The following is a 252,934-nucleotide window of genomic DNA, read 5'->3' on the forward strand; positions in this document are numbered from 1 at the left end:
GGGTGAAGTCCTGCATGTCTGAGTAGCGGCAAGGGTTTAGGATGAAGCCAATGCTGCTCCATGTATCATTGTGCAAAGGCCTGAAAGGTTTTGGGGTGCTGTGCTTGGGACCCGCATGGCATTACTCCCCCCACCCCACCCCCTCCCGAAAGGTGCCAGAGACCTGGAGCTCTGCAAAACTCGTGTCTGTGCCTGTACTCCTGAGGTGCTGAGGAAGAGCTTTGCTCTGAGCAGGGTGGAGAAAGAGATGTTTTGGGGGAGTTAACATGTTCTTCACATTGCTGATGTCTCAAGGAGTGATGCTGATGCTGTTAGTAGGAGTCAGAAAGCCCCAGGAAGTGCTCAGCTGTTGGGGGGGCTGGCTCAGCAAGGGGAGGGTCCAGGGTGAGAAACTAGGGCTGACTTCAGGTCCTGGTGGTGCTGTGCTGTGGTACCCTGGTGTCCGTGGCTGTGCCACCACCCTGGAGGAGGATGCGCCGTGGTACCCTGGTACCTGTGGCTGTGCCACCACCCTGCAAGAGGACAGCTCCCACATCACATGCAGCCTTGGCCCTGCTCCTGCCAAGAGCCAGGCAGATCCTCTCTCTCGGCAGAGGGGGAACAGCCAGTTCTAATGTCAACAGAGGCCTCTTGTGCAGTGATGCTGTGTCAAGAAGAGGAATGGGTCCCTCCTCCTCCACCCATTCATCTGGCAGCCGGGGCTGGCATGCCGCCAAGCCAGGCTGCTTTGGAAACATTTCATTGAGGAGGCAGCTGAGCCTAGGAAAACAGAATGAAAATATACAGAGACATCACTGTTGTTAGGCAAAATAAATGTGGGCGGCTGCATTTCTGTCCCCTAAGTCCAGCCCAGCCAGGCCGCTCTTGCTTCTATGGGGTGAGGGTGAACACTGCTGCCTGGGGGTGACAGCCGTGTATCTCCATCATGGGTTAGGAGCTGGTGAGATCATCCCCAGCTCTGGCCAACTTGCTGACACCCCTGGTGAGTAGGTCCAGACTCATCTCAGTGTAGCGTCACCCAAGGAGATGGGACAGAGCAGAGAAACAGCTGCAGAAATGAGCCAGCCCCAGTGACTTGTGTCCCCTGCATGGCCACCGGTGCTGGAGGTTGGTGAAGAAGGGGCTGAGGAAGTGCATCAGATATTTGCCTCGTTCATTCCTATCTCCCTGCCCAGCATCAATCACAGGTCCTGGCTGGACATGAGGCCACCAGCAGGACAGAGCGCAGTCCCTGGGTTTTCAAAGCCCTGTTGCTTGTCATGGCCCATCTTTCGTCTGCTGGCAGAGGGAGAGCAGAGTCACCCCAAAGCAGTCCCCAGGGACAGAGGGTGGAGACACCTCTCTGACCTTTGAGCAAAGGTGCATTCAACAGGTTCACCTCTCCTGTTGCTTCCCCCATAACCTCTCACCTCCCCTCAAAGGCCTCCAAATCTCTCCCTGGCCATGTACTGACCTGCAAGAGACCCATCTCAGCTCTTTTCCTCCCTCCTGGTGGGTCTGGAGTGGTTTGGGGCAAGCAGAGCTGGAGCCCCAGCCCCATGGGATGTCAAGGCTCCCTCCCCCCCCCCCCCCCAGCCAGGTGCTCTCAGTGCCACCGTCTTTGTGTGGCTTCACCTCCTCTCTTTGTCCACCCAGCACGGTCTGGCCATCGCTGTGTGAAAACAAAACAGTCATTTCTTTGTGCTGCTGGTTTCCAGCCTGTACCTTTGCTCACTGTTGATGGACGACAGCATGGAGGAACAGTTTGCTTCTGTTACTTATGGGTTTGATCTGGGGGTTGAAAGGAGCCCAGTGTGAGCAGACAAAGCCCAGCCAGACCCAGGAGAGACACATCTTGCCAGCCCAACCCACGTAGCTTTGCAGCACAGAGCAGGTGCCCAAGGCTGAATCTGGAGCCCATGCTGGTTGCTGTGTCCATCGGAGCTTTGATAAAATTCAGGGGGACCCCCCTTGCTTCCCTCCAGGACAGCAACTAGCAGGCTACTGCTTTTTTGCTGCCATGCAAGGGGAAATGTGCTGTGTCTCTCTCCATCTGCCTGTCCTCAAGACGAGTTAGATGTGACGCTTGGTTTCCAGCCAAACCACAGCGCGGTGCCAAGCCACCATGTCCTGCTCTTCTGTCGGGTGGCTTCAAGTGGCCCAGCCTTGTGCCAGCACTGCCACCGCCTCTGCTGAACTGCTGCCGGCTCCTACGCATGGAGCGATGGGTGAGGACACGCTGTCGCGGAGGGGAGCTGGGATGGGTGGGCTGTTCAAGGGAAGGTCAGTGTCGTACCACCTCCCCTCGCCCCGCTGTGCCCCGACTGACCAGGGCTGAGGGCAGCGCTGGTGTCTGGCCTCACCAGTGGGCTCTGCAGGCTGCGGGGAGCTCAGGCAGCTGAGCAGCCATCACGAGGGCTACACCTGACCTTGTAAAGGAGCTGAAGGAAGAGGACAAGCCCACGGAGCAGCTCTCCAAGAGAGAGCACTGTGGTGCCTACCAGGAGGACACAGATCCTGAGCAGGGCTGGGTGGCTCCCAGCTGCCATGATACCTCGGTAAAGCTACAAGGGAAAAGCGGGCTGGGTGATGTTCCTTGGGTTTTACTGAGGAAGAGGTGGAAGAGGTCCCAGGCTGGAGCCTTTTTTTCCCCACCCCCATGGATGTGCCTGTGGAAATGGCTTTGGAATAAAGAGATGGCTGGACTGGATGGTGGGGAATGACCCAGGCCAGGCGCTCCAGGTGCCTGAGCTCCGGCTCTTGAAACCCCTGGGAGGGTGGCAGGTGTGGCAGCAAACGTCCTAGTGGCACCAGAGGAACCGCAGCTCCGTGGGGCTGGCAAAATGGCGCAGACAATCACAAAGCCCAGCAGCACCAGGCACAAGCAGAAGGATTATGAACTGGGCAGAAATGATTTGGCTGTTGTCAAAGCTGGTGTGGTGTTAGTTTCCCCTCCCCCGCATTTAGCCAGCCAGCCAATCAGCAGGCAGTAATAAGGCCACACAGGCTCCTAACATCCAACCATGTAGGCAACCAGCCAATCAGCCCTGTGGCACTGCAGCTTTCCAGCCAATCAGCCGTGGGGTGTTATGACCTCCCAGCCAATCAGCCACGGGGCATTGTAATGTCTCAGCCAATCAGGCGTGAGGCATACTAACCTCGCAGGCAGTCAGGTATGCGGCATTGTAACCTCGTAACCAATCAGACGTGCGGCATTGAAACCTCGCAGCCAATCAGGCGTGCGGCATTGAAACCTCGCAGCCAATCAGGCGTGCGGCATTGAAACCTCGCAGCCAATCAGGCGTGCGGCATTGAAACCTCGCAGCCAATCAGGCGTGCGGCATTGAAACCTCGCAGCCAATCAGGCGTGCGGCATTGAAACCTCGCAGCCAATCAGGCGTGCCCCGTGTGCCCATGGCCGGCGGCGCGGGCCGGGGCTGGCAGCTCAGCACACCCCGCGGGAGCTGCTCCCGGTCGGGGGCTGCCCCTCACTCCGCCGGTAGCTGCGCTCCGCCGCTGCGGTGTCGTGGCTCCTCTTGGAGCCTGAACTTGTCCGGCCTCAGCCCCCTCTGCGCTGTGTTTTAGCGTTACCTGCTGTCCGGCACAGCCCTCTTCTCTTCTGAAAAAGTGAAGTTGGTTCAGTGTGTGGTTTCCCACCAGTTTAATTCCTCCTTCCTCCCCTAGAAGACCATTCCCCACCCAGAGGTTCTTTTTTTAAAAAAAAAAAAAAAAATAATTTAACCATTTATTTTAATTACCATTTGCAACGCGTGTGAACTGTGGGGGGTAAAAGGCTGGGGCAAGGCACAGGGGCTATCCTGTGACCGGCTGCTGGCTCTCCGCCCCGGGAAGGGGAGTGGGGGGCTGGGGGGGAGCCCTCAGCCTGACCTCTGCCACCCCCCCGGTGCCTGGGTGGCCAGGGCAGCCCCGGTGCTGCAGGCAGCGCTGTTGACACCTGGCTTTGCCGTCAGTTGTTCGTACTCTTGCAGCCCGCAGAACGCTCCCCGGGTTATTTTAGCTTCTCTAATTAAGGGCAGGGGGGAGCCTCAGTGGCTGGGAGGGGGTGATCAGCCGGGGGGCTGCTTTCTGCTGAGCTCAGCCCCGTGGCAGCCGGCCCAGCCGGGATGGACGTCGCTCGCCGGTGCAGGGCTGAGTAACTTTCTGGAGCGCTCTGTGCTTTTAGACTCTGCGCCAGGGAGGCAACCGCTTCTGCTGGAAGCCGAGGGTCTTCGCCCGGCAGCTCCTCCATGCTTAATTGCAGGTCGGCACAGCAAATGCGTTTGCTGGAAGGGTGCAGAAATCTCCGTGGCAAGGCAGAGGATCAGCACTTTGCTAATCTTAGGGAGCCTGGGGGAAGGCAGCCCTGGCAAGCCAGAGATGAAAATGTGTGTGGGAGAGAGGGAACAACAGCTCCTGGCAGCCATAGCACTCTGGTTGGGTACGAGGGGGACTCTGGTTCGGCCCGACCCTAGCCTGGCACCGGGTACCCGGGCACCTTGCTCCATTTCTCTCCATTTCTCGCTGCTGCCCTAGACCATCTCCTTGCTCCTCCTTCCCCTCTGCTGGTGCCCCATCTCCAGCCATACAAAGGAGCTTCCCAACCTCCACCCTGCCCCACAGACCCCGTCCTTGCAGCAGGGCTTGCCAGCTCCCCGACTCACACCCCCCAGCCTCCTGCTGAGCTCCTCCAGGCCCCCCAGCCCTGCCAGGTCCAAACTCCCGATGCCTGTGGCACACGGCAGGCAGAGGCGATGTGTCATGGCGTGCCCTGGGGAGGGCATGGCACGGTGCTGGGTGCAGCCATCCTTGACCCTGGATGGCCTGAGGTTTTTCTCCAGGATTGCCGTCCCCGCTGGCAGCAGACAAAGGGCAGAGAAGCTGCGGCACCCTGAGCATCTGCTTTAAACTTGGGCATCCCTGAGCCGATACAGGGACATACAGGCAAGCAGAGCGTTTTCTGTGCCAAAGGGAAAGTGAGAGCAGCCATCCTGTACCTGATCTTTGAATTCAGCCTGTGCTTGGGGAGGGTAGATGATACTTTCAGTCCTTGCATTTCTCTTTTGAGTAGACAGACAATTGCAGTCACACCTGAAGGAGGTCCCTGAAATTGTCCGTTCTGGGATGTTTCATAAAATAACTGGCTGGCTTGTGAAAAGCAACTTTATTAGAGTCCCTGCTGAAAGATGAGCACAGCAATAACTCAGTGCTAATGAGTCAGTGGAGAATCCATGGGGGATTTGAACAATTTGATGGGAAAAAGCTCCAGCTCAAGCTTATGCTTTGTTGGAGACCTTACCAGGCACTGGAGAATCTAAAAATGGGGCTTTCTTGCTTGCAAGGCCATGTATTTCATAGGGCAATGCTCTATGTCTCTTCCAGGACGTCGGATCCACAGGGATGCTATGTAATAACTATCTTAGGCAATAGATCCCACTGCTCCTGAGTGCATTAAGGCAGGGGAGCTGTAGGTTCTGTGTCCTTTCCCTCCTGCCACTGCTCTGAACAGCACCAGCAACACAGGAAAGGCAGAAACAGCCACACTTCCAACGAGTGCCTGGGGCTGGTGGCTGTAGCAGAGAGCCTGGCTGCTCCTCAGCCTGGCTTTGGATGTTCTGGAGCAGCAAATCCTCTGGGTGGCCAGAGCAGGAGCTTTGTGGCTGCCTACACTCCTCTATCTCCTTTCCCATTGTTAATTGGCTATAAAGCTTCTGCTGCTCTTGTATATCTTCACCCGTCATCAGAGGACTTCCTTGGTGCTCCCTGGGTCTTGCAAAGCTCTGCTGTCTTCTCTGCAAGGCTCAGCCAGTGTTACCCATGTTAGTGAGGGCACAACACTGGCTATTCAGAGTCAAAGCAATGTCAAAGAGGCATGGGAGCATCCAAGAGAGAGGAAGATGCCCAGAGAAAGGCAGTCTTTCTGCTGAGAATGGGGTTTTGGCACGGTGGGGAGAGAGAAGAGCAGCTACATGAAGGTGTACAGGTGGGAGCAGACCAAGGATGTGGCATCCCCTTGGGCTGAGATATGGCATCTGCCAGCACTTACCTTGTCTGCCACCAAAAAAAGTACAAGTGCCAGGAAACCCACAGAGGGCATCTCAGCAGCATCCTTTTCCTCTCTCTTTTTTAGGGCTCTGGAATTTAGTTTCTAGCAAAAGGAAAGCGGATTTCTTGCCCCACAGCACCTGCAGCTTAAAGCTGGACTTCTGACTGAGCCGGCACCCAAAGAATTTCCCACAGTATTACAATGGACTGCTGCCTGGCTGCAGTGTAGAAGCCATGGGGGCTCTAGCCCCTTTGGTCAGTAAATTTTCTAGCCAGGGACTCAAATTAAAATGTTTTCTGGGGCCAACATGAAAAACCAGCACTTTGTGACTAACACCAGCGCTCAGGCCAGAAGGGCTGGAGTTAGTGGGTCGCAGCACAGGCAGACCCTGACCAAACAGCCTCAAAGCCAGGAAGGGAACCGGGGCTGCTGGTGGCAGAGGCTCAGCAAATGGCTGGGCTCAGGAAAGTGTGCAGTGAATTATTGATGTACCTGGTTCCAGGCTCTGAATGAGCAGCATCAGGAGCTGGGCAGGAGGCTGACATTTTGCATCCTTCCCTGGGGAGAAGAGGCCTGTCCATGTTCTATGGGAGGAGGAGAGCTCCCCCCTTGTGAAATTCAGGGCAGTAATGAAAGGCACAGGGCGAGACGGAGAGGAATCGGGAGCAACAAATGTTCAGATGAAGAGGGAGAGGAAAAATAGATTGATTTGTCTTTGAAATAACATGGTAACCCCCCAGAGACAGGCTGGCCAGCCATTGCATCGACCTTGCTTTGATTTGAGTCTGGATTATATGTTTTATGCAGTGAAAAGTCAGCTTGTTGGGAATGAATAACATCCCTGCTTGGGCTGAAGTATAAAATCCTCTTTATTGGCACCGTCTGGGGACAACGTAAGTAAGGACACTCAAGGTTGTCACTAGGTGAGCTCTGCAGACTGGTGGCGGAGGGATCAGACAAGCTGGGGTGCTGTGTCCCAGCTCTCAGCCAGGCTTGCCCCCTGCCTGAGCAGATCTGGTGGCTGTGGGGAGACACAGGTGCCAGCAGAAACTCCCCGGCATTTGGGCTGCTGTAACACCAGAGCCCGCAGCCTCCATCACCGAAAGAGCTTAAGATCCTGCCGGTCTGGTCTCTGCCAGGAAGACTTGCTCTACCTCAGGGCAGAAGGGTGCTTTGGGACATCCCCCTGAGGTCCCTCTGTGCAGCCGGGGAGGGGCAGAGGTGGAAGAAGCCCTCCTTGTCCCCCCAGGTCCTGCCACCACCACAGCGAGCAGAAGTGATGGGCAAAATGCTGGGCTTACAAGTGCTCCCAGTCACAACAATCCCGTACGGAGAGTGAAATGCCCTTTGGCGTTAAAGAAATGGGGACGTGATTCCTGGGGAAAACGTAAACAAATCTCTTCATGTAGCTGCTGCCTGCAGCCAGGCCCTGCTGCCAGCTAGCACTGATTATCTTGAACAGGACCAGCGGCAGCAAGGAACACCTCAGCCTTCAAGGAAAACCTCTTCCTGACCTTCATCTATTAGCATGTGGCTTATTCTCTAAAATGGAGATCTCTCGTTGCTTTAGCTCTGCCGGCTCTCACTACCTGCCTGAGATCTGGCTCCTTCCCTCTGAGTCCTGCGAAGGAGAGACCTTGGGCTTGGATGTACCCCCTGGCATAGCAAAGGTGCATAATTATTTCCTGTTCCCTAATTGCATCGCCCTGTTATTCCAGGAAATGTACTCTTGCTCTGTCAGTAAGAGTAAATAGAAGATCTCTGCAACAAGGGAGTAACTGGTAATGGTCTAGATGTGACTGAACTGCCGATAGAAAGGAAGTGGTCTTAGATTCTCCAAGCACTGATAATAACAGCAAGAAAAGTGAACCCTGAGATAATGTGAGCTCTGCTCTTCTTTGGAGGTTTGTCACTTAAAATTAGACGGGACAAAAGAAAATTTTGTAAAATCCTGGTAATGGTGTCCTGCTGGACGCAACAGCAAAGCGACCAGCCCAGCAACCACGCTGGTGAGGAGTCAGTTCTCTGGAATTTGGGGTGCCAACTCAGGCAGTATGTGCTGAAGGACCTGGCTTTAATGCCACACCACCGAAGAGCACAGCAGAGCTTCGTGGGAGCCAGCCCTGCCTGTGTTGCTTCATCTCCTCTCCCAGAGGCCACGTGTGCCACAGGACCCGAGTATTTTCTCTGCACCCAGGGATGCTGCAGGCACGTGTGGGATGAGCATCTTTAACCACAGGGCTCTAAAAGAAAAAGCAAACCCCGATGCCCACTGAAGGGTAGGACGCTGCTCTCTGCTCAGCTACCCCGTGTAAACCCGAAGGTGGTGGTGTATGGGTTAGGCCAGGCGCTGAGGCCGAGGACCGCAGGGCTTGCGGCAGCAGCGCTCCCCGGTTGCCACCGTGCAGCGCCGGTGGAGCGGTGCCGTGCCCAGCCCCCCGTGCCCCCTGCCCAGCCCCCCGTGCCCCCTTGCTGCCTCTGACTCAGCACAAGCTCCGTGCGCTCGGCTGGCCCGACACCCCTCGCCCCCCAGCGCCGTCGGGACCGGCAACCGCGGGGCAACCCCGCTCTCCGGGCGCGGGGGTCACAGCGTCCCCCGAATGTCCCTCCCCCCGCCCGGGGACACAGCCGGGAGGGCACCGGGGCGATCCCCAGGGGCTCGCCACTGCCCGCCCCGCGGCATCCCGGCAGGTGCAGGTCGGAGCCGGGGTCCGGCGGGGGGCGGGCAGGGGGCTGCGGAGCGGCCCGCCCCGGCGGGGGCCGGCTCCCGGCCGGCGGGACCACCCCCTCTAGTCTCCACCCCCGCCCCCCCCCCCCCCTCCTCCCCGTCTCTCCTCCCCTCGCCCGGCTCAGTCGGTCGCAGCCATGGCGGAGGGAGGAGAGGGAGAGGAGCTGCTCCGCCCGCCGCTGCCCGCCGGCGCCCCGGGCCCCAAGCGCCTGTGCTCCCGAACCTGCCCGGCGGGGGGCACCGGGGCCGTTCACCCCCGTCCCGGGGCCGCAGGGGTCGGCGCGGGGCCGGGCGCGGGGGCCAGCGGGGCCCCCCCGGCTCTGGCCGGCTGCTGCCCCGCGGCGGCGGCGGGGACGGCGGGGGCGGCGGGGACGGCGGCGGCGGCGGCGGCGGGGCCGGGGGGCGGCGGCGGCGGGGCGGGCAGCCTGCTGCAGCCCGAGTCGCTGCTGGACGCGGCGGCCAAGCGGGTGGCGGGGAGCTGGGCCTTCGAGCGGGTGGAGGGCCGCTTCCAGCGCATCCCCGAGCCCGTCCAGCGCCGCATCGTCTACTGGAGCTTCCCCCGCAGCGAGCGGCAGATCTGCATGTACTCCAGCTTCCAGCCCGGCCGCGCCGCCGCCGCATCCCCCGCCAGCGCCGCCGCGGGGGGACCCTCGGCCGCCGCCGCCGCCCCCGCCCCGGCCGGCGAGGAGAGCCCCGCCGCCGGCCCGCCGCCGCCCGCCGCCGCCCCCGCCGCCGCGCCGCAGGGCGAGGGGCTGCCCTTCCGCCGCGGCATCCGCCTGCTGGAGACCGGCGCGGTGGACAACGTGCTGCAAGTCGGTGAGTGCCGGGACGAGGCCCCTGGGGGCTTGGGTCGTCGTGCCCCGCGTCCGCCCCCCCCGCTCCCCCCCCGCCGCCGCCGCCGCCATCCCCTCCGAACACTCCAGCCTTTTGTCTGGCGCGTTGTGGTTTGACAGGAAAATCCTGCCCCGGGGGCAGGGACCGCCTTATCCTCCTCTGGGGAGATGCCGGCTTTAGGTTTGGGGGGGAGGGCTGTGGGGGGGGGGGTGGGCTCCCGGCGACGTGTGCGTGCCCGGTGTCACCGGCGTGGGCGCCGTCCGTCCAGTGCGAGTGGGAAAATAAAGCCACCCCCGCTCCCCGGGTGCCCGTGGGGGTTTGCAGGAGGGCGCGCAGCCCCCCCCCCCCCCCCTCCGCCCCGGTTTCCCCTCGCCCCGGAACACCCGCCCCGGTCCCGGCCCTTCCACCCGCACACGGGTTTATAAACATAACGCATCTCTCCGGCAGCTCTGAGCGCTTGTCTTTGTCTTCTCCATCAGGGCCTTTCCCCCCCTTGGAAAATCTCGGGGGGGGGCCCGCGCCCCTCTTTCCCCTTGCCACCCCCCCGCACGGGCACCCGCGGCCGGCGGAGCGCGGCGGGACCGGCCGGGGGCGGGGGGGGCGCTGGTGGGGCGCTGGTGGGGCCGGGGGCCGCCGGCCTCTGGCTCCCCGCCGGTGGCGAGGGGCCGTGGGAATGACGGTGGGAATAATGGCATCGTGTGTTGTCTCCACGGGCAGGTTGGCTTTTGTGCGCGCTGGCGGAGGGGGATTGTCACAGAGGAAATGTTGATGTGTCCCCCCCAGTCCCTGTCCCCATCCGAAATCCCCCCTTATATCTCTATATATTCAAAGAGAAACAAATGGTGGTGTTTTACATAAAATAATCCGCTCCTGGTTGTTGCTGGAAGTGATTGAAATGCGCGTTCCCATTAAAATGACATTAGGCTGGAATTTGTTTTGCAAATGCGAAATGTAAATTCATCTTGTGCCAGGGTATGGCGTGAATGAGTGGAGGGAGGGTGGGTTTTGTTGTAAGGAATGGTTAGTTCGGCTGTGGTTGTTTAAAGAGCCCTCCTTCCTTTTGGGGAAAAAAAACCCCTCTGCTTTAAAAAAAAATAAATTAAAAAATCCATTTTTTTACAGTTTACGTTCAGAAGAGCGTTATCAAAACATTTTTCATTTGAGATGTGGAAATAGGAGAGAGCGGAAGAATTCTCCTTCCGCCTCTGAGGATATGCAGTAAAAATTCCTGCAGCACAAAAGGTTTTTCTCCGAGGATATGATTATATACCCTCTTTTGGGGTAAATTAATATTTTTGCCAGGGCTGTGTTAAGATGATTAAGTATTCTGTTTAAAACACTTGGAAACTCAAAACCAAATATTTTTTTTTTTTTTTTTGAAGGAGAGGAGAAGCTCTTCAGGAACTTTAAAATTAGGAGGGGAGGGAAGAGAATTGCTCACTGTGGACGATGCTTCGTTGACCTGCCCACCGAGGTGTGGATGCAGTGAGCAGCCGGCCTGGGAGTGGGAGACAGAGTAACGGTTGCCTGAAACCAGGGCTGGTTCTGTATGAAGGCATTTTCTTTCGTCATGAGCTTTTTATAACGTATTTGGCTTTGAAACGTGGCTCTGACGAGGCTTTAGGCAATGCTGGGTGAGCGCTGGGGTCGGGTATGTGAGGAACAGGCAGGGCAGTCCCATCCCAAAGCGATGGCCGGTACCAGCATCCAGCATCACGCGTGCCCTGTCTCCCTGCGGTTCCCGCTGCTGCTTTGGGTGAGCCAGAGGGATGGTCCTGGCTTTGGCGTTTCATATCCCCTGACAAGTCTAAACCATCTCCCCAGCTTTGAAATCGGAGCTCACGCCCATTGTCCTCCGAACCTTCAGCTTTTTAGATGAAGCAGCATGTTCTGGAAGCACTCGCCGCAAAGTCGGTGGGTGATTTATCTCTTGTTTTTACAGCCCGAGAGGGGCGCGCGGAATGCTCGCCGTGGGAGCTCGCCTCGGAGCGGGGGGGTTCGGGTCTTGGCTGGAGTGCGGCTCTTCTTTGGGCGGCAGCGGGTGGGTGATGCGGGGTCAGACACCTCTGGTTTTGTCCCCCGAGCAGCCCTGTCACAGCAGTCCCTTGCAGCCCTGAGCCAGAGGAGGAAGATTTACATCAAACAAAAGGCTGCGAAGGGCTTCGTGTTTACCCGGGGTGGACGGGAGGCATAGCGGAGATGTCCTCCGCCAACTTTCCACATCCATCCTGCAGATGCTGCTGGAAGGTGAGGTGGAAGAGCTCCAGCCACTGGAGACACAAACACTTTGTGGCTGTGTGTGTGTTTGCAATTAAGATAGAAACTTGGTTGTCAGCTTATATGGGAACCATTATGTCTTGGAAAAAAAGTAAAACCCCAACCCTGGCTTACTTGATGTTCGCCAGTGTTAAATCAAAACTACTGTTCCCCTCGAAGGATCTCTTTAATGGACACCGCCAGCTCCCGGCATCACGACCTGGGGTTTGCACAGTTGAGATTTGCTGTTAATAAAGATCAGATGTTTGTACAGTTGAGTTTCTGACTCAGACCTGTGAAAAAATAAGGATGGTACGAATGTGAAATTCCTTCTCTCTGTGGTTGGAAAAATCACTTTGAAAACCTGAAAGCCAAAATCCGAGAGGAATGACCTTCTGGGAGATGGAAGATGGCGTGGAGGTGTGGAGGGTTGTGCTTGTGGGGCCAAACTGCTTTGGGCTCCAGCTCCCTTGTGCTTACAAGGCTGGCAGGTCTGAAAAAAACATATATGCCACATTATCAACCTATAATTCCTTCATGCTTAGTAAAACTTAAACGAGGCTTAAACCCTGATCTCACTGGAGTCATTAAATTGATTTTTTTTTTTTTCCCTGCTCAAAGAAAGATCTTGGATGTTGAACACAGGCATCTTTGTCTTCTTAAAAACTGCTTTATTATTATGTGTACAGATCCCGTCTTTGTGTGTGTGTGGTGTGTGGGTTTTTTTTTTTTTCTTTTAATTTTTAGACAAATGACAAAAGCATGCAGGAAAGGAATGCAGAAATGCCAGGCTTAATATAAAGCATGCAACTGCACTGCATGCCGGGAATCCTAAAGGATACAAAACCTTTAACGACAGCGGTTAATTTTTAACAAGTTCACTTGCATAAATATTTATGAACAAAAGTTTTTACACCATTATCTCTTGGGTTTTTGGAGAGAGAAAAGACCTTTGGTGGATTTTGACAGTTAGCTGTGATCTGGCAGAACAAATTAATGTTTCTCGCCTGTGCTCCTCAGTATGGTATAATACGGTTTGCCTTCGAGTTGTTGTGGCTGCTGATGGGTGGGCAAGTGTCTGTGGCAGTTTTAGGTGGGAGTTCTCTTTTTTTTCATTGCTTTTATGATTACTGGTGAGAGGAAGCATCGAGCTTTGTGGTGTTCTTTGCATTGTAACCAGCCGCTTAGGAACCTATATGGCATGTGGTGCTTTACCCACAGATAAGCCTTTGTGCCCTGGTGGGGAGGTATGCAGTCCAGCCATAAGTACATAGGCAGAATTTACTTTTGCTGTTAGGGTAACAATGAAGCAGGGCTTTAAAATGCGCTGGCTTTGTAAACACTTGGAGGGAGCCTGGTGGTGTGTGGTGGTTTTTTTTGTGTTTTTTTTTTTTTTTTTTTAATTTTTTATTTTCAAGCCTGCTGTTAATTCTGAATACTTTATCTGATGCTTTGCAGGTCAGTCCTGGGTGCCTTCCCTTGGTTCCTGGTCTGGTGGTTAAGCTGGGTATCCAGGCATGGGGGATTTTCTGACCCTGCTTCAGCAGCCTTCTGCCTGGGCAGAGGTTAAGCTAGAACTGATACGTGTAAATAATACCTGTAAATGCATTTTAATTGGAGGAGTTCTGATTTGGAAGCCTTTTGTTACACTGTAGATTTCAGCTTCTGTTGTTATATATTTTAATGATTCTTTTTGGAATGCATCTTCAGAGGTAAAACTATCGATGGGTTCCTATGCTCTTAACATGGCTGAAACTACTTTTAGGTTTTTTTCTCTGGAACTACTTTTAGGTTTTTTAGAATTATTTTCCCCCCCCCCAAAAAATGCTTGCTTGTAGGCAAGCATTTGGTTTCCCTCCCCTGTGACCTGGTACGGGGCAGAGTCTAAATTTGTATCCAGTTGTTTTAAAAGTCTAGGTGGCGTGCTGCTTTATAGAGCTGTTTATTTTGGGGAAAACACTTTGATGGGGCTCTCTAGGGCTAGTTGTGGTTGCTTTTGTTTTGTGTAAAGATTGGTCTCCTCCTGGGTCTAGATTTAAGACTGTATCCAGGAGGAGGAGGTTTGGAAGGAGCGCCATGGGTCATGAAGTACTTTTCTGTTTTTTTTTTTTTTTTTTCCACATTGAAACTTGATGTCCCATGTCAGGGTGCTAATAAGAGTTTAGTTTTTCTGTACCCTCTTAGTTTTTGGGTGAAGTGGTTGTTGTGCAGCGTGTTTCCAATTTGGTAATTAATTTTTACGTTACTTTTCTTTATGGGTAGATTACTTTGTCCTACCATATTATATTAAAATACTTTAAACCACATAAAAGAGGCCAGCAGAGGTTCACTAGCCCTATCATGATGGAAACTGTTGAACATCTTAAATATACATTAAGGGCTTTATGTTTGTAATTATTTTTTTCTTAATCCTTCGTTTTAATTATATATGTTATTAGGCACTAAAACTTATGATCTGTTTATTGCTGTTCCCTCATAGGTGAGATTTCTTGAGCTTGTTCTGGGCTGTATTACAGAAACTGGAACTGGAGATGATGAAAACCACCAGAATTTCTTGCTGGTAGTGCAGGGAGAGCTAGGAAGACTTTGACAGCTGGAATTTTAACTTTCTTTTTTAAAAACAGATTTTTTTATTGGCTTTTGAGTCTTTTTTTTTTTTTTAAGAGTATAAATAGACTTTCTGAAGTTGGGGCACCTTTTTAACTAGGTGGTTAATTACTCCAGGCAAAATGATGCTAGCTTAAAGAGGCTAGAAGACCTGAAAAATAAAACACAAGAAACTAAATATTTAGTGTTGGCTTTAAGAATAAATAGGTTTGAGGCGTTTTTTGAAGAGAAAGCATGACAAGGCCTGGTTTCTGGCTTGAGCAGGCAATAGGAGTTTGTTCTCAGCTTACCTGTGCTTTATAAAGCTTAGCCCAGGTGAGGAGCTGCCTTCCTCCCCTTCTAGCTCACCCGTCGCTCACAGCAGATTTTAATTTTGCTCACATCTAGAGGGAATCTTTTAGGAAATATTTAACTGTGCTAAAACTGCAGTAACATAAACCACATGTGCCTGCGTGCTTTGTTTCTGAAGCTTTGTGCGAGGGAATGTGCTTTGCTGTTATTTGATGCTCGCTTTGATGTTAGATGTTTTATGATTAGTCCCTCTAACCTCAGATAGGACTTTTGGAAAACTTAAATGAGCTTGTCTATCTGATAGCTTTGTAAAGTCACATTCAGCTGTGAATCGTCTCCTGTGGTGTGTCAGTTTTTAATTTTCTTTGAAAATACAGATATTAAAAAAAAAAAAAATCCAAACCTTGGTAGCATTAGGGTGGAAGAGAGAGTTCATTTCCCCCTGCTGCCCTTGAGGCTGGGAGAGCTGGTGCGGGTGGGGAGCTGAGCAGGGATTTCAGGAGGAGCAGCATCTCTTCATCCTCTCAGGGCAGCCGAGCCTGGGGATTTTCAGTGAGAGGCCAAGGCTTGTTGCTGCAGGGTGATGGCTTGTGCTTAAAGCCGGTGGATTTTCTCCTGGAGATGTAGGGGTGCTGCTGTTTCTCCCGGGGATGTGAGGCTGTGTTCTGTCCCTTTGGGCGCTCTCTGAGGAGCCAACCTCGTGTGATGTACTGGGCAAGGCAGTGGGGAAGGAGCCTCATGTGCTCCCCTGTCCCCTCACAGTGCTTGTTTCTTCTGGTGGGGTGGTGGGTAGGTTTGCTGGAGACCTGGGGTGCTGGTTGAACCTGTGTTTCTTCATTGATCTCCCCATCTGTGGCTGGTGTTGGTGACTTTATTTTGCAAGGAGCCAGAGGCAGGGAATAGCTGTCTGAGGGTATCGAAATGAAGTTCTAGTATGTCCTACCTTTACATTTGATGCTGTCTGGAAGAGGTTATGTGATGGGGTTGTCATACTCCTGGTCTTCTGGAGATGAGAGGAGGGGAGGAAAGTGGCTCCTCTGAGTAACTGGTTCCTCCCTCTGCTGAGGTTTGGCTTTCTTTGGCATCAGCCTCAATAGAAACCAATCCATTTTCCAGTGAAAACAAGACCTCAAAGATGCCAAACCTTGGGTATGTTAATAAGTGCCATTGGACAAGTCTACTTTCTGGATGGAGCCAGGATGTGGGATGGCGGTGGGGAGCTGTCCCTGTGCACCCACACTGCTGCCAGGGCCCTGGAGATGCTCTCCTGCATGCTCGGAAGAGCAGGACTGAGCCCCATTTCATTTTTCACCTGGTGTTCACAAGAGTAGGGTTCAACGTACAGGCTTGACCTCTGACTTCTTGTGCCTTTGCAATGGGAGTTGGAAATAGCCCTGATAACATCTCGCGGAGAGATGCTGGTTCTGCAAAAGGGCTTCTTGCGGGATGTGGAGGGGGAGAGCATCTTCATGGTTCTACAGTGAAATGCCCCAGGAGTGAAAATTCAATTTTTCAGAGGCTTTTTTTCTTCTTAATCCTGATGTTTAAATATGAATAGACTCCACTTGGTTGGTGTGGTGAGTGTGTTTTATTAAATGCCGAGGATTCACCTGTGCACGACACCACCACATTTCTCTCCAAACGGATTTTCTAGCGTTGCATTTTAAGAGCATTTGCTTTTTTGTCTCAAGCTTACGGCTTAGGATTTTGTGCAGGATTGGGGTTAGTCCTTGTAAAACGGTGCATTTAAAGTAATGCACAAATTAATAAAATCCTGGGCTTTTACTTGTCGCATTCTAGGTGCGTGTTGCCAGGGATTTTCCCCCCCCCTTTTTTTTTTTTTGTGTGTGTGTGTGTGCATTTCTCACATCATTAAAAACAAAGCCACGAATGTGCTTAGGAGGCAGATCTGCTGGGATGCCAGCTCATAAGAGTTGCATGTGGCTGTGTTGGTCCAGCTTGTCATCTGCAAGTGTCCTGCTGTTGTTGCCCCTGGGTTCAAAATGGGAGGGGGGGGGTGCCTATGTCCCCCTTGCGATGCCCTGCTTATCCCTGGATGCCCGTAATGAGCTGCCTGCACCAACGCCACCCAGCTCGTTTGACTGGGGGCCGCTAATTGTTACTGAGGTTTGCTCAGTGGGATGCGGTGTGGTATCTGCCTGGCTGCTGTCTTTGCACCTGGAGACGGTGCCCGTGCCCTGCAGCTGCTGAGGAGGAGGGATTCCCCGTGGGAACGCCGGAGACTTGGTGTCTGGGACCTTGGCAAGGTCAGGACAGGCTGTGCCTCTGCTCCGGATGCCGTCCAGTAGCTCTGGCCCCCATCCTTCAGCTGATGCCGCCGTGTGGGTGATAGCAAATGGGCAATAGCCATTGCTTGTTACTGATAGCCATTGCTTGTTACTGGTGTGATGTGGTTTTTAAAGGCAGGGATCGCAGGGGGTGCCGTGTGCTGCAGCCCTGGCTGTGGCTGTGCGGCTGCCTTGATGAAGATGAGTGCCCTGTCAAAGGGATGGCAGAGCAACAAATGGATTCCCGAGATAAATAAAATTTGCATTAATGAACTACAATGGCTTTGGATGCCAAATTTAAAGAAGTGTGTCTGGAGGATGAAAAATAAATGTATTTTCTGCCTCACTCGCTGGTTCTCGTCTCTTTTGATTTTCTTTATCATCAGAAAGAAATTTTTAATTTTTTTAAAGCCAGTTGTGTTTATTTTGGTTACAGTTCATTGGCTGCTCTGTGTACAGAAGCTTTCTCTTGAAAGTACTGAAACTATATTAAAAGTGCTTTTTGCTGTCATCTTTTATTTTGCTTCTCCTTCATTCTTTTCCCAAAGCTGGGTTGTTGCTGTATCAAATGCTCTGAAACTGTCTGGTAGCATTTTCCCTGCGGTGCTCTGTATAAACTGGAAATAAAAAGGGAAGAAATTGCAGGATTTGGATTTCTGCAGCTTTTTTTTCTTTTCTTCCCCCTCTGTGTGTGTGTGTGTGTGTGTCCATCCCATTGAAGTCTGAGCAGCTGTCTCCATCCGCACAGCCCGCTGATGGCATGCACAGATCTGTTTCTTGTGATTAAAAGGAGAAATAATACCCCAGTGTTCAGAGAGGGGCTGGGGGGTGAGTGGGGGCCTGGGGAGCAGTGCTTCTCCCCTCCTGCCTGCTTGGCCCAGGACTAAGGGCTGGCAGCCTGGCTGCTCTTCCCTGCATCCTTGAGGTTTTACATCCCTGCAAAAGCGGCATCCCAGGCTGATAGTGGTGAGCTGCCCTGCGGCAGCATCTCCACCCGGGGGGGGGGGGCGTGGGGTGTGAGTGGGCTTCTCCATCCTGCACCGGTGACCTGCAGAGGCCCCAGGGTTTTTAATCTATTCTAAGGATGTCGAAACATTTCGGTGGCGCTGCAGCCGCTTGCTACCGGCATGCTTTGAAAGATACCCAGCGAGTGTCGAGCATCTGTCTGTGAAGGAGGAGGAAATCCGCCCCCCCCCCCCCCCCCCCCCCGCCGTTATTATTTTCTCCCGATTGTCTTCGCTTGGTGTGGATTTGGCTATTATGGGTTTGTAAAATAGAACTATATATGACCTTTTATCTTACAAGAAATAGGTTAAGCCATTTTTAAAGAAAGTGGTGGAGTCAGCAGTGCTGCTAAGGAGCTGCTTTCGCATGGTTGATAGGCTGTGAAGCCGTTCAATGGACTTTGGTTTCAGAGACAATATCTGTTTAAATTAATCTTTGTCAGATACATGCCACTGCAGACAATTCAAATTCCATTTGCTTTCTGATCTCATAACAAAAAAGCACCTTACACTGGTTCTTTTATCGTAAAATTAACTTTTGTCTGTGTGTCCTGGAAACAGGGGTGGCATAAAATCTAGTTAAAAGGCTCTGTTATAGGAGGATTCTGTTTCTTTGTACAAGGCGGACTTTTTTTTTTTTTCCTTCTTTCCCCTGCGTGCATTTAAAAAGAAGACGAGTGTTTGAGATAGATTAGGGAGAATGCCAGCAGATGGACCAATTCTGTTGTTGCTGCTGGCAACCATCTAAGCAGCCATTTTGAACAATGCTGATACCGGGGTACTGATAACACAAAGATGAGGATGGGATAAATATCCAGCTAGTCCCTTTCTCCCCGCCTGCTCCTCCTCCCTCCTTTCACGCCGCTGCTGCAGCCCTGTTATTAGAGAACCCGATTGTTTCCAGAGAAATGCTTCATCCTCTTAGCTGGGCTGGTGGATGTCTGGTGTTGCATGTCGCCTTGGTGTATTCCTCATGGTTGGTGGAGACACTGGCGGACTGGCCTCTCCCCGGAGCGCCTGCTGTGTGGGTCCTGAGGGGAATGGGGTGACTGGGTGCTTTGCAGTCTCGATGCTCTGTGCCCTAGTGAGGTGTTTGGTCCTTCCTGTGTAAGTGCAGACGGTTCCTTTCTCCCTTTGTGCACATTTTAAATGCTTAATTATGAAGTGTGATGGCATCTGATGGGTGGATGTAAGGGTTTCAGGAGATGCACAGTGACCTAAATGAGTTTGGGATCTTTATGCCAAAACATAAAGGGGCTGTGACTGCAAATTGAGGGTATCCCCTTTGCCCATACACTGGCCTCCCCTTCTCCCGCTCTGTTGTCTGCTGGCTGTTTGGTATCTGGGTCATGTTCATGTCCTGGACCTGCTGTTCTTGGAGTTTCTCAAGGTCCAAGATACTTGGTTGCACTGCTGGATCTTTAGCACTGAACCTGGTGGCCTTCTGTCTCTCTGTTTTGTTTCCCATTTCTAAGGAAATAACCCTTTCATGGATCACCAAAACCCAAGCAAGCTTCATCGTTTCCCAACAAGCAACAAAAAACCCCTGTTCTGTGTCTGGCAGGAGGAACTGGGCCAGGGTGGGCACGGGGTCATTCTGAGAAACCTGCTGGGCTTTGCCATGAGTTCACTGTAGCGTATGGTCCTGAATGTGTGATCTGCAGAGGGATCTCAGGGGATGCCCTGTAGCCTTGGCCATTTGGTACGGTGGTAGCATCCACGGGGCACGAAGGAGCTCAGTAGAGCTGCGAAGCGTCTTGGATGGGAGAGGTGCCTTTGGCATCCGGGGTTGCTGTAGGAAGAGCAGGGGTGGTGGGTTGGGAGGCAGCAGGTAGCTTTCAGCTGCAGTTGGTGGCTGAACACACTGTGAGAGGGATGGCCTGTCCCCAAGGCCTCTGCCACGTTGTCCACTGCAATCGCTCTGCAGCGTCTCCGCCGTCTGGGAAGTGCGAGGTGGCCGAGGCAGCAGAGCAGGCACGGCGACAGGAGTGCCGGGCAGTATCCATACCTCTGCCTCTGGGTCTTGGTGAACTGCTTCGCGTTCCAAACTGCTTTACTCTGCGGTCTTTAAAACGTTCCTGGGGCTGTGGGGCCACACGTGAAGGTGAGCAGTGATGAGCTGGTGTGTTCTTGCTGCCTTCCATGCACGAGTCCGCAGAGCCCGGGCTGGAACTGCTGTTCACACTGCAGCATCTCCAAGACCTTTGCGCTTGAGGTGATGCTGTTACTGCAGCTTTCTTTCCAGTTAAAACTTCTTTGGGGTTAAAAACTGTAAAGATAAGTTTCAAATAAATCTGTATAGATTAGAATCGAGGAACATATATCTAATTATACACAGTAGATGAAGCTTTACTGTAAAGCAGCAGATGTAAGAAATAAAAAAAGGAGTTAGGCAAGCATTTTATGGTTTCCCTTTTTAATTTGTCCCCTGAGTCTGTTATGTTTTGAGGTAAAACATACTACTTTTTTTGCTGTTGGGAAGTATCCCCCTCTTGAGTCTCACCTCTTTTAAGCCTGCCTTATTTGATCCATAGCTGTGGACTAGCCGTATTTAACTTACTCGTTAAAACAAGGGGCATCTGGCCTGAAGGCTGAAAAACCAGGCTGTAAACTTCATTTCGGGAATGTTACGGTGTGTTGGGAAGTTGCTGAGGTCAGCTGAGCTCTCTGAAGGCTCGGACTGAGAGATTGGGGGTCTGAGCAGGTTGGCTGTCTCTGAGGACAGCTGGTGTCATTGACACATGCTTTCAGTGCATCAGGGGGCTCCAGCGCCTGGTGTGGTCTCCAGCCACCACTTCTTGTGGTGGCTCCTGCTGTGTTGCTCAACCTTTTGCATTAGGAGGTAACTTCTGGAGGCAGGAGGATGGGTGAGGAAAGAGTGTCTGTTTTAAGTAGGTACCTTCTTTGAAAGGGGGTGAGAGGGATGATGAAGTGAGCTCTCCTGCCCCTTTGGCTCATGATGGAGTTGGCCCTTAAAAACTCCTGCAGGTTTTGATGGAGAGAAGCTGTGACCAATGTGTGACCAAGAGTGATAATGAACTTGGTGGCTTCTGGTGTGCTGCTTCTGTTCACTTACTTCCCACTGTGGAAAATACTACTCGCTAGCAGGCACAAAGCAGGTGCTTGTGAGGGTGACCAAGAAGGAGCAGTGGGTTTTACAGTGCTTTTTAGCTATGCGCTCTGAAATGGTGCAGAGTGGAGCTTAGCCCCATTGCTCTTTTCCAGAACCTCCTAGATGGCATGGAAATGTGCATTGCCTCCTCTTCCTAGACGTCTCTCCAGCTCTTGCCTCTCTTGAGCTTGGTTCAGTCTACTTTAGCTTCATGGACCCTATCCTACTTTCAGGTTCTTTGGCTAAACCGCCCTCAGGTGTGCTTGGTAGCAGCCAGCTTTTTTGAGCTTGAGGAGCACATTCAGATGGTATTTTATATGATGTTGCTGGTTTCAGGGCCAGGACGCAGCACCTTGCTGTTAAAACCTGCCCACAGCCCTCTGGTGCAAGGACAGCGCTTCTGAAACCATCTCACCAAATGGATGCTGAAGAGCAGCATGAATCTGTGCTTTCTGCTGCTTTAGGGTCGGGGTGGATGAGGAGGTGATTGTCAAGGTCAGGCTGTCCCTATGCAGGTGAGGTGTACTGGGAGCAAATATTTGCTTCCCAGTTTGGAAGTTATTGGTTATTTGGGAAAAGATGGTTTCTGGTCACCTCCTGACCGTGTTGCTGGGGGAATGTGGCAAGAGCGGGTATCTTCAGGTGCATCGCTGTGTCCAGTCACAGCCCTCATGCAGCGCAGACATCCGTTATCTTTAAAGTTCATCAGAGTGACATGGTTTGAAAGATTCCCGTGCCTTCTGCCTTGCTTAAGCTGGAGGTTATTTGCCAGTGGCTGATGGTGGCCTGACATCCCCATGGGATACCTGAGGGGCAGGAGGGGAACTGGAAGCTTGTAAGAACTGGTACTGTGCTTGGTGGGAGATGGGGCAGAGGGAAGTTTTGCTCTGCAGACTTTCTGTCTGTGTTGTGGTAAAGATCTGCGGTTACTTAGGCCCTGGAAAATCATAAAAACTTAGAAAAACTGGACAGTGCAAAGGTGAACGATTAGATGTTCCTAGCCATGGCTCAGCTCCTTGACTTTCACTATAGGAAAGAAGTTGGGTGATGTGGGGGAATGACTTCATGGGAATTGTCCAAACTTGGGGCTTTTGCTTGAAAGCACTGTTTTTTCCAGGAGCGTGAGCTGCTGGGTACTGAGGGCTCTTCCTAAAAACACCGTGGCTTTGTTCTTGTTTGCACTCGAGTAATGCATGTAAAATAAAGCTTAGGCAAAAAGGACCAAGGCAAATGAAGTCAGCACAGGGAATCAGAGTTGTGTTCCTCTGGAGACCTGCTCCTGGGTGAACAGAGAGTTAAGATGTCACACGTTCCCTCTGCCGATGGTGGTGTCATCACCTGGCGCTGCTGGTGCCACCCAGCTCCTCTGGGGATTTGCAGAGGGGCTTGGCAGTAATGGCTCCTCCTTGCGTGGGGACACAGTGTCGTGGAGAGCATCCCAAGCGGGAGATTGACGCTTTCCATCAGCGATGGTTTGCTGTCTGCGTTCCCTGTATCTGAAAGAGGCACAAGGCAGTGGTGAGGTTTTCCCTTGTCTGCTGGCCTGGTTTTTGGCTTGTTTCTGGTGGCTCCTAGCTCAGTCCAGAGCCTGTGGTTCAAGCGTTGTGGGAAGGACTCATGCCCAAGAGGGTATTTTTTTTGTTTGGTGTTTTTTTTTTTTCCCCACACCCACACACTGGTCAGCCACGCTAAGGTTTCCTGGACTGTGAGGTCTGATGAACCATTAACCTAAAAATGCCCTGAGTAGGAAGAAAATGTTTCCAAGGTCTAAAAATCTTGCAAAGCTTCTGAAGTAGGAATGGGAGCTGTGGTTTGCCCAAGAGGCTGCTCTTTGCTGCTGGCTCTGCTGTGAACTGGCTTTGCTTTGTGGGTGCAAGGGTATGTTTGGGATCTTGCAGAGACGGGAAGGCAGCCCTCTAGGGCCAGGTCAGCCAGAGGGGCTGTCTTCCAAGCAGATGTCCTCTTGGCATGAGCCTCGGCAGGTTTAAGACAGGATGTCCCTGTACTCTGGAGAGCTGAAAACATCAAAATAAGTAACAGGCTGGGAATGTCTGAATCCAGCTATGAATTCCTGGGGAAGAGGATTTGGCAATGGCAGGCTGTATCGGCAGGCAGGCTCCACGTTGCTGGTGGAGGACAGCACCTCGCTGTCCCGCGGGCTCTGCTGGTTGCTGAGCCCCCTGCTAATGGGGCAGTGTGGCCGCACGAGCCCCTTCCCTCCAGGGCAGTGCCAGGTCCAGCTCCAGCGCTGAAGGAGACCACCACCTGCCTTGTCTGTTGCTTTTTCTGTTATTTGAATGGGGGGAGAAGCAACTAACTACAAGGGGTTGGGACTGTCCATGGTGTCAGCTGGGTGCTGCTGTACAGTGCTGCACTGGTTAAGCCATGGTTGATATGCGGTGGCGTAGCAAAGGAGGGGTCTGGTGGCCATGGGGATGGCCCAGAGGAGGACCTGGTAGATGTGGTTGTACGTGAAACTGGAAGATGGGCTTCCCCAGGGAGGTGGCTGCAGAGACACCCAGGTGGGAGGAGGTTGGTTTTACTCCAGAGCGCGGTTAGCCGGCTGTGACTTGGAGCCTGTCCATCAAGTCCCAGCGGTCCCATTCCTGAGAGCTTTCCTAGAGCTGCCTCAATGGCGTGGGTGACACTGCAGCTCGGGAAGGAGCTGACAGCAGGATCCTGACCCTATTTTCATAAATAGTAACAGCATCCTTAAAGGCTTCAAGGGCTTGGTTGGGAACAGGGTGGCTGGGTTCCCATGTCTGGCAGTGGTCAGCAGCAGATGTTTGGGGAGGAGATGAAGAAGTGGGGCTGGAGCCGAAGGACGTTTCCCCCTGGTTGCAAGCAGGGTCTTCAGCCAAGGGGCTGCCCAGGCCCTTGGCTGTGACGTGAATGCAGAAGATGGTTTGCGACAGCAGTCCTGGCCCCACATCTCCTGCAGAACCAGGATTATCCCTGAGTCTCCTTGGGGCATAGCATCCCTGCCGTGTGAGCAGCAGGGTGGCTGCTCCCCTGGCAGGGACAGCTGGCACTGCTCTGGGAGGCAGTGGCGATGCAGAGCTGGTGGGGCTAAAGAGGCTTTTGGAGAGACTGGCACGTCTCCACCCCACTTCGGTGCCATCCCAGAGCTGCAGGCTGAGGTTTGGGAGAGGGAGCGAAGCTATTAAGCGCTGTGGATTTAACAGGGTGTGAGAAATGTGTAATCGGAAAACATGCTGTAGCACCAGGCTCTACTCTTCCTTTCCCATCACAATCTTCTCATCGGTTTGACTTTGCTAAATATTTTAACACTTCTCTAATTGCAGGCCAAATTAAATTCCCTGTGCTAATATTTGAACAGGGTTAGTGGTCTGGAGATGGCGGCATCTCTCTGAGGAGCTGCTTCATCTCAAGTTGTCCTGGTGCATTGCATGTCCCTCTCTGGGATGCCCGAGGTTCTGTCGAGGAATAGCCCTTAGTGTAGGGATATTTGCTGGAAAGATGAAGAGCTCTTCATCCTCGTGGCTGCAACTTTTTAATGTGTGGCTTGTTTGCCGTGGGCTGCAACAGAGGGATTCATAGCCTGCGATGGAAGGTGTGTGCAGAGGATGTCCCATGGACCACGCTGGATGAAACCTGTGCTGCTTGGTAGCCCATGATGCCCAGCCTGTGAGATCTCTTTGCAGCGTGGGCTTTGGGCAGCATTTTTGCATTTGGAGCATGCAGCTCTTATCAGGAGGTTGGGTGAAAAGGTTTTCCTCGGAGCTCAGGAGAAAGTGTTTATTATTTAAAAGGGTAACTTGGGGTGAGAGAGAAAGAAAGAGGAGCAGCCTAATCTTGCAATTTAAATGTATTTAAAGATTCCCTCTGTTCGAGTTTGCTTCCTAGCCTTGATCAGGAGGAAATGCTGTTAGCTACAGAGTGGAATAAATCGAGGGCACCCTTATCTGTGCAAGATAAATTACTATTGTTTAGGAAAGACACTCCAGGGATTGAAGAATTTAATTAAATACACAGGGATTATGAATATGCATGTAAATTAGACAATCTAGATATGACATGGCTACAACTGCAGGGAATTGTTTGAACTTAAAAGTGTAATCATTCTTTTTATCGGGATGTGGGGATGGGTAACAAATGAGAAGATTCCCTTTCCCGTTTGCCTCCGCCTGGCTGGTCTCAGGTCATTAAGCAGGGGGAATTACCTGTCGCGGATCAGCCCTCCACAAGCCTTCAGAGATGATGTGCCGGAGCCTTTCTCTACCCTAATGAGCCGCCGCAAAAGCTGATGGAGAGATGGGGGTTGCGGCAAGGGGCTGCCAGCACCCTGGCCCAGATAAGGGGTTCGGGAAGGTGGGGGGATGCGGTTTGCCTTCTGCTGGGAGAGGGGAGGAGAGCACTGCTGGCTCTCCTGGTCCTGCCCCCAGAAAGGAGGCTCTTCTCTGAAGGACTTGGAAAGATATTTGCTGTGGTTTCAGAGTGTCTCCCTAAAAATCAGGGGGTTAGGGAGCGCAAGCACTGATTGCCCAGTATTTCTGCCTTTTTCCCAGTGCTTTTACTGGAGTGCCCCCCTCTGATTTGGTCACCGCTGTTTAGAAATCAGTTTGGAAATCACAAAATGCTTTTTTAGAGATGAAGCTCTAGGTCAGCTTGAATGAGAGGCAAAATTGAAATGTTTCTTAAGATTCAAGACTCCCAAGAAATGCAGAATGAAATGCTGGAACGTACTTGTGCTGCCCTCCTGGCCAGCTCGGGGCTCCGGTAGCAGCCTGCTTGAGCCCAGGCAGGTTCTTAGAGGACATTGACTGCAATAGCTGGCGCTGCCTTGAACGTGTTCAATCTGCAGCTCTTAGAGGTGGCATCTAATAACAATGCAGAGAAATATTTTTCTTTTCCCCCCTGTGTTTCCTTTGTTTGACTTCACCTCCGTTCGCTCGGTTTCATTGTTCTGCTAAAATCAGATTTCTCTGTAGTTTGAGTCCAGGGCCTGTAACTGAAGAAATAAATTGCTACAAGCCCCCCACCCTGTGAATTATTTAAAATTCTTAAATAGGCAGTGAAACGTGGACGTGAGCTGACTTAGAACTTGACTAGTCATTTAAAAAAAATAATTAAGGAGAGGCTGGATCTTGACTAGATGTTTTCCATTTTTTGTGGTGGTTGTTTTCCTCCATCTTTCCAGTTTTTGCTTTTCAGTTGGCTGGAGCTGCGTGAGATGGACCTATTTTGATGGGGAGGGGGTCCCCATTGGGATCCCCATGGACCAGGGCAGGAATGGAGCTGACTCTCTGGCTGGCTTCCCTGGGGCGCCGGGGTGGTCTGCAGGGCCAGGAGGTGATGCTGCCCTGACTTACCCTTCTACAGGGCATCAGCTTCTCCCACCTTTTCCACCCCCTCGAACTGAGGGTTTATGATAATCAGGAGACTGGTCTTGTCCTGTTCAAGCCACGTGGGAACAATTCCTATTTATCACTTTGAAAAGTGGATCATTTTCCAACCCCTGGCTCCTCATGGGTTTTGATTAAAAAACAAGACCCCCCCCCACCCCAAGTGAAAATGTGAAATATCTAAAGCCTCCACGCTGCAAATTTTTTCAAAAACCTTGGAAGACCTGCTTTATTTTTTTTTTTTCAAGGAAAAACATAATAGAGAATATTTGTATGGTAGTGGGAGAATATTTGTATGGGTGCGCAAGTGCGTGGAGACAGGTTTGAACCTTTGTAATAAAGTATTTCTAATAAAAATTTAATGTCCTCAAGACAGTGTTATGGCAGCTCATTACTATTAAAGGTCATTTGAAGAGTATTGATCCTAAATGTTACAGCCGAATGTAAACTTTGACTGTTAGAGTTATTAATGTATATTTATGATCTATGGGATATGTGTAAAAGGAAAATGAGAATATAAACGCTATGGTGAGCTCATTTGTTTCAGGATTGCCAAAGGCTGGGCTGATGTGATCCACCTCAGTTTTAAGCGTGCCTGTCTCCTTTGTGTTATATAGGTTAAACCTTATTTATTTTTATTTTTTTAACTGGCAAAATCTTTCAGTCCTGCCCTAGAAAGGGAATGTGTACTTGAATTTCTGGCCATGCCCATGACAAGGCCTGAGCTCTGTATCTGCTTCTAAATGTCTATCGGGGAGCAATATTTTGCATTCTGCTTCCATGCCAACACAGAAGTACCAAGGACCGAACTTTGTGTGTGACCAAATTGCTAGCAAAAGTAGGAGCTCTGAGAAGCATGCATCTACTCCGAGTGTAATTAGAAGGTTATGCCAGTGAAAAGCAATTGTGTTTTTTTTTTTTAAATTGAATTAATTAAAAATGTTAAGGTTAGTATACGAGAGAGCAGGTGGTACTGTGTTTATATTTTTGCTATACTGTAATGAACCTATGTTTGCACATCTGAGGCAAAAGGGCTGTATTCACAGTGAATTTTAAGGCTCTTTGTATTTAAAAAAAAAAAGGGGGAAAAAAAAGAAAAAGACAAGAAACCTGTGGTGGCAGGAGGAAGATAAACGGTGCTTGTGATATTTCAAAGTCACATTAATCTTTTTTTCTTCCCCCTTTTTTTTTTCTTTTTTTCCTTTTAATGTATGACTTTCTCCAGGGAAATTGTCTCCTCATGACTGCAGCGGATTAATGTGCACAGATCAGCTCCAGCATTATTTTTCTGTTTTGACAGAGTGGTGATTTTTATATGTGCATCCCTTTCTGCCAGGATTACAGCTCGTGTTCCTGGAGTTTGGAAGAGTTCCCTGCCAAGAAGTGGCAAGGAATGGGAAGCTGCCTTTCTGATACACAGTGCTAGCAAGAAATTCTCCCTGGGTGCGGAGGCTGATTTTGGTGGTGAGGCTGGGAGCCTGCTGGAGGCTGGCAGGGGGAATGCCTGGGGCCAAATCCTGGTGTATGTGATTGGTCTCAGGCCACAGGGCGCTCCCCGTGATGGCATGAAGGTGGTAATGTGGTGGTTAACCTCCCGGTGAGGGTCCGGTGCCGGTAGCGAGGTGTGGGCCTCCAGTAGCACAGAGGAGCCAGCTTTGGATGGGCTCATGACTGCATTGAGGCTCCTTCAAAAGATCCTGCTCTTCTCAGAGCTTGTTGGTGTCAGCTTATTTATTTTAAATCGCAGTCAAATACACATTTTTCTGGTGAGCTTTGGTAAAGTTCTACTTAAACAAAAAAGTCACAGCTGAGCCAGGTCTGGCCCATCTATGCGAATAGGACAGACTTGGATTTTTCTTCTCTCCCCGTGGCTCCTGCAGTATCTCTGGGCACAAGCTTGATGTTGCATTTCTGATGATCGTTGCATCCTGTTTTTAATGGTTTGTCTAGACAGTGCTGACATAACTATGAAAATAGTTTGGTGACCTAGTCTAGAATTAGTGTGCATAAAGAAATCAACCCTCGCTTCTGATGTTTGCAATCAGTTTCAATGACTATATTGTAGCACAACTTAAGAGGGAGGCAGATTTGGAGTTGCTCCAAAGAGCAAGTCGTGAGCAAAACACATCCAAACAAACCCATGTGGTAAATATGCAATGGGTAGGGAAAATACCGAAATGCAGGTTAGCCAAGGCTTGCTTTGGAGCTGCGTGGCAGGTTTATGGAGTCTGGTGTAAGGCTGGAGTTCCCCCTTGGTTGGCCCAAAGTTTTTCTGGGAAACTCGTAACCCAAACTCTAGGCTTGGTCTGTGTGATCTTGTGCCCTGTGTTTGGAGAAGCTTTGTCAGCATAAAAATAATGTGTTCCTTGCAAACATCAACTGTGTTGTTGACAGTGCCTTGGATTAGGAGTTTGTAAACTTTGGGATTGGTGGTGTGTCCCATCGGTTAGCTCAGAAATACCTGGCACGTCAGTGCTAGTGACTCAGCAGCGTAATTTTACTGGACTTCTACTATGGTCCTGGATTTGAGGCCAGTTTCTACAGCACTTGACTACTGCTCTAAGGAGCAGGCGACATGCCTGCTTAGATTACTAACCCCCCAGGTATTTTAAGATAACATAAGTCTCCTGAGCTGCAGGGACTCTGTGGATGTCTCTACGGACCACCTACCTCCTGTCATGGGCTTGGTTCTTGTGGTGATGACTTGGACACCCTGGAAGGAGGGTGCAACTTTAAATGAGGTCCTTGTTTGAAACAGCAGCAACAAAGCTTGGGAACAGCTTCAGTATTGGTGGGGGTATGCCAGGTGTGGTCTTCACTGGGTTTGGTAGGCTTTGAGAGCTGGCTTGCTGCCCTTGGAGGGGACAGCAGCACATCCCCCCATTCCTGTAGTGTAAATGGGGCGGGGGGAAAAGGGCCAGATATGAAATGTTTAGCTCATTTGCGGGGGAATAAATGATGTGTGAGAGGTAGTCGTCTGACAGAGCAGTTCAGTGGTTCTGTGCTTCATGCATAGCTAGGTAGCACATGGAGGCACTTCCCAGGTGTGTGAAAACTGGGCAGAGGCCACAAGATCTCCCAGTCCATGTGGAGATGAGAAGAGGTTTCCTGGCAGTGTGAGCAGAGGAGGAGGAAGAGGGCAGGCAGGGTGTGTGCAGGGGTTTTGCTTGTTTTAGCGTGGAAGATGGCGTTGCTGATGGAGCCAGGACCACCAGCACCTTGTGCCAAGGCTCTTTGGGGGCTTGCAGGTTTGTAGGCATTTAGGATAAAAAAGTCCCTTTGGGTAGCAATGCAGATGCCCATCCTGTCAGCCTGAGGCTTTGCTTTGTTTGTTCAGCAATAGTTTTTATCCTTGGATTGCAATGTGAAACACACTGGAGCTGCAAGTGTCTTGGAGAGGGACGAGAGGAGGAACCTGTGAACAAGGCTGCCCTGGGCAGTGGGCATAGGGTAGGGGCTGGGGACAGTTACCTGCCTGATGTGCATGGAAAGGTCTCCCCTCTGGTGTGCTGAAGGATGTATTGGTGCAAACACATTAAAATGCTCCTCTTACTCTTCTGCTTTGCCAAGAGCAAAGACAGCCAGCCAATGAAACCTGTGGATGTGACCTAAATCTGGCATTGAGGAAAGCTGGGAAGGGCTCCCAGGTTGATATCTGCAGGGAGGAGCTAGGTGTGGGCTCTACGGCGAGGGCAATTAGGGATTTGAACAGCTTTCTGAAAGTGGGAGACCCTTCCCCACCTGCCACAGGTGGATGGGAATTGTGCGCGTTGGGGCAGCACTGATCCCGCATTGCGCAGGGGGATGTGGTGGGTCCAGGACCCCAAACCTGCACTGGCTGCTCCCCGTGCTGGGGAGAGCGCAACGGGATGGGGGTGGCGTGGAGCTGTGTGTGAGACCTGGTGTTGGAGGGCTTGGATGCCTGGTGATGGCGTGGTGACTTTCCGTGCCCTTGAGCCTTTGCAGAAACACCGTTGCGGTAACTGGTCATGACATTTCCAGGCCGGTGGGGAGCCTGGCCCGCCTGCCTGCTGCCTTGGAGGAGGTGTTTCATGATTACCATTAGTTACGTGCTGGAAGAGGGAGGAAACAAATCTTAACTGAATTGGAAACCTTGTGAAAAGGTCACACTTCTGAAAAGCTGTGCATTTTAAGACTGCTCAGCTCTGCAAAGCTGCCTTTGAACTGGAAGAGTGGGAGTTTAACACCCTTGCGACAGCTCTAGGCGTATTAAACCCACAAAGCAGGAGGTGGAACCAGCCATGGAGTTAACTCTTGCTGGGTGCGTGGCCTTGGGAGGGGAGAGAAGCCCACCCCTGGTAGGTCTCCAGGGGGAAGCAGCATCGGTGTGAACCCAACCCTCCGACCAGGCACCAGGGTATCCACTTGGGAGGGAGATGGTGTGACTGGGGGAAACTTGTGATGTTGGTTCAGTTTTGTGGACATTAAAGGGCTGGGTGAGGATGTGGTTCCCGTGCTTCCCCAATGCCAGTGGAAATACTCAGCTTTTTAAATTAAAAGATCGGGTAGATGTATTTATTTTTGGGTTTGGTCAATGCTCAGTTAGTCCTTTTGTCTTGGAGACTCCCCTGGGCAGGCCAGAGCAGCCTTTTTTTTCCTGGTCCCTCTTCTTGGGTTCATTGGGCACCTGCTCCTTCCCTGTCCCTCTGAATTGCCAGCTTCCTAGGGTACCAGAATCATCTCTGCCTCTGTCTTCTCTCCTCTGCCATGGCAAGGTGAAGGTCCCCAGTGAACACTGATAGTGAAATTGCTGTTTATCTTCTGCCCTGCTATTAGCATAGGTAAAATCCCTTCATTACAGGCTATTAGTTTGAGATTGTAGGTGCTAATGGCCCCATTCAGGAGAGCACTAGGCACTTGTAAAATCCTGCTGATGCTCAGGAATCGATTGCCATCGATCAGTCCTGGAGCACCCGCCCCCCCGCCGGATGCAAGAGATTTTAATACTGCTTACGGGGCAGCTGGTCCCTCGTTACCTTTTGGACCTTGTTGAAGCTTATAGATAAGGAGCCCAGACCCTGCCCACCCGTGAAGCTAGGACCTGGTCAGATGTGCTGGGCACAGGTGCCCTCGCTGTCTCAGCTGGAAGCCGCCCTCTGTGCCTGTGCTGGGAAGCACAAACAGGTAGCTTAGCCCACCGCTTAAGGTCTCCTCACCTCGCACAGGGTGGTGGACGTGTCAGCAGATACATCCTGCATCCTAGTCAAGGGGGTAGGACCATCCTCAGCCACCCGGATCCCCAGAGTTGCGATTCTTTGTCTGTATCCCTAGTGTAGAGTGAATGGGAACGGCAGGGAGAACATCTGCTGCAGTGGATCCGGGTGATGATGGCATCTGGAGAATGTGGTCTTTTGTGGTTTCATCTAGCTGAAACTGGTCACCTGATCCTCATTTTTCCAGCTAGATGCTTTGGGAATGTGACATGGGTTCTGCTGACAGATGTTTCTGTGCAACGTCCAGTCTATAACTGAGCTGGAATAGGGCAGCAATGAGCCTGCAGATGGTAGGGGGTTTAGGAGTGATACCTGTGGGCAGCAGGAGAACCTGCAAGTGCTTTATTAACCGTCTGAAAAAGCAAAGTGTGTCTTGACTGTGGTCTGTCCAGGCACAGAGGGTGAGTGTTCTTCTGCAAATGCAGCATCCCATCTCCACCATATGGCTTTTACTTCCATGGCTAGTGCGAGAGAGGTTTTGTTGGAATTTCCAGTGTGTGTAAAGCATCCCATGCCGATGTGCCTTCCCTGTTCCTTCTCAGCTGGGACACACCTCCCAGTCCTGAAGGAGTGGGACAGCACTGAGAGAGGTAGTAGACACTGCAAATAGGATATGCTGCTCCCGATGTAATCTGATGATTTATGGTGTTGGTGACAGCCCAGGGCATTGGGAAAAGCACATGGGAAGGTGTCTGAAGTGAAGACCTGCTTGAAACCAAGAGGAAGGAAGAGCAGAAGCATGGATGGATGGAGTCCAAACGAGTTTGACCTCTGCTAGTCTCTGCTCAACATCTGAGCCACTGGGCACCATGTCCAGAGGGACCTCTGATGCTTGCATTGTGAGCTGACGTCATTTTAATTAAATTGTGTCTACCTGGCTGGGTTCCTGCTGGCATAAGGGATTATTCTGAAGAGTCAGCTGGGCCGCATAGTCAGTCAGTGGTCTCACTGCTGCTTGTAGCTGGCACAGGTTTTCCCATGACACATGTTCATTCTCCCCACCACTGGCGGTAGCCCCATCTTTTTCCTGCATCCCAGTGAGTGAGGTGGGAAGCAGATCTGGGGAAAGGCAGGCTGAAATGCTAGGCTCTGGACAACCCCAATAAATGCCCAGTCTATGCCTGTAACATGTTTATGTCTCTGTGTGGGGTTGGGACCACTGCACGAGGGTCAGCCCATGGCGGGTGAAAACTTCTAGCAAGTTCATAAATCAATTGGATGCCTTCCCAGGCTGCAAGGCCTGAGCCAGGGAAGAATTCTTCATGGCAGTGAGTCACCTGTTTGTGGCCTGTTGGCAGACAGACCGCTGCACTGCCTCCGATCTGCAGTCCTTCCCTGTTCAGACACCATCGGGTGGAGAAACTGCTGATGCAGCCTGCAGTGTCTGAAACGCGCCGTTGCCATCTGCCTCCCTGATGGAGTTGGAGCAGCTTCTTTTTTTAACCTGAGTTTGCTGAGTCTTGGCTAATTAGCTGCCTTTGGAATTTGTAATGTAGAAAAACGCCTGCTAAGTTTGGGATGGAGTGGGGGTGCTAGGGCACTGTACAGTCACAGGTTCGGGGTGTTGGTTTTGGTGTGTTTTTTTAAGTCTAATTTGAGCAAAACCAGATATGCAGTAGTCTGTGCTTGATTTCTAAATTTGAACTCTGATGGCTTTGCTGTTTTCAAATGCAGTGAAAGCAGATGTTTCTCTTGGTTTCAGCCTTATCCTGTGCAACAGTTCAGCCTTTTGCTGGTTTGTGGGGTGGTGATGAGCTGGGGGAGCCCCACAATGTGCCAGTTTGGAGCATGTTGGCAGCCTGTTGGGAGTGGCTGGGAGGTGCATGAGGATGTCCATGGTGTGTCCTGGGTGAGATCTGGCTGTAGACTGTCTCTGTCTTGTTGAGGAAGGAGACGGGCACTTTGGATGTGCTCTGATTGGAAAAGTGAGGGTGGATGAGCAGTTAGGACAAAGGAGGACAAGATGAATCTTGGCTAAGGTGGCTCAAGGTGGTTGATCTTGGAAGACTTTTTCTGAGTGACCTACAAGGGTTCAAGGACCCATTTTGACTCCCTTTTGTGATCCCTCAGCAGGAGTTAGTGATCTGGAGTGTGGTAGGGATGTTTCTAGGGAGGGTAAGAAGTCCACTTGCTGTGGGAAGGGAACACCGTTCACTGTGGTGTTGGCCCCCAGGGTCAGGTGAACAGTATGCTCAAGTAGTCTTTATTGCTTTGGAAGGAGATCAGCATATGAGGTCCATCTGGCACTTTAAACAAGTGCATTTATTTCAGAGTGAGCAGGCTTGTTTGATGCTTGAGATTGAATCACCGGCGGCTTGGATCCGTAATGATCCTTACCGCTCTATCCCATTCCTGTAGACCCGCTGCTGCCAGTGGGAAGGAGGGCACTTCAGACAGGGAAGGCGGTTGAATTAGTTTTCTTTAGGTCTGGGCCTCCTGTCTGCTCCGGACATGCTGTCAAAAATTCATCCAGTCAACACAAATCTTCAGCTCATAAACTGGAGTGACAATTAGGTGATGCCAGGGCAGCAAACCTAATCAGAGGCCAAGCAGAGCTGGTGTGTTGCCCTTGCTAACTGAGTAGCAGGCTAGCTAGCTGAGATGCTTCTCCTTCTCTAAGTTGGCATCTAGATATTTCACGGCAGCAAAAATAAATAAGCCCTTCTCCATTTCGTCCATCAGGAGAGGTCCTTGCTGTGCTGGGGGAGGTATCCTGGAGCTTGTTTCCCTGGGAGAGCTGGCTGTGAGCTGCCTGTTGGTGGTTGATGCAGATCCCTCATCCTTGCTGCTACAGCATGCAGGCAGAGGGAAGGTGCTCTCCTCTGATGGCTGAGAAGGACACAGTCTTCAGAGAACAGTCCTCCTCTGCCTTTCCTGACCACATTTCCTAAGGCTTCTCCTTCTCTTTTTTTAAAAAAAGTCTTCCTGGATTTCTTTGAATAACTAATTCTGTTTGGGAATGGGCTCTTAATGTTTATCCTTCGGTCTCTCTCTGCCACTTGGTACTGGTCTTTGGGTCCCCTGCTAAGCCTCTCTCTTACAATCACGTCCCTGCGTTGCAAGAGGATCCGTTTTGATGTCCCCGTTTCCCTAGCACCTCAGGAGACTTGGGGAGTGGGAGAACCTGGCCATTTGCTTTCATTAGCACTTGCCTGTACACTCCTGTGAATCTCCTGCACGCAGTGTGATGAGGAATGGATTGGTGGGATCAGTGGAGCTCTGCACCTGGCCGCTCTGGGAGACTGCCCTGCTGAGATTCATGGGGGGTTATCAGGGCTTGGGGTTCTGTAGAAACCAGGCTGCTTTCTGATTTAATGCTCATTTGATGTTCAGATGTATATTATTGCAGGCACCAAAGAGCTGGGGAGGTGGGCTTCCCCTTCTGGGTTTGGGACGTTTGTGCTGTTGGCACTAATTCTTTCACACAGACGGGGAGCGTTGCCTCCCTGTCAGATGAGTAAATAGGATGGGAGAGACAGCCCATTCCCCACAGTCCTTAACTGATGAATTTCACTTGAGTTAAATTCAGTGCCGCTGGACAAAGAAAGGGAGCCTGTACAATTGCTAGGTGAAAAACTTGTCTCCTGCTATTTTTGAGAACTTGCCCATAATTGTGCATCCCTGCTGTGGCACATTAACTTTTAACAAAACTAGCACCTGGCAGGAATATTACGAGGTAAGAAGTTGCAAATGGCTCCAACATCCACCTTCTGCAGTACCTTTTAGCTTGGCCGGTCAGCTGTTGAGTGGCAGGAGGTATCAGGAATGCACGTATGTTTTGCTGATGCTCTTGTGGCAAGGATTTAGTATCTTTCCTTCATTTGTATTTTTGTAATTTACCTTCTCTTCCAAATTCACATTTTTCTCCCCCACCTTCCTTTTCCATCTTTGTGTCTCTTCTTCTGTCCCAGTGGCTGTGGCCTGAGGGCCTGGAGGTTAGAGGATTACCCTAGAGGACCTGCAGCAGTAGCCAGGCTAAGAGTACCCAGCCAGTTTTCAGGAAGCTGATGTTCATGCTGTGGGGTTGCATCTCCACTGGGAAAATGCGTAGAGATCTGCAACAGAAAAGGGCTGAAGATGACGTGCTCTTGTCTCTAGCTTCCTGTGGTGTCTGATCAAGCTGGGTAGTGCAGAGAATAGCTTCGTTGCAAAATTGGAAGGACATGGGCAGTGTAGCCTGAAGGAGCACGGAGGATGAAGGTATTCAGCACATGTGAAATGCAGCAAGGCTTTTTTCCTGAATTCGTTATGATTTAGCCAAATAATGACTCTGTCGGCCAACATATTCTTCAAGTTGGAGAAGCTCAGAAGATGGACAGAGTCGCCAGTTTTAGGGAATATCTGGATGTAAGATCTGAGGGCTACAGGAGGACATGAGCCCTGTTTTAGCTTATGGACTACGCACCTGATTTAACCCCACAATGACTCAAAGTGATTTGTGCCAGTGGGACATCACCTCCTCAAGTCTGTAGCAGAGGCCAAGGGCTACATGTTGGAAGGAGCCGAGTTCTCCAGGGCAGTTTGTAGACAGCCTCTATGGATCAGGCTGGGGCTCATGGTGGCCACTTTGACAAGGCTGGTGGCAAAGCCTGTAGTGGGAATGAAGTGGAAGACATCAGCTCCTCTTTTCCAAGCATCGGTATCGGGTTGTTCCAGTTCTCCTCAGGATGCCAGGAGCTGGGCTTTCTGCTTGTAATGGTTAATTCTGCTGTAAGAGTCACATTCTTGGTCGCTTGGGAATTGTGCTGCAGAAGTGTCTCCAAAATAATAAATGGCTTTCAAACTCAGAACAAGTGTTATAGATTACACTTCTCCCCCACTTTCTTCTTTTTGTCTAAACCAAATTCACATTGCGGAACTTTAAAAATATACAGTCTAATCTCCCTGAAACCTAAAACCATTGATCTTTCCTGTGGGGCTTCATGAATGCGTTTCATTTTTGCAGTGTAGCTGTCATCTTGAAAATCTGTGATTAAAGTAAGCCTTTTCCCCCCGAAAACTCCATTTTTGTCTGCTGGTGAAGCTGTGGTAAAGCATGGAATCAGTGCAAGATTCATAGCAACTTTTATACTGGGAAGAAATTACTAGTGCTTGTTTGCCACAACTCACCATCGGTTCATGTTTAGGTATGTGACCATAATGTTTGGGGAGTGGGGGAAAAGAAAGACTTTTTGGGATGAAAAAAGGCTTGGTTGCAGATTTTTTTTTTTTTTTTCTTAAGCCCATCCAAACAAAATCAATTTTTTGGGCCACGGGAAAGTGCCCTCTTCTCCTGCAAAGACGTAGATTGTGTGTTGTAATACTTGGCTAATGTCGTGTTTCCCAGTGTTTTGGTCCCTGTAAGGACAAGTCCTCAAATCAATTAGATGCTGGAATGAAGAATCCTGGAAGGGAGAAGCTTTGCCTGTGTGTGATGCTAAATGTCTGTATAATATGTAGAGGTGTGTTGGCAAACGGGGAAGGATCCCATTGAAGGGCAGGGGAGCAGGTACATGCCATTTTGTGCTGTTGGGATGTCATCACACATGCACAAGTCTGCTCATGTGTCATCAGTTGGCCTGTTTGATCCTTTTTCTTTCCAGGAAACTAAAGGAAAGCACGTGTCCTAACTGCGAGCAAGGGAAACATGGTTTTGCAGAGTTTTTGTTCCACACAATGTCTTTTGGCAAGGTGCTGGTCTCCAGCCACTCCATCACTGAAGCCATGTAGGGGCTTGTTGCGGGGTGAGAGCATCGGGGGCTGGCCCGTGGATGTCAGTGCCAGGGAAGCTGTGCAGCATGGAAGCATACAGCACTGTGTCCTCATGGCATCAGCAGTAGAAGAATCTTCTCCCAAATGAAGCTGCTGCTTTGAAATCCTCTTCACACCTTGGAGGCTGCCTCCTTTTGCAGGAGGGAGGTAGCACTGGTCAGTGCTATGTCACAAGCTGCCTCGGAGGCTTTACTAGGGAGGGGTGGCTGAGGCCAGAGCTCGCCGTGGGATCTCTCCAAATTCTTCTTTTTGAGCTTTTCGTATGTACAATAGACTTGATCTGAAGTTCGCATGTTTGATACTTGGCATCTGTCTAGTGTACAGCACAGTTGTATAAGGTGTCCTGGTTAATAGCCAGTGGGGAAAATACACAGTGCTAAACTCATCCTTCCAGTCTCTTGGGAAGGAGGTGGGACATTTAATCCCAATAACAGGCATGGTCGTGTTCGGTGGCTGCAGGGCCTTTCTTCTTGTTGGAGTCTGTGCTTTTAACCTCAGGGCAGAAGTTTGTGAAACTGCAGATTTACTGAAGAAGAATTTTGCTTTATTGTACCCTCTGCTCGGTCTTTCAGTAGTTTCCCAAATTATATGGGTGTTTGAGGATTTACAGCACTGGGCTGGAGAAGCGCTAGGCAGGGCAGGTAGGACACTGGTTAAATTGATCGTAGTGAGCCGTAAACATCTCCTTGCCTTACAGGTATTTACATAAGTTGAAATCAGAGTAAATATTTGTATTAGGATAGACCCTGCCATTATGCCAGCTGATGTATGGACTCGGGAAGAGGTGATGTCGCCTGCCAGTGTCATCTTGGCAACGTGAAGTGGGGGGTGAATGTTCCTGTTTACCCACTAGGTCTTGGGGTAGATTTCTTTTTTGTAAACATGGTTGTATCAGTTGAAAGTGGGGTGATTTGGTTGGGGTTTTTTTTCCTTCAGCTTTGAGGTCAGAGTTATTTGCCCTCCAGATTAAAACCCAGCTTTCAAAACCAGAGTGAATTTATGGAGTGTGGTGCATTTTAATTAGAACATTTAATTAGGAGAGAATTCATGAGTGTGGGTCTTGTTTTAAAATGATCAAAGATGTTAAATGAAAACAAAAGGGAAAAAAATTATGGAGAAGGATAAAAGATCATTTATTTTGGGTGTCTTCTCTACCCATCAAAGGAGATCACTTTCTGTCCTGTGCTTTTTGTTCCAAAAATAGCTAAGGTGCTGCCTGATTTCTGCAGGTTGATGTTGATCTCTCTTTATAATAACTATGAAAACAAATTGCACAGTTGGGAGAGGAGTGTCAGCAGGCAGCTGAAGATAGTTCAGGTGTGTAAAATGGCTACTCCGTGTCACCGCCAGCTGCCTTGGAAATAAACCTGTGGGTTTCTCGCTTGTGTTTAACGTCTGTGTAGTCTCCTCAGCCTCGTGCTGGCGGTCATTTTGCGTGTGTGCCAGATTAATCTCCCGAGACTTCTGCCCATCTCCTCTCTGAGCGGCGTTAACATCTCCTTGCTTTCAGTATCAAAGCACGAGCAGCCAATGTGGGCATCGTGCTTTTCTGAAGGGTAGCGAAGGAAGCAAGGAGGTGGCTTACCTGACAAGCTAGGTACTGACGCCAGGGCAAAAGACTAACCTACACATCCGTCAAAGGGTTTGCTCTCCTGATTCCTGCTCAGGTACATGCCTTCCTAGAGATTTCCGTGGAAGCTTAAAACCCAGCATCCCTTTGTGGACCTGAAATACGAATCTGTATTTTTAGTATAGAGCAAGATCTGATGTCCTCAGGAAGTGAAGTCACCAACTTCACTGCATCGCCCGCTTCTGCCATGGAAACAGTTGGTGAATTAATGCAAGTTTTGCACAGGTTTAACAGCCATCCTCCTCTTCAGAGTGAGGGGTGGGAGGAACATTTTCTATTAAACTCAGAATTGTTGTCTTAAGTTATTAATTCCTTGCATTCTAATGTATTTATCTCTGGCTGCAGTGAGGAGTGGAGAGCTTTGAAATCTAGCTAGCTCAAAGCATGCTTTCTGCACTGAGGAACAAAGGAGAAGCATCAATTCAGTAGGACACTGGGTTTAAAGACTACTTCACATATAGCGTGTGAGCAGCGTAGCGGAGCCTGGCTGCTGGTCTTGAGGGTGTGCAGGTCCTTGTGTCCTTCAGGAGATGCCATGTGTGATATGGGTTCTGTGTAAATGGAGTGCTTCATCCTTGTGAGGTTCCTTCCTTCATCCTTCATTCCTTGTGCTTCGTCCAGGTGAGGTCAGGGCCACCGCTAGCAGTCGGTCACCAAGCTGTCCTGACTGCTTGGGACTGAGGCAAAATGAAGGGGCACTAGGATGGTGGCAGTGGAGGCTGTAGGTGCTCCACACCAACACGCTCTGCTCATCTGCCTTTCCCAGGTGTTATAACAGGAAGGAGAACATTTTGTTCCTAAAAATCCAGACTTTGAGACCTGGTTTTAGCATGAGCAGGATTAGATTAATGACTCTTAAGTGGGTTTTGCACTTGGTTTGACTCTCTGTCAGCTTTGCATTGCATCTGCTTTGATAACCCTGGGCTCAGAGGAGCACGTTGCAGGGTGCAGCGTGTGCCCCAGCGCAAAGCACCTTCCTGCCCGTGGGTGCGTGGGTGTGTGCCATGGGGACAGGGTGCTGGTTTGGCCACGGGGCTGTGAGCGCCGTCTCCTTTGGGACCTTTTCGGGCTGTCTTGTGTGGTTGGCCAGGGTTTCTGAAGCTGTTTCCATCTCCAGTTCCTTGGGCTTGCTCTTGGCCAAGAAAACATCAAGATGCTGAAATTATAAGCCAGGATCATACTATTTATGTTGGAGGAATGGCGCAGTTTACATAGATGGGCTCTTTGCAAAATCAGCTTACGCTGGCTTTTAGCGGTTGAAGTGAACAGCTGTAGCAAGTTAGAGATGTTGAAAGAGTCCAGCTTGTGAGCCGTGTGCTTCTCCATCACGACAGCGGGCTCTCGGTGAGTGGCAGATGTCTCTGACTGGTTTTTGCCGGGGTTTGAAGCGGGAGTGGTTTGGGATGAGGGACGGAGCACCACGCTCCCCATGAGGAGCTGGGATCCTGGGGGCCCTGCTGCGTTGTTTATCCCGGTCCCGTCTCCAGGCCCGGCAGTGCCTAACGGGCAGGGCCCCGCTGCCTCCATCCAGCTCACACTCAGCAATGCCGTGGCACTGGCTTGACATTTCTGGCCTTGCTGGAGACCAAATCTCCTTGATGTGGGTGTCTGAGCTCTGCTTTTCCCCTCTTCGCCATTCTTTGTGAGCCTTGTGGTGGTCCCACTGCCACCCCAGCCTTGCGCCCCACGGCAGACACCCTCAACTGGGAGCAAAGATGGGTCTCAGCTTCAAAATCCCTGGGAGCGAGTGTGGACTGGGAGGCCAGTTTGGGAGAGCTGGGGGAGATGGGGCTGCCTTCTGGTTTTGGCTCTGGCCTGGACAGGTTTGATGCACAAGTCTGCTCTGCCGGCGGGGTCTGGAGGGGGCATCCCTGTCTAGGCATGGCATCTGGCAACGTGCGGGAAGGTGATGGATTTCTTGGACCATGGGACAGCTGGAAAAAAGACAACTGTTGGGCAGATGTGTCCTCTTTGAAGTGGCTTGAAGGGTCTGTTGGCCCTCAAAGAGAGAAACACTCCCTAAATGCAGCTGCCTTGTCTTTCTGGATGTGAATGGTCCCAAAACCTCGGGGAGGTCTTGTAGGGTGAGCTCAGGCTCCCGCACCCAGATCCCAGACAGGCACCGGTGCTGCTGGAGGAGCCAGCTCCCTCCCACCGGCACTCTCCACGGCCCAGGGGCTGGAGGGGGGCTCTGCTCTCCTTTCCCTTCCAGCCTCGGAGCTACTTTGGACAGGGCTGACCCTCCATGTCCTCCTGCTTTCGGGCTGGCACCTTTGCCCAGCATCGGTGGATGTGTTGAGTAAGGGAATAGTTTCTCATACCTGATGACACCTTTTGGCCATAGAAGCCATTTCTCTGATGGGCACCATACCTGCGTTTGTAGGGAGCAGGTTGGCCAGGGTCTGGAGATAAGTATTTTTAAGGCGGCAAGGGAAGGAAGATGTTGGAAATATGATTAATGGCAACTTAAAACTTCTTTTTGTTGTTATTTGATCTTTCTCCTGCAAACTCAGCAGCTGACTTCTGCAGAAGATAAACACATGGGAGCAGAGTGGAGAGGGGCTCTTTGGTCTTCAAAAGCAATTAAAGGTTGAATGTCTGACTTGAGACATCTTGAAGAGGCCCAGACTTCAGCAGGAGGATGTTCATCCTCTGTAAAGCAGGCCCTGTTTAAGGGCTCTCAGATGGACAGCAGCAGTTGCAAGTCACTTGGGCAAAGTATGATTTCTTACAGCAGGGGGGTGCATGGAGCTGTGCTGGTCAAAGGCAGCAGCTCACATCGATGTTCTGTCGTATAATGTGTATTAGGCTGTGTTTTGCATTCGCTGCTGTTGCTTTCCAATAGCTTGAAATATAGCTGACATTGATAGAAACTGGTGGGTGTGATCAGAACTTGGGGTCCAAGTGACTGTGAGGAGATGTTCTTGGTGCCATGAGGTCTCTGAGATGATTGAAATGGTGAGATGAGTCAATTGGTCGTGTTTTTCTGGTACACAGGAAAGTAGATGAGTCTGGCCACCAGCGTTTCTGTAGCACTGACGTGGCAATGGTGAGTTCCCAAAGGGTAGGGGCTGCTGCTGGTGAGCTGGTGCTTGAGGTGTTCTTGGAGACGACCCTGGAAGAAATTTGGGGTTTCTTTGAAACATGAAGTGGCCTCCACATGCTGAAGTAGCTGGCAGGAGGCCACTACAAGTGGCACAACACAGGCCAGAAGATCTCTACTTGGTTGCACTTAGTTTCTGATAGTGCAGTCTGGCCAGAGATGCTGTCTGTCCATGCAGGCTTGTATGGGCTGTTTGTCCTTTCTGAAAGGGGTCCTGCACTGCCCCAATTTATGGTGGTCTCCCATAGTTTAGCCTGATTTGAAAAACGATCTAAAAAGACTTAGTAAAGCAGCGACCGAGTCCATCAGCTGCATCTCTGTGTGAAAGGCTGAAAATCATCTTGAGGGACGTGGAAATAGTTCTTGTTTGACTGCTTTCATGTGCGAGGAAGGTGAACGGGGGGGCAGGTTGCTGCATCCCCTGACACCCTCTGCTTGTCTGTGCAACAAGAAGAGTCTTGCATTCAGTCAAAGCTGAGGAACTGTGAAAATTTTAGGAAGAGGCTTGGTGCAGACTCTTGTTCCTGGTCCAAGGAGCGTGGTATCTGCTTCTGAAAACAGCCAGGGGCAAATTGTCTAAGATCCAAGTCGGAAGCAGAACAGCAGGGCCCCTCATCGATGCCAGTGAACTTTTGATATGCTTACTGGCTGAATCCCACATTTGGAAGGTAAATCCTGGGGGGAAATTGCATCTATTACCCAAGCAAATGCTGTTTGAGAAGGATTCCTCTTGCCTGCTGTCTGCCATCTAAAAGTTATGTGTCTTTTTCAGTATAGTTCTCCAAGATCTCTAACAGTCACTGGAGAGACCGGTGCTGCCTGGAGGTGATGTGAACCCAGTCATTTGGGGTACGTAGATGATTTTCTTGCAGTTGGTGGTAGAGGAGCCCTGTCCGCTGGCTTAGACCCTCAATGGGTAGGAGATGAATCCCACCACCAGCCATGTGAGTGGGAAATTGACTGCTCCATTTTTCAGTGGAGTTAGCTAAATTGGCGCAACATTCCCATAGACATGAGTCCTTCCTGCTGGCCTGGCACCCTGAGACCAGAGATGGCCCCGCTATGTGTGGACTGTGCAGGTCAGTTGAATCGATGGCCAGGACCCTGTCTGAGTGTTGGTCATACGCTCTGTAACACACACAAGCATTAGCATGAACAAACCTTGAGAATGTAAAATCTTGCAGAAGTAGGGGGATGTGCTGGGAAATCTGGAGGAAGAAATGGGTGACTTATTCTTTGGGAACATTTTTCATCTCCTCACATCTGTTACTCTGCCTTCTCCTGCCTTTTTTCCCCCAGATTTGCACTTTATCATTAAAACCAGGAAAGAAAAATCCCAATATGCATATGACATTTTATAAAAGTGCTCTCTGTGCTCTTAAAATCCAACAGTTTTGCTGCATGGTGTTCATCTGTAATCAATTAGAAGGTTTTCTGATAAACAGAAGCTGGAGGTTTTACTCCCTGGAGCTTAGCACTCTGCACAAGGAGGTGGGATTGCCTGGCAGAGTCTCCTTTTCACCTGAAGAAGGAAATGGGAGCAGCAATGAATGAAGCTCAGTGAGGCAGAACGAGATCAAAAAGCTCCAAACATGCTTGTTAGCCCTATTGTAGCCCCATTTCAGTGGTACTAAACCAAGTGGTCCAGATGCAACTTTTCCAGTTCAGGAAGTCCTGAAGCTGCTTCCTGCCAGAAGCAGGGGAGAAGCTCCCACTGTGTCCTCCTAGGGGTTGTCAGCCTCTGTTGGAGACAAGGTAGAGGTGAACGCTGTGATCCAGTGCAGACTGGTTCATTGTTTTGGGGTCCTCTGAGATGTGCTGCCAATGGTAGGATTGAGACCGCAGGTACTGAAATGAGCCTAGCCTAGTTTCCCCTCTAGACCCACGAGCTGCTCACCTCTCCCTCCTGAAATCAGCCCAGTGTTACACAGATGCCTGATTATAAACGTAGGGGAGCAAAACTTCATGGGAGGAAAGCTTCCATGGGACAAAACTTTGCTTTCACACTGCCCAGAGCACGTTCTGGCTCCGCTGCAGCATGAGGACTTCCACAAAGGCCTTCGTTTGCAGTTGCCCCATGGGCTTTGAAGGAGGCAGTGACTTGGTGAAGGGGAAGAAGAAAAGGAAAACTTAAGCTGAATACTGGGAGGAAAAGAAATATCTCCAGCTGGGAATAAATGATCCGAGTATTTGATTTCTTAAAAAGAGGGACTGAAACCTGCTGAGATGACAAAAACTAGGTTGAGCCAAAACTGGGACATGATCAGGCGTGGAGTGATCGGTTCTGGATGTTCTTGGTCACCAAAACAGGTCTTTTCCCTCCATGCTCCTAGGAGAGCTGGCTCTGTGTAGGAAACCTCTCCGATGCTGGCTTCAGCTTTGCAGCAACTGGGAGCAGCAGCAGCATCCTGTCTGGTGGCCTGAGCATTGGGATGTTTCCCTCCTTGGAGGGGGCAGGGGCATAAAAATTACAAATAAAAGGCAGAAGGGCTTTCGAGAGGGTAGTAGAGTGTAAGATGGAATATTAAGCCCATCTCCAACCATAATTAAACCTGCAGTTGGAGGGTCTGTCACATTGCTTCAGACCCTTGGAAAAAAAAAACCCTCAGTTGCTAGCTTCATTAGTAATTAAATGTCCAATTACTGTATGTAATGTTTCTGCTTTGCTGAACTCCACAACTGCATTCATAAACAGCCCTAAGGAAGGCCTCTAATCTGTGCCATTGTTCTTCAAGTGGTTTGCACATGCAGAAAAAGAAAAGAAAAATCAGGCAGACATTTATAATATGGAAAGGAAAGGGGGAAGGGGTGGGAAGAGGAGGAAATCAAATCAGCATCTTCCACCTCCCTCCCCCCCTCGAGGCAGGATCTCTGCCAAGCCCACAGAGAAGCCCTTAGGCCCCTTGAGCATGCAAATGCAATTTTCTATCCAGACAACACACTATTTTTTTTTAATTTTTTTTTTTAAATGAAGTCTACCCCCCCCCCGAAAACCTCCTCAAATCCCTGAATGCACAACAGAAGCAAGAAGAAAATTACAATGAGAGGAGGAGAGACTGGGGGGGGCTGGGGGTGGGTGGGGGTGTGTGAGAATAAAAGCAGCAGCAGCCCACAACCAGAAGGAGAGATGGAGGGAGAATTGAGATGAATATGCAGTGTCCAGAGTTTAAATAGACATAAAAGATAATGAAGGTGGGGAGGGGGGGAGGAGGGAGGGGAGATTGTAATCAAACAAAATTATTTTGGTCCTCTTCAATCATCCCTGGTTTGCAGGCTGTCATTTTATACAAATTAGAGCAGGGGTAATTTTATGAATATTCACTGGGATTGAAATCACGTTTATTAAAGGGAAGGCACCCTTCTTGGGGCCCGCTGTGCCACTCGGCTTTTGTTTGCCTAGAACAACAGGAAAGCCACTCGTGCGATGGATGATGAGCGTTGGATCTGTGCCCCCCCTCCCCCTTCCCTGGAGGGGCTGGGGTCCTGGCTGGATGCTGGAGGTGGCTGGGTGCTCTGAGGAATGGTTCCCCCTCCCCCAGGGCAGGGTGGCCCTCACCTTTGGGGCAAGAAGTGGAGGACTGGGTGGAAATGACCTTCTGGGGGATAAGAGCTGTAGCTTTGGAATTGGCTCTTCGCCTCATCTGCAGGGGCGGGGGGGGATGGACACAACACTGCAAGTGCTCCAGCCTTTAATTTCCAGGGAAGCCCTTATTGAATCAGTAATAGCTCGCAACCATTCGGGATTAAATAATTGCCACTTCCCCCCCCCCCTCCTTCCTTCAAGCATGGCTGCTGAATTGAATTCTTCTTCCTGCTTGAGAGTCCAACCCAGGTCTGTGTTGCACATGTCTGGCACCACGCTGGGGACGGTTCCTCTCATACATAACCAATCAAAGATGTATTCAGGGCCGTTGTGAGGAAACCGGGGATGATTATAAGTCGAGAGATCCAAGCCTTTTGCTGACTGCTCACCCTCGCATATTATGAAATTTCTTAGAAGGGCAGACAAAGCCTTTTGAGCCCGTGTGCGGTGATGGCCTCGCTTGGATGTCTGGCTTTAACTGCTTCACAATGTCGGCCTCTCGTTTCGGAAAAAAAGGCAAACGTATCCTATTGTAGCATGTCAGGTACCCAAACGCTGCCATTCAGCAGCCTGGTGATGGCTGTAACCCATCCTCGGGTTGTCACGGTAATGCAAGGAGATCGTGCTGCCACTTGGTAGCCGTCGGCAGGAGGAAGGCGAAGCTGACCTAAAGAAGAAACGTTCATTTAAATATTTGATCATGTCTTAGCTCGGCAGTGGGATGGCTTGTCCCTTCTCCAGGACAGCTGGACTGCAAGCGAAATCGGGGTGACTGGGTGTCGTGTTTGGTTATCGTTGCTGAAGCCATCTGAACACCACATCTAAATTGTGTTGCTGTGCTGGGGGTTGCCCAGGGAAGGAGATGCGATGGCTGGGGGGCTTGGGACCATTTTTCTGCTGCTGGTGTGAGCGTGTTCTGCATGTATATATGTATGTTTATGTATATATTTCCCACTAATGGGCTTTCATCCTGATCAGCCAGAGGAAGTAACAGGATGAGGCCGTTGGTGCTGTTTGTGGTTGTGTGAGCACTGAGTGTGTCTGTGGTGACCTGTGTGGCTGGCTGTGCATATACATATTTTTTTTACAGATGTACTCAATGATCTTAAAGGTCTTTTCCAACCTGAATGATGCTATGATTCTGTCTGCCCAGGTGCTGGCAGTGCTGTGTATCTGTGTGCCAAAGCCAGGTGAGAGCAAGATATCACTGAGTGGGGACCAAAAGCATTTTTTTCTTTTTAGAGCTTATCTTTTTTATTTTTTCTCTTTAGATCTAAAAAAGATGAATTCAAATCTGAGGCAGCCAGCCCTGCTGGTGCAATGGTTACACAGGTAGTCAGAGTCTAGCTTGAACCTTACGGTAGGAACAGATAACCTAATTTAAAGGGGATGTTTGGGGATCTTTTTGCTGGATGTGGGAACATCACTGGGGCAGAGTGCGGGAAAGTAGTTGCACATGTAGTGGTAGAAGTTCCTTCTGGAATCGGACTGACTGTAGCATCTGCCTGCGCTGTGGAGGGTCCTGCCTTCTCCAGATGATAAACCAAGCTCAAATGGCTGACAGATATTCCCAGCACTTTCCCAGGGCTCAGCAGAGGCCTCAGGGGTTTGGTCCGGTAGCACAGACTCTGCAAGAGCAGCCCTGGTAGAGCAAGGGCATTGGGTTCTGCTCCCAGCAGTGGTCGTGTGTTGGGCCAGGACATCATCTCGGGTCCCTCTGCTGCTGGGCCAAGTAAAATTTGGCTTTCCCCTCTTCTGTTTGTCCTGCCCAAACCTTCCCATTGAAGATACTGCCCCACCAGTGCAGCACAGCTCAGCCTGGGGCTGCTAACAGGTCAGGTCATCTCCACCATGAGGGGAGGCCGTGTGTACGCGCCTCGTTGGAGCTGCAATGCTCTCTCTGGCTTCCCGGATTCAACACAGCCACATATATGAATAATCCTTTGAGGCTCTGACATGGGTGGCAGCGAGTGTTGTTGGGGGTTGTTGGCCACGTGGCTCCTGGCTTAGCACCCTGGCTGTGGGTGTTCAGAGGCGCCCTTGGATTCCTGCAGGCCTGATGTGAAGCAGTAGAGCTGCCCGCTTGTTTTTTATCTAGGGTTTTCCTGTTCTGGCAGCATTTTGTCTTTGAAGCCCCCATGGAGAGCCCTCCCGTTGAGCCATGCTCAGGGAGCTGGATAGGACCCGAGGCTCTCTGTGGTGTCGAGGGCAAGGAGGAGGAGCAGGCTGATGGTGTGAAGGCACAGGATGAAATGGCTCTCTGTCTGTTGTTGTTGTTGCTTGGATTGGTGAACGTGTGCTGGCCAGACCCTGCAGACCCCAGAGCCCAGATGAACCGGAGCCAGTGCTCTCCTGTGTGATGGGGGTCCCCAGGGGCCTGTGGGTGGTTGTGAAGTTGAGGTTCTTGGAAAGGGGAAGGATGTAAAGGTCAACCTCATGGGCAGCCAGGTAGCAGCATCATCGCTGCTTTTAGATCTTGTTCTCTTTGGTGTTTGTGTTGCCTGGCTTCTCTGGGGCCTTTCCACCACACATAACTTTGGCAGCCAGGCTGGGCTTGTTTTCTTCTCATTTGGATCCAGGGACCTTCAAGCTTCTGAAGTGTATCTGAGCTTCTAGAGATTATGACAAAACTTTTCTGGCTGCTGGGTTGTATTGATAAGGAAACTTCAGCCTGGACCTGTAGGATCTAGGTTGCTTTAGGGTCGTCTGAACTGGAGACATACAAAGACTTCTTGAGTTGGGGTAGAGGAAAAGGGACTATTCGTTAGGTCTGTGCTGGGAAGCCTTTTTCTATCTCCATGTAGGGAAAAAGAAATGTGGTGTGGTTTTTTTGTTAAATATTTCACTCTGAACTCAGCACTTGTTTGTCATCGTCCTAGTTTTTGAGCAAAGCTAAGAAGAAAAGTTCTCAAGTGGTTCATTATTTTGTTGTGGTACCAGGGACAAGGAGTCTTTCCAACAGAAAAGATCATCCTTTGTTTCATTAAGTTTACGACTTAAAAAAACGGCTGGCCATTCTATGTAAGGACCATTTTCTGAGGCAGTTTATTGGGTTTTGAAGGGTTTCATTCCTCAGCACTTCTTTTGAGTGGAAAGTTTAAATATGCGTCATCTTGCTGGGGCAGGGTGATAAACTGTACAGCAAATCTGAAGAGCCTTAGAAAAGGGCTGTGCAAAATGCAGATGCAGGGGATTAGAAAACAGAACTGCTCTACGTCCAGTGATAAGTAAGGTCGAACTCAGCGGTTTCTGAGCAGTTGCGCCAGGGAGGAGCGGGGAATGATTGCTTGTTGGCTTCCAGAGGTGGAGAAGTATCTGGAGCTGGTTTGTGCCTTGGGTGCTGCAGACTGCAGTGGGGGTCAGCAATGATTTCCTGCAGCGGCTGGGGGCAGGAGGGCGGTGAATGGCATAGCAGCGTGCTGTTGGTGGCTGTCATCTTGTCACCTGTTAACCAGGCAGGGCAGGGTAGTGAAAACATCCCACAGGTTTTCATGTTTATCAAGTGTTGCATGCTCCAAAATGGTTGGCATTTCCGTGGATAAAATATGGCTGCTGGCAGCTATCTGTTGCTGCTGTTTGGGAGATAAAAAGGGAGAGGAGGGACTTCCAAAAAATCATGATGCTTCCAGGTAAGGAAAACCCAACATGCAGCTATAAGGGAATGTACCCAAGCTGTCAGTCTTGGAGGTCAGAGAGCCCCAAACCAAAACTCAGAAGTACAGCTTTGGTGGCTATGAGAAAATCGACTCCTGCCTGGACGCGCGACCTGCTGGAGCAGGGAAGTTGGGGAGGGAAGCCCTGCACTGTGGCGCTCATCTGTTAGTGCTCTGATTTATTCTCCTTGGCCCTATTATTCTTGGTCCAATTCAAGGCTCAAGGTTTCGCAGTTTCCCCAGGGCTCAAGTTGCTCTCTCGTGGCTGGGGGCCACCACACACCTTGAGTTTGTTGCCGGAGGGCCTGCCTTGCTCTTGCAGTGCTGATCATCACCTGTCTGAGCAGCTTTGCAAGGTTTTTGTTTTGCCTGCCTCTAGCTTAGGGCTTCCTGCACAGACCTCTCCCAGTGAGATGACTTCCGTGCCTTCTCCTTTGGCTTGCTCGTCTTACTCGAGAAGCAAAGCTGCCGTCAGTCCCCTGTGCGCTGGGGTAAGATCTGTTGACGTATCCTGAGGCTAGAGTTACTTTCTGTTTCCGAGTAGTTCCCAGGGCACAGATTACAAGTGCTGTGATAAAAACGTTGAGTTGGATATCTTTATTTTTTTTCTCCTGTGATCAGGTCTTTCATCGCTTGCCTCTTGCTAACCAGGGAACTCTGGGAGCTGGGCACATTTCAGAATTTCCATCTGCCCCAAAGCTGCACAGATTTAGTCCAGTGCAGTGTTTGCCGTTGGCCCCAGCCTTAAGAGTCTTAAAGCTCTCCAACTCCCTTTGACTTAGGGAGTAGCTGTGCAGGCTCAGCATTTTGCCAGAGCTTGTTGGTGGACCAGAGCACCTTCCAGTTCTGCTTTTTGCTTGTGATGAGCCTGTATATACATTGACTTAAAGTTGCAGCACTCTGGTCCACTTGATGCTTTTCCCCTTCTGGCATCTCTTGCCACTCAGTGCTGCTGTTAACGTGTGATGAGAACTAACGTGTCTTCAGTGTACAAAAGAAACAGTGTGAACAAGCCCCACGGGCAACAGAGCTCTGTGAAATAGGTTCATTGTAGGTGTAAAGCTGACGAAAGGGAACGTTAACGCTCTCTCCTAAGAAGCTGCTGTATCTTCTCTATTGAAGAAGGTGTCTTCCAGGAGGTGTCGGGGAGCGGAGACTAGTCTCTTGAGTGATACACAGGATATCTTTTGCTTGGGATCCCTAGGGTGCAAAGACCTCTGCATGCCCCATCCTGTTCCTGCCAGGTACGTCCCACCAAGATGGGAAGCCGGGGATTTGGGTCTCCTTTCTGTTCCCAGCTTCTTGTGGGAGGGCACGGGGAAACCTATAAGACTGTTCTGCTGGATCTCTTTTGCCATTTCTTTCTCCTAGTTTCTTTTCTGAAGACTATCCAAAGACATGAATATTTTGTGATGGACTGTGAAGGACTTGAGATTGAAAGCTGTGAAATGCACATCAGCCACTCCGTAAACATCAAGAGACGCTGTGCAGAAGTGCAGCTACTTGAGTTTAGCCAATTCTGTATATCAGGTGATCCCTGCAGATTTATTAGATGTTTCAAAATGGATTTGAAAAAACTGGATTTAGTGTTTCTGGCGATTCCTTGAACCATCTTGTTTTTCAGCCAACTTGCATAATGTGCCAGTCATGGGCTGCAGTGTATCAGCCAACTTAGCAAATGGTTTTATTTATAGCTGAAAGAGTGAAGCCAAGGAGTATAAATCCTGAAAAAAAGTATAAACTGTATCGTGGAAATAATAAACTTCAAATTCATGGAATTTCTAATGTTCCACTGATGACTAAAAAATCTGTTTAATGGCCGCTGAGTGATATTTGACTGCAAAGCAGAAACCCCAAAGTTGTCTTAACTCAACAGTGATATTTTTTAGTGTGTCTTTATGTGCTGGCGCTGAATCGCTCTGTTGAATGATGGAAAGTTGACCTTCTCTGCCGCATTTCTGCAGCGACCAGATAAGATTTCAGATCACAGCTTCAGTTTTTCTGTTGATGATCTATAGCTGTAGCCCAAGACTTGCTGTTAGATGCCGGGCTGTTTATCTAGAGGATCAGCCGTGTGCCTGGCTAACTTTTGGGGGTGTGAAACACATTCAGTGCAGGGGAAGGAGCTGACGAGTGGACGGCGGATCCTGTGCTTTCAGAGCATGGCTGGTCAGTTGAAGGAGGTCCAGCCGCATGTTCAGAGGTACCAGTATGTGCTGGGCCTTGAGAGGTAAGAAGATCTGGACAGTTGAAGAGGCATCCTCCTCCTCCATCTCTCCTTTCCACTGAAATTGCTAATGATAGTGTATTTTTAAGCTGGTGACTGTTGCATTCTTTTCTGAGGTGATTCATTAAAGTTTAAGGACCTGATTGCACATCCGTTTCTCCTAGGTCAGTGTCAGGGCAAATGTGTTGCAGGGGCCTCCTTGCTGCATGAATTATTTATGTGGGAACATGTAGGACTGGTGTGTGCATTGAGCAGCTGTTGGTTGGCAAATCTGTGTGTAGGCGCGTTGTCCTGGGCGGCGTTGGCCAGGGGTTGTTTGCCACAGCTTGAGCTCAGAGTCCCCTTCCCAGGTGGGAGGTATGGAGGGGGATGGTGACAGCAGAAACCATTGAGGCTTCACGGTCCCCAAGGCAGGGGGTTGCAGCGTGATGTTTTGAGCACGTGGGTGCTGCTTTGTGACTGCAGTGGGCTCAGGGCGCTTGTGTGGCCATTCCTCCAGCCGGGCTGACCGGCACCGATGTACTCCACGGCAGCCATGGTGTGTCTGTGCCCACTATATCTGCAGGCAGTGGTGGAGCCTTCGGCCAGATCCTGGGTCTCTCATGGTTGAGTGCCCCTGGCCCAGGACAGGAGCTCTCCTGGTGCACCAGGGTCATTACTCTTGGTTGCTCATCAGTTCTTGTGCTTTGTCAGCCTGGACCAGCCTGACATTTCGTGCATGTCGCTGCTACATTGCATTGGAGAGATGGTCTCTAAAAACCTAGTTCTATGTTATTTATTTAATTTAATTTGATTTATTTTAGGGCTGAGTTCAGCTATGCAAGTTTGCAGTTTCTCTGGGTTCTGGTGATTGACATTGTGTTTGAACACCGCATTCAAAGCTAATACTTCTTGCAGATGCTGAGATAAGTATCTGTAAATCTTTGCTTTTACCATTATCCCCAATTTTCTTGTGCAGTGCCTGCTGTCACCATATAAGAGTATTTATCCTGCACATAATCTCATTGGAAAATAAGGCTTTGAAACAGAAAGGAAAATACACATTTCAGGTGGTGTTAGAAATGTCAGTCCTGGATGCTTAAACAGGCCTGATTGCCTCCAGGCTTTGGGGCATTTGGGTTTTCAGCCCCCTATTGTTAGATCTAAAGCTGCTTATTGGAGTCCAAACAGGTTAGAAAGACATCTTGTTCTTCAGATCCTCAGAAGTCTGCCTCTCCCCCACGGCAGGGGATGGCCTTCTTACAGCCCAGCCAGTCAAGTTTTAACCCTTGGCTTAGACAGCGCAGGGCCGAACAAAGAGCCGCTGCTTTCAGATGGAGCAGAATAAAAAGCTATTATTTCATAATAATACTCTGCTCTTCCCTTCCAAGGATTTCCTAAGGACTTTACAAATATTAAGACCTGGGCAGTCACCCCCATGGCTGAGAGCTGGGGATGTGGCTGTGTGTGGGCATCTGAAGGGTTGGACACGAGGCACCACCTCTGTGCTGTGGAGGCTTCAAGCCTAGAGGTCCCCTGTGCAGCTCATACCTGTAGGAGGCCAAGGTGTAGCAGGGCAATGAGGACCTTTGGGGCCAGGAGAGCCTCCTGATTTGCATTACTTTGTACCTATTTCCTAGCTTTGTTCCAGCTCCTTGGCCCTTGCCAGTCCTTGTTGGGTCTTACGTTGGGCTGGTGGCTGTGGGATCAAGGATGCTCTCTGCACCATTCAGATTAACTCCTTCATGCCATCCCTCAAGCAGGGAAGAGGGGAAGATCTCACTGCTCACTTAGACACCACTATGGGGGTGGTGGAAATGGAGCTGACGTTTCCTGGGCTGGTTGTACCCAACCCTCTGCCACCATCACAGCATCAGGTGGGTGACGGGGTGGGATTGAGGCATCTTTGTACGGAGGCAGGTGCTTGCAGCCCCGTGTCCCAGTGGTGGGAGGAGAGATGGGGGAACAGGTCTTCCCTGTAATACATGGTCCTGTCTTCAAGTGGTTTAGACCCATCTCAAGTTAAAGATGGGAACTCCTCTTCCCAGTGAGATTGCGAGTCTTTGCTCTTTCATCCACCCTTTCCTGCCATTGTGCTCCTCTAGGGTACAAACAGGAGCTCTTTTAGGTTGTGGGGTTTTATTTCCCCACCTCTTCTTCAATTGCTTCTTAAAATTGGCACCTCCAGGGACATTGTGCGCTCTCAGCTCAGCGCCTGGTATTTTCTGCCCAGCCTGGGGCTGGCTGTCGCTGGCAGTCAGTGGCAGCGGGTGAGCGATGCTGAGGACCTGCTGTTCCCATGGGTTGGGTACTGCTGCAGAGGGAGCACAGGGCACTGCCCTCTGTGCCCACACAGCATCCCTCTGAAAAAGCTGCCTCTGGCCAGCATTGCAAATGGGTGGATAGATCAGATACTGTTTTCTCCCTCAAACAGTGGCAGTTAAGTCTCTTTCCTTGGCGGGGACAATTAGTTTCTTTCCTTTGTGAGAAGTTTGGTTGGAGTGGGCTGACCTCTCTTCATGGAAGGAGGGCCCTTGTCCCTTGTGTCCCTGGGAGAAGCCGCAGCATGGACCGTTTATGGTTTTTCCTTTTAACACAGTGACGGCGGCTTTGTTTTCTACATTTAGTTTGCATCTAAGACCAGGACATGGCTCATGCTGTGTCCCTGATCCAGTGTTTAAAGCTTTGCTGTGATTTAAGTTTGGCCTGGGCCCTGCAGGGTTTAGCTTAATTTTTAAAGCTCTCAATGTGAATAATTCCTCGCTGAATGCAGATCGCAAGAGGGGATATTGATTTAAAGCTTTAAAGCTGGTGGTTATGGATTTAAAAAAAAAAGAGAGGAGGAAAGAAGGAGATTTACTGTAGTCAGAGCTGGTTGCCTAAATGTTAGTCCCTTACAGACAAGCTTTTGCTCAGCTAGGTGTGGGAGTGGCAAGGAAGCCCAGTGAATTTTAGCTTTGAATTGTTGGCTCCTGAGAATCAGCCCTGGGATACACTCGGATTGCAATTGCCCGTGCCAGGGAAGCATTTGCTGTAACTCCTGACTTTGTGCAGGCACAGACATTGCTGTGGGGTCGCAGCAGCTGACCTGAACCTTTCCCCAGGCACAGGGGATCAGGAGGAGGATGCACTGGGTCAGGGTGATGCTGCAGCACATCTGCACATGGGTGTAGCTGGGGTGGCAGATAGGGAGCAGTCAGTAGAACAGGGATGTAGGGGTTCGAAAAGAAAATCATGGGAAAGGAAGCTTTGATAGAGAAGATGCTATGAAAGACAGAGGGAATTAAAGGCAGGGAGTATCTGCAGTTAGCAGGCAGGGCTCTGAGGTCACTAATGCTGGTTATTTGGATTTCAAAGAGGATCCTATTAGTTACTGTGGCAGAAAACCATTAATCAGTGGGGCGGGAGGCAGGAGCTCAGGCTGGACGGAGAAGTCAGTTTCCAATGTCCTTGGTGTCCTGCCGGGCTGGCGCTGCAGAGCATCCTGCACAATGATGGGTTTGTCTCAGGCAAGGCGCTTCCAGCCAGAGGCGCTGGGCGGGATGGGGAACAGTGAGCCCCTCTGCCTGAGGTTGGTGGAAGGATACAAGGATGTTGTGTCCATGCAGACCCCTTTGCAAAATCCCATCTTGCTGCTGCTGCTCTTAATGAGTGCAAAACCCAAGTTACTTACTTTTGGCAAGCGCCCTGTTCAAAGTTTCTTGTCACTATCCCACAAGCACTAAATGGGATTTGGAAGAGGATTTGGGGAAAAAACCAGCATTTCCAGGTCTGACTGTTTGTGATCCCTTGGAAGTACAGTCTCTGGCCTGCCTTTTTTTTCCTATCAGGAGTTTTCACATGTGCCCAGGAGCCATTCCCAAAGGAGCTTTAAGCACGGGGCCTGAAGCCACACTGAAAGTTTGTGAGCTGGACTTGTACAGCAGCCTGGTGCTAGAACCACTTTAAAAACCTCTGAAAGAAGCCTCTCACTGTTTGGAAGGGCCATTTGCTGTAGAACGATGCCATAAATAACGTAGAAGGAGACTTGCGAGTTGTCAGAGATGAGGTCAGGGAAGGGTGGCTTAGATAAAATTAAGATGTGGACATGGTAGCTGAATCTGCAACAGAACTGGTTTGGCAGTTTTTCCCCAAGAAAAGTGGCCGAAACTTCCTCGTTTGAAGTGTTTAAATTTTTGCCAAAACCTGTTTATCTGGGATTTGATCTAACGCTTCCTTTTTATTTAAATCCTCCAAATACCATTAGGAGGAGGATACTTACCAACAATTGTTATATCCAAACTCCAGAAACTCCAGTATTCTCTTCTTCTACATTTGGATTTAAACCCCTAGTTTGACCCATTCAGACTTTGAAGGGACTGATAAGCAGAGATTTAAAAAAAGGGCAATAAAAATGGTCTTGTGTATAAATAATGGCCATCGCTCTGAGAAACTTGATTAAGATCAGTGAGATCAAGTCTCCGACTGGACTGAGTATGCTTAAAATCCCTAATTGTCTGGCTTTTTGTCTGCAGGATGAAGTTTATAAGAAAAAGGACAACTCAAGCCTAGTATTTCAACACCCCTGGCATTCATGAGTAGAGCTGGGTTTCAGAGACTCCCCTGCCTTGTTCTGGCTAAGTCCTTAAAATGGAAAGCTGGAGATTAACGTGGTAGGCCTGGGGTCATCCCGTTGCAGAATACGTAGTCTCAGACACACAAGATCTTTTTCTTCAGACGTCCCTTCTGGTTGTGATGTTTGAGCCTTTGCTTTGCGCCCTGGCTAAGAGCAGCGTTAATCATAGGACTGGAATTTGTGACTTAACTGAAGAGGCGTTTTAATGCTTTTCCTGTCATCGATCAGCAGGCTGGAAGCCACTGTCTTGGTGGTGTTGTCACGCTGACCTCTGTGATGGTGCTTGATGGGTTCCCATCCTCCTGGGTGCCTCCCAGCCCAGGAATGCCTTCCAGTGTGCCTGCTTTCTCCTTTCAGATGGGATGCTCTGAACTTGGACCCCCCAAAGGCAGAAAAGAGGCTTTTTGTGCAGCCTGCAAAGGGCTCTTCTGTCTGCAGCAGAGCACGGCAAAGAGACCTTCTTTCTGAATCTGTACTTCTAGAACAAAAAAAAAGCCCTTGCATCAGAACTTGCTATTTATATTTCTAGCTTTGAGACTCCTCAGCTGCATTATTAATGAAGCGTTTACCAATTAAGATAGATGAGTCTGCTCTTGAGGGTGTTTGTTAAGGTAAGGTACCTTATTAGCATATCTGATAGATACAGTGCCAGGTGCTGATTAAAACCTCATTGACTCCCTAGGGACAGAAGTCTTGAGGAAGTAAGGTGGAGAAAGTTGTCCCGTTTCCCGGCTTTGGCTGTGCAGGGAGCAGGAAGAGGAGCTCAGCATCCCTCCCCAAAGGCAAATCCCAGACCTTGTGAGCAGCTTGAAACAGGGACAGGGAGGAAATTAATCAGCCCGGATCAGAAATTCCAATAGCTGGAGCAATGCAAGTGTGATTAATGCCTCCTGAACACAAGAGGTGGAAAGATGCTGGTTTTGCTGCTTTTGCAAGGCTAGCAGTCTGTCAGGCAAGTAATGCGTTTCTGATGTTGACCCTACAGGTTTCGGAGGTCTGGAATTGATGCTTGCCTATTTTACAGTGATTCGGCAGCTCACTAAATTAGGTTTGCAGGCAAAATGATACTGCGAGGAGCAGTCAGCCCACATATGAAACCAATTTCCCTTTGAAACAGCACTAAGGAGGGCGACCAGAAGAGAAACGAGATCATCTTTAGGTCTCTGATGACCTACAAGAGCTGAGACGTGTGTGTTCGCTTTCCATATTTATTATAATATGGCAAAGGAACTATATTGTAGGCTTTAATGATCCACATGTGAAGAGCATCTTAAAATAGACTTCAGATCTTCTTGGAACATACATATGTGTTTATGATTTTATGGCTATAAAAATACATATTTACTGAATACATGTACTTTGTTTCTCCATATGCTAAATATAGTCATGTATGAAAGTTATATAGAAAATGTAATTTTCCCCTAAATTATCCCGCTGTCAGTCTGCTTCGATTTTAGCGTTGGCAGAGGCGAGGCGCGAGTTGAGATGGGTGCTGTTGTGCTGCCGAGCAGGTGTCTGGAAGCAGTTTGCCTGAGGATGGGGATTGCTGGAGGCGGGGTTGGTGGCACCAGCTATTATTAAGATTTGCCCAACAGTTCACAATATAAGACCCTGTTTTCAGTTTTGCTTGTAATTTTGTCAGGGTTTTAATCATCCACGCTTTCAATTTCCATGCAGGATGTTGGCCTCAAACTGGTTGTTTTTAGCCGCGGGGAAACAGCAGTGTAAAATGGTCCTGTCATTTTGGAGAGCGACCTTGGAGGAGAATCTTCATTTTGCCCCACTGAAAAAGTCCAAGGAGCTTTTCTTGGAGCTTGCTATCAAGTTCAGTGCAAGAGGAAGGGGGAGGAGGTGCCCATTTTGCGAGATGCCTTTGCTTCCCCTCTGCAAACGTGGCCAAACCGATGAAAAGCTGGAATTTGCGTGTGCTCAGCAGAGATTTCTTTGATTCCAGTGGCTGGTAATTACCCGAGTCCCTTCACAATGAACAAGGCTTCTTCCCACATGGCTCCCTGGGGAGGCAGGGCTGGATGCTGGCCATCCCCAGCCAGTGGCTCCCTGCGTGCTAGCCTGGGGCAAGCTGCAGCAGAGCAGGCTTTTCCTCTAATAGCTGCTGAGGGGAGCTTGTCCTAATCCCAGCTGGGCAGGCAGGTGGGACTGGGGCTGGCAGGAAACATGGGAAAATGGAGATGCTCTGGGCAAAGGCAGAAAATGGGATAGTGACTGGAGGAGGGCTGGGAAGAAGCATGGGATGGCGTTGTGCAATAGGGACACAGCAGGTCAGTTTGTCTCACTCCAGTATTTCCTAATTGTGCGGCTTGAGAAATGGCCCTTCGCCGTGTGCTGTGTCTCCAGCGTGCAGCCTTTGCAGAGGTCTGCAGAGACGCTTGCACCACGTTTGGGAGATCAGCAGCTGGTTTCTCTAAAGAGGGCCTGAAATGTAACTGTTGCTAAAATCAGTTTTTACAATAACCGCAAGCACTTTAAAAAAAGGATCGTTCCTCTTGCAAACTGCAGCTCAAGTAGTCACTTTAAAATAAACACACTTCTGTAGTGTCTGCAGTTGGGCCTGGCTGGAGAGCCTGGAGTCTGCCTCGTGAGAAGTGTCATGACGCTAGAGTTCGGTTTTGTTCGTTTTTGGAGTGTTCTGCTGAGAAGGAAGGAGCCAGGCAGGCAGCAGAGCAGTCCCTGGGTAGGATCTGAGATGGGAGGCTCCACCATTCCTATTCCCACTCTGCTGGGCTTGGAGCAGGAATTTGGAGAACCCTGAGAAGCAAGTCACCAGCAACGTGTCTCTGGACACGAGATGGTTGAAGAAGATGCTGTCCCTTCGTTGATCATTCCTGTCTGCTCATCTGGGACTCCATCGCTGATGGATGCGAGCGCTCCTGGTTTGCTACTGTAGCAGAGCGAGCAGGTCAGTTGAGCTCTCTCGGACCTCCTGCTTCCTGACTTGCTTTTGTCCTAAGATGGCAGCGGGGCAGGATGCACCACTGTCTGTGGTGATGTGGGACAGCACCACTGCAGATGTGCTGAAGCTCCAGAAATGACCACGGTCACTCCAGCACATAAAGGAAGATTTCACATTTGCACCCCGGAATGCCAAGGAGGAACCTGCTTCTTGGGTTTGAACCGTTGCTGCATCCAGCTGCCAGGGCAGGAATTTAGAGCCACGGGGAATGCAAAGTAGCAACGTATAAACTTTAAACAGTGTGAGTGGGTTTTTCTTTCATAACCACGGTTTGCTGTCAAAGGGGCATCATGGTAGAGGGCTGCCTGCCTGCTGCTTTGGCCTGTGTTCCCCTGCCACCTGTGTGCCGTGGTGGGGTTGGATGCTTGTGGGAGCAGGTGAGTCCGGGTTTGAGACAAGTTTCTTTCCTCAAGGATGTGATTTACTGAGAGGCAGCAGGAAGGAGAGTTTGTCGGGGAAAGCCTACATGAAATGGGACTGCATTGTGGTATTCCAGCTCTCCCAGGGGGAGCTGGGCGGCTGGCATGCTTGCCGATGTTTTCAAGAAGGATTCCTTGTAAGCGCTTGAGGAACATTTGCTCTAAATTCACAATCAAATTCTTTCTTCTGTTGTACAAAAATGCTACCAATGAAAATAGACAAGCTCTCTGGGTCATTTCCAGATGCCCTTAGTGAGGCAGAAGTGTTTATTTTTTATGGGCCAATTTTTGTAGTCTACCAGAACGTCTTGTACTGTCTAATGCTGCATGGAGCAATAGCTCTGCAGAGTGTGTTTAATAAGAGCAATGTGCTCTCAGGGATATTCAAATCAAAGTTGGTTTCCTCGCGTGTACGTGCTCGATAGCGTGTGTTATAAAACATCTGGGTCCAAAATTGCGCTAAAGAAATCAAACAGCCAAGTCAACCTGAAAGTCGTACCAGAGCTCTGCCTGGAGAATCACCATGTGCAGCCCTCTCCTCTGCTGCAGGGACCTTGAGCAGATGGCCTGGCTGTTTTTTATTCCTTTTCCTCCTCCTCAGGATCTGCAAGTCAGGAGTAAAAATCAGCTTTGAATTTTCTGTCAGCATGAGGAACCGCAAGTCAAAAAGGGGCTCTCTGGCCGCAGTTCCATGGCTGCGTGGGAGGTGAAGAGCCCTTGGCTCTCCTGTCTCTGCATCCACCCTTCTCCTGCTGCAGTTCTTGGCTTTACCTTCCAGGTCTGGACCGCCTGTTCCCGGTGGTGCTGGAGATGGTGTAGGAGGACGTTGGTGGCAGCAGCTCCACCACAGCATCCCAGCTGTCTTGCATTCCTCCAGCCCAGGTTCCTGTGTCTTGGAGGTGTGCAGTGTGATGCTGCTGACTCTGCCCTGCTTTGGGGCCTCTTGCGCCTTCCACCTGGTCTGTGACCTGCTGGGTGAGTGTCATGCCTCTGACGTGAGCGACGATAGGTGTCTAGGGAGAGAATATATGCAAGGAAGGCTTGTGTGCATGCTTCCCCAGAGCCCTCACTGTGAGCTCTCTTACTGTTGGGCATACTCCTGGCAGGGCTCTTTCATCAGCCCCACAAGGTATGGCGTTGGTCCTCTTCAGAAGGACCCTTGTCTGCCCTCTCTGCTTTTCCTGGGTTCTCTGCTCATTTGCCATGGGGAAGGAGAGCGACAGGACAGGGAGCAGATGGAGGACTGTGCTGCTCCAGCTGGGTTCGTCGGTCATGGCACCACAGGTTGGGGCACGGTCACTTTGGTGAATTTTCTTCTTTTATTTGACCTTAAAAAAAAATCTTTCCCTATGGGGTGGGTTTGTCAGGGAATAGTCCTCAAGATTTAATGTTTCCTATAAGAAATCCGTTCAACAGTGTCTTTTATCAATGGCTCCTGTCCTTTGAAATTTCAGTGTCCCTGTCATCGGCACGTCCCTGTCTGGTGTGACTGGGTTAGAAGGCTTTGCTGCAGAGATGGAAGAGGGCTGTAAGCAGCTCCATCTCACTGAAGGAGCTGGCAGAAAAAGCATCTGTCGGGGAGCTGCGGTGCTTTCTCTGTCTTGGCTACGACGAGGATAGCAAGACCAAGAGCTTGGCTTTAAGGGTTTCGGAAGTTACTCTTTGCAGACTGGAAGAACATCTCCCCCTTGGCTTGGAAAGGCAACGGGTTGTGTTTTAGACGAAGCCTGTTCAGTGCGGCTGGCGTTGCACCATGTACAACAGGGAAACCAGCTATCTCCCGTTTTAAATAAGGATGGGAGATGCAGTGGGAATCGGCCCTGGAACAGGCTGCTTGTTCTTGGCGTGGGCAGTTTGCCTGTGAAGCATGTCAGCGTGGGTGAGGGAGCCGGGAGGGGCTGAGGGGCTCATGTCCAGCGCTTGCACGGGGTCGTTCCCTTGGCACCGCATCAGTAATTTGAACGACATTGAATTACTTGCTGTTACCTGCTTGTGGATGCTGTAAAGCAGTGCTTAGCCCTTCCCAGCGTGGCTTTCTGAAAGGACCCAGCCCCAAGGATCTTGGACCTTCCTCCCATTCATGTTGACCCTGTATGCTCTCAAGCTGTGTCAGTGCACGTGGGGGTGGGCTGTGTCTGCAAAGAGCTGGGCTTAAGCCGGAGCTTCTCCAGTCAGTGCTGGTAGGTCTTGGGGTCCCCTGAAAGGGTGTCCCTGTCTTATGCTCTTGTACATGCTGTGTGTGCTTCATGGTGGTGCTGGGAGGATCAAACTGAAAACATTGGGCTGACCAGAAAAAATATTTCCCCAGAATGCAACACCTGGGTCCCCCCACCCCATGACTGATGTGCTAGGAAACCAAGGGCCCTTCCCTGTGCTTGTGCATCCCAGCTGTGCTCTCTCCATTCAGCAAGAGGAGGAGATAGAACAGGGTCCTTTTGGGGGAAGCAGGGGATCTTGCTGCTGATAGAAGTCCCTGTACCAGCACAGTACAACTGCAGACTGCACTGCTTTGGTCTAATTCGTAATGTGCAGGTGGCACAATGGACCGTATGCAGCACCACTCAACCGTGCGGCTGGGGGTGTAGTGGTGGAGATGGGTTGTTTCTTGTCCGTGCAGCTGAGAGGGAGGAGTCCTGCTGACTCCTTCGAAGATGCAAGCCTTGGTGTGACTGCCCTGCTTGGGAGGCAAGCCAGCCCTTCGGTCTGATCCACTTGCCCTCATGTGTGTATGGACTGTCAGCGGGAACAGAGGTGGTGCAGAGCATGGGGTGAGGCTGGTGTGCCAGCAAATGTCCCAGAAGACTTTGTGCCCCTTCTAGAGGGGCTTCATGCTCACTGCAGCCAGAAACTGGACAATACGTCCCCTACTCGACCTCAGGTCATTTTTTATACAGCTCAAATGTCGTGTGCTGAGGCTAAACTTAGCAATGTGGACAGAAATCATATGGGTTGTGGTGAGTCCATGCTTTACCTTGCAGTGTAAGTACAGTCAAGGGCTTTCGTCAGGAGCTGGATGGCTGAATAACACTTGAAGGAGAAAATGTTTGTGCTAAGACCTGGTGTTAGATCCCCAGTTCTGAACAAGCCTTGCAATTGTCTTTATTTTTTGTGTGTGTGTGTCTGTGGAGCGAGAGCAATAATTAATGCAGACTTGCTCTCCTGGGTTCTGACAAAGCCAATACTAATTTTCCGAAGTCAGCTCAGAAGAACTGAAAGCGCAGTTTTAGGCAGGGTTGCGGGTCAAACGTTTCTCCATTTGGCTCCTGCTACTTTGATTGTCAAACATCACTTGGAGCTTTTCAGTCAGCATTGAAGTGAGACTGTCAGTCTAAGCCGGGGAAGTCCTGGACATCAGATGATTACATATTCCAAAAAGTAACCTTACCTTGACCTTGGGAAGGGGGGGTTGGTCAGCATCAGATTTGTATATTTTTACACAGCTTTTCATTTTTAACTTCTTCCAAATGGGCTTTTTTCCTTTACAGATTTTTCTTTCTGCAGCGTTTTGCAAATGCACCGGTCATTTCCTAACAAGCCAGACTTCAGCTTGCTCCTTAAAATGCCTCTGTGAGGCCCAGAGGGGACATTATCCTGGCTTTGCAGTCGGGGAAACCAAAGCCCAAAGAGGACGAGAGCTTTGTTTCAGAGGTGCCGGGCAGTCAGGATCCTCATTACAAGCGATGGGAACTGGGGTGGGTTTCGGTGGTACTGAGTCTCCAGCCCATGTGAGCTGGGTAGAAGACCCCAGGCGTTTGCAGAGCTGGAGCTCCCGTCTCACCCAAGTGCTGTTTGCCAGGAGAATGCTCATCTTGGAGAAGCATGGCGGGGGTCGGTGGAAGGGTCTGTGCCTGGGACTGGTGTGGGCTGGGTGGGTTGCTGCCATGTCAGCTCCCCGGCAGCACAGAGTGAGGGTGAGAGGGATGCTCGGAGGCTGCCAGCCGGAGGGGCCGGGAAGAGGTGAGTGTTTTAGGAGGGGACCTGGGTCGCTTGACAGAGCTGAGACCACACAATGGCTGGTGGTTTCACGTGTGTCTCTGGAGCGGAGGGGGGGTGATGAGATACATACCGTTTGCATGCCTGTGCTCTGGCTTGATGTGGTCTCGCAGAGCAAATCAAAGCTTTTGCTTTGAAGGCAGTGGAGGGGGAAGGGACTGTCTTTGTTCTGCTCTTTGGAGAGTGCTGGAAATCCTTCAGCCCAGAAGACTACACCCTTCATTACCCTCTGGGTTATTGGCCCCAGATTGGAAGTATGGCTCTGTCATGTGAAGTATTTGATTATTTATACAGTTAATGTTTAACAGAGTCAGAGTATTAGAATTAAACAGGGGACGAGCTTCCAACTTTGCATGGTTAAGGGCTAATAAAACTTCTCTGATCCAGTGTTGTCCTTTCACCAGAGGGGTTTTTTTTTCATTAGCTTTGGAGTGTTGAAAAGAGATCTCCTGTATTTGAGGTAGATTGATCTGTTGGCTTCAGACAAAGGGAACGTGCAAAAGCGTCAGTTGGTGCAGGTGCAGGCGACCGAAAATTTCAAGGTGAGTTTAGTTGGCGTCTTCAGTGGCAGTAGCTGGGTTCAGCAGCATCTGCCTTGGAGACCGAGTGATGCCTGCAGCCCGCCCCGGGTGCCAAGGAGCAGAGCGCAGGCTGGGTGAGCAGTGGGCTGGGAGGTGGAGGGTAGCAAGGGGCTGGACCGCCCGGTGCTGGCTTTGCTGCTTGCACCAGCCTCCGCCGCACTGTTTTGGGTGTTGACTTGCTGCGGGAGAGCCTGGAAGTGTGGACTGGTGACACTTAGGTCATCGCATCATCCAGGGGGGTTTGAGGTGGGATAGCGTTTCCCAAGTGTTTGGCATGGGGATTGCAAAGGTGTGCCTAGGGCAGCCCCCAGGGCTGGCGTGGTCCACAGGATGGTAGGAGAAGGGGACAATGGTTGTGGCTGGCTGAGCTTAACAGTGTGATGGGATTGATGTAGCAATGGGTTTGGTTTTCGTTTCTTTTTCGTTTAGTTTACTCAGACTTACTGGTCTGGTGGTGTCTCCCCCCAGCATACTTACTATCCATTGCCCAAATCCAGTGACATCTTTTGGCAGTGAGCTCTCAAAGCTGCACCTCTTGCCAGTTAGGTGATTGGAGATGGTGAGCATGCTAACATGGGTTTTCATATGTTTATTGAGGGGAAGACTGAGGAATCGGGGCATTGTGGCATCCTTGAGATCCTGCAGGGTGGAGTGGATGTGACTGCTCCAGAGGTTTCCTCAGTGCTATTGCATTTTAGGTTGATTTTTAGTAAACCACCAGGACCGAAGGCAGCCATGACTGCGAGCTTGCCACTTGTATTTTAGGTGTCCTGATTATCTGCTGTGCATTTTCTCTCTCTCTTATCTCCCACGCACTCGTGCCTGCACAAATGCCGAGTATACTGTGAATGTAATTTGCTTCTACTTTGGCCTGGTGTATCGATGTGATTGATAACTCACGTTGTGCTGGCGACAGCCATTTTTAATCCTTTCCTTGTGACTGGAGAAACAGGGAGGGATGTATGAAGGCAAGGCTGTTGGAGCGGCTGTTGCATGGGTGGAAGATCCACAGATGACGTTTTGCTTTTGCAAACGTACATCATGAGTGTGACGGAAACTCTGCTCCTCATCATCCTTCCAACCATTTCTTCTCAGTGCAGATGATGCAGGAAACTGTACTAAAGAGTTTTGTGCCTCCAGTTCTGCCTGTGGGCATCACCCGCTCATTGGCTGGATGGAGTGAGGCTCTGCTCTCAGCTCTCGTGACGGGTATTGGTCTCTCCATCCACGATGAGTTTGTTTAATGGAGTGGTTTCTCCAAACAAGGAACTGAATTGATTTTAAAAGAATACACCTTCTCTGCAAGATGTCAAGGTCATGATCCATGAAAGCAGCCTGTAGACAGATGTGTTCATCACTAAGATTTCTTAAACTTTTATTTTGAAATTTCTAGTCTTATTTACATTTCACCTGCTAGGTCCCAAATGTGGTGCTTCCTCCCCTTGAAGACGACTGAACCCTTGACCTGCCGTAGAAGGCCTGTGGGGTTTCCATCTCCTGCGGAGGAAACGCGCAGTGGGGAAATAGCAAGTGGAAAGTGTAATCTAGCGTAGAAGTATTTATTTTTCAAAGACAAGTGGCAACCTCCTGTCCCTCTGTTGCCCTGTGCGCTCCTCATCTATTTCAGATTTTAATAAATTTCTTGTTTATCTTGAGGAAGCAAATTAATAAGTAATGGCAATTGCTCTTTAGAGAGAGAGGTTGTTGAAGGTTGCATTTGTTTTAATTTGGCATGTGTGTTGTTGCAGGGACTGTTTGCTGTTGAGGCAGGCGCATCTGTGTCAGAGCTAGTAAAATATGACAGTTGCCTGCGTACGCAAGCGTTGGGTGTAAGGTCTTGCAAGTAGGTCTTTGAGCAAGGGCTCAGCGGGGAATTAAGCTGGTCTTGCTGGGAGCTTTGGGGCTCCCATCTCCTTTAGCAAACCAGGATAGGTTTGAAACACAGCATGACTAGGCAGACACATCTTCCCTGTACGTCACTGGGCAATCCCAGCGTTGCTTTTCCAGGCCAGCATTGTCATTTAGTGTGTGGTGCCGGTCAGGTCTCAGCCCTCTTTATATGCCAGAAACACACGGCTGCTTCGTTCAGACACCCACTCGAGGTGATGCTGTGTTCAGTTGGAGGCAGCCTGGCCCTGAGCATCATACATACCCCATCTGTGGGAATGTGGACATGATGGTGGAGCTTGGCTGTGTGTGCATCAGGGTGATCATCACCAAACATCTAAACCAAAGTTCTTGAAAACCCTGAGCCGTGGCAAGAACATTCGAATTTACTTAAAATGCTAGGAGCTTTGGAAAGAGAACTGAGTTTCATTTCTATACCTTTCTGTGTATTTTTAAGATCATGCTTGCATCTTCTTGAAGTGCCTGTGACAGCCAGGCTTCTCCTGTGACTTTACAGGTTGGGGCTTTTCCACCCTAAATGGTTTGATGGTTGATTGTTCATTGACATGCACTGTGGGTTGGCATCCTGGGAGGGGGCTCGCAGGAGTCCAGCTCTGCCATCCGCCATCTAACTGGGAGACCCCCCCCAAGACAAGATGCGTCACCCATAGTGTGTGGCTGCTCCCCCTTTTCCAAGGGTGTCTGTGGACCCTCTTTCAGGGATCAGAGGAAGCTTTTCCCTCACTGCTTTCCAGTGTTGAAGTGGGAGCACCATGTAACACTTGGGTTAATTATAGCAATTCCTAAAACTCTTTGCTGAGAATGTGGGTAAACCCACCTTCTCTCAAATAACTGGCTTCCCTTTTCAAAGGGAAGACAGGAGCCAGCTCCCCAGTTGTTTTTTTCCCCACTTTGTTTCTGTTTCATTATGCTGAGCTTACTGCGGTTTTGGTTGCTTTCAATTCCAAATTGAGATAAATCTGCTGATAACCCTCTACCGCGTATGTGTCTGCTGCCAGGAAGCCCTGCCTGGCTCATCCCGTGGAGCATCAGGGCAAACAAGGAGCTGTAGGAGGCTGCAGGGGTGGCGTGTCACTCCGGTGGGGCTTTCAGGTTGTATTCAGCCAGCCCACAGGTAGTTGACTGGGGTATTGCAGGGCTCCCAAGGACTTAATTACTGAAACAGGTCTGTGGTTAGAGGAGCTGGAGACTCTCCATCCACCACCAGAAGGATGTCATGCTACATAACAGGAGAAAACTGCCGCTAAGTGTCTCACATCACACTTTTCCCTTTTCCTTTTGGTCCTGTGTATTTAGCATTAACTGCACAATATAGGTTTCCTTTTGTTTTAATTGTGGTGAATTCCACGGAGAAGGAATGGATCGCTCGCTCTCATTTTTCTTTCTACTCTAGCCCCAGCCAGCCCGATGACAGATCTTGTCATTGTGCCGTGTCATTTTAGATGTTTGCGCTGCACCAAAAGCAAACGGAGGAGCCTGCAGTCTAGGCTGTGGATTGAATAACAATGTTTTTCCAGGAAAAAAAACCCTGTGAAGTTTCTAATCAGAAACATGAGTTTTGCAGAGACAGCCCATAAACCGCTCCTGACCCACTGAAGTGATGGTGCACATCTCCCTGGGTATCAGGTTTTGCGGCCCTTTGTATTTCTGAAGGCTCTGAAGCTGTGGAGTCATCTTGAACTTAAAAAGAAGGGCTCATGTTTTCTCATGCATGGTGGATCTTCTGGGACAGCTTTCCGGTTGTAGGCTCCTTGCTAAAGCCAGAGGTTGGGTGACCTGTGGCTGGGTGATGCTGGGGGGCAGCGTGTGTCCAGAAGGAGAACGGGTAGTGCTGAGGGGCTTAAAATCACGGAATGGGAATCTGCATCTTGTGAAATGCCTGCGTGCTAAAGATGGTGAAAACTGCTGATGCAGGAGAGCAGAGCATCTTTGTCAGGCATCTGTCTCCCGACCGCCTTCCTTTCAAGCAGAGAGGGCTGCTGAGGAAGTGTCTGCTCCACAGAACTCCTGCTGCCTTCCTGACTTTTCAGAAGGGTCATGTGAAAGCTAATGTGATCAAAAGGGGGTTTAAAGTGTTATTTAAAGCGTGATGACTGTTCTGCAGAGGGTTTTCATCATGCAGGATTGGGCGATTTGACTGCTCATCAGCTGTGACCCCAAACTTTGCTGTGGGGTCTCACCAGAGAGGAGATACTAGCGACTGAGAACTTGCATGTGGTTGCCTCGCTTGGGTTGGTCTTGTCCCTCTTTGATTTTTCTTACGGTGCCTGAGCACGCTGCCTTGCTGTTGCACGCTGAAGTGTGTTAAGCTTTGTGGGTGGCGGTGGGCAGTGTATCAGGGATCCCTTTTGTGATACTGTTTGTGGGTCTTGGGGAAATGGCCATGCCCAGGAGATGGCAAAGAGTCTGGCTGCTCTGGCACAGCATCTGGTCTCTGTGGAGCTGACTCTGTAGTTGTCTGAGTAGTTTTGGGTGTGATGGATAGTTTGGTAGGACTGGAGGATACCAAATAAAAACCCGGTTCTTGTGAAAGACGTGGAAAACTCATCCACCAGCAGGTTGAGTTGGGCTTGGCAGCTGCCACAGCACACTTGGATGCTCTGCAGGTCCTTCCACTGTCAAGAGTCGATGCTTCTCAGATACCCTCAACACTCTGGGCATAAACAAAAGCCTTGTGACCCCCCAGGGATACATGTAAGCACTGGCATCCCTCCTGTGGGGGACCAACAGGGGACGGGGGACCTTGATATATGGGGCAGGACTCTGGGAAGAGCACAGAACCAAGATATATATGTGTGAAACAACATGACAGCAGTTGTTCCCCTCTCCAAAGTGTGGTCCTGCTGGAGATCCCCCCCCCTTTCCCAGCTCTGTGCAGAGATCCCGGGGACAGGAATCATTTGCTTTCCCCAGCACAGTGGGGCAGATGTTACACCTCATGATGCAAACTCCTCCAGCCTCTCACTAGATGGTTCCTCTCGCTTTGCAGCTTATGGGTTGAAAGCAAGCTAGAAAAAAAGGGGTTTTGACACAAAATCAAGTTGTGTGACTTTCCTTCATCTCAATTTTTTCTGGGTGTTGAAATTCATCATCACCATTCCCAAGCTTGACCCCACCCTTCACCTCCTCTTCTGGGGTTGTTCTGGTCAGGGTTGTCACCAAGGACTGGTGACCAGCCCAGCCACTGGTGTGCAGCAGTTACTTGAATGACTCCCTGTCCTGGAGTTAAAGTCCCTTCCTTCAGGAACAATTAATACACTCCAAAAGTTTCCCAGAATTATTCTGGAATGAAATGTCCACAGAGGAGGCTGATCTGGAATAGTAATTGCTGAATAATTTATTCTGCAATGAGTAGTTAATTTCCCTATATGGAGCTGCCCTAATAAGCTCCAAAATTTAAGCTTTATTGGCTTGGGGGCTGGGGGGAAAGGAAACCACTAAGTTTTTGTGAAGCTACTGAAGTAAGCTAAGCCGTTTAAGTATAATAATATTTCTACAATATAAAAAATGTTTGGCTGTGGTCTCCTTAGTGAAATCCAATATATATGTTAAAAAAGATGGGTTTCTTATAAATGGGGGCTGTAAAAGTTGGCAGGAGAAGGAGGTCATCCTGGTGCCTGCCCCAGAGGTCTGTGCCCAGCCCCTGAATGGAGAGCAGAAACGGCAGAACGGTGTCATCTCAAAGATTTTTCCACTTCGGGGGAGCAGTTTCAGTGCAGAGCCCTTTTCTGTGCTTAAAGGTGAGGGTTTTGGAAGGAAGTTAATTGACCTTTTCAGAAAATCTGTTGCCGAGGCCATTACCACAAATGCCATTGAAACGCGTCGTAAATATAATGTTCGTTTAACCAACATTGCCAATAACTTAGAAAGTCAGACTTAATCCTCCCTTTAAAAAAAAAAAAAAAAAAAAAAAAAAAAAAAAAAAAAAAAAAAAAGGCACTATTCTTAGTGGAAGAAATGTCTTTTTTTGGGAAGAATTTGGAGCAGATTTTCGTATACTGAATCTAGGCTGCCTCATTCCCTTGGAAGGCTTCTGAGGGCCAGGAAAATTATAACTAATAACTTCCCTATAAATTGTAGAGCTGCTATTTTAAGATCTGGTGTCTCAGGGAGGATTGGGGTGGCGTCCTGCTTCCCTCCATTGCCGCACAATGCCCTGGTTTGATTCTGGTCCTTGTTAAGCTGGCTGCTGGTCCTGCCTGTGCAAAACCAGAACGTGGGAAGAAGACAAGTCAGGAGGCTCTCCGCCTTGGTTTTTTTTGCTTTTGATTTTCCATATTGGTGGATTGAGTTTGGGTTTTGGTTTGGAGGTGGCCTGCTCCAGAGGCAGGTTTGAGTTACAAAATACGCATTGAATGCAATTTATCTTTGTGTATTTGGAGGCAAAATCTAAAGCCAAGCCTGAAGCCTGGAAAAACAGCCAGCATGGGAGGAAGGCCATGTCTTGGAAAAGCAGGTCAGCAAAGGGGGCAGATAGGTAGAGAGAAAAGGATGTCTGTGGCTTTGGAGCAACTTCTTCGCTCCCCAGAGGGTACCCAGGGATGAGCCCTTAACCCAGGAGCAACAGGTTAATAGCTCTGGCATGGGAGGCACTTCGCTTTTAGGGGTCGGGGTTATGTTCTTGTGGGGCTAAGAGTTATGCAAATTGCCACATAAAAAAAGGTGACGGAGGGAAGAGTGCGGCTCCGCTCGCTTTCAGCTGCAGTGAGGATCAGTGATCCCATCGTGGTGACACTTGCATGGAGGGATAAGAGGCGTTTCCTAATTAAAACTCTTTTATGTACTAGAAGCCAGCTTCTCAGCTGCTGGAAATCTGGGTGGCTCCATTGAAGTCGGGAGGTGACCCCAGCTCAGCCTCACATGTGAGTTTTGGCATCTCCCATCAGTTTCCTGGAGGCAGCTGGGGTGGTGACAGCATGGGGCTGGGTCTGCTCTGTGGCAGCCTCAACTGATGGGATGCACAAGCCCGGAAATTCCAGCAAAAGTGAATTTCCTCTCTGTGGATGTTTTCACTCATGCTTGAAAACAACCCTGCATCTGCTGAGAAAACACCTGAGCTGCACCAAGGAACTGTATTGCTCCTTGTTCAGAGGCAGCAGCTCGTGAATGCAGAGAGGAGAGATGCTTTTTGGGGTGGTCACAGAGATACGTTGCTTTTTCTCTCTCGATTTAGATGGTACATTCACCACTTCTATCAAAAAATGTACTGCACATCCTCATCTTTCTAATTTCTCATGGTTTTGAGAAAGCTCTTTATATCCAGGCTTACCATAGCAGTAAAGTAGCATGTAGCAGTTAAGAGCAGAGACTTGACAGCATTTTGCCACCAGTTATTATGTGGGCAGCACATGTTAGCAGAGATGTGCTGAACTCATCCTCTCTTCAAGCCCTTTCTATTGCTTATGCTGCTACAGAACCGGCATTCGGGTTGGTTTGTGTTAGATCTGAACTGCTAGCAGAGGAATTCAGCTTGCAGGGCTGCACCTTAGCAGAGAAAATCAGTCCGAGCTTTAAAACTGGTTATATTTTTTTCCTTCTTCCCCCAAACCATATGTCTTCAGAGCAAGGGTTGTGCATCTGGGTAGATTAAAAACCCATTTGCTAGCTGGCGGCGGAAGGATGTGGAAGGTGATGCTGGAAAGGCTGATCTTCGCTTTGGGGCTGGCAACAAAGACCCGAAAAAGCTGGGTCTTCAGGGGTGAATGGGCAACAAAGAGCACTCCAGGCTGGGGAGAAAATGGGGGAACAGTTGTGCATATTTTGGGGGGAATGTCACAGATCGGGACCAGTCGTCTGTAGCACAGCCACGGTCCAGCTACACCCAAGGCTGGGTAGAGGGAGGAAAAAACCCTCCATTTCAGGCTCCTAGATAAACAAACACTAGAAATCTTGTAAGGGTAATAATGGAAATCACTGGGAAATTGAGTTAATACAAGGGCATCTGTGTAAGTGAATGCTCGGGACAGGGAAACGGCTTTGTCCTTTAACTCTAGTAATGCTGGAGCAGATGGGAAGCGCAGTGCACTTCACGCATTAGCTGCCTCGGATAAAGAGCAAGGCAGAGGCCGGTCCTCTTGGCTGATTAGAGGTTAACAGGGATAGAAACCAGCGGATTGACTCTTCATTTGCAGGAGGTGTTGTGGGATCAGAGCAGATGGCAGAGAGAGCGTCCCTCCAGCTTACTCAGCTGCCCAGAGGAGCTTACGGCTCCCTCCAGCACAAACAGCCTGGCTTGCATCTCCTCTCTTTACAGCTGCAGCTCCTGCCTCTTCCCTGGCCTACCTGGAGAGACAGTATTCCTCCTAAAGCGTGGTGGTTGGTTTCCGAGGCTGTAGGTATGTGTGGGGACGCTTGCAGCCATGGTGCATCCTCTCCAACTCAGCGGTATCCCTTTGTTACAGCTTCTCCGGTGCCAGCTCCGCTGCAGGCATGGCTCCTGCACGGGGGCTATTAATGGTCTTTGTTAGCTCTGTGAAGCCAGAGGTGGTTTTCCAGGGTGGTAATGACTGGGCAAGGACAGGAGCATGGTGGGGACTGGGAAGGAGGGCTGCCGGGGGAAAAGCTACAGCAGAAGAAGCAGAGCTGCATTCTGCGGGGACAGCATCCTCCCGGCCAGCCGTCGCCTGCTCCTTCATCCCTGCCAAGGTCTCGTTCAACACCTTTGCCTGCGGTCACAAAAAGAAATTGCTTTGGGGAGGAGGGAGGATGTAAACTCCTAACAGCTAGGCTCATTGACTTGCAGGAAGCCTGGATTCCCTATTTTGCAAGGGAGAAATGGCAATTGATTCAGCCTTACCCTCTTCCTTTTTGTCTGCCAGCTCTCTGAAAAGGCACATTTTATCTGTGTGTGACAACACCTGCCTAGGGTGCCTCTCATTGAGCTGAGCTGAATCAAAAGAGCAACAAGAAAAGTGGGTTTAATTGCACACATCTTCAGCAGAGTCTTTCTTGCACTGGCAGCACAAAAGGCCAGCCCCGTGCTGGTTGAATGGAGCCCGGGAGGGCTGGAGCGAGCCATACTCTCCGTTACTATCGGAGGCAGATGATTCACTTTGCTGGAGCATTGTCATGTGCAAATGAGTTCATGAGCCCATCTCCTTTCCAACTGCAAGGTCAGGGACTGAGCAATTGTCAGCATCAGCCGGCTGGAGGAATTGATCTAGAAGCTGGAAAGCTTTGGAAGATTTTACTAACCTCTGCTTCCCACCACATGAGCACACCGACACCTTCCTCCCATGGGTGTTGTCTACATTACAAATATTGACCGATTTTAAGTTGATGTTTAGAAAGCTGCTGTTTCGAGGCACGGAAATGTGACCGAGAATGGCTTATAAATAACACTCGGTGCAGCAATTATTATTCATTGCTAGTTATGGCTTTCACACAGTGGAAAAACAAATGGTTTTTCCACTAGGAGCTGGAGCTGCAGTCCATTTAATCACTAAAGAGCTTGGAATCGCTTTAGTTTAAAATACCTTTCTTCTGTGGTTTGGAAATTTAAAAAAAAATATTTGGGTCATGTTAACCTAGTGTATATGACTTGCGCTGAGAATTTCAGTTTCCCTCGTCTACATCTGCTGAGCCCCATAAATATCCGTGTGTTTGTGTCCGTTTGGTTTTGCAGAGCTCCTGCCTGCCTGAAGGCAGAGCTGCCCAAACACAAATTTGAAGTGGGTTTAGTCTGACTAGAGGTGGGGTCCTGGGTGCTGAGCACCAGGCATAAGAGCAGTGAGGAGCCAAGCTGCTGTCTGCTTGCAGCCACCCCGCTCTGGCCGGCGTGCAAGAGAATGCAGCTGGTGCCTTCAGGAAGCTGTGTGGATGGACTCTCCATCACCTTGCTCCTGATGGAGGCTGTCCAAAACACCAGCCTCAGTTACTGGGAGGTCACTTGAGGTTTTGACAGCCAGATGTTGGGGGTGAGTTCTTTAGATATAGTGTCCGGCTGCATCCTGCCAGTGGTCCTTACTTGGGGGGATCGATGTGGTTGCATGTTTCCTTCTGCAGAACTGTTTCTTGCCCTGCTTTGAGGTTTCCACAAAGACCGAGAAAAGCCTGCAGAGGAGGCAGAGGAACCACAGTGACGTGACGAGATGCACCCCACGTTATCTGTGCGTTACTGGTCCCCATCCTCTCTTGCACAGCAATGCCAGCGCAGCGACCTCAGGGATGGTCTCTGCTGGTTCAGTGTTAGGTCCTAGAGGTGGCTCCTCCTGCGTGTGAAGCCTTCCTCCTGGGTCGGATCGCGCTAACGTTCTGTGAAAGGCAGGCGAGTGCTGCACCTGGGAAGAACAAGCTAATTTTTCCGAATGGCACAAGTTTGCAAATGACAACTGTGACTTCTGCCTGGGTTGCGGTGTGAAATCTGGAGGATGGCTGTGAGCAGCAACTGCCGGAGGGAGCAGAGCTGAGCTCTCGAGTTCCCGGCTAGTGTTGTATCTGCAGGGTCCTCCTCTCCCTCCTCCTCCCCGCGGGTGTTGGAGGGCTTTTTGATGACACAGTTATGACAAGGGAAGGGATTATGCCTGGGTTTTGTTTATTTCTGGGGTTTAAATTTCCACCTGTGGTCTGCCCGTCTCTGAACTTCAGGTATTTTGATGTAACCAGCTTGAACGTTGGCTTTACCTTCAGTGGTTTGCTGGAGGACCCAAGACTAGGGGTTTCCACAGCCAGCCTGGTGGCAGGTTGGAGCTGCAGGACAGGCTGGTAGTTTCTCCCAACGGGTGGCTTGTGGACATCCAGGTTCATAATGCCCAGCTGAAAGACTCTGGCTGCTTTTAGAGGACTAAAGAGTTTACAAAGCTCCTTTTGGTTGAGTAGGTTTAGAGATCAAAGAATTCTCCGTCTTGGTTAAAGATGCTTCTGTTGAAGCCTTAATGGTCTCGTCTTAATAGCAAAGTTCTCCTGTACTGGAGCTCCTGCTGAAGGCTTGATCCTTTGTAGCTGTTTCAGAGCCCAGGGATGTTTTGTGGATCTGTGCTTCTCCCAGCCTGTGCAGTTTATCAGCTCCAAAGAGGAAAATGTTGCCCAGTTGATGAAGTTTGGTATGTGGAGCTCTTGAACTCCCAGAAGACATTTCTAGGGTTTCTTTTAATTTAAATGAGAGGTACAATGTCCTGTGGCACTAATGCAAGGAAGATCCTTGCTCCAGTGTTTTGTCCCCGTTTGACAGGTAAGCAGGATTATGAAGGAGACATTGTGCCCTGTGTGCCTGTGAACATTCGTGGCACCTTTCTGTGCTCTTTCTGGGGCACGTATGAATGCCTAGCTCCTTTTGCAACCTGAATCAAAGAGACATCCACTGGGAAGCATCTGTGGTAAAAGTAGGGGAGGCTGTTCTGGGGCAGGGAGGCGGCGACATTTTCTTGGGACAAAGCTAGGCTCTGATGGGGCGTAATGAGTCTGTAGTTACAAAGATGGTGTTTAATTAGTTCTTTTCCATGGTTTTCAAGCCCTGGCACTGTCACTTTGCTGGCAGCAAATCAAACACCAAGTTAGCTTATGTTAAGGAACAGAAGATGAAGTCCTAGATAAGCACTCAGCTGTAGGAATGTCTTAAATTGAAACGTGCAGGGGGGACCTGGAGGAGAGTATGGTTTTGCTCTCAGCACTATCCAGACCCTGCGTCTGTGGCCAGGGCTGTGTTTTCTCTGCTGGAGTGCTGGTTTGCCTGCCCCGTGTGCTTTTAGGATGTGAGATGAATGCAGAGGAGGGTATGGTGACAGCTGTCCTTCTCCAGGGTGTCCTGTAGGCTCTTGGTGACTGGAGCATCAGGGTTTTGTGTGGACCAAGAGTGCGTGCTTTGGTAGACAATGGAGTAACCGCACCATAACCTACCTTTTAACTGCCGTTCTTCTCTGGGACTGGGACACCCATTGCCGCTGAGTTGGTGTGCTCATGGGTGCCGGGCTGCAGATCTGGCCACAGAGCAGCACGCAGCATGGTAGCTGCAGGCTGACCTCTGTTAATGTAAATATTCCCAAATAATGCCTCTGTTCCTGCCAGCTTGTGTCTCTCCCGCTCTCACTGTGTTTAATTTCTGCTAAGCTTTTGATAAATGTTTTGTATAGAGTTCCTAGTTTATCTTAAATAGACCTGCTGCCACCATAGCTAAAATCTAAAGCAACACTTGACTTAGGGCTTGAGTGCCAGTTGAACTGGGCAGTTGCCGATGTGCTGAACAGTCCTGTTCGGCGTGCAGACCCTGGCTGCGAGTTGCAAGGAGTGGCTCTCGCAGTGGATGGGGGAACACAGCTTTTAGGATGCCTGAGAGCAGTCTCGGAAGTATGCAGACAAATTTCCTCTCTCAGGGGGCCGGATTCACGCCATGATTGATGTATTTTCAGAGTTAAACTTGCCCAAAACATGTCGTTTGATTAAGTGAGTTCCTCCAGCCTACACCATTTAGCCCCAAGTGGGGTCTGGCCCATGATCCTGCAGAAGTAAGCGTTTCGAGGCAGTGTTTATGGCTAGTAATTTGTCTTAGAGGGTTTTATGTATATGTGCGTATGTACCTACGGGTGTACATATGCATATATACATACATTCTTCCTCAGGAATGTGGTTTCCAGTCCTTTTATCTTGTTCAAAAAAGTAAACTAGGGAGAAACTGGCACTGAGTCGGAGCCGCCTGCCAAGCATCGCAGACCAGAGAAGTGGTAAAACATAAACACTTTGGAGTTTATCCTCGGGATTTATATAGTTTGGCTGCTGGGGGATGGACTGCGGTGGAGAGCGGCTCGTCAGCCCCTGGCCGTGCTGCTCCCGCAGTGCCGAGCCCGGCACCGCTGCGGCTGCGCTTCCACGGCAGCAGCGTGCGAACGAGAGGGTAGTGGCGGGCCGTCCCTCCTGCTCTGCTGGCCACGTGGGGTGGATTTCGGGCGATGGCAACAGAACAGGTCTGCTTTCCCCCTCCCCTACGCTAAAGTAAAAGCAGATCTCCTTGACGCTTAATCAGATTTGAATGTGGTTTTTGGCGAGGCTTTAAAGAAACTGGCAGTGAATAGCTGGTTTTGATGCCATTTATTAAAAACCTCTGGTAGAATTTGTCTCGGAAAGCCTTTGTGAGAGCTGGCAAATGCACAAGGGTTTGATGCAGTTAATGTATTTTAATCTTCACCCCCCCACCCCTTCTCCTTTTCTGTCGCTAATTGCAGGGCTCTCTTCTGTCTGCCGCCTTCTCGGGGGACGGACGGCAGCTCTGCAGGGACCTCTGTACAAACACGGGCTTAATAAGGTTGCAGTGGCACAGAGAAAAGTGAGCATCCTCTTTCAGGGAGGAGGGCTGGGCCGGGCAGGGTGCGTCCCAGGTACCACGCCAGGCTCTCGCTTGGGGGCACTGGCTGGCCCTGGCCATGTTAATTAACCTCCTGGTGCCGCCTCATTCTCCTCGGAATGAAGGGGGGACGCAAAGATGTCCCTTTTCCAGGTGACTGGGCAAGTGCAAAGTTGGTGTTGGACCTCCCTGGCAGCTGGGAAGGACCCTCCTGGGAAGGACTTCCTGAGCTTTCAGATTGACGTTGATGGGCATCCACTCTTTTCTCACTGACTTTGTCCCTCACTTGCTTGGTACGTCCACCTTCCTCAGACCCAGAGGACCTTTTGAGCCCATTTTGTGCCTGTGACCCGGTTTGGGACTTGTTGAGACTTTTTTTCACAGCTTGTGCCTGAAGGTGCTGTACCCCCTCGCAGCACGGTGGGGTCTGTCAGGAGCACCGTAACGTTTGTGTGAGTGGTTTGGGCTGTCCCTGCAGCCCAGCACATGGATCCTGCTGGCAAGCAGGTGGCTCCCTGGCAGCAGTATTTCAGGGAAAGCTCAAGCTCTCAGGGCAGCAGCAAAATATTGTGGAGCTCAAGGAACAAACGGTTTTCCCCCAGCCTGCAGTTTGGGCTGTGCATTGCTCCTGTCCCTGCTCCTTGCTCCCGCTGCGTGGAAGAGCTCAGAGCTGTGGCCGTGCCCTGGAGTGCTCTACCTGGTTGAGGGACTGAAGCTGGAATTGCATTGCATTTAATTTGTGGGTTTTTTTGTCTGCCTCATCAAAGAAAAGAAAACCTGGCCTTTTCCTGCCAGCACTCGCTCGCGTGAGTTGCAAATTCAGCAACAGGGAGGCGTGGATGAAGATGACTCCCAGGAGAGAAACAGTCTGAGAGACTCTTAAACAAATGGGAACTGAGCAGCTTTGCTCTTCCCCTGAGGTTTTGGCTGTTAAATAAACTCGCCAGTGAGTCTGGCTGCACGTGTGTGTTGGTGCAGAAGTGTGTTTGTAGGCAGGCTGTCTGTTGCTGGGTGTAAGTCACCAGGACGGCGTGCGTTGGGTGGTGCGCTCCTTGACCTAGCGATGTGTGTGAGCAGCCTTGGCTAGCCTAGTCCTCCTTCCAGAGTTTGCGTGGGTGATTGTGGTCGGAGGGGAGCTAACGTGGCCTTTCCCTCTCCTCCTTTCCCTCTCCAGGGTTCCACCTCAGTGGGACAGTAACGGAGCCAGCAACTGCAACAGAACCAGAGATGACCTACAAGGTGGCCATCAGCTTTGACCGCTGCAAAATCACCTCAGTGACATGCGGCTGTGGGAACAAGGACATTTTTTACTGCGCCCATGTTGTGGCGCTTTCACTGTACAGGATCCGCAAGCCAGACCAGGTCAAACTCCGTCTTCCCATCTCAGAGACCCTTTTCCAGATGAACAGGGACCAGCTCCAGAAGTTTGTTCAGTATTTGATCACGGCACACCACACCGAGGTGCTGCCCACCGCCCAGAAGTTGGCTGATGAGATCCTGTCGTCCAACTCGGAGATCAACCAAGTGCACGGTAATTCCTCCTTCCCCCTGAGTGGCTTGGCGTGACTGACTCTGCGTTGGGGCCCGGGGTGGTTGGTGGTTTCACATTGATAGTGCTGACCTTCATTTTGCCATGTTTGGCTGTTGCTGCCTGGAGAGGCGGCAGTGTCAAACTGATGTTAATGCATGGGTGTTGGGACCTCATCGGTGCTGGCCGTGCATCCCCGTTCTGCTCTCTGTTCTTTATCTGCCAAACGCTGGCTTCAACAGGCAAGAAAAGGCAGAGCAGTGCACAAGGCACAGCTCGGAGCAGGATGGAGAAGCCAAGGGTGGAGGAAGGGAGCGTGATTAGTCCCCAGCACAGAAGGATGTGGTGCTGGGACCCTGGGGAGCAGGGGCTGCAGTGGGGACATGGCTTCTCCAGCGTGCAGAAACAGTGTCAGCCCAGCCCTGCATGTTTCTAAGTCAGATGCAGCTGAGCTGCTGGGAGATAAAGCTTTAATCTCCATGGGTGTTAATTTACCCATAATAAATGAGCACCGCTGTCCTGACCTACTGCGTAAAAGCAGCGGAGGCGTGTGTTTGAAAGATGCTTTTGACTTCCAACCCCTGGAAAGCCCTGGCTGGGGGACAATGCCCATCCCAGCCCCACTCCAGTTGCCCACTGGCCCAGGAGGTGGCCTGGACTCCCTGGAGAGTCACCCTGAGGCTCCCTTCCTCAGCACTCTCTCGCTGTGTCTTTCCCAGCCCAGGAGCTGAGGTTGCCCAGGGGCTGTAACAATGAGCTGCTCCCCACCACTCCTGTCCCACCAGCTGTAGAGTGGAGATAATGAACACTTATCTGCCGGGGAAGGGCGTTTTGGGGATTAACACATGCCTGTTAAGTGCTCCGAAGATGAAAAGCCCCCTATGCAGCCTAAAATAGGATCTGAACTGGTTGAATCCACATGTAGAGGTGTGAGGCCAGGGGTCCACCTCCGTGGTAGGGGCGATGGCTGCTCTGATCTTAGATATTTTCCACTCCCTCTTTCTGGTCGTTCCTGCTCCTACCTTGGGAGAGGCTTTTGTCTCCTCCACAGGGCTACATCTGCTGCATGGGTGGTTGTGCTCTAAATTACTGGCTTTTGAGGGGGGTTCCTCATTTTTTGCCGTTAAAAAAGAATGTATGGTACTATGGTACTGCAAGAATCTGTTGAGGTCCATTTCCTTCCTGAGCTGATCCACTGAAGCTGAGGTTGGGCAAGATCCCTTCTTGGCCATTGTTTGAGGCTGCTTTCTCCTAAGCAGATTGAAGAAAAGCTTTTAAGACTCTGAATATTTATTGCTCTAGAGTCAGCAAAAGGCTGGTGATTGAGAGTCTTACAAAGATACAGATGTTGGCTCCGGTTCAATATCTGCCTCTTGTTTTTACAAGTGGTTTTAAAAAACAAAGCAAAAATTCTCTGTTCCTTCAGACTCATGCAAATTCACACACTCCAGCATGTGATTTTGAACCGACAGAGACACGTTGACTTACCCGGCAGGAGGTGGCACCTATCCGACACCCCTGTGGCTGCCTAGCTGGGGTCACAAGCAAGTAAATGCCTCTGCAAGCAGGAGAACAGCCTTGTCTCATCCTGGAGGGGATGCACATCAGCCTTAGGATGATGAGATGATCTAAAACTCATAGATGTTGTACCCTGTGAAAAGGAAGGTTCAAAAAAGCTCACATTCAAGTTCAGAACGATGTTGTCCAGGGCTTTGGCTCTTGATCCTGGACAGTGTTGCAAGCTTTGCCCTCCTCGTCCTGCCAGTGAAGCACAGCTGCGGTGCAATTACATCGCAGAGCTACTTAGCGACAAGCCCAGTGTGAGGAAGGGCTGCAGGCATATGGGGCTGCATGTGTGAGAGCAATTCTGGGGGCTCCAGTTGAAAGGGATCCAAATTTTTCCCTCATCTTGGCCTTCCCCGCTGTGGTTCATGCATTCATAGAGGGTCACTGATCCTGGGACTTGAAATTCTTCAAGATGTGCTTTATGTAGAGCTTTATGGGCTTATGTGTGTATTTCTTGGCCATGTCTAGTTCAGACCCTTGGGTTCACCCCTTGATTCACCTTGGGGCTGAGGCCAAGGTGGCTTCTGGCAGGGCAAATAGTAACCCAGTGTGCGCATTGGACACCTGAGGTTATTACACCTTGGAGAAAGAATAGCCTCTCCAGAAATCCTTTCCTTTTTACCCCATTTCTTCTGAGGAGAGGTCTGTTGAGCTTTAAATCAGCATCAGGTTTTCGCCATCTTCCTCTGGTCACCCAAAGGGCTGTTTGTTCCATGTGGATGCTGAGCACTTGGGATGGAGGAGCTGATTCTGCACCTTGGGAGCACTCCAGGCTGGCTGGGGAATGTCCCTTGTGCTAGGGGATCGTCTGGTTTTGTGAAAAAGGCTTTCAGGGCTGTTCCTTCTCCCCCTGCAGAGCCTGAACTGCAAAGAAAATTACAGGCCATTGTCTGGCGGCTGTCTCGGGGCTTCAGAGCTTTGTTCCTTGCAGGAGCCTGTAGCCGCGGGCTGTGCACCGCATGCCGATCTTCCCGGCTGCCTTCCTAGAAGGAAATGCAAACTATGCAGTAATGATGGAGTCTCGGAGCGCAGCCAAGGCGCTTGCGTGTTCTCGAAGGATTCGATCCGAGCAGAGAGCCTAGGTGTGCCTGCTGCTCTGCTCCCCACTTGACCTCTGCCTGCTCAAGTGGGTCACGTTTCTGCTCTCAGAGCTGGCGGCGAAGGGCCGCGTGCTCCCAGTGAGAGCATCTCACGTGTCTGACACCTCCACACTCGGCGTCTAAGTGGCAGCTGGAGCGAGGAGACAGGGGTGGGTTTCACTGCTGCTGGGTCCCCTCCCCAAGTGTGTTCCTGCTTGGGGACAAAGTTAGCGGCGTGACTGTCCAGCACGGAGCAAGGCTGCAAGGTTGTCATTGCACCAACTAATGTGACTTGCTTGGCCTTTCCTGGTGGGGTGGCTGCTGTGGGCAGCCAGGACCTGCAGCTGGAAAGCTTGGATCCAACAGCCAGGCCTCCAATGGAGCGAGAAGTGTCTGGTGGTGGCCACCTTGGCACCCTGCTCTTCAAGAGCATCAGCCCAGGGCTCACGTTGGTTTGCAGTGGGGCCAGCCTGGCTTGGGGGAAATGCAAGCTGAAGACGTGGCTCAGGGCCACCAGCCATGGTTGGACGTGCTGGAATAGGTGCCGCTTTGCCAGTGTGGGATCCATGTTCTGCCACCATGAAATATGGGAAGAGTAAGTCCCTCTGAGGGGCAAATGAGCAACAACGAGCGATTGCTTTGGTACAGTAAAGTATTGCAGAAAGGGCCAGGAGGTATTGGAGAGGGCAAGGCTGTGAAAAAGGGCTGAAATGGGAATTGTAGGCGGAGTGGGAGATTTCAGGGACAAAAGCAAGCAGTGTGGAGGAGGGGGAACTCAGAAGCACCGATGAGTCCTGACAGCAGCGCTGGGTTTCCTGCTCACACAGTGTGGATCCAACACCCAGCAGCAGCGGGTGTGCAGGGTCCGAGCCATCCCACAGACTTGGGAAGTGGCCTTCATCTCCTCTTGTGTTTTGGTGTGTGCTTGTAGGGAGTGATACGAATTTATTTTAAGAGGAAGACAGGATCAGTGTGGGTTATATAGAGGGAAAGCTGCTGTCTCAGATACATCCTTTGAGCCTGATCAGGATGTCTGGGCTTTGGGGGCAAATGTTGGATTCTTCCTGAGGGCAAAAGCAGTCTGTGGCCGAGGGAGGATTGGAGGCTGATGGAAACCACTGCAAGGCCAGAGGCAGTGGTCATTAAAATCTGTAATTAGAAGCTTAATGACAGGAAAGGTAGCTCTGAGGACTGACAGTGCCTGTGGACCCAGAAGATCTGGGGCTTAGAGGTGTCCTTCATGCCTTATTAGCGAAGTTTCTCCGTTCCTTGCGCAAGGAGAAGGAGGTTTTGGCAGGCCCGGTGTTTGCAGCTCAATAACTCACCCTGCCCGAGCAGCACTCAGGCACGTTGGCGAGAGCTGCTGCCCTGAGGCCAGGAGACATCGTCAGGGCGGTCTGTCCGCCCCACGGAAATGCCAGTGGGTGACACAGTGTCTGTGGTGCACAGCTGATGCCATGGAAAGGCTTGGGATGCTCTTAGCCAGAAGTGGGAAAAGCCACAAAACCTCTGCTGTCTCAGAGCGCAGGGCAGCTCCCTCTGAGGACAAGCCAGCGGAGAGTCAGTGTGAATCACCGAGGGGCCTGTGTGGTCCTGCCAAGGTTTCAGGAGCTTCCTTGGAGGAGAGGACCTTCAGAACGCTCTTAGAGTGAATGGTTCCTCAGGCTTTGGTGTGGGAGAACCACATCTGCTTATGCAAAAGCCTAAGGAGCAATCTGCCTCATATTTTCACATTCATCTCAGATGTGTTCTTGACCACCTTGAGCCCTTCCTTAAACTCATGGTCTAGTGCTAGTACTGTCCTTCACCTGTTGGCCCATCTTGCTCCATGTGCACAGCAAGTCAGCTGCCAGGTCGGCCGTGCGGGAAGTCCCTGCCTGCTTGTCCTGTCACACTGAGCCAGGGCTAATGGTTGAGGAGTCCTCAGGCGGTCTTTAACTTTGAGGTCATCCCACGACAGCATCTGGAGGGCAGTACTGGTAAATCATTTGAAATTCTGCCTTCCCGCTGGGGAGGAGGAGAAGGTCAGGTCTCCAGGGGATTCGTGTTCCTGGTTGCTGAGCTGAATTTAAGGGAAAATAACACACCTGAGTGCTGGAGAGAAAGTCTCCACCGGCGGCTCTTCCCCTTTGTCTTGCAGAGCCACCGGGGTGGTTGAATGACCTCAGAGCACGTGTGGTGCTTGACAAGCAGCTTCCAAAGACAGCTGGACCCGGTGCTGGTACCAGCTAAACCAGAGATCACCCAGCACCATACTGGGAGCCAGTTTGGCTTCACTTGCCCCATCACTGTCAGATGGGTGTGAATCTTCAGGCTGCCCTGGAGGCTCCATCCAACCTGCCTCCCCTTGAAAACGAACTGGGAGCCTTGGCGGAGATTGACTCCTCGCTTTGCTGCTATTTTTAATCCCTCGTTAGAGTTCATTTCCTTTCTGGTGCCTGGTTATTTTCTCTCTGAGGTTTTCTGCTGTTTGTTTATTTGTCTCTGTCCTCCCCACCCCCTGCCCTGAGCTGTTCCTTCACGTCTGTTTTCTCTCTGGCCGCAGGAGAGGCAGCCCGGAGGCATTCGGCAACGCCACCACGTGCAGTCATGAGATGTCCCTTGTGAAGCTCTGCCACGACGGCCAGCCCTGCTCCGGGCGGCTCTGGCTCGGCTGGCTGGCAGAGCTCTCCCCAGCACCGCCAGCCCCTGGGCCAGCACAGCCAGACCCTGAGCCACCAGTGGGTGCTGGGCACAGTTGGCCGAGACAACTGTGAGGGAGATGCCAGGGCAGCCACCTGCATCCCTGGGTTGCTTTTACCATCCATTTATCAGCTCCAGGCACTGGTTAAAAATAATAATTATCCCTTTTTCTTTGTGTTTCCACTCCTGCTCTGGATGAGACGGGCTGGGAGTGCTTCCCATGCCGCCTGGTGGATGTATCTCCCCTTCCTGGGTTCAGGAGCTTGGGTTCGGGATGCGCCGATGCCTTGGCATGACCCACGAGGTGCGACCACCTCCTCAGCCCTGCAAACCTGCTGCTTTCCAGTCCAGGAGTGCCTTTTGTTTTCTTTGTGTTAGGCAGCTAATTTCTGAGCAAGGCACTGAATTTTCCATGTCTGGCTTCACTGTTTTCTAATTCGTAGATTTTTCCAGTCCTCCTTTCTCAGTCTTTGTATCCGCCTGGGGAAGTCTCACTTGGCTCTTAAGCAGTTAAAGCCCGAGCCCGCAGCGAGGGGGGGTCCTGCTTGGAGTGTGATGGATTGCCTTTTTATCTCTGTTTCTACAGCCAGTGTAAATGGGCTGGTCAAACACTTTCCACTCAAGATGTGCAATGGTGTTTCCTTAAATCTGAATCCGGCAGGACCAAGATCCAGCACATCTGAAACAGGGCTCTTTGGAGCAGGAATGCTGCTATATGAGAAATGTGTTACGCAGGCGCCAGGCTGTTTTACATGCCGTTCCCTGCTCCTTTGGAGCCGAGACATGGAATCACTCATCGGCTGCGTCACGGCGTGCCGCTGCCGAAGCCCCCACGGTGTGAACATTGGCAAGGGGAAGTGGACAAATCCTGCCATTAATATTTAAACCCAGCACAAATCCCATTGTTTGCTCTTAAATGTTTATCCAGCTCCCGGGCGTAATTGGGCAGCCCGTTATCTGTCGGGTTGTGTTGCACGTGTGGGAATCTGCTATTACAACCCTCTCTCTGAATCTTTTATAGGAGAGCAAAATACATTTACAAGCAAATTTGGGTTTTATTTGGAGGCGCGGGAGGTGCGTTACTAATTTGGCTGCAGCCTGAACCCCAACGTGCGAAGTGCTCAATGTGTTGCGTGGGAGGAGGAGGTTTTATTTAGCTTCCTGCACGCTTTCCTCGCTGCTTGGGCTTTCCGTTGCTAATGCTATGTGTGAGCAGCGAGCACTGAGGGTAGCCCCGGGAACCCCAGAAAATGCATCCACCTTTTGCATCTTGCTAACACCTCCACCTTTATCTGTCGCAGTGACCTCAGTGAGGGACCAAGGATGAGCTGACCTTGGGTGGGATGGGTCACCTGAAGCATCCACGCCCTCCTGGTCCCTTTAGATGCAGGCAGGTGACCCTACAGAGGCAGCTGAGATGACCTGGCCGAGTCTGGGGAGCTGCAGCTGGGAGCAGCGGGCGGGTTAGTGGCGAGGAGGATATTATGAGTGTGATCGTCTGGGATACCTCGGAGATGGGTCCGGATAAGCGCTGGTGGTAGACAGATTAGTCATCGGTTCCTGATAGGGGATAATCGCTGGCTTGTCTGCTCTTTATCTGCAAGATAAGGACCGGGTTGGGGGAGGGAAGGAAAAGGCACTGAAAAGCTGACAGGCCAGGATGGACTGTCCCTGGTGTGGTGGTCCCTCGTGGCTTATGGTGGGGTTTGGCCATTGGTGGCAGGGAAGTGGCATCAGGTGATGCGCAGGGCTGTAGGCGAAAGTCCTTGTGCTCATCCAGGGGCCGTGATTTCCTTTCTGCTGCTTCAGCTCCTGTCCCAATTACGTGGTTCTGTCAATGATAAATCATTCTGCAGAGGGAGCAGCAGCATCCTGGCCCTTCAACATGGTGCAGACTGCGCCTAGAGCTTGCTGGAGCCACTCTTGGGCAGTGACTGTTAGCAGAACTTAAAGGAATTTTGTAAAGGACATCAAATACAAATGGCTGTATCTTACCGGGTCAGGAGCATTCTCAGCCTTTGCCAGAGGAGCACAACCCCTCGGGTTGACGTCCTCTCACTTACAAGCCAAGAAGAGACAGTTGCCCTGCTGAGCATGCATCCTGGGGCTTGATTTTCATGAATTGCACTTGAGTTCCTGGCTCAGCAGTACATGGGGCTGGGCTGTGCACAGCATCCCGGGTTGTCTCTGCATGAAAGCGATGTCTGCTCACTAACCAGATCCCAGTCAAGTGGGGAAGACATCATTAAGATTTAATTGGGAACATGTCAGCTACAGCATCCCTTGGCTGTCCGTGCAGCACCTTGCTCTTCCCCTGCTGAGCCTCTTCCTTGCTCAAGAGGGAGACGAGATGGGAGAAGCAAACCAAAGTGGAGTGCCAGGCCCTCCTTGGCACTGGTGTTCCCTGAAGAGTTTCTGCAGAGCAGGACTCAAAAGCGGGGAGCAGAAAAGCTGAGTTTCTGTTCCCTTTTGTGCTTCTGGCTGCTTGCTGGAGTCGTGCTGCTGCCTGCCCAGTAAGCCTGGGAAGCTGGGGCATTGCTGGGAGGTAGGGCAGCACCTGGGGAAAAATAGGAACTGAAGGGGACAAAACAAGGGGAGGTGGATTCAAGCTGTTGTTTAAAGCACCTGTGGGTTTTTTTTGTCTTTTTTTTTGTTCTCTGGAAGATGAAATACAGCCTGTGAACACACACGTGTGCCTGCCAAAGGCCCTGCTGTGGTCACAGTTTGCTCTTTGAAGGACTATTGATCCTTTGCTCTTTCCAGCGGAGGGTCTCTCCCCGGCAGGTACACGGATGCAGAGGGACTTTTCCCCTGTCCCAAAGCAAATGAGAGGTGGGATCAGGTGTTTAACCCGGGGCTCTGGAGCCCTGACGCAGTGGTACCTTTGTTAGACTGTTCCTAATGTGAGGAAGGGCTTGCAGGAATTGGAGCTTTATTGATGCTTAAACAAATGGGTGATGTGGAGCAGGAGGAAGAGCACCCCAGGCGATCCCTGGAGCTGGGGAGCACCCCAGGCTCTGCAGCTGCACTGCCTGTGCCCCCAGGGCTTTGAAGGAAGGAAGGTCCCTGCTCTTCCTTGGCCTCACTTCACATGGGGCGCAGAGGGAGAGGGGCTAGGCATTAGCCCTGTGGTCGGGATCGCTTCCCCTGCTGCCACTGCTGTGGAGGGAGAGCATGACACTGCCAGCTGGGGCTCACTGCCTGGAAACCTGGTTGGTTTTGCCTTGCCTGAGCTAGCAGAACAGAGGCGGGTCCGCATAAGATAGAGGTAGGTCCATTTCTTGTTGGTGGGACTGCAGACCTTGCTGCTAAAACACACTTGTCTCTTTTCTTCTCCTTTCCCACACCCCCAGGCGCTCCTGACCCCACCGCCGGGGCCAGCATCGATGACGAGAACTGCTGGCACTTGGATGAGGAACAGGTCCGAGAGCAGGTGAAGATGTTCCTATCTCAGGGAGGGTACTACGGCTCGGGGAAGCAGCTCAACTCCATGTTTGCCAAGGTGAGGAGGAGCCGGCTGCTCTTTCCCCTCTTCGCTTGGTGTGTCACGTAGCCGGCAGCTCGCCGGCTGCCCTGGCAGGGTGCCTGTCACAGCTGGGAATCTCTGCTCCAGTGCCTTCTCGCCCGGTCACGGAGCAGGCGGTTGTAATCCAGGCTCTGGGTCAGGCCTGGGTTGTCTCACCCACTCTCCTGGCAGGTCCCTTCCTCCCACACGATGGGATTGCCGTGATCCCTGCACAAGGGAGGGCTTTCCCCTGTCTCCCCATCAGCACAGGGAGGTGAAGGCCCACCCTGCAGAGCCTACCACGACCATGGGGAGGTGGCACCAGCCTACGGTCCCTTCTCTTTCTTTGCAGAAGGGCCTTGTGTTAATGTTGTTAAATGCTTGGTCCTCTTCACAGCTAGGCGGTGGCTGCTACTCAGTTGGACTCCAACCAGCCCCTTCACAGACTTTGTATGAGTGTTATAACGCGTGACTATGTTATACACACACACACACACACATATATGTATATATATGTATATGTTTACAGTCTGGACCCCCAGACAGGGAGCTGTGGGTTACCAGCTAGGCCTTAAGCATCTCAGAAGGACCACGGTTTGTCTTGCTAAAGACTTTCTCTCTCTCCTTTCCAGGTCCGGGAGATGCTGCGCATGAGGGACTCCAACGGGGCCAGGATGCTGACGTTGATAACAGAGCAGTTCATGGCCGACCCTCGGCTCTCCCTCTGGAGGCAGCAGGGAACGGGCATAACGGAGAAGTGCCGGCAGCTCTGGGATGAGCTGGGTAAGGGTCACTGCCTTGCAGACAGCAGCAGCAGGGTTGCCTGCACCGCTGGGCCAGCAGATGTTGTTCCAGAGTCCTTTGGGCCTCTTTCTGGGGGGAGGAGGCCCTGAGAGATGCCAGGAGCTTACTGTATCCCCTGCTGGGAAAATCCTGGTGGGACAGCTGGATCAGGCCCAAACGACACAGTTCCAACACCTTAAACCAGCCCCTCTCCTGTGAAGGGGTCAAGGGTGATGGGTGTGCATGATGGTGGCTGGTCCCATACTTGTAGCAGCCTGGTCTTCAGTGTGCTGCCCCGAAGCCTTTGTGAGGGAGGACATGGGGGCTGCTGAGCCCCTGGGGCTGGATGCAGCCTGGACGTGGGAGTGCTGTTCCCGGAGGAGCCGTGATCTGGACAGGGAGAGGCAGCTCTCAAATCTCATCCCATCTAACACATTTCTACCTGCTCTGGTGCACGTTTCCAGGGTGAGGGGGGCAGGATGGCCAGTGCAGAGCCTGGCTTTAAGGGAAATGCAGTTCTGGGTAATTCTAGCTAAGCACCTTAGACATGGGCTCAGCTGGCTGACGCCGTAATATCATTAGAATAAAACATTTAGATGACGTGAGCCCAGGGAGGTTGGTTGTGTGGTGGAGTTAACCCAGAAGTTCTAGGCTCTCCTGGACATCTGGATCTTGAGTGAATAGTTTGACTTATGCCATAGTTTTACAAGTGAATTTGAGCTCTGCAGCCTGCTGGTAGGAGATGCTGTGTAAGGGCAAGGGCTCATGGGCTGGGACCAGAGGGATGTTGTAGAGCTGGCAGAAGGATGAGGGTGGTCCAGGTTCTGGAGCACCTGAGACTGCAGTTGGGATCACAGACCCTCTTACCAAGTGCCCAACGAATGCAGACTTAGCTGTGAGAGCAGAGAGCCTGGTGAGACTGCGCAGACAGGGGCTAGGCAGGGGTGGGGTGTCTTGCTTCTGTGTGAAGTTCCCTGGATGGAAATAAACATGCCAGCTCTGGAGAGCTCATCTGTGCTTGCTTGCCAAGAAGCTATTTCCAGGATTTTGGGATGCTGCAGCTAGATGGTTGGATATGCAAGGATCCTGGAGAGGTGGCCAAATCCACCAAGCCAGAATTTCCACATGGAAGAAAGCAAACACATAGGTGAAACGTGGATGGGTGGGTGTCTGGGCAGGCCTGGACACAGGAAGGAATTTGCCCAGAATTACAGATTGTTTGGCCAGATTTCAAACCAGCTATATTCAAGCTGAGAGCCCTCCCTCCCTTCCAGCACACACCAAGGCAGGAGTGGTTGGGTTTCAGTCCTGATTTAACCATGCAAGGACCAGGTTGGTGTGCATAGTTTTGGTCGGCAGAGTGGGAGGAGGTGACAGCACGTCCCCATCAGCAGATGGCAAGGTGGCTAGGGAATGTCAGGGCCCCGCCAAGGCTGGATCAGTGTGACAGCAGGTGAAGCGTGGTGCCAGCCAATGCACGTCACAGCAAGCGGCTCGCCTGGCATAGGCACGTCACGCAGGAGGGTCTGTGCATCTCCACGCTGAAGAGGAGCCCCTGCAGGGGACATGGTGATGGTCCAAGAAGCGGCTCCAGGGCAGGATGGGCATGGACTGTACTCAAAGCAGGGATTATTCCCCCTGTCTTACAGAAGCCTTTTGGATTTGGCTTTGGGCAGCGTTTGCTATAGGAACAGAGCATCCCTCTGAAGGAAGGGTAGAGGCACAGAGGGACCAGAGCTGCAGTGAGCTGGTGTTCACCAGTAACAAACACCAGCAACGCGGAGAGATGTCCCAAACCATCACTGGGTGGTAGTGGAAGCTGGGGTGTGCAGGGCTGTTGAAGGCACATTGTCCGACTACCTGTGGGCTGCAGATACCAAAGCTGCCTGGTGCTACCGCTGCTGCTGAAGCGGGGGATGAGGGGCCTGTTGCCAGCTGCCGTGGGAAGCCCCGGCACAGACCACGTTCTGTTGCCACATGGAAGAGAAAAATGGGCCTTGCGGAAATTATTTTGGGCACGTGTTTAATAATTAATCATCGATTTTAGCAAAGACTGCATCACAGACTTGCGTGGGATTGGAAGAAGATCAGCCTTAAAGAAGATTGTGGATTTATGCTGGGGAAAATGTGAAGGATTTTGCAGGATTTCAGAGTTTTAAAAAAAAAAAATAAAAATTAAAACAGCATCGTTTACTTGCACATGTGCTGCCAACTGAACATCTATTGCCCCGTCTGCTGGGGACCCAAAGGAAAGACCTGCTGGATGGAGAGCTCTGTGGCGTGGGAGTATTTGCCCTGGCGCATTAGTACTTACGATTAAAGCCTAATTACAAAAAATAGACGAAAAACCAGCTGAAGTGCAGCCTGACCTTAATCTGCCTGGAGACGGGTTTATTTATCTCAGCCACTTGTTTACAGTGGGGAATTTCAGCAGATTAAGCTGGGGGGCGGCCCTGTGGGAAATGGGAGAATTTCTTTGATGGTTTGGAAACTTGGGCGCGGGATCGGAGTGCCTGTCCTCTCTGGGGCCAGCAACCAGGACCACTGGGCTGGGAAGGCTCTAACATTGCCCACCCCCCCCTGCCCCCAACCCCATCATTAAAAAGCATTTTTATTTAGAGGCTTAGCTTAATCGTGATCTGCTGCTTTGTTCCCCGCTTAACCTCCTGCTATCAGAAAGTTCAGATGAAGGTTTCTGCAGCATGTGAACAGACAGGGAGTCTGACCCGGCATGGCGTTTCGGCTCAGAACAGGAGTCACTTGTGCCGTCAGCTGATGTCACTTGACCACAGGGCTCAGAAAACCCCTCTTTTCCATCTCCCAGATAACTATCGGGGCTGAGACAGATGTGAATTCCTCTTCCCTCCTTGCCCCCACCTCCCCATCACATCATCCCTTCCTCAGGAGAGCCCAGGGGCACAGTATATTTTGGCAGGCAAAGGATGCCTCGGAGGGCTCCCAAAAATAGGCTGCAAAGTCATGAGCTGAGCTGTGGGAGCCAAAAATCCAGCAGGCACATCCCATTCCTGGGGACAGTGGAGCCGGAGCACCAAGCTTTGTTACCGCCTGCCAGCCCAGCCACTCTGTGCACCATCAGAGGCGTGAGCTGAAATTGCTGGAGGCTGCTTTTTGCACAAGCAGCCCCAGAACAGGGGAAGAGGGGCAATGACAATGTGCCAGAGCGTGGGTGGGAAGGGGATGCCCGAAACCAGTTGGAGCCTGGGGATGCCCATCGCTAGGAGCCTAGCTCAGGGCTTAGCTTGTGAGCACCTGAGGAGGTGGGGAGTTTTATGCCCTTGCGGTGGCAGCAGACAAGGCTCCCTGCTCAGGTGAGGGACAATAACCAGAGCCTTAAGGAAGACTCATTTTCTGGAGCCGAGACCTGATTTTTGAAAAGATGCTGTGTCCATGCAACCCCCATGGAGCCTGGGAGTGAGTGACATAGACATGCTATGGGAGAGATGGGCCCTGAAAGTCCCTAAGGAGATAGCTCTTCTCTTGCACATGCATTAATCACTGATGTTGCAACTCAAGTCTTATTCCTGCCTGTTCATCAGAAAGGAGCAGGGTTTTGGTGGGGTTTTGTGGGAGCGGTGGAGCTGAGACGTGGATGGAGCTGGACCAGACAAGCACTGCTTTGAATATTTGCTGATCTTCAGTGCCTGCGGTTGCCTTTCTCGTGCCTGTTCCTGGATGCGATGCTGCTGCCACCATCTGCGTTGTGACGCCATGACGTCTGTCCTGCCGAGCCAGGCTGCTCTGAGGAGCTGGACATGCACAGCTTCCACGCCTTATTAATGATTTGAACCAAACATGTCCACAGATCCCACCTGGCAGAGGACAGGTCCCAGGAGATGCACCCCAAAAGCATGACCAAAGCCCAGCTGTAACCCAGAGGAGCAGGGAGACACTGGAGCGGAGCCTGAGCCAGGACATCACTGTTCAGCCTGGTTTTGCCTCGTGCTTCCTGGAAAAGGGACCAGCTGCTCCAGCTGCCTGTGTCAGAGTCGCAGCCTCGCTGGGTGCTGTTTGGCTCAACTGTGTGGCTGTGCAGCTGGGGAGCTGCCACGCAAAACACAGCGAGTGAGGGAGGTGGTTTGGGCGCTCGCCGTGCAGCAGAGCCCTGTTGGGTGATGTCCTGCCACTGGCTGGCACTTTGGGATGGGAACTTTGGCTCTTGGGAGTGATGGAGAGGTGAGGAGAGCAACTGGATGGATGGGGAGGAGGAAGGTGCTCCAGGTCTCTGCTGGGCCCATGGAGGAGAGGCAGCAGAGGGTGTTTCTGCAGGAGGCTGAGCTGTCCTGCGTGCATGGCAGGATCTGGTACTGGCAGAGAGAGGAGCAACTCAGGCTGCTCAGCCCGAGGGGCTCCCCAGGGACACCACACACCATAGCTGTGCCAGCACGCTGCCATCCCACCCCACGGAGCGGGCACAAGGGAGGGGACATGCTGTATCCTGGCAGCCTTGCAGGGAAATTTGGGCAGAAATGCAACTAGCTAAAGGAGAATTCATGGTTCTCCATTTACCTGGGTTGTTGCAGGCCCTTTCAGAGCAGTGAGTGACTCAGAAGGGTCAGCAAGGCTGGGTGAGCAGCACCAGTGTCAGCCCTGTCTTATGAAAGGTTCTTGATGATGACAGATGTCCTTGGGCCTGGTTTGGCCTCTCACGCAGCAGGACAGCACCGTCAGGCCTGTGAGATCCCACGGTTGTCCCAGAGTGTGTCAGCGTGGGCGTCCTACTGATGGGCACCTCTGCTTGGGAGATCTGGAGGGCTCACGCCTTGGGGGGGGTCTTGCCTGCGAGACATCAAGCCAGGCTCCAGGTTCCTCTGCAGGCTGGGGGCTACTGGGGATTAAAAAGAGAAAAAGGAAGAAAAAAAAAAAAAAAGGGAAGAAAATACACCAAATCTCCTTTTTAAATAGTAGAATGCAAATGGCCTGAAGAACAATGGCAGATGAAATAGCATTCGGAGTGGGCTTTAAAGCACTTGGAACGTGGGTAGGATCAAAATCAGGTTAGTCTTTGGAGATACAGACTCTGCAGCTTGCCAGGGTGTTTTTAAGCATGCTTTGATGTGTAGTTCAAACACTAGATTTGTCCTGGCAGACAGAAGCACTCACAAATTCGTACACAGCCGTTCTCTCCTTCCCTCCTCCCCACTGTCCCCCATCTCATGAGATTATAATTTAGCTTCATTACAGAGGAGTTTTACTTTTATTTAAAAGCTGTCTAAATCCCCCTCCTGGGTCTGTGCATTATGCTGAAATGAGTTTACCAACGCCGATGAAACCTTGCAGGCTCTCACGATGAGCGTGGCAGCAGAAGAGCTTTGCCCCGCGGGTATGGTGGTGACACCTCCTTGATTTCTTGGCTTTGTTTAGGGGCGCTGTGGGTGTGCGTGGTGTTAAACCCACACTGCAAGCTGGAAGAGAAATCCTGCTGGCTCCGGCAGCTGCGCAAGTGGGGCGAGATGGACGTCTGTCCCCTGGAAGACGGCAATTACGGTAATGAGCTTCCCAACATCACCAACGCGCTTACGCAGAGCTCCGGTCACAGCCAAGGTGAGTCTGGGCAGGGAGTGGAAGTCCAGCCGATGGCCACAGGGGTTGCGTCTGGGTCAAAACTCGCACCAAAGTGGAGAGACCTCAGTTCACCTGCTGGTGATGTCTCTGGGAGTCACAGGAATACAAAACTTTCTGCTTCACAGCCTCTGGTTTTGGATACACGTGGAAATTTTTGGCTCTGCTACATCTTGGGTGAAGTCACCTGTATTTTGAACATCAAATTAGATGCCATTTTAAAGCAGCTTGACCTTGGGGGAGTTTAGACCCCTGCAGACTGCGTAGGTTTGGGTATGGAGTTTTACAGAAAATTGGTGCTGCTTGAATCAGAGCGGAGCTGAGCTCAGCAGCCCTGGCTGTGAGAGTGAGGAGATGGAGATGGTGTCAAGCCCGTTTCCCAGCCCTTGAGCCTTGCTTATGGGCTTTGATTCAGGTGGTAGATAAGTCATTAGCCAGGAATATTAAACGCAGTTCAAGTGCAGAACACAAACAAGCGATCTAGTTATGGGGTTGTTCCTCTGTGCTAAAATATTTTCTCAACCCCTGACAAAGCATTTGATCCCTTTATATTTAAGCACTTTCCCCGCTTTTGCCTGAAGTAGATAGGCATTAATTGAAAGTTGCTGCTCTTACCGTGCCTCCATCTGCTGCCCTGGAACTGCCCTTTGTGTATTAAGCGTGGCCAACGTGGGAAGAGGAGAGGGGGACAGCAGCCATGCCGGGGGGGAGATGTCACTCTTCTGGGTGGGATTACTCCCTCAGCAGCAATTCGGGAGTGTGGCTGTCCTGCCAACCCACCCCAGCCACGGTCAGGACCGCACGCCCCGGCTGCTCGCTGTGCCTCCCCGTGCGCATCCTTGGGGAGCAGCTGAATTTAAACCTGGCCATGCTCCATGTCCTGTGCTAGCCCCGGGACTCCCCGCTGGTGTTCCCGGCTCTGCCGAGGATTCGCTCCAGTGTTTGGGGCAGGTTGTTGGGGCTGAGCAGGGGAGTTTATGAAGTGCACGCTGGGGATGTCCCCTCGTCCCCATGCTCTTGCCTCTCCAAGCCAGGGGACCGAAAGCAGCGTGGATCTGGAGGTGTCCTGGAGTTAGTGTTTGTGCATACGCAAATACCGCTGCAGACTGTTGCCAGCCTCTTTTATTACTGAAGGAGAACAGCTGATTCCTGAAATCCTCCCTAGTAAAGTGAGCAGCATTGTTCTCTACGTACAAACACCTGTTTAATTTCTCTCCACCTCGGGGTGCCTGCAGCATTCAGGCTAATTGCTTGTTGCCATCGTTTCCGGAGCGTGTTTATCCAGCCTCCTTGGATCAGCTTTGAGCAATGCCTTTTGTTTTCCACCCTTGAACGCATTTAAGTCGGCCCGTCCTGCGGGTTGCAGGACCTGACGTTCAGTGTTGCATCCCCTTTGGGGCTTCCTGTTCTGCCGCCTGCCAGCTGTGTTTGGCCCTCGTGATCTGGCATGGCTGGAGCGATAGCAGGATTGCTCCAGACAGGCCTTTTCCTCCCGACAAACCACTTGTCTGCTCTGTCTGGATAGAGTGAAATGCTCGTACAGCATTTGATAGCTTCAGAAATGTTATTGAAGTTACAGAGCAGCTCTGAAGAGGAGCACAGACATCTGCTGCGGAGCAGCAGTGAGGTCTCTGGTGATGCTCTCTCCCCGCTTCCAGCCCTCTCACGCAGCCCGCAGAGGTTGCTGAAAGACAATGGTTCCCCTCATCACCCAGAGGCAGATGAGACACACTCGAGCGGTTCCCTTCACGGCTTCAGGTGCTGCTGATGTAAGCAGCTGTGGTTCAGTGAAGCCAGGACTTTGCTTTGGAGCAGAAGAGGAGAGCTGGTGGTGCTTGTGGGACAGTAATGCTGAGGAAGGCCAGCCCTTACCCTGTCGGTAATGTCGGTGATGCTGAGCGTCACGGGTAGGAACACACCGCCACGTTTCAAGGTATCAGCCTCATATGTGGCAGTGGATTATCATCAGAAAGCTAATGGATGGGTAGTCCCTGCCTCCTCTCGCCTCTCTGGCCAAGGCAGTCATTCCAGCAAGTTGCTTAGCAGTGCTGTCTAAGGAGATGGCAGTTGCCATCAGAGGTGGGACGGGCAGCAGAGTTACCTAAAGGCCGACTGCTGCGGCTCAGGAGCCAGAGCCCCTGTTCAGTCAGAAACAGCTGGAGTGGGACCAGCGGGGGCTTTGTTCACATTGTAAAGACATTGCTCTGTCCAGGGAGGTCGTGGCTGGGGGCAGGAACAGGCTGCCCATGCCCCACCAAGGCACTGATGGTTGTTCTCTTTGCAGACTCGCTGGCCAGGCCCAGACGAACCGTATTCACCCGGGCGATCGAGGGCTGTGACCTCCACTGGCAGGACAGCCACCTGCAGCGCATCATTAGCAGTGACTTCTACGTGTCTCCCTCATACCAGCGGGAGGGCGAGAGCCTCCTCTTCAACTCCCAGGGGCAGCCGCTGTGGCTAGGTGAGCATCCGAACCAGCAGCCCCTCTCGTGGCCTGGGTGGGTGGGGTTGCTAGTGGAGAAGAGCCACCCAAAGCATCAAAGAAGCTTTGCTACCCTGGGTCCTTGCAAGCTTCTGCATCCTAGAGTGAAATTGCCTCCGTGGCGCTCAACCTGAGGAGTAGGGCAAGGAGAACTTGATGTCCTCCCACACCCCAGCCACAGTCCTTACAGCAAGCCCCACATCTTCACAGTCTGGGTTCCCCTTGGGCAGCTTGGACCAGGCTCATCATGTCCTCTTTCATCGCACCAGTGTTTAGCTGTCCTCAGTGCAAGCTGTCACTGTTCCTAGTACAGTGGGACGGAACACTTGAAAGCTGGCTGGGGAGCACAGCTGTATCCTCTGGGTTTTTTCTTCCCTGCTGTCACCCTCTCTTTAGTCTTCCCTTAAAGGCAATTAGCAGACAATACAATTAAGTCTTGTGTGAACTTAAGGCATACTGGATGAGTCAAACCCAGTATGCTGCTGTGTTGTAGACCTTTGGTCCGCGCACCTCATGCCACACAACTTCTCTACTGCAAAGTCATAACCCTGGGCAGGTCTGCAGACCCTTAACAGCTACGTGTCTGGGATGGGTGCCCCCCCACCTCCAGGAAGGTGGATGTCTCACCCCTACAGCCCAAGAGGTGAATGTAGGGACACGGAACAGGTCAAAACCCAGCACTGCATTGGTGTCCAGTCCAGGAGCCAGGGTCTGCCGTCACCCAGCCAAATGGGAAGAAAATATTTAAAGTCATTCAGAGATGTGGAGCAGCAGGCACTAAGCTGCTGTTAAGGCCAGGAGATCAGTTATAAAGGGCCCATCTGAAGGGTGCTGGTACACTTCTGCTAGCTTAGCTGGAGCAGGAGAGGACATTTCCACTCTGGGAAGAGTTTTGTGTAGCTGCTGCAGGCAGCAGGTCTCCTCCTCACGCAGCCTTCGGCAGCGGTGGTGGGTTAGTGCTGCCCTGGACTCCATCTAGCAGGGACACAGTGGCCGCAGCTCCCCTGCCCCTAGCATAATCTGGGTTCTGATGAGCCCTTTAGCCCAGCTGGTTGGTGCATGTTATTTTTCTGATTTATTTGCTGTGATTTTTGGATTTTGTGCTTTTGCTTTCGTGGCACCCCATCAGGGACTCAGTGCTGGGAGAGGAGTGTGATTTGTCAGCAGCTTCTAGTGATGAATTCAGTGAGAAGCTGAATATTTCATCCATTTAGCAAATGAATAGAGGGAGCAACAAGAAGCTCTTTTACAGATGATTTTGTTCTGAAACCTCTTCCTTGTGTATTCCTTGTGAGTGACCTTTGGGATGTGGAAACACCACTTGTGGAGGTGGTTGTCTGCATTTCCAAAGCTTTCTGAGCTCTTTCAGGAATAGAAATTATTCCTCTACCATAATTTTAGATCTTCTGTGTTTGCCTTCCCCCCCGCCCCACCCCCTGCCTCGGTAGGACATTTTGCAAGAAAATGGGATTTTCGCTGCCTGTTAGGCGGCATGTCATGTCATCTGCTCCTGCTAATTTCTCACTCAGTCATAATCCTCTCCACAGTTGCTTGTGATTTCAGGTGAGCAATGAGCAGCAGGAGCAGATGAATTCCTAAGCAACTGTGAGTCCTGGGGCGGGGAGGAGTGTGTTCATGCAACTGTTCCTAATAATAAAAAAACAGGTAGGAGAGCTGCAGAGGAGATGGGGTTTCTGCAGAGCTCACTCCACAGAGGCATTAAGGAAGCAGTTCAAAACATTACCCCAAATCTGCCAGTGCCCCCGGCGCAGTGCTAGATGCACAGCCTCACCCCACTTGTCACCTGTGCCATGAGAGTAGGGAGAGGTGTTGGACGAGATGCCAAGAAGTTTTTAGGTGCATAGCAATGAAAGGAATTACTGTAAGCTGTGCAGATTTTAGGAGAAATGAGTGGCAGAGTTGTAAAAGCCTGTGTTGGGAGCTGCCGTATTGCAGCAATGGTGTGTTGGAAATGCTTCCATTAGATAAGGTTTGTGGAGGTGGGGATTTAGGTACTGACGTGGCTGCTGTGGGTTGAACATGGTAGGAGTCCCGTTAGTATTCCTGGTAGGCATCTCTGCCAGGAGCGGGGAGAAAGGGATGAATTCAACACAGGGAGCAGGAGTTTAGCTGGGGCGTGGGGAAGATCAGTAGAAGAAAATGCCCTGAAGCCTGATGCTGCCGGGTTCTCTCCCTCCGTCAGTACCATCCCGTGAATTTCTGTGCTTGTCTGGCTCAGCCATGCCCCTATGTTTGTCCTTGCCTTGCAGAACACGTCCCGACCGCCTGCGCTCGGGTTGATGCCCTGCGCTCCCACGGCTATCCCAGAGAAGCTCTCCGACTAACTGTTGCCATAATCAATACCCTGCGACTACAGCAGCAAAGGCAGCTAGAAATATATAAGCATCAGAAGAAAGGTATGAGTAGACCTATGGGAGAAGTGTCTCATGAGGTCTGGCTGGGGTGTACCAGCTGGTTGAGAAAGTCTTCTCTGCCTCAGAGGGTAGCGCTGCCTCATCCAGAGTGGCAGAGGCTGATGGTAGGCAGAGCTGTATGGGATTATTCACACCCTAGAAAGACAAACTGGTGCATCTGATTGCTTGAGCCAAACTGCGTTGGTACCCACATGCTAAGGACACGGGTGAGCCCATGTGCTTTATTCAGGCTGCTGGAGTATGGATGTTCTTGTTCCCACTATCACTGTGCCTGGTTGCCTGTAAGGATTGCACAGGCAAGTGATAATTGCATTAAAAAGGAGCTGCTCGTCTGCAGAGCTGCAGTAACTGGTTGTGTGTGCTACATCCACCTTGCATTCACTGAGTAAATTGTACCAGGAGGCAAACCCAGCATTCCTCCTTTTGCAATTGCAGTTGGCAGGGAGCTGGGGTCAGTTACTACAGGGCTGCTGGTAGTCAGTGACTCCTGGACCTTGCTAGCTCAGCCAGCTTGAGATAATCAAAAGATGGAGCTTTTAAGACTCACTGAGAGTCTTTGTCATCTCCAGAGAGACTTCTGCTTGTGTTTCCAAAACATTCAGGCTACCATTGCAAACGAGTCCATAAGCTGCAGGTCTGACTTTATAGACCCCACCTCAGGACTGTACAGTCCCTTGTGTCCTCCTGGAACAGAGCACAAGCTGCTGCATCTTATGTGGCCTTAGGGGCACCTGTTTTTGTTGGGTGCCTGCTCTTCCCTTTGATGACTGTGGCAGCATTCATGGTGGCTGCTCTGAGCTGCTTCTTGCCCTTGTGATCCTGAGTCGATCCTGGAGGTCCCCGTGTACCAGGCCATGGGGTAAGAAAAGGCCTATGGTCTCAGAGACCCCTCTGGGTCCAGAACCTGTCTTTAACATCCTCATTTTTACTGTCTTTCTGTTCCATTTTTTGCAGAGCTGCTGCAGCGAGGAGCAACAACCATCACCAACTTGGAGGGCTGGGTAGGCCACCCTCTGAACCCCATCGGCTGCCTCTTTCTCACCCTGACCGAAGCTTGTAGATTAGAAGAGGAAAATTGCCTTGAAATTTCAGGTACCGAGTGCTCCTCCTGGCTCCCTTCCCGGTGGCTGCAGCTGAACTGAGCCTGTCAGGCAGGCCCTGGGTGCAGGTGTGGGGCTCAGGACCCCTGGGCTCTGAATCTCCCCTCTCTCTGCCTTTGCAGGAGCAGCCAGGGCAGAGCTGCAGTGCAGACAGGGATAGTTAGTGCCCCTGAGTTTTCCCAGCCCCAGGGTTTGCAGCCAGAGAAGAGCAGGAGAGCAGCTTAGCAGAGCTGGGCTGAGGTGTGCTGGCCCACAGGAAGGCTCTGGTGTCAGCCATGCACCCTGTTGCACATGTCTTGGGTCTCCTGCATCTCCTAGTGAGAGCACGAAGGAGGGTGGAGCCCGCATCTCCTGCAGGGAGCTTTTATCCATCATCTCTGGGTGACCAAAGGCAGGCAGCAACGGAAGTGTGTCTTGTTTCTGAAGTTGGAGGGTTTTTCTCTCTGCCTTGGTTCTGCCACCTAGGAAGGCTCTTCTCACCCTGCTGCATCTCTTCCCCCTTCTTCCAGATGCTGGGGACTCCAAACCCCCAGTGTATCAACATGTGCCCGTCGCAACCGGCAGCCAAGACAGTGGCGAGTCCTACCTGTCCCTGGCCTTAGAGGTGGCCCTGATGGGGATGGGTCAGCAGAGAGTGATGCCCGAAGGTCTCTATGCCCAGGACAAAGTGTGCCGCAATGAGGAGCAGATCATTGCCCGGCTGCAGGACCTGGAGCTGGACCCAGTGCTGGTGCAGACCCTGCGGAAGCAGTGCATCTTGCTGCTGGAAGGTGAGGGCTTGGTCCATCTAGCTGTCTTCTGTACCTTAGCTGACTGTTGGTAACATCTCTGGGGTGCCCTTTCCAAGGTTTACACCTGGCTGACCCCATCCTGGCTTCTTCCTCTGTGGGTGCGGTGCTGAGTCTGTAGGATGGATGCTTTGCCCCATCATCTGGTAAAGCAAGGGGTTGCTGACATTCCGGGAGACCACCTCGGAGTTGGTTACAAAGAAGGGTGCTAAGACGTGGCCTGAGTTTCTGAGGGATTTTTGACCTGAAAAGGTTTTTAGAAAAGGAAAGAGCAGCCCTTTGCTCTGAATCCAGCTTGAGTAATGCACCAGACAGCTGCTGAGCAGATCCTCAAAGCTTTGGGGTAGTACAAACCCCAGCTACAGATCCCGCGGTGCTTATTATGGCTGACGGCCTCTGCTTCTGCCTAGGTGGTCCCTTCAGCGGCTTGGGAGAAGTCATCCACCGTGAGAGCGTCCCCATGCACACCTTTGCCAAATACCTGTTCTCCGCCCTGCTGCCCCACGACGCAGACCTGGCATACAAGCTGGCTTTGCGGGCCATGAGGTCGGTGCATGTTTTACTCTGTCTCTGCGCCCCTTTTTGCCTTTCTTCTGTGCTCCACCAGGAAGCTGGGATGCTTTGCAACCCTAGAGCAGCAATGGGAGAGGAGGCAGGCTTGGAGTCTGCCATCCCTGAGATCTTGTGCAGTGTGTAGGGCCCCCGGGCACAGCAGCAGTGCAGAGAGGCTCCTGCTCTCTGTTTAGGTGATTCCTGGTTTACAAGTCCCATCCATAGGGATTTGTGTGGGTCTGACAATATCTGCTGGTCCAGCCTCCACCCAGCCCCTCACCCCAGGCTGGACTGTCACCTGCCTGTCTTGGTGACTGGTGTCCTCTGCTAGGCCAGGCCCCAGGCAGACATGGTGCTGTCATCTGCCTGCTGTCTGCCACTCCTCAGGCACCCTGCAGCCCTCCCTGCCCACGGGAAGGGCTGTTATCCCAGCACAGATGGGCAGGTGATTTGGCCTGGGCCCCAGGATGTTGCAGAGCTGGGCAGAGAACACGGTCACACTCTGCTCTCCATTAAAGCCCAAGTTCTGTCTGGGAGGGGGGACATGGCCGGTGCTGAGAGCTGCCCCGTCTCCCTCCTGCTGTGTGACATACCTCAGACATCAGCACGTGTACTGAAGTTTTTTGGCAGAGGCTGGATGGGGCTTGAAAAAGCTGGAATTTCTCAAACAAGTCAATGCTTGAAGGGCCATCAATCCCAGAGCATCCCAGTGCCCTCTCCCTCTGACACCATTAAAAGTCCCAGCCCAGAGCTTCGTCTTTTTTGGACCATTTCCTTGGTGAAATGGACCATCTCTCCCCAACACTGGGGGAAATTTTGAAATTCCCCTGTCCTGGGAAGAGCTGCTCAGGAGGACAGCCAGACCTATTGAGCAGCCCAGGGCCTCTGCGGTGCGTGGGGACACCAACCTCCAGCCATTGAACAGGACCAGGACCAACTGCCCTAGGGGTGCGCGTTGCTCCTTTGGCATCTGTTAGTGTCCATCCCCTGCTCCCAGCTGGGACTCCCTGTGTTGGGGTGTCTCTGGCCTGGGCTGGGAAAACGGGGCTTCTGCTGCCCTGTGGGTCCCCCAAGTCTGCAAGCAAGGCGAGCAGAGACAGTTAGATGCTCTCCACGTCCACGGAGACAATTTCCCTCCTGCACACCTTGGCTGGCCATCGAGTTAGCAACACCAGCACTGACTTGGGGGTTTAAGAGGCAACATGGTTTTGTCAGCACAGCTGGTGATGTGAGACTCCTGCTCCCCTTCCTTAGACTTTCTTTTCCTCTGGGTTTTCCGGGCTTTTATATATCCCCACAAAAGCAGGTAACCTAACCCGGCTGCAGAGGCCCTGGGGAAATGTGCCGTTGCTTCTGATCATAACCGGGCATTTTAAGAAGAACCAGATGATACAGCCAGGAGTTCTTCTGGGCACTCTGACATGAAAGGAGCAGGGAGGGAGGAGGGATTTGGGTGGGGTTTTTTGCCTTTTTTTTTTTTCCTGAGGCTTGTGCTTTTCCTTACAAGTTTATAAATCACTTCACGGATCATTCTCTTCCTTTCAAGTCGGTCTGAGATTGATCCCCATGCCCATGTGTTGAGCATGCAGCCTCAGGAGCCCCCACACGTGCACGGCAGCAGGATGCTTTCAAAGGCATTGCTGCGGGCAGCTGCCTGCAGGCAGCCCCTGCTTTGCCTCGCCAGTGCCTTGGGAAGAGCAGGCAAAGCCGGGGCTGGGCTGGGGTCTGATGTTGCCTCTTCCCATTTGCCCTTCAGGTTGCCTGTCCTGGAGACCACGGCACCATCCGGCGATGTGACTCACCCCCACCACTTGGTCTCAGTGGTCCCCAGCAGGTACCCTCGCTGGTTCACCCTGGGGCACCTGGAGTCGCAGCAGTGTGAGCTGGCCTCCACCATGCTCACGGCAGCCAAAGGTTGGTGGGGGGGCAGCTCTGGGACAGGGGTGGTGGGATGATGCTGCACAAGAGCATCGAGAAGATTGTCCTGGAGAACAGAGGGAGCTCCTGCTTCTGCTCCCTCAGCAGTGGCAGACAGCAGCTGGGTGGCCTGCTGGCAGCCTGACCGAGCAGGGCACAGTGAGCTGGCTTCAGCGGAGCCCTCTGGACTCCAGGATCCCCAGGACTCTTGTCCCAAAGGGCCCCAAAGCTCATGGACCGGCAGGTTGGGACAGGAGGTTCCTAGGAGGTGCAGGCAACCCTGCAGGGATTCCGGCCACAGTGGTGTGGAACCTGGGTAGCACCCCTGAGTGATGCTGGACTGTGCCTCCCTACAGCATGGTCAGCTGCCAGGTCAGCTAGCCCTGCCAGATGTGTCGTGGGTTCACGGCATGGTTTTGTTTGAAGCTGCTTATCCTTCTACCTCTGCTTTGTCTCTTCCTGCCCTATGGTAATGATCTTTCACGGGCTGTAGGAGAGAGAAGACCTCCCAGTGCACCAAACCACATGTGGGTTTCAGCAGGGCTGGAGATGTAGACAGCTGTGCTGGGTGGGACACCTTGGTCCTAGCCGCAGAGGGCTCCTAAAGCACCTCCTCACTGGTCTCTCGGGCCTCTCTGGTCCCTGCCCAGGCACAATGATGAAGGCCAGCACAGGCTTTTCAATAAACATCCCTCTGTCCAGAAACCACAACCCCACCAGGACGGTAAATGCCTTGTGCCCCATGAGGGCTGGCAAGCCAGGTGGTTACTGCTGCCTGCTGCTGTCCCACACAGTCCGCAGCAGCCTCCAGCTCCCAGTACTGCCAGCCTGATGGGGAAGGTGCCACTTCCCCGGCAAGGTGGAAGGTAAATGAGCTGTCAGAAAGTTCTAGCCTCACTGCCTTGACAGCCTCTTCTCTCCTTCCAGCCCTCCTCTGCTTGGCTGCTTTTGAGGGCTGACGGTATTCTGCCCTGCCTTGTGGTACTGTGATGGAGAGCTGGTACCTGGCTTATCCATGAGTTTCTTCTCTCTTTGAGCACCTAATGGGGATGAGTCTTTTATGCTAGGGGTGTAGGGCTGTTGGATTGCATCTGTTTTTCCCACCGCCCCCTTCCAAAGTGTTCCCCCGCCACAGCATGTCCTGATGCGATCCTGTGTCCTTGCAGCCTCTCCTGCTCCTGCCCCAACGAGTCGTTTTAGGGACGCTTGGATTTCGGTGGTGGTGCAAGTGGCTGCTGTGGGTGACAGGTGATACCTTTAGCTATTAGTCACCTGACACGTCCCTGCGTGCCCTGGTGCAGCACGAGGTTTTTCCACGCTGCTGTGCGTTACGTGGTTTTCTTTGCTTGAGATTCATCTGCTCAGTTTATGAGTATGGGAGTAGAAACAAGAACCTGGAACAAAGCAGAGGGATGTGATGTGGCATGTTTGCATCTCTGGTCTGCACCTATGCCAAAGGTCCTTCTCCCCATCCTGTGTCCCACAGGACCGTTTCGCAAGCCAGAGGCAGGATCATGATATTAATAGGGCCTTGATGGGTCCCTCTTCCGAGATCCTGCCCTGTCTCCCAGTGCCATCCTGTATCCTTCTAGCACCCCGGGCCTCCTGTGGCAGGAAAACCACAGCATCACTGGGTGTTGTGCCAGGAAATCCCTTCTTTGGGGTATCTCAGCCTGTCTTGGTCATGAGAGCTGTGTTCCTGAGCTGGGACATCCAGGACCAAGCTGCAGCAAGTCTGGGTGACCCTGGCCCAGCTGTTGCTAGCCTTGCAGAGGGAAAGGACTTATTTGGCAAGACAGTATGTTTGCAGCAAACAGCTTTTCTTCTTCTTTTTAATGTTCCTAAATGGAGACTAGCCTTTCTACAGCCATTCAGCACTGGGCATCTCCCCACATGCCTCCTTTGTTGGAAAGAGTCTGCTTTACAGCTGTCAAGCCCAGAGTAGAACACCCAGGTGCCTGGAGATGTCTGCTGATGCTCCAGGATGTGTCTGGGATCACTCTGGGTTGTTTGTCCTCCCCATGAGAGGTTGATACTGAGTGAGGATGGGTGCTGTAGGATGTGTCACCTCCTGGGGAGGATGCCCCATTTTGCTATTGGACTGCAGGGCCTGATCCGGCATCCCTGTGCATCTGTCCGCATGTGTGTCCAGAGGGGCTGACCATGTGGAAGGGGCTGTTCACCACCCAGTGCAGGTGGGATATGGGGTGCAAGGGTAGGGTGGGGAGAGGCCAAGCCATCTGACCGTTCTTGCCTGCACTCAGGGGACATGCTGCGCCTACGCACAGTGCTGGAGGCCATCCAGAAGAACATTCACTCCTCCTCCTTGATCTTCAAGCTGGCCCAGGATGCGTTCAAGATCGCCACACCGGCCGACAGCAACTCGGACACAACGCTGCTCAACGTGGCACTGGAGCTGGGGCTCCAGGTATGGGATGGGGATGCTGGTAGCCCTTCTGCCTCATGTGCTGTGGCAGTGGCAGTGGTGATGGTCTTCCACCAAGCAGGTGGGCCCCCGTGGAAGGAGTAAATTCATCCCTGCATGGCCCAGAGCAGGGGAGCTCAGGCCTGGCAGGCCCCTGTGCCTGCTGTGGTTTGGGAGGAGGTGAGGCAGCACCGGGGAGCCGGGAGCCAGCCAGGACAGAGGGATTTTTGGGAAGCACCACTGTGTTGGGTGGCCTCATTGAAGCCCCGTGGGGCAGCTGATCATCCCGAGTTTGCTTTGCAGGTGATGCGCATGACCCTGTCCACCCTCAACTGGCGGCGGCGGGAGATGGTGAGGTGGCTGGTGACATGCGCCACCGAAGTGGGTGAGTGCCTCACTGCGCTGGGAGAGTCCGTCCCGCATGCAGTGAGAATGGGGCTGAGCACAGAAATCCTCAAGCCATTCCTAGCCCTGGGCATCGGAGCTCTCTTGGGTCTCCCGTTTCTTCCTGGTAACTGGGCGCACCTCCGAGCGCCAGCTGGCAGTGCTGGGGTCACAGCGGTGGCTGGCTTTGGGACCGGGACAGGTCCCCTATTCCCTGGCCAGGCCAGCGGTGCCCGCTGTGCCCTGCAGCATGGCAGCGCAGGGTAGCCACTGCCTGTCCCCCTCTGCCCTGTCCCTGTTGGGGCAGAGGCAGCAGCTCAGCACCGCCACAGGCTGGCTTCGCCCTGGCTCCAGGCACCTGGTGACTGGGAGGAGCCCTGTGATCTGCACCAGGCTCCAGGGCTGTGCTGTGACCCCAGTGTTCTCTTGCAGGGGTGAGGGCCCTGGTAAGCATCCTGCAGAGCTGGTACTCGTTGTTCACTCCCACGGAAGCCACCAGCATTGTGGCGGCCACAGTGATGTCCCACAACACCATTCTGCGCCTGAGCCTGGATTACCCGCAGCGGGAAGAGCTGGCCAGCTGCGCCCGCACCCTGGCCCTGCAGTGTGCCATGAAAGACCCGCAGAACTGCGCCCTGTCCGCCCTGACCCTCTGCGAGAAGGACCACATCGCCTTCGAGACTGCCTACCAGATCGTCATTGACGCCGCCTCCACCGGCATGACCTACACCCAGCTCTTCACCATCGCCCGCTACATGGAGCACCGGGGCTACCCGCTCCGGGCGTTCAAACTGGCCTCATTGGCCATGACACATCTCAACCTGGCCTACAACCAGGACACGCACCCGGCCATCAACGACGTGCTCTGGGCCTGCGCCTTGAGCCACTCTCTGGGCAAAAATGAGCTGGCGGCCATCATCCCACTGGTGGTGAAGAGTGTGCACTGTGCCACGGTGCTCTCGGACATCCTTCGCCGCTGCACCATGACGGCCCCAGGGCTGGCCGGCATCCCTGGCCGCAGGAACTCGGGGAAGCTGATGTCCACCGACAAAGCCCCTCTGCGGCAGCTGCTGGACGCGACGATAAGCGCCTACATCAACACCACCCACTCCCGGCTCACCCACATCAGCCCGCGGCACTACGGGGAGTTCATTGAGTTCCTCAGCAAGGCCAGGGAGACCTTTCTCCTGGCGCAGGACGGGCACATACAGTTCGCCCAGTTCATTGACAATCTCAAACAAATCTACAAAGGCAAGAAAAAACTGATGCTGCTGGTGCGGGAACGGTTTGGGTGAGCCCTGGCCCCCGCTACACTCACTGGCGGGGTCCAGCCGCAGCACGGGGACTTGGGAGAGAAGGAAGGAAAGCAGAGATCACCTTCCTCCCATCAGCAGAGGCTGCTCTGTTCTGGTCTTCTGTTTCTTTTTGTTTGTTTGTTTTCTTTTCTTTTTTTTTTTTTTTTTCTTATTTTTTATTTTCTTCTTTCTTGGATTTAACCATTTCACACGCTGAGAGGATCCAGAGATTCCTTGGGCACAAACCAAAATGCAACCACGGGGAAAAAGGATGGTTCGCTCAGCCCCCTGCCCTCCCTTGCCAATACCAAAAGCTAACCTGGAAATCTAATACCTCTTTCCTGAAGGAAGCGGTTGCTGGAGGGATCTGAAGGTTGCAAAGTGCAAAAAAACTTCTAAAATTATGTGGGGAATTAAAAAAAAAAAAAAAAAATGAAGAAAGCGAGCAAAGAAACCCGCGACACTAGAACCTCATGCGTCACCAAAAGCAATGGCTTTGCAGAGCGCTTCTCCCGCCCGCCCGAGACATGCGAACTCCTCTATTTGTGAAGATACTTCAATAAAAACAAGTTAAAGTAACTGTTCTCAGGGATTGCTTACTAAAAGTAACACAAAAAAAAAAAGCATTTATGATACTGTAAATACTATAGTATATGTGTCAATTATTAAATTGTAAAGTTATAATTATTTATAATTCTGTCTTTTATTTGGGGAATACTTGAAATTGTCGTGGGCTGGGGCGATTATTTTTATTATTGCTATTATTATTATTGTTATTATTATTATTATAACTATTATTTAAAAAAAAACCACACACAAAACAGAACCACAGACAAAAAGAGGAGGAGGCACGCGAACATTTCTCAGGTTCCCACGGCATCGTCGGCAGTGAGAAGGGTGCGGGGGGAGGCGAATGTCCACTCGACTCGCAGCCCTGGGACGGACAGACGGACGGACGGACAGAGGAGCAGCAGCCCAGCGCTTGAGGACAGCAAAGGAAGGGACTTGGGGCGACGCTTGCTCGGACACGCATGGATGCTGGTGATGGAGGACGTGAGTGCATCACCTTGTACACAGCCGTCTCCCAGCGGGCGCAGGGTGCGAGGTGCCCGGGCGGCAGGCGGGCACCGGGGCTGTCTGGCTCCTGGGGAGGGAGGGGGGGGCAGGTGCAGCTGTGCCACCTGCCCGCACCGTTCTGCGTCCTGGCTCCGTGGTGCGGCCAATGCTCAGCCCTTCCCGGCTTCACGCGGCGCCGGGGGCAGACTCTCCAGCCCTGGGCCGGTGGCTCTTCAGTTTTGGTTCATTTCTTTGCCAGTGGGTCGGGAGGGCTGGGGGGGGGCCAGGGCCGGCCTGGACGGTGACTTGTAGTTAGAGAACGTGGGCTAGTTATCTGCTGTCTGATTTGACTTTTAATTTTTTGGCAAGTGACTTGTGTCTGCGCTCCGGCCAGGAAACCAATTGTACTCGGTCTCTGTCGCCACTGAAATAGCGGTCTTCAACCAGTCTGTTTCTTTTTTTTTTTTTTTTTCCTTCCTCTTTTTTTTTTTTTCTTTCTTTTTTGCGTGCGTGCGTGTATGTGTGTGTGCGACCTCTTCATCTGATGTTTAATAATAAAAGGGATGAACGTTACTGCCTGTATCTCTACTGCCTTTCTCTGAAGAGGGAGGGGACACCACACTTGCTGGACAGCCTGGCGTGGGCAGGGCAGGGAGGAGGTGGCATCACAGCCTCCTGTGGTACCCAGCTCCTGTGCCCCAAGGAGGGGGACAATCCCCTACCACATTCAGCATCAGCAGGTCCCTGCCCACGCTGGTGGCACTGCCCCATCTGTGCCAGCTACCGCAGTGTTGGCAACCATGTCTTGATCAGCCAGCCTGGACCGCAGGGAGCGTGCTGCAGTGTGGGATGGGATGGCACAGAGTCATAACGCGGGGTTCCTGGGTGCTGCCAGCACCCCGGGCTGCTTTCTGTGGGGTTTGCTGAGCTCCAGGCAGATTTGACTCTGAGGATCAGAGAAATGGGGAGGTGTGCATTGGAGGAGAGATCTCCAGGACCAGTGGGATGGTCCCAAGGAGGCTCTGAGAGCTGGAGTGATGGCAGTGCTGGCACCATGGTGTCTGTGCTGCCATCCCAGCCAGTGTGGCAGGGTGCTGGTGGTGCTAGTGTCTGGAGGGCTCCTGCCACATGGCCACCTGCCCCCCAGGTGAGTCCTGCTGGGTCTCCCACTCAGGGATACCCTGGGTCAATGGAAAGTTGCTTGTTCCCACCTGAGCAGGACTGTGACACAGCTCACGCTGGGCCTGTGGCAGCAGCAGGCTGTGAGCCCCCAGCTCCCAGACTGTGACCCTGCCAGCCTCGGGCAGCCCACCTGCCCTAGCAGGGCTGAACACATCTGTAGTGCCAGGACTGCCAGAATAGGTTCATGTCCTCTCTTGCCAGCCCTTGGCACAACGCTGGGCCCCCCAGCAGGGAGATGCATTCCCCCCCACTTGGCTGGCATCCCTGTTTCCTCATTCTGACCTGCAGGACAGGGCTCAGCAGCTCGCCCTGACCTCACGTGCCCCACTGCCAGGCTGCCAGCACTGCCCATCTCCTTCAGAGACGTCCAGTTCCCCGTGCCCCAGCCAGAGCCACACGGCTGCTGCAGACAAGGTGCTGGTTTAATGCTGCAGCCCAGCCTGGAGCGAGCCCTGTGACAACACGCTACTTGGGGTGACTGTGCCCAAACCAGAGTCCCGTCCCCAAGCCTCCAGGCTCAGCTGTGCTTGTTGATGTGGCAGGAATGAGCATGCACAGCCTCCACAAAGGCACCCACGTGCTCGGGGCTCATGTCAGGGTACAGGCCGTGGCCCAGGTTGGCGATATAGCGTTGCGTGCCGAAACCCTCCAGCATCTTCTTCACCAGCTCGCCGATCTTCTCCTGTAGGCACAGTGGGAAATGCACTGTGTTAGCCCCAGCCAGCCCAGGGTACTCCACCCCACCAGCCCCCAGCCAGCCTGGGGAACTGCTGGGACGTAAGCCAGCACTGCATGTGGAGAAACCTGTGAAACAGAGGCGGGAGGCCTTTAACACAGGCTGGAACTAGCCCCCATCGCTGGCGATGGCCACCGCTCACCTTGGGTGCATAGAGTGCGCAGGGATCCAGGTTCCCTTGCAGGGTGACATCTTTCCCGGCCTGTGCACTGCAGCAGGGAGAAAGCAGGCAAGTTGTTGTGTGTTACGCAGAGGCTGGGGGCAGCCGGGTGCTTGCAGCCCCCACCCCAGGGCACATAGGACCCTTCATTGCAGCCCCTGGTTACTGTGAGCTCCACACAATGTGGGGGCCCAACTACCCCCACCTCTGGCGCGGAAATCTCTAAGCCTGGGATGGCTCAGGGCGGGTGAAGAGGTCAGGGTACCCAACCCGAGGTGCTACTCAGACACCTGAGTGCTCCGCCAGACTTACCGAGCCTCCTGGGGCCGGATGGTCCAGTCAAGACCAACCACCTCGTAACCAGCACGGGCCAGGTCGTGCAGTGCGTAGTGCGCATCCTTTGCGAAGATGATCTGGGAAGGGAGGAGACAGGCGGTAACTCCGCTGTGGGTCAGGCCCCTCTCCACAGGCTAGACGGGGAGGCAGCAACCAGGGGATGCAGCCCTCTACAGCAGCCCCCAGATGCCAGGGTTGATCCAGGCAGCCCCAACTCACCATGGGCACCAGGGGCAGCGCCGCTTCCTTCAGCTTCCTCTTGACAGCTTGGGCGATGTCTCGGATGTAAGGCAGGGCAAATTCCTGAAACTGCTCCGGCCCCAGGTGCCCAGCGTGGGACTCAAATAGCTGGAGCGCCTGCCGGAGACATGGGACTAGGAGAGCCGCACCTCAGTCCTTCCTCCTCCTCCTAGAAGCTGGACCCTCTCTGCTCCCTATCCCCAGCTCCTGCCTGGCCCTGTCCCCATGCCCCAGGACACACCTGCGCTCCAGCAGCCACCTGCCCCAACAGGTAGTCAGTGATGACATCAGCCAGCAGTCGCAGCAGTCGGTGGCTTGCCTCGGGGTGACGATAGAGCCAGCTCTTGGCCTTGGCCATTGTAGTAGAACCACCACCTTCAATCATGTAGGACATGAGCGTCCACTGTGGGAAGGAGAGGAGGGTGATGGAGGTGGAAGAAGACACGAGGGGCTGGTCACAGTGCTGAAGCTAGGACTTGTGAGCAACCCAGAGTATGGGACACAGCTGCTCCTGCACTGAATGTTCCCCACTTACATACACCTACAGCACCCACACTTTTGGAGGTGCCATGGCTGGTATCACCCCAAAAGAAAGAGCAGAGAAGGCCACCTGGGAAGCCCACGTGGAGGAGCCACGTCACTTACAGGTGCCCCGGAGAAGCCGATGAGGGGCACCTTGCCCTCCAGGCGGTGTCGTGTCAGCGTGATGGCCTGGAAGACGTAACCGAGCTCTGCAGTCACATCCACCTTCTGTCGCAGTTTCAGCAGATCCTCCACCTCCTTTAGAGGCTCTGTGAACGTGGGTCCTTTGCCAGGGACCATGACAACCTCCATGCCCAGTGCCTGGAGACAGGGGAGAATGGAAGAAACAGGAATAGGGTGGCCCTGAACCCAGTCACTGCTTCCCACCACTGGTGACAGCTCTCACCTGGGGCACCACCAAGATGTCAGAGAAGATGATAGCAGCATCCAGGGGGAATCGTCTGAGCGGCTGTGGAGGGGAAGAGGCAGCATCAGTGAGAGGCTGTGACACCCTGCCCGTGGAGGCCCTACGAGCACATGGGGCAGCAGCATCCCCAAAGTCTGCGTAACTTATTGAGGCCACCCGTCTGGGTGGGGAGAAGGGCCACACAGACCCCCTAGGGGATGCTCACCTGCAGGGTCAGCTCACAGCACAGTTTGGGGCTCCGGCAAGTGGCAAAGAAATCCTGTGCCGCCCGGGTCTCCCGAAACTCTGCAAGGGACCAACTTAAGCATTACAGGGTACATGCCAGGCGCCCCTCTCCATCCCTCTCCCAACTCCTCCACTTGCTCACCGGGCAGGTAGCGCCCTGCCTGCCGCATGCACCACACCGGGGTGTACTCCGTCTCCTCCCCGCGCGCCGCTCGCAGGAACGTGTCATTCTTCAGCTTGGGGAAGCCTTTGGGGCTGCAGACACAGACTGTCACCCACGAGGGGTCTGGGTGCCCTGCCTGACCCCCACGGTTGGGGGCTGGGGGTGCCAGGGCCAGCAGCTCATCCCCACTCCCCGGTGACCATGGGGAAGGGCTTGCACCCAGCTGTGACAAACGTGACAAATGCTCCCCATGGCAGTCCAGGGCCTCTTCCTGCTCCAGACGCCAGGGCCCTCCCCAGGGAGAGGTGATGCCTGGCCCAGGGCCCCGCAAGATTAAGTTATCAGGGCCAGCAGCTGCTCCTGCCCAGAGAGATCTGGAGCCGGTGGGGTGCGGGGGCGGCCAGCCCTGCCACCGGTGTCCCCAGTCCCTATCTGTGCCATGCAGCCCCTGGAGACCCAGTGCCCACCACCACCACCATGTGTCCCCAACCTCCCTGCCACGGTGTCACCACCCAGGGGATGCTGGAGCCCAGGGACGGGGACCCCGGGCTGCCGCGGGGGATGGCCAGCACCATCCTGCTGTGACAGGTGCAGGCCATGGGTAACAAGTCACCAAAACCTCCAACGTGGGACCTGTGACTTCTCTGCCGCATCAGTGGCCCTGCTGATCCATCCCCGTGCAGGGTCAGCATTCCCAGTGCCCTACCAGTGCAGGGGCAGCACCCTCAGCGCCTCACCAGTAGCACCAGTGCAGGACCCTGGTACCAGCACTGTATCTCCTAGGCCACACCAGTATGCCCAGTACAGGACCCCAGCGACACAGCACCATCCCCTGGGCCACACCAGTATGCCCAGTACAGGACCCCAGCGACACAGCACCATCCCCTGGGCCACACCAGTATGCCCAGTACAGGTCCCCAGCGACACAGCACCATCCCCCTGGGCCACACCAGTATCCCCCGTGCGGGCCCCGGTGCGCGCCCTCCCCAGCCGCGGTTACTCACAGGAGCCGCTCACCGCCCTCCATGCTCCTGCGCCGCTGCCCAGCCCTCCGTTGCCTCCCGACACGGCCCGCCCCGCCCCGCCGGCGCCGCCATCTTGCCGTGGCCCCGCCTCTCCGTACGCCGCCATTTTGCCCCGCCCCCTCCACGCGCCGCCATCTTGCCCTGCTCCGCGCTCCTCCGTACGCCGCACGGGCGCCGCCATCTTGCCCTACGTCCGCCTCACCGGGCGCCGCCATCTTGCCTTGTCGGCGGGCGGGGTTTGCCGTAAACCCGCGAGTAGCGACCCCGCCGGTGTGGGGCTCGGCCGCTGCCCGCCGCGCACGGTAGCCGGTACGCGATGCGTGCGGGCGGGGAGGCGCCGCACCAGGTGCTGGGCCGGCTGCGGTTCCTGCTGCAGTGCAGCGAGTGCTTCCGCCGCGCCCGGGCGCTGCCCGCCGCGCTCTGCTACGTGCCGCGGGAGGTGCAGTACAAGATCTGCAAGGACCCCACCGCCGCCGCCGCCGCCGCCGCCCGCAGCCTGCTCAGCGTCTGGGACAGCCCGGGGCCGGCGCGGGGCGGCAAGCGGGCGGCGCGGGCCACCATCGAGGTGCGGAAGGGCGGCTGCCTCCGCGCCACCGGCGAGGAGTACTGCAACGGCGCCGGGCTCTGGGTCAAGCTCAGCAAGGTAGCGGCGGGGGGCTGGGAGGCCGCGGCGGCCTGCGCTGCCCGCGGCGGGGCCTGCCCGTCCGCTGACGGGGGCCGCCTGTCCCCGCAGGAGCAGCTGGAGGAGTACCGGAGCGGCTGCGAGCTGGAGGAGGGCTGGGTGCTGGTGTGCAAGCACGCCGACGGCGGGGACCGCCTGGTGCCGGTGGAGTCCACGGAGCGCATCCAGCGGCAGCAGCAGCTCTTCGGGGTGGACTACAAACCCGTCATCAGGTGCGGGCCGCCGCTCTCCTGCTCCGGGGCGCCCCGCGGTGCGCACCCCACGCCCCCGGCCAGGCCCCCTGGGGGTACCGGGGTGCCCCGGCCCCCTCGGCCGCTTCTCCGGTGGGAGCGAGGCCGTAGGGATGTCGGCGGGGGAGTTCACTGGGTTTGGCTCCATCGCTCCGCTTGGCACCTGCCTTGCTGGGTGTGGGCTGCAAGAGGTGGGGATGGTTGAAGAGGATGGCAGATGAGGCTGGAGGAGATGGGGGATGGAGCGCGGTGGGCTTTAAACCCCAGCCTTCCCCTTCCAGCTCCTCCTCGACCACCAGCTCCCCCTTTCCCCTGGGATTTGCTCGCTATCCCCTTCTCTGGGTTGTTTCAGATGGGAGCAGGTGGTGGATCTGACGTACTCCCTGCGCCTCGGAGCGAAGCCCAAGCCCATGGAGCAGGATGAGGCCGCAGTAGAGAAGCTTCGGTATGAACTGTTTCCCAGCTGCTGCTGTGGTTGGGTGCAAGCTACTGTCTCTCCCTGGCTGCTCAAGACAGCCATCTCCTGCAGACCAGGGGGAGAGAGGGGAATACAGGCAGTGGGGAGCAGCTCTGCTCTGCATAGTCTTGTCCTAGATAAGCCTGTATGAAGCAGAAAACAGGGTGAGACCAAGGCAAGCAGGATGTGGACCTGCCTTCCCTCACCTGTTAGCCTGGCTGCCCCTGGCTCTCCAGACCTATTAATCCTTTTTCCATGGTAGGTTTGTGCCCCCAACATGGACTTATGAGTGTGATGAAGACCTGGTGCATTTCCTCTATGATCACATTGGGAAGGAGGATGAGAACTTGGGCAGTGTCAAGCAGTACGTGGACAGCATCGATGTCTCGTCTTACACGGTGGGTTAAAGAGATAAGGCTACACCAGCCCCACTGTGCCGTGGGGCTGGGGAACATGGATGGTACTTGGTGTGCTGCTCTTCTTGATGGGTTGGGCTGCGTTTGAGGATGTGGGAGAGAAGCCTGGGGAGCATCATGCAGCGTATTGTGGCCCCTGAAGGGGCTGTGATTTGAGAAGTAAATGCTAATATTAGCTGCTAAGCTGATTTTAGGGAGGGTTTGATGTTCTGTGCTCCGTGTGTGACCCCAGAGCACCTTGGAGGGTCAGCTGCGATGTCCTGTGTCTACCCACGGCCCAGCAAAGGGAATGGGCCAGTTTGACACCCTCTGGCTCTTAAGATTCATGACAAGAGTAACCACTAAAGGGAAGTTAATCTGACCCCCATCTGATCTTCCTTTCATTCACTGCCCTCTTCCAGGAGGACTTCAATGTGTCATGCTTGACCGACAGCCACGCCGACACGTACTGGGAGAGTGACGGGTCCCAGGGCCAGCACTGGGTGCGGCTCAACATGAAGAAAGGCACCATTGTCAAGTGAGGCACCTCTCCTCTGTGTGCTGGCTGGCAGCTGGGGCAAAGCCCCTGCTCTCTGCATGAGTCCATCATGGCCCAAATTTGCGCTGCACTGCCTGACCCCCTGCCTTTGCTCTGGCTCTGGGCTTGAAAGGGTCTTAGCATTATCACAGGTACCCGGGGATCCCAGCACCAGTTGTGTGTGCTTGATAACAGGTGTGACCAGGCAATGAGGGGAAGAAGCAATGGGTGTTCAAATGCAGTTACTTTCTCCTCACTTCATGCTTCCCTTTGCAGGAAGCTCCTGCTGACGGTGGATACCACCGATGAGAACTTCATGCCCAAGCGGGTCGCTGTGTACGGGGGCGAGGGGGACAATCTGAAGAAACTGAATGACGTTGGCATCGATGAGTGAGTGGTGGATGGATGGAGGTGGAGAGGATAGTCCCCTTGCGGGGGCTGGGGGTGCTGGACACCCTGACCCTAAGTGGTCATGCCAGCACCAGCCTGTCTTAAGAAGCCCAGGGCCTTGGGACAGGCATTTTCCATCTCTGAGCTACAGATTCTGCCTACAGTAGCAGATGACACAATCATCACGGCTTTCCTGATCAGGTTGTGGGACCCGTCAGGATCATGTTGCCTGGACCTGAAGCACCAGCAGGTTCAGGCATTCAGCCTAGGCCATGTTGTAGGCAAACTGGGTCTGGGTTCCTGCCACAGGCTCCCATTTCAGAAGATGCAAACCCTCTTCCCTTATAAGCAGCTGAGTGGATTTTTGACGGGATGGGTAAAGGAGCAGCTCTGCAGCCCTTGTTTTTGCTGTGTTTGCAGGAGCTACATTGGGGATGTGTGCGTCCTTGAGGACATGACAACACACCTGCCTGTCATTGAGATCCGGATTGTGGAGTGCAGAGGTAGGGCTAGGTGTTATGGCCTCATCCATAATGTACTTGTAAGATACAGTACATTAAGAGTTTTTTCCTGTGGGTTGTACTTCTTAGCCCTATGGGGTGTTTAAGACAAGATGCAGAAGAACCATGGAAAACTCCAGGGAGACCTGGAGGTTTGCAAGCCCTCAGCTTTCATCCTATCTTTCTCTGCCTTCAATTATTTTTGGTTTCATTCTTTTGTGAATATCCCGCTGCTTCTTCACGGAGGTATTTCAGGCTCTCAGTGCCTAGCCCAAGAGCTGTTGGAGCTGGTCACATTCCTAGTGCTTTTACATGTAGACCTCCCGTGCTGGATGGCTTGCTTTCTCATGGTCTTAGCATGTCATCTGTGGTCTTCCTTGGCAGATGATGGGATTGATGTTCGCCTCCGAGGCATCAAAATCAAATCCTCCCGACAGAGGGACTTGGGGCTCAGTGCTGACATGTTCCAGCTGCCCAATTTAGTGCGCTACCCTCGCCTAGAAGGGACAGACCCTGATCTGCTATATCGACGGGCCGTGCTTATTCAAAGGTACTGTATGGAGGGAGGCAGACAAGCCCGGTGGTATTGCCTGCAGGGGCTGGTGCCATCTCCAGCATGAGTGAGGCTGGAAGCTGAAAAGCTGAGTGACTCCCCCTGGGACAGGCATCCTGGACCCTAGAAAAAATAGCAGAGTCGTTTGGCAACAAAGGGGGCTCTCTGGGGTAACTTCCCTACACTTTCAGAGGAATTTTGCAGCTCAAGTTCAGGGCATCTTTTGTGTCGCAAGTGCAATGTTTCTGTGCAATGTGTGGGACAGATGCATGCAGGGTCCCTGCAGTGCGCAGGGAGTGGAAATTTAGTACCAAAGGCTCTGTGACGTAAAAGACTATGTTGGGTTGGGTTTGGATCAGTTGTTACTTTTCTGCTTGTGTCTGGTCTTGGATAAGCTTGTGCAGATGTCTGTCCCTCCTATGTCACAATACCACCTTCTTTGGGATTTAGGTTCATCAAGCTCCTGGACAGTGTCCTGCATCACTTGGTGCCAGCCTGGGACCACACTGTTGGCACGTTCAGCAAACTCAAGGTGAATGATTCCCTCTGTGTCTTGTGGGGGCTCAGTCTGGCAGGGTGATGCGCTTGGGCTAGGGGAGGTCAGTGCTTGTTGCCTTTAAAACAGCTCAAGGGAAATACCTGGCTGAGCTCAGTTCATTAAAGCTGTGAAAGGTGATATTGTTTAGGGGCTAGCTTCCTGCTAAAACGCTGATGTAGAAACGTGTAGCTATGGGGTAATAAGTATAATCAAACCAGAGCACTTTGCCCTCAAAAGGACTTGGACCATAGCAACACTGGGCACGTGAGCTGGACACACATCCCCTCCTAGATCTCGGCCCAGGACACTCTGTTCCTGCACTTGCTGCCAGCAGCTTTGAGCTGGCTGTGTTCAAACAGCAAGGCTTTTACCAGTAATTTCTTTCTGACTTTAATAAGCTTTTGATTTCCATCTTTCTCATAAGACTGAGTTTGTCCCTCCAGTTGTCTGTTTTCTTTATATCCTCTCCCAGAATACGTGTGCTAGACGTTGCTGGGGTAGCCCCATTCTCTTTGTTTCCAGGCCTGGTGTCAGAAAACACTGTAATTCCTGTGCCAGCTCAACACAGGACCCAAAGCGTTTGAGGATTCTTGTTTAGAGGGGCTTGCTTTGATTACAAATAGGAGGGATAGTAAGGCTGATGTTCTGGTGAGAGTGAGGTTGAAGGAGAATCCAAGCAACACTGGAGTGTGAGCATCAGATGATGACTGATGGAGAGAGGATGGACTTAGCCTTAAGCCAGAAAGCAAAATCTTTCAGAGACAGAGGTAGAGCAAATACCGTCAAGGAGGATGTGTGGGCGTGTGGAAGGCAGTGGAGGAAGGGGAGAGACCTGGCGGTGCAATGGCTTTAGTAGGAAGTTGGTGATGTATTTTGGACACTGGGCACTTCTGACATTTGGACATACCTGTTGGCAGCATATCAAGCAGTTCTTGTTGCTGTCCAAGAGACGCACAGCTCTCATTACCCAGTGTCTGAAGGACTCGGAGACCAGCAAGCCCAATTTCATGCCACGGCTCTATATTAACCGACGCCTGGCTATGGAGCACAGAGACAATCCTGCCCTGGACCCCAGCTGCAAGAACGCTGTCTTCACCCAGGTACTGTCCCTCCTGGCAGGGTCCCTACTGCTCTGGGGAGAGTGGAACATCCCAAAACCAAAATGAGCCGCATAGAGGTGGGTGGAAGGGACAACTTGGATCTGGAAGTACCTGGAGTTCCTCAAGGCCTCTTCATATGACTCACAGGCTCTACAGTTACATGTGCTGATGATCCCATACCCAGGAATAACATCTAGGAGGGATCTGGGATCTCTGAGTTGGAGTCTCTATCGTGGATGCTCTCTGTGGCATGCTGCTAATGCAGAGCATAACAGTCTTGTTACACTAAAAGGGCAGCAAAGAATTCTTGTATGACCACAGTAATGCAGCTGCACACAGTCCTGTATCGTGGTTTTACAGCAATGCTGATCTTCCTGTTGTCATTCGCCCCCTACTTCCAAAAGGCCTGTTGCTCTATGTGTGCCCAAACATCCCAGGCTGCTGAGGTTTAGTATGAGTTCAATGTACCTCTGAGGCCGGAAAGTTCCATACAGTGATTAGCACTGTAATTTATGTTCCCTTTCAAAAAATGAAGGGCTCCTAGACCATTTAGAGATCAGCTTCAGTCAGTATTTAAACGTTTGGGGCAAACCAGATCTCTTCCAATTTCCTGCCTTCACCTGGCACCAGTATCCCTGGACGGGGGATACCACCCTTGATCTTCTCTGCTTGTTGCAGGTGTATGAAGGCCTGAAGCCCTCGGACAAGTTTGAAAAGCCTCTAGATTATAGGTAAGTAGCGGCTGGGGGCTGGGGGGCGGGTCATGCAGTGCTGGGAGCTATGTCCTCTGTCACAGCAGGGTGTCTGGGAAGCGTGTCCATGTCCTGTGCTCTGGAGACGGTTTGCTAGGGCAGGAGCGAGCTCAGCCGCGGGATCAGGGCCTGTTCCCCAAGGTGTCACCTCCCTACTGAGGATGAAGCTGTTTCTGGAGATTGAGATCTTGTCCTGTCCTGAGCCCAGGCTGGTCCACCCCAGTCCCCTGGTGTCCCTGCTGTGGCTGCTGCCTCCCCAGCATCTCCTTGGCATTGAGCAGCACCTCAGGCAATGCCTGGTTCTCCACAGGTGGCCGTTACGTTATGACCAGTGGTGGGAGTGCAAATTCATCGCGGAGGGCATCATCGACCAAGGTAGGGGCTGTGTGAGGCAAGGGCTCCTCTGGAGCCAAGCTGGGGGTTGATGGGGTGACTGTTGCTGTAGGGGCTCTTACTCACTCCCGGTATTACTGCACATGGAGGAGAGAGGGAAGGCAGGTTGCCTTGTCCTGCCACCCCTGGCCATGTCTCAGATAAGGAGTGCTGCTTGCTGGGATGGGGACCAGGCCTCCATTAATCACTAACAGCAGCTTTGATAGTGCCAGTGCTCTCTCTGGCTGCTCTGCAGAGGCCAGGCAGAGATGTTATTTCTCATGTCTTATTTATTCTGGTGCCATAAGGCTGACAGGAGCCTTCTGGTCAGTGCTGGGCCAGGTTGGACCGGAATTCTTCATCTTTGCTCCATAACTCTAGGGTCAGCACATAGGGAGTTCACATCATTAAAAATGTCCTTCTTTTGGGGTTGCAGGTGGCGGTTTTCGGGACAGCCTGGCAGACATGTCGGAAGAGCTGTGTCCCAGCTCAGCAGACACCCCCGTGCCTCTGCCCTTCTTTGTGCGCACGTCCAACCAGGTGCTGTGGGTTGGGGTATCTGAGGCAGATCTTTCTGTGCTTGGCAATGCAGTGCTGTCCCTGTCCCCCTGTGTGCCAGAAACATACCTACTTTCACTCATGCGAAGCTTTTCCTCGTGAAGGGTTGGGTAGATTGCTTTGTGTCATCTCATTTTAGGATATGCTGACAAGCACCTGGATATTAGTCTCTCACTAGGAATATTGCCAAGGAGGTTGGAGGGTTTAGCCCACTTTGGCTGTGAGAAGTGCCCAGAGGCACTGCAGGAACTGAGTTTGTGGTGCTTCACGCTGCACTGAGATCATGACTTGGAGTTTTGCCTCTTGCCTCTGTAGGGTAATGGCACTGGAGAAGCCAGGGACATGTACGTCCCCAACCCCTCCTGTAGAGACTTCGCAAAGTACGAGTGGATTGGGCAGATCATGGGAGCAGCTCTGAGGGGCAAGGAGTTTCTGGTAAGCTTTCAATCCTGTCCCTGCATGGAGGTTTGCCACGAAGGGAGTTATTAGCCCCCTTCTGCAGCCAGTCCAACAGGAGCATGGGAGGGCTCTGTGTTCATACACTGGGACAAAAGGTGTTTGACAGGATTTGGGGCACAAGGGGTTAGGAGAGCGCACAGCCTGAGTTTTGGGAGGTGCTGCTGGGAGCTTGGGAGAGGGTGTCTGGTCTCTGCTCAACTATGGTGAGCTCAGAATGTGGACAGGAGGAGCAGGGAAACTCCTTTGCGTCTGCACTGTTGAGCCCTATCTCCATCTTTGGGGATGTCTTCTTTCACACAGTTTCAGCAAAATTCCTATCCTCTTTCAGGTCCTGGCTCTTCCTGGCTTCGTCTGGAAACAATTAACAGGGGAGGAGGTCAGCTGGAGCAAAGACTTTCCTGCTGTGGACTCTGTGCTGGTGAGAGGGACTGGGAGGCCATGCCTATCCTATTCCTTGTGGCATTCAGCAAGGTGGTGATTTGTGTCCTCATGTTGTACTTGCTTCCTCCTGCGATGTGTCAAAGAAACACACACAAAAAGGGCACTCTTAGCGTTTAATGTATCTTGTAACTAATGTAGAGATGTAGCTACGCTAACTACCACTTCAAGCACACAATGCCCCAGGGTCTGCTAAACAGCTCTAAGGCAGCATATCCCATGCTGTGCTCCTGTCACAGTCACTCCAGCCCTTGTCTGGGAAGGGAGGAGATGAGGATTTGGGCACGCCACTGCCCACTGGGCCCCTCTCTAACAAGCACTTATATGGGATCTGGGCAGGTGAAGCTCCTGGAGGTGATGGAAGTTATGGACAAAGACACTTTTGAGTTCAAATTTGGGAATGAGCTGACCTACACAACGGTACTGAGTGACCAGCGGATGGTGGAGCTGATCCCCAATGGCAGTAGCACCGTGGTGTGCTATGAGGACCGCAAGGAGTTCATCCGCCTGGTACAGAAGGCTCGGCTGGAGGAGAGCAAGGAGCAGGTAACGCTGTCCCGTAGCATCAGTAGTCATTGAGTCCCCAGATACATACCCCCTGCCCACCCCACCACCCCCACCCCCCGCCCCAAGTCTGTTTCTGGTAAAATGCATCATGGTTAGTGTCCCCATGTTCATTGGTGCAATAGTAGGCAATCCTTTTTGGTGAGGTCCTGGCACCTGTGGAGTTACTGAGAAGCAAAGTGGCTTGTAGCAGCGTGGGAGAAATGGGGCTTTATTCCCAGCTCTGACACGGGCTTCCTCAGCAAACTGAGATCTTGGTGCAATCCTGTTCCCTTCTTCAGGTTCCTTGGAGTATTTGCTGAGCAGTCACATGGCTTGCATTCAGTTGAGTCCCTAGGCTCAAGCATGAGCCAGGGAATTGGGCAAGACATGCTGCTTACCCGCCCTGTCCCCTTTTCAGATCATGGCCATGCAGGCTGGGCTGCTGAAGGTGGTGCCCCAAGCTGTTCTTGACCTCCTCACCTGGCAGGAGCTGGAAAAAAAGGTCTGTGGGGACCCTGAAGTCACAGTTGATGCCCTGAAGAAGCTCAGTAAGTGAAGGGCTCTGCTGAAAACTCTTTCCCTGAAAACAAGACTCTCTCTTTCTGTGCTGGCACAAGGAGAGGTGTGGCAGCTGATGTTAGCCTTGATTACAGTGAGAATATGGGCCTGTATACTTCCTGCCTTTAGCTGGGTGCTGATGGGGGCAGGGGTGTCCCTTGTCTCCATGATGGGCCTCAGAGCAGAGGCTGGGACATCCCTAGGCCACCGGTATCTGAGTCTCTGTGGAGCAGAGATGTGGATCTGGGAGGGGCCTGACTGCACGCGTCCCTTGTACCTTGAGTCTATGTGCTTTCACCTTGCAGGTACCCAGAGGTTTCTTCCTGAGCTGGGAGAGAACCCCTGGGTGGAGCTTGGACTATTAATAAAATCCTTTTCTGTATCCTTTCTGCTAGCTCGGTTTGAGGACTTTGAGCCACTGGACACCCGTGTTCAGTACTTCTGGGAAGCACTCAACAACTTCACCAATGGTGAGTGATTTGCTTTGTCCCTGTGCACCTTGTGTCATGCCAAGTCCCAGGATGCTGGGTGGGAACTGGGAGGGTGAAACTGCCCTCGTTGCTGCCTGGGGAACAGATGGGAGCCAAGGAGAGCAAGCAGCTGGGCTGAAGGAACTGCTTGCTAGTGCTGGGGATACCTGGAAGTGGCTGTACTCAATCTCACATCCTCTAGGTCTGCTGATGTCTTTGTTTTTTCTTTACAGAGGATCGCAGCCGCTTCCTCAGATTTGTCACTGGCAGAAGCCGCCTTCCAGCACGAATCTACATCTATCCAGACAAGATGGGGTGAGTCTGTTCTTCTGTAGACCGCAAGGCTGACAGACCCCACACCAAAGGGGTGTGTGGTCTTGGTCTCCCCTCCCTTGCTGGACTGCTGGTTCTGACCAGTTTGTCGCCTTCTCCCCAAGCTCTGAGACGACAGATGCTTTGCCAGAGTCATCCACCTGCTCCAGCACCCTCTTCTTGCCCAACTATGCCACGTAAGTTTTGGTGCTTCCCTGCATCTGGGGGACTGTGTGTCTGGGCTCTCTTCTTAACCTTGGTGCTGACCTGTAGGGCCCCATCGCTTTGCCACACTTAATGTCCCCCTGCCTCTACCGTGTGGCTGCTGTGATTCTCTCTGTGGGTGGCTAGTGAAGCATAGCCTCCATCTCAGAAAGCATCTTACCTCTGAGCTGGCAAATGCAGCAATGGCAACTCCTCCTTGTCTGTCTTTCCCCCCACACCCCTCCTGCCATCTCTAGAGCCAAGGTATGCGAAGAGAAGTTGCGCTATGCTGCCTATAACTGCGTGGCCATCGACACAGATATGAGTCCGTGGGAAGAGTGATGTTGCAGCCTGACTGACCAAGCAGCATGGACAATCATTTGACAAAACCGTGCAGTGGGAAGAGCTCCTTTTTCCCCCCAGGATGTGTATATATAATAAACATACAGGTGTGAAGCCTGGCTCCCAGCAGTGGTAACCAGCACCTCTTTGGACGTGGAGGTTTGGGTCTTCAGCAGGGTGGGAGCTGGCTTGGAGTGTGAATGTGACTGCAATAACGGAACCCTGGCCCAGCCCTCATACATCAGAAAGGTCTGGTAGGCTTTTGTAATGAGTTTCTTCTCCAAGTGTCCCTGTTGCAGCTCCACAACTTTCGCTCTTCCCAGGCTGCACTCTGCTCAAAACCTGCTGTGCAGCTTTGTTGCCCTACACCAGTTACAGCACAGGACAGAGAACTGTGTGCTGCTGCTGAGACCGCGGGGATGCTCAGAGATGCTCAGTGTGTCCTAGCCTGAGTGTCCTGACCACGTTCCCTTACCTTGTTCCTGCTTTTACCTGAGGTCAATGGAAATGAGATCATTCATCTAGGTTTAAGAAGAAATGGGGCAGGCTGATGGCAGGTGCTGCAGGGGTGTCTCTGGCCACCAGGTGTCATGACAGACTTGCACAGCAAGGCCGTGGGTGCTGTCACAAAAGGGCTCTCAAGCTTTTACATCGCACAAATCTGTTCCTGTGACCACCCGTGGTTCCCCGCACTCCTTGTACAGCAGTGACTGCTGGGGGAGCTGCTCCCCTACAGGAGGTGGGAACTGTCTGCTTCCTCTCTGCTCTGTAACCTGCAGTGCTGCGTTCAGCATGCTGGTGGTGGCCTAGCAGTTGTTCTCCCACATCCTTTGAGCCTTGGTTTTCCCCTAAAAGCCAATATTACAACTAATCTGTTCTAGTTCTCGTGGAGATGTGCAGGCAGGGCCAAGCTCCTCTCCCAGATAGCAGGGGTTAGAGCAGTAGCAGGCACAGCAGTGCCAGGTTCTGCTCCCCTCTGCTGTGGGGAGGTAGGTGGAGGTTTCAGATGGGCAGGGAAAGCCTTGGTACCCACAGTCTCTCCACTCCCCTGGGGCAAAGGGTTAGAGCTCCCTGAGCAGATGGACATCCAGTGTGTGAGTGAGGTGTGGGCAGTGAAAGGTTTACAACTCCAAGAGCATTGAAAATGTTCCTTGATGTTCCTGGCTCTGGGCAGGGCTACTCATTGCCTAGCACTGTGAGCTACCAGATATCAGTCCACTTTTATACCCCCAGCTTCATCTTCAGCCCATGTGATCTGTTGGACCGCTGCTACTAAGAGTCACTGAGTCACTGGGACTTCACTGGAGTGGCGCTGACGCTGTGAGTCAAGATTTATCTTCTCTTAACACTTCATGTCTTTTTCTTCTCTGTTGAAGGAGTCTGTCATCCAGAAATCACTTCCAGTTGTAAATTAAGTCCTTCCTTTGGCCAGTTTCCTTTGAAACTGCTGTATTCCCAGACCTGCTGAGGGGGTTTGTGCTAAAAGGGATGCAGGACCAGGAGAGAGCTCATGCTGCCCATCTCCCACATCGCAGTGAGTGGAAGGAGTATAGGGTGAGTGGGGAAGCCGTTTCTGGCAGCCCTTGCCTGCAGCAGAGCCTTCCATGCTCAGCTGGGTGGGTTGCTTTGTCTGCTGGAGGAATATTTTTTTTTTTTTAAATCCTAGAGTTATCTCATAATTGAGCTCTATGGCTTTGTGGCTGATTTCAATGACCAGCGTGGACAGGAGCCAGTGTGATACCTTTCTGTGCTGGTGGCTGAGTGGTGTCTGTTTTAAATGGGCATGAGCAAACTGGTGAAAGGACTTTGATCTGCTTGCTGGCACCGTCAGAAGTGTTGATGAAGGAGTCTTCAGCATCAAGCTGAGATTTGAAATGCGCCATCCTAGATCCTTTTAGGCCACTGACATTGGGGTGGAATCGATCCTGCTTTTTCCAACCTTGTCTGCTTGTCTCTTAAGGGAGACCAGCAGGAGGTCACATTATTTACTGAGCAGAACTAGGAACAGCAAGAAAAATTGACTCCTCTCTGGTGCTTTATTGCCAAGCGGGGGACTGTTGGTCAATGAGTGGCTCGGGGTGGGATGGATAAAATGGCCCTGTTCTTTGGTGGAGGGTGAGCTGATGTCACCTGTGGGAATGGGCAGGCTAAAAGCTGGCTGGGGCTGTTAGGGGTGACCAGCAGCGGGGGAATGGGCACCTCTGGCTGAGACATCAGCAGATGACCGCTGGCTACCCTGGCCTTGGTGGAAGCAACTGCAGCTGACAGAGGGTAATCGAGGTAATTATGGAGGTACCCAGAGCAGCTCAGGTATCTCACTGAGGGATGAAATGCTTGGACAGCTCTAGTCCCTCATAATCTACATCCACAGTCCCAGCCCGCTGCGGTGAAGGGGAGCTGCTGTGCAGGGTGATGCTGAGAGCTGAGTCTGGCCGAAGCACTGGGATCCTTCCCTAGAAGTGTCGTGGCATCTTCATCTTTGGAGATGCTCAAGACTTCTCTTAGCCCTGGGCAATCTGATGTAACTTCCAGTCTTGCCCTGCTGGCTTCAGGTCTAGGTCCTCCCTAACCTGAAGCACCTGATGACTGTTAGGTTATGTGTATAGAGCTTCAGCTATAGCTTTTCCCACTTTTCTCTACGCTTCTTCCCAGCAGGGTCTGACCTCTCATACCCTTGGGTTTAGTTCTTGCTACTGAGAAAAGAGTCTTCCCCAAGGGCTTGCTGGAGCTCAGGAAAGGATCTAGCTGGTGATAGGGATTTCTATTTAAAAAATGCTTGTAATAACAGGACCCTGGCTCTAGCAGGAAGGCTGCAGTTGGGAGCTTATCCAGAATGGTCTGGCTTTAACCTCTACAAGCGTATTGAGAAAAACATTGTTTTACCATATATAGCATTGTTCTACTGTCCATTTTGTGTTAGGGCCATACACATGTTGGAGAATGGCAGGAGCTGCTGCTGTAACGTTACACTGGGGTGTAGAGACCTGTGAAAGCCCTTCCAGTTGCAGGAAGAGCCCATTGCTGCAACGAGGTCTCAGCTGAGATCATTTAATGCGTGGTCAGAGGGTCTGGGCAAACGTGGGTGCTGAGCAAGAATGCCAAGATAACCCACGGATCATGCCGTTGAGTTTGCTGTGCAAAGGTGAGCTGGTAACCCGCCTGGATCTCTTCTGCACGGTCGTCTGTCTCATTCACAGTGTTTTAAAGCCAATCGCAAACTGAATTTCTGCTGTGACAGCCCAGCAAAGTGTGGAAAAGGTCAGCCTGGCTCAGCTCTAGCCAATCTCAGGGGCTCAAAGTAGGTGTTATTTCAGTGCTGGGTTGTGTTCCTTCTCCTCTGATCTCTAAAGCTACATGTAGGAGGTGTCTCCTACCGTGTTTGACAAGACACAAGTCCCATACCCCTGCCCTGGATTACTGCTGCACATGGTCCGGGGCAAGGGAGCTCTCTTGGGCACCAGGAAGCAGAGGCTCTGTGTGTGTCCCCGCCCTGTCACCCATTCTCAAGTTGTCTGAGACTGATTTTTTCGAGGTTGTACCATCCTGAGGAAGGTGCTGGTGCCCCTAGGCTGTTGAGGAGGCATCCATGTGTGCCAGAGCTTCACCTTTACAGGGTGGGTAGGGATGAGCTGGGGGAGGGACTGATGCCCCACTGCGGCTCCCTGTAACCACTTGCTCGCTCCTGACTTCAGCTTGCTGAATTGTCATAGAATAGCTTCAGGTGATTAATAACGCACATGTAGTCTAACTGTTCTTGTTATTCCCCTAACACCCTGAAGTCTGACAAGCTATAAATAGTTCGACAGGATCTGTCTGTCCCTACCTCATGTAGGATCTAAAATAAAGTGAACGAACAAACTCCTGGCCTTCCTGATGATTTGGCTGGTCTGGCTGGGGCTCCTGTGTCCTGTTGCGTTAAACAGTGACGGAGGCTGGGGTTATGAGAAGCAACTGGAGGTGTTAACTGGCTCAACGCTCTGCAGCAGCTCTGAAACCAGTTTCATAGTGTGACATGGCTGTGGAGGGAGGGCACGGGACCCTCCTGGCCACGGTGACTGCAGTTAGGAGTAAGGCAGAAGTTTGCATTTTGCTGGTGCTGTGGTTCAGGGCAGTTTGCTCCTGGCATGGCTGGTGCCCATCAGTGTGGTAAGGCATGGTCACAGCTGTTCGGTAGATACTGCTGCAGGGGTGACAGCTGCCAGGCCTTTCTTTGCATCCTACCTTTGTGGGCAGGGATGGAAGTGGACTCTGACCTGCCAGGAGAGTAGGCAGGCGCCAGAGGGGTGCGGGGACCTTTGAGCTCTGCCAGCCTGGTTGTTTCCTGATACCTCAATGCAGCTTTTTGCACCCAGCCTGGAAAAACTCAGGTAGTGTGGGGTGGAGTTGAGTTGTTCTCTGCCACCGCCTCGCTGTGGTATGCAACAGGCAGGGGCGACACTGGGTGACACACTGCCAGAGTTCTGGGGTGGGTGCTGGAGTTGGTGCTGGCAGTCATGGCTTCGTTCCTGCTGCCAGGATGCTACCGCTGGCTGGGATAAAGCTCTCCCTGGACAGGGAGGGCCACCATCCTCCCCAGTTGGGTGCTTGGAGTCTCCCCACCCACTGCAGGTCTGCCTGGGGCAGGAATGTGTCCCCTGAGCTAGCTGTGAGCCAGCTCTGCCCGTAGCGGGATGCCTGCTCCCTTCTTTTTCCCTGCCCATGCCAGAGGTGTAGCCCGGTGCCCTGCACCCCCCCAAGGAGCCCCTCTCTGCTTGTAGGGATGCAGGCAGTGACAAGGGACGTTGGAGGCCGGGAGGGAGCACAGTCCTAAGCCGGAGGCGAGGGAATGCAAGTGACGCGGGTCAGCTCCTGCTGGCAGAGACCGGGCTGGGGATAACACGGACATCTTGGCGGAGGGGGGATGGGGGCGGCCCCGCACCCGGCACCCCGCTGGGGAGGGCTGTGGCCCGGGAAGGGTGTAGAAGGGCTGGGGCGTGCCGGAGGGCACGGGCGGAGCGGCGCCGGCCCGGGGAGGAGGCGGAAGGCCCGGAGGCAGGGCAGGGCTGCCCGGGGGGAGGCTGGCACCGCGCCGGGCACGGCAGGAGCCGCACGGCCGGGCGGCGCGGAGCCGGTAGCCGGTACGCGATGCGTGCGGGCGGGGAGGCGCCGCACCAGGTGCTGGGCCGGCTGCGGTTCCTGCTGCAGTGCAGCGAGTGCTTCCGCCGCGCCCGGGCGCTGCCCGCCGCGCTCTGCTACGTGCCGCGGGAGGTGCAGTACAAGATCTGCAAGGACCCCACCGCCGCCGCCGCCGCCGCCGCCCGCAGCCTGCTCAGCGTCTGGGACAGCCCGGGGCCGGCGCGGGGCGGCAAGCGGGCGGCGCGGGCCACCATCGAGGTGCGGAAGGGCGGCTGCCTCCGCGCCACCGGCGAGGAGTACTGCAACGGCGCCGGGCTCTGGGTCAAGCTCAGCAAGGTAGCGTCGGGACGCGCCCCGCCTGCGGCCGGCGGCCGCCCCGGGGCCGTGGGGTCTCGGTGTGGGCGACGAGCCGGGCTGTGCTTTCAGGAGCAGCTGGAGGAGTACGGCAGGAGGCACGACCTGGAGGAGGGCTGGGTGCTGGCGCAGCGGTTTGGAGAGGGAGGAGATCGGCTGGTCCCGGTTAACTCCGTGGAGAAGACCCGGTGGCAGCACCGAACGTTGGGGGTTGGTTACAAACCCGCGGACAGGTACGGCCCCTGCCTGCTGCGCCCCGGGTGGGGACGGGGCTGGGGGCGCGCGAGGCCGGTACCCACGGAGGCTGCGTGACCCAGCCATCCCAAATCCCCTGGGCACGTCCAGCACAGCCCCCCTCACCCCCCCGCGCCCGTGGGACACATCCCTGCCAAGCTGCAGGCGGGCCAGCAGGTGCCCCTTCCTAGGCTAATCCTCACGGCTCGTGGCAGCACCAGCGCAGGGTAAGGATGATGCTAGGGGCTTTCTGAGGCACTCGGGTTTGGGCTGAGCAATGTTGTGGAGGTGGAATGGTAATGGGAAAGCTCATATTTGATTTTCACGATGGAAGGCCACGTGCAGGGCTGGATTCCCCCCTTCTGCTCCAGCCTGCACCCGGGTGCAGGGATGCTCATCCCCCCCACAGCTGTTTCTGCAGCCCCTGGGTGTCATCCCCAGTCCCCCACCACTGCTGCCTCTGCCCTGGGCTAAGGCAGTAATGCTTGGGCACACTGAGCACTGACCCATCTTTTCCCTTGGATGACTCCTTCACCGGTGCTGCTCCAGCTGGGAACAAGTGGTGGACCTGACCTACTCCGTGCACCTGGGAAAGAAGCCCAGAGTTGTAGAGCAGGATGAAGCCGCAGTGCAGAAGTTTCGGTATGAGTGCATTGCCTAGAGCGGTACTGCAGCACCCCAAGGGGTGGCTAGCTGGGGCCTGGACACGCCTGCAGGGCCAGGACTGGCTTCAGGGTTGGGTGTGGGGAGGATGGGCACCATGAGATGCCTTTTTACATCGATACCATTTGACAGTGCTCAAGCAAAAATGGCCTTTGCTCTGTGGAGCATCGGAATGACTACGTGGTGCTATTCCCGCTGGGCTGGGTGGCCATAAACACCCGCTGGGCTGGGCGTGGTGGTGGGCAGATACAGCCGTGCCACCTGCCTGCAATGGGGACAGCTGCCCAGTGCCATCTGATGTGGTGATCATGAGATGCTGCAGCCAGTCCAAGCTGGGACACCTGCACAGTGCTGGTGGGCAGGTTTGGGGCAGAGCTTGGTGTCCCCATCGCATTAACACAGAGCCCTCCTGCAGGTCCGTGCCCCCAGGCTGGAGCTACGAGCATGACATGGAGCTGGGGCGCTTCCTGTATGATCACAGTGAGAAGAAGCTGCAGTGTGTGGCCTGCATCAAGGAGCACGTCAGCAGCATCGAGGTCTCCTCGCAGCTGGTGCGTAGTGGGGCTCCTCTGCAGCCTAAAATCAGTGTGAGACACATGAGCATCACCACTACTGCAGGCAGGAGTGCCTGGTGGTGGCAGTCCCCTCCGCGAGGGGCAGGGGATGGTGGTGGGGTTTTGCTGCTCTAGCAAAGCTGCCAGGAATTGGGCATCTGGAGCAAAACCCCATTGTGTCTCTGGAGCACTGCGAGGGGTCCATGGCCGTGCCCAGTTTGCCCTGTGTGGGAGACCTCGTCCACCCGCTGCCTAGTGAACCAAGGGGCTGTCCTGGTCTTGGCCCCATGGGACCATGCCGGGGTGGCCACAGCATGCCCAAGGATGCTCAGCTCCCTCCCTCCACTCACTGCACTCTTGCAGGAGGACTGCGGTGCAGCCCACCTGACGGACAACAAGACATACACCTTCTGGGAGAGTGACGGGTCTCCAGGGCAGCACTGGGTGCGGCTCAACATGAAGAAAGGCACCATTGTCAAGTGAGACCTCGGGGTGCCCCCGGGCAGGGTATGGGGCAAAGCACCACCTTCCTCCTGAATGCAGCTTTCCCCAGGCTGCAGCTGGTGGCTCAGGGCTGGTGTGGGGGGCAGCTGCCACCAGATACATCCAAGGAGGACACAGCCTTGTCCCTAGCCCCAGGACATCTCTGGAGGCATCTCTGTGCCCAGGCAGCTCAGGAGGGGAGGACAACACTGCCTCTTGCTCTTCTCATCCCCAGGAAGCTGTGGCTATGGCTGGATGGGCAGTCCAGCTGCTATGTACCCAGGCGGGTGGCTGTGTATGGGGGGGCACCGAACAGGCTGCAACACCTGAGAACCATCCTAATTAATGAGTGAGTAATGACTGAGGAGCAGCCTGGGCCCAGCTTGGGCCAAACTCCTGAGCTGTCTCTGCATCCCAAGCAGATGCTAAGGAAGGGCTAGGGTTGGTCTTGAGTGACCTGCTGGTGATGGTGGCGCTCCAAGGGTCAGGGCTCCCTGGGTGCAGGCTACATCTGTCCCCATACGTGTGGTGGTCCCCTACCTCGATGTGCCAGCTGAGCACCTTCATCTCCACTCATGCTCTTCATCTGTGCTGTGGCAGCTGAGCTGCAGCATGCTTCCCCCTGCCTGATGACTTTGGGGGTCTTTCCCCCTCCTCTTCCTCCTCCTCGCCTCTGAGGACATGTGCCCCTGCCATCACCTTTCTGAGCATCTCTGCCGTGCTGTAGCCGAGAAGTCCTGGGGTGCTTCACCTCTTCCTCTTTGTCCTGGCTCTGTAGCACCCTTCTCAAGGTTGGCAGGGGTTTACACAGAGGTGCAAAAATCTCTTCCTCCTTCCCCAAAATTTGCCTGTTTGCCTTTTTTTGGCTGAGCAATGAGATCTGTCTTTGAAGAAGCACCCGCAAGACCACTGAAGTCTCCTTCCTGGTGGCAGGAACCAACTCCTCAGTGGGTCTGGGCAGTCGCAATGCTTTTTCCCTACGTGCCCATAGGTCTTTGACAGGACCTTGCTAAAGGCTTTGGAAACACAAGTGAATCACCAAATTGTTCATCTCTGCAAATCCCTGTTTCCTTCAAACACATCACCCTTGCGTGACCAGCTCAGCTTGAAGGATGGTTGTGCCGTTGCGAGATGCGCTGGGACACCCTGGGAACAGTGACTCACCCTCAACCATCTCGCCTTTCTGTTCTGCTTTGAATTTATGCTCTTTTCTGGCTATTTGGATGTGGCTTCCACCTTCTTCAGGACATCTCTGTGCCTCTGACAGCCTCTGCTCTCTACTCTGTCCCCTTCTGCTGTAGCCCCGGTGAGGCTGGGGGGCTTTTGCCATGGGTAGTGGTGCATCCTTGGCTGGGGGAGCCAGAGTGGCCCACACCTCGCTGGCCACCTCACTGTGTCTGTGCCTCATGGCTCTGCCATCTCCCTCCATGTTGCATGCAGGAACAGCTTCCAGGATGTCTGCATCCTCCGCGATGTGAAGACTCACCTGCCGGTGCTGGAGATTCGCATCCTGGAGTGCCGGGGTGAGCCTGCGCTGCTGCGGCACTAAACCTGCGGCTGGTCTGGCATCTATGGCTTTTCCTGCCGCACTGGCTGCTTTTCAGGATTCATTGGAGGGAAAGCTGGGGAATGAGCTTCATCTGGGCTGCTGCAAGCACTGTGGGCTCCTTGCCCCCAGCTGAGCCTTGCAACCACGCATGCAGCATCGCTGTCCTTTCTTGGCAGACCAAGGGTGCAACGTCCGCCTGCGAGGGATTAAGATCAAGTCCTTCTGGGAGCAGGACCTGATCCTCAACGCTGACATGTTCCAGCCAGCCCGGCTGGTGCGCTACCCTCTCCTGGAAGGGGTGGATGCTGATGTGCTGTACCGGCGGGCAGTGCTCATTCAGAGGTATGGCACAGGGATGGCACCATTCCCACAGCGAGCCCAGGCCCTGAGAAGGATTGTGCCCTGGGCTTTAGCAGGCGGCGCACGTGTCTCGCTTGAAATCTGCCAGCTCCTTTTCCATGTGTGGCAGAGACTTCAGCTTGCGGCTCCCCATCCAAACACAGCTGCTTCCAATGTCTGGGGAGCATGGTGGCAGCACAGGGCAAGGGGGACCTGCATCATGTGGAGTCCCCCACCCTGCTGCCTGCAGGGCAGCCCCAGGCTGGGGTCAGCACCGGCCCCACAGAGAGACCCCCTGCAGTGATCCAGCTTCAGCATGAGCTGGGCTGTCCTCGTTTGCAGCTTCTTCTTGGGGAGAACAAAATGAAGTGCTTGGCCAGAGGGTGCTGGTTGGGTGCTCCTCTTGGTGTGCTGGTGTTAACTGATGGGCTGGAGGAGACCCACATGCAGCAGCGTGGCACCCAGGCTTGGTGCATGCCTGGGGCTGTCAGCGATGAAACACCACAGGTTTATCAGGCTCCACATGCTCACCAGCCCCCTCACATCCTTACACTGCTCCTCTCTGGTCTCCAGGTTCGTCCAGCTCCTGGACGGTGTCCTGCATTACCTGATCCCCCTCTCTGAGGACAGCATTGACACCTTCAATACGCTCAGGGTGAGCGTTTGCTGGGCTCCCCTGCGATGGTGCCAGTAGGAGCATCTCATCACAGGCTTGGCTGGTTTTACTGGCAGCTGTGGCATGTCCCACTTGATCCAATGGGGACAGCCCAGCCCAGGGCTCGTGCTGAGCTTTGCCAGAGGCATGGAGGAGCTGAGCATCTCCTGCAACACCAGGAGCTGCGCTTGGAGAGGGGGAGAGAGGGCATGCGGTGGCAGGATCAGGTCTGTAACCATCCCTGCTCATCCCTTGCTAGAGCATGAAGCCGTTTTTGCTGCTGTGCAAGCAGAGCACTGCCCTCATTGCCCACTGCCTTCGGTGCTCAGAGACCGCCCCCCCACAAACCCTGCCAAAGCTGTACATCAACCGGCACCTGGCCCGGGAGCACCGCGCCAACCCCACGCTGGACCCCAGCTACAGGAATGCCATCTTCACCCAGGTACAGCAACGCCATGCCCCGTGCCAGGTACCTGCCAGTGCAGCATTGCTTGTCCCCGCTGCACCTCATCCCCTTTCTGCTCTGCTCCTCTCTCCAGTTGTATGAAGGTCTCAGATCTTCCAAGAACAATCAGCCTCTGGACTACAGGTAGGTCTTCAGCATTGCATTTATGGAGTGTCACCTCTCCGGAGCATGGTGCAGGGGGATGCCAGGTGCTGCTGGTTCTCTTGGAGAAGGGATGTGCATGGGGCTGTTGCTTCCCTGCAGGTGGCCCCTGAGCTACAGCCAGTGGTGGGAGTGCGACTTCATCACTGAGGGCATCGTCGACAATGGTGAGAGCTCTCCTGTCCTGCCCCAGCGCTGTTCCCTGGGCTTTCTTATGTTGGGGTGCAGCTTGGTGGGTTGCCCGCTGTGGCAGGGTGCTCACATTGTTCCAGCTGCTCTGTGGGAGGCAGCCCTGCTCTGCACATGTGAGGTGTCCCCTGCATCTCCCCTACCCCACCAGCACTGCTTCTGCCCCAGAGAGCACGGGCACCTTGGCCAGATGCTGTGGCTCAGTGTTTTGCCCTGGCGTATCAGGCACTAACCAGCCTCTGCCCCTGCTGCAGGCGGTGGTTTTCGGGACAGCCTGTCAGATGTGTCGGAGGAGCTGTGTCCCAGCTCAGGCGATGTCCCCGTGCCCCTGCCCTTCTTCGTGCACACCTCCAACCAGGTTTGGCACCCTGCTGTCTGCCTGTCCCAGCCCTTGGGGAGCAGCCAGCAGAGCCCGGGGGCTTTTGGGGTGTTAGTCCTATCTTAACGCTTGCAGGGCTATTGGCTAGAGGGGCTGTGCTTGTACCTGGGTGGTGGAGATCTCCTGGAAGGATGTAAAGGGCAGGAGATGCAGGCGAAAGGGTGATGGAGAGGGAGGCTGCAGAAGGGACATTGCTGGGCTGGTCACATCTGTGTCAGCAGTTCCTAAGCCTCTCTCCCACAGGGTAACAGTAGCAGTGTCACCAGGGACATGTATGTCCCCAACCCCTCCTGCAAGGACTTCCCCAAGTATGAGTGGATCGGGCAGCTGATAGGAGCAGCCCTGAGGAGCAAGGAATTTCTGGTAAGCATGGCAGAGCCTCCCTGGCCAGTGAGGGGGCTTGGCAGGGGCCACTGTCTCTCAGGCAGAGGGGCTACCCTCGGGAGATCAAGGGGTACAGGGAGAATGTGTCTGCACTCCCTCTGGCAGATCCTGGCCCTACCAGCCCTGGTGTGGAAGCAGCTGGCAGGGGAGGAGGTCAGCTGGAGCAAGGACTTTGCTGCTGTGGACTCGGAGCTGGTGAGCAGGGCTGAGGGCCAGCAGGGCAGTGCCACATGCTCCTGTGGCTGCTCTGGCTCCGCTGTGATGGTTTTTGCCTGTTGGGGTTGCAGGTGAAGCTGCTGGAGGTGCTGGAGGGAGTGGACAGGGAAGCCTTTGAGTTCATGTTTGGCAAAGAGCTGACCTACACGGTGGTGCAGAGCGACCAGCGGATGGTGGAGCTGATCCCCAATGGCAGCAGCACCATTGTGCGCTACGAGGACCGCAAGGAATTCATCCGCCTGGTGCAGAAGGCTCGGCTGGAGGAGAGCAAGGAGCAGGTAATGCCATCCCCGAGGGCTGGCATGGCTCCAAGGGGACCCTGCTCCTGTGGTGAACCCTCCTGGTAGCTGTGGAGTTGGTGGTTGTGAAAACGTGTCCCTAAAACCAGCTCCAGCCAGGCAGTTTCTCTGTGCATCCCATGCTCAGGATGCCCATTGGGCCTTTGGGGTCCTGCAGTCCCTGCCCGCGGTGTCCCATGTGGCTGCCCCAGGCTCAGACCCACCGCAGTGATGTGGGGCCCCTACTGTGTCCCCCCCAAGATCGCAGCCATGCGTGCTGGGCTGCTCCGTGTGGTGCCCCAGCCTGTGCTGGATCTGCTCACCTGGCAGCAGCTGGAGAAGAAAGTCTGCGGGGAACCTGAGATCACGATGGCCGAGCTGCAGAAGTTCAGTAAGTGCCAGGGCCAGCCTAAAGCTGTTCCCAGCCCCCTCCATAGGCAGCCCCCCCTTGGCAATACTCATCCTGCACACGCATCCTGCCCCATGCTGAGTCCCTGGTTGTGGGGTGCCCAGGAGCCTGGGGGAGGATAAGCCAGAGGGCCCCTGGAGTGGGATGCTTTAGGTTTAGCTGCAAACCCCACCGGTCCCCACTCTGGTCCATGCAGTCCTCGGCCGCTATGTGCAGAGGCACATGGCCACCCTGCAAACTAGGATCCCCATTTCTCCCCCTGCCTTTGTGCAGGGTACCGGCCCCACTCAGGGGTGCTGGGAACGCTTAGGGGCTCCCTGAGAGCAGAGGGTCTCCTCCTTTCATGCTTGCGCTCTGGGCTCTCAGAGAAGGGCAGGATGGATGTGTCCCGTGTCAGTTTGCTTTGCTAAAAGTTTCCAACAAAGCTGTTGTACATTCTTCATCGCAGTCACGTTTGAGGACTTCACCTCCGATGACACTAGTATCCAGACCTTCTTGGAAGCACTCAACAACTTCACCAGCAGTGAGTGACCCCAAGCCTTTCCTTGCCCTTTATGTGCAGCGGGGTGGGTGAGGGGACTGGGTACCCTCTGTGCTGCGTGTCCCCCTGGGAGTCAGCTGGGGTCATCCCACCTGGCCCTTCCTGGGATGCTGAAAGAATCCCTTAGCTTTGCCCCATTCTCCTGGGATGATTCTGCAAGAGCAGACCCTGCCATGACAGCAGGGACTGATATGGTCCTGACCTTCTCCCTGAGCCCTGTCCTTTCCCTCAGAGGATCTCAGCCACTTCCTCAAGTTTGTCACTGGCCGGAGCCGCCTCCCAGTTCACATCACCGTCTATCCGGAGAGGACGAAGTGAGTCCATCTTGCCTGTGCTGGGCCAGGCTGGGGTCTCTGCATAGTGTGAGATCCCCGCAGTGTGCCAGGGTCCCTCTGCCATCCTGGAGTTTGACTCTCTCTCCTTTCTCCCAAGCTCGGACACACAGGACCTGATGCCACAAGCCTGCACATGCTCCTGCACCTTCCTCTTGCCCAACTATTCCTCGTGAGTCGAGCTGGGGACAGGGACAGTCCCCCCTCCTTGGGGCTGGCACTGGGGTCTCCTTCCAGGCTCCTCAGGTCCTGCCCTGCGGGGTGTCCGGTGGGTGCGGGGAGGGAAGTATGAGGCTCCTGGTGCCCATCACAACAGCCGTGACCCAGTATTCCCCCCACCAGGGCCAAGGCCTGCGAGGAGCTGCTGCGCTATGCCGTGTACAACTGCTTGTCCATCGACACTGACAAGAACCCCTGGGATGAATGAGGCACCCCATGCCACCAGAGCCACCTGCCCTGGGGACACCAGATTCAATAAAACTGCAGGGCTGGATCTTGCCATCTTGCCCCAGGTCCCATTTGTGTCTGTGCTTCTCGAGGGCTGGGACTGGAGTGGCCAGCAACTGGGGGGGCCCAGCATGGCACTGTCTGCGAGGTGCTGTGCTGGCACCGGGTGCCGCGGAGTGGAGAGCAGGGCGTGCACGTGGTGGCTGTGGGTCCTGTATATCTCCTGGGCACGGTCTGCGTGGGGAGCACAGCTGCAAACTGCCCCCCCTGCCCTGCAAGCTGCTCCCCCCATGCACCCTGCAAAGTGCACGCCCGTGCACCCCCATGCACCCTGCAACCTGCCCCGCCGTGCGCGCTGCCTGCAGCCCCACCTCTGGCCGCCTAGAGGCGCTGTGCCGCCAAGCCCCTTCTGTAGCCGGGCAGGAATCGATGACTCGGCGCTCCGCAGGCCGAGATCCTTCTCTCGGTGTTCCTCTCGCTGCCCTGGCCGGAAGGAGCAGACTGCAGCAAGGCGAAATGGCGGATCGAGCCTATCGGTGCTCTACCGCCTCTGTCCGCGATCGACCCGCTCGGCTCTCCGCGCGCGCACGCGCGGTGTGCGCCGGCGCCGCCATTGCTGTCCTGTCAGTGAGGCGCTGGGAGCCGGCGGCCGCCAGAGCGGAGGTAACGGCGGGGCGGGGGGCGGCCCGGTGCCTCCGCACGGGCTGTGAGGGGCGCGGGGGAGGCGGGGAGCCGACGCACGCCTCCGAGAAGTGCTGGCGGCTAAAGCTGGGCCAGGTGGAAGCGAACTGGTCTTAGCCCGGCTCGGCCTGTCCCATCCCGGGCCGGTCCTGCCCGGTTGTGCCGTGGTTGAGTGAGGCCCTGCCCCTGTGCTCCCTCTGCAGCATGGAGTTCCAGGCCGTGGTGATGGCGGCGGGAGGCGGTTCCCGTATGACGGACCTGACCTCCAGCATCCCGAAGCCGCTGCTCCCGGTGGGCAACCGGCCCCTGCTCTGGTACCCGCTGAACCTCCTGGAGCGTGCCGGCTTCGAAGGTGAGGCACCACGGTGTCGTGGGGAGTGGAGGCGACACGCTTACCCTGGTTTCTTCAGGCATCCCGTGGTCATCTCCGCCGCTCCCGTTTGTCGCCCCCTCTTGTTCTAATGTCTTGTCGCAGGTGCCGTGTTGATGGGGGCAGGACATCTCTCTGCATTGGAGCTGTGCTGTTGGCCCATGTCACATCCCTTCCTTTACTTTAGGCCGCGCCTCCTGTGCCAGCGCCCCCCTTCCCCCTCTTTTTCCCCTCACCAAGGCTTTTCCTATCTATATGCTTTTCCCAATTTGGATGTCTTTCCCAGTCTTGTTAACCAGGAGTTTCTCACTCGTTGCTTTCTCTCAGTGATTAATGTAAGCAGCGTGAGAAGTGTGTCGATCTCTTGGGATATCTCTTGGTTTGTTGTTTCAGCCTGGCCTGAAGTTCAGGGTTACTTGCTCTGTCTGAGGCATGCAGTCCTTGTTGCATTGTAGAGCCAAGTGCTGGGTTTTGGACAGAGCACGGAGGGGGAAGTGGCAGACTCGTAATGCTTGCCTGTGGGCCTTGTTTCATGGGAGGGCTAAAACAGTATTTAGCACATTGTGAGGTTCTTCAGTATTTTCTGGGTTTAGGTTTTTGTTTGCCTTTTGAGTGGTGGACCAAATCTCTCTGTGGTATTCCTGCTGCTTCTTAGAAAAAAATTTTCCTGACATACTTCACGTCTCTTTTTTTCATGTTTATGTTTGTCCTTTGCCTTTCTGCATCTCTGGTTTTGCTTCTCCTGTATGATTGTATGATTATTCTGTACTCAATCCTGAGACTGTAGCTTTTCTCCTGACTGTTTTTTTCTGTGAAGATGTAAAGATCAGATCATGATTATCCATGTTAGTCTCTTACTATTTAAGTGCGAAGGAACAAAAGAAAGAGCAAACTTAAGATACTGCCTGTATTTTGTTCCATTAAGAAGTCCTTAAGAACTATTTTTCTCTTGGAATTCTTTGTTGCCTGTTTGTTGGAATCTGTTTCCTGAGTGTCTGCTTTCTTTGACTGTTCTCCTGTCTCTTTTTTTTTTTTTTTTTTGGACACGCAGAGTTGTACATGCGGCTTCAATAAGCAAACTGCCACCTTCCTGCTCTTCCCTTGCTTCTGGCCCGGGACCAAGCTATACGTTTCTGTGTTAATAATCCAATGGCACGAATCCTCTCCCTGGATCATAATTTTAATTAAATATTACATAAGGCTTTAGCGCCTCATATTTGCTTATGTTAGTAATTAGGTGTTCCACAGGCTTGTTCACTGCATCCCTTTTGTCCTAATTGCAAGTGCTTCATCCCTTCTAATATTTAGACCTTTGTCCTGCTCACTAGATTTATGCTAAACTGTGTGGGCTTACAGCTTCCACCCGACACCAGTTCCTTCTCCACTGCTTACTTATTTCCCCAATTCAAGGTTTGCTTTCAGTGTGCTTTCTCTTAAGTTTTTCAGCCTGTTTTGAATCCACATTGGCACGTGGTACAGGAGTGGGAGAGCAGCCCTCCCATATCTTCACTACCAAACTGCCACACAATTCTCGTGTTTGCAGTTCCTTTCTCTTTTCTGTTAACAGATTCGGAATGAGTTCAGTTTTAATTGAAACAGTTTTACTCTTAGTGTGCTTTTGTCTTACCGCAGGAGCTTCCTAGGCTGAGGGCTGTATTACTTCCCATACTTCTCTGCTGTATGTATGACATATACAATGTTACAGTGTTGGGGTTTTGGGAATGTGGGATATTTTAATTTGAAGGTTTCACTGTTGCTTTTCCTTCCAGTTCTTGAGGCCACGGGAAAAGGTGTCTTGCTGGGTTTTTTTCTTAATCTTTTCTTTGCAGAGCTTCTGTTCTCACATTCTTCATTTTGGAAAATGTGCTTTCATGCCACTCTTGATAACCTCCAAATATGAGTTTACCTTTTTTCTTTTGAAGATGGAATGAGGTTGTTGCTCACATATTACACATACCACTCTTGCCAAGCTGGTGCTGAGAAAGTTTGCCCATTGTATTGTAGTACTGTGGCTGGTGGTATTGTCCACAGAGAATTATACATGACCAGGGTGGGCAAAAAACAAAGCTCTAGTGTTGGTGACATTAATACAGGCTCTCATTGGTCTGTTTGAGATCATATGGTTTGAGGTTGTTTGCTAATGATAGAAGACGCTTCTGTTCTGTCTTGCTGACTCATGCTACTCACATGCATACATCCATTTCAGTAAAAACCTCCACAAAGCAGGAGAGATTGTTTCAATATTCATTAGAATTTTAATTCTCTTCTTCAAAACTTACTATTGCCAGAAGAGTTTGGTTTGTTGTAGAACCCAGTTATGTTACTCAAGCCTTTTGACAGTTCCATCAGCCTTTGTAAATAAAGAGTGTATCCTATTTGTGATGAATGTTTTTTGGGGTTTTTTTTCTGCTTGATCTGATCCCACTTTCCTCTGTCCTAGAGGTCATTGTGATTACAAGGAAGGAAATCCAAAAGATGTTAAACTTGGACACAAAAATGAAGCTGGATTTTGTGTGCATCAGTGACAACATGGACATGGGTACAGCAGATTCACTGAGGCATATTCACCAGAAAATTAAGGTATTACTGTCTTTTATTGAGCTTGACTGGAAGACATTTGTTTGTAATAATTTTTTTTTTCATCGTGTTTTAAGAGTTGTCCCATGTATTGATATTGCAGGTAACCAAACTTCAGAAAAGCTGAATTTTGTAAAGATTTTGTAAAAAACCTCGTGGGGGAACTCAAACAAAGACTGTAAATGAGTAGAACTGACAGCTAAGAAGGCTAGAGCAGATCCAGGCTGGGCACTGGCTGCTTCTTGGTGTGAGCTTTCTGGCAGGTTAATTAAAAGGTTGTATTTGTTTATACAGTTTTTGATACGATATGTGATCGCTGTTGTCCATTTAGTGCTTGGGGAAGTAGTTCTGCACAAATGTTCGTTGTAATCTTAACTTAAGCAACATGCCAGTATGTAAGGAAGTTTATGTTCAGTTCTTGGCCCTGCCGTAAGCTTGTCTGTGCCGTTATGCAAGAGGCTTGCTCTGCGCTTCAGTTTTTGCTTTTCCTATGCTTTGCTGTATTGGTTATATGGTAAGCTCTTTGGTAAACAGTGCCCAAATGTGATAAAGGGCTGCTGTTGTAATAAAAATGCCAGTTTATAGAATCTTAATTTCCAGCTGCACAATTAAAACACTCCCATGTAAGGCAGAAATGTTGCTCAGAGCTCTTACCATGATCTGGGATGGAATTTTATTTTGTCGTTGTCATGCACTTAATCTTTCTGATTTCTTCCCTGCCTGTTTAGGCCATCTTAGCCAAACTGGCTATTTAAATAAAGGTTGCAACAGAACATCAGTGAACCATTTAAGTCCTGAGGTGTCTTTTTTGTCTTTTTGAAGATAATAAACTGTGGCATAACAGGCTGTGTAGTCCCAGGAGAAGGACTCTAGCTGAGACAAGATGAAACTTTCCAGGCACATAGGGGTGTCTAGATGGCATAACGAAAGAGATTCTGCGAGGGATTGATGCACAGACTAGAATAATTTAGAGGGCAAAGAGAAGATATAAAAAGGAAAAGCAAAATCGACAAAATCAGTTTAACTTAACTGAATGTTTCTGTCACGTGGAGAATTGCTCTCTGTCATAACTTAGTTTGGCAGTATTTTTTAATTACATACATGCAGTAAGGAAATATCTCTGCACTGCAAATGGTGACCCTGACCTTACAGTTTTATTGCCTGATCACAGCGATCAGTCTGGCTGGCTGAGTGTCCCTCTTTTTGGTAATTCAGGCAAATTTGCTTAGGGGGAGGCCTGGAAGACAACAGTAAAGCTTGGGGAGGTGAGAAAACAGACTGTGTCTTTGGGGGCGGCAGTGTTGATCTTCTGTTAATTTTTTAGAAAAAAGACTTAGGGAAGATGTGAGGTAGTATTGGAAAACATGCACCTTTTCTTCAGCAGCTGTTGTGTTTGAATAGCAGCAAGTGCTTCTGCCGCCCTTTTTATTCCATGTCTTGCTTGCCTGGCCAGAGGGGACAAAGTGGTCTCTTATTTGAAATAAGCCTGTACCAAGTTCCTGAGCAGATTGCTGCACTGTGTGTTTTGGAGTCATTCCTCTAGTAAATGCATAACACTGGTACACCCTTTTCAGGGTATACCCTCTCCTGTGTGATATAGGTGAGAGAACTACACCGTGTTGAGGTCGCTGAAAAGCTGCTGTATGTTGGCTGTGTCTGTACTATAGCGGGAGAGGGATGTCACTGAAGAATGAGTTTCCCTGGTGAAAACAACTGCTGCTTGTGGCCATAGTTTGCTGACTTTTTGCAACCCATGCCAAAAGTCTGATGAGAAGTTTAAACTGGTTGCTGAAACTTAGTTGTTGCAAACTGAGTTAACTGCCCACAGACAGAAGAACAACTATGCTCAATAAAAATGAGGTAACATGGCACAGTATAGACAGCTTGCTTGTGTGCAATGCAAGCAACAGGGGGTGCAGCCAAGATTATAAATGCACAGTAAGAAATACATCTAAGGGTAGCTGAGCTGCTGATCACAAATTCTGAGATATGCATAAATGTTGGACCACTGTAAAGCATAAAATCTCATGACCTGCTGCCTTGTCTAGCATTTGACTGAGGGAATTCCACCAGTGCAGCATTGCTGCTTGCTGTGCCTGCAGTTGCAGGCCTTTATGTTGTGTTGCACCTTGGTTAATGAAGCTTGATACTTTACAGATTATATGTCGAGATGAGATTTACAGAATTGCATTCAGTAGTAGCATGAGAATACGTATGTGCAAAGCCTGTCAGGGCTGAGAGAAGGTAGCTTGGGCAGGTAGGACTGTCTTGGTTAACAGTAACAAGCAGCTGACTACCAGTCTTAGTCTTCCCTGGTTGTTCAAAAGTTCATGAGCGCACAAAAAGCCTTCAAGTTTTTGTTTGCTATTCACCCACTCCACACACACAGGATTTTTGACATTTTTACTTCAAGAGCTGATACAGTCTTCCGGTTATTTCTGATGGAAAATTGGTATATTCCATTAGCCTACACCTGATGGACAATGTAGCAACTTCATTAGGATTTTTATGTTCATTACAAGTCTGAATGTATCCTTTTCTTGGATCCTTCACACAACAAAAGGTGATACACTAAACCTGATTCTTAAAGGCACCTGCTTGAGAAGTAATGAACAACGAAGAAGTTGGTATAAGTTGCACTTTCTGGATTCCTGGGCCTGGCTGTCAGTCTGGTCTGTTCTTTACCAGTAGGTCTTTATTTGACTTTTGTAGTGGGTTGTTTTGTTTGTTTTCATTTAAACATTCAGATCTGGGGTCTGAATAACTAACACCATTAACCATTATGTCTTCACAACTCTTTAGCTGAGAACTGAGGCTTAACGAGGTGCAGTAATTTACCTAGGATTGTTAAACAGATTTGTAACAGTACTGGAAACTGGATGTCTGTCTCAAATCTGTCATGGTTTCATATGTAAGATTATCTTTCTATACTGTGTGCATATGGCACGCTTTGTTTCCCTACCTTGAAAAAGCCAGCAGGACAAGAGATTAAACACAAGTTGAAGCTGTTTTAAATGGAAACTACTGAAATAGAAACTTCAGTAGAGCTGCAGTCCATTACCTGAATTGAGAGTGCTGTGTTTTTTCTTCAGTGTGTGCTAGATTGTGACTTTAAAAAGGCACTCAGTTCGAGAGTGTGTCTGTCTAAATGTAAGTAACTGAAAAATCATTTTGCAGCATACGAAGTAGAAACTGATAGGGATTATTTTTTTTTTTTTTGCTTGTGTTCATATCATTTTTGATTGGGTAATATAACACTTATCAATGTTTTGCACTAAGTTCAGCGCTTAAATTGATGATGTCAAAAAGCAAGAAGTGGGTATAGGAGTTATTTGTTAAATATTTTGTTTTATATAGGGATGTGAAAACAATTTGTTTAAAGTCTTTTTGACAATCATTGATCAGATCCTTTAATCACTCTCCTGTGGACCATCCCAGCATTTCGCTAGAATGCAGTTGGCTTCAAGATCCTGCTATAGCGTCTGTACCTTGTGGCAGTTTCCATGGCTATTATTTTAATATCCAGTCTTTGGTTTTTATATACTTTTAATATCACTCAGTTTTATTCTTTTGGCTCTTTAAGTTCCTAGTTTTCTGCTCATCTTTTGCAGGACTGATAATGAATGGCTTTTGAAAATATGGAAATGAAAGTGAAGCTGCAAAGGTTTAATTCTTTTCTCATTTATATATAGGATCAGAAGTGGTAGGACGTAGACCATGTAGACTCACAGTTGATGGTATAATAATGCTGCTGTAACTGCAGCTTCACCATCATAGGGGTGTTTATAGGTCTCAAGATTAAGAGGATTTTAAGTGAGATCAGTGTTTGGCATTTTTAGTAAAATAGTATGTTCAGCATGCTGCTGTAAAATAAGGATGATATCACAGATGTGACAGAGCAGGTGATAAGGTGTAATTTTGTAACTTCCATGTTCTTGTTTTTATTTATTTTTTTTTAGCATCTAAAGCTTTCTAACTGCCCAGAACAGTATGGAAGGAGGTCTCTGTAAGAGGTGTGGCTTTTATTTTTATAAAATCATGTCTAATTGCTTTGTCCTCAATAACTATCACTATTGGTAAGCAGCACTGGCTGGAGCTTTGACATGTTTCAGTCTGAATAATAGGGAAATTAGTAAGAGTCTTGACAGTTTGACAGTTTCAGTGGTGATATCTGATATGCTTTCTAGCAGGAGAAGAGATGCGAACGCTGTCTGCTGCATGCTGTGGTAGGAGATGATGTGGTTTTGTAGTTTTGTTTTGTAGGCAGCTCATATTTCAGTGGTGATACACCCCACCTCACCCCCAATTGTGGACAGTCTACTGCCTTTTAAAAAGTTGACTTATTTTCATGTCTCTTGTAATCTCATGTAACGAAATCCCCTGGCTCACTTAGGGAGGCTTTTTCCTCTGTCTGGTGTTAGTGGACACACTTTTTTTCAAGTTACAATGTAAAGTCTTCTTTATGAAGTCTTCTTTATTCTTCTGATATGTCCATCAGGGCTTTTTAGTGGGGTTATTCCCTCCAGCATGTTGTTCTGTGACTTCTTCAGTCCAGATTTATGTCTTCATTTATTTGACTTCTACTACCATTCTTAAAGGCTTTCTCTTGCAGTTCAGTAGACCTCCTTTGAATCATTCACAGGACCAGTATGCAAAATGTATGTGCGGAGACTTGCCATGTTAATAGCACGGTAATAGTGTCAAGACTTTGCAGAACTCATGATCTGGGGGATTAGTAACAAGAAATTGTAATAGGAGCTAGGAGCCCAAGAGTAAATTGCAGTGTCTTAGAGTGTACTAGTTGAAATAGAGTGATGGTGGGCAGCCACTCTGGAGGAAGGAAAGGTAAACACAAGACTGGAATGTATCAGGTAAAAGTATTTTTTTATGGTAAAGATGAGAAATCAGTACTATTGCTTAAGGCATTGGGAGGATTTTTTTGCCTAGAATGCTGCACAGGTGTGGAACTCCGATGCACCAATGTGGAATAAACACTAGAAGAGGAGATATTCAGAGTGGAATATAATTGGGTTTAAATTTGCTGTGAGAAAACAGGCTGAAAATTACAGAAGGTTTTTAGTTATTGCATAATAGAATTGTGAAACGGTCTTCCAGAAGGAGTAATCAAGACAAAAATCCCCTAAATTTATACTAGAGTGAGAAGCTGGAGTTTTTTGTTATTTTGGTTGGGTTTTGTTTGGGTTTTTTTAAATAAACTAAGTAATGTGTACCTGAAATGGCAGCAGGCTAACCTCTGACTCAGGAAACCCCTTTGTGAACTGTGTTTCTGTGACTTTCTGCTCATACCATTCATCAGACTGCTGCAGACCTTTTTGTGAGTTGTAGATTATTGTTGATGGAAAAAAAAAGGGGGGGGGAAAGGCAAGGGTTGAGGAGGTGTCACTGTAGTTTATAAATGAGTTCCTCTGAATTTAGGCATCTCTAATATTTGACCATTTTGTTTCCTGTGCCAAATTTTACCAGACCCACACAGCTGCTGTCTGGCGCCACCTCCCAGGCTGGGGCCTCTCCAGGCAGCAGGTTGAGAAACCTGGTTAAATCATGAGTCTGTGTTTCAGTCTGAAACAGGAGGTGGATTGGGTGTGCCTGGATCAAGCATTTGTCTTCGCTGAGTCTATATTATTTTCATCTTCTGTTAAGCATTTCTCTCCCTTGTGTCACTCAACTATACTCCAGCCAGTGATTAAAATGTGGTGTTCCAGCAGAGTAACAGCGATGGAACAATTTCACATTTTCCTTCCTTTATGAGCCCTTAGTTGTGTTAATGGAAGCCCTGACTAATATGGTGTGAATTAATCAGCATGTCTTCTGCTGCTATCACTTGTGAGTGCTTGCGTGTGAAATGTTTCATCTCAGGTGGTCCACCTGGTTTTCTCAGTTTCAAAAAGTAAGATTTGAAAGTAATACAGCTCTTAAAAAGCAAAGCAAAACAAACCCTAAAAAGCTACCAAAAAGAAGAAGAAAAACCAACTTTCTTTGAACAAATAAACAAAGATTGAAACTCCAGATTCTTCTCTTGGTATGTGCATCTTTGGGAGCCATGTTGTGGAAAGTGTGATGTCACGGTGGTGGTCTGTATGCTGCTGAGGGTCACTGATCCGTGGAGTCTTGGACCGCATGGCTAAGCGCTTCACTTCCTCTGTTGAAAAACCTCCTTTGCAAACACATGATGTAAGTAAGCTTGCTGTAACGGCTGGAAGGTGCAATCTGAATCCTTTTGGTACAGCTGAGTAGAGTTTGGTGAGCATGGAAAGAAAAACTTCAGTCCCCACAATACATAGTTATGTATTTTTTTTATACTGTCAGTGGAAATAAAAAAACAAATGAAATTCATTTGTAAGAGGCAAGGTCTTTATATATAAGAGCAAGACTCAACTAAATGTTCTGTTTATCTATTTTGAAATAGTAAAACCAACTTAATCAGTTTTTTCCAGCAGACCTGACAGAAAATACTATTTACTGGAATGTCTAAAATGGAAATAAAAGTTGCTGTCTTGCTGTTTTTTCTGATTCTGCCTTTCAATGTTAGTGCTGCGTGGGAAAAGCAGATGTATCAGATGGTGGGTCACAGGGTGTGTAGCATCTTGTTTCCTTCTCTACCTCTGATTGAAAACTGCCGCCACTGAGGCACTAGGCAGAATTTATTAGGGATTGCATGCTCAAGTCCCATTCCCAAAGCACAGCTGATTGCCTTAGTAGAAAGCAGCTATACTGGCAGGTGCTCAGGCTGCTGATGTTGCTGGGGGGAATGATAGTGCTGCCTGACTGTGTGCTTGATGAATGTGTCCAGGACTTTGCTCTGATCTTTGTTTTTTCTGGCAGGCTAAGAATTAGAGAATTAAACAGTTGTTGGTGGTTGGTGTGTTTTCTGGGGTGGGTTTTTTTGGTTGTTTTGGGTTTGTTTTGTTTTGTTTTTTCAAGTTACTCAGCTTTAGAAGAATGTAGCTACTTAAACTAATTGTTTTGCTGCCAGGGTTTACTATGGATCAAGGCTAAACCACCAGAAGTTTGAATGAGGCAATTAGCTTTATAGGTTAGGATCAAGAATTTTTATTAGGGCGTTTGCTATTCTGCACATTGTTGGCTAAAGAAGATGCCTTTGTTACACATGCAGGCAAAACCTTAGGTGTTTTGCAAGGAGTCATTGATAGACCTGAGGTGCCTTTCAGTTTCAACTGTTGCATCTTCCACTGCATGTCCTTATCCTTTTCATGTTCCTGGCAACTGGAGGCCTGTGCTCATTATGTTAACCAATGCCTCTTGTTTCCATGTAGAAGTCAATTGTCAGCATTTCTCTTATATTGCAGTATATATTTTCATTTAGACCCTATGTGATTTCTGATGAAGTACACGGATTCAACCTATTCTAATCGCAGATATAGTAAGCTCTTTGCATGTGTATATAGCTGAAATACTTTGTTTAAAAGTGTCCTGGTAAAAATCTTTTCCTTTTCATTATTTGGAAATAAATAGAAGTTAGTGTTCATTTTTGTAAATAATCCTTCATTTTCCCTGTTTAAAGTATATACAGTCGTCTTGTGTACTTAACTTACTATGCTATGTGTTCAAGGAAAATTTCAGCTTTAGTAAAGGAAGCTCAAAAAACATTTTGCACTTTGTCTTTAACAACACTTTCATGGGCACATGAAGGCAAAGAAGAGTTAAACATCCTTTGTTATCAGCTTATGTTATGAGGCATAGGAAGCCTTTTACATGATAAGTCAAACTTCAGGTTTATAGTTTTCAAAAGCTGTTCTGTGTTGAATGTTCAAAGAAATGAAAAGTCTGTGCAAAATTAGTTTGTGCATCTTATTTTCTTTCCGAAGACAGAGTTAAGATATTAAGAGTATGGGGGGAAAAGGTTAGTCAGTGTCTTCCAGCTGTCATTTTTCCTTGGTGCTGTCAGTGGAGAGGGCAAAACCTTGTGCCATGTATGAACCTTGAAAATGTGACTGTCACCCATGCCTGGGTGAGGGCATGAAGGGTGGTGGGAAGGCATCACTGATGTCCTGGACTCCACAGAGCAGGAGGAGTTGTGTAGGGGCTCCGTTGGATGTTGCTCAGTGATGTACTTGTTCTCAGTGTTAAGTCACCATCTGGTCTGGTGTTTTAATAATTTTTTGCTTGTTATTGCCAATGTCCTTGGCCTTTCCCCATGAGATTCAAGGTCTCCCTAGCTTCAGGTAGGGTGATACTTGCAAGGAGGCATTCACAGCTGTTTGTACATTTTTCTGGAATAATGTTGCTGTCTGCAGCCTTTTCACTTTTTCTAGCCTGCATGATTTCTACTTGTGTATTTTCCCCATGTTTGGATCTGAACAGCCCTTCCCTCATTGGAGGTTGGGGCTTTTCATGGCATTTGTGGGCTGTACAGCTGTCACTGTTGCAGGTGATATTCCACAGTAAGTATTCATCATTTGAAAGAGGAAATTTAATTGTTTAGATCAAACACAATTACATGTGTTGACCCAAGTACATAGTTCCAGTTATTGGGGAATGTGGGAGGGAGCAGATGCCAAACGTCAACCCATGGAGTTACTGTACTAGAGAGGATTTTTCCCTGTGTCTGTTTTTGTAGCCTGGTACAGTAGTGTAGCATTGATAATGGGGAGGTGGTGCTGTGAACAGCACAGGGTGTCCCAGAGGCTGTCAGTTTGCTCAGCACTGGTTTTCTGTAACTGTTTGATTTGGTGAAAGCCATGGTGAAGAGTTGACTTGTAGGATGCCTGGAGTTTAATGTTGCAGTTTTGTCATGTTATTGTAACTGGGAACCCCAAACCCATATAGGTTACCTATTCTTTTTTTCTCATTTCTGTGCTGAAAAGGGAAAAATAATTGTGTATTCAGATTTTCTTGAAACAAATTGAGGTATTCTGCACTATAAATTCTCTTAGCTCCTTTGGGATGATGGTGAAAATTCTGAATGTAGACTAATAGTGCTGGAAACAGCAGTGGAGGTCTTGAAGTTTTCATAAGATTTTTCTTACAACAGCAGTTGCTGCAGGCCAAATATCACTGGAAAAATTGGAGAGGTGCTAGAGGAGAAATAGTGCATGGAGGATAGTACAGGTATCTACTGTTCAAAACAGTACTTTTATTTAACATAGTATGATTGGTTTTTACAGGGAAAACCACCACATTTGAACAAAGCTAATCAGGTTTCACACAAGTGGACTCTCACTTCATGCAGGCTAGTGTGAAATAGCAATGCCATTGAGCTGTGTTTCAAAGAGCATTAGCTTTTGCTAATAATGCTTTGCAGAGAATTAGCATTTGGGTTTTCTGTTGGAGCAGGGTTGAAACTGGGTGTTGTGTAATGATTTGGTTTGACCTTGGAAAGAGTTTTACACCATTTTTTTTAATTTAAGATCATGCTAATACTAGCAGTGGGATGGCAGAATGATTCCTGAGGACACATCCTGTATATGTCATGGTTTTCATTTGTAGTCTGGTTTGAGACTGCAAGGAACCATTATGATCCTCTCGTCTGTAAGGGAATTTGCACATGGTAATTAGGGCTCTTAGCCCCAAAAACTACAGATGACTTAATGTGTTTCTGAACGATAGCAAGGCTTTATTCATATATTCTACTAGATGAAGAGTCTATTATATTGTTTGGTATTTTATTCCAGTTTATACTTATTCTCCCTCTTAAACCACTTTGTCTTTTATTTCTATGCTGAATGCTGATTTCTAGCCACTGAATCCAGTTGTACCTGCTTTTTGTTGTGTGGCTGAGAGATCTGCTGTTTAGGTAATTGCAGGCTGTGGGCGAAGGCCTTCTCTCTGTTCAGTAAGTTGAGCTGGTTAAGCTTCATTAGGACTAGTTTTTATTATTATTGTTTGTATGACTACAGCACCTGACTGCCTAAGGCTCTGCTTACATTAAGCGTTAAGCCTGGGCTTGAGCTCTGGGCTTTGGCAGCCAGCCTGCTGTGCTGCTGCTGTTGAGATTGGAGCCTGACTGCAGTGTTCTTTCTGTTCATGTGAGGCAGAGTCCAAGATCAGCTGCACAGCAGATCTGGTAGCGCTGCCGTCCAGGTAGTCCTGGAAACCTGCCTTCCAGGAACAGGAGTGACGAGGAGAGTGCCATTTGTTTCTAGAGCTCTGCCTGTGAAGCAGTTTGTTCATGCAATGCATTGAGCCAGGGGAGAATTTAGCTTGCCAGTCTCACCCTCCATGAACTGGTGAATTCAGTCTGGGTTATGGGGTGCTTCCCTGAGCTTTAGCAGGCATGGTTCTCATGAGTGATGGTGCATGCTTTCTGGATGCCTTTAGATGGGGGGAAAACAGTCTCCTCTGTGGCATGCTTAGGTTCTGGACATAAACCCAGGAGGTGACTCCTGACCTCGGACAAATGAGCAAGCCTAGCAAGACAGGCTGATATGTGTCAGTATCAGCCTGGTGCCCCAGTGTACTGATAGTCTGATAATTGTCTGTTTTCTGTAAGTGTAAGGGTAGTAGATTTATTTAAAAAAAAAAAAAAGTAAAAAAAGTTGATGGAGCCTAAACCCATTTTTTTTAGAAGGTACAAGTAGGTAATAGACTTGGCAGCCTTTATTGAAGTAAGGCAGAAGTAGATTTGGTAAGTACATGGTTAGTGGAAGGGATAGGCTATTAAAAGGAGGGTAAACAACTTGTGCTTGATATGACAGAAAATGGAACCAGTGAAGCAGAGTGATGTGGTTGGAGGAGGAAGCGTGGAAAATGATTTTTGGAGTACTATGTAAGTAGGACTAAGTTGCATTAGTTGGAGCCAGAGGAAAAGGTGGATTGCAAAGATTATGTTCCAGACCAGAATTTTTACAGTTCTGTGTCATATCAATGTCCTACTTTGAAAACAATCTTAATAAGCTGATGAACTTGTGTTCATCTCTAAACTTTTGCTTTTGGTTGCTGGTAACTGAATTACCCTTTTCCACCCTATGTGTCAGTTTGAGCAATAGGTAACAAGACTTCCTCCTGGGAGGAGACAGGATGCCTTCTGGGCTTGAATATCTTTCCTGTTCCTAACTTATATGTATGTAAATTAAAAAATATTGATTTTGGATGGTAGCTCTTGAGATACAAAGATAACCTAAAATGGTGTTTTCATTGTATGATCCCATCTGATACAACGCATAGGATGAGCCATATGATGGGACTGGGGTTAGGTCTCCTCCCCAGCTTCTGGCATCTTTCTTCCAGCTTTGTTTGAGAAGATAAACAGTGATGCTGACAGGTTACATATGTGAAGGCATTCACATTGCCTTAAGATATCCTCACCTGATGAATTCAGGGCCGTCCAAGAAATTAAAAGAGACTCCCTTGGCTCCTGCATTAGACTTTTCTGTTTTCTTTAAAAAAAAAAAGCTTCTTTCACATTACACGCTGTCTTTCAGAAAAAAAAAAAAGTTTCTTCCATTTTTTAATGGGGAGAATTTGCTGCTGGATTTCAGATAGAGGCACATCCTGTGCCTCCACTGCCCTCTGTCCTTGAGAAGAGTTACAAAGGTGCTGGTCTACAGCAAACTTGCTGCTGCAGAATGAGTGCACAGTAGGTAAGTGCTTCATGTCTGCTAACAAAGTAGTAAATCATTATTTTCTTCTGAATCTTGCTATCAAGGCCATTACAAAAGCAGAGTGGGAATTCCCAGCCAAAAGCAGCCATTTTGGTTGGTAGCTAACAAGATCCTACAGACATCAAAAAATAAATGAAGTTCCCTGCTCCAGTTACAGCAACAGCCATAGATCTTCAAAGAGGTCACAGATGTGGAAGTTGGAGGACTCTTAATGGAGACTAAGATAAAAAGGCATTATTTTTTAAAGCCTTGAATGTAAGTTTCTGATCTGAAGAGTGGTGAGTGATGCAATTGCTTGGAGGTATCTTTGGCTTTGCCTGGAGCATGCTAACAAGCAATCAAAATGCTTGCCCACAGCCAAACTGTTCTTTCCCTTTCCACTCTTTAGAATAATAAAAGCATTACACACAAACCCCACTGTTAATGCAACATGTGGGTGAAGTTCCAGGCTATTGTGTATAAAACTCAGTCTTAATTCCAGCAGTAATTGTAACTTGTTCCTCTTTCCCCTCTTGTATGGTGACATCGCAGGAAGTGATGCAAAGTTCTCTGTGCATGCGTTAACTTAGGCTGAGTGTAGGAACAGTATCTATCTAATTTTTTGATTATATTTTTTCCACTTCTTGTCAGTCTCAGCTGTAATACTCTGCAGTTGGAAACTTTCAGCATTTATGTTTTGTCTGTCTTCTGTTAGGAGCTGGGTCTACTGCTCATGGATATTTTGCTTCTTTTCTGTTTATAATGCGATCTAACATTTGTTTTCCTCTATCTCTTGAGGCTGATTTTGTTCAAATTGGAAATTTCCTTGCGACATGTTTCCTCATCTTCTAGTTTGCAGTTTTTGAGGCCATCGGCAGTTTAGGCTACAAGGTCCTGCCCTTGTCCATACTTGGCATAGAAAATGCCATTAAAAATGAATCATTTGCTGCCAGCTATCTGCGGTAACCTTGATATCTCCTGTTTGAACGGAAGGGATCCAGCAATTATTGCTGAATATGAAAGAGTTTTTAGCATTGTCTTTTGTGTGCAGGGTGTGAGAAAGTCTAAGGCTTTTTATTTATGCTGGTATATTACACCATATAATTGTATCCATCTTTTGATCTGTGGTATGAATTAGTTCCATTGAAAACATGTTTTCTATTTTTAAATTGGTTGTCTTGAACTCAGTTCTTGAAACATTCTGCTTTTTGGTCTTGTTTTTGTGTAGATTTTCCATATTGTGCTGGGTTCAATATAATTGTTGACATGCTAGTTTTGAGGGTTTTTTCTTTACTATTTTTTTCTCTATTTTAGATGAATCTCTTGATGTTTTATGTTACAGTGCTGCGTTTATCCAGATTGAATATGTAAGTTATCTCATAATATGTGAGCATTTCACAGTTTGGAAACGTTTGATGGTGAAGTGCCATTAGCCAGTGTTACAGAAAAGGAGAGCAGAGACCTGGAGGTCTTAAGTGCCGTGTTTCCATACTTGATTTGACTGAACACTCAGTGTTCCATGATAGCTAGACTGGAAGCCCAGGACTCCATCCATGGTCAGTAGGACCAAAGAAACATCTTCTTGAAACTAGATCATAGGTAGAATGATCTCTGCAGAACCTCATTTTTCTCCATTGATCAGCAGCCAAGTCTAAATTCTGAACTTGAGCGCATAAATTGAAAATTGGAGGTTAAGTGGGATTACAGAGGCCCAAGTGACTCTTCCAAGGAGTGTCATGTTCTTCTCTTTTCTGTGACTCCTGTGATGCTCAGAAAAAACTGTAAGCTGTGCTGCCTGCAAGCTAGGGCTGCTGTACCTGCACCTGGGTAGCACTGTAGTGTTTTCTTGTGTTCCCCAACCCAAAGTAATTTGTTGTTCTCTTTTATTATGCTTGATGGTATTTTCACCTGGTCTGTTCAGCAGCTTCTGTGGTAGAGCCCTGGTCTGTAACAAGGGCTTCTCTGTGTCATAAAAGTAGTAAACAAAATGGCACATACCAAGTTTGGCAGAGCAGGAAAATGCCAGAAATTCCAAGCATTTGTTTCATGTCCCATCCATTAGATGGTCCTCCTTGAGTTAAGACCCTTTCCATGTCCTTCCTGTGGTTGTAATGGGTGTTGAGTGTGCATTTGTGCATGTGTTTTTCTGCCTTTGCAAGTGGTTCTGCTTGGGGTGTGTGCTTGCTGGGTTTTTTTAATCAGTTCATGTTGATTCTTATCATCTGTTTGTATAATAGTTTGGGGTTGATGTAATCATTGTTACATGTAGTTTATTAAGAAATGTATATGTGTGTGTACTTAGGTGTTTGCATAATTCATGAAGTCAAGTATGTTCACATACCCCTTGTTAGCACATGAGTGCATGTAGTAAGTACGTACTTCTCTTTGTATCAGTGGCTCATTGGGAAAGGTGCACTTTATTTATTTGGCATGTATATATGTACAAAACCCACAAGCTCTACCATTTATTTTCTTTCTTCTACACCCACCCTAAAAACGTAAAGAAAAACACACACTTCTGCTAGGGTTCTAGGATAGTTTATTTTTTCATTCAGCCATTAGTTTATTCGTTCAGGAGTTGTACACTGGAAAAAAAGTGCATCCATTAGACAGTGAGGGCTTTATTTGGGGGGGGGGGGGGGCTGTGTTTCAAAGGGGAGGCTGTCAAGTCCCAAAAGAGTCTTTCATGGTGTATTCTCAGCGTGCTTCTGAGGCCACTGCTCTGCTCATCAGGAGGAGAGGCAGAAATGTGGGCTTTACAGAGCAACTGTGTGTTTCACTGGTCCCTGCGCTCACTGACGTTTATTTACATATTGGGAGAGTAAATGGGTAGAACAGATGGCAACCAGACATTTGGTGGTTCTGTTCCCGTATGCTCCTCAGGGGTCTTGCATTCAGTTTTTGCAAAAAGCTTGTCTTATAGTGAGGAGAAAAAACCCAGGAGCCGGTTCACAACCATGAAATGCTTGTTGGATTTTTGTTATAGTGACAGATTAAAGCATTTAGTAAAATATGAAATAATTACAAGGTTTGTTTTACAAGTCTAGATACTTGTTCCTTAGGATAAATCCATTGGTCTGTCTGTTTCTCTCTTTTTATTATTATTTCTTATTTCCACCACTGGAGTGAATGCATTTAGATTTGAAGCTGGTGATCTCTTCCTTCTACAAACTGAGTTTGAAAAGTACAGGTCTGTTTATGTGCACCTTGGATACCTTTTGGCCTTTTGTGCAAATATTGTAACTCAGTTGTGCTCTTGTAAAAATAAAATATCTGAAAATTTTGCAGGCTTTCCCAGGATATTTAATATGTATTTCTTCACTATTTACAGTTATGAAGCTGGAGATTTACTTCCATACCAAGTTGAATTTTTTCTTACTTTCTTTGTACACACTGGAATGTTGGAGCAGGGCAGCTTGCTTTAGTGGTTTAGGTTGTTTAGGTTGGGGGGGTGTGTCCCAATATGTGCATGTTGTTTGTTTTAAGGAAGTGATAATTAAAGCACTTCTCCTGGGCAAAACTGTAATATAAAATACACATTTTGAAAATACGTTAAAAGGGGTGATGCAAGTCAGGTTTTGAATGTGTAAAATTCTCAACTTGCACATTGTTCCTTCCTGTAAAGCAGCCAGGTGTTTCTCAGTAAAGTGGGGAGAAATCAAATGGAAACTGAAGAGCTTGACCTTTTGCACAGCATGCCAAATCAGCAGTTCTAACGGTTTGTGATGTGATGAATTCCAATGACTTATTGGTAAACACAAGAAATTGGCTAGCATTTGTAGGAGAACCTGTCAAATAATGTACATACCAGACCTCAGTTAGTCTTACCTACAGTGTGGAATCTGCTAGTATTAGATAGTCTGTAAAGCAAACCTTTCTATAATAAGCCTTTCTATTAAAAAAGGTCAATGCTAAACTGGTTCGCTTTTAATGAAAAAGTAGAATTACTGATCCTCCATGACTTAATACTGGTTTTACCAAGTATTTTCTCGTGCCTATCGTTATTTAATAATGTCTTTTTAAAAGACAAAACTAAGAAGCCATGTCATGCTCTGCAGGGGGACTTACCACAGTAGATGGTAGCACAAAAAGTGAAAATGGTAAATGTCAAGAAAGAAACACTATCTTCTTTAGAAGGTTGATCATTAACAAAAAATAAAGTGGAAACTTGCTGCTTTTCTGTAGGCCATGCTGCACAAATATTATGTTAGGATTAGTTTAAATGAAGATAATTGCTGAACTAGTAGATTTTTGGCAGTATATTCCATAACCCACGTGAAATACAGAAAATTGTTTCTAAGTTAAGAGTATATTGATAGTGTGCGTGGTTAATGAAGCTGCTAGGTCTCGCTCAATGTGTGACAATGTTTCTGTGATATATGCACAGTTCTCTTAAATACTTTGTAAGGCACTTTGGAATCCTTTGAGATCAAAATTAAATAGGACCTAACTTCCTCTTTTTTTTCTTTTTCTTTTTTTTTTTTTCTTTAATATGGTCTTGCTGGTTTTAGGAAATGTATTTCTAAACTGAGCCCACCATCGCAGTGCAATTACTGAGTAAATCACATCCTAGATAGTCTTTGCTTTTTTTTCCCTCCAGTAAAATAACATAGTTTAAATATCTTTTCCAGTGGTTTGTAGCCAGATGCAAAGTCAGCTAAAAAAGATTTCTTCAGAAAGATTTCTTTTCTACATCATTATGTAACTAAAAGTAGCAGTTGTAAATACTGCAGAATTTCATGGCAGTCTTGAAAGCCGTGGCTTCTGTGTCCAGGTTCTTTCCCTTAGGAGCAGATGATGGCAGTTTAGATGGTCACATATTCTTTGTAGTCCAGAGCTGGATAAGCATTAACTAAATAACTAATTTAGTAACAGCAGGACTCAAGAAAAGTGAACTGGCAAAAAACAGTAACGATTTTCAGAAAAGTATGGACCCTGTGTTTTTTAAAGTAAAAACCAAATAAAATTGATTTTTTTTAAAAAAGGAAAAAGTTATGAGTGGTTTTGTTGTTGAGTCCTCAAATGCTAATCCATATGTGGTCATTTGTATCTCTGAAAGGGTTTGGGTTTTTTTTTCTTCTTTGACAGACGGATGTCTTGGTGTTGAGCTGCGATCTGATCACAGATGTTGATTTATATAAAGTTGTGGATCTCTTTCGGACACATGATGCTACTCTCTCCATGCTGATGAAGAAAACTCATGAACCCACAGAAATGGTACCAGGACAGAAAGGGAAAAAAAAGCCAGGTATGTAGATAGGAATACATACATTTATTTATTAATAAATTATAGTGAAACCACTGGTATGTATGATATGTTTAGTTATCAGTCCCAGAGCGAAAGAAATAAAAAAGCTACAGATACCCTATTTTTCCTTAGAATCCCTGGTGGGGGTGTGACTTCTTTTTTTCCAGCTCAGAATTAAGTATTAGACTCGTGTAATCTTGCAGGCTCTGATCCAAAGCTCACAAGAGTTAAGGGAAAAGCTCCAGGTGACTTCAGTGAGTTTTGGATCAAACCCTAAATTTTTGTTACATATGAACATTAAAACCGTTAGGTTTTTCAAGAGTGCTAAGCATCAGCCAAATTGTAGCTGGGAATTTTACCACTTACTGTAGGGACCAGCATTAGGTGGGTAACAAATACTTCTAGAAACTCTCCCCTCTTGTGGTATGTACTGAATTACTCTTCTGAGATCACATGCAGGAGCCTTTTGCTAGGCAAAACTCCCACTGATTTCAAGGACTTGGTTAGATGCTTATCTTGTCCCTCTTACCATAATATCTTAGTACCTTGTAATCTTCAGTGTATCTATTCTCACAACACTGCTGTAAGGCAGGGCAGGGCTATTATCCCCATTTTACTTATATGCTAAAAGTACTAAATACCATACAGTTATTCCCATACCATACCTCACATTTTCTTTTAATGATATCTGTTAAATTGCTGAGGCTTGATTATTGCCAGCTTAGTGGGTCCTGGTCCATGATTAAAGCTCAGAGGCATTACAGTAATATGAATAAGAAAGCATAGCTTCAAACTGTTTGAGAGGGGAGTGAAATGCAAGCCAACAGTTGGACTACGTGTGTGTCTGAAAGTGGAGGAAATGTGTTTTTAAAAGAAAGCTGCTTAGACTCTGCATGAAAAGATTTTCTGGAGCAAAGTGTAAGGTTAGTAGGGCTGAAAGCATTTAGGACTTGGACTCTCAAACAGCTCTGAATCCTCTGTTTTTGAAAAAGCAATCTAAGTGATAATGGCACATAAAACATTGTCAAGAGCACTACTACAGCCACAGAGTTGAGCTTTCAGGAGTTACAAACTAATGGGTTGGTGGTTAAACATCATAGAGCTGCCCAGTATGTGAGCTCTGAGCACAGAGCGAGGATGAGGAGGTCTATGAGGATAAACAAGATCATCTGAAGATTCTTCACAATTGTAAACACATCAGGTTGCACATACATTCTTAATTCACTTGGTTTTTAATGTCTGTGTGCTTGAATTCTGTAGCATAACTCTTCCTATGTGACTTGTTAAAATTTGTGTGTGATTTCTCAGATCTGTGAAAGACCAAACTTGAAAACATTAAAATTCCATTATGTGGAAGTGATTTGACACCCACAGTGTCTTTCTGTGGGGCTTGATGCTAAGGTCTCCTACTCAAAACTACTCAGCTTGAGCTGTCATGGCTAGCACTAGTAAGTTGTTCTCTATGAACTGCCTTGGATGAGACATGAACTCTACCAGACCTTTCTCAATCATTTGCTGAAAACAGGGGAGTGCCAAGACAGGAATTCAGCGTTCTTCTCCAGGTTCTGGAGAGGGGCAGTACGTTTTAGGGAGTATCAGACCCTCCTGCCTTTCATTTCTACTTGACTGAATGCGTCCTGTTGCTGTCAGCATAGTCCTAGCTCATCCCTGTTTCTTTTCCCATGCTGGCTTCTTGCCACCACCAGCCTCCATTCTTATTCTTTGCTAAGTCTCCTGCTTCAAGGATCTTTGTCAAGAGTCCAGCATTTCTTTCTCATATATTACTCTTTTCTTTCACTACCAGTCCCATTCCCTGTTCCGCTTCTGACTTCTCATCTCAACCTGCTTCATTCATTTGCCAATAGTCACCCTTTTTCCTTCTCTTCTGATTCCTGTCTCTGTGGTCCAGTGTCCTTTCACAGGCAGTCCCAATTTCTACCAGTTTTCAGGGACTGCTTTCCCCCCTGCTTCCAGCCTGTCTTGCAGAGTCCTCATTTTTATGCTTTTCTTTCCTCTCACCCTTGTGAGCTTATGAGTTTTATTTCCTTGTAAAAAACAGGTTGCAAAAACAGCAGATCAAGCTCTTTCCCCTGGAGCAGTCATCACAGCGTGGCTGTGGAGTCTCATGGCTTGTGTGCTTTGCTTGTACCACCTCATGGTTACAGAAGACCTTATATGTCACCTGCTATTTGATCAGTTCTAGGAACTGAGGAATTGAAACAACCTTTCTTTAAGAATAACGTGTAAAAAAATTTTGCAGCAAAAATAAAAGTCTTGAAAGAGCACATGAAACTGCAGTTTTTCAAAGATTTATAGTGGAGTCAGATGGCAAAAAGTACACTCCTGATACACAGGTTAGCAGCGCTTACTGAATGTCATGCTGCTTCTCTGAAGAAGTGCAATATCAGAGCTTTTCAAGGGAAGGGCCACCTAACCATTTAAGCTTATGCTAAATGCTTTTTTTTTTTTTTTTTTCTTTAGCCTTAGAAGCAGCTGAACTGTTTTCACTGAATTTTCCAAGTGTTCCTCTTAAGCCAGGCACGTGGCATTGAAAATTTCGTTCCAAACAGTTAAATGTGATGAAGCTTATAAGCAACTGAGGACAAGATACTAACATGGAATGTGCTAGGCAGCTTTTCATAGTATGTGGCATTATCAGCACCTTCTCTAAATGTGACATATACATGCTTCTATGTACTTGCACTGTACTGTTCAAGTGTTCAAAATGGATCCTTAGTCCTGACAAGCCACTAGATACATCTGCAGCTTTATTTATTGTTTCACGGTTCCTACAAATTCATTCACTTTTTGAGAAGGAGCAAGACTTTTATTTCACATATGTCATGGAATCTGATATAAAATTGTTGCTTTTGCAATATTATTGAACATTCAAGAACTGTGATAGAAGGAACAGTTTTTAAATTAACATGAATTTCAGTGTTAAGCAGTTATCAATTCATACTGCTGGTTTCTTGAAATGCTTGACATTACTCAGCTGCAAGTTGCAGAGTGAAGTTCATTGGGTTTTATATTTTTTTATGTTGACAATAATAATCTCATTGGCTTTTTTAATTGATTAATAAGAGGCATGGCAATAAAAGATAAAAAGGCAGAGTGCTAGTGAATGTTAGTAACCCAAATAAACAGAGTGTCAGGAGTTCAGACACCCAGAATGGAGCCATGTGCTTAAAGATGACCTGCAAGGGACTGAGTGGAAAAGAGTGTCTGAACCTTTCTGTGTATAAAGAAAGGCAGAAAAGATGGGGATGGTGACTCTTGTCTGCTTGTTTTTCTTGTCTTGAAAGCAGCAGGCATGTCATCACTGGTATTCCCTGTGTTTGCCAGAAGACCTCTTGGTGGTCTTGCAGGCTGCATCGTGTGAATTCTCTCCCTTTAATTGAAAGGGTGGGGATAGTGAATCTTTAACAAAGGTGTCTTTTTCGCAAGTGTCAATTAATTACGTTTGATTAAAAAGCATTTTAGAAAATCTGACTGAAAATTATTTCTTCTCATCTCTGAATTGCTCAACTTCCATTCTTTTGTGTTGTCATGATTTCTTTAGGTCTTTAAAGCCCTTTAAAATTGGTGGGGATCTAATTTCTAAGGTAATTAATAAATGGCAATAGCTATGTCAGATCCTTATTTATCTGTTGTGAGGAGGAAAACCACATCCTGCATTCCATTTTTATACTTTAAACAATTTTGTAGTTACCATCACTGCAGCCTTAATGTTTTTTTCTCATACTTATCTTGCAGTGAGTTTGTAAACAAGTTGTGTTTGTCGTTCTGCTTATTTACTCCTTAGTAATTAATGCCAGTATGATTTGAAACAGCACTCGTGTATCTCTGAGTATGACTGATTTTAGTCATAAGTTTTGTCTTTTCTAAATTACAAAAGTAATGCTATTTATTGCCAGCGTACAGGGAAAAACTTGACCTGGCATCTGCTACAAAAAAAAAAAAGAAAAAAAAAGAGTGCTCCCACAGGGTTTTGCTGTCTGTTTCTCACCTATCCACACAAGTGAGAGAAACCGGTTTGGTGGCATGTACCATGTACCTGCTCTTGTTGTCATCAAGTTTACTTTTTTCCTTTTTTCTTATTACGTAGAGCTTTGCTATAGCAGTGTAATATGTTGTGTTACTGTGGGAACAGTCAGAAATGGGCAGCCGAGACCTGAACTTTGAGAGAAGTAGCTTGATGGAGGAAAATTCGTCACTGTTGTGTTTCTAGCCTGTCAGGAGATCCCAGTTAGGTGGCTGTGGCAATGATTGATTAGTCCCTACTCTCAAACTTCATCACCCCTCCTTCGCATGAGTTTCAGCACTGCTTTCAAGACTTATTTCTGAATTCTTACAGCAAGTGAGCTTTATCCTAAATGTACTTAATTTCTTATAAAGTTACGTGTTCAGGCCTATTTTTGTACTTCTTTGCTGTATGATTAATTTCTGAGAAGGGATGGGGGGGATTCGTAAAGAGGGAATGTTTGATCACTTGGATCAAAGACTCCCAATAGAAGAACTTCCAACAGGTGCGTAGATTTGACTCTATTTTGATAGCTATTGCTATAGTAACTCTGAAGGAAAAGGTAAAATAAAAAATGGGGCTGAACTGGGGAAAATGGGGTTAAAATAGTTTGGCTGAGAAAAGATCTTAGAGAATTAACTACTTAAAGAGCATGCTGTTACTCCAGTGTGGTTAAAAGCTTAGAAGTTAGGAGATTGAGTATTTGCCAGTTTGGCCCAAAATAATAGTATTTAGTGGGAGAAAAGAAGGTTTTGTTCAAAGTGTACCATGGCATTCTTGTACAGTCTGTGTTCCTGTAATGATGGTTGCCACCAGAGTGATGGCTTATACTACAAAGTGCAAGTTACAATAAGCTCCCACCACTGCATTCAGATGTTGTGGAAAACTGTTCAAAAACAAACGCTTTACATGTCAGTAGACCAAAGTCACTATTGATACACAGTCAGTGATTGCAGGAGGTGGGAATTGCCACAATAATATATGTGACTATGAGGTATTCTCTTGGGTGGTGGTTTTATAAATGGGTCTTTAAAGCAAGTTAACCCACCCAGAAACATCAGCGGTAGGAGTGTTAGAATCTATACTTTTATGTGTTTTTGTGTATGTGATTTAAGTTTTCTATTGCTATCAGTATTTATTTGAAATAGGAGATCAGTTGTAAAGTAGTTATGTCTTAACTGAAATAATAATCCTCTCCAGACCACCTGATTCTAATGAGTGATTTACGATGGGGAAGAAGCAGTTGGACTTTGAAGAACTCTCTGCTTGCCTTGGGTTTGTTGTTGTGTAAATTCAGGTAGCAGTTTTTAAAAAGAGAGAGAGACAGAAGGAAAGCACAGCTCAACATGGGAGTGTTGCGTGTCAGGACTTGTAGTTGGCATTTTCATAAAAAGGATGCAAAAAGCTTGCAGGGCCAGAGTTGTGAATGTTATGCTGTGTATCAACTACCCTGACTGAAAAGAAGTTAATAAATATTGTGGGTAACTTTTGTAAATTCACTGATTTGCTGGGTCAGTCTGAAACCTAGTATTTCATATTTCGGGGGTGGTTGGTGGTCCCATTTGTCTTTCCAGCCTGCATTAAGACAGGGTTATATAATGATTGTGTTTGATTTTCTACTTCAGTGGAGCAGCGTGACTTCATTGGAGTGGATGACACAGGAAAAAGATTGCTCTTCATGGCTAATGAAGCTGACTTGGATGAAGAACTTGTCATTAAAAGATCCATCCTTCAGAAGTAAGCTTATGAGTCCTTGTTACAGAAGCTGAACTTGGGATGGGGGAAAATAGCTGTGTACTAGGAGTGATGGTTAAAGACCAAGTAGGATGAGAAGGGAGGAGGAAAAGCAGCTTCTGCAATATTCAGGGAGCAGTATTTTATTATTCATTACATCATTACAACCAGCTGATAGGCTTGTCTGATACCTTTATTGTGAAAAATTCCAGGGACAGAAAAGGAATGGGTGCAAAGGTAACTCCTTGAAATGAAGCCAGTATTATTATAGCTCAGATACAGTTTAGATTCAGAAATGGTAGACCTACGTCCATAAATGAAATGCTAGTCTCATTGGCAAAGTCCCAAATGGATTTACAGACTATCTGAGCTAGGCCCTCAGGGTTTCATGGCACTCTTCTGCATATAAGGTACAGAACCTCAGCTATCTTTGCAGGCCCAAAAGGATTCATTAGAGAATCCATGTTTATATCCACCATTAAACTGCACTGGGGACTTGGATGAACTTATTAAATACGCAAGACTAGCGAGCTTCCTGCACAGTGTAATTCATATCCATTAGTAGAAGAAGGAAAGATGGCTTGTTGCTCTTTACGCTGTTCTCAGCAGTGGTTTTAGTTTTCTCAGACACACGTTGTCTGGCATCTTCTGTAGAAAGCTCTGCTGGCTCCTTGAGAGGCCAGCCTTTGTAGTCTGTCCCAGGCTGACAGACTTTCACCTCTGTGAGATTAGACACCTGTGGGGCAGCCATCTGAGAGCTGGGAAATTCATCCATGTGAACCCTGTCAGTTAAGGATGCGGACATCTGGGGTCTGCTCTCAGATAAATCTCTTCTGTGAAAATGCCTCTGGTGTGTGCTGTAGGCCACAGCTAGGTGTAATCTTTCCTTGAACATCCCGCTACCAGATGCGAGGGAGGTGCTGTATGCCCATGGAAAGATGAATGCTCTTCTGCCTAAGTTTAAGGATTACCCTTGAAGGAAGGTAGTCGAGAGTGAGCCTGTTAACTGCTGTGATGGAAAGAGCCCTGTCCCAGCACGTTTCCAGTGGGGCTCTCATGGGTTTTTCTTGGGCATGGCAGGGACCAAACTGCAGACAAGCCTTCTGTATGGTTCTATATAGGCTGATCTGCGTAGTGTAGGAAGTTCAGCACTGTTGCATTCGGTGGTTTTGCACAAACAAAGGCTAATAGATCTATGTAGGGCTAGAGAGGAATATTTTTATCTCTTGTTAGTCATGGGCTTGTCTTTATGGTTTTCTCCTAGCACTAGCATGGCTGTGGTATAACAACTTAGAAATTGCTGTAACATGTGTGATCTTAGTTGACCTCTGATTTTACAGGTTCATCTAACCAGAGGATTCTCATTCCTGTTACCCTATAGCTAAATTAATCAGGCTTTATCCTGCAGGCCGAATGTTGCCTTTAGGAACACCTGTTCAGTTACATTGTCTTCAGCAGATCTTCTTGAGCATAACTGTTTTGTGTTTGGTAAATGTAGTGTTGGTGATACACAGATGGGATAAAAATCTGTGTCTCCCTGTCTTTCTTAGATTTCCATATGCACAGCTATGAAAGGTAATGTAAAGTGTTAGCTACCCTTCAAGTAAAGCTCATAAATGATATGGTAGTCTGGAAGCACAAGGAGAAAAGATCTGCTAAGTGTTAAAAAGAAGGGCAAAAAATTAAGATGCTTTGAAGCATCACGCAGAAGCATTGGACCAGTATCCACCTGGGTGAGCCTCTGACATCTGGAACTGCTAGCTGTGGGTACTTGTGCGCTCTCTCTGTTTTACAGCTGCCATCTTGGAGAAGCTCTGAGGGAAGCAAAACAGTATATGGAAATTGTCAAGTATTTTCAGATGAGGCAATTTCAGGGTAGCAACAACTGTGGGAGCTCTAGGAAGACAAAGTGTTGGCAGCTAATGATGTTTTAACCACTGTGTTGTCTAGACCTGCTGAAGCCCTGAGTTTCTCATGTGAGAAACAAAAGCAACACTTAAAATGATCTTTGAAGTCTTCTTTTTTTTTTTTTAATACATCATAGTAAAGCAAGGAGGGGGGGGGGAAAGCAAGCCCAATCTCGCCATCTTCATGGATAACTGGAAGTGACTGCCTTTCAGCTACCATGTTGGCCGTTTCTTGATCTCTGGACTTTGTTTTGATGAAACAACAGGCTTTGTGGCAAGATGGGAGAATTTCCAGTACACTCATTTGTTCCTCTGTAAAATACAATAGACATCTTGAGGGTGTTTCTTTTGTTTGTTTTGCTTTTAATGGTCCCTTTGAAGGGCTATAGTGGTCTTGTTACATGAACTCTAGAACTCATTCTGTGCTTGTTCTGCTTTTCAGATCCTTTTCTTTTTCTATTTTCTTTTTTCTCTCCCTTTTTAAGGAGGGAGGTGGAAGGAGGGACAAGGAGGGAGTGGTGAAAGGAATGGGAAGAGGGAAGATGAACTTTTCTTTAAAGATAGGAATCTTGTTACTGGTAAAAATCTAGATCCCATACAGAAATGGTTCAAAAGACCTTTGGCTTCCCCTCCTCACAGGAGGGAAGTTGTTGACAAAACATCCAAAGCTGTAGAACGCTAATTTAAATCCTTGAAGAAAAACCTTTTTCCTGACCTTTGCCTTCCTCCTATCATTGGATTTCACGCTCTTCACTTTCCTGCCATAAAAGAGCAGCTGGTGGGGAGGGACAAGGGAAAACACACATTCTCCTGAGTACCTGTTGAGTATTAAATATTTATTTGCTCTTGACTCAGGCATTTTGTAATAGAGTGTTTCAGAATGAAACATTTTAATAGGATTTCTAGGTTTGTGGTATAACCTGTTATTCTTATTCTCATTTTGGTTAGGATTTCTTTTCCAGATTTGTTGTTTTGATTTGTTTTGGGGTTTTGTGAGTTGTGGATAGCCATTCTGGTTTTGAGAATGCCTCTCCTTGTTATGCCACAGAAAGGAGTCTGAATTCTGCTCCTCTGGGCAAAGCTTTCCATCCTTCCCCTCACCCCCCCGGTGCTGTTAATCACCCTAATGACAAGTCCCACAGGTAGCATCCTCTCTCCAGTAAACAAGTGCAAAACAGTATCAAATACATCCATCCAGATCCATTCAGGCACGTTTTGGTGTGCATCAGGGTAGGGCAGGAGACTAATTTATTGGTGGTGCCTAGAGAGACTAATGCTGCTGGGGGAAACATTTTCAAGGAAATGGTTCCCTGTTTGGGTAATGAGAGCTTATAAAAAGCCATGAACAGCCTGCGCATGTCATTCACTTTGGCAAATAGTTGCAAGATGAGATACGAGAATGAAAGAAATACAGTTTGGGGAAGTTTTGAAGCCAACTTAGGGCCCTTTGAAGAGAAAAAAATAAAGTTATGTGCTCATCCCTGGAGTCTGGTTTTGCTGGTGACATCTCTCTGACTTGGATCTTGACAGGATGAAGGAGTGAGGAAATGATGAGAATTCCATAGCTGCCTCCTTTGCTTTCGGAGGGGGCAAAGGTATTTGTTTTCAAAGCACGATTACAATGGACAGGGAGCCTTTTTGCTCCACCTCTGATATTTACGGTCATGCAAAGTGAGACAGTAAAAGACACCTGTTGGAGCAGGTCTAAATTTGGAGCATTTCCTTTTAAGATCTTGTGGGCTGTGTAAGGGTGAGTTCAGCCTTCGTGGGTGTTCTGTCTGCACAGACGCAGGTGCAGGGCTTCTCCTAGAGAATATGTTAATAAATCACCGTGACAATTCCAGCTACTTATTACCTCATGTGCTTCAGACAGAAAGGAATACCTCATCTATAAATATATACAGTACTAACATTAGTAACCTTGAAGTAACAATACAGATCTGTTTTTAAGATACTTTAATAAAAAGAGGGGGGTAAGATGGGGGAATTTTTCTTCCTTTTACCCTTGCATCATGAGACTAAAAATGAACTGTGTAGTATAATTTTAAAAGTCGGTGTTGCCAAGTAGGTAGGTAATGGGAGTTCAGGAATAGCTTTGATACACTTGATTTCCTTTCTGTTGCCTTGGGATATTGCCTTTCTTTTTTTTTTCTGCTGATAATTTGTTTTAAATAAGTGGATCGTATATAAACACCCTGCAACTTCCTTAGTGTTTCTGTTCTCTGAAACTGCACTCCTTGGGGAATTGGCATCTCTAAAATACTCTGCCACTCGTATGGTGGTACTTTTGGTTTTTTTTTCATTTAAAATCTACTCTGTGAGAAAGGCTGGGAATGACACAGACATAAGGAGATGTTCCACTGTGTAAAGCATCCTAAACTAGATGATGGGCAGATGTCCTTTTTCAGATCCAGCTGTGCTGATGAAGGGGACCACCACCTCCAGCTTGCCCCAGCTGGGTGTATGATCGAGTGCTTCATAAGCCACATGTGTCAAAATGAGTTTCATTATGTTTAATAGATTAATCAGCAGGACTTTGATAACTTGGTTCTTTATACTTTATGCATTAGGGAGTGGTCCCCACAAGCAGTGCCACTGGCAGGGAAGGGAGGGATGCAATAACCCAACTCCGTAGGAGAATCCTGAGGAGCAACTCAGGACAGACCAGGAGCAAAAACTCTGCTGGGCTCAGCTGTCTACAGGATGAATCTATATGTATTAGCTTTGGTGATGGTCCCATGTTGGAAAAATCAGTAGTTTTTGCTATTAGCAAACCTGTTACTAAGTTTCATTTTGCATTCAAGTGGTATTTTGAAGAATGCCATGGAAAGATGTTGGGTATATCTTCCCCCCTGCCCCCCCCCCCCATGTGACTTTCAGAGAGTGGTGTGTAGATCTTCCTGTCTTTCCTGTTATTTCAGATCTGCTATTGTCACACATAAAAATAAAATTTTTGGACTAGCACCCAGAAATAAGCCAGGTTCTTTTTGGCTCGTCCATCACAAAAATAGAAATTGTATGTGTTGATTTAGGTAATAAACCTTTTGCAGATGCACAAACCAGAAAAGAATCTGGTTCCCCTTCCCAGAATTGAATTGGTTTCACAGTACTAGTAGGAATTTAGAAAGTTGTAAAAAGTTATTTTACCAGTAAAGCAAGCAGATCTGACTGTGAATCAAAACAGGGGGACTAGGTCTATTGAATAAGAGGGTGTGATTTTTACACACTAACTTCTCAGACTATAACCACACTTTAAAAATGTTGGTGTAGCTTTAATCATATTTCTTTACAAAAGAGGATTTTGCTGAACATATCAGAAAAAGATATTGGCCTCTAAGTTGTTGTTTGAGCCATGAGTTGAGAGTAGATGTTCTCAAGATGCTATTGGAGGTCTTGTGTGCCTGTTTAGAATTTTCTCAGTTCACTAAGAGTAGCTGCTGTAAATAAAAGGCATTAATTTTCTCAGAAAGTTTGCCCTTTTTATTATGAGTTTAAACTTTGCTCAACTTGCTCTGCTTTTTCTGTAAATATATTGGGGATGAGGGTAGCCTTCAGCTTCAGAAACAGAGTATTTTTTAAATGATTTATTATTTCTAACATGGATGTAGTCAAATATAAGGAAAATATTTTAATTTGGTGCTTTTGTATGTTATGCTTGTACAATAAATATGAACATACTATCAAAGCAGTAAGTGAGACATTGACTTTATATTTTAAAGAACATGCTGCTATTACCGATTTTAATACTCTTGCTTCCACGGGATTTTATTGTGTTTTTCTGCTGCTGTGTTATTTTGCTCATTCATTGGAGGGGGGTTGAAAGGAATGTACAGCATATCCAGGTCCTGCCATGTCTTGACAGCTTGTACAGGTAAGAGGCATGAGTTTTTGAATCTGGGATATTAGCAGGAACTTCTATTGAATGTAGCTATAGAAAGACTTGTTGGCAACAGATTTAATTTTGCTGCAAGATTCTTGCCAGCATTACAGTATGTGTAAGACTAAAAGCAGAGTGTGGTGCTCAGCATTTGGTTTCTAATTGTCAGTAAATGTATGTTGTGCGGATTGTCATTTGTCTTGTCTGTCTGCTGCAGTCTCAGACCAGCACTTAGCCTGGGATTCGGGTTTGCTTTTCAGAGGTTCCGAAGGAGGGAGGGATGACTGTATTGCTTGGACACCCTCAAGTCCATGTGACTTGGTAAATGCAGTGCTCTGGATGAGTCATCAGGTTGGACAACACTGAAGCTGAATCTCATTGTTACTCTAAGCCAGGCTTGGGTCTTGAAAAAGATGACAAATGATCTGTTTTAGAAAGGTGTCTTAATACTTTAGTACAGTTGCCACTGTGTATTTTTTAGCAATGTTGTGAGTTAATTTGTTTCACAGATTTGATGGGAAATGTAGCCATCACCAGTTGTTTTTGTAACTTATTTTACCCCAATTGATCTAGGTGTAACCTACATGATCTAAAGTTCCTCTGAATGGTTTGGTTAGGGGAGACACACAGAATGATCAATTATTTGCTTTCAGTGTATGTTTTCAGCCATGGTGGGTATTGAGTGTAGCTGCCTGTTGAAATCTTAGTGTTTCAGCTTGTGTCTGGTGATCCCAGAATGACCAGTACGCAACAGAGGGGCACAGACTCCTTATTGTGCAGTTGGGATGGTACAGAGAGGAAAAAAAGCCAAAGGTCAGAGGAGTTATCCCTGCTTGTGTGAGCGCTGTCAGGCTCTCCCCTACCACATGTCCGCCATGTGTTCCTCATCAGCGGGATGTGGAACTCCATGACGCAGAGCAGACTGGAATGCGGAGTTAGTTAACACCCGCCGTTGGGGAATTTATCAGCCAATGTGGAATATGGGGGGGAGGAAACGACCTAGTTTAAAGCAAAGTAAGGGTGAAATGAGGCATGTGACTGTTCCTCTTCAGTTAAAAGGCCTGATTCTGCTTGGGGCTGAGGTCCTGGCTCATGACCCCAGCCAAAGGTTGTGGTTCCCTTACTGTTCTGTGTTTCTGGTGGTTTTATTAATCCTGTACATTGTCATGCCTAGCAGTGGGCTAGAGGGAAATACCCTTGGGATTTTTGCAAGGAACCATTCATCTAGTTTATTCTAAGAAACCTGGGCTTTGAAGAGCCTTTCTTTCGTCCTGGTCATTGAGATCCCAAATCACTAACTTGCAGGGATACATAAAAGTGATAGCCTCTCCATTAAAATTAGTTACACTTGCTATCAGCTGAGCTGTAGTTGCATAATATTTTTAGTGCTGATTTATTACACTTACTTCATGGCTACTGTGAACTCTAACCTGGGTGATTTACTGTAATGTTTAGCACTGCTAAGAATATTGTGGAAGTCCTAATGGAAGGAGTCAGAATATACAGTTAGCTGGTTGAAGGTATATGTGGGCCCACAATTCTTATCGGGATCATGTTCTGCTTTACTTGCAGCAAATATATATCTTTCAAAATGTTTCCATTCATTCAGAATACAATGCTGAATTCCCTCTTGAATAGCCGTAGTGTGGTTCTCCCCAAACAGCATTGTGCTGGCAGTTTCTGGAATTACACAGGAAATGAAGAGCATAGCAAACTTTCCTTTCTCTTGCTAAGACATGCTCCCCGGGAGTTCTTCCAGTAGATCAAGTAAATAGCAGAGATCTATTCCTAAGGGCAGCATGTCCTCTATGTTTCTGCTTTGAGAAATCCTAATTTTCTCTGGCTTTAAATCCTTCCTTTCTTCATCAAATTTATTGCACCATTTCCCCAGCTAGAGAAGATTAGATAGAGATTCTTTTTACAAGCAGTAAAACTTTTTATCCACTTGTCTTAGAGATTTCTTACAGGACTCTATGTAGGATATACTCTGTTAAGAGGAGGTAGCTCTTAGATCTTGATATGTGAACTGGCAATGCAGAGTGCTTTATCTTGCACAATTACTCATTCTAAGTGTAACTTACATGTACCTGCATATTAGCTGGCAACAACTGTTGGTATTATTTGGGTCGATCATCATGAAATTGTGTAACCTTTTAAACAGACCTGTTGGTGGGAGGGGATGAGTGGAGGCTGAAGATTTTGAAAAATCTGGGTCAGACAATATAGAGAGATTTTAAAGGGGAGCAATTTAGGGCCTTCAGACAGAAAAAAAATTGGCTGATGGACTTTAATTAAACTCCAAGGGTTGGAAGCAAACCAGTAAGAAAGCAAGGGAAATTTAAGTTAAAGCTCAGCTTCTAGTTTTTCTGCATATAAATCTTCCAGCAGCTGGTGATATTTGCAAGAGCACAAGAGACTGTCTTTCAGTATTTCCTTTGATATTTGCCCCCCCTTTGCTTTATTATTCCCAAGGACTAACATTAAATATCATTTCAGAGGCCATGTGTGTCCCTAACTTCTCTGTCCCATCTCTGTGGTACGTGTGTTCATACATGTATACATATATGTGTAATATATTTTGTTCACTAACGCATTGGTACAGCATTTGTAGAACTAGGTGTAATTTTTTTGTTGTTTTTTTTTCCCGAAACGAGCTACATCATTTCTGAATATACCTCTGAAATTCCCACTTCTGTGACTTTGAGCCTTAGCCAGGTAGAATAGTAATAACAGAATCACAGCCAGCAGTGCCATAAATTTCAACTAAAGTATCAGGCAAGAAGTCTGATTTCTGTTTGTACTGTTGTTAGAGATATTTATGCAGGGCAAGTCTTTCAGCAAGTGTGATTATTTTCAGAGAGGCCCTCTCTCCACTCTTGCATTAGAATGTGCTGGGGATGTGTGCAGGGAACGGCACCTGATGAACAGCAGCCGGACAGAAAGAATAAAATCCCTTGGGAATGAGACTTTTCTTTATGGCCGTTTTTCACTTCTAAGGCCACTTGAAAAATATTGTTCTTCAGGTAGATCTCCTTCGTAGATCCCTGGGTTAGCATTTGGGTGCTTGCCATTTTCCCAGACCAAGAAGCTACTGAAGACTTAAGCTCTTCCAGTAGAAAAGTATGCAGGCACCTATTTTGCAGCAGCAGACACTATTGAAAGAATAATGGACCCTTCCCACGTTCAACTCCATTCTTGCACTTGGTCCTAGACCTCTGGAGCTACTGTGCTAGCAAATGATTACATTCTGGTTCTCTTCTGTAACTCTTCCTAAACAAAATGTTGAGACATTGATTTATACAATTTAGATTCTTTTGTTGTCAGTGTAGCTAAAAGTAGCCTCTGGCTATTGAGGGGATAGATCAGTGAGACACATTAGTGCTTCCTGGTTATGCTTTTCTATATCTTACCCTTTGAGAAAATAGTATATATTTAAGATTTAAGGAATAAGTCTCTTGCATGTGTTTGGTTTAGATGTACCCCATGACAGTGTAGCTCTAGAATGTAGGATTCTGTGTATTTTCTGATTTACATTATTATATGAAGAAAGCAACCAGAAGAAAAGTAGTCTTTGGCATTTTTTTTGCTATGCCCTTGATGTTTGTCAACTGAAAATAAGGGACTGTGATACTATGGATGTTATGTAGATTCCAGGCTTTCATAATGTGACAGGGATAACCTCATGTCTGGGGTGAAACATTGACTTCTCGTGTCCTGGGCAACTGTTGACTTAAAGGGTTTGCAGAAAAGTTCTCCGACCTTACTTCTCAGTAATCTATTCTTGTCTTTGGAAAAACCCAAAGTGTTAATCTTTTTGATGGTTGTAAAGGACCGTTGAAATAAGCAACATTTGTATTTACAGAGGAAGAGTTTTCTTGTTCTACAGGTGATCTAGTGCTGGAAAGGGTAAAATTTAACATGTGAATTGATGGGCTATCACCTGTTTACATTAAGAATGTTGTGTAATTAATATAGAAAGAGATCTCACTTCTTTGTGGTCTTGAGAAGTCCACTTAATGTTTGTCTCTTGTACTTTCTTCACTTTTTAAAATTAACACAATATTACTGTTCTGTCTCATAAGGGCATAACCCATGAATGTTTATGTCAGTAGTGTAAATGTAGAATGCTGCTCTGAGTACAGGGTATTTAATTATTAACTTTCCTATATTTAGAGTCAGGTATAGTACTTGTTAAAATGACCTGCAGGAAGCAGCTGATCTAACACATACAGCATGAGCTACAGATCGTGTTTAAACCTGGATTTTTAGTTTCAGCACTTTTATTTCTTCATGTCAGATGCCAGTAGTATTTAAAGGTATTATTGTATAGTTTATTGTGTGTTAACATTGTTGTGTGCTGCTATTCTTATCACTCCACTGTCTCTGATTTCTTACCAATGTACTAATTCTCGTTTTTCATACAAAAGCACTGGTCATACAATGAAAAATGAAATATGTTTTCTTTTGCATTAACAAGCCACTACTCCTGAGCGTACATGATCAGATTTGTAGATGGGCATTCCTTGCGTGCGCATGAACTGGTTTTAAAAATGCTGGCTCGAGTCTGGCACAGCTTATTGCAGTGCACCTGAGCTAACATGCGAGTGCTGCTGGGGCCAGGCTGGGCTGGCAGTGATATAGCTGGGAAGACAGAGCAGCTCCTGAGCTAGCAAGTGGGGGCTCAGGGCACACTGTGGAAGTGCCAGAAGGACTCAGAAGGAGCCAGTTCTGGTGCAGAAACAGCAGTATCATCTGGGCTTTCTTGGGTCCATATTACTCTGGATAAAGGAGAAAAAGCAATGTTCATGTTTCTTTAGTCCTTGCATTTGTTCGCTACTCTCCACTTCCAGTTTGGCCACCTGAGGGCCAAAAAAAATTAAATTCTGGAATAAGAATTGTGTTTTTGTTACCCATATGTACAGCTTTGGTCAGCACTTTCAGGTTCCAGCAAAATGCAAATATCATACAGGAGTATAATCTTCTATAGTTCTTCAAATAGCTTACTTTTCACAGTAGAAAAGTAATTACCTTTTAGAAGGTGATCATTCCAAAGACTAACTGCTTCCATTTCTCCTAAACAGTTTAAAAGCATGACAACTATCCTTTGCAAATGATCTGCTGTAAAACATATGAGTTGATTGGGCTGCTGTGTGTGAGCGGCTTCTTCATTTTTTAATGACAATTTTTTCCATAAAGAAGAGTTAGTTTTCTGAATGACAGGTTATGGTAATAAACCAAGGTAATACTGCTCTGCTAAATAGTGGCTTTATAAAGATATGATGAACCTGTAAGTCAAGAGTGCCACAAAGAGCAGAAATGCCAAATACCAGAGCTGAAGTACAGTTGAGTAACCTGCTGCAAAAGAGTCTGTCACTTTACCTGTTCCTTCATTTCTGTGTTTTGAATTTGTAACTGATTGATTTACCATCTTGAGGGCAGTGGATGCAACAATATGAACTTGTACATATGAGAATGGTGTGTGGATACAAGGATATGAACTTGTGCATCTCTGAGAAAGATATCTAGTACTGAGCATGCATCTTTGAGTGACTGAAAGCTCATAGCAGACTGCAGCACAACAATGCGAAGGCTGGTTTTGCTTTGATGCTCTTTCTGTCCTTTGAGTTCTTAAGTTTTCCTAAACAAAAACACGTGTCTGCAGTGGAGGTGACTTGCAGATTCCATTCAGGACTTCTGGAAGGCTTCAGTCTCTTGCCTGCCACATGCCTGCATACCTGCTGATGATTTTGGCTCCTCCTGCAATGACAGTAAGAAGACTGGCCATAAATGTTAATTAAAGTCTCAATGGAAGTATCCAGGTCTTGGGTATCTTAGGATACTGCTGTTTCCTAAGGTTTCCAGATATGTTGACATGTAGCTGATGAGTGTTTTTCATCATTGGTCATTGCCTGAAAATTTACTGTATGGTGAAGAGGTGAAAGCTGAACCAAGCTATTCGGCATCCAAATGCTTGAAATTAATGGGGATTATGGGAAGCTGTGCTGCACTGTAGTGATTTGAGGCCACAACCAATTTTGTGCTGTGCGCATGGGAGAGTCGAGGACAACTTCAATGTGCAAAAGTGGAAGACATTGGGGCCCTGTCTTTGCAAAGGCTGATCAGATTTCTGAGTGTAAGTTTGCTGGTCCAAATTGTTGATCCCTGCTTGCTGCAGGCTGAGTAGAGCATGGGTATGGAAAATTAGACGAAGTTATGAGGAGAAAAAATGATGAGCCTCAGAAGCATTCCTTACAGATTGGCACTGACTTGAACTTGCATGTTGTCTCTAGGAGTGGATAATAGCTTCTTACACTCTTGGTTAAATACTTGTTCCCAAAATTCTGGGATGTTTTGGCTTTTAAGCCTAACGTGAAGAAGGACAAGCAGCCAAAGTCTGCACTAATGTGGATCAAAATAAAGTAGAAAAAAAGTGTATGAGAACTACTAAATTCTTAGTAGTCTTGCTTGTCACCTTAAGAAAAAAAGTCCCCCTCCCTGCCATTGTTTGTGCCCTGAAGAGAATCCAGTGTTCACATATCTGAGGAACTAATTCGTCATCCAGTTGAATAGTAAGACCCAAAATTGAGATTAGCAGTTATCAAAAAGTAAGAAGCAAGTGCTCTGCTGTTACTTTATAATTCTGTGATTACTTGCTAAGCTGAGATTTTTGCCAGTCACGTTTTTTTTTATGATTTCTGAGTACTGTTCATTAATGTAGTTATTTTAGTGCTGAATGACAGCATGTTTTTATGCACTGCTGTCACTTCTAGCTTCATTTCGAAAGGAGAGGTGATTCTTCTTGCCAGAAGTGGAACTGTTCTGCAGTATGGTTTGTACTTCCAGAAGTTCCTTCAGGGCTTCAGTTTGTATCTGATTTTTGGCTGGTTTGCAAGAATATATGATCCAATCGATCCAGTCACATTTTTTAATTGAAAACATACATAGTTTGTAGATATTAAAAAAGGATCATTTGCATGTAAGGAAGAGCCCATGAAAGCGTGTTTTGAGAATTCTTACCTGCACCTGGGCATAGAAAAAGTTTAGGAAACTATTTTGTGTGTGTCAGTGGTGTATTTGTTTCTTTTTTATCAGTGTACGTCAGGTCTGAATACGAATAAAGCATGCTATGCAGGCTAATTAAATCAATGCCTCTGTGGAAGAACTTAGTTTCTGGAATTGCTGTTGTAAATCTGAGATGTAAACAAAAACCTAGTTATTTTTATATCATTTCCCTTTGCCTCGTGTACGTGATTCTGGAAGTTGGAGAGTTATATGTTTATGCCTCTTTTTATAGCAGAATATTTGCGTGGCTGAATTTTTATTGAAGCATAATTCCTGGTTTCCTTAAAGCTGAGCAAGGCTACTGTACAGTGGGAACGCGCATTAATTTGTGTTGCTGTGAAAGGCTTTTCAATTTAAAGCTGTCAAGGCAGCAGATTGTCTTCATTTCTTCATTAAGAGTTGTTTGCCACTTTTGCAGAGATGGCTGCTTTAGCCACAGCATGTAAATCAGGAGATTCACCTGAAAGAAGGATGTGCAAAGAACAGCATTTAGGCCATGGAATCTTACTGTCCCTCCTTCTCCTGCCCCTACATACCTGGCAATGATGCTGGTACCACGGCATTTTATTCTGTGTTATTTCACCTTTGTGCTGAGATGAGCAGTCTCCAGAGGCTCCTTTTATCTGAGGTTGGCTTTAGTTTGTTCTTTTTCGTTGGTTTGTAGCTTCCTGATAGACTATGAGCTCATTGTGCTGGTTCCTTTGAAACGTGGAATGCAAAGATGCTACCTGTCCTGAAAGTTTGAAGTCTAAATGGACTTTACTGTTATGGATATAGCCCTTGCTCCCACTAAATATGGAATTCCAGCTCTTCAGAATAAACCTATTTTCTAGTGAATTCAAATACACTAAAAATCTACTATTTGTGAGGAGTGCGGCTTCCGTGGTGTGAATAATCAGACTCAGTTCTTCTGTTGAAGTGCAAAAATTCCCTTTTGTTTATTAGCAAATTATTTTGAGAGCAGAGCCCAGAAGCATGGGACTTCTAGAAGTAAACTAGTCTTTTAAAGCTTCCTGTTCGTTTTGGTTGTGCTTATTGCTCCTTACCTCTCTCTGATTATTTTTTTTTTTTTAACTATTCTCTGCAAAAGCGACCATTGTAGACTTGGCACTTTTTAATATTACTAATATAGTCTAGAGGGTTAGCACAGGTCTTTATAGTTACAGATGGTTTCTAATACATTTTTTTCTTTATAAACTAAGGGCAGGACTGTACACGAAATCTGTTATTGTATTTGTGCTTTGTACTCATGTACTTGTTGACTGTTTTACAAGCCAGTAACGTAGTAGCCACAGGCTAGGAAGCTTGCCCAGAAATCTGGCATATTTAATTAGTGCTAGTAAACAAGCAGAGTTTCAAATTTAATTTTTCCTTCTTTAATTCCTATAAACCTCAAGCCATTTAAAACTTAATTTTGACGCTAGTTTCGTTTATGCAGTTGGATAATACTGAAACAGTCCACAACCACAGACGGAATAGTCCCACTCTCTTCCAAGCAAAAAGGGAATAGAAGTTGTTTTGTTTTAATAGTATTTGAGGTTGCCGTAAAACTGTAAATTATAATCTTCAGGTCATCCACTACCCATTTTCTTTTTCTTTCTGTTAAGCAAAGTGTTTTTAGATGAGGAAATTGTCCTACCATGGGTTTAGCCTTGTCAGGGAAGAGGATTGGATTTGTTGCCATTCTGGTCTTTGTAGAGAGCTGTTCTGAGAGCAAATTATGGAGGCATCTGACCTCTGTTACTTGCCATAGCCAGTTCATTGCTTCTGGGCTGTGAGGTTTCACTTGCTACCCCAGGTGGCATAAGCAACAGAAGGGTCAGTCGCTGTCTTCTCTCTTGCTTTTCAGTTTCAGCTTGTGAACAGTGGGGAGGATGGTTCTCTACTACTGCTTTTGCTATTAGGGACCACTGCAGTCTAGGCTACTGACATTTCTCCTATTTATTTCATTGCTGAAGCCACATTGTCTCCAGACAAGTAGTGTGCTGATGTCTCCTTATCACGGCAATATAATTTTGGCCAAAATCTCAACTTTGTAACTGCAGCCAAAAAAAACCCCAAAATCAAAAGATTAGTATTTAAATTTTAAAAGTACACAGAGGAGCAGTGTCTGGGCAGCTTTGCATTCAGGAACATGGAGGGGTTTTGGTTGGGTTTTTTTGTTTTTTTTTTTTAAATGATCAGACTCCTGCTTATTATAAAGGCAGCTCCTACCTACTGTATGAAGAGAGTTAGCAGGTGCTGGGCTGTGCAGAGCAAGACTCTTGTTTCTGTGAAGTTTCTCAGTCAGCAGTAACCATCCCAGGGAAGGAAGTTAAACCTACTGCTAAGTACCATCTCACTGCGTTGAATCTGCCAGGATTGTCTTCTGTTCTCTGCAGTATTCCAATTGCCATATTATCACTGATCAAAAGGAGGGAAATTCCCTCTGGCCCAACCTTAAGCTGTTATTCAGACCCTAGTAGTGGGTGGAAGATGGAGAAAGATCTGGAAGTCCAGCTCTATCCTCAGTACAGTGTAGATTTTTTTCCAGTTAGGCTTAATTCTGTAGTGCTCCAACTTTAGCATCCTCCTGAAAGCATTTTAGGTGTAAGCTCAGTTTCTTATAGTAATATGAAGCAACAACTTCTGTTATAACTATTAACAAATCTGGAAATTTTAAATCATGAGTAATCTGGTCTAACCAGAAACTAATACGGTGTGGTTGTAACCACTGTAATTACTTGTTTAAAAAAAACCAACACAGATTGGGACTTTGGGTGGATGCTAAGCTACTCTTGTGGTAATGATAGATTTTTCTGTGTCTTGCCTTTTTTCCTGGTTTGTTTTTTTTTTCCCCCTGATACTTATGTTCATCCCATGGTGTTTCTAATGGTATTTTGTAAAATGCCAGTTAGCTATTAAAAGAACTAATCATAGTGTTCTTTGGGGTTGAAAAGACAAGATATGTCTGCAAAGTGGTTCCAGTCGGACTTTATTTCTTAGTTTTAAATTCTGCTGTCACTGTGCAAAAAGAATGCTACATGTTCTAATTTTAAGGCTTTGTTTTAATGAAGTTCTTATTTGATACCATCAAAATAATAGCTGATAAATGAAACAGTATAGGTTATTTTAAACTAGAAAAGAACATAAGTATCTCTCTATTTCTTGTGTGATGTTCCTGTTACTTGGGGTATTTTTTCACTGCAGAATTGGGCTGAGTCTAATGCTGATGATGTCCCGAGCCCTGACAGGGCTGAAATCCCCTGTCCTGAAATCTCGTGGCTCAAGGCTGATGTTGCCTTAGATCCAGGCTAGCATGCTTCTGAGGATGTATCTGAATACATGGGCTGAGTCATAACTTCAGTGTGGCCAAGTTAGGGAAACCCCTCTGTTTTTTCTGTAGGGAGGCAGGATTCGTCAAGTCTGACTGCTCATACCTTAGTGTAGTTTCCCCTAAAATTTATCTTTCTTCCATGTACCCAGTCAACATTGCCAAGATACGGAGCAGCTTGTGTGCTGGCAGTCACAGCCAGGCTCCCACTGCAGTGGCAGCAGTGCCAGGTTCTTTGCCCACTTTATTTTCTGCCTGAGATAAAGCTGTTTTCATTATCTGATTAAATATTTGATGCTTGCGGTTGTTGGGATCTCATCAGGGTGAAGTGTGGTTATTATGTTGCCAAATGCTAAAATGTTCAGGTTTCAGTCTACTTGAGATGTGAATAGATACAACTGTAAAAGTTTATTATGAATCAAAAGTGAGGCAGAAGCAGTATGTTCCAGGGATGGAAATCAAAAGGAAACAGGTCAAAGCATCAGCTGAGGAAGCTACAGACCCTCGAGGAGCAGGAGCCGAGTATAATTCACTTAGAGTAGATGAAGGAAACGAGCATTGTCAGACCTACTGTGGAAGACATCCTACATGGGCTGGATTTGGGTAGGGTTTGGTAATTTAAACCATTACACCTGAATTTTTCCCATCATTGGATTCAAAGCGCATGTCGTCTTGCTTTCTAGACTGTAGGTGCTGGGGGGAGCCAGATGCCGCCTTGTCTTAACACACACGTATTACTCGTCTCTCTCCCTCTCCTTCCTTCTAACCTTGATGACCTTCTACCAGACTCTTGTCAGGTTGTTATTCGTTCCCATGAAACTGTTTTGAATGCCAATATCTTCTAAAGAAAGGCTCACGTACATGCACCTTCTGTCATAAGAGCGCATTTGCTTGTCCGGCGAAGATCCTAGCAAAGGCAAGTGAGTGATCAGGTATGGCCTATCCACAGTAACAGGCTTAAAGAGATATTTTTCATTTTAATAAACTGGTGGTACAGAAGTAGGTGATTTTCGTGAGGTACCTGGAAGGCTGCTCACAACAGGAAACCCAAAGGTATGTGTGACAGCTCCAGTTTGTTGTACTTCTGGGCCCTGTAAAGTGAAAGGGAAACACAATGATTATTTTGACTTTGTTTTTTCCACTTCTGCTTTTACTTGCAGTTTAAAGTTGGGGTATGGAAGATTTGTTTTTGCCTGTGTGGTTTAGTAGTCCAAAGGTATGCCATTACCTTGAATTCCCAGATTTTGCAGATCATAGATTCTGAATAAAACCCACCTCACTTGGGAGGTGCAGAAGGTCTTTGGAGCCTCATCGAGCCAGGCTGCGATCAGCCAGTCACACTGCCAAGTACAGTTTTGTTTGCCTGAGTCTAAGCCAGTGACATAAAGAAATTGTGGCAGCCTTGCTGTGTTTAAGCTATATATTGCTAGTGACCTGCAGCTTTGACCTAGTATTCAGTTTCACTGTTTCCCATGCATTTACTGTAATTATTTGATTTAAGAAAATATATCATATGTCTACTGCGTAGCCCTTTGGGAACTGGTATAGGAGGGATCAGCAGGAGCTGCTGTTCTTCAGTAGCCTCTGGACAATCCTCCAGCCTCAATTGTTTGCTTAAAATTTGTTCCTCTTATATATTGTCATCCTTTCAGCCCTGGTGATTTTAGGGAACAATTATTTACTAAGGTGAGTTTTCACGAAGCAGGAAGCAAAATGAGCTGAAAATTGGAAATGATTAGGGTTTCCAGGTGCAGACTTTTTAGTTCTTTCTCCTTCTTTAGCAAAGAAAGCATTTCCCAAAGCTTGATTAAATCTCTTAAATCATAGTTTAGCCCAGCATGAGAAAAAGAAGCTCAAATACCAGATCTGAACCAAATGACTAAGCCATGTCTGTTGTGTTGGAATTTAATTGGTTATAGTGCACAATAATCTACTTTATTGTCATCCTGGCCTTAACTGTAGCATAAGATGATTACATTGAATGTGTATAATAATAAGGCTTACACTTTGTATATACTGCTTTAAATATTTTGGCAGACCATAGAAAGAACCTTTACGTGCAAGGCTTGATTAATCCTTTTCCTCTGTGTATAGAACAAGTAGCTGCCAGAGCTCAAGGGTAAAACCTATTAATAATGTCTCTGGCAGTCCCCGCCCTCCTTCACAGCGTATTCTCTTCTGTTCACACTGAGCTCCAGACTTATTATCATTTTCGGTCTCTCTCTTTTGCTTTCTCGGTTTCTACATAGCAATTGTGGTATTCTAGCAAACTTGAATCTAGTATCAAAGTGTCTAGTATAACATATTTGCATGAACTCTGTTTTTCCAGTGACAGGGAAGGAGAAGAGGGGCAGGGGCATTGTGGGGAGCCCAGCCCCTGTGTTATTTCCTACAGCTGTTAGCACTCGGTACGGTAGAGAAGACCCTTAGAACCACGTTTAGGGAAATGCTTTCCCCAGCAGCTGTGGCTGGTGTGCTCCCAGGGGATGCGTGTGCATCCAGCGACATGGGAGTGCTCCTCCAGCTTGGGGTGGGTGAGGAGTCACTGCTGCTCTTGTTTTCCTATGGGGAAGCTGAAACAGGGTGAAGAAAAACATTTTATAGAAGGTCATGGGATAAGTGGGCTGCGCAGCCACTGGCACCCTCGCTGTTCAGTGTCGAAGTCAGGAGAGGTGTTAATGTTGAAGCACCGTGTTGATGCCAAGATAACGACTCTTGCTACGGGAGGTCTCACTGGCTTATTGTAAACCATTTCTGGCCTTGAACAAATATTAATCCTGAGTTCTGACTGCTAACCTATACTTTTTATACTAGAGAAAATGATTTAATCTTTGGCTTTCAATGAAAGTTGGTTCCTTTACCAAAAAGTTTTCAGCATGTTTTTGTCAGAAGTAGGTTCATAGTTTGTATTATAGTCTCATGGGTATATTAATAATATAATACAACAAAGAAAAATGGCATGCGATGAAGGTTTTGAATGAAAAATATTTATTATTCGGAAGGCTTTCAAGCAACTTGGGTCACTAGATCAATAAAACATTTTCATTTGGAAAGTACTTCCCATTCCTGCTGCAGCCTGGGGAAGCAGCAGCCAGGAGGGTGGGGGGGTGGGGTGGCTACCAGAGCTGCCGGTGGGCAGCTGATTCAAGCTGCGAACCTGCCGTGTCCTCCCGTGCCAGGTCCTCCAGGGACCAAGTGACGTCTTTGAAAAGAAGGTAGTTATAGAACTGGAGGAAGGGGTGAGGGGTGCCTCCGAGCTGGAAAGGGGGGTCAGGGCCGGCTTGAAATCTTGGGTGATTGCCTCCCTGTGCCCCTCTCCACTCCAGCTCGCCCATCACCGAGGTGTGCCTCGTAGCCAGAACCGAACCAGCCGTTTCCACCCGGGAAGCAGCATCGCCCAGCACACGCTGCCCCCCCCCCCACCCCACCACCCCTACCGCCCGGGCGGCGGGAGGGGGCGGGGGCTGGGGGGGCCCGGCCAGCGCTGCTACAGCCGCGGCCGTTCAGCCCGGAGGTGGCAGCATTTCACTGGTGGGCAAAGGAGCCCTGGGATACAGTGGGGACATTCATTTGGCTAAGTGCTTGGGGAGCTTTTTGGCCAAAAGTACTGTGTTTAAAAAAAATAATAAAAATAAAAATATTAAGGTCATAAGGTGTCCGGGATTTTTGAAGAGCCAATGTAACAGTGGTCTTTTATTAGTAGCGAGTTCACAGCCAAGAGCCGTCCCGTAAATGAGCAATGCGATTTAGGGATTATTTCCCGCCCCCCCGCGCCCCCCCCCCCCCCCCCCCCTTAAAAGTAGGAATGCTTGAGACATTAAAGGTGATCTGGCAGCTTTTGCTGTAAGACTTCTCTTCGTGTTGATCTGTACACTGGCTTTGTATCCACACGAGAGCATCACCTCCGTGCACACAGTCAGGGGTCAGCACCGTGTGTTTGAACTGGATGGCACACTCGTCACACCAGAATACAGTTTGTAGTTTGGAGGATAGGAAGAATGCGGAAGACTGCTTGGCTACATGGACTATGTGAGCTATATGCAATTAATTAGGAAAGAAATGAGCATGGAATGCATAGTTTGCACTTAGCGTGCTGTTATTTATTTACTTATTTTGGAGGGATAGGGAGGAAGATGAACTAACACCCCATAAGCCCACAGTGGATGTAATTCGGATATCTGTTCAGGAGCCAGGTTAATAGCAGATATGATTGGACTTTTATTGTGTCATTGCTCAGATTAGCGTTAGAACATGGACAGCCCCAGGTCCCTGAGTTTATTTAAAGACCTTCATATTTTCCGTCAACAGCTGTATGAAGTTAAAGGGAAAGAGGCCATGGGATTTCTCTTTCTCAGCTAGTTTATTTGTGAGGTGGTGAGGTTAATGTGGCAATATCCCATGCTTAGTAGAGAGGCTTTTTGGCTTTAAGCATTGTGTGTGCTCCCTTCAGATTTATGATTTTGACCCCGGCCTGGCATTATCACACTGTCAGTGGGAGTGCAGGGCTGGTTTGAACCTCCAGCTCTTGGTGGTAACCTCTTTTAATTAGTTTACAGTTGAAACAATTGTCGTCTTTTTTGCCTTTAAACAAGGGAAGTTTGCTGTATCAGTGGTTGATTTCCCTGAGGGAGGAAATCCTGAGAGAGGTTATCAGGGAGAGAAAAGCTCTGGGCTCCACTTACAAAGCATTGCCATGTACGAGGCATGCATCAATCCTGTTAGTACTGCTTATTATTTCACAATGGCCCGTCAGGAATTACGGGCACGGACCTTTCTAAGGACTCTGGCAGACCTTTATGCACTCTCATCCCGAGTCAGGATTTTGTGGAATTATGTGCTAATAAAAGCTAATTTTACACATTAAATTGCATTCTTTGAAATTGGTCTTTTAATTGCTGATCTTTCCCTGACTTCTCCACAGATCTCTCTGAGCCTTCTCATTGTCGATTTTCTGCCAGGGAGCCCTCCGTGCCTCATCATTAGGGCTAAAATTTCCCATCACTTAACATAACACACGGAGTTTACAACTGGGAGCAGCCCCCTCCCTTACATGGGAGCACAGACAATAATAGACACTATAGTGGCAGCACCAATAGGAGTTTTACCATGTATTTTAATGACTTGTGCTTGATTACATTTGCTAGATTGAACTGAAGTTCATTTAGTAATTGGTATGATTCTTAGAGGGTTCACATTTGACAGTCCTTGCTCATTAAAAAGCTCCAACAATGGCTGTTAAACTTTCATCTCAATGGTGACCCTCTCAGATACATATCCAGTCTTTTTCTTTTGATAAACCACCCAACCCGGCATTCATTAACACTTAACCATCTGCAGCCAGCCCTTTCTAGTACCTTCTCCCTTGCTTTGATGATATTATTGAAAGCCTTCTGTATTATCTTCCTCAGAGTGATAAGTCTAGGTGCATCAGCTCTCAGCAAATGCATTGTTTGTTATTTGATTCTCTGTATCAGCTGTTCCTTGCAACAGGCTTATTTTTCATATGTTGTAAAGATTAACTGATGGAGTGGGAGATCAGAGGCATGAGAAGAGAGTGTGGCTTTCGATATTAGTAACCAGATGCTCATTTGAAATGGTGATGGAGTTTGCTGTTATCTGTTAGATTATTTGGCTCCTTTGCTTTTACCTGAAGATAACTGTTTTAAGCAGTAGTCAATGAAAATTAGCATCATCTTTAGTGGCTTGCTATGATAGAGTGCTCTTATCAGTCTGGTTTAGTGTGGCTATTCTCTCCTTAAATCTGGTTTACAGAAATTGCAGCTTTGTTTATGCATGTGCCCAAACTTGCCTGTTTGACCTTTGAAGCTGTGATTATAATATTAATCTATGGGACTATTCTGTTGCAAATCACTTAGGTGGTCTGTATTTCAGAGGATTTTCATTGGGGGACCTCCCTCTTGTCCAGCATGATGTTCTGTTATTGTTAGTATATTCTACATTGAAAGCTAACTCGGAGTGGCATTTCAGTACGTCTTGTCTGGCTGGGGTTTTTTTGGGGGGGTGGGGTGGTTTTGTGTGTGTGATGGAGCTGCAGCTAGGATAGCACTGTGCTACTGCCTGTCCACTTGCACTGATTTTGTATAACTTTCTTACAAAGTTGCTTAGCTACAGAAAGACTTGGTACAATACTTGTGTGCAGACACAAACTTCAGCCCACAAATCCTCGGTGTCCTGCAGTGTAGCTAAATAGTGTTATTCCAGTTTGCAGGTGGGGAGACTGTATGTGTGAAAGCTGCACAGACACTGGCAACAGAACCAGCATTTATTGAGGAGTTCCTGTTTTACACTCTTCTACTTGACGTCTAGTCCTTGCAGCCTTCCCGGCCTTGTGTTTAAGGAGGGGTGTGACAGATCTTGAATAGAGAGAGAACTTGGCATTCTGGCACTAAAGAAACTGTGTCCTATTTGTCATCTTCAAGTTAAGAATTGGGGTTTTTTTCCTTCTGTTTTTCCCTCTCCTTCCCATGTTGCATCCCTTTCTATTTTTTTATATTTCTTGCTTTGTTACATTGTTTTGTTCATTTTCCCAGCTTTCCTTCCTGCTCTATTTCTTTCCATTTGTCTCTGACCCATTTCAATAAACTGTTATATTCATTATATAAATACAAGGGAGCCCTTTTTCTTAGAGTAGATATGAAAATTCTCCTTCATAAATACACAAAATGTGGAAACCATCCCCAGGATGCAGAGCAGGAGGGAGTCTGCTGACTTCCAACTGCAAGACCTCATTAAAATTAGTGGATTCCCTATCCTCTTTGCATAAGGAACATTGCTATTTGGGCTGACTTCCACAGCAACATCTGGGCCACTGATAACATCAGTACTGGAGCATTGCTAGGTGAGCTCATGTTTTGTTAATGAAGTAATCTACTGAAAGTGCATATATCATTTTTTAGTACCACATACTTTACTGCAGAGTGTTGTACTACTATTATAGGAGCTTTCCTTTGCAAGTGGGACTTAAAGAATTTCTTTAAAGTTAATAATATGCTTAACTTGCATTGAATGGCATGCTTAAGAAATGCCACTGAAATTATAAAATGTTAAGATTTAAGTACTCTGGTAGTTCAATGCATTATTTGAGAAATGCACTGGAAAATGGCTTACTAGAGCACCTGATAGTCTCCTTTGGTGTTGCCAAATATTCGGTGTGCTAGTATGGGGGGGCAGGGGGAGAGATGTGTGCCCTAGTTGTGAGTGATCCCTCTGCTGAGCTCACTAAATAATAAAAGTGATCATGATCACAACCATCTGACTAGCATGTTCTGAGCTAGGCGAACAAAAGTTGGATGGAATATACTGGTGAGATATGTTCATTCAAACTTCATTACAAAATCCAGGCATCAAGGAAGGAAAAATGAAAATGGAGACAATTTCAGGTGTGAATTAAAATTTCTCTCGTTACAAAGCCTCTGGACTGTGAGTACAGTTACAGATTTCTTGAACAGCCCAGTGTATTCCCTGACCATTGTGTTTTGCCTTTTTTAATTCGCAAGCTAAATATTCCTGTGGCTTTTCTGCCCTGAGACCTGGTGGTGACTGTTCAGGCAGCCAGAACACACTCAAATGAGGCTACAGGTGCGTGGAAGGGAAAGTAATATTGGCATAAAATAACTAGCTACTTTGAGAAAGGTTCCAAAAAGGGTTTCCACTAAGAGCAGAGAATGCATAAAGAGAAGTAATAGAAGTAATCAATGAGTTTTTATGATTTAAAACTTTGTTCTTAAAATATTGAAGCTATTGAAGGTTTCTGAATTTCTGAAATATTAACCTGCCACTGGTCTGAAAGGGAAGAATTCCCTGTTTGCCATTGTTTGGCTAATGATGAGCAGGAATTTCACTGGTCTTTTCCACCTTACTGGGCTGGATAGGCAAACGCTTTGTAATTGAGCTTTGGCATTCATTTGTAATGTGTGGTGTAGGAAAGGTGAGCAGACCCCATCTCCTTCCCCTATTACCCTCCAGGAAGTGTTGGAAAAAATACAGTAGCGTTGTTGTGTTTGCTAGCAGAACATGCACAGCCTTGCATATTAAGGCAGGCACTTAGCCAGCAGCTTTGAATTATTGTACCCTGACACTACCCACTGTAACTTTTAGCACTCTGGGCCCATTACTTTGGCTTCCTGCCCAGTAATGTGCAATTTCCACTTACATAAGAAGATGTAGCAGGAGTAATGACTCCTTGGAGGAGGTGTTTTCTTTCGCAGCAAATCAGCCCAGGGCCAGCAGGTGTAAGTTTATAGACACAGTCCAATAATGGCAGCCTGCACTGTTCTCTGTTAATCCAGCAGTTGATGGAAAGGAACAGATCTGCCTTTGCATAGTTTTCACTATCCACTGCTTTAATTGCGAAGTCAAACTCTTGTAAATGGCCACACAAAGCTAAGCTCCATGATTTTTCTTTTTTTTTTTTTTCTTTTACAGGCACCCCAGAATGCACATCAGAACAGGGCTGATGGATGCTCATCTCTACTGTCTGAAGAAATATGTGGTAGACTTCCTTGTAGAAAACAAGTAAGAAACCAAGCAATACACATGGTAGTAGCAGGAGTTTGCATAGACATATGGTTCATACCAGAGCTTTTAAAGGAAGATTTGTTTCATTAAATTGGCAAGTGTGAAACAGAAATGTGAAAGAAACCAGTTTTCAAAATGCTTTAACTACTCTAAAAGGAATGCCAAGCATTATGTGTGTTTCTTATTCAGACCTTTTTTAAATTTAAAAAAAAAAAATGGAATTATCTAATAACAGGATAAAGTGAAAGCCAAAATTTTTGCCTCTTTTCTGCATCCCTTTTTTTCTGAATGTATCTGTGTTTTTTGGCTGTTCATTTCACCAGGGCTCCCCCATTGTTAGGGCTGTGAATACATTTCTGACCTTTGATTTTCCCCACCACAGTCTGTTTTGGCCTTTGCAATCACCTTTTCTCTCCCCCTTCACATCCACCATCACTGCAGGTGGGCTATCTCTGTAGCATCCTATGTTTTTAGCTTGTGATGTTCCTCTGTCAAAACTCTGAGACCACCCACTGAGAGTAAGAAAAACATCCATTTATGGAAGTGGAGAAAGATCTTAGCTATAATATTTCATGAAACAGATGAAAAAAACCCCTGTTTATCTTTAAAAAACAAACAAATGAACAACTCCCCTCACAGTAAGTAGTTCAGTTTTGGAAAGATGTCCTCTTCCTAGACTTTTTTTAGTTCTCTTATAGCCATTACATATATTGAGTGCTCACTGAGTTCTCAAGAGTTTTTCTCCCCTTTTAAGTGAGATGAGAGATAAAGGGACTAAGTGTAGTGTTCATAGGACTTTTTATTAGCAAATTAACTGACATGTGAAAAAACATTGAAGGGGGAAGGATTTGTGTTAGTCTGGACCATATACAAATCTGGTGATGCAGCTGGATACATGATTGAAGGAGCTCTTCCAGAATAAGGTTCTGTGAGTAAGTTAAAATTAAGTGGAAAATCTGTGTTAACCCCCAGGGCAATTTCTTACCATGCATAAGAACAAAGCTTATCCGATACTTTGACTGGCACGTGGGGGCATTGTGCAAGTCATTTTAGTTCCCATTTGTGTATGGGAACATGTCTGAAAGGTAAGAAAGCTTCAGGAGCAGCAGATGCTTTAATCTGAAATAAACCACTTATTCAGTGTATTTTAGAAAGTTGGTGACAGTTTGTACTTCTTGTATTTCCTGTGGTAGCATGAAGCAGTTTACACCTTTCTTTTGTCATAATACAGCATGTAGGACTTATTTCTTGAAATCCTAGCCCTGTTTTGCTGGGATTAGACATTTCCAGAATATTAGACATTTCACACATTTCAGTTTTTTCTCCTTGGTATTTCGTGCTGTTTTGAATTTAGATCATTAGGTTTGTGGGACAAGGACAGTCTTTGTCAGACGTGCCACAGTGCATGACACAATGAAGCCTGTAAGCATAAATAGTAGTAACTTCAGATTTCAAGGCTTTATGCTGTTTCCATTGAAACTGGTGAGATCTTTGGCTTTGTCAGTGGTGAAATTTTACCTTGTATTAACCAAAGCCAGCAGAGTGAAATCCTGCTCTGAACTCCTCCAGTTGCCCCCAGGTTCCCCTAGAAGAAATCTACTGACTTTTTTAAAGTATGGCCAAACTGACTACAGTTGGTTTTGTGGATTTTTTTTTTATTATTATTTTCTATAGAGAGGTCATTCTCTGTCTTCGCTATTTTTGGAAACTGGTGCTGCTTTTCTGTGACTCTTCCATGATAAATACATAATTACAGCAGCTAGACAGCATTTCTTAAGACTCGATAGCAATATCTGGCTTACTAATGGCAGGTAGCTGCTTCATTCCCTTTATTACACACATGCTGCTTATTCAGTCAATTGAGAGAGACCATCAATTGCAAGTAATGTGCTTAACTGGCAAATCTGGGTAATGGGACTTTTGCCATGAGGAATAACTTGGGCTTTCAGGCTTCTGGCATTGGTGGGCATTTGCAGTTGTTTTTCTTCTCTGAGGAAGGGGAGGACAGTGCATACCCAAAGATCTTTCCATGTTTGGCAGCAATATGCCAGGACTTTTGAAAGACCTTGTGGAATATTTTTTGCCTCAAAAGTACTGACATCTACATAATTGTTTGGGTTTAAGGATTCTTTTTAATACTTTGTTTTTCAGTCCAGAGAGAACCTAGAGTAAGATTTTGCTCTCTGCAATTCCGCACCAGGACTGGAGAAGCTCAGATGCCTTGTTTAAGTTGTGCATGTTTAAAACTAACAGCAGGGACTGAAATGAACAGTGAAGCTCTTGTACGGTGCCAGGAAGTACTGACACAGTGTACTTCCTCAATATTACAATATTTACATTGTGTTAATATTTTAACAGCAGGGTTTGATGGCAGGCAGAACACCTTTTTTCATTGTTTGTAGCTCAGTGAAGCATTTACTTTTCTTTCAGTTTTTATTTTGACATACAAAACCAGAAAAGACGTTGCCCAGCAGTAAAAAATAGAGATCCTAAAACTGGCTGTAGCTCAGTCTTTTGCACAGGAAAATTATGATTACTTCCAGGTCAAAGAATTACATGAAAACTAATGTAGTTATGTGTGTGGGGTCTGTTGCTTCAAATGGGATAAAAGCCCAGTGTAGTCCCAGCTTAGCTGCAAAGATGTGCCAAGAACAAGCTCTCCCCAGGTGAATGTAGTTTGTATATAGCTGCACCTGTAAAGGTAAATTGCATTCTTCCACTTTGATCAGGTTAATACATGCATTGTATATAAAGTCCAAAGTTACTATCAACTACTATGAAAATAGGGAAAAAAGAACACGAAATGGCTAAATCTTAGTTTGGTCTAAGTATGTGAATCTTGGTTTAGGATTTGGGACAACTTTGTGATACGACCCATCTAGAGAAAGGCTGAATTTATTGTTCAGCTCCAGCATAAAGTTATGATGCCAAAACGTTATCATCAGCTCAGCCACTGTCTTGCTTTGAGGTACTAGACAGGTCCCTTAATTTTTCTGTGCACTTGTTTCTTCTTCTGGGTGGGACTGTTTGGAGAATAATCAGTATTTGTTTGGCAGCAGTGAGGTTCTACTATGGGGTGTATTAGGAGAGGTCAAAATACTGTTTGGTAGTCTGTAACTCAATTCACATTCCTTTAATACGTTTTTATGAATTGTTTTAAAAGAACTGAATAGTAGGTTCTCCTGCCTTAAGTTTTATTGCACTATAGCAAACCAAACAAATTCTTGAGTTTTAAAACGCAGAGTTTGTTAGTGCCTTTGAATAAAAGTCAGAGGAAATGGTTTGTTTATTAGAACCCCCTCAAATGTGTATGTCCAGACAAAAATAAAAAGTATCATGCCACTAAATTTTTTTTAAACCCCTGGAATTTATTTTTTGGGGAATTAAACTGCTTTCTCTTTCCTCTTCTAGGAAGAAAAAATGCATTTTAGCAGTTAATCCCTATATCCATCTTTGTCACCCACTAGTTCAGCACTGGATCCTAGTGTAATTGAGTCCTCAAGGGCAGGACAATTCTCCCCTGTCTGAATTTACCAAGGTCAAAAGCTTGTGGTTCCACAGTGGCTTGGGGAACAGCTGAAGAAGTTCTTGTCCCTATCAGTTTGTTATTCCATGCAGCTGAAATTTATTCCTTCCCTTCTCTGCACACTCCTGCATCACCAGGACGGGCTGGTTATCTCAGTGCTCCTTAGTCAGCTCCAGTGCACTGGCAGCCCCTGGCAGGGTACCAGCAGGGGAGCTCTCAGAGCTCTGCCCTGGGATGTACATCTTCACCCCTGCATCCGCAGCGGATACCCAGCACTGACAACCTCTGGGTCTGTTCCCACTAAACTCACAAGACGTCACAGACCATAGCTGCTACCAGCCACGTCTGCACAGGGACTGTGACCTCAATGTGAATAAGCAGCAGCTTGTTTGGGCTGAATTTTCTGCTGATTGTAACTATCCCTGGGGATTTTTTTCTGCAGAGGTCTTTGGTTCTTCCCCAGGTTCCTTTCTGCATCAATGAAGTTAGAGCTGATGAGGTTGGTCTTCATGTGGCAGATGTACTGAGTCTGCCAAATTGTATCACATCTTTTCACAGGAGGGAGGTCAGTTAAAAATTTGATCTTCCTGTATTCAGGCGAGAGCTTTCATTTCCTAAACATTTCCTTTTTCAGAATAAAGCTAACCTTACAGGTGCTGCGCGTTGTGGCATGGGGCAGGTGAGCGCAGGCCACGTATGGTGCAGGAGCTGCTCTGCCAGCACAGGGCAGGGATAGTTGAAGGTGAACACCTGCACCTCATGATGAACTGCACAATATTGCTTTTCTTAAAACGATCATTACACGAGCTGAGCCAGCAGGCTAGACAGAAGCAGAGGCTGTAGCTGGCTGGGGGCACGGCTCCACCCCACAGCTGGCGGGCCTCACACCCCTGGGGCCCTGGGGTGGCAGCCAGCACAGTAGCCAGTCCCTTTTTTGGCACTATCCTGAGTGCTAGGTTGGAATCCTGCCTCACTGCTGCATTCAGGGCAGATGGAAGAAGAGAGTCCTTATTCCCTTTCCCCTGTGAACTTCATCTGTAGTGGAGGGCAGGATCTAGGCCTGTGCTTCGTGAGCCCAGCGTGTTGCACAGACATGCACTGATATTTCTTTACTGTGTGCTGACAGTTGGCTTGCTAACAATCCCAGCAAAGCTGCTAGTAGAAGAAATGTGATCAAAGTGAAATTGCATGGTAGTTTGTGTTGTGTTTTTCCAGTATGTTTCTAAAGCTCTAGCCTGGTGAAATAAGATACTTGATTTGGGGAGAGCAAGACGGGAGGAGGCGATAAATAGAAAGCAACCTCTTCCCCTGTAAAGTTTTAATGTGGAAAATTCAAAGCTGCTTTGGAACTAAAAATGTGGAAGATGTGTGTGTATATATCCTGTGTATACACTTAAAAGTATATGTAATATGCATTTATATGTATGCATGAATGGCATTGTGCTCAGTCAGTTGTGCAGGTACAGATGATAACATTTGTTACGTGTAAGCATTTCACCCTACTCACAGCTGAAACCTATAGACATGTGGAGGCTGCAGTTTTCACCTCTCATTGGGGTAGACCAGAAAATCCAAAGCCAGATCAAGACTCCCTAAAACAAAGCAGTATGTGGTCCTACTTGATAAGTTACCTCCCCAAAATCACTTGTCACATTTCATCAGTGCAGAGCTTGTCATGAATATGCTAATCAAACCTTAGTTACAGGTTGGGTACCCAAAAAGCTACATTTAAAAATACTAACTTTGCAAAGTTAAGCACTGGGCAGTTAGGAAGTGCCACAGCTGAGACTCCATGTGAAACCTTTCGCTTCTATATGTGCCACACAGAATCATAGAATCATTCAGGTTGGAAAAGTCCTTTGAGATCATCAAGTCCAGCCATTAACACAGGACTGCCAAGTCCATCACAAAACTATGTTATGGTATGGTTTGCAGTTATATGACACTTTATGGGTTTTTTTCCCTCTGTGCCAATTGTTTCATTTCAGTAATTCATTCATTGCTGAAGGCAATACTACTGTTCGATATTGTATGTACCTTCTGTAGTTCAGGTGAAGGCCACCAGCATTACTTGCTGCTTGTCATTTAAACCCTGTTCTGAAGATAAGGCAAATACTTTCCTTTTGGATTATTGGTGCTCATCACTGATACTATAATGCTCTGTCCACACTTTATTAATTGTCTTTCCAGTACTCCTATTAATGAAGTAGCAGTCTTTCCCTGTTCTGAAAAGGGGAAACTAAGGCACACTAGCTGAAGTTTGAAGCATCTTTTCAAGTATGCCATTTTCCAGTCCTTAATATTATACAGAGATCTCTTAATACTGAAAGAATCTTTTCCATTGATGATAGCTGTCACAGGGTGACACTGATCAAATCAAAAACATGCTGTCAGTGGCAACCTACAGAAATTAGATTTATGCTTTGCATTCAGCAACATCTGTAAACTCCTCTGACAGAAAGGAACTTTAAAAAATAATTAGTTCTTCAGGCATCATTCATTTGCCTTAAATACTACCAATTCTTTTCTCCTCTTGTAGCCCTCTGCCTTGTACGTTTAACACACATGTTCTAACAAATGAGGCAGGCATTCTTCTGCCTCATTACACAACCTTGATTCATCCCCAGGGCATAGTCCATCTTTACATTGGGTGAAGAAGAGATCTGAGATTGGGGAGAGCGGAAAAGTAGGTGAGTTTTTTTAAGGATTGTGTCATAATGTGTACACACCAGGTCTTAATTAAGGTTGTATAAGCAACATAGTTCTAGCTTTTCTTAATATGAGTACCCAAACTTTTACTGTGATGTTCTTTTTAAGTGTGTATATATATGTTTATATATGTGACCCTTTTAGAATTAATCAGTGAGGCTACTGTGACTCTTGCTAATGGACTAGCTGTTATCAACATAGATTTATCACCTTTCAGGTCAGCTACCAGAAGGAGATGAGATGCTCTAAACTCTGAAGACTATCCAGCTCAGCCTTTGTAACCTTGGCCTAGAGTGTACTCTTATTCTGTGGAGTAGTGCATGAGTAGTTCAGTTACCTCGCAGAAAGAGAGAGAGAATAGAGCATGCCCAATATAGGACTCAAAAAAATTTAGCTGCAAAACAGATCTCTTCTGAGCATGTGCAAACAGTGGTTTTTCAGACTTAGCTTGATGTAATATGGGCACTTTTTGTGTTTACAAATGTAACACCCTGACGAAAAGACAACCTTGCGCCAAATCGCAGGCATGGAAGTACAAGAGCTTTTCAGTGGAGCAGCTGAAATATTTTTAACATGGACAAAACAAAGTTGGGGTGTTTTTTTTCCATAATTTTGTTCTTGGAAATAGCTGAGACATTTTTGATGAAGCTATCCAAAAGAATTCAGCTTGAGGCAAACACCTGGCATGGGTAATTTCAGCCAAAACAGTTAAACTTTGGCAAAGTTTACAAACAGATGAAGACAGAAACTTACAATAGGAAATGCTGGGCAATTTATCTATAGGCACCCCAACTGCATCACCTCTGAAAGCTAGTCACCTCAGGTTTTGTGAAGGCAGTTGCCACTGTGTGTTTGCTAAGATGTTAGGGCTTCTCTGTTATGCACCAGAGTGGCAATTGCATTTTCTAATGTAAGGAGATCTATGGACTTTGTTTCAAAAGATTGTCCATGTATCTAAAACGAAGTTGATAGCACACATCTTCTTCTTACACATTAGAACATTTCACATACTTTTGTGGTGTCCTTCCCTCTTCCCCACCCCCACCCCCCCTCTTCCTCCTAAAAGCAAGGTCAATTTTTTTATTGTGTTTAGTAATGTGTTTTGCAAATCACCATTTTGTCCTGAGTCTAGTACTTCTGAATTGCTGGGTGTAGAAGCTGCCACTGTTTCCCTTGTACAGTCACCTGGGGAGCGGGCAGCTCCATTTGTGGCCTGAAGGAATGTCGTGTGGTACTGGAAAGGCAAGAATGAAAAACAGCAGCACTGTGGTCGCTTCAAAAGGTCTGAGTAAGCATTCAGAGTGCCTTGTCCTGGGAATGCTGAGTGCTAACATCTTGTTTGCCACCAGGAAAATCCACTTTCCTTGGGGAGCCCTCCTCTCGGGGTGCACCCTGCAAGAGGCTGAGCTGGAGCTAAGAAAACAAATCAGCTCTTCTGCAGTTCTTCCAGCCCTGGAGAGCTGCCTGCCAGAATTTGCCAGCAGAGAAACTCTTCTCTGAACTGAGCAAATTTGCAGTAAGCTTTATAGCCAAAGTCAGTATGATTTGTTTGCAAAGTTAAACACTGGGGGTTTTTTTTGAACTGCTGAAATAAATAAGAGCAAATTGTGTGAGGTCATAGCGCTCTGCCTTTCCAAACTGCTTCAGCTGCAATCCCAGTGCAAGCTTCTCGTCTTAGCTCCCCTCTGCTATGTCCAGAAAGCCTCCGCTGGGCCAGCACTAGGAGGGGAGAGGAAGGTTTTCTGTCTCAGTGCTGTGTTCTGAGATCTGTGGCTGTGAGAAAAGCTGCAGCGGAGCCACCTTCTCCTCCCCAGTAAATGGCAAGGGCAGTATGAGATCTTTGAATACTGGAGGTACAAGTGACTGGTCTCTGAAATGCCTGCTTGGATGGCTGTGTGCTATGCTGTACACAAAGGCCCCTACAGGTTTATATTAAGGTGCTGCCCAGACTAAACCAGTACATTTTTTCTTTTTCCCCTCTAAATGCCTTTTTATCATTCAGGCTGTCACCTGTGTTTCCTGGCAAGGGCTGCTGGCTGGGGGAGGTCTGGCAGAGCTGAACACCCAGCTTTGGTGGTCTTTGTGTGGCTGCCTGAAAGATGGCTTAAAACAGAACCTGCTCTGTGAATACCTGTGAGTTAACATGTGTCAGCCGTGTGGCTGGAAGGTTTCTCCTTTGCTGTAAAGAGAGTTTTTATAATGAATACTTCCCTTGTGATTAAAATGGGTAAATAAACAAATAGCTCCTACAGGAAGTATACTGCGTAAAGACAGTGCAAATAGATTGTAGCTTTCCAAACAAGGAAAAGAAAAAACAAACCCCCCAAAACCAAAAAAAATATCTCCAAACTCAAGCTCCTCCTTAGTGCCTTTAATCTATTAGAATGTGAAATGGCAATTTATCTTTCCCATTTCCTTTCCTTGTCAAACATATCCAGCTGTTGGAGCTTTCTCTGCTCCCTACTAGAAATGCCAAGACTTGAAATCTGTTGATGTCCTTCTCCTCCAGGGTATCATTACCATTATCATCTTTCCATGGTACCAATCAAGCTCACTCCTGAAACCTCAGGGGGAAAAAAGTAATGATCCAAACTAGACTTAAACTATGATTTTCAGCAAATCACTTCTGTAATAAATACGATTCCTGTTCCTGTTAGCGTACTACCTGGGAGTAGACCTGTCTTTGGATGTGCTGAATTGGAGCTGATTAACTTAATGAATGGCTACAAACCTTTCTGTGAGATCACAGTATGCCATTGTGGCCATGTGCCTGAGATACCCTGAAGCATGCTTGGTCACAGCACAGTATCCTGTGCATGCCCGCTGCTCCTAATGCAGATTTTTCTAAGTAAGTGTTAAAATTTCTTGTCTTCTGACTGTGATGTACAGCATAAGATTATTACCCTTTGGTTTCCCTATGAAAAGTGAATGTAAGGAGGGCATGAAAAATGTTATTCAGTTATAGAATCACAGAAAAATTTTGGTTGTGGAAGGACCTCTAGCAGTCTCTAGTCCGACCTACTGCTCAAGGAAGTCTTAACTTTTGTGTTGCTCGGGGGATTTTTTGCAGTTGAGTTCTGAAAATCTCCAAGGATAGGGACTGGGCCTTGCCCCAGGACTGTACCACTCACCGATAAGTTGTTTTCTCTGTCCCAACTGGAATTTCCTTCGTTGCAGCTTGCGCCTGTTGCCTCTTGCACTTTTACTATGCATCTCTTGCAAAAGTCTGGCTGTCTTCTGTGTCACTTCCCTTTTGGTAGTGGAAAACTTTAATTAGATCCCCCTGCAGCCTTCTCTTCTCCAGGCTGAACAAACCCAGCTTCCCCAGCTTCTCCTCCTGCGTCACATGCTCTTGGCCCTCTTGATGGCCTCAGCTGGGCTTGCTCTGATCTGATAATAAACATTAAAAATTGTTAACTGTTTTTTCGACTGTTTCATGCAGTTGCAGTTTCCTTGGGTGGCCTTCAGCCAAATTGATTTTTGTCTTCATATGAGCCATGGATTTTGAACCAAGGAGGAACGGTGATTCCTTTATCAGTACAGTGCATTTTCTTCCACACAGCACTGCTTGCATGTAAGATACTACTTCAGGTGAAATTATTATCTTACCTTGCTGGACATCTCCCTGTGGGGACAGAATCCTTATATGTGATATGGTCTGTTTCTCTTGCAGTGGAAAACATAATTCTCTTGTATCTTCTCTTCAGATGATCTGATTGTACAACTTTCAAGAATTTTCAAGATAATGTTTGCCTTTCTTCCCCTCTCTGGTGTGTTTCTAAATCTCTTTTCTTCCACACCACCTCAGTAACTGACTGATCCTTCTGAAATGCTGATTTCAGTAATCCCCTTTTACTCATGAGTTGGATTTTTGGAAAAGAGAGAAAATAGTATTTGTTTTCCTGCTATTCTGCTTCTCATAGTTTTTGTATTCTAGGCGTTAGTTCAGTGTCAAATTCCGTTGTGCCTTAGCCAGTCAAATGAAACATGAACAATAACAAAGATGTCTGTAACACTGTTGCTGACTTTATTATTGCATCGAATTATCGTGATGGGAGGCTTTTAACTTTCTGCATATATAAGGGAGAATAAATACTATAAGGATGGCAAGGCACACAGCCCTGAGTGGAGTAGCTAAGAGAGATCTTCATTAAGTCAATAAATGATCAATCAATTAATAACAATATTCTGAGTTCCATTTTGAATGTGATGAGTAGCTGGAGTATGAAGTAAGGGCTGATCTTAGAACATAGTCTTGAATCAAAGGGGAGCAGCTACAAATTTCTTCACTTACATTGAAAAATAAAAAAAGGGAATATAAAATTTTGAACAGCCACAGGACAGTCTATGAGAAATGCTCAGTGCTGTCTAGTTAAGTTACCAATTTGTAAGAAGTCAACAACCTGAATGGGAAGGAAGAGTGACATTTCCTTAAATCAAAGATGCAGAGATGAACTGTAGCACACACAGCATCTTGCACCAAACTTCTCCAGATGAATACCACCTGGAAAGAACTTTATGAATAAAAGTAGGCTGATGAAGAAGAGGAGATTGACCAAAAAGGTTCATCTTAAAGTTCTTCGGGAAATGATAGTGACAAAAAAAAGTTTACTCTTATTACAGGACAGAAGATGACATTGCAAATGCCACAGTAAACAGAAGAATTGTCCTGCAGGGAGGGGTGGAGCAAGGATTAGTAATCAATAGGTGAGGCTAGGAATTCATTAAGGGAGAATGATTGCTGGGGGGATGGGTGTAGAAATTGGACTTTTACAGGTGGAAGCAGACCTGAATTATGCACCAGAGCTTCTGTTTATTTCCCAGACTGCTGGAAGAATGGCATGTTGTGAAGTCGAACGGAGAATGGGTCTGTTTGATTGCAGACCACCAAACACAGTATCTGCATGGAGAAACAGAGCAGAGGTGTGGACGTCTATGGTGCCTTTAATGCAACCTCAGTAGAGTAGGGTGAAAGGACTTACCGTGTGAAGCTGCAGCCATGTCTACATTTTTTGACACATTTTATACAGATAAGTCTGAAGCATTTGACTAACTAAATAAATATTTATGCACCTGAAGTTTACATAGTTCATCAGTTTTCTGGATACACATATACTTTATCAAATGCATCATATGCATGTGTTTGTTTAGGCATATTATCAGAACACCACTGTTCAGTGTACTTTTCAGAAAAGGAGCCTAATTTCAAAGGCATTTAGAAAAAAGCTGGTAACTCACACACAGATGGCTGCAAAGGCGGAGGTGGGAGAGAATGGGGAAAGATAAGTTCTGGCAAGGAATCACATTTGCTGCAGGTGCGCTTGTTTCAGAAGAATGGGATGCTGTCTGGGAATGAATGAGATCCATTCCTTAGCAGCATGTACAACCTGCCAAACACCCTGGGTGGCCTCTGACAGCCTCAGAGACTTTTGGTCAGAGAGAAGTTCTAAAAATGTCTAAACTTGCTGGCATTCCCCTGCAAAAGCTGTATTAGTCGGGAACTGTGGGGTGTTCCTGGCTGTTTGGCGAGTGGGCAGAATTAAGGTTACTTAGATGACCCGAGCTGAATGCACGCACGCTTTCAAAGGATTTGAGTATGTAATTGAGGAGTTTTAATTTCTGTGGTCAACGTTTCAGAAAGCTGCCTTGTTTCCCAAAGGGATTTTTGGCAGAAGTGGAGGTTAGATCCCTGCTCCTTTAAGTGCATCCAGACTTGGTGGAACTTCAGAACAGCTTTTTATGTGGCTTGCATCCATACCATCCCTTCTATACTTTGATCTAGATCCTCTCTGCATTGTGGTGTCTGTGATTGTCACTTGCACGTCGTCTTCTGCTTTTCCTCCATCACCCAGAATGCAGGGATTTCTGTGGTGATTCTGCAGTTTTGCAAAGTCATAAAATTGAGCCTGCAAAGCAAAGCTGTGCAGTTATATCAGTTTGCTCTGCAGTGGCTTTTGGAATAGTCCCACATGCTTCTCTGAACACTGGGGGTACATTGCTGTCAGACTTAAAGGTTTTGGTTAGAAAATAGTATGGAAAGACAAATGAAGCACAAATGCAGTCATGTGGAATTACCTTTCAGTAGAACATTTCTCAAGGTTTCCTTGCCTTCTCCATAGGCTTTTAGCTCCAAAAATAATAAAAGACACTGACAAATAAGTAATTAATATGAAATGTGTGTGTGTGTGAGAAAAATATTGTTTTCTCTTTTTGTGATAGAAATTTTGAGAATAGAACAGGACAAATAGAATGCAGCAAGAAATAACATCTGCTTGATGCTATGATTGGTGTTGCAGATTATTGAATTAGGCACAAGTAATTGCCTGGTAGTTTACTGGCTTGCCTGATTATTTTGGAGTTTTCCTTTATTATAATTGGTCTTGGGTACACAAGAAAGGCAAAAAGATTACTGCAAGATATAAAGGCAGAATTAACCTTCTGCAGGTATGTGGCACACCCTATAAATTTATTATTTGGTATTTTTTCCTTTTGTAAGTAGCCCTTCTCCACTTTCTCCACATTCTTAGCATGTCTCAGAAATTCCAGCATTTTTAGCAGTGAATCAGTGAGAAGAAGGGGAAAAGGCCTGTAATTACTTTTTCCATTGTGCTTCTTAAAACCGCGTTGTGGGAAATGGACTCAAACACTGTCTTTTAAGTGGTGTTGAGTCTGAGGCAGGTGGTATTAACTCAGAACTGCATTAACTCTTTTCAAATCTCTTTCCTGTTTCCTTGAGGAAACATGCCTGGTGTATATATGTGGCAAGGGCTGTTTGCCTGCCTCTTGCATTGACATTTTAATTTGGTCCATGATATAAATATCATTTCCCTAATCCCCCTTGCCCTGACCCTGTTTTGTCTTTTCTTCAAAGTGAGTTGACTTTTTTTTTTTTTTTTTTTTCTTTGAGGAGGGGGGAGGAGATGGGAATGGTGGCTGGCTGCTCTAGTTTGGAGCATTAAATGCTTGGGGGAAAAAATCTCAGAGTAACTGTTGTTTCTTTCTTTGTATTCACATGGAAATTTTTAATCTCCATCAAAGGATCAGGAGAAAATAACGTTGAGATTCAACAAGAGAGCTCCCAGCTTACACGGAATTTTTAAATGTTATTTGGCTTTATCCTTTAAGCGATGAGAACCATGAACTATGTACCTACAGGGTTCAGAATTAACTTTTCTCTTTTCTTCCAACACACCCTCTTTTTTTTTTTTCCTCCCTCACTTTTTTTTTTTTTTACATCTTGATTGTTCTGCATAAACATGCAACTTCTTTTTGGCCAAAACTGTAAGTGCCTTAGGATTTGTTTAGTTGTATTTATGTGTACATTTCTAATGTTAATTATGAGCACCAGTCTGAAACACAGCCTCATGTTCTGCTTTTGATGTGATCTGAAGGATCTCTGTTGAAGGCCACAGAGCTAAGATCAGAACCCAACCTCCTATATGCTTGCATAGTTGTACAAGAGCTAACATCAGCCTGTTCAAAAAAAAGGGGGGCAGAAATAGGTGTAAAAGGACTAATAATCTGCTTGTTTGTAGTGGGGAATTGCAAACACTATCTGCACCTGTAGCTGATTGTGGTAATAATGATAGCAAGGGAGACCCCCTGCAACTAGCCCATGGAGAGTAACAGCAGATTTCACAGGTGGGTGCTGACAGCAGTGATAGATTTCATGCTTCATCACAGATTAATAAAACAGGGAGGATATTAAAATGCTAATACTCATTAATACTGTTTTATGGTGTTTAACATTAAACATGGAAAATGAAAATGAGTGACAGCCGGTAAATGGAACTGACAGTTGTGTTCGGGGTGTCTGAAGCTGGTGAGCACTAACTGCAGGAAATAAAAGCTGTGGATGCTCCCATTCCTGCTGTGGGTCAAGCCAAACAGCACTTCCTGGTACCTAGACTTTTGCAAGGTCACCTAAACTTAGACTTAAATAAATAGACTCTTCTATTACTATAATATATCTGATGAGATTTTTCCTTTACCGCTCTTGGTCAAAACCATTATTTTCTCCGTCATATGAAAGATAAAGTCTACAGCAATGTGTATGTCTAAGAGCAGAAATCACAGCCCATTGAAACGTAATTGTGAAATACATTATTTTTTTTAAGTTTAAGTGGTCAACATTTGGGTTTTTCCCCAAAACTGTTCTTGTGTTTCATTTGGCTCCGTTGTTCTTCATTTCTTGCTGAAGTTTCAGTAAGCTTCCCTTCATCCCAGAGGCAGTTGCATTTCAGCAACAAGTAAAAGTTGGCCCTCTGTGGGCTTTAATGTATGTAACGTAATATATTATAATGTAATATACACAGATACAAACGTAATTCTGCCATATCACAGACTGTTCTAATTCTATTTGTGGTTAAAACTCACTGAAAACCTCTGCATAGCTGTGTTTAAATATGAAACTTAAAGATCTAGGGTATTTTCACCTAATGGTCTTCACAAGTAAAAATTTTTAACTTAGCATGAACGTTATCTCTGCCTTTGCTGTCATGCAAAAATCCTAGGAGCACTGGGAAGACATTGTAGTGCACAGGGACCAGGGTTAAAGGGATTCCAAAGGCATGCTACTTATGTCTCTCTGGTAATGATAGTACTTGGTAAAATTACAGTTGTCTGACCAAGTATCCATTTTTGTAACTTATTGTTTTAAGTTTTAAATAAAATTAACCTTGAATATCCTAGGTTTGTAATGCCTACATGAGTCTACAGTCTGCATAGCTGACTGCAAATGCCCTGAGCTCTTAGGTACATTTAATGTAGACCTTTCCAGGGGGTTCTTTTGCTTTTAAAAATTTCATCTTCTCTGAATTCCCAGCTGTTGCTTGCACACACACCATGAATTTCAACTGCTCTGTTGTCTTCATTTTCCCCAATGTGGGCACGGTCGCTTGCCAGCATCCCCCTTTGTTGGGACCTGCTGCATGAATGGCAGAATCCTGATCAGTATCAACCCCTTTCAAAATTGCTGCCATGTCCTGTTGTTCTCATGGGACCGAAGCCCCATAAGGTACTGCAGGCATTAGTTGTCCCTCCACTTCCTTTACTAGCAGCATTTTAGCAGCATCCTCAATCTCTGGTGGTTCAATTGAAAACCTACTACTTTCTGTCAAGATGAAAACAGACAGATAAAACATCAAAAATCAGATTTTAGGGAATGAAAGATCATGAAAAATGCTTGTCACTTGGGCTAGAAGTTATTAAAGCATGTTTATTTTGGCAAATGTTCCTCAAAAGCAGGTTCATTTTTATCCTCTCTGCTGTCTAGATTTTGCTGTGGGGTGTCAGGGCATGGTTACTCCAGGTTGGCAGAAATGGAGTTCTAAGCCAAAGTTTTGTGTGCCCTTCTCTCCTTCTACCCACCCCTCCACTCTCTTTCTCCGTGTTATAGCAGATTTTTCCTTGTGTTGATCTCAGTGGGTATTTCATTTTACTTCTTGGTGCTAAAGAAAATAACAAACTTTAGAAACCAGGGAGATGCCAAGTTTTAAAACCTGAAGAGAATAATAAAAAGATTGCTTTCTTCAGCATATACTGCTTTCTTCAGTATATACAGTCTTACACTTATTTCTCCTTAATATAGGCATGTATAGTTCAGGATTTGATTGTAAGAATTTTTAACACACTAGACCAGAAATATTTTTGGGTTGTTTTCTCCTGAATCTAGGTTACAGGCTAGTTGGTTCTTCCAAACTCCTGCTGATTTTTCTCTCTCTTGATGAAGGGTCTTCAGTCCTATGCCTCCTTTGATTTAAATTCCTTTCCTAGTCCCAGCCAGATGTTTGGTTTCCCCCTCTGTTGACAGATAATATTCTTACGCTATCACTTCGTATATCCACATTTGCAAGATCTGTCCCAAAAAATTCCCAAGTTTTTGTCACTGAGTGCCTTGCTACATACTTTTTAATACTTTCCAAAGGCAAATTCCTTTTAATGTCGCATATAAATTGCTTAAACAGCAAGCAAAGGCAAACCTTCCTGTTTTTCCTTTTCCGGTAAGAAGGGTGGGTTTCTAAGCCACATCTTATGGATGACCCAGAGATTTACTCCACCTTTGCCGAAGGAATGTGGCTAGCACTTCAGAGAATTGCAGGAAAGCTGCAGGAGTTTGGCTAAGAAAGATTAAACCATCAAAAACCAAGCAAAACTTTGTCTTTCCCCCTTTCCACTGCTTTCATTTCCTACCGTGTTGTGTTGTCCTCTGCATCAGACTATTTAAGACTGCCAAATACTTGGATATTTTATAGGTAATATATCTTATAAATGCCATGGCCAGCCTCTGAGGGAAACACAGGATTGTCGGTTTTGGATGGAGTATAAAACCGAAGCAGGAAATCATTGCTGAATGGCACAGCTGCAGGCAAACATTGTAAGCTAGTAAACTGCCCATCTGCACAGCCACACGTGTGTCAAAGCGCGGGGCCAGGGCAGCCATGGCAGAGCACGCCTGTAAGTGGTTAGCAGGGAGAAATTTGGTGATTAAAGAATGAAGTGTTTTGCTTCATTACTTCCTGAAATACAGCTATCTGAAGGTGATTATAATCTTATTTTCAAGGAGGAGAGACTGAAGACTAGAGCTTTTCCATATCTGAAATAAACAACAAAAGCAGAATTTCAGATCTGGGGTGGGTTAGATCATCCCACAGGACAGAGGACATGACACAACCTACAGCTGAGGACTGAAAGAAAAGATTGTCAAGTATTTGTAGGGCTGAGTGTTTTGGTCCTTAGGTCTGCTTCACTATCGTTTACCTGAACAGTGGCCTGGGCAGGTCATGAGCCGCACATTTCTTAAAGTTTGAACTGTTGAAGATCCCCCTTTGCTAGGGATTTTGCCAACCACAATCACTTTCAGGATACTCATTCTAGTACTTTCTGGTTTTTAATTTAACCTTCAGTTAGTTTCTAGTTTTGCTGCCTTCCATTCTTACTCCGCTTTCTTTGCAGGTCATCATTTGTTGAGTTCCTCTAGTCAAGCCCTCTGTGTTAGTTCTCCCAGTCCTTCCTCTGAAGTTTAGCAATTCCTCTTCTATATGCCAAGTTTGAGTTCGTTTTCCACGTGATTTTCCCAAGCACTACCTTAAATAATCCACAATTCAGGAACTAAATGCAGATTGTTAAAATAATAAAACAACAACAATAAAGCTCTTTTAAGACTGTCTCTCAATGCACTCCAACTGTAAAAACTATTAATTTGGGAGGAGGGGGGGGGATCCAAATACTTTATTGGAAAATAAAATTACTTTTTAATAGTCAAAATTAAATTACCAAGGTTATAATCCCATTGTACAGCAGGCTTTCTACATTGATATTTGTCCACTAGGGAAAGTTTCTCTTGGTTCATTGTAATGTACAAATCAATGCAAGAGGAAAGATAATCTAGTGATTAGGGTCCTTGTTTAAGGCATAAGTGGCTTGGGTTCAAGTTCCTGCTTTATCACGAATCCCTCATGTAATTTCTCTACCTCCTAGTATTGGGGTGTCAAAATGAATATAGTAAAAGTTGAAGTCTGTGTGCAGGGAAGATGGATGTATTGCCAGCTGAAGCCTTTAGAAGCTTTCTGTTCACTGATATATTTTGGATCAGGGCACCTAAAGAGTGTGAAACTTGGGACCTAAACTTGTTAAAATGTGCTGATTTCTGCTGGCTAAAGGGCTGAGTCTTTAAAATGTTCTTGACGTTTCATGTGAGCTGGAGGACATAATTTCATTTAAGGATCTGATATTTCATATATCCTTGAGCATTTCCATATTTTTATCACAAAGAAAATGAACTGCTTTGGTTTTTCCTCTATAGGCACTTTATTCTCTCTTTTCCTGTCAATCAATGCCATTTTTAAAGCCACTTAAAGTGCATCTCAGTTGTCATTACAGTGTTGGTACTTTCTGCATTCCATCTGCACATGAGCATGAGTTGCAGGGTGATGGTGTATTAAATTGTAGGCATCTCTTTAAAATATAGGGGAATAAGTTCTGAAGATTAAGCTCTTTCCTTATTTCGAATCTTTCTTTATATTTTAATGCATTAAGGTAGCACATGACCAGTGGACATTGCCTTAGTGCCAGCTGTCTTCGAGTACCTGGCATTTTGATTCGTCCTCATGAAAAATGTGCAAAATGTCCAATAAAGTTATGCAAAGAATATGAAGATATGTAAGGATTAGCATTTGTGGACTTCATGTGTCTATCTCCTTCCCCAGGACTATCACATCTCTCCGGAGTGAACTGATTCCACATCTGGTTAGGAAACAGTTCTCTTCTCCTACATCTTTGCAGCAAGGACTAGACAACAAAGAAGTGGACCAAAAGAAAAAAGAACAAGCATCACTAGGTCAGTCAAAGTCTCAAAGATTTGATGAAGGTTTGAAAGCCTATGTGCTACAGCTGAATTATTGGGTAGAGTTCAGAATTAGTCTGAAGCACTACTTTGGGGATTTGGGTTTTTCCCTTACAGTTTATGATAGCAAAGGTTCTAGTAGATGTCTTTTTCAAACAGTATTGTGCATTTTATAAATATTTTTGTCCCCCCTTATTTTGTTGCAAATGAAAAGCAGATCAGCCAGGCACTCTGTATTCTTTTTTTCAGGAATACAGTATAGGTAAATGCACTTTTGAAAGTATAATTTTAGGAGGGAGTTCCTAAGATTGCATAGGGCAACAGAATAAGCTTTAACCACCCTACACTGGGAACTGGACGGGATCTCAGATCTTGGAATTTATTTTTAGCATTTCCGCTGTCTCCTTGTTTGACCTTGGGCAAAACATTGCATCTGTCCTGATGCTTTGATTCACACCTGCAGAATAAAAATAAGCACTTACTCACTACATGTGATAAAATCTGGTAATGATTGCTAAGTATCTAGCCATTCAGATGATGTGAAACAAAGATTTCCCTTCACCAACAGTATTTTAATAGTATTCTTCTTCAGAAAGTATTTCATTAAATCCTGTCTAACTTCATGCATGTGTGTGTTCTTCAGACATTTATAGTTTCATAAAGGAAGATAATAGCTTGCTGAAACCTGCTCCAGATAACTCTTGTTGGAATGATCATAGAGGAGATATGAATGAAACTCTCCATGAAGGAAAAGTGCGCTGCTACGTCCATATAATGAAAGAGGGACTGTGCTACCGAGTGAATACCCTCGGGTTGTATATTGAAGCTAACCGACAGGTGAGAAAAATACAGAACTGCCACGTGGGAATACAGCAGTAGTTCATGGGACATTTTAGCCTCCAGGAGTAGCTCCCGGTGATACAACAGAGGAGTATGTGGGAACTGAACCAGTGCCATGTTATCTAGGCACATCGCCCTACTGGTTGCAGGATGGGGCCATGAGGCCAGGAAACGGCTCTGTCACTAATTCACTCCATAGCTTTGATTTGGCTAAGAAAACCCCCACCCCACAGACTCTTGGAGGTGGCAAGACCTGCAGCCAAAGAGCCAAGAAGTGTGGAAAATAAGGCTGGAAGTAGCTTTTATAGGTCATCTAATCAATATGGTCCATGTCCTAAAAGCAAGATCAGTTCTGCCTGGACTTTTCCTAACAGATGCTTATCTAAGTGATAATGACAAAGATTATTAATGATTTGCAGGAAGACTTAAACTACCCATACATTCAAACTGCCTAATGCTGTCCATTATGAAAGAATTATTTTAGGAAAAGGTTTCAATACAGTGGCAATCCAGGTAAACACAGAGGTGAAGTGTTGATCCATTTGCAGCTTTCACTTTCACAGTACTGAGAATTCATAAAAGCAAAGATCACAGGATAGGATTAGAGAAATCCTGTACTTGCTAATATGCTGATGATTAAAAGCTTTTAATATGTTTTGGGTTGTTTTTTTTTACTACACTTCATTGCTATCAGGAATGGACAGTTTCCTCTAATTTTGAAAGACCAATAAGGAGTACAGTAGGGAAAGACTCAAGATTTCTGGAAGGAGGACTGGGAGAGCGATAAAGTTGTATTTGGAATCCTGGAAATGAACACTGCCTTGCCTTTGCTGTCAGATTGAGTTGATTTCTTTTCAATAAAATGAATGGATGAATTTATGCAAATTAGAATTGCAGCATGGCAGAGTGAGTTTGCACACTGGAGGTCTTTTTCCTTGGTTCCTTTAGAGGAGCACAGAAATAAAGTGATTTGTTTTGAAGTTAGGGGCATGAGGAAGAGGAGAAAGGCATCACTGCTGCCAGAAAGGGAAAACTTTTCCCAAGAATATCAGAAGCAAATGTGCCCAAAGGGTTAAGGGAGAACACTGCTTGCTAGGGGAAGTGTGCGTGTACATTTGGCAGCCACCACTTCAGTAAAAAGTTATTGAGTTAAGCCAGTCAGACTCCATGTGGGTTTTTTTGTGTTGAGGGTTTTTGGGGGGGTTATTTTTTTTTTTTAACCTAAATATTCTACATTTTGGTCAGTTCAGGAAATGTGTTTGCTCCTGGGTGGTACATAGAATTAGTGTTTTGAAATCACATTGGGGCCTTCAACGTTGGAAAGGATTTTCTTTGAATTTTTAACTTTTCCAGAATGGTAAAATTTCTAAGGAAACTATGCGGAGGTAAAACGTAAAATGAAGCTTAATGAGGGGTTGTGAGAAAGGAGTTCCTTTTTTCAGTGCCACTGTATTTTGTTTCTCTTGCTAATCCTCATAAAAGGTACACATTAAATTTTATCTGCTTTTTTTTACCTGTTTTGTTGGTCTCTAAGGAAGACTTTTGGTGTCTTGTTTGCTATTATCTTGGTCTTCGTAGACCAGATTCTGATTCCCTCACTGGAAAGCCAGGACTTATAATTTGCTGTCCAAAAGGACAGACTCATGGAGCAGTAGCAGTCCAGTCCAGTAGCCGTAGGAAGGAATGGCATCCTAACCCACTGCCCTTCTGGTGAGGAAACACTTTACTCACATCATTTCATTTCCAGCTGGGTTTCTGGATGCCTGCAGCCTGTGTGTGTGGGCAGGTGGGTTCAGGAGGGAGTTATCTTCAATAGCAGGAAATAGTTGCTTTGTAAGATGAATTAAATCCAAACACATCTTAAACCTTCCCTTGACCCAGGCACTCCCTCTGACTCCTGCCCCCTATCTAACCTTCCTTTTCAGAGCAAAATGCTTGAGCTGGTAGTTTTCTTGGGTCACCCCTCAGGCTGCACTACCACTGACTGTTTCTAACAAGAGCTTTGCTCTGGCCAGTAAAATCCTTTATTTATTTCACCACACCACCTTTTCACTGAGGAGGGCAAGAGCTTTTCTTCATTTCTTTCCCTTCCCACAGGGCAACACTGGATAGTAGGAATCTTTCCAGCCTATGCTGTAGGTATGCTTTGGTGTGTGTTCCTCTCTTGGATCTATCAGTTGTGGCTGCCTAGCTGTGTGTCAGGTGAGGACAGCATCCCTTCACCAAGTCATCATCATCCAGGCAGATCAACCTAGTCTGTGGTGTTCTGGTGAGATGGTGGTTATCTGTAGTGCCTGCACATTGGACTAAAGGATCTAACCTACTCTTTGTTTTCTAGAAAACAAAGTCTAGTGGGAAGGACCATCTTCAAGATGTAGAGAACTACAAATGTGGAAATGTCTACCAAGGACAACAGGCAGCCTGAAACGATAGCTCAGAGGTGTGAGCTCATCTGAGCTCATCTCACTCATCTGAATGAAGCATCAACTGTGAAAATTCTTATCGTGTGAAAAATAGCACTGTTTATCCATCCTTGCATGCTGGAAGGGAAACAAGCTGGTCATATTAGGAATATCCAAACAATTTCCTGCAAGTATCATCTCATTTGAGATCTTGGGATATTTTTTTCTGATCTGATCCCAACTTCTTCAGATCTGTGGGATCTGCTTCTTGAGGCTCACTCCCAAGCCATCAGCTTTTGTTATCCCAGCTTTCTAAGGAAATTGTTTTACACAATCATACTGTATGGCAGCTCCTTCATAACAGCTTTGGAAATTGCTGGCAACTCTCAGCCAGATTTAACAGCGCAACAGAGATCTCAAAAGATAAGCTTTCCTAAGAGTTCTATAAAAATAGGTGCCTGGGTAAAGAGAGACTTAGTAAGTGCCACTCCTCCCCTCAGGCAAACCCAGTTGCACCATCACTGTGCTGATACTCCATTTGACCTCCCAGATGGACAATCAGTGCATGCATCCTGGCTGGCCAGACAGCTGTGGAGCTCCACACCAGCCCCGGCACACGCAGCCTCAGCCTCTCACTCAGGCATATGATTTGCCCTGACTCAGACCCTGTAGCCCTGATTCATCACTTTGCTGCCTTATGCATCTCCCATGTTTCTTTGACAGCCACCTCTGTCTTACCAAGATGCATACATTGCATCGCTGCTGCAAATAACTCTGTACGGCACTGTGTCTGTGCATTGCTGCAAGAGTCCTACCTCCCCTGTAATCCCCATCCATGCTGTCATCACCTCTCTGGTGTGTGTGACCTTGGCCCCAGCCTGACGCCAGGAGATGCAGAATGCCTCAGGCTGCTCTTTCACCCAGAGAAAGAGGAGTGATGGAGTGATATCCCATCCTCCTACAACGCTGGCTTCCCTTTCTTTTCAGGAGCCAGTTCAAAATTGCTCTCCATGGATTTGTTCATGGCTACCTCATGGGCTATGTCTCTCTTTATTACCATTGCTGCTTTGTCTGCTTATCTAACACCTGCCTTCTCTTTGTCAAGAGCCTTTTCTTCTGCAGCTTTCTACCATCTGGAATAGCCACTTGATCAGCTTTAGTTGCTTCCTTCTTAAACCTCTGAAATACTTGTTTGTTGCCTGCACCTCAGCATGCTACCTTATTGAGTGGGCTGAACATAGTCATCTGTTTATGCCAGTTTACTGGTTTATATTTGATATTACTTGCTTCCCTCTCTTGCATTACTGAATGGTGTACACCACACTGAGCTACATTTGAAATGGCATTGTAGTAATGTACAGGGTGTCACAGTGTTCAGCTGGAGCCAGCCTGCTTGCTGCTGCTGATCCACTGCTTATCTGCAGGTGGGAAGCTGAGTTGAGAGGAGACATGCAGTGCACTGCAGTGGAAGTATACCTGTCCTTTACAGAAGGGGAAGATGATAAATCACACGTACCTGGTTGTAGATTTAAAATGCACAAACCTATGTTTTCCTTTAAGTTAAAATGTTTACAGTCAAAGCACTAGTGCAGTGGAAACCAAATTCATCTTTGAGGTGTTTATGTAACATGCAGGTACAGCACTGTCATGTTAACTGGTGATGTGGGTTTTTCCATCCAGGTTCCCAAGCTATTGCTTAATCTGGGTCTGGAAGAGCCACTGGTTCATGGGTCTGCACAGATCACCGACAGAGGCATGGTAAGTCTCCCCTTTCCCTGTCTCTGCTCTTTCAATACAAGTTTTCACGCCCTTTGCTTCAAGAGCTGCTTCCTAATATTCAGTCCCACTGTCAGAAGTGAAGCTGGGTTCTGAAGTGTGGAATTACAGTGTAGGTGATCCAGCCCAGAGTCTCCTCGTAGGCTCACTCACGAGTTCCTGCCTTTCATTCTCTGTCTGTAAAAATGTTTGGTAAAAATTCTGTCATGCTCCCAAGTCAGACACTGCAGTCTCTTGTTCCCTAATGGCGTTCATGTTAGTTGAGCAGTTTTGCCTCCCAAAGGATGCCAAACTCAGAAAAGTTTAGCTCTACTTCTTGCTGAAGCATTTTGGTTGAATACCAGCTTCAAACCTCCTTTTCACGGGTCTCACTGGGCAAACAGTGAAACTAGTGAGTACTAGCAGGGCTGTTCTTACTGTGCTTACCTTACTGTGTGAAGCCTACAGAGCCAGACCAGCTAATGGAGCTTTACCAAGCTAAAGGACCTTGGAAAGACTATCCAACTGCCTGCCTATGGGATGGGCCCAAAATTTATACATCTTTCCTATGCCAAGGATCCTTAGGGTAGAGCAGGGTGCACTTTGTTGATGTGTGCTTGAGACATACTTTTTGGAAGAGGTGTATGGAGAACAGATAACGGAGAGCGCCAGGTATTTTTGCCAGTTTCTGTTCTTTTCTTCCCTAGGTTGGATCAGACAGCATCATTGGGTCATCCACACAAGTGGGGGAGAAGACATCCATTAAACACTCCATCATTGGCAGCATGTGTACCATAAAAGACAAAGTTAAGATAACAAACTGCATCATCATGAATTCTGTTACAGTCGAGGAAGGGTATGTCATCTCTTTATATCTCAGTCCTCTTAAATTTGCAGTTTCTTTTTCTAGATGGATTCTGAGTCAATAACTTTTGTCCTTTAAGCGATCCTCAGCCACAACAGTTGATACCAGGGGGGTTGTTTCTAAAGACTAAGTCAGAAATAAGTCTCTGTAAACAGACTACAGATGCACAAATGAAATAAATTAATGAGAGGGATGCAGCTTTGGAACATACATTTCTTCTTTTTTAGAGGAGATCGTATAATCTTCAGAATGTGTAAATAAGTTAAGTGTATGTGTGAGTCTTCATAAGATTGTGTGTCATTCTTCCAAACTTTATTTTAGTGGCTGGGACTATGAGTGTACCAGAAATACTTGAGGCACAAAGCGTATTTTAAAGCAGTACACTTACCAACTAGAAACATTACAGCTTCACCTAAAATGTCATTTTCTTTGGCCCTTTTTTGTCATCTTGCAGTTTTTTTACCATTGCATGTGCTGAGTAATAGAATAAATTAATAAATTTTTCAAAGGGAAAATCTGCCAGCTAGTAGAGGTTATCCATGCATTAAAGACACTACCTAAATAGGTAGCCTTGAGCTTTACATTTCCAAATGTGGGAAGAGTGGCCTATCTGTAATTGTTGATGTCTGCATGCCCCCATCTTTCCATACGTGCTGGCTTCCTGTGGATGTCAGTGGAAAGGAAACTGCTGATTGAGTCTGTGCAGGCCTGTATAAATTCGCTGCTCCTTCATGGCTTGAGGTTTGCTTAGGGCCTCAGGAAAAAGGCCAAACTCTTAAAAAATGCCAAGTTGGCTCTTAAAGTTGCATATCTGAAAAACAAAAAACCCCAAAGGATGTGGGGTCTATGGAGGATACTACTGTTACATAACTAAATTACAGGTAAGTATGGTACCTTACTGCCAAGTGTTTTCCTTTAATAGAAATCCACAGTAATTTCAAGCACATCATAAATCAGAATTCCATTGAGTATAGAAAATAGCTGGTTTCCAGTTCAATTGCAAATAGATCCAGTATGGCTGTATCACAAGCACTGCTGTCATAAGAAGTACGGGAACCTTTCTCGTTTGATCATGAGACTCTGTCATTTTGATTGATGAATTGATGCCACAATCGTAGTGGTATGGTTTTGCATATGAGGTGAGCGGCTCTACCATTAAATCACAGTGGCAGCTAAGTATATAAATAGTGCTATGTTTATGAAGAGTCCCAAATCAGCATGTGTTTGCCTGCACTGTTATATAGTATTATTCTCTTCTAAATCCTAAATTCAGCTCAGAGTCATTATCTTAAGCATTCCACAAAATTCCACAAGCGTCATAAAGATGGTGATAAATTATTTTTTTAGAGGGATAAACTAACTTTTGGGGTAACATTTTTATGAATTTCTGGAAAACAATGTCATCCCTAGTCACTCTTGGTGAAAACAATGTAGCTACCATTGAGTAAAAAACCTCATAGTCCCCAGGGTTTACCCCCTTTAGTTGCTCTGTGGTTATTGCACACTGATGCACTGGAGTAAAATTTGTAATTACTGCTTTCCAGCCAGAATTAAGGCTATAGACCAGGGAGCTTTATTTCAAAGCATACTGTAATTCATACTGTGTAGATCTGTACAGATACTGAGCTCATAAAATATTTCTTATTGCATCATGGTAAGTCTTAAACTTAGAGGGGTATGAAGTCATGCATACACAGGTAGTGAGATACAGAAATATTCTAGCTGCTGAGTTTTGTTGAAAGAAGTCTTGCTTGTAACAGTGAAGAATTTCTGTGTATTTTGACCCTCTTTCATGACTTGCATTAAATCTGATAGATATTTTTTTAAAATGCTAATGACTTGCACGTGTTGATGGGTCCATTTGCAACAGGTGGATAAATTATATGTGGGTTTGCTTTAAACCTCCCGCAGTGGAGAACTTCTCTTTACAAACATCTCTTCTCCCAGGTGTCTCTAAAATAACTCAGGCTTTATCTAATCAGTGACTTCAGAAAACATCTTGGACTTTAATTGGAAAGTCAGTATATGTTGGCTGATATAGGTCAAAATGAGCATGATAAAATGCCTTAACAGAACTGATTCATTTTTTGTTGCATAGCAAATGTCTGACAAATAAGCCAATTTTAACAGGTCTAAGGTTATTATATATTAATATATATATTAATTATTATACTGAGAAGTGGATAAAAACTGTATCATTTAAAGAATATACATTTTAATGATGACATGAGCAGCTCCATCAAACTAATGGACTGCCTGTAGTCAAATGTGAGTGGTAGCTGAAGGCCAGGGCCAGCAGTGTTCGTTGCAATAATACCAACTTGAAGCAGTAGGCTGAAAAGGCTGCAGTAGGGCCCATATTATGGAAAAGACAAAGCTATTTACATAACTCAGAGAAGAGAGAACAAGTAAATGGTTTCTGAAAGTCAGGAGACTGGAAATAACCAAATGCAAAAATTGGTCTGCATTCTAAGGTCATTTATGAAGACCCATGATTATACATGGCACTGCCTCGGTAAGGTAATTCCCTTACCACTTCCATCACCTCTAGCTTCTTTGGGTTGAATCTTACCTTTCTTTTTTTTTTCTTTTTTTTTTTTTTTTTGCCCCAACTCAGCTGCAAAAGTGATCAGCAACTTCTGTTCACTATGTCAACATAGAGGAAAAAAAAAGAAAAAAAAAAAAACAACTAAAAAAGAAGTGAAGTTTTATCTCTTGATGATTTTACTGTAATGTGATTTGAGGATCCTGTGCCATAGTTCCCTTGGCTTCAAGATCCACAAATTACATCTCCGAACCAGAAAAAGCTTTTGAATAGCCTTACCACATTTGATACCAGCTTCTGAAATGAATAAATAGATTCTTTCTGGGCAGATGGGAACACCACAAGGTGCTGTGCTTTAGAACAAAACCAGGTTCCTATTGTTAGATTGGCTCACTATTGGAGAAACAGAGGTTATGACCTAAATGATGATGATCTTCCCAGCTGAATAGATGAAGGGAACAGGGTTAGCTTGGACAGTGCCATTGCATACTCTTTGTAAATTATGATCTGTTCTCTAAAAATGGCTAGTATGTTTGATACTGTGGAGGACCCAGTAGCAGGGGTTTTTGTTTTCTGTGGTGTGTAGGACTTCACAGGAGACATATATAATGTAACAGAAGTGATCTGAGTAGATGTGAATCCCTGCCTTAGAAGAGATTGCAGGGGATTAAAGAAGTTGGGGGCAAAATAATTGGTAGTCCTTTCTTAATGTGTTTCCCACTGTGCAGCTAATTCTTCCATCAATGAGACAATAAAATAGTGAAGATTACATATGTGCTGAATGATGGACATACTTGACCAAGCTGTGAGGGATGTAATTTATACAACAGCACAAGTGCTGATAGATGCTGACTGCTCGGGTGACAGGCTGCAGCGGGGAAATGGTTCTTGTTTCCCTCTGGACAGCTCCCCAGAGCTCAGTGACAAATGACTGCACTGAGTTACATAGTTGGAGAAAATCTACTAATTGAGCTGGAATTATAGGTCACTTGAAAACTCTGTATATCTGAATGCTCCTGCAGTAGCTGTACATGTCCTCAGTCTCTACAGCAGCTTGGAGCTGCTCCTTCTGTTCGATTTGCGCTAGAGGTGGTGCAGTAGAGCAGAGCCCTGGATTGCTGTCTTTGGTGCAGGAGTCCCCTCATTACAGCTTGCTTGCAAAGGAGCAGTCTGTAACACTGGCAGACTGACTGAAGCTGGTTATGTAGGGAGATTGTGCCACCTGCAAGTGGAAGGTGATGTCTCTGATAGATTTACACACACACACACACCCCCAATGAGCAAGGCTGCCCAACTGGTAACAACAGATGTGGAGAAGGGTGAAGTACTCAACAACTTTTTTGCCTCAGTTTTCACTGGCAATATCTCTTCCTACACCTCTTGAGTGGATGGACCACAAGATGGGGGCTGTGGAAGCAAAGTCCCCCCTGCTGTAAGAGCTCAGATTCATGACCACCTATGGAACCTGAACATACAGCAGTCTATCTATGGGAGCTGACACAGTGGATGCATCCCAGAGTCCTGAGGGAATTGACTGATGTAGTTGTCAAGCCACTCTCTATGATATTTGAAAAGTCATGGCAGTCAGATGAAATCCCTGGTGACAGGAAAAGGGAAACATAGCACCCATTTTTAAAAATGGTGGGAAGGAGGACCCTGGGAACTACCAACCTCAGTGTCAGACTCACCTCTCTGCCTGGGAAGATCATGGAACAGATCCTCCTAGAAACTGTGCTAAGGCAGATCCAGGACAGGAAGGTGATTCAAGACAGCCAGCATGGCTTCACCAAGGGCAAATCCTGCCTGACCAACCTGGTGGCCTTCTATGATGGAGTGACTACATCAGTGGACAAGGGAGGAGCTACAGATGTCATCTATCTGGACTTCTGTAAGACCTTTGACATGGTCCCTCACAGCATCCTTCTTTCTAAATTGGAAAGATCTGGATTTGATGGGTGTACTGTTAGTGGATGAGGAATTGGTTGGATGGTCGCATCCAGAGGGTAGTGATCAACAGCTCAATGTCCAGATGGAGATTGGTGACAAGTGGTGTCCCTCAGGGGTCCGTACTGGGACCAGTACTGTTTAATATCTTCATCAATGACATAGACAGTGAGATCAAGTGCACCCTCAGCAAGTTTGCAGGTGACACCAAGCTGAGTGGTGTGGTTGACATGCCTGAGAGATGGGATGGCATTCAGAGGGACCTGGACAAGCTTGAGAAGTGGGCCCATGTGAACCTCATCAGGGTCTACAAGGCCAAGTGCAAGTTCCTGCACCTGGGTCAGAGCAACCCCTGGTATCAATACAGGCTGCAAGATGAAGGAATTGAGAACAGCCTTGCTGAGAAGGACTTGGGGGTATTGGTGGATAAAAAGGTCGACAGGAGCCGGTAATGTGTGCTTGCAGCCCAGAAAGCCAACTGTGTCCAGGGCCACGTCAAAAGAAGTGCAACCAGCAGGTCAAATGAGGTGATTCTGCCCTTCCACTCCCCACTGGTGAGACCCCACCTGGAGTACTGCAACCAGCTCGGGAGCCCTCGGCACAGGAAAGACATGGACCTGTTGGAGCAGGTCCAGAGGAGGGCCACAAAAATGGTTGGAGGCATGGAACACCTCTCCTATGAGGAAAGGCTGAGAGACTTGAGGCCATTCAGCCTGGAGAAGAGAAAGCTCCAGGGAGACCTTATTTCGGCCTTTCAGTACTTAAAGGGGACTTATAAGAAAGGTGGGGATACACTTTTTTGCAGGGCCTGTTGTGATAGGACAAGGAATAATGGTGTTAAACTAAACAGAGGGTAGATAAGACTAGGTTATAAGGAAGAAATTCTTTACGATGAGGGTGGTGAAACACTGGAGCAGATTGCCCAGAGAGGTGGTAAATGGCCCATCCCTGGAAACATTCAAGGTCAGGTTGGACAGGGCTCTGATCAACCCGATCTACTTGAAAATGTCCCTGCTTATTGCAGAGAGTTGGACTAGATGACCTTTAAAGATCCCTTCCAACCCAAACTATTCTATGATTCTGACTCCACTCTGATCTGTCCATAAAACAGAAATTACTGCTCCTGGAGCTTGCAGATGATCTTGCAACAAATTATGCTGACCTGAGCATGGTAATTGTTTCATTTAGTATACTTGGGCACACTCAGCTTCCTTGAAATGAGACCTAGGTATGGATGGATGCATTTAGTTTCAGGTTCCTGTTTTGGATTTTCTTTTGGCTGTTGGGTTGTTGGGGTTTGGTTTTTTTCAGACATTGGCTTTATTTTTACCAGTTTTGTCATTTTACTTAGTTTGTTAGCTTCTGGCAGCAGGAACATCTAGATGCTGTAGTTATACAGGACCTTGTGCCAAAGTGCTCTGAACGTGCAAATAGTAGTAGTGTGAAAAGCATGTTGAATCCTTTATTCAATCCCTGCAGATAAAGTTTTTGAAATCTCTTATTTGTTAGTAAAACTATCTCAGTGTATACAGTTACTGAAAGGAACTTGGCCATTTTGACATGTGCACACAGTATATTCTTCTTCCTTGGTCATGGAAAATTAACATTTCCCTGGGAAAGATTCAAGAGATAGGGCTACAGTACGGAAAAAAACCCACCCTGATCTTTGGACTGTTTAGAGGTTAGTTGAGGAGGCAAGCATGAAAAGGTCAGATAAATACCGAGTCCACAGTAATTCATGTTTTGAAATGGTCTTGATTGGCATGCTGGCAGTCAGAACCATAGGAGCTCTGTGGCAGATTTAGCCTCTGAAATGAAGTATTTTTTTGCTTTCCTTTTTTCAAGGAAATGCATGAAAGCATACTGCTTCAAGTGATATCTTTATGGAAATCATAAATAGGCTGCTGTGATTATCAGAGAGTGTGACAGCAAGATGCAAACGGCCCAAGATTAGCATCAAGATTTCACCTCCACAGCTAGGAAGTACCAGGGAAGCTCAACCTGTTTCTCTATAATTTTGTCAGAAAAACTGCTCATTGGGGATGATTGGTTTTGGACAGTGGAAAAGATAAATGAAATGTCTGATCACCTGCCTGGCACAGACCAGAGAACTTCAAGCAATACCTAAGTTGAACTTAGCAGCTGTTGACTTTAGAAGATGGTGATCTTCATTTGAAAGTCAGGAACAATTAGAGGTCTATTGACCATCTCAGGAATCTGTTCCAATGTTCATTTTAGTCTTCCTGCTTCCATTTGTAATGTATAGAGACACATCTCTGTTCCCGAGTGTTTTACAGTCTGCAGTCAGAGATGCTTTGTGTGGCACAGAGGCTTGCCGGCACAGGTGTAATTTGTGGGATGTTAGAATCACAAGCTCTGATGGGCAGGTACTGCCTTCCTCTGGTATTTACATTGCTGACATTTAACAGTTCTCTGGCTGGAACTCTGCAAGGTTTCCCCTTTTTGATTGTATAACGGTGTTTTTATCCTGGCATCCATCGTGTGGATATACTTTGATGTGACATCTCAAAAGATTCCTCACCCTTTAACTCCTCAAGTTGTATCCCCAAACTGGGAATAGTAGTGTGAGAAGGTGAGGGTTCCTTCCAGAAAGGAATTTGCAGCACACGGTTCCAGACAGCCTGATGCACTGGGCAGTCTGAGTTCAGGAACAGTAAGACTGGGGTTGCAGGTGTGACTGAGATTATCATGTGTGGGTGTACAAGGGCAGGAACTACTGAACAATAACCTCATCTCCTTCTTGTGTTTGTAAAGCTTTCAGCCTGTTGTTGGAAGTACATAAAAACATACTACCCAAAAAGAACTGCTGAAATTCCCCGTATGACTCACTGCTAAGGTTACCTTTTGGAAACGGAAGGAGTTAAAAAGAGAAGCAGATATGGTTTGGGTTAGGCTGCACATAATGGCAGCAAACTGCAGAGTGTTGCAGCATCAGGGAACTTGGAATGCAAGATGGGTGACACCGAGCGTGGCAGATTACGGAAACTGCAGGGAGGTGTTGTGAATATTGAGGACAGAGGAAAAGTCAGTTGAGTCCTACAGGGAGGTGTGGTAAACCTCAGGGAGATCTGACTCCTTGGGCAGAAAGAATAGGCTGGATTAAAAATTTGTGTGAAGGACCAGGTTTATGGAGGAAGGACTGGCACCAAACATTTGTGTCAGCCAAAACCAGCATCTTCCTTGTTCACTCATATGAGGACAGTAAGTTGTGTGTTGGATTTTGTTAAAGGTGTTCTGGCTACCTGTGTGAAAGTAGATGGCACAGATGCTGTAACATTACTCAGTGAGGGGACTGGAGAGACCACGTGTGACTGGTTAAAGCCACCCTGGTTTACCACATGTCTCCAATTTATTGCTACTTTCTATGAGAAAATGTACAAAGGAAGAAAACAACGAGCAAGCCGAGCTGGATTGACTACTAACTGCAGATTGATTGTGAAGTTTATTGGTTGTTTCCTCAATAGTGCCAAATCAGCACCTGATGTAGAAAGAGTCCGTGGTTTGAAGCAAGTTCTAATTAAAACCAGGATGGAATTGAGCCTTTATAGGGGTTCAGCACATAAGTAGTCTTTTTCCCCTTGGATAATGGCAGTACAAAGGAATGATCCTATTGCCAAGGCAACATTTGTTGAAATTGTAAAATATATTTTACAGTACATTCCCTCGTGAGAAGGAATGAGGAGATGAAGTTGTTTCCAGCACCATAGCTTGCAAAGCTGGAAATAAAGATTTTCTTATGCTGAGATTCCCAAACATTTTCTACCTTGAACCTTTTTTAAGATGGCTGTTATCTTCTGGACACTTTGTCTCACACCACCAATTGCCCCCCTGCCCTGTGCTAACCCTAGAAAGAAGAATGAGTTTAGAATAGATAGCGCAGAAAGCGCATAGGAAGTGAGAACTTGATTCAGAGAAAGCACATGATCAGCCTCAGTGTGTATATATGCAGGAAGTATATCATGGATATGGATAAACATCGGTGTATGAAGAAAGCTAGGCTTTGGCTGTAAAAAGAGCTCTTATTTGTCTTATGTAGCAGTTATGTTCTGTCCTTTCTGTCACACCTCTTGGTTTTAAATTGTTTTTGGTCAGGAACCATAATTTCACTCTACTATTTAATTCAAGTCACATGCTGTATAAGATACTGAATAGAGACAACTGAGACAACCTCTGTCTGGCAGAGTTTGCTTTCAGGAAGACAAATTGAAGAAGAGAAGGCAAGCTAGGAAACCAGTGGGCAGGAACCAGTTGAGCTACCTGCAGGGACACTTTTCAGCTACTTTCAGCTGAAGTCAAATTCTACTATATCTAATGTATTTAGGATATTTCTCATATAGTACCTGTTATCTTGTGAATGTCTGAACCATTATTACTAGCCACTCTTTAAAAAAAAAAAAAAAAAAGTTGTTTTCTGGCTAGCTTCCTGGTACATCAGTCAGTCTTAAATAAATCACCTGTTCTTTAATCTCAGATGCAGATGTTTCTCTGATAGTGCAGGGAGCTCTTCCCAATTTTCCAAACATCTTGTACATCCAATGTTGAACTCAAAGCACAGGTCAACTCTGAAAAGTAGCATTTTAAAACATCCCCTCTCATTCTGCTGATCTGCTTCTTCAGGTGGCCAGAGTTATGTCTGACCTCAGAGCTATAAATAAGCCTCTGCCTCTTGCTAGCCACATGGGTTTAATTCAAAGAGTATGAAGATTTTCCACAAGCAACTGATTTTTGTTGGGTTTTGGTGGGAATCTGGGTGTGAGTGTCTCTGGTACTCTTGAAAATCTTCCCCAACCTGTGTACGGAAAAGGCAGAAGTTATATTGTGCCAGAATTGTGCCTGTAAGTTCCTAAGGGGACCGTGGGGTTGAACAAGTTCAGCTTGGCTCTAAAAAGCTAGGCTCGGATTGTAAGGGTGACATTTAGAAAATCCTTTTCCTTGTCAACCTAGCCCGTATGATACAGAAGTTGATTTAACCAATAATGTCCTATGGAGGGCTATAGCTCTCAAGCCAGAATTGCCCTTGAAACACCCCAGAGATTCTTCTACCGCAGAGTCTTTCTACTCTGCATGCCAGTTACCCGACTCAGTTTGTGTCAGCTAGTGATTCTCACTACAGTATAGCTAGCGAACCCAGAGATGGAAGTGAACATGTAATTCTTCTGCTTTTTTACCTTCACGTAGATATCAGTAGCTTTTCCTGGGCATCAGCCGAGTGTCTATAAAATCATGCAGGACATGGCCCTCCAACTCTGCAAAAGAGAATCTGGAGGGAGGGAGGTCGGTTTTCCTGCGTGTGGGTTTCCTGGTGTAAAACTCCTTGCAGCATAGTTTTGCTGAAGTGTGCAAAACCAAGCTTGCAGCTACATAAAAGGCCACCAATTTGTTTGTTCCAAGATCAGCTGGATTTAGCTGAAGTTTCAGAGGTGAGGTGCAACCTTCCAGGCGACCTCCCCCAGCAGCCTAAGTTTCACTTAATAAAACACATTAAGGTAGGTTTGAGGCAATCCTTTAAGGTCAGTTGAACTTTCACTGGAAAATACGAGTGCTGGCAAGTATATGCAAGATGTAATGCAAAATGTTTAGGGTGTGGGGAAGAAGTGTAAAGGAGCCATACCACAGTGATGAGCTTGGCTAGAAAAGAGACATGAAACAAGTTCCTTAGTGAAAACACCCTCAGAGACGGGTGAAGAATTTAGTGGGGTTGGTAGAATGATTTTGTTACCCCCAAGGGGGAAAATAGGAGATCAAAGCCCAAATTCACTTAAGAATGCGTGCTTTGAAATGTATCTATAAATTATAGCACATACTGCTGGCATCTATTGTAGTCTTCGGTATTTGCTTCGAGTGTATAACATGAGATTCACAGTGCCCTGAGTTCGCAAGTAGAATTGTGTTTGTGTAAAAAAGTATTGGTGTGTAAAACGTGTTGGTGAAGGCAACATTTTGGGTTCCCAGGTTTCCTAGCAGTGTTTTTGCCTCTTCCCTGTTTTCCCATGGTCTTTGTGCCACAACCCTGTGATCATGTGTCCCAGCCGCCAACTCACCAGCTAAAGGGGCATTCATTGAGGGGTTGCTGGTAGGTTTTAGAGCTCTACCTGCCTCCTTGCCACCTCTCAGTGTTATTAAGATGCCGGTTGTGGCTGTTATCTTCTTGGTCAGGGCAGAATGGGATGTTGCTCCCAGGGGAATCCACAGCTGTTACCCCTCAGTCAGCAGGGTAGCTGCCGAGGCATGTCACCCTTTGCTTTTAACTCCTGAATCAGTCTCTCCGTTTCGTAGCTCATCTGGAAGAGCAAGAGACCTGACTTCTTGGCATGGCAGAGCGGTACCAACAAGCTGTCCTAAGCTTTGTGCTCCAGGCTCTTTCTTCCTCATGAGTGTATAGTTTTAAGAGTTGCATTTTAGACACCTCATTTGCTTTGCTGCCCAACAGAGATTATGTCGGGGTTTTGGCACAATTGGATTAAACTAGCAGACCTGGATAACTTCCATTGGCATTTCAGGAGATTTGCTGTAAGGCAAACCTGTGACATTCATACCTTCCTAAGCTTGCACAACTAGGGCGAGAGCTGCAGTTGAGGTCTTGACCTCAGTTACTTAAGCCCCTTTCTCCCAGGAGCGTTCATCACTTTAATCACAGAGTCCTAAATAATCAGTGGGTAGCCTGTAATTAGGGGGTTGTGTCTTGGACTCCTGCAGCCTGCTCCTGGTGTGCTGAGCGCTGCGTATTTTGATTTCCCGTTCCCTCAAAGGATGTTTGATCTCAGATTTACACTTTAGAAAATTAAGAAGGGTATGGCACCTCAGTCCCCTGGCAATCTTCCTACTTTCAGTGGTAGGTGCCTTGCTTTTCCTAAGTATTGCAGTGCTGCAGCGATTGACACACTTGATTTAAGAGTTTGATTTATAGACTGATACTCAGCCTGAAAGTCAGCAGTTCCAGGGCTGCGTAAATCAGCCTGTCTCTGGGACTAATACTTCCTTATTTATAATTTCGACAGGAGATGGAATTCTTTCTCAATTCTTTACATTTCTTTCAGATGTAATCGACCACCCTGTCCTTTGGTTTAAAGCTATGTGACTTTGCCACAAATAGAGGGAGGGGAAAGTAAGCCAAGTCCAGGAATTGCTGTGCTATAAAAGCTCCATATTGTATGCTCTTGGACTTTGCTTTCTCCCAGCTTCCTTCAAGCCCACACAAGAGATGGACTTGAGTTTTTTTGGCTTTCTTCCCCTCCCCCCTCCCTCCATACATACGCTGACCTTTTAGAAAAATAAATAAAAGATAAAGAAGGACCTGGAATGTTGCAGAATGTGTGTACATTTTGCTCTCTGTTGTTTTCTGCTGGGATTAGTTGTTTACAATGGGGGAGAGAGGGAGGGCAGAGGAAGGGAGGTCTGTGGCCTTAACTGAAATTAGTGGCATTTCAGAGTGATCTTGTTAGGTGGTCTGCAGTTTAAAGACCTAAATCCTTGTAATCCCCCCATGCCTCCTTGGCCACTACTCCTTTTACTCTTGTTCTCTCACTTTCAAAAAAAAAAAAAAAAAGTCTGCCCCTCTCTCTCTCTCTTTCCTTCTCAGATACAGGCGCGTAACATACATGCATGCATGCGTGCACAGACACAGACGTACATGCACACTCTCTCATATGCTTCCATTCTCACATTGTACCTGTATAACAAATTAATGTCTTAGCTACATCTGTTCCCACTACAGGACTGGGCTTGTAAAATGGTCTCTCTAGAATGCAGACGCACACTGAATATTTTTATTTATTTTCTGAAAAACACCCAGCTGCCAGACTTTCAGTTTGTGATTACACTTAAAACAAATTCAAATTGAAATTTCAGCCATAAATCAAATGCCCCAAATTAGTTCCTCTTGTGGGTTTGAACATGCTCTTTGGATTTTAAGGTCAGAAGATATCCGTTTTCACCGTGCTGAAAAGTTTAAAAATATACTACATTTTTGGGAAAAAAAAAAAATATGGTTTGCATTATAAAGCAGTACATCAAGAGTGCACGTATGCGCACACACAACAGTGTCGATGAAGCTGGATGCTGTTGGAGCACCTTTGAGGACTAATAGCACCTAATTGTTAAGCAAGGCAGGAACCCCGGTGGCTGTTTAGCCAGGAAGAATAGAGTACCCTGAGATGTGATATTTACCCTGTAAGAGAATAAAAGTTTATTCCTTACTCTTCAACCTAAAAAAATAGTAAAAATTAAATAAACACACAAAATACTTCTCTTGGCAGGCTTTATAACATACTTTTTTTTAAAAAAAAAAAAGGCATTTACAAGTGGTTTCAAAATGGCTGTGTTACATCTGTCAGCGGGTGAAGGGAACACCCACAAATTGTGTTTTTATCTCTTGAAGTTTTGTTCCACTTGAGCAATAAAAGTCGGATTCGCTGCTGGTTTGTGTGATTGGGGTAATCTGAGCGTTGAGTATGGTTTTAAAACTTCAGCAGTTGGTTGGGTTTATAAGTTTTAAGAAACTCCTGGGGTGGCAGAGTTCTTGGGGTTTGTTTTACCTTGGCACTGGCGAAGGGGTGGTTTGTGAGCACCTGGCACAAACAAGTTCATCTTGGTTCCCCAGCCTGTCCCTCCCATCAAATGGTTTGGCAGGAACCTCCCTTATCTTTGATGTTAATGTCATCAGCAGTTTCTTGGTTACAAAGCTATTCTTTCTCCAGGAGTTGAAAAACTCCCCAAGTAAGGCTCTGAACACACATCCAGTATTCTCCAGCCTGAACTCCAGACCAGCAGCTTAAATCCTCTTTCTGTTGGGGAATATCCTCCTGCATGAGGATAATGCTGAGAGGTGTAGTGTACTCATAGTTGCTGTCATGCTTAGAAGAAGTGATAGATGGTGGGAACCTAAAAGTTTGCAGGGGAAAGCTCTCGTCCAACTGGCTCGAAGCGGTGGAGGAGGAGGTATTTTGGAGTGTGCATTTTGGATGGGAGCCATTTCAGTGGGAAATGAGCGACCTCTTATCGCCTTCACTAGTCCGTTTGAAAGCCAAGTCAGGATGGCAGCGGTGGACCGTCCTCCCTCCACCAGTTCATTCCCTAGCCCAGCTGCAAATGCAGAATTGCTCTCACTCAGCGACCACTGTTGTGCAAGATGATGGCCTGAGCCGCTGTGTGGGCACACAGAGCTATTGGAAAGGAAGCAGACTGTGACAGTGTGAGAGCAAAGGCAGGCAGGGATCTGCTGTGTATCTTTGCCGCTTTTTATCTTATTAACATGTTAGTAAAAACCTTGCCAAGGCAACCTGAGCTGGTTACTTGCAGCGTAATTGCTCATATTGCCTCCTTATAGGTCAGAGAAGGGGGAGTTTAAGCGAGTTAAAAGAATAATTGTTCAGAGGGGACAGTCTGTTCAAGGAGGGTCGTAACTGCTAACCACTGTGGCTGAGGTCCGGTTTTATTGCTTTTACTCCTGCAGAATTAATGCCGGTTTTGTGGGGCAGATGGTTTCTGCTCTGACTCACACAAGTAACAGAATTGTAATCTGTTTAATGGCAAATTCTGTACACTAGATAATAGTGAAGTGTGAGCGGGAAAATACTAGGAATTAATTTTAGGATCAGTGCTCTGGAGTGAAGATTTATGTTTCTCTCTTCTTCTGAGGACCACAGCTGGCTAACTCTCCATTCAATATAGAATTGAGAACTCGGGGGTTTGACCTGATACCAAAACCCTTCTATGCTGTTAGTTCAGATTCCAGGGTAGCAACTCTGTCCACAAGCCAGCCTGATGGTGCGGTGCAGCTGTTTCAGTAGTGCAATGAGTAGTGGTGATGCCCATGACCAAGGTGGGGAACGGCTACAGGTCATTAAACTGTGGAACTCACCATGCAGAAAGTCACTGAAGCTAAAAACTTCAGACAGAGATCAGCTGTTCAACTGAGGATAGCAAGAATATCCACAATGGTTGTAATTAATATTATCAGAAATATTGGGGAAAAGATATGAAATGCCATGGATCACAATAGGATTAATACAGGAGAGCAGATTATCTGCATCTCTCTGGGGTGATATATCTCACTTACACCATCCTCCTGATCAGCTGGTTTGGTTTTGATTTGTGTTAGACAGTATTTTTAGACACTTGTTAGCTGGGTGCCTTCAAATTTTCTGTCCTTCAATGACTTCTATCTTTGCACATGTGAAAATAAGGAAACAAACTATTTGCATAATTGCTTTTTTTCTCTGTAGCTTTGAAAGACATTACATTTAATAATATTTAACAGTACTGATGATGCTGAGTGAATGGCATTTCAGGACACATCACAGATATTGGTAAAGATTCGTAACTTCCATGTTACTGCATGGAGGGCTCAGATCAATGCAGTAGTAACTCAGCATCTCTCAGCAGAGGAGTTAGGAAGCCAGCACTTGGACTCAACTTCTTTCCTATCTGGGCAATCAAGTCAGCAGGTTTGAAAGCTGGTATTATAGAATCAAATATATTTTGGAAGAGGGTGACTTTTGCTAAAATCCCGTCCTATGTAGCATTTCAGACTTTGTGGTGTCAAAGGCTACGTGAGTGTGAAGGTATCCAAAGCAGGTCCAGTGTGGGTTTCATTGGTTTAGTACTGCAGCATAATCGTGTTTGGATGCTCAAATGTAATATGAACAAAGCAAACCAGCTGAGGTATTGATCTCCCCCTTCTCGCCATCCTCTCTTAGTGCCTGGCAAGCTGGAACATATGAATCTTCTCAGCAAAATTCACAGGGAAGGACTGGGCTGCTGCTCCTGTCTCCAAGTGGCGAGTTGAGCGGAGAGGCCACTCCCGCAGTTACCCAGCCTGTCTGTGGAAAACACAAGACCTGATCCAGGTCGCTTGTCCCAGGCCAGTGTCCTGCCTCTGAAATCCTCTGGCAGTATTTAATCTGTTAAGGAAATGTAGAGGAAAGCTGTTCTAACAGGAGGTAAAACTGGAAACCCTTTTTTGCAAACCCATTCTGACAGTTGGCATTTCAGTGTTTCCAGCAACTGGGTGTGAGGATCAGAAGAACAGAAGTTCTTGGGATAAGAGCAGAACTGAACTTACTTACAGGATCATGTTATGGGCTCATTAGATATTCCAGTGGATACCTTTGCTTTGTACCTGTCATTTTAAATTATTTTCTTGCTTTACTTTTGTGTTTATGTTGTAGGTGCTGTCTTCAGGGCAGTGTTATTTGTCATAATGCCGTGATAGAGAAGGGTGCAGACATCAAAGACTGTTTGATTGGAAGTGATCAGAGGCTGGAAGCTAAAGGTAAGTAGAGAAGCTGTATTTACAGTGCATTGGTAATCATCTTCAGGATTTCTTCCTACAGCTTTTCCTCCTGCTTCTTCATGAAGTGGCAGTTCGACAGTGTGGTGTCCTATAATATTCAGATTTGTTTTTCATGGAAAGTACGGCTTCTTGGCATACGAATAGTTCAGGGACTTGCTCCTTTGAAGCTGGCAGAAGAACTGTTGTTGTTATAAAGAACAAAACTGGGTGCTGAAAGTCTTTTCCCAGAGACCACAATTAGATCAGCCTGAAGTTGTCCTCAGCAGAAGGAGCCATTATTTTGAGTAGTAATCATTGTCAGTGTCAGGGGCGATGCAATCAAATCATTGATCACACAGACATCCTTCTCTTTATAGATGCTGCCAACCCACGGTGCCAGCATACTCCCATTCACCTTGCTCCAAGCAAAAGCTTGAGGTGTAATATCATGCTCGGAGCTGCTGTGCTCAGTAAGAAACACAAGGGAAGCTACATTCAGATCGGCTTTACTGCTATGAAATGCTATTTTGGGGCTTCAGGGAGGTTACAACTACTTGGCCCTCATTTGGGCAAGGTTAAGCCATCCAGTGGAAGTGTGCGTGGCAAGGCTCGCGGTAACCGCCTGAGTAGAACTGTTGATTTCCTGCCCTAAGAGATAATGGGCAGGAAATGGCTGTCTGGGTGACTGCATCCCAAGCAGAGGGCTTTTTAATGAATATTTATAGTTGGGGTTTGGCAGATCCCTGCTTTAGGGTGTGGACTGAGGACAAAAGTGAGTTCCTTCACAGGCTCCATGTGAAGTTATTTAGTCAGATCAGGATTTGTTTGCTCGCTTCGTCTTTACGGGTGGATTCCCATTTGTAAGTATCCTGATACAGAGCAGGGTTTGCACTTAATGTAGTGTAGCGTAACCTATTGTCAGCTACGCATATGACAAATTTTCCTTTAAATTGAAACTAAAAGTGAAAAAGACTCACGAAAACAAAGTATTGATCTTGCAGTTGCACGTCTTAGATACTGTAGGAAACACGCAGTGAGTGTTCTGTGCACTGCAGTCTTGGTCCCTGTATACCAGAGTGTGCCTACTCATGGCTTGGCCGGTCACATCCGTCTGAATCAGTGGCCCTTGCAGGATTCATCCCCTTACCCCATCACTGAAGATTTACACTGTTCATGATGCTCCACCTCTGTCCTCCCCTGAGCATAGAATCATAGAATTGTATAGGTTGGAAAAGACTTTTAAGATCATCCAGTCCAACCACAAACCTAACACTGCCAAGTCCATCACTAAACCACGTCCCCTAAGTGCCACACCGACACATCTGCATGGATCAGCAGGAGAGCTGAATCAGGTCACATTTGGTTACTAACTTGCAGCATGAACTATGGGGAGACAGCGTGTAGATTGAGCTAATATAGGAAATAGGAATATGTTTGATGTCTTCAGTAGGTTATATCAAATGGAAATATCACCCTTTGACCTTGCTCACACCTGCTTCAGCAGTCTCTTCCAGGGACTTTTCTGCAGGTCCTAGTCTGGTTAGTCTTAGTATGGAAACCATTCTTTCTTCTTGATTGTCCTTGTCATCCTTGTCTGAATATTTTTCAGGGTCTGTAGATGTATTTGCAGAGAGAGTAACAGAACTATAACTTGTGGCTCATTTGCCTGCTCTTGTAGAGTCTACAAGACCTGCTCATCTCTCCAAAGTCTAAAGCCACTTCTTAATGACTCTGTGAGCCCTTTAGTTAAACTGTTCGGAAACGTATGATTGATGTTAGCAAAGACACATTCAGGTAGATTATGAATACACCACTATGCTAAGCAAGAAAAAATAATAAAGCCTCAGTTCATTTCCCTGCCTCAGTTTCCTAACTATTCTGGAATTTCTTTGGACTGGGGCTCAGGTTCTCCTCGGTGGTCTGGGATCTGTCTGCGAAGTTCATGACTGACTTCCTGAACTGTGGAGTCTTCCCAGCCCAGCATGTCTCTTCTGACCTTGGCTGGTCCCATAGTAAACTGGGCCCTCTTTTTCGCTGTGAAAGCATGCCATGACTTCCTTTCCCCTGCCCAAGACTTCCTGTATCTTGTGCCAAGCTTTTGGTGTGGCCCTGTAAGTCTGTTTCCATATTCCTTCTTTCATCAAGACTTTGGCTGTGTTCTGTTTGGTAACTTTTCCTTCTTCAAACTCAAGCCTCCATGGCTGGGTTAGAAAAAAGCTAGTTCTCTTGGGCTGGAGCCACCTTTTGTTGCAAGCTGATCACACTTCAGCAGACGTAAGCGGTAGCAGCTGGCTGTTGACCCTAGTCTGGGAGTTACATGCTAGAAACCTCCTCAGCAAAGCTGCAGACACCTTCCCAGAAACATTAAAAAAATAAAAATACAGCTATCCCTTATTCCAAAGCATCAGCCAGGATTCATCAAAGGTAGAAATATCCCTGAATCATCCTACACAGCCCCAAGCAAATCCTGCAGTTGACTTTGCTGCAGAACTGGCTGTGTGCTCCCTGCTCAGCCGTATGAGTCCTGGCCATGCTGCCCAGGCAGCTCAGGGTACAAGAGCTCTTTGAGCCAGTGGTGCACTGACCCTCCTTTCATAAAATGAACTCCAGTCCCATGCAAGGAGGATGGCAGGAGAACAGCTACCACAAATGATACGCAAACGTAACTCAAACCAGCTCTCATCCTTTTCCTTCTGCGGAAGAATATGGGCATATTTAGGGTGGTCCAAATGGTACAGCTGGGAGTAATGGGATTGAATTAAACACAATTTATGTTGGCTATCTGGAACGTTTTCCTAACAATGTGGTCTGGTAGGCTGTGGGATAATCTCCCTGGGGACATAGTGGGAGACCTCATCACTTAATAATGGGCTTGGCAAAGCTCTGGACACCTAAATAGAGGGAACACTCCAACACTGGTTACTGGGGCAGATCAGATGCAGCCTAGTACTTTCAAACTGAAAAGAAAGTTAGAGACACAGGAGGGAGCAGGTAACTGTCAGCAATGATGTCCCAGTCCTTCCTTGACTTCTGCCATATCACAACACTGGCCAGCAGAGATGGTACTTTTAAGTGACTCTGTTACAACGTCAAGGTATGGAGTTCTGTTAAACTTCTGGATTTGCAAGCCATGTCTCCTGAGAGCCATACTATTCTCTTCCTACTGCTTTTATTACCATGCTTAGGAAGCATCCACTTTCCTTCCTCTTTGATACTTTAATTTAAGGAATTTGCTAGCAGAGAACAGATGGGCTTTGTGAAAGCTACCTCACACAGGTTGCAGTTTGAAAAACATGTTGGTACCTAAGGAAAAGGAGGCAGTTAGTAAAGGGATAGGAAATGGCAGGCAGCAGTTTTGAAATAACTTAATTGTACGGAGTATTCAGTCACTGTTTCAAAGACATTTATTAGGTTAATGCTCCAGCCTTTTTGATGAACCCATTTTTAGAGGAGCTCAAAAGCAGCATGCACTCATTGAAGCACGACTAGAGAGAGGGAGTACTGGTGATGGGCCAGTTGAGGAATCAGATGAGCCCTACCCCAGTGAGTAGTTCCCACAGGAGTCTCTAAGCCACACGTAGTAGGGACTACATTATACAGCTGGTATAGGTTAGCCAGGTGGAGGCACATACAGTAGAGTGGCCTAAGCTTTCTTCAAAGCAACACCAAGAACAGAGATGGTAAAGACAAGACACATAGCATAGAACTAGCAAAATGGACGTAAAACTCACCACCTTATCCCTCTCCTTCATCTCTGTTGTCATTGGGGCAGGGATGGTTTATGGGCATTGGGAATTAGAGACCCAGTGTTGTTTGGGGACAGCCTGAATCACTGCCCACCCAAAAACTGCATTACAGCAGTTGCCACAAAGCCTATGTTCAGAAAGGGAAAAAATACCAGCACTCAGGATGCTGATGTAATCTTACCTTGGTGTCCTGATACATACCTAGTAGTAGCATGTCCTCCTTTCTATGGCTTTTCTGCAACGTTTGTCATCTTAATGCTTCACAATTCTTAACAACCTCATTTCTGCCTTCTCGATATGAACGTGGTTGGTTTTTCCTCCTATTTTACAGAGACCTGAGAGACAGGGAGATTCCAGTCATGTGCCCATTCATTTGGACTGGCCAGCTTAAGTGCTGAAGTTGCATGTTACATGTGGTGTTTTCCTAGTTATTAAAAGACTTGACATTTTAGCCTTAGCATTTTTTTTGTAAGTGTTGGGAGGGAAGGCCCAGTCTGCTGAAAAAAACCCCACCCAAACAGTTTTATTATACAGAATGATGTTGGCCCTCGCATGGATCATTAGCAGTGTCAGAAACTTGAACTCCATTGTACAGCTTTCTGCTGCTTCAGCTGAAGGGAACTGATAGTAGTAGGTCACCTTCCTGAAAGGGAGCTGGATCTGCAGTGGGACAAGAGAAACTCTTTGCCAGGTTTCACGGATGCCCATGGGCATCAGCAGCCCTGAGACGCAATCCTGGTGCTGGGAGAAGGCAGCTGTAGTTCTTGTAGGCTTTACTGCTCCTGCCCTCAGCATCAGCTATTGGGCCCTAACTACATCACTTAAGTCCTACCTGATCCTGACTCGTGCTTCAGAGCTGCCTGCTATGGCTCTGTCCCAGTAGCAGACTCATCCCATTCCTAGCTTTTGGAAAAACCTCTTTGGTTTTTCCTCTAGTCTTTGTCCCATGGAGATTCTTGGTTTTCTCTCTTACTTAGTTATTCCCAGACACCCACCTGACGACTCCTTGGGTCTGACCATAGCTGCTGTTTCCAGTCCCCTTGCCTAACAGTCCTATGCTCCATTTCCCATCTGGCACTTGCCCCCTGACTGCTTTGAGTCAGACTGCATCCCTTTCCGCACCACTGTCGTGCCTGAGCAGGATCATTCTGGGCACAGGAGCGAAGCAGTTGTGTGCAGAGTGCACTGGTCCATAAAGCAGGGATACAAGCACTGGGGAAGTCCTGCCTTCCTCCTGTGCTTCCATGGTCCAGAGTGCTCACTGCAGAGTCTCTGGAGCTTTTAGCTGCCCTCCTGAGAACACGTGCAAACTGAGATATTTTTTTTTCCAGAGGTTTATCACATAGCCAAAACTGTGTGGTTTCTCACAAGAACAGAAAAAGGCATATATCCAGTGAGGACTGGCTCCCGTTTCCGATCATTTTCCAAGTCATGTTCCAAGCTTGGAGTCCTAGGACTTCTCAATGAAACAGAGTTAAACTGTTTTATTGTAATGAGGGCCAAAGAGCACATTTTTCTTTAATGTCATCCTCTGAAGGCAGGTACAGTTTATCAAACCTCCACATATGAATGGGTGACTGCTTGTGAGGATGCTTTGCCCCAGCTGAGATTTAGCAGGATAGGGACAGGAAGGAACTGAGGGGCTTTCTGATGCTCTCACTGCATTCAAGTAGAGACAAGCATCTGCTCTTGCAAGATGCTGAGTACCTCCTGGTGAAGTCTTCAGGAACTGAAAACACTTAGCACGACACAAGGTCGGGATCAGAAAGCATGCTGCAGTGCAGATGGGAGTTATGAAAGCTCATGAAGAACAGACACAGACTAAACAGTGCACACATGTATATTGTGCACTGGGGTGCAAGATGAGCTGGAGATGATGTAGGAACGGTGTAAATTTATAGCAAAACTGACAGGTCCGTAAGATTTGCTCCCTAAAGTAGTTTAACTACTGAGTGTCTGTGACAAAGATATTGTTGGCAGTTAAAACAGGCATCTCTTAAATAGTTGTCATTTTTGTTTCAATGACTATGCAGCAACTACATTTCAAACTGATCCTAATAAGCCTCTTTTCCAAGTTGTATAAAAATGGTTTATGAGTTCTGGCCTTTGCAATGGCATAAAACTTCCCTAGAATATCCATCCAGCAATGCTTTGTCCTCCCCTCTGCCACAGGGGACTGTCACACTTACGCATACTGTCATTCTCAGCCGGGGAAGTTCAGGCTTCCTGAGTGAGCGGGTTAAATGAGCTGCCACATTCGCAGCATGTTGATTGTGAAGTCTACCCATAAGGCAGCAGTTCGTAACCTTGTGGAAATATTTTTACATGCTGCACGCAGAGAAAATAACCACTTGTGCTCTGCTAGAGCTCAGCCACATGAAAGAGCCAGGAAGAACACCCCAATGGATGCTGAGAAAGGAAGGGGACCTCTACTTGCATCCAGCACAGTGGGCAGCAGTGTCCAGCAAATATGGCATCTCTGCCATCTTAGCAGGAAGTGTGGACAGAGTCGTTCAGACTGACGTTTCTGAGATCCCTGCTTGCATTTGCTTTGAGATGGTGATACCCTGTGGGAGCACATCGACCAGCACAATCCAGTCCCTTTCTTAAACACTTTGCTAGGACGGCGCCCCAATATTAGGGCTCAAGTGCGTCCCCCTCCCCGAGGAGCTTGCTCTCTTAGGCACATCCCCAGCTTTTGGTCTCCTTTTCCCTTTATTAACCTTCCTCTTAAGACCCTGACCGATCACTTTCCCGTACACCTCTGTTTCTAGTTCCTTCACTCCCCCCATCCTTCTCTAAGCCACCATAAATTCATCTCTTTTGGGGCACTGAATTCAGTGTTGCCTTTACTTTACACTCCCAAGACATGTCTATTCCCTAGATGGGTTTGAGGGTGAAAGGGTTAATCCTGGTTGAATACTATGAGAAAAGCCTCAGCTGAAGCAGGTGAACAGGCACTGTGGCTGGTGGTTGCTGGAGAGGAGCGAGATGTCTACTGCCCACTTGTTCCATGGGTCAGAGCTGACCTGCCTGGAGCTACTGCCAGCCCCGTGCCCAGTGCCCCTGCGGTGAGCTGCACATCCCACCCTGGGAGTTGCTGGGGCACCCAGCTCAGGGAAGCATCGCTCCCAGAGACCCCTGGGCTCGGCTGATGGCTGCACAGCGGGCTGACGTGGCGCTTGGGAGAAATCTGAGACACTCCTGGCCTTTGGGGCCACAGCGTGGTCACCCCCAGATCTCCAGTGATCACGTAAGTAAAGTGTGGCTGGGGAGAGAGCAGGCCGTGACTGGAAAGCCCCACTGCTCTGTAAACACAAACAAATCAGCCCCCATCACCTGCTTCCCTTCTTTATCTCTACATGTAATTTAAAACACCCTCCAGCCTCCCAAAGTCAAGCTTCAGCTGCTTCCCATCCCCGTAAGCCCCTTTAGTTCCTCTCCCCTCCAACCTGGCTGCTTTTCCAGGGCCAACCATCGCTGCAGAGACAAGTTGCTCTCCTCTCCCACTCTCTGATCCTTTCTGTCCTGGGTGAATGTGGTAGGAACCACCCACAGCGTGTGTTTTCGTGCATGCGTTTCTACAGCCACCCCTCCCCCCCGCCTCGTTTTTTAAGCTAAACTATCTCTTGCTTTAAAGAGAGCAAATACACAGCAGTGGCTTTCATCACTGCTGTATAATAGAGCAGTAATTCTGTGCCAGGGACTGTTTTCTATTTTATTTTAAAGGGTTTATAAAACAGTGTATGTAATTGAGTGAGTAAACTGAACGTTTTCTGGAGCCCCTGAGGGCTGGAACTTCGTGGTGGTCCTGGGCCTAGGCCCTAACCCTTTTTTTTTTTTCCCTCTCTCTCTTCACCCCCCCCCCCTTTCCCCTCCTTCCCCTCCTCCTTTACAACCCAGCGTTGCCACCAGCAGCAGCAGCAGAAATCTGTCTGGGGCTAATTGAGCAAACAACAAGGAGATGCTTTCACATGGCTTTTAAAGGAATGCTCCGGCATCCCCTTTCTGTGAGCAACTTGGCAGGAACCTGCCGGGAAGGCTGGGGAGCTCAGGGTCCCCGGCCGCTGCTGGGGTTTGTGCTGGGGCTGCGCAGTCATTTCCGCCCCTCTGTTTATTTGCATTACAATTTGGTTTTAGCCAAGCACCAAAAGCTGCTCTGCTCCCCAGCTCTCTAGCTCGCCTTGTGTGTATGTTTTTAAGGGGCTAGTGTACAGTATGTGTAAACAAATGTCTTCCAAAGCAGGAACGCATATATAAAGAGTGACAGGTTTTTGATTTACACTCAGTAAAATCTCTGTGGACCCTCGGTTCAAGCACCCAGGCTGACTTCAGGCTGGGCTGCGTCAGCAAGTTGAAGCGAAGTGCTAATCAGGAGGTTGAATGTGTTGATCAGCTCTGGATTTGCTTAGCACCAGATGCTCCCAATCTGAGAAGATCTAGTTGAACATGATTTAAGGTTGCAGAGTCCAACTCTAAGGCTTTCTGAAAGTCCTTTCTCTAATCCCTCTTCTTTCTCTGTGGGCTGAATGCATCTGTAACCCTGCCAGTGTCAGATAAAAGGCAGCCTGGTAAGAAATCCCTAATGGGGAGCTGGGGAAGGAGAAGGGAGCTGAACAGCTAAGCATGTGAGATACTTCTCCCTCCTCCCCCCGAGTTTCAGGCAGAGTTTCTGCATGAACTGAGCTTGCTGGTACCAGCCAGAGCCACTGGCAACTGGCAGCCACGGCTGATAATGAAACGCTATGAAACGCTATCCGCAGCTCAGCTCTCTGGCACACACAGTGGAGTCTGAATTCCCTTCCCTCCACAGGGGGGGCTTTGGGAAGGGAAGAGGGAAGCAGGGTGAATCCTTATCTGCCTATCGCATCCCCTCGGGGTGCGGAATCAGGCTTTGTTTCTAGCAAAACCATTCCCTTTATCGCTTAAAAACTTTCTCGCGGATTTTAAGGCAGGCACGTTCATGTGTTTTCTTTTAGCCTGTACAAGGAGAAATGAGTTTGGTGATTTCATGCGAGTCTCTGAGGTAGCAGTGACATACCGGGCAGGCCGTGTGTGTGCGCTTCAGGGAATCTGGGCCACACAGATCAAGGAGCAGGCGAAACAGACAGAGCGATGGGAGATGAGGGAATGTGTGCTCTTGATTTCCTGTGTGGCTTCAGCTACTTGAACTCCCTAAACTCACTGCTGCCTCAGTTTCCACATCCACAAAATGAGAATGCTCTTACGTGCCCACTCTCAAAAAGCATTTTGAACTCAGCAGGTGTAAAATGCAAAATAACCATAGGGCAGCTACAAGCATGTCAGTGCAAAATAAAAATAGTTGGTACCACCTCTGCAACAAAGTATGTGACATGACCCATCCCAGCTCTGTACATTTAGGAGAGTGCAGGATGCTGTCTGGAATGAAGGAAAAAGTTCCTTATTAAAAAGTATTGCTACAGATAACCTATATATAGAACCATAAATCGACATGGCTCTTTATAAGCCTAGATGAAGGCATGTTTAATCTGCAGAGGCATAACGTAATTACTCTCACTGGATGGTAGCCAGGGTCTTATTCACATCATAGAAATCAACATGATAGGTAGTCTGCTTGGAGGAGGTTCAGGAATGGAGTCACAGGAGTTGCTACAGGGCCTGTTTGAGATATATTGGGAAAGTTGTTGGGGGTGAGGAATGTTATAGCAAGAAGTGCTGCAGGTTGGATTTGAGGTACCTTGGCAAAGCTGTGTGGGGTCCAGGACGGGAGGGGAGAGGCGCTGAAGGCTGGACTTGGGGCTATTGGCAGAGCTGTGCTGGAGAGGTTGTGTGGTGCTACCTACATCACACTTGCACCTGGCACTTGTACAGTCAGTCCCTCATTTTCCTGAGCGCTGCATCCAGCTCTGCTCGTCCTGCCCAAAGTGCTGGAGATTGGGTTCTGTGTTCCAAATTAAAGCTCCAAGATGTTAGTATGTAGCTTCAGGATTCATTATCAGTTGTCGCTAAATACCTTCAGCAAAGAACTGATGCTGAAGATGAGAAGCAGCTCCTTGATCTCTTTATTTTTGCCTTCAGGAAGGGGTCTCTGAAGGATGCTCATGTGGCTAACCCACTCTGTCCCCCAGGCTGAGGAGAGAGCAGGATCCGTACGACTGTGGGATCAGGGGTTTAGTGGGAAATTATCTTGCCGCAGTCCAAAACTCCTTGAAGTTTATAGAGCAGGTTTTGATCAAACCTTTTCTGGAGCAATGGTTTGCATGGTGCAAAGGTAATGTCTTGAATTTTAAACCAAGAGAAGCATCGTGTTGGCCCGGCCAGTTTGGGGATTGCCAGGAATTTCTTCATTTAGCCAAAAGTGGCATGTTTGTTGTTTTGCAGCAGTCTTGCAAAATCTGCTTCCCTGAGGGGAGGAGTTTTAGGTGGGTAAATAAAACACAACTCCTTATTTCCATGCTGGGGGGGGCGGGTAGGAGACAACACAGCCTCCACCAGTGTATCCCAGAACCTCACAGGCCTTGATGCTTTATCCCAGGCTCCAGAGCCAGTTGTTATTCCTAATGTGCAGAAGGGGAGATGGAGAGCCTAGGGGCATGGGTCGAACCACCTGAGCTCCACCTGAATAGGTAGCCAGCTCCCAGAGAGCAATTTAGATTCACTGCCTTCCCCCACAGTACCCTGAGGATACCCACTTTGAGCACACCGGCTTTGTGTCATGCTCTGAGGCCACATGGGTTTTCTAGGCACTTGATGGGCTTTCAGTTGCATGTTTTTATTATTTTGGCTTTAGATCCTTTATTTGCAGTCCTTCGCTGACAAGCTGCTTTTGCATTTTAAAGGGAAGGCCCTTTCAGTACAGTGCATTAACAGCGCTGGGGCAACGACTGGCACCTTAATGTGTCTACTGGGGCTGTGCAGAGCTCCTGGGAACAGGCAAAGGAGTGACTGTAAAAATTGCCCTTCCAACAAAATTGCTCCACAGGAGTCCAAGGAGGGCTGTCCACCATTACCCTCAGAGATGATAACTGTCCTCAGAGACCTTGCTTCACACAGATACTTTTGGAGAGGCTCCATCCAGACCTTAATGCAGGAAGGAGAAGCCAGGTTTAAATAAAATCTTTTTAAAACCACCAAAACTCTATTTTTTTAAGCTGCCAGGGTTGAGATTGGATTGCTGAGAGGATCTCACGCTGCCTCGGTGATGGTCCCCTGATGCTGAGCAGCCCCTCTCCCCCCCAACCTTCATGCAGTTTGAGGGCACACAGCATTCTTTAGGGCTGGGGTAGATTGCTGATCTTTAATTTTATGTCAGATCTCCATGCTGGATGTTGATGGTTCTTTGCCCCAACCTAGGTGTGCACCTGTCAGCAGCAGCTGTGACTTCCATCAGGTCTCTCTTGTTTAGTAGTGACACACGTGAAAACTCTCATTAGAGAAACCTCCTAATGTTTAGTCAGTTGTTTAGGCTTTTGCCATGTGGGGAGGGATACTGTCGGAGAGATGCTGGAGTCCAAAGAAAGACAGCAAATCTGTCTTTGAGTTCCCCAGAATCTGCTTTTCTCATTTGTTTTAAAATTGCGGATTTGAAAAACGCAAGGTCTGAAGCACTGCTGCAAAACTCAATTCCTCTGCTTTTCCTCCCTCTCTCTTTTCAGCCAAACATGTTAATGAAGTCATTGTGGGCACCGAACAGCTGATGGAGATATAACCCGAGTAGGTTTTAAAGATTATTTTATGGAAGCCAGCAGCAGAACCAGATGTTCAAGCATCATAAGATCATCCATACAGATCAGTACTGGCACGGTTTACCCTATCATTGCTCCTTTCCTGTTCAGCTTTATATTTATGTCTTAATAAAGAAGTATTTACAGAGCGGTGTGTCCGTCAGCCCCTCCCCCCTCATTGGGATGCATGCGGGTTTGTGCCGGGTAATATCGGTTCCTGCGCGCCCGGCGAACGCACTGTACTTTTCCAGCAGAAGGGAGAGTGGGGACCACACAGAATGCGCCCCCTCCGAAGAATGACTTAGCCACCCTCCCTGCGATGTAAACCACATCCCTGCAGTCCTGCACCACCATCCCTGAGCCTGGGAGAGACCGCTCGGGACACTGCTTGTGCATCTCATCAACACAGCAGGCGGGCGGCGAAACACAGTGGTAATGCGGGCTGCTCTTTGCAGCCCGGTGGCTTCACCAGCCTCCTCCTCCTCCTCTCTCTCGTGATGTTGCCCCATAGCACAGAAGTGTTGAAGCTGTGCCTCTTCTCTTCTGTAATGCAGTTGAGGAGTTTGGCACCCGTTTCTGTCAGGGCTGTTTGGTCTGTTACTTTGAAATCCTGCCCAAGAGCAAGAATGTGAGAGGGCTGGAGGGATGGGGGAGTGTGGGGGGAAGTGGGGCGTAAGCAGTGGACATTGTCTGCCTTATTTTGGTGGTTCTTTCTCTTGTCAGCCCGCTGTTCCTAATCCCAGACAAGAGGTCCCTCCCCACATCTAGATGATCTGTGGATGACTATACCTACGTCTGTGAGATGAGTCGAGTGTGCTAATGTGAAACGCGTAGCTTTGTGGTCAGGGGTTGTGCCAGGATTGTAAAGCACCTGGATGGGATTGAAACACAAGCTGTTCTCTTAACGTTTATAAATTGGACGCAAGTTCCTACCTAAAAGCTGTTTATTAGAATCTGGTAGGATTCAACGGGACATTTATCTGCCCCTGGCAGTTTGATATCCAGAGGTGCTACAGCAACTGGCTGGGATGGTATTTCATTAACTGAAGTGATAAATTTTAAATGTGTGCTTCATGGGCACCAGTGTCCCCTGAGGAAAATTACCATTTCCTAGCTAATTTGACAGGAGAAAGATTATAATCCAGACATTCCCTGAGTTTCATAAACAAAATCCCTGCTCCAAAGGACCAGATTGGGATGGCAGGTATGGGTAAGGATGAGCTTCAAGGCCTTTGACAAGCTGCAGGAAGAAGCAGCGTGCTGCAGTTCGGCTCTGGCTTTGCGCTAGAGGTTTTGCCTTGCATATGTGTGCAAACATGTTCCTAAGGTATGAAGCCTTTTTCATCCAAGGATCGCAGAGGCTTTACAAAGGTTAATTAAAGAGAGTTCTTGTCTCTGTGTGCGGCAAGGGAGCAAGGCATCCATTTTGGGTGTGTAGGAACAGCAGCAGAGTGGAGCGTAATTACCTGGCTTTGCATTTTACCAGAAGGCTGTGGCAAAGCCGAGAGAGGTCCGCAGGGACTTTTACTCATGGTCCTTTTGCTTAAACACAAAGCCTTCTCCCTCTCTGGTTTTAGAATACATCTTAACTTCTGAAAAGTTCACATCCCCTTAACAGCTACAGATTTACCTCCTTGTGCCTTAACTATATGTTTCAGGCTCAGTGCCTTTGTTTAGCTAATTTAAGAAGAGGGTGGGGGGCTCTTTACTGTGTCAGTTAGAATTTAGCATTAATTTAGTGTTCTCTGACACTTGAAAACCTGGCCGGGATTTGAGGCGTTTTCTTTTCCTTTTTGCCTTTTACGACCTGCAGGTGTTTGGTGTGAGATAAAAGTAGATCCCAAAGTGAGATTTCACAGCACAAATTATCAAAGTGAAGATTCACTCTTGATGTAGTCTACGTGTGTGGCAGTAATTATGAAAAATAATTTGGGATAATAGGGCCTTCAGGAATCCCAAGGCGGGCACTGGAAGGTTAACCCTTCCTCATCTAACCTGGTCTCCACGCCACTGTCATCAACAGGTAAGCAGATGATGGGCTGAGCCAGGCAACTTTACAAACCAAGTGATAAATGCTGCGGTCTTCAGGAAAATCGGGGAGGTGATCGAGGAAATGAAGTTCTGTTCCCAGGTATTTCTGGATGTGGTCCTAGGTCATACAGAGCTTCAGGAAGGTGTTACTGGTACGGGCTGCTCACCAGCTTTGAGGAACAGGCCATCTCAGATAGCCAGTTAAGTCTCCTCACTTTGCTGTTCTGTCACACGCAGGCAGCTGAGCACTGCAGCCCCTGCCTATCACAGTGCTGTTGGCACCGAGGTGGTGCTTGATGGGCAACATTTCTCTGAAAAGATGGAACTTCCCAGCTCTGTAGATGCTGCCGCTTTCTGGGCAGGTTTGTCCTGAACACTTCCTTGGCAGATGTACAGCAGGGGTTGATGCGAGAAGGTTCTTGCAGTGGCATGTCACGTGCCGCGGCCGCACGTCGTACAGCAGAGGTTGCTGTGGTGCCTAGCGAGGTCCCCAGCTGGCAGCACGTCTGGGTCCTGGGTTTTGCCGTGCAGCAGAATCCTGCCAGCAGATCATACAAGGCTTTTTCCTTGACCAGGGCAGCAGGTTGGCGTAGGTGCAGAGCCCAGCAGCAGCGTGTGTGCCTACCTGGCCCATACTTCTCCCTGTGGGTCCTACACCCCTAGCACACTGTGACAGGGGTACCTGAAGCTCCCCTACCCTGGCTCCTGTGAGGGGTGGGTACCACCTGCAGCAGCTCTGCAGCGAGGTCCTTCCCAGGATGTTTGCAGCCAAGCCCATTTGCAAGACACAGGTTTGGGAAAAGCGTTGGCTGGGCAGTTACAGAGCCCAGAGCCGTAGCTCTCCTGCCTCAGCCGCTCGTGTTTGCTATTGTAGGTGACTGTTGCGATCTTGCAGGAAGCAGCAGCTCAACTGATCCCTTCTGCGGTCAAACCAATGTGGATGGCTCCCATCTTCTGGGCAGCCTTGGAGTGGAGCCACACAAGGGGGAGGCGAGCAGCCAGCCATTCCCCGGGACAGTGGGCTTCTAGCGGAGTTCAAAGGGAATCAAAACCTTCATTGCACCAGGCTTTGATCTCACTTTTGGGACACTTTCTTGGCTTGCGGGCAGGAAGAGAAGAGGAGCGCCAGGCTAAGCTGTCATATGGCCTCCGGTCCACAGGTCTGGCTCCCCCATCACCTTTCAACTGATGCTGTGTGTACAGCCCTGGCAAGCGGACTCTCCTGAACCTCTTGGAGCTGGCCATTATAAGGACTCACCAGTCTTTTACTGCCTCCAGTCTGCAAGGTTTATCATGCAGAGCCATGTTGCTCCTGCTGGCTTCCTTGCTGGCTTCTGGACCCCACTTTGCTTCTTCCTCTGGCTGCCTGGACAGAGTGGTTTTCAGCATGCTCTGCCCATCTTTTGGACTTTGCTGGTGAGACCTTCCTGTCCCAGGAGACCAGAATTTTCCTTATAAAACCCTGCAGGTCTGGGGAACACCAGTGTTTTCAGGAGGTGTCTTGCTGCCCACACTGGCCCAAATCTGCAGTGATGGCCAGTGGTTCCTCTGGTTCCTGCCCCGGTGTCACTAGGGGCAGGGTTAGATCGAGCCCCAGGGGAGGCTCAGAGGGGAATTGCTCATTGCACTGTGCGTGGTGTAACCTGCTCCCTGGGTACTGCTGGTCCCGGGACACTGCAATGGCCACCAGTGCCGCCCACCTGTCACATGCAGCCATTCCTGTGGCCTTTGGGCACCTGTTTTAGAGGGCTGAAGGTTGCAGCAGGCAGTTGGGGCAGGGTCCCTTGGTGTTACAGGCTGCCCACCATGCCCCAGCCCAGCCCCGCTGGTGCCATGGGGGGAGTGCAGGGCACAGGTCCCTTCTCACTGGGCAACCTGTAGGGTTAATCTGGGGATGTGGGGGTTCCCTCACCAGGGTCTGGCACCCAGCAACCCCCCCGAGCACCCCTGCAGCAGCCTGCCTGCAGCGGCCGGCGCGGTCTCAGCCGGGCGGCTGATTTCTGGATCCTGTCGGTTTTCACTCCATCTCCCGGGAGCCAAGGTCCACAGCCGCGCCTGTGCCTCCCAGACGGGCCGGCAGACGAGAACTTCCTTCCAGGCCCTATAGACAGACATTTTATATACCTTAAAATACGTGTGTATATAAATATGGAAAGCAAGAGCTTGGGAGAGCTTGAGTCTAAATAAACTTGTATGTTTAAGGCTTTTAAAATGCTAATGTTGAATTTCAGGGGAGGGGGGACACAAGGGGATTGTTGGACTGAGCACCAAGACAGCTGATGAGCTTGGATCAGTGCCTTTACAATTCAAGGAAAAATGGGATAGTTTGGGAAGGAAAAAGGGATTTTCTTGTTTTTGTTTTTAGTAGAAAATAAAAGAAGCTGCCTTCTTATTTGCCTCCCTCCCCCAGAGCCGGAGCAGCAAGCGACTGGTGTTGTATGCATAAGCTATTCCTTTGTGCAACATCTAAATGGTTAATTGTGTTTGAGGAAGATGTACGGGCGAATGGAGGGACCACCCAGCAAGAGACAGACAAGAAAGAGCGATCTCTGAAATGTTTAACCAGAGAGAGAGCAAAGTTGTTTAAAAATATTTAATTTACAACATTCCACACTGCTGATTATAAATTGGCCGTCCAAAAACACTGCTGTGTGCGGGGAGGGATCCAGGCAGCATGAAACAAATTCTTGTGATTGTTTTTCCTATCTTCCTCCCTCCTTTCCTTGGGGAGTTTAACCCCGTGGCAGGATGCGGGTTGCCCCAGGCAGGGAAGTCAGTGACCAATGCTGTCCCCCAGGACCCTGGTCTCTGGTGTCCCCCAGGACACTGGTCGCCAGTGCAAACACCTGTGCCCGGGGCCGGGGCGCAGCCGCCTGCTGGTGCTGGGAGAGCTGGAAGGGATGGTGAGGAACGACCAACTGGCAATGCCAGCCGTGGTGACGGGCACTTTTGAGATGGCTGGCAGGTAATGGCGCTGCAGCCCCTTCCCACTGATTTTCACCCCAGCGCCAGCATTCCCCCAAAGTATCCAGCCCTGCTCCCAGGCAAGGAAAGCCCAGGATCCTCTGGTGGTGGACTGGGAGTCGTAGGGAGCCAAACCTGCTGGGCTGTGCTGCCCACGAAAGGTCCCTTGCCACCATGACGGTGGCCGCTCTTCAGGTTGGTGGCACTCGGCCACATCACCCAGCCATTCCCAGCAGCGCTGGGAAGCAGTGGGGATCTGGGCCCTCGCAGGGTCATTGAGCAACAGCGGTATCTCCCCCTGCTTGGGCCTTTCTGTAAAGGGAATGGCTGGTGCCGGATGCTGGGAAGAAGGGATTTGGCCGTGCTCTGCTTGCAGCCGCTGCTGATCCATGTCTGGCTTCGACGCACCCAGCCGCCCAGCTCGGCTACCCCCGTGCATGCGAGGGGCTGGGGCTGCTCTGCAAGGAGGGATGGTTCCCTCTGGGTGGTGGCCAGGCTGTCCCCCCCCATCACCTGGGGATCACTCCTGCTCCCACCAGGATGTCCTCTCCAACCTTCATAGCCCCTGTGCCCCCGCAGCGAGGGAAATTGGGGAGAGGAGGTGCCTGGGCTCCTTTCTGCGCTGCCCCCAGGAGACTGGGCAGGCGAAGGATGCTTGTGGTGGGGCTTAGTCCCTGCCTCCCCAGCCAGCATCAACCCTGCCATTGTCCACCCTCACAGATGTCACCCGAGTGGTTGGAGAGCCACCGTGCCCCTGGAGAAGGGGGAAGATGCACAGCCCCCTGGCTGGTGACCCCACGCTGCAGAGGGGACCTGAGCAGAGCTGAGGGACAGGGGGATGCAAGAGGAGCCAGGATCCAAAAGCGGTGGCTGCTCTCACTGCAGCTCCCTCCTTGGCATCTCCTTGCAGATCCTGCCTTGGAGAGCGAAAGCCACAGTGCTTTCCCACCCCTGCTGCCCCAGGACCTGGGCCACACAGCCAGACCCCAGGAGCCCTGGGGACCCCCGGCCAGAGGGGAGGGCAGGGGTCTTCCCGGCTCCTGCTAACTCTCCTGGCAAGAAGGGGGCATGGGGAGGGCTGCAGGCTCCTTGCCGGGGATTGCCACAAGTTTCCTAACCCCTAATCAGCTGGGAAGCCTCGCCGGCCACCTGGGTGCTTCCTCGCGTGCAGCGAAGGCCTGTGACAGCCCAAGGAGCCGGGGTGGGTTTGGCTGCTTGCCCCGGTGGCGAGCTCGGCTCTCGGTGGCTGAACCGCTCCGGGCCCTGCCAGCCCCAGCCGGTGCCGGGAGCGAGAGCGGAGACAAAAGAGCTTGTGTCCGCCTGCCAGCAGCCGGCCCCGCCGAGCGGCCGCCTGCCCAATTAAACCGTGCCCGCTTCCCATGCGGCAGGGGCGCCCGGCGGCCTCGCTGGCCCCCTCCCACCGCCCACCAGCCCCGGGGGACCCCCACCCTGTGGGGCCTCTCCTGCCTCCCTGCAGGCGCCGGCGCTTCGGCAGCCCTTGCCAGGCACGAATACGCTCCCTTGGTCCCCCAGCGAAGGCATCTCCAGTGGCGCACGCTGGGGATGGCTCACCCCATCCCTGAGCCTTTCCTGTTCCCCTGCTTTCCTCGCACCTTGGGGCTCACAGCACCTGCCGACGCAGGCAGTGGGGTGCTGAGCATCCATCCCTGCTCCCACTCCCCCCAGGGGCCAGGTCAAGATGAAACCTGGCGGCAGCAGCTGCCACCACGGTGGGAGCATCCCCACACCCTGTCCCGACGCGCGGGGCCAGTGTCACATCCACTTAGCTGGCTCCAAAATCCCTCGCCCTGACACCTTGTTAAATACCCACCAGGGGTCACAGTTCCTGGGTTTCTTTTTCCTGCTTTTCCTTTACCCTGCTGAGACGTTTCGGTTGGCAGGAGCTCCCCCCCGCTATTAGGTATCTTTCAGGGAACAAGAAACCTAGATCACTTACAAATTAATTTGGAGTTAAACCTACAGAAAATGAGAAACATGCTGCTTTGCAGGAGAGAGCTCTTGGCCAGCAATCAAGAAAAATACACCCAAACCACCCGATGCAGCGCGCTCAGCAGCGGCTGGGGATGGGGGCTGCGCTCTCAAGGTAGCTGTCGGCTGCATTCAGGCGCGTTTTAATGGGGCTGCGGCCTTTCCTCCCAATTAAAACCGTAGCAAATGAACAAAAGGGAGAACCTGCTCCCCAGCATGCGGGGGGGTGCGTGAGGGGGCGTAGGGAAGGCTGGATGGGGAGGGAGGAGGCATGGGGTGCAGCACCGCAGCATGGGTGTCTGCCTGTCAGTAGGAATGGGGACCGGCCACAGGCACCGCTTGCCCCACAGCGCACGGACACCTTCACACCGGCATTTCCACATCACCGTGTCCCCGCGGCCACAGCAGCTTGCGCCAGGGCTGGTCCCCAAGGGAGAAACCCGTGTCCCCTGGATCCACGGCACCTTGTTGGCCAGAGGGGCCACATCCACATCGCAGCTCTGAAGCTAACAAGGCACCATGATGCAAGGGGATGTGGGGTGATGTGGGGGACCCCAAGCCCCCTGGAAGGCGGGTGGGTGGGTGGAGGTGGGTGGGAGCAGCCCCCTGGGTGCTCCAGGAGGGTGACGGGCATGGGGCTGGCCACCGCCACACATTGTGTCTGTGGCGCGAGCGGCTGTGCGGGAGGGGGCCAGGCGGGGAGGCCGGGGCGGCGGAAGAGCAGTGATAAGATAAAAGGTCTGCTTTCCCATGCCGAGGAGCCGGGGCGGGGGGGGGGGATGGGGTGGGGGTGGGGGGGGCGCAGGGCGAGCGCCGAGGCCACCCAGGTTTCAAGCACTCGGCCTCAGCGCCTGACCCCGGCACATTCAGAGAGCACTTCCTAAATTTGTCTCCTGTGTTCCTGACTCACAAGCAATTTCCTCACCCATAAAACGGCGTCAGCATGAAAGGACTGGCCGGGACACCAATTACTTGTCACTGTTTTACCACCCTGCTGCTCACCGGTTCACAGCCCCCGGCGGTGCCCAGCCAGGATCTGCCCCCTCCTCATGGACCCCCTCTGCCCTGCGCAGCCAGGGGGACGGGGAGATCGGGGTCCCCTGTGCGGTCGGGAAGGGACCGTGGGGCAGAGGGATCCCTAGTGCCCAGCTCCTGGTGCTGCCCCCAGGCAGAACCATACCATGTCTCTGGTGCTCCTGGGCTTCCTGAAGGCATTTCCTGGCCCAGCCTGCGATGAGGCAGACATCGAGCATGTGCAGGTCCCTCAGCCCCACGCTGGTGTTGTCCCCATGCTGGCATTGTCCCCGTGGTATTAAAGATGTGCCTATGTGGCTGCACAGGAGGGAGCAAGGCTCCATCATTGCCACCATGGTGGCACCAGACTCACTGCTGAGCACAGCCAGTGGCCCTGCCATGAGGCACAGGGACCCTCGCTGGCACAGGGCTTCGCCATCAAGGTGCCACTGTGCCCTGCCTTGTCCCCACTCCCCGTGCCTCTGTGCCACCTTACCTGTCTGCCTCTGCTCCCCAGTGCCATCCCCAGTGCTGGCACATCCCCAGCTGCTCCTGTTCCCAGGGGATGTGGATGGGCACGGGCTGGTGCACAGGGGTGGGGAATCACGGGGGACTCGAGAGGGTCTGAGCACAGCCAGGACCCCCAGGAAGCCCCTGTCCGCCTCCCAGGAGTGGGGAGATGCTGCACAGCTGCAGCCGCAGCCCGACCTTCCCCAGCAGCGATCACCCACCCTCCCCACAGCAAATCGCTCCCGGCTTCATGCCGGCAGTGGGCGAAGATTGCCCAGGGCCCGCCAAGCGCCACAGAGGCTGCTAAATGGGTTTTATGGTGGGATTTAGGGACTTTTCTGCTGGGTAATTGATTTGCCCAGGCAGTAAAAGATCAAGGCAGGGACTCAGACGGTGGCTCCCGGCATCTGCCTACCGAGCAGGCCGGGGCGCGGGTGGCTCAGGGCACGGCTGGAGCTGGTGGTCCTCGATACCAGGACGCATGGCGTGGGGTGCCACAGCCCCACAGCGATGGGATGAGGGCTATGGTTCCATCCAGGAGCCCCTTTGCAGCCCCCCCCCCCTTCCCTGCATCCTCGCATCCCCCTCCCCAACCCCACCACAAAACAGCCCCCAAAGGAGACAAAAGGGGCTGTTTGGGGACCTGCCACCTGCTAGTCCCCATCCTACAATACCGCAGTAAAGAGGCACCAAACAAAGGCCTTAAAATCCTAAAGGGGCCCATTCATTAGGGTGACAAAGGGGGAAAGAACTACATTATCATAATTAATCCCGGTGCTGGCGGTGGGTGGCAGGGCTCTCTGTCTTCCAAGGTGGTGTGGGGACGGCCGGTGTCACCACGTCCACACGCTATTGTGCACTGTGGCCTTGCGGGGCTTAGGCGTTTTTTAAGCTCTGTAAACACCACGGGATGCCCCCCCCCCGCCCCCCCCCGCGACTGCCGGGGATGCCGTCCTACCCTCCGGCCCCTCCCCAGCCCTGTTTGTCTGCTCGCTGCAGGCCCCCCCCAAATCCCAGGGCTGGGATGGGTCTGTCCGTGTCCCCTCGGTGCACCTGCCCCCAGGACCAAACCACTGGGGGCTGAGAAAAAGCCCGGACCCCCAGGTCCTGCTGGCGGTGCTGGGACACGGGCTTGCTGGGACACGGGCTTGCTGGGACACGGGCTTGCTGGACATGTCCCCTGTGCCATGTCTCATGGAGAACTACCACAGGTGGGATGTGACGGGACCCCGCTGCTCCCTGCGGGGCTTTCCCTGACCTCGGAGATGGGGCTTTAGCCCTTCCCCGCTCTCTCCACCATGTCTGGGGGGACCAGGTGGACTCTGACTTGGGGACCAGCCAAGAGAAGATCCCCCCACCTTCACCCTCCCGCTGTTGGGGAGGTGCAGGGAAACCGAGGCACGGTGCAGCACAGAGAGACGCATGGAGGTTTTAAGGGACGTGAAAGCCCCATCTCTAACCCCCTCCGGTGGGATGCTGCCTCCCTTCTCCGTCCCTTGGGACACACCCGGTGCTGGCTGGGGGCAGCAACGGGACAGGGGACACCCTGACCCCACTGGTCGGCTCGGGAGCCCCCCCCCCCGCCGGGTCCCTGGGAGCCTGCGGCTGGCCCGGGGCCGCGGCCGGGGGGCTGTGCCGGTGCCCCCGTGGGCACCGTCTGGTTTCCAGCTACCGACCGGCCGGCGCTGGCTCCCGGTGGAGGAGCGGCGGCGGCGGCGGCTCACAGGGCGCCGCGGCCCCGTCCCGGCCCCGCCAAGCCCCGCTGCCTCCCCCGGCCGCGGGGCGCTGGGGCTGCATCGCGGCCGTGCCCAGCCCGGCTCCGCGCCCCGGCCCCCGCCCGCCGCCCGGGGGTGCCGCTGCCCGCCCAGCCCGTTGTCCCGGGCCGTCCGTCCCCGGGGAGCGCCCGGCCCGCCGCGCCGCGGCTCCTGCCCGCAGGAGTTTTCTCAGCCCCGTTGCTCGACGGGGTGGGCCGTGCGGTACGGGGACAGGGTGGGCTCCCCGGGACAGGGCGGGCTCCCCGGCCACGCCATTCCCTCTCCGGGTGCTCGGTGGGTGCGGTGCCCCGCGCTCCCCGGCTCCTGCCACATCCCGCCGGCTCATCCCGGCATCTCCCCGCGGCAGGGGCGAGGGTGGGCAGGGACCCCCGGGTGGCCCCGGGCATAGGGCAAAGCCCTGGCTCCCGCCTCGCACCCGTGGCTCTCGCAGCCGCCGGTACCGCAGAGACACTGCACAGGGTGAGGGCTGCGCGGAGCCATTTGCCTTTAATTGAATTTATTTGTTACAACCCCAAACAATGTAAAGCAGGCTTCTCCCAGGCTCCAGCTGCCTGCCTGCCCATTAAAATACCATCTAGAACAGCAAATCCCCCCTCCCGCTTTGATATAAACCAGCCGGTCAGCAAGAAGCAGCAAGCGAAGTCTCCCTGCGCACGAGCTGCTCCCTCACTCCCCAGCCCACTCCCCAAGGCCGGTGGCCCGCAGGGCTCCAAGTCCCCTCATGGGTGGCTCCGGGGGAAATAAGGATCCTACAGGGAGACCTAAAGCCCCCGGCTCAGAGCAGACCCTGTGTCTGGGAGCCCATCTCTGTGGCGTCAGGGCAGGGGCAGTCCTGCCCACAGGCGTTTTTCGGTTGGGTTTCAATTCCCGTTGGTGTGGCAGGATCTGGCACCACCGTTACTGGGGTTGTTACCCTCCCTGCAGAGCCGGGATCCCCACGCCAGCTGCCCTCCTGCCCAGCCCTGTGTCCTCTCGCTTGGGGTGCAAGTCACCATGCCAGCCTTGGCCAGGGCCACGCGGGTCCTGGGCAGGCAGCTGGTCCCTGGGGAGCATGGATGGTCCCTGGGGAGCATGGAGTAGGTGGGCAGTAGGACAGGGCTGCATGGCTCAAAGCAGGCAGGGGTGCAATGGGATGACCCCAGCACAGCCAGTCCTGCGTGATGCTCATGCGGTGCAGGAGCCCGGTGCCGGTGTGGGTGAGCCAGGACGGGTTTGGGGAAGCCAGTCCTGCAGCACCAGGAGCCCAGGTCCTGTGGAAACCCATGGGGCACCGGGATGGGGGAAATCCAGCTCAGCCCTGGGCCCCATCAGACACCAAGTGGGGTCTCCATTTGACCATCCCACAAATTTTCCAAGGACATGGATGGCATTTCCCTGTCTGCAGGGCACCAGTGGGAGAGCCCCTGGTGGAAACCCATGGTGACAGGTAGGAAGTGGATAGAGAACGTAGCTCAGGGGAACCTGCGGTGCTGGAGAGGAGGATGACAACTTAAGTTTTTAAAAAGTCTGGTCATAAAAAGCAGCAGCTGCCCAGTGGTAGTGCGGGTCCACAGAGGAAGAGGAATGGTGGAGCTGTTAATAGCAATCAGGCAGCAGAAGTGCTGAATAGCCATTTCCCTTCTGTATTTGGGGACAGGCCAGATGCTACAGGCCTATCACAGGATGAGGGAGAAACCCTTTACGTGCCGCCAAGGCCCAGGAGAGCCCCGCGACAGCGGGTCAGGCAGGCGGGGGCTGTGGCCGGGGGGGTGCAGAGGAGCCGCCTGAGGAACAAACAGAGTGTATTTATTGGGGGCTCCCCCGTTTTTGGAGACACCAGGATGAGTATCACCACCATTGCTCCAGGGGACCAGGGTGGGCAGCAGGCATGGGGACGCACACAGGGTGGGTGCTGTTCCACGTGGGTTTACCGACCTCCCTGGGTGCCCTCAGCAGCTCCTCAGGGCACCGTTCCCAGTGGGAGCAGCACCAGGTCTGTCCAATAAAGGCGTGAGAAGGGAGCAAAAGGAGCAGAGAAATAATCCTAATTAAGCCACAAATTATTGGTGACAATTACCCCTTGCCCTTTTGCCTGCCCTCTGCCCTATGGATGGGGGTCTTTTGCCCCCCTGCCTCCATCCCTGGGGTGCAGGGCTTGCCTCTGCATGGCAGGGGATGGGGCAGCACTTGTGGGCACACCCAAAGAGTGGGGTGTCTCCCTGTCCCCACCATGGCCCTGGGGGAATGTCTGGCCCTTGGGGAGGGCAACTGGCATTTCAGGTGGGGGACACCCCGATTTTGGGGGGATGGTTTGTTTTTGGGAAAAGGCATCGGGGAGGGGGGGCGGGATACCTGGTGCTTTGGGGGAGGGCAACTGCCCCTTG

At 48.6% G+C, this 252,934-nt stretch overlaps 5 protein-coding genes across 7 annotated transcripts; 4 read left to right on the forward strand and 1 right to left on the reverse strand.

Annotated features, from left to right (window-relative positions):
- The first annotated feature begins 8,768 nt into the window (after nucleotides 1–8,768).
- On the forward strand, nucleotides 8,769–108,215 carry ZSWIM5 (zinc finger SWIM-type containing 5). The gene is made up of 14 exons (XM_080406121.1): nucleotides 8,769–9,566; nucleotides 78,602–78,958; nucleotides 87,636–87,784; nucleotides 88,420–88,570; nucleotides 93,953–94,132; nucleotides 96,435–96,611; nucleotides 98,903–99,049; nucleotides 100,022–100,159; nucleotides 100,677–100,937; nucleotides 101,366–101,501; nucleotides 103,264–103,421; nucleotides 105,689–105,852; nucleotides 106,153–106,234; nucleotides 106,666–108,215. The coding sequence occupies exons 1-14, from the start codon at nucleotides 8,888–8,890 to the stop codon at nucleotides 107,526–107,528; spliced, it is 3,642 nt and encodes a 1,213-aa protein (XP_080262247.1). The 5' UTR covers nucleotides 8,769–8,887; the 3' UTR covers nucleotides 107,529–108,215.
- A 1,955-nt stretch (nucleotides 108,216–110,170) lies between these two features.
- UROD (uroporphyrinogen decarboxylase) lies at nucleotides 110,171–113,815 on the reverse strand (the record flags this gene model as incomplete). Its single annotated transcript, XM_080406161.1, has 10 exons — nucleotides 110,171–110,448; nucleotides 110,645–110,711; nucleotides 110,975–111,075; nucleotides 111,218–111,355; nucleotides 111,480–111,641; nucleotides 111,884–112,081; nucleotides 112,167–112,229; nucleotides 112,393–112,472; nucleotides 112,555–112,667; nucleotides 113,580–113,815. 10 exons carry the CDS (start codon nucleotides 113,813–113,815, stop codon nucleotides 110,284–110,286), a joined length of 1,323 nt encoding a protein of 440 aa, XP_080262287.1. The 3' UTR covers nucleotides 110,171–110,283.
- A 101-nt stretch (nucleotides 113,816–113,916) lies between these two features.
- HECTD3 (HECT domain E3 ubiquitin protein ligase 3) lies at nucleotides 113,917–124,120 on the forward strand (the record flags this gene model as incomplete). The annotated part of the gene is made up of 21 exons (XM_080406124.1): nucleotides 113,917–114,243; nucleotides 114,334–114,494; nucleotides 114,865–114,957; nucleotides 115,232–115,367; nucleotides 115,787–115,902; nucleotides 116,179–116,292; nucleotides 116,713–116,795; nucleotides 117,177–117,342; nucleotides 117,796–117,877; nucleotides 118,801–118,983; nucleotides 119,662–119,714; nucleotides 120,046–120,110; nucleotides 120,544–120,647; nucleotides 120,981–121,100; nucleotides 121,453–121,542; nucleotides 121,902–122,108; nucleotides 122,527–122,656; nucleotides 123,062–123,136; nucleotides 123,370–123,451; nucleotides 123,574–123,645; nucleotides 123,910–124,120. The coding sequence occupies 21 exons, from the start codon at nucleotides 113,917–113,919 to the stop codon at nucleotides 123,992–123,994; spliced, it is 2,544 nt and encodes an 847-aa protein (XP_080262250.1). The 3' UTR covers nucleotides 123,995–124,120.
- A 1,672-nt stretch (nucleotides 124,121–125,792) lies between these two features.
- On the forward strand, nucleotides 125,793–138,138 carry LOC308071146 (E3 ubiquitin-protein ligase HECTD3-like). Of its 2 annotated transcripts, XM_080406125.1 has the most exons (21): nucleotides 125,793–129,445; nucleotides 129,536–129,696; nucleotides 130,247–130,339; nucleotides 130,776–130,911; nucleotides 131,278–131,393; nucleotides 131,633–131,746; nucleotides 132,838–132,920; nucleotides 133,123–133,288; nucleotides 133,859–133,940; nucleotides 134,200–134,382; nucleotides 134,480–134,529; nucleotides 134,650–134,714; nucleotides 134,991–135,094; nucleotides 135,359–135,478; nucleotides 135,605–135,694; nucleotides 135,787–135,993; nucleotides 136,255–136,384; nucleotides 136,851–136,925; nucleotides 137,176–137,257; nucleotides 137,376–137,447; nucleotides 137,618–138,138. In XM_080406125.1, the coding sequence occupies exons 1-21, from the start codon at nucleotides 129,119–129,121 to the stop codon at nucleotides 137,700–137,702; spliced, it is 2,541 nt and encodes an 846-aa protein (XP_080262251.1). In that variant the 5' UTR covers nucleotides 125,793–129,118; the 3' UTR covers nucleotides 137,703–138,138. The 2 variants fall into 2 exon arrangements, with proteins under 2 accessions (XP_080262251.1, XP_080262252.1); XM_080406126.1 differs by lacking the exon at nucleotides 131,633–131,746.
- Nucleotides 138,139–138,250: 112 nt separating this feature from the next.
- On the forward strand, nucleotides 138,251–240,436 carry EIF2B3 (eukaryotic translation initiation factor 2B subunit gamma). Of its 2 annotated transcripts, XM_080406159.1 has the most exons (12): nucleotides 138,252–138,385; nucleotides 138,607–138,755; nucleotides 141,214–141,353; nucleotides 158,000–158,159; nucleotides 163,809–163,920; nucleotides 188,522–188,611; nucleotides 207,056–207,186; nucleotides 207,836–208,029; nucleotides 212,115–212,192; nucleotides 212,897–213,045; nucleotides 228,733–228,836; nucleotides 240,220–240,436. In XM_080406159.1, exons 2-12 carry the CDS (start codon nucleotides 138,608–138,610, stop codon nucleotides 240,270–240,272), a joined length of 1,359 nt encoding a protein of 452 aa, XP_080262285.1. In that variant the 5' UTR covers nucleotides 138,252–138,385; nucleotide 138,607; the 3' UTR covers nucleotides 240,273–240,436. The 2 variants fall into 2 exon arrangements, with proteins under 2 accessions (XP_080262286.1, XP_080262285.1); XM_080406160.1 differs by lacking the exon at nucleotides 188,522–188,611 and having other exon boundaries at nucleotides 138,251–138,385.
- Nucleotides 240,437–252,934: the final 12,498 nt, after the last annotated feature.

The sequence above is a fragment of the Falco punctatus genome (genome assembly GCF_963210335.1).
Source record: "Falco punctatus genome assembly, chromosome: 11".
NCBI classification, from domain to species: Eukaryota; Metazoa; Chordata; class Aves; order Falconiformes; family Falconidae; genus Falco; species Falco punctatus.

Bases quoted from the DNA above. Each gene is read 5' to 3' on its own strand.
- ZSWIM5 (XM_080406121.1), top strand. From the start codon at position 8,888: ATGGCGGAGGGAGGAGAGGGAGAGGAGCTGCTCCGCCCGCCGCTGCCC. The intron at 96,612-98,902 runs GTGAGCATCCGA...CTTGCCTTGCAG, and splicing joins GGGGCAGCCGCTGTGGCTAG to AACACGTCCCGACCGCCTGC. The intron at 99,050-100,021 runs GTATGAGTAGAC...CATTTTTTGCAG, and splicing joins ATATAAGCATCAGAAGAAAG to AGCTGCTGCAGCGAGGAGCA.
- LOC308071146 (XM_080406125.1), top strand. From the start codon at position 129,119: ATGCGTGCGGGCGGGGAGGCGCCGCACCAGGTGCTGGGCCGGCTGCGG. The intron at 130,340-130,775 runs GTATGAGTGCAT...GCCCTCCTGCAG, and splicing joins GCCGCAGTGCAGAAGTTTCG to GTCCGTGCCCCCAGGCTGGA. The intron at 134,383-134,479 runs GTACAGCAACGC...TCCTCTCTCCAG, and splicing joins GGAATGCCATCTTCACCCAG to TTGTATGAAGGTCTCAGATC.
- EIF2B3 (XM_080406159.1), top strand. From the start codon at position 138,608: ATGGAGTTCCAGGCCGTGGTGATGGCGGCGGGAGGCGGTTCCCGTATG. The intron at 163,921-188,521 runs GTAAGCTTATGA...TTTCTTTTACAG, and splicing joins AAAAGATCCATCCTTCAGAA to GCACCCCAGAATGCACATCA. The intron at 188,612-207,055 runs GTAAGAAACCAA...CTCCTTCCCCAG, and splicing joins GACTTCCTTGTAGAAAACAA to GACTATCACATCTCTCCGGA.